Source organism: Misgurnus anguillicaudatus, chromosome 17 (assembly GCF_027580225.2).
Source record: "Misgurnus anguillicaudatus chromosome 17, ASM2758022v2, whole genome shotgun sequence".
Classification (NCBI taxonomy): domain Eukaryota; kingdom Metazoa; phylum Chordata; class Actinopteri; order Cypriniformes; family Cobitidae; genus Misgurnus; species Misgurnus anguillicaudatus.
In genome coordinates this window covers 24,589,981-24,829,055 of record NC_073353.2, presented here as the reverse complement: position 1 = coordinate 24,829,055, position 239,075 = coordinate 24,589,981, and the positions used below count along the sequence as shown (strand labels likewise).

Genomic DNA, 239,075 nt, shown 5'->3' with positions numbered 1-239,075 from the left:
CATGCTGACTCTAACTTATACAGCTGTATTATTTTTAACTGTATCAAATTGATATTGCATATACACATACATTTCCTTATTTCAAAGCATATTATAACCAGTGGCGGCCGGTGACTTCTTTTTTCGAGGGCACTCGATGCGAAGTTCATCACAATATTTATGTAGCCCATTATGTGTGTGGTTCATAATTTCAAAATATGTGTTCTGCACGTGGAGTGATCAAATGTACGTCATGTGTCTTGTCAAAATAAGTGCCTGCTGCAGATGCGTCTAAAGGGTTTATGATAAAAGAGATGCTCGCGTTTGCCAAATACTTACATAATGTCATGCGTAATCAGAGTTTAGTGTTAAGGTAGTGTTTCGTGTATTTTGTGAACGTGAGTGTCTCTTTTATCATAAACGGTTTTGACGCGTGTTCCGCAGGCACCTATTCGGACAAAACACGTGATGCACATGATGCAACAAACGCATATTTTGAAAACGCAAGCAACACACATGACACTCCGAACACTTATTTTGAATTAGCGCCCTTCGGATGAGCAGTCACGAGCCGCCACTGATTATAAATGCAATTGAAAGTCACTATATTTGGTATATTTGGTGGCTGACGAATAAATGTCATTAATATTTCAAATTGAAATATATATACAAATGTCAAAAACAATGTGTTTTTACTAGTTAGCCATTTTTATTCACTTTTCGGCACGCATACAGTACAAAACACAGATATTTATTATTTAATTTAGTATCTAATTAATTTAATATAAGGTCATAACAAGATAAGTGCTGTGTATAAAATTGTGTTGAATGAAGTGTGAGCTTGATAGGCCCACGTAAGATTAACCTCCTAAGACCTGCTGGTGTGTCCACGTACGTGGACATCACATTTTTTGTTGTTTGCACCATAATACTGTGTAACTGGAACCTGATGTACACAAATGTATACATTGCTTCATGTTCAAAGAAAAACATTTGGTATTTATTGGTTCTTCCAAACCCCAAATAGCTGGAAGAAATCTGAAAAAAAAGACAAACCAAAGCTTGGGTCTTAGGAGGTTAAAGTTGACACAAACGAAGATATTTTGAGCAATTTTGTAACCAAAGAGTTTTGAAACACCATTATCTTCCAGTATTTTTTATCCTTCTATTGAAGTCAATGGTGCTCCAAAACTGACAAACATTCCACAAAATATCTTCCTTTTATTTATCAGAACAAAGAAATGCATACAGATTGACAAATTTTTCTGATTGTCTGTTGTGTAGCAGGAACTGTGAACATGAGTACATGACTGATTACAAACGTGTTATAGAGACCCTTCTGTCATACTGGCCAACACAGCCGCTTTGTAAACTATTTGGAGTGTTGCAGAACAATGTATATGACCAAAGCATGTAAACGAATACATTCTAATACAACATTTTTCATATAAATTGACATTTAAATTAAAATAGCATTGCAGTGTTTAATAGGGAAGTGGTGTTTGTGTATTGAAATCAGTGTTTGATATATTGTCACAGATGCCCCCTGCTGGCATACAGTGGAATATAGTGTTACCTTTAGTTTTTTGTCACACTGAAATTAGACATTTTCAGGACATATTAAGTAATATCAAACAGTGTTAAATGTAAGCCACTTTAGATAAAAGCATCAGCTTCGGGAATGCATGTAAATTAAGCACTTCATAGGATTTGGTCAACATATTACAGTGAAATATCCAAACTTAATGGTATGCTGATATGTAAACCTTAAAATAAAATACCCTGCAATCAACTCTATTTAACATCTCAGATAAATAGTCTTCTGTATAGTTTGTCATTACCACTCACTTTGACATGCATTTTCCTTGTAAATTATTCCTCCATGTTCTGGCCTTTTTTGCCCACTTTAACATACACAGTTGTGAGTAAGATAGCGGCCACCAGTGTCAGTCCACTGGTCACTAGGTATGCTATGGGCAGAAAGTAATTCGGCCCCCCATACCAGGACACCATGGAGACCACAAGCTCCTTTCGACCTCTGAAGTGCTCAACGGGAAAATCTGGAGTTTCTGTTAAGGCATCAGTGGATAGAAATAAAGTGGAAATAAAATGAATATCTAATCGCTTACAATAAGTTTCAGAAAATATAGTTTGGAGAAATTGCACCCTTTTAAGCATAAATCGTCACACAATGTATTAATTCTTCTTTTTTTAACAGCACTTTTGCTGTAATTACATTTCTTCATTGATTATTTGAGTTTACATCTGCACCAGATGTTCCATCACCAAACTGTAAGCCTTCCAATATTGTCGTCCAAAGGCAAAGGATACTGTAATTGATAGAGATGCTGTAGTTGCCAGCAGGCAGGCCTTCAGTAAACGGTGTGTGAACACGATTGAGAACCCCATAAAGCTTTTTAAAATTAGGGAAGGCTGCCTCTCTCATCCATACAATCAGATCATCATTTATGAAACCATTATTAAAGGGGTCATTTAGGTCCAGCGCATAGACAGGCCGCTGCCAGAATAAAGGTTGAGTCGTGCCTGAGAACAAAAGAAAGAGAACAGTTAGACAAACACACACACGCACGCACACACACTTTATGTGCATGTGTTGAGCATCATGCGTACCTTCAAAGGCCTGTTGAAGTGTAAATGTGTCGTTGGTTGGAGGGTTACGAAATTTCACGTTTTTGTCTGTGTACCACGTGATGCCCTTTCTATAGAGTGGAACCGGCACTGCCAGTCCATTAGTAGGATGATACATCACTAAAAATGAGTCTAAAAGAGAAAACAATGAATAAGCAAACACAAACAGCAAGTAAAACAGCTTATTAGCATAACGCCAACAGATGCATCTCACCATTGAACATGCTGTTGGCCACAGCGCCACAGGGGGCAATGGGTACTCCGTTTGCATCGTAATCGAATGGAGCGCAGTATGAACTCGGTGTCTGTGGGAAAAAAGTAGCAACATCTTGGATGTGATAACAGCACTACTAATGTGAAGCATAGTGAGAGATCAAATAGACAGACGTTATTTTAATCAGCGAGTGGGAGGGATGAGAAAGAGAGCGAGCGTGAAAGAGGGTGAAAACAGAAGGGGAGTGAAAGAGACGTCGAGCACCTTCACGTTTTTTTTTCTCCCCACCATCTGTGTATCGTCACGGGAGTCCATGTACCTCCGCAGGTTCTGATGAAAGTTTCTCAGACCGTAGTAAAAGAATACATCACCCTGAGGGAGACAACACGCTATCTGACATAGTACTACATCATGCTGAAAGGGTACAAGCTGAGGACAAATTATGAGGAACACATGGTTTCTCTTTTTTTAGGTATCTGAATATCTTGGCTGTGCCTTTGATCCACAATCTTTATTCTTAATAAAAAGTTGATTTTGACTTTAAATGAAACCAGGAAGGTTACCAACAAGCATTTGAGAAAGGGGAACATCATTTAAAGTGGCCCTTAAAGGAAAACGCCACCGTCTTTCATACTTCACCATGTTCTTACCTCAACTCAGACAAATACCTGTCTTTTTTCAATGCGTGCATTTGTTCTTTGTGCAGCGCGTTGTGAATGTGTTGGCACTTGGCCTTGCCCCATTCGGTCCTTGGGATTCGAACGGGGATGAATTTGGAAGCCACCAAACACTTCCATGTTTTCCCTATTTAAAGACTGTTACATAAGTAGCCACACAAGCAAGTATGGTGACACAAAACACAATGTGGCAATTACAGATAAAAAATGAGAACTATATTGCATGGTGGAAGAGCACTTAGTTTGCAGCACTGCGACCTCGGCCCGCAGTAACATCATCACTCCTGACTACTCCTCATCTCACTCAAACTTCCGTCAATATTACCGCGCCTGAGGTCAAACCCTTACGAAAATTAACCATGGTTTTACTACAGTTAAAACCAAAAAAACATGGTTACTGTAGTAAACCATGGTAACCACAAAATAACCAAGGTTTTGACAACCATGGTTTTCAAAAACCATAGTTAAACCATGGTTAGTGTAGTAAAACCATGGTTTTGCTGATAGTAATCAATTCACCAAAAAACCATGGTTACTACACTTTTATTACAATAAAACCATGGTTAATTTTCGTAAGGGAAGTGCTGCAAACTAAAGAGGGTCGCACACCAGATGCGCAGCTCAGCACCGCGCCATTCAAATAAATCAAACACATTGTTTTCTATGAGTATACGGACACCGGCGCCAACAGGTGTTGCTTGTCCGGGGCGCCCAGCTTTGACTCAGGAAGTTGCTCAAATCCTGTCGCGCCACGGAGCGCCACTCACATAGTCTAACATTAAATAACATCATATTTTTCTCAAATCATTAACGATTAACATTGGCTGCAAACGTATATTTTGCTTTTTGGTGTAGACGCTATCTAGCCATTACTACGTCTGGGACCGCTGTTTCGTTTTCTCCTGCAAAAATCTGCAGGTCCAATCAGCGAACAGAGGGGGGTGGCTAAAAACGATGACGTTGAGGTTGTACGTCAGTTCAGTTCAGTAATGGCAGCGGAGAAAGACGTGAGAAAAGCTATTCAGTCCGTTGTTGCAAAACTGCCGAATATACAGAAGTTAAAGCTGGAGTAAGAACAATGTTTGCTAAGTTTTGTTGGTCTGATTATTCGGACTTGTTGTTTCCAGCCGGTTTTTGATGCATGATATGCGTCACGACCACACGTTAGCAATCGCCTATGGCAGATCCTGAGTGACTCTGGGCAGATCCAATAGTCTTAAACTTTAACAGAGGACCCTCCTTAACGGAAGTAACACTTTGCAATGGAGCGTGGCCAGACTCTCTGTCTGGTTGGACCAGGCTAGACGCTATCTGACTAAGCTTGTGCACTTCCATCTTACGATACCTCCGAGTTGTCCTAGACCCGACTCGGCGTAAGTGCTCTTCGGCCCTACAATATAGTTCTCATTCTTCATCCGCCACATTCTATCTTTTTGCCACCATACTTACTCGTGCAACTTCCCATGCAGCAATCCCCAAATAGTGAAAACATGGAAGTGTCTGGTGGCCTCAAAATTCATCCCTGTTTGGATCCCAAGGAACGAATGGGGCCAAGCCAAATGCCAACACACTCACAAAGCGCTTTACAAAGACAAAGTGCACACATTGAAAAAAGACAGGGATGTATTAATTCGTCTAAGTTGAGGTAAGAACACAGCAAAACATTGGAAAACTGTGGCGTTTTCCCCCAAAGGTGAAGTTGTTCTTGAATGTTAAATAATTGTTAAAGTATTAAAATCCTACCAATCTCTCGGGTTAAAAACAAGTTAAGCTCTAAAAGCACACAAAATAATGTTGACCCACGTCTCAGTTTGTGAAAACAAACAGAATCATCTGTACAGTAATCCACTTGAAGTGGAGGGCATTTCGGATTATTTTGAAATGGATTTTATTGTTTTTTGTTAATAAAGGCATGTTATCAAAACTGTAATAATGTTCTAATGTAAATCATACGTATACCACTGGAATGCAGTTTTGTGTGGAAGAACTGGTTTTACATCATAGATGTAATTCATAAAGGAGATTTCACTATGCAGACAGGCTCTTTCTGGTATTCTTGCAAATACAGATATCATGCACTGTCAGTAAAATATGGTCAAAAAATGGCAGTACCCTTTAAAGAAGTCCTAATATGTACCACTTAGGTACAGATATGTATACATTTGGTACTATGTGCTTTTGTAATTACTTATATGAACTCTTTATTGAAATGGTACTGCCCAAGTGACAGCTAGGGGCAAGTTTTTGACTGTTTTTTCTAACAGTGTGCAAAACATACAGATTTGCTCCTTAATATGTATAAACACCCTTAAAGAAATGTGGAACACTGAAGTTGACTGAGCACTCGCAGGTGATCTTGGCATTGGTGGCATTTTTCCGTAACTCAAAGCATTGCTTACACGACCCAGCATTTGTGTAGTCCACCTGTAAAGCAAAAAGACCAATATACAGTTTGAGCAGATAATGTCATAGAAACATTATTTTTCTATTCATTGACACTCTTACACGCTTAAGACCTTGATGACTGGATTTTGCATTGCTGTACATTTTCTTACACTAAATTATACGCAAATACAAATTCAGGTAAATTTATGCAACTACAATAACTTTCAACGTATATTTTCCCAAGAAATGAACATGGGAGATTCTTGCGAAATTAGACTTATGAGGTGTCATGAAACATTTTGATTAAAAAAGTAAATGCAAAGTAAGAGTATCAAAATAAGAAGCATACACTTACAAACATCTATTTATGTACTATTTTGCACATGATTTCAAATGACATCATACACACCAATTTGTTGTTTTTCCAAATTTAAGGGGAAAATTTTCATTACCGCAATGTGTCCATGACTGGATTTGGGTTCTTTGACATGGAAAATTTATCATGAAAAAATCTATTAAAAAAAAGCTTCAGTGCATGTTATACTATAAACATTTACAGTAAAGAAACATGTGGTATTTGGTGATCATTGGTAAATGTAGAGACAATAATAAGGAATATAAATGTGTCTCATCCTCCGCAACAATTTTCAATCATTGTTTAAGCCCTCAAGGAACTAACATTTAAAAAAAAATTGTTGGAAGGGACATAATTGACTGTGACACTCAAGATGGCTACCAGGTAAGCAGTTCATATTTTTTCTCTCCAGATAAAAGTTGAAATTTTGTTTGTCATAGTACCTAGACAACTTTTTAGTTCTCATTACAGAAACATGAGTTTGTAAATGCATATATGTTAACGTAATATCATGTTGCGGTAATGACTTTTTTATAATGATAATCTAAAAAATGCAAATAATTCTATAGGAAATATTTTTTAAATCCCCTAAAAATAATGTTTATAGTAAGTTCAAACCTTAATCTTATATGTGCAAAAAATGGCTTCAAGGGCTTTTTAAAAAAAATCTGATGCTGGATTCCTTCTTAATCTGGATTTTCTGAGAATCACCCATATACAGAGAAAAAAAAATTATTCCATTGAATGCATTAGATTGTATATGTAAAATTATGAATAGAAGACCTATTATGAAATAAGGAATATGCTTTATTTTCTGAAATGTGGCACTTGAGAATTGATGTGCTTTGCCAATAATAAAAAAAGATCATCTAAATAAAGGAAATAAACATCACATTTACATACATTCATATGTGGCCCTCAACCACAAAATTGTTGCTCAAATTTTTTTTGTCACATTGTGTTTCTTCATAGCTCAGTGGTACAGCATTGTGTTAAAAGTGCTAAAACAGTGCTAAAACTCATAGGTTCGAACCCAGGGAACACATATACTGATAAAAATTTATATCTTGTAATGCACTGCAAGTTGCTTTGGATAAAACGTCTGCCTAAGTCATAAATGTAAACTACAAGCAAATATGTGACATGCATAATTGTATAGACTGATGGGTTGCGTCTTTCAAAGTGTGTTAACATAACAGAACAAAACCTGACTGGTCAACTTCCTGATCTGCTTGTTCACCCGTCTTGCACCTATTGATTAAACCTATTGACATCCATGATAAAGAGCATGTCTAACCTTCAGCAAGAACGTATTCTCAACCGTGATGAGAAGCCAGATTCCCAGTAGCAAACACACCAGAGACAAAATGTAGAAAGTTGGCAGGACAGTCTGTGCTGTGAGAGACGGAGACCAGGCTGGTAACCTCTGCTGCTTAAACGCTGAATTATCCGGACGTTTAGACAGCGGCCCTGTACGTGCCTGCTTCTTTCCCATTTCCCTCTCTAATACAGATAATAACAGATATTCAGCTTTGAAAGCTTGAAAATGGCAGTCAGGGAGTTCTTATTGTATCTCTGCCACCGGAGGAAGTTTTCCCAGCATCCCATGCGACTGAACCTTTGAACCCGAGTTGACGGTTACTTATTAACTAAAACCACTTTAACTCATACACACATAAAGCTGTTCTTCCTGCTTTGTAGCTCTTTAGTGCTTCACATATTCATTTCCTCCAAAACTAAGTGTGTCCTCATTCCTGGACCCTGCTGTAATGTGTGGGAGCAACGTCTAAGTGAACGTGTGTGTGCTCTGTGCTTTAGTTTGTGTGTGGTGTAACAGGATGCTGCAATAAGCAGAATCTCCCGAATTAAGTAGAGAAAGTCCATCATGCATTACGTGGGAGGGGCTCCTGGTGGACTAGACAAACACATTGACCAATCAGGTGTCCAATCAAATTGGTTTATTTATAAAAAAAGAACAAAACTATGAGGCATCATATTATTCTCTCCTGCAGCTGACATAACACAAAACATGTTGCAATAGTTACATCAAATACATATCAAACAAGCACAGTGACATAAATGTGAAAGTAACCATACAGACAATCTGCTCAAAACAGTCCTATTTTAACTGCTCCTTCTCTGCAGCTTTGTACTACACCGAGGTCCATCATTTTCAATAATTCTTTTTTCACCTGAAGAAGACACAAAACAGATATTCAGCATTGTTTAACATTAATCTGATACAGATCAAATCGTAAACATTTTGTAGCAGTTACTAAATATCTGTTTGAGGTGAGATATACTTCTGTGCTCCTAAAATGTCTCTTCCTAGAAAATCACCCAAAAGTATTTACGATCTTGTATGCAGGGAATATACAAATTTAAATACTTGGTCTCTAGAGAGAGAAATGCTCCCCCCACACCACCTGCCACCGACTACTGTAGCAACAGCAAGTACTAAATCACGCTTTGCAGCGCTGTGATGTAAATTAAAGTTTATTGGCTGTTTAAAAAAAGGACAAGCACTTCAATATGTCCTGCCCCATCTTCCCGCTTCATGAGAAAATATTTCAACAGCAAAAAACCTGCATTCGTCAAACTATTTTATGAGGCCATTAACCATGTCACACTAGAGATTAATATATGTGACTATTAAAATTATCAAATTAGTTTTTTGCATGTTATCATCAGCAATATTTTAGTTGTGCATATAAAAAAAATTCTGATTAATCGCTACATATATGTGTGTAATAATTCACAGGCAATCCTTAGAGTAAAGTTGTGATTATAAACAAATTTATGAGCATCTTTAGAGCACACGTTACAGGTAAACAACACAGTTTTCAATATTTTACTATGTTCTTACATCAACTTAGACGAATCAATACATACCCATCTTTTTCAATGCATGCACCCAATCCCTGCACAGCGCATCATGAATGCGTTAGCATCTAGCCTAGCCTCATTCATTCCTTAGGATCCAAACAGGGATGAATGTAGAAGCCTCCAAACACTTTCATGCTTCCCCTATTTAAAGCCTGTTACATGAGCAAGTATGGTGGCACAAAATAAAATGTTTTTGGGACTTCGAAGTGCTGCAAACTAAGTGCTCTTCTGCCATACAATATAGTTCTCATGTTTTATCCGCTAGAATTCACCACGTTTTATTTTGTGCCACCATACTTACTCGTGTAACTACTTATGTAACAGTCTTTAAATATGGAAAACATGGAAGTGTTTGGTGGCTTCTAAATTCATCCCCGTCTGGATCCCAAGGAATGAACGGGGCCAGGCCAAATGCGAACACATCCACGACGCGCTGAACAAAGATTAAGTGCATGCACCAAAAAAGACAGACATGCACTAACCCATCCAAGTCGAGGTAAGAACATAGTAAAAAATGTAAAAACTGTGATGTTTTCCTTTAATGTTACCTCTGGTACATCCACCATCCTCCTTTGCTTCTGATCTCGAAAGTTCCAGTCCAATATCAGATATCGCAATCCCTGCACTGTCAGACCCTCTAGAGGACAAAGATCAAGCTGCAGTCTTGTAATTGTTCAAATGACCCGATTACATAGAAATGTAAATCATGCTAACCTTTCTCTAACAGAGCTGCGACTCTGCCTGGAGTTCCAACACCGATATGGGTCACACCTTTAGCTAACATTTTGATATGGTCATCCAGTTTGATGTGTCTCGCAAACAACTTCAGCACTTTAGCTTGTCCTTTAAATGCAACTAGCTGCCTTCAACACAAAGAGAGAAATATTTAACACCTGACATGACAAACTCTCAGCTTAGAAACCAAGCGCCTAAACTCACTTAATGAGATCAATGGTTCTGAGAGCAGATCCACAAACAATGAGCAACATGATGGACCCTGTCTGGGTGTGCTGCTTCTGTAATTTAGCCCACTTTGGACAGACTGTAGTAAAAAATGAAAATTGTATATATTTTAGATAAATTTCAAATAAAACAAAAATACAAGTAATATATAAAGTATCAGGATAGTGACCGCTGCTGTGAAATAGAATAATATAAGAATATATAAAAGCACATTCATCAAATATAACTATGGCATTACGTTTCATAAAATGAGATTTAGGAGCAATTTTACCTTCCTTAAGGTAGGAAGACAGACTATGTGTGAGGTCATTACTGCTAAGAAAACAGGAGTCTGAAATAGAAGAGCACAAACAACATCAAACTCATTATAAAGACTCAGACAAATGCAGACACAAACCCACATTAATTGTCTCACCCGGTAGAGTCAGGTCCTCTTGCTCAATAACAGAGCGGGTCTGGCTATAGTGACTACTCAGAAGAGTCTTAATGTCAGCTGGAGATCCAGGCACAGGTTTTGAGCTCGACAAGACATCGGTGATAGTTTTCTTCTTCTAAACGGATAAAAGGGTTGCACGTTATTAAAGGAACACGCATACATTTTGGTAATTTAGCTTATTCACTGTATCCCCCCAGAGTTAGATAAGTCCATACATACCTTTCTCATTTCCGTGCGTGCTGTAACTCGGTCCAACGCAGCCCCCGCTAGCTTAGCTTAGCACAAAGACTGCAAGTGAATGGCTCCAGCTAGCAAACTGCTCCCAATAAGTGACAAAATACCGCAAACATTTTCCTATTTATGTGTTGTGATTTGTATAGTCATAGCATGTACAAATAACAAGGTCATATGAGACATCTTTTAACAGTATACATACTGGGAACTATATTCTCAAAAGGCAAAGCACTGCTATTGGGCGGAGTGATTTGCACAACTCTGACTGAACTTTCTGCTCCTCACCAGGGGGCTTCTCGGGTGCTGCGAGCAAATCACTCCCCCCAGTAGCAGTGCTTTGCCTTTTGAGAATATAGTTCCCAGTATGTATACTGTTAAAAGATGTCTCATATGGCCTCGTTATTTGTGCACGCTGTGACTATACAAATCAAAATACATTATTTTGTCACTTATTGGGAGCAGTTTGCTAGCTGGAGCCATTCATTTGCAGTCTTTGTGCTAAGCTAAGCTAGCGGGGGCTGCATCAGACCGAGTTACAGCACGCACGGAGATGAGAGAGGTATGTATGGACTTATCTAACTCTGGGAGATACGGTGAATAAGCTAAATTGCCAAAATGTGGGCGTGTTCCTTTAAAGGATCAGAAGTGGATACAGTAACTAAAAAGGGTAGATTGTTCTTCATCCTCTAATATAATTTAATTAAAGTAAAACTTCCCAGCATTACGCTTTTTATTTCAAGTAAGTCAATAATGAAGCAGCGTATTAATTTGGGCTCATGTTTTCAACACATATATTAAAAGACAATAAATCATACATTTTCTAACCTTTCGCCTCTTCTTTTTTGTGCTGGTTTCTTTATCACCCTTTTCCTCTGTTGTCTCCTGTGTGATGAAACATTCTTTCTGCAGAGAAGTACAAATATGACACTCTTTACTTAAAGATGCCCTGCTTTGTTTTTGCTCAAGACACATCTCAAAGACAGTTTACTGGTGAAAAACATATTTAAAGTTTAAGATGTCAACAGGAAGGCAGGCTTTGTCATTGGAATGGATTTGGACATGCTCAAGGCTGTGGCAGAGATGAGAATTATTGCCAAACTGCTGACCATCATGTTCAACACCACAACCCCTTCATGACATGCTTGCTGGAATGAGAAGCACATTCAGCAATCGACTGATCCGGCCCGGTGCAACAGAGAACGATAGAGGAGATCATTCATATATACTTCCATTAAACTTTATAACATATCTACCTTGTACAGATGTCTTATTAACTCACCACCATAGGAGCTAGGACCCTTCACATGTTTTATAATGTTCATTTCTCCTACTTCACATATTCCAAAGTTTTTATCAAACATCCATTTCATTTTTTAAGTTAATATAGTCTGTCAACATATGTGCAATATATTCACATTATTGGCACAGTTCCACAGTGTTTTTATCAACATACAATTGCACATGTGTTTAATTTGTCAATTGCACAGATGTGATAATTTTGTATTTATTGGGGTACACGTTGTGTCTGTTTACAGGTTGTGTAAGAGTAATATTTAAATCAGCCTATTTTGTCTATTGTACTGTGGGCACTGTGTGTACTTTTACTGTCTTGTAATGCTCCTAAGGCACCTGAATTCCTCAAGTGGGAAAAGAGACTTGCTTAAGTCAGATTTATACGCATTAGAAGACTGAATGAAAAAATAGTTGCAGATTTGCTTTTCGTTTCAGTAAATAATACAGATAACTTTAAAGGGGACATTTCACAAGACTTTTTAAAGATGTAAATTTGGTGTCCCCCGAGTATGTAAGTGAAGTTCTAGATCAAAATATCATAGATAATTTATGTGCCGGTTTTGGGTGTGTCCTTTTAAATGCAAGCTGATCTCTGCACTAAATAACCGTGCCGTAGTTGGATAGTGCAGATTAAGGAGCGGTATTATTATAATAAGATCCCCTTCTGACATCACAAGGGGAGCCAGATTTCAATGACCTATTTTTTCACATGCTTGCCAAAACTATGTTACTGGGTTGTCTTTTTTCACATTTTCTAGGTTGAAAGAAGCACTGGGGACCCAATTATAGCACAAGTCAGATTTTCATGATATGTCCTCTTTAAAGTCTATGGGGTGGTTTCCCTGACATTGATTTACTTAAGCCAGGACTTGGCCTTAGTTTAATTAAGAAAATATAACTAGTTATAACAAATATGCCTTACTAAAAACTTTACTGGCGTGCATTTTCAGAAAAAAATAAAGGGCACTGATATATTTTAAGATATGTCAGTGCAAGTTGTTTTCAGTTCAGACAGCTCTTATATTTATTTTAGTCCTAGACTAGTCTAATCCCTGTCTGGGAAACCGCCCCCGTATGTTGGTATACTATTAATAGTGGAAAATGCATATTTAGTAGAAAAACACTTTTACAATGCAAATCTTTTCTGGGAGAATCAACACAATCATATTGATGACTCATGCTGCATAACACAGATTCTGGTCCAATAAAGTGTCCTCTCAAATGAATGTCCCTCCCCTTAGTACCTGGTGCAACCAACCAGTCACTAACAATCATGTTTAAATGGCTGTCAAAGTAGCACTTGATAAGTCACATCTTTCCCATCACAGTCTGTGTGCATGCGTTACCTGAACAGTTTCCTTTATTTTCTTTTTCTTTGTGTTTTCTTGAATCGGTTTCTCGCTCTTTCTCTTCTTTGATGTGGATTTAATCTGCTGCTCCTCTGTAGAGGGTTGTGTGTCCTCCTCTACCTCTGAAGGACCTTAGTAAGAAAACAGCAACGCGTTAAAATAAAACTGTACACATTTATGTTAAGACTTGGGAGGACACAAAAAAAATGTCACGATGTCAATAACATACACTAAAGCGAATAATAACTAAGAATAATGATTAAAACTACATTTCCCATGGTGCTCTGCGAAGAGCCCAAACACGTGTTTGCTCATGTTGTTTTACTAAAGATTAGTTTAGCCAATGAGCCACAAAGTTGCATTTTTAAAAGCAACTGGTTCTCATTTATGAAGAGGCGCATCATGTAAGTTTAATCTGAACTTTAAAAGAGCAGCTAAAATCGTATTAAGGAGCGCTGTAGTTACGGAATGCATTGACACAGTAATTTAGGTCGTTCTACATAGCATACATGACACAGCTAACATTACTCACAGTATAGCTCACATTACCAGTAAGGTATAAATGCACATGTTTAATATTGTTACCTGAATTGTCGCCCTGAGTCCACCACTCGTCTCCTAAATCATCAGCCATTTCTCTAACAGCACAGCAATAACGGGTTTGTACGTTCAGCGCGGCAGATTCGCGTTAGCAGAAGTTTCACGTGAATCTGCGGGTACAAGAACAACTCCTTGAAAATAAATAAAAAATATGCTGTCAAGTAACACGGTTTTTAGAAAATCTTTTTTATATAGTTTTAACCACAAAACAAAAACAATCATTCATACTAATGCAAGATTTAATCCTATTAAAATATTTATATTTATTTTTAAGGAAAACGTGAGATATTTAATCTGTCTAAAAGTAGCTTATGTAATGTCTAAAAGTAACTGAAAATTAGGAATTCATTTTTTTACATATTTAATTTCATGTAATATTTAAATGAAGTACTTCTTAACCACTAGGTGGCACAAAGTTCCATAAAATTATAATAAGGCTTATCTTTATTTTAACTGCAGTGTATGTGTGTGTAAGGGTAATGTCCCTACAGATATGTTGATGAAAACCAAATGTAGTAGCCCTTACTGTTTTAATACTCATAAATTTGACAAACAATATTGTGCTGTTAATCTAATGTCAAGAGATTTTTCTCAAGGGATAGGTTCTGATTAGAGAAACGGTTGCTGAAAACATCTTCAAAGGATGGAAATAATACATCTATGATATGGTTGCTATGCTAACATATCTGTGTGTGAGTTCATGTTCATGTATTTTTTGTTCGTTCTACTTGTGCTTCATGGGCATACTTGTTTTACAGTCATCTCTAACTCTATAATTTCTCCTGTCTCCTGTACAAACCAAGCACGAACACACACACAGAAACTAGCATGCAATTATTTATTCATTACTAGCATGAATTAAAAATCTCTGTTTCCCTTCAGCATGGAGCACTGAAAGCATCTTCACAGCCTGTTTTCTCCTAGTTTTTCCTCACACCCAGATCACTTGTGGTTGACAGAAGAGGGAAAAGATTTGAAGAGAAAATCTGTAAAGTCATGTATCATTATTGAGGAGTTCGATGTCAGCTGGGCAGATGATGCCTTCTAGTTTGTTTCAGTGCTGTGGATCTGATTTCCAGTAAGAATTTACAGAATTTTACAATCTAGACCAAGTTCTGATAAAAACTTGAGTGCAGAATTTGCAGATCTATTTTGTTTGAGTTAACATTACGCAATTTCAGCTTGATCCATGAAATGAGGAGAAATATTTTAGATTCTTGCACTTTTGAGTGCAACCTTTAAACATACATTAACATGCACACTTATGCACACCAAGGAATAGAAAGACTAAGTGTTCTAATTTTGCTCTAATTACATCTTTCCTCTCATTGTATTTATCCACTCTTTCTTTCTTTTTCTTTCTTTCTCCCTAAGTAATCCTTAGTAACAAGCAGGTTCTCGTCATGGCAACATGCTCCGAAATAGACTGTGAAGCTGTGTTGGATTCAAGCCGTGATGGTCAAAAGACTGATGGAGTGTGGAATGCATTCACTGCATTATGGGCTTCATTGCAGTGATCGCTGCAGTGATTTTCTATGTATTGAAGCACACTGTTAGACCCAGGGGAACTCAATGTAGTGGTCAAATCAATTCTTTCAACTGCAACTTGTTACCACATCAGGATTAGTCATTTGGTTAACGCTTTGATCCATAGTGACCTGTAGGGCGTATAGTAAATTTAGTCCCTCTGGTGTACTCCAATGGTGAATACTTTCATCAAGGGTACAATTGTGAAAGTTTATCAATTAGCCTTTGTGAAGTTACACTTAACCCATAACCATTAAACGCATATTACCTCGGGTCTTTAGCAACCCAAGGTGTCATCCACTCTACTCCCTCATTATTTTTTTAAAGTTAGACCTCCACCTTCTTAGTATTTCTTAATCTGTTTATTTTGAACAAAAATAAAAGACACAAAGACAAGAAAAAAACTAAAATATCAATGTATATAAACAAAAGATAAATAATTAATTTATTATGAAACAATTAGTCGCTATAGCCTTCATGATGTATATAGGCCATGTAAATAATATTATTGTTTAAGCCAAGAAAATTATACAATTACATTAATTATGTAAAATTACATATTTGTAATGATTTTTTTATATGGTGACAAAAATTAATAGACTTGACTGGTTTAGGGACTGTATTATTAGTGCACAGTTTTGACTTTGTACTTTTTTACAACTATTTGAAAACATATAATGTTAGAATATAACAAAATTATCTATTTTTTATCATTTTATAATTGTTAATGCATTTTATGACAGTTAATGGGGCAGTTTAGGATGCAACCGTGTTAGATACATACAAAACCTGATTAATTACTACCATTGCCGCTAACAACACTATAATATAAATTATTATTAACTAACTTATAGTTGAAAGATGCGTGATAAAGCGTCGCTGCCGATGAGCGTATGACATTCACAAGTATCGCGAGAGTAATTTAAAAGCGCTGATTTAAAGTACTCTCGCGGCACTATGATGTCATATGCTGACCAGTGTGGGCAGCGGGTGGCGCATTAACTTAAGCACACGTGAGGTTTTGGCGGCGAAGCTGAAGGTCGTTGCATCTAGTTTCCTTAACATGACTAAACAGCATGCTGCAGTGTCTTAATCGCGTCTCAGCATGTGCTGCATGACAGGTAATAAGAAACATGTAAATGTGTATTTAAAAGTGAAGCAAATGTGGCACCGTAAATTTAATTAATTATATAGTAAGTGGCGGTTTCCTGGAACGGGCTTACAGTTAACGTTAGCCCACGACTAAGTTGTCCTAAATGAAATCAGCTTGCACGGAAATTAAAATAGACCAGTGCCATCGTTTTGTCTCAAGATGCACACAAGTAATGTTTTTGTAAGGTATGTTTGTTAAAAAACCGACTTAAATGTCGTAATATAACTAAGGTCTACTCCTGAAATAACGTAAACCCTGTCAGGGAAACAGCCCCGAAAAGTCGATTGCTACTGTATTTTTGTCAGTTCAACAATATCGTTTAGCATTTCCTCAGGTCCTTAACAACTACTGGTCCAGTGAGTAGGCCTATTAGTTTTTTATTTTATTTACAGACACATTTAAGTTTGTGGTATATATTCTTATATATTTTTTTATTATAAATGCATTTTATTATAGTAAAAAAAAGTAAAAATACTTTTATACGTATTTTGCGGCATTGATTACCATTACATTACCATTTTCACTAATAAATAACATGGTTAAGCTAGCGTTATTATAGCAAAAGCTGTTCATTTGTGGTAAACCATAATAAACATGTTTTTATCTTTTATCTAAACATCAACAATATTGAGCATAATTTCCACATAATTACCTTCCTTATTTTCCTTATTTTGTTTTGAAAAAATTAAAGTAAATGATATTTAGTAATATGAATATTTAGGAATTTTTTATGCATTTACATCTGCATCAGTTTCTGTTTTTAAAAGATAAAAGTGACATTTTGCCCTTATGCCCCTGCAGCGGTTGTGCTGATATGTGTGAAAAGCCAGCTTTCATTCTTTTATTTTGTGATTAACGGATTTCTACCTAAAATCATCCTACATAATGTAAAGAACGTTCTCTGAATATATAACCTTAATATAACCTTGTCCTCAATATTGACAGAATAGGGCCATGTCAAAGATTGAAATCAATGTGAAGTCAATGATTTAAATCAAACTTTGATGCTCCTAATCTCATAGATTATGAGACTACCCTGAATTTCAGAGACAGAGTTGCATATGGCCTTAAAGGTAACAGAGAATAGCTTATTACCTTCACCATCATGTTAATGCTAATTTACCGGTTAAACTACCATTTACTCTTGAGAATGCTTGTTCTACAGTATCTCTATTATCATGTGTCTGTGCCCAAAACAAGCCCATATCCCCATTAAGGCATCTCATTCAGTGCATCCCTTATTATGACACCAATCTGTGTTGAATATGTGTTTGATGGCTTGCATTGCAATGGCCTATTTAATATCAGCATGGCATTATCTATTATGTATTGTGTATCTTTTATATATGCCGACCATATGTAAGTTAATGAGAAGCACAATTAGTTAGTTAGGAACGTGTCAAGCAGAGAGAGCGTAGAGAAATAACAGGAATAGGTCACGGAGTGCATAACAGAGTTTCGAGAGCTCTAGTTTAAGCACATCACAAAAGGATGCGGTTTACGTTTAGAACTGAGAGTCCTTACTCAAATGCAGTGCTGACAAATTCAGGTCAGAGCTTCTCACTTGGAAATGATAAGAGTTTATTGTGGCTGGAGATTTGAGCACTGCAGAAGAGTATGAAACAAAAGCCATAATTCATTTCGAGATGCACTCGCAGACCCTCGACTGCATTTTTCGAGTTGTCGTTGTCACTGCGGGTCCTCCTCGCCGCGATCATGATTCGAAGATTAGAGGGCAATTTGCCGGGTCGCCATCTGAAAGAAGGAAGGTGATTTAACTGGGCTTTGAAAGGCAACAATCTAATCGCTCTTCCTAATCATCTTCTGTTATTTTCCCCATCCTTTTTTTCGAAGAATTCGACCTCTCTATGCTTAGATGGACACACACTCAAATGCATCTGTAATATAGGCTGTGTGGGAGCTCAAATAGTGGCAATTTGTGTGGCTATAAGCGATTGGTTGACACAGAGGCGCTGATTATGGGGTATAAGTGTTAGGTTCCGATGGACCCATCCACACTGATGCCCTGATTATGGATAATTTACCCCTACTGTGGCAGCATGGGACTCTACCCACGCTCCCATTCTTTCTCTCTCTCTCTTTCGCTCTTTCCTTCTCTTGTGCCTCTCATCTGATATCAGGAAGAGATAGAAAGAAAGGTTGTCACCGATTCTTCTTTCGCTGCTACCATGGCAGTCGTTTCTACGGAAATGCGGGAACTCATAAACTCACTATTAAATTGAATATCTGCAGCCTCATATTCTTTGACAGACCCGTGAGGTTTCCCCTATCCTTCCACCCTTATGACTACTGAGTAAACTGTAAATGATGATAGCCAAATCTCATGGTACGCTAGACGGCACGACAGGCCCCTCTCTTTGCTTTTTCTTGCATCTAATATACAGTAGCAGTGAACGTACCATCTATAAATTACCTAGTATGTGTAATATATAATCTTTTGTGCGTAAGAAAGAGGCTTGCGGATCAAGCGGAGAGCGTAGAGCATTAAATCATTTATAAAGCCTGCATTCAAACAGGCCGAGTGGAGGAAAGTAGCTTGAAGTGCATACATCATTTAGCAAAGCTTTGCGCCTACAACACCGTGACATCTGTTTGCATGCATTTTAGCCGATCTTGAACTCTATTCAAATATAACGTATAGTATTTAGCTGGGAAAGGCCGATGAAAACGCCTCCGTTGTCTTGCGTGTTACTCGCACGGGATTGTTACGCCCACAGTGAACACACACTGCCATGTTTGGCCACCATGTTTCATACATACGAGGGCAGAGATGTCTCTGGAATGGGCTGTTAGGGTGAAGTTGCAGCGGGGTGAAAGACAGTTGTTGGTATACTGGGAGAAATGGTGGGTAAAACAATGACATACTGTGACGTACAGTACTGTGCAAAAGTCCAACATTAGATTTGTTGTTTTTGCAATCGTATAGTAATGCATGTATACAATTATAAGCTAAAGTGTAAAGTATTTAGTGTGACCTCCCTTTACACTTGAGCAAAAACCTGCAGGCTCTCTTAAACCTTAATGACACCCTAATTTCTAATCTAATGACTTCAAGACTCTTTAAAAAAAGAGTTCAAGATGTGCTTAATGTCAAGGGACACTACGTGGAGCTCTAGACCTGTCACAAGAAGCCATTTTGTTTTAAAAATTGTGTTTTTTTGTACACATTTCCTGCATTTTCTACTTGTATCTTAATAAAAAGAGCAAATAATATGTATGATCATTAAAACTTATATAGATAGACTTCTGCACAGTATTGTATACAGTATGCATAAAAGCCCAATTAATGCAGAATGAATTTTTGCTGGTCGGTGTTAGTTTGGCATTGGTCCTGTCTTAATGAATCAGTGTTCAACAAAGATAGACAGAAGAATCGTACTGGTTAAGCTAATTACTGGCTAGGCTTAGGCTGGTTATGCTATGCTGGTATTCTGTGTCTTCATTTATTTTTCTATTTCTCTGGAAAGCACTCCAAGCGTTATTCATTAAAATTCGTCAGTTCTGCATTCCTCCAGATGCAGTAAGTCTTTAATACGGCAAGCATTCCTTTCCATTAGAGTGAATTCCTCTTCATCGATACTGCATTTAAATGCTGCAATCAATAAACAAATTATTCACTGAGTATGGCGTCTCTCTCCTGCTGTCTCACATAGAGTAGTTCATTAGTCCATGCCAATGCACTCTACGGTGTGGAAATATTCATACCAACACGCACAATGTTTCTATTTAATGTTAATTAAACATAAGGCCAAACATACACCACTAGTCTTGACACTAGTGCTATATGCAATAACTGTGCAAGAATGGCGTGCATAATTCAATTACATTTTATTACTTTAAATGTACCGCCGCTATATAGGTAGGCATGCGAGAGTGATGACATAATAAGTCTGATCTAAATATCACCATTTGGCTTTACCAACCGTGCCAAGTTGATTTTATTTTGATTATACATGTTTAATCACTTTGAACATAAAAAGAACAAAAGAAACCATGTTTCTCTGTAGAGTGGTAGATAAGGTCTCCACACCAGACAATATTTAGGATCCAGCCCCGGAGGCCAGGTCCCGCCAGAAAATATCAGTTACTCAGCAGAGCTGTTAATACCAAAATTAGCGTTTAACAGTCTTCTGTCAGTCAAGATGTTGATCGATTAAAGCTAGAGAAGAGCACAACAGGAGACAAAGTTATAATGGTAAAAAAAAGAGTTTATTAAAGTAAGTTCAACATTTTTACCAAAACTGATTGTTAGTAACATCCCATAAACCTTGGGCTTCCATAAAAATTCCCCTATTCATACAAACAAAACAGCTCATGAAACCACACAAACATGATATTCAATGACAATGAAAATACGTAAGCAAGGAAAAATTTATAAGACATATAAAATATAAAAATATAATAAATGAATGAAGAAATGAATAAACAATAATATAATTATAAAAATAATAAAATAATGAAATTGATAATAATAATATAATAAATAATCAAATAATAAATCATACGGATAACTAATGATTATAAAAAGATTATGTAAATAATTGATTAGAAATAAATAGGGCTGGGTATCGATTCAGATGTTCTATCAAATCTATCAAGCTATCAAATCGATTCGATTTCGATTCTCAGTTAAATTTTCAATTAGAAAACAATTAGAAATGTTTTTCCCAAAAATAAGGCTATTAAGCTCTCGTCTAGTGATCCCGATGCTAAAGAATAATTAAACCTCTAGAATTATATACATGTGCACGTTTTTATGAAGCACTGTGATGCTGCTGTAAACGATTCTACATTGATTTATAAAATTGACTTTTAAAAAACATAATTTAAATGGCCTATAATACACAATGCAGTTCTACAGTTTTATTGTATATTAAATAAAATACATTAATTTCATATTAATAATCCGATGTCTATCGTAAGCGCATAGGAACGTCCGAGAGAAAATAAAGAGTGGAAATTAATTGATTTAAAATGAAAGATATGTGGTTGCTTAACGCCCACTGGCACTGAGAGTGTGAGCTCCCCCTGAATCATATCCCCTGTTCAAGCGTTCTGGCGACGGGGCTGGGGCCCACCTTGGAGGGTGGGGCCCGTTTCAATTGAAATGGCTGAAACATAGGTAAGGCCGCCTCTGATGGGGGGAAAATCGATTCGTGACCTTTGAGAATTGATTTTGAATCAACTACGTAAAAAATAAAATAAATAAATATATATATATATATATATATATATATAAAAATCGCCCAGCCCTAGAAATAAACCAAAGAACACAAAAATAAAAACATTTTGCACGTAAGGATATAAGGAAGGATCCATCAGTAGCTAAAATATCCCATTCTTGAAAACCCAAGGGAAAACTTAAAATAAACGGATCAATGTTTTGGTAGCACCTTGAAGTTATAGTGTTTATACTTTATAAAGAAACTCAGTCTATAAATGGGCTACTTGACAGGAGAAAGTGTATTAATATAAAAAAGATGACACTTTAGTTTTTATTGGAGATCTCAGTTGTGTTTAATTTATAGGTATTAACTTCCACAAATGTTTCTCCTAAAATGATTTGCATAAAGTAGTAATATAGCTTAGAGCTATACAGTTTATGTGGATTATAGTATAGCTCTGATACTGTCATCTTAGATGTTATTATATAAGAAATATGTGACCATGCCAGTGAAAACCCAGCATTTTTTGTGATTTACCATTTGCAGTATACTACAGTAAACTGTTTACTGTCTACATAACATCATCATGCATAATGTAAAGGACATTCTGAGAAAATATAACCGTAATATTTTAAATACAGAGAGAGAAAGGCCATGTCAAAAATGTATGCTTCTAAACTCAAAACTAGATTATGACACTTTTTCACATATAGGGTCACACATTTGTGTTCATATTGAAATCTCAGATTGCTGTATCTTGGCAAATCTGAGCACAATTTATAACATTGTTGAGATCTAATCTGGAGCTCTAGGCATTTGAGATAACAAGGACTTTTCCCAGGCAAGATATCTGAGAAGCAGAAGACCCAAGTATAATCTTCATTTGCTCTATATTTACTACAATTTTATAATCTTATTGCTATCTACAGTAGGAGAAACAACTGGGATGTTAGAGATCTAATTTGAGATTTTTCTTGCCTGTCAAAAGCTTCTTTTTATATTCAGTGTATATTTCTGTACTATATAGTGGCTGCATTAAAATGTCCTAAACATGGTAAATGCTGTAAAATAGAGTGACAATATGGTATATTTTTATATTCCCAGGTGATGCAGCTCTCTCGCCTGCACACATTTTACATACCCAACAGCTCAGCAGAACCCAGGCAGAGCATGAGTCAGAGAAGAGCTCATACTGCCAAATGAGGATGAAAGAGACACTGGTTTAATCCACCCAGTAGATATAAGGAGGGGTTGAGGAAGAGAGAGAGAGGTAAGTCCACACAAACTGGGTCCTATTCTCCCTTTAAAAGCTGCAGGGTAATTTACTCTTTTGAATGGTGAACTGTCCACTCAAATAACTCAAGGCTCCCAGTGATATACCGAGATCCTCTCTCTAGAGGATTATGGGCAATACGATGTGCTTTTTTACTGTATGTAAAGGTGGATTTTTGTGTGTAGGTGCGTTGCGCTGTGTTTAAGCGTGTGTATGGCAGATCCGGTCATAGTCTTGAGGCGAGTCGAGTGTGACCCACTTTCCCTCTGAGCTTCTCTGCTAGAGACGCATTCAAGCACACGCACGTACACGCTAAACGCCGACATCAGGGAAGATGGAGAGGAGGGGAGATAGAGAAAGAGGTGGGAGATGATGATGCATAGCCACCGCTGTACTCTTCAATTCAAAAATCAATCCCTGTACCAAACCTCTTCCCTCTAACACTATGTCATGTGCAAAAGCGCCCATTTCGCAAGGGGATTTTCATCCAACAAGTAAGCACAGCTGCAGCCCTGTCTGTGTGCGTGCGTGTTTAAGTGCGTGTTTGCGTACATTGACGTGCATGCGTTGCGTATGCATGTGCAGAGAGTCGTAAACCTTGGCGTGATCCCAGCATGCGACATCGTATAACAGGCAGTACAATAATAGTACATCTAATTTTAATGAGTCCCAAGTGTAATTGTACCACAGGGAGGATCTGCAGGAAGATTACCCATCAAATCTTAACCGCAAAGTACTACAAGACAGTAAATGTGTTGTATTTAGTATCAGGTCAGGGCTTATACCATTACACACATTATGAATGCACGTCATGTTAAAATGATGGTACCTTAATGGAAAAAGTGTGGTAATCAAATGTCTTACTACTATATATTATCTACACTTATACAGTGCTCTGGAATACTTGATTCTGATTGGACAGTGGCGATTGTCTGAAGTTTGTTATTCCCAAATAATAACCTCTTGAAACTAATCAAACAGCCTCACCTGGGTACTGCGAGTCATCTTGAAAGGTGCAAATTTAACACTTTCAAATAAATTCAGTATACATATTAATAGGATATATGAGATTTTCCTCTTTTTTGAACTTTAAACTTGTTTGAATGTGCCTTGGCTTAAAGCTACAATATTCAAGATTTTTTAAATAAAGTATCCAAAAACCACTTGCACATTGTGATATATTTTTAATGCAATTGTGTACTTATATTATCCCAAAAGTTCCCAAGGACGTGTAAATCCATAAAAATTCCTATTTAAATACATGTTTGTCATTGTCGTCTCTTAAAGAAGTATCTGCGTTATCCTTGGTTTCCGCTTGTAGAAACTATGGCAACATGTGTGGAGAAAGTGGAGGTTATACACTCACCTAAAGGATTATTAGGAACACCATACTAATACTGTGTTTGACCCCCTTTCACCTTCAGAACTGCCTTAATTCTACGGCATTGATCCAACAAGGTGCTGAAAGCATTCTTTAGAAATGTTGGCCCATATTTATAGGATAGCATTTTGCACTTGATAGAAATTTCTGGGATGCACATCCAGAGCACGAAGCTCCCGTTCCACCACATCCCAAAGATGCTCTATTGGGTTAAGATCTGGTGACTGTAGGGGCTATTTTAGTACAGTGAACTCATTATCATGTTCAAGAAACCAATATGAAATGATTCAAGCTTTGTAACATGGTGCATTATCCTGCTGGAAGTAGCCATCAGAGGATGGGTACATGGTGGGTACAAGGGATGGACATGGTCAGAAACAATGCTCAGGTAGGCCATGGCATTTAAGTGATGCCCAATTGGCACTAAGTGTGCCAAGAAAACATCCCCCACACCACTACAACACCACCACCACCACCACCAGCCTGCACAGTGGTAACAAGACATGATGGATCCATGTTCTCATTCTGTTTATGCCAAATTCTGAATCTACCATCTGAATGTCTCAACAGAAATCGAGACTTATCAGACAGGCAACATTTTTCCAGTCTTCAAGTGTCCAATTTTGGTGAGTTTGTGCAAATTGTAGCCTCTTTTTCCTATTTGCAGTGAAGATGAGTGGTCCCCGGTGGGGAATTCTGCTGTTGTTGCCCATCCGCCTCAAGGTTGTGCATGTTGTGGCTTCACAAATGCTTTGCTGCATACCTCGGTTGTAACGAGTGGTTATTTCAGTCAAAGTTGCTCTTCTATCAGCTTGAATCAGTCGGCCCATTCTCCTCTGACCTCTAGCATCAACAAGGCATTTTCGCCCACAGGACTGCCGGATATTGGATATTTTTCCCTTTTCACACCATTCTTTGTAAAACCTAGAAATGGTTGTGCGTGAAAATCCCAGTAACTGAGCAGATTGTGAAATACTCAGTCCGGCCCGTCTGGCACCAACAACCATGTCAGACTCAAAATTGCTTAAATCACCTTTCTTTCCCATTCTGACATTCAGTTTGGAGTTCAGGAGATTGTCTTGACTGGACCACACTCTGAAATGCATTGAAGCAACTGCCATGTGATTGGTTGATTAGATAACTGCATTAATGAGAAATTGAACGGGTGTTCCTAATAATCCTTTAGTGTACAGTATGCAGCTGTTGTGCTCGTACCTAATTCATTACGATGCCATAAAATAATGTGATCCAACGTACTGTAAAAATGTATTTGTTTGTTCAACTTAAAAATGAAAATTACCTTGTTGCCTTGAAATTTTGAGTTAATTCAACGTGAAAATATTAGTTAACTCAAAAAGAAAACTTATTTACAGTATAATACAGTATAATAACATTTATTCATTACCTCATCTGTGAACTTGGTTAATGAATGTTGATACATTATTGTTTTGAAAATGCGACCTCTAGTGGTGAAATTCTACATATTGTGTCTTTAAAGAGCTAGGAAGAAAGGTTTTCCTTGCAGGAGTTTGCCATTTCTTACAAATAAGCTTATAAAATATATCAAGATATATATGTATTTTGGGTATCTTTATTTACTTGTGGCAAGTAGCTGTGTAACAAGCAGGATGACAAACAGCCACCCAGCTGTTATTACAAAAACAATCCCTTCAGTGTGATAGAAGCCCTTTCGCTGAAGATCATGTCAGGGCCTCGATCACAGTCGGTATTTATTCTGATAACAACTATATGTTTTCTTTTTTCATATTCTATAGAATAGAAACTCAAACATTAATACGTCCTCTGATGACAGTACAAAAACTTTGTGAACATCCAGAAATGTGTAACCTTAAAGGTGGTGTGTGTAAATTTCATCTAGTAGTAAGATTGCGAATTTTCTCAATTTCAACGTATATGGTAGTTGTCACAGGACAAACAAGGGGACCCATGGTGTATGGAGATAAAAACTGCTAATTCTAAGGTAATAAAAACAATATAGTTCATTATTTAAGGTCTTTATACACAATGATAATTTAGTATGTATATTATATTGCATTTTTGTCAAGAGATCCTTCTAAAAGTTACACAATGCACCATTAAGTCTCATTTAACTTCACGTAATTTGCACATCAACATACTAAAAAGAACAACATAGACATTCTGTTTAACATCTTATTCTGCCGCAAGCTGCTCTGAATTTTTCAGATTATGTGAGGATGTCACTGTCGTAACAATCAGGTGAATATTTTGCATGTATCTGCAGTATTTAAAATAGTCACAGAGCAGAACTAAACCTGGATAAAGTGAAGTGACTGACAAACTGACTGACTGACTGACTGACTGGATTTTTTCATAGCTCCATATGTTTCTCCAATCTGTTGGGTTTGAGCAAGAAGGTCTATAATACCTGACAAAGCTTTCCGTTTGCATTCCCATTCATCTAAATGGCAGGTGCTCAGCTAATACAGCCCCCTTGAAGTATATGGGATTAGAATATTGCCATCTTTGCTAATGGGTATTCAAGTTTAGACTTAATTTTTTGAAGCTGTGTCTTAAGTTTGATTAATTACTTTAGGATAATATAAACTCACACACAGTACCAGGAGACTGTGCTTTACTTTCTGACAATTCAGACTTTAAGGATTGATTCCCTTTTAATTCAGGGGTGTAAATTTGAACCGGCCATACTCCACAGGAAGTTGAATTTAATTAGTTCAAACAATCAAGGCATTCTGTAAAATGAAGTGTTTTTATTTATCCTGATAAAATGTTAATTAATTAAAAATGTATAAAATTAAATTTAGCAAATTTTTTACAGGTACGTAACATTTCACATGGCTCCATCTCTCTGTCAATTTGTTTGTCTGTCATTAAAGGCGGAGTCCACGATGTTTGAAAGCCAATGTTGATATTTGAAATCACCTAAACAAACAAGCCCCTACCCCAATAGAATCTAGACCTTCTCTTGATAGACCCGCCCCACACATACGCAACCCGGCAAGGATGTCGGTTAGTAGACACGCTCCTTACAGCTGATTGGCTATAAGTGTATTTTGGTAGTCGGCCCGTCTCCTTTTCCAAAGCGTTTTTCAAACATCGTGGACTCCGCCTTTAATGTCTATAGCCTGGTTAGAATTGTTGCTTAACTTAAAGGGATACTTCACCGATTTAGCATTCAGCTTTGTATCTGTAGAAACCCGGCAGTATTACTGAATGACCATGTTTCCCTCCCTCATTTCCCCCTGAGAGGAGAGATATCTGCATTTTGGTTCTGCAAAAAAGTCCTCCGATGATGTAATATGACGATTTTTGCATCATCGGAGGACTTTTTTGCAGAACCAAAATGCAGATATCTCTCCTCTCAGGGGGAAATGATGGAGGGAAACATGGTCATTCAGTAATACTGCCGGGTTTCTACAGATACAAAGCTGAATGCTAAATCGGTGAAGTATCCCTTTAATCACTATAGAAAAGCTATTGCGAAATGATGGTATTTACATTAACTCTTTCCCCACCAGCATTTTTCATGATTTTCACAAAAGTTTAATGCCTTCCAGAAAATGCTCCTTTTTAAATATATAAACATATATGAAATAAAAGAACAGACCCTCTGCTTTCAAACAAAAAAATCTGTTTCATCCTACCTTCATGTGTTCTGTTTTTATCACCTCTCAAATATGTGTAGGTTTCATCAAAAACACAAAATTTTGAGCAAAAAGCTGAGATAATTCAATTTTTGTGAATGACTTTTAATAGAGATCAGATGCAAAGAGATCTTTAAAACATACACGGACATACAGCTGTTTGCCCTAGGGCAATAGTTCCGGTTTTATAAGTTGTGGAAGAGCGCCACCTGGTGGATAATAGCGTTATTGCAGATTGACGAGATAACTCGTCAATGGTGGAGAAAGAGTTAAAGGTCACATTATTTCTGATGCCATTTTTTAAACCCTAGTTAGTGTGTGATGTTGCTATAATAGCATAAATAATATCTGTAAAATGATAAAGCTCAAAGTTCACTGCCAGGCGATATATATTTTTTAACATAATTTGCCTTTCAAAGCCTACAGCGAACGGACGGTTTGGACTACAGTGTACAGTCCTCTATAGGCTTGCCGCGATAGTCGGTGAAACGGTGATAACCGGTGCTTCAGCCTCTCACCGGTTATATCACTTGCCCACCGCGACACCGTCTTTCACCGTCGTTTTGATATTTTTGTGTAATTAAATCATTTAGTTTCGTTAGAGAGAGCAAACACTTACAACTGAATTTGTCTGTTGTCTGAATTCAGCGGGGCTGAACGCGCGTCACGTCACAGAGCAGCCGCAGGTGTCAGATTTCATTTATTTCTGTCAGAGTTTGCAAGGCGAGCTGACTGACCAGATGATGACAGAAGCCGTGTGCTTTGCTCGTTTTTGTTATAATATACATATATGATGTTTAATATAAGCAAGATCGTTTTGTTGTTGTGTTTTTCATCAAGAAAAATATTAAACCCATCATTCAAGCAGCGCTTTTATGGAGAAGTAGCCGGTTGCTCTGCTTGGGACTGGTGGGTTCTGTGAGAATTACCTGCGCACATTGACTCAAGCACTTAAGTAAACCAGCTGTTGCACTCAAATTGCACGCAAATTCATAGGCGATTTAACGCAGCTTACGCAAGCGATGCATTTAAACAGTTGCGTAATTCAAAAGTGAAAGTAAAATGTGCACGTCTGCATGCGCATTTATAAGCCCCTCCCACCGGGATCACAGAGTTTGTGACGCGCTGATTAACCGGTGGGAAAATTATGTCACCGCAGCAACCCTAGTCCTCTACTTCCTGCTTTAATGACATCAGTAGAACGGTTTTTTACTTAACTCCGCCCACAGGAATACGCCAGTCGTTTTGTTGTGATTGTTGCGGCACGTTTTCTTAAAAAATGCGATGGAATATGCGGGATATTTATGCAATTTTATGCTATGAAAAATTGCGGGAACTTGCAAAAATTGTGGGAACTATGGTCGCATAATTACATAACCTCATAACTTTCCCATGACAACAGGGGTCATGGCTGCGCTTGTGTGAAGTAAATGCCAAACATTTTTCAACTTTCTGCTAAGATATATGTGACTTTTTAGTACGAAAATGTGGGGATTATGAAATCATGCATGCCCGCATATTTTGTGTGCAAAAATCTGCAATTTATGCAGCGAAAGTGCACATTTTCGAAAAATGCGGCCCCCGCATAAATTTGTGGACTTTTGTGGACAATTATGTATTGAATCATGCAATCGCATAATGTCTGTAGGTACTGTAAAATTGAGCAAGCAATCTACAGATAAATTGGTATTAACATTTACAAGATGAATAATTCTATAAAATTTGATTTTCTCATTATAAGTTTCCAAAGTGTAACTTTTTGGGTGTTCCTAAGGGTTGTGTTGTACAGTGACCTCATAAAGGCATTTGGGGACTTTAGCCACACGTACAAAATGTATAAATGTCATAGCAATGAAATATCAAAGCAAGTGACATTTATTTCACAGAAAAAGCGCAAGCATACTTTTCAGGCAAAATTTCAGAATTACATTTAATAGATTTTACGTTTTAAAACAAAAGATATAGAACATGTGAAAGAAGACAAATTGGACACTTTCTAGTAACACGTTTGCTTGTGTTATGATAAATCTGTAGTTACCCTACTACAATTGGACACCTGTGTGCTGTTAACTTCAGAGGAACTGATTCATTCATCCACTACTGTAAAATGACCTTGCTAGCAGTTGGTTAAAATGAATAACAAAAACTGCTAGGAAAGCAATGGACTGGGAGAAAGCATAATTAGATATTGTAATCAAAGCAAACATTATTTATATATTTATTATAAAACTTTTGTCTAAATTCTCTTGTGCACACTGTAGTTTTCTCTCAAAATGGACTACATGTAAATTCAGACATAAGATATGTTTTTAATGTACTCTGCATGCAATTAGTTTTCAGGTGCAGGTCTTTGTGAGTGACACTGCAATGCAAACACAGGTAATTAGCGGAAAGGCAGATGTGCGCTCGTAAGGAACAAAATCCGAAATGTGTGTTGTAAACTCATTGAGTAAAGCAAAAGAGAACAGGAAGCAGTCTCTAAGCTCTTTTAGGAGCGCATTAACGGTACTTGATGAGTGGTAAAACGCTGCATTTGTCATTGTGACACACTTCTGGCCCCCACAGAGACAGACTGCAGTTAAAACTCAGCCCTGATAGATTACACAGACGACTACATTCATAACCCAGCTGTATACCTCCATGCTGAGACATCACACGGATATGTCCCGCCAGCGGATGTTCAGGTGTTTACTGATGGATGCGTTCAGATCTGCATGAAAATAGCCGGTTATTACTTTGTTTGTTTGTTTTTTTATTGTGTCTGTCCTTTTGACAGCGATCAATCTTGGTCATACATCAAGGTCAGCGTGTGTGTGTGTGTGAAAAGAGAGGAGAATAAAAAATCGTGTCTTTCGAAGTGCAGTTTGTCTTGTCACTGAGGAACAGATTCATCATAATGATGTGTCACTATACACAAAGCATTGTAACAAAAGCATAATGTCTGTAATGCATGTCAAACAAAACAAAAGGCTGTGCGCGGATACATACACACACCCTTTACTGTTTATTTGGCTATGCAAAGACTATCAATAACACTATTCTCAGCTGCTATTGCAGTCTTAGTCATAAACAAGCTTTTTATACCCTTCTCCCCCTCCTTCTCTTTCTCTCTCTCTCTCTCAGTATCAATATGCTTAATGAAGGAGAATACAGGAGGCGCATGCTAGATGTCCCAAATGATCTACTAGAACTTATTTCCATTAAAATCAAATGTAGGGAAATATTTTCTATATGCCAACATGAGAGAATATGTAATAGAGCAGAAGTAAGTTCTTTGTTTTTCAAGGATCTTTATTGCAAAACATTTATTGTGATTTGGTGTTCGGTGAAATATACAGTATCAATTGCCGGAAGTGCAGATTAGCTCTCTAGCTTTTATATTGCACACTTTTTGCGCCGATTATGAAATCAGTCACTGAGGTTCAGTAATAAGAGATCACATATTAATGTTCTGTGTGAATTCATTATGCATTTAATAAAACATGTTTTTAAAAATAAAGTGACTACCCGGAGGAAATTATTTTTGCTCAAAAGTTTCTCTTTCATAGCTCGGGAGGCTTAATTAGGTTCTCGGTTATGTGTCAACATTGTTTCAGATTTTTCTCCCAAATGTCTTTGAAAAAGACATGCAGAAAAGAATAAAGCTGTCAAATTATTGTAAATAGCTTAATAGTCATTATTTTACTCACCCTCAATCCAAACCTGTATACATTTTTTTGTTTTGCTATGAACACGCATGAAGATATTTGTTCTTAAGCAGGAAACAGGAGCACTATTGACTTATAAGTATTAAAATTAGGGATGTCCCGATCAGGTTTTTTTGCCCTCGAGTCCGAGTCCGAGTCATTTGATTTTGAGTATCTGCCGATACCGAGTCCCGATCCGATACTTCTATAATACATTAAAAAATAATAAATAAGAGTGGAAAAAAAACAGAACCAGGATGTTCCTAATGTCATGCCGCACGCATTGCTGTTTCTGTGTGGAGTCAAAAGAGTCTAACTCTGTGCCAGCGAATAACTACAGATTAAAAAATAATGAGAATATATATAGTATATGTACAGGTGTTAAATTGGGATTTGTTTTGTGGGGATGCTCTCTGTTGGTAGGGAGGGTTCGAGGGGTAACATGTTTAATCCTGATGACAGCAAAGCCACTGGTGTGTTTCAATGACATTTTGTACCTCTGATAGGATTTTATAAGTTTCAGTTTTAAAGCGGTGCCACATGTTGACCCAAACTTTAAAACCTGAACTTTAAATTATGCAAATCTATGAGTCTGACACCCTATATGCATTTGTTGCACATGTCATTATGCACAATTGATCAAACTTTGAAGGAAGTTATAAGAATCAACCTCCTTGACTAATTCTAGGCATAAGATAGACTACCCAGACTCAATTAACAAGAAAAACAACATACTGATTCAGCAATATATCTTATAAATTAGCCATAGAGATTCCCTAAGCTGGTCAGCAGTTAGTTATAAAATACCTATAGTTAGGTCGTAATTAATACATTAAAATACATTATTTTATTAAACTATACAATCAGTTGTATCCAGTTATCTGGTTAACATATTGTAATGAGATGAGTGACATGGCTAGACATACTTTAATACTTTGTTTCTAGACTTCTATTAAGTTTTCTCGACGTGGGCACCATTCTTACCTCTCTCTCTATCTCTCATCTCTACAGTATCCTGCGCGAATGCGCGTTCTTGAGGTTCTGAGTGAGATGCAGAGCTGCGTCTGAGCACATGGGCGATCAACGCGTCGTTTAAATGAGCGGTAAAAACACAGTTTTGTCGTGGTTTCCTTGCACGCACGAGTGTGAAGCTTGTGAATGAAAGCACGTCAGTGGGCTTGTTCGACTTCATGCGGTGCCGCAACAATTGACAGCCGGGTGACGTCAAACTACCGCGAGAGTGATCCGCGAAATCAAAAGGAGAAGTTCGCTTTTAAATCGCTCTCGCGGAACTTTGACGTCATCCGGCTGCCGGTTCTTGTGGCGCTGCATGAAGTCAAACAAGCCTATTCTCTTCTCATCAGTTCACAAGCACCAGCGCAGCGCGTACACTGGCGCGGAGCAGAGCGAGACCTTAATGGATTTTAAACCCTGCATATGTATCCGAGTCCTGATCGGGAGGTAACGTCCGATTCCGATCGAGTCTGAAACCACGTGATCGGGGCCGATTTCCAATCACGTGATCGGATCGGGACATCCCTAATTAAAATACTATGGAAGTCAGAGGTTAATTTTCTTGTAAATTAGCATCTTTTTTATCAGACTTATGTTTAGGTTCAGTAGGTTCACTTTAACTCTTCCCCCCCAATTTTTTTTTGCCAGCCCCAGCATTTTTTATGATTTTCATAAAAAATGAAAAGTTTATGAAATGAAAGTTTAATGCCTTCCAGAAAATGTTCTTATTTAAATATATAAACATACAATATATCAAATGAAAAAACAGACCCTTTGCTTTCAAACAATCCTACCTGTATTGTTTTTTTTAACACCTCTCAAATATGGGTAGGTTTCTTCAAAAATACCAAATTTTAAGCATAATTGCGTTTTTGTGAAAGACTTTTGATAGAATTTAGATTCAAAGCGATGATCAAAACATACACAGAGTTTGAACTGCGTGCCCTAAGGGGATTCTTCCGGGTTTTATATGTTGGGTAAGAGCGCCACCTGGTGGATAATAGCGAAAATATGGATTGCCGGACAATCTTGTCATTGGCAGGAAAGCGTTTTCTCTTAATTGACGAGTTAACTCATCAATGGTTGGGAAAGAGTTAATGGCAATGAAAAGGTTATTAGTCATTAATTGAAATGCCTTATTTTCACATTTGTCAAGTTATTCATTTCATTAGTATTAAACAAATTTGACATATCTTTCGCTGCAAAACCCTCTACTACATGCAAAAAGTCTAAAAAGTCTCCAGTCACTTTTTACTATCTTTTCTGAATTAATGTAAAAGGCTCAAAAATTTTGTCAGTATCCTAATATATTTAGTAAACCTTCTTTAATTGGGTCAAAGCTCTTGCACATTGACGCATACATGCCGTTGTTCATTCAATTCTTCTTCTGTGCAATTGGAGGACTTTGCTAAAAAATCACTTTGGCGTTTAATGGATTTTCCCAAATATTATATTTCCGAATGGCCTGAGGCCGGGATTAAGCACATTTGAAGCGATGACATATAATGCATGCCAAGAGCATTCAGTCAATATTAATATCTTATTTTTGACGTAGGTGGCATTTAGTGGCTTTTGCATCTGATGTGGCGGTTTCCCGGACAGGGATAAAATAAATGTAAGAGCTGTCCAAACTGAAAACAACTTGCACTGACATATCTTAAAATACATCAGTGCCCGTTGTTTTGGCTCAAATTTAAAATCAGTGTTTCCGCTATATACATTCAACCATGGCGGCCCGCCACTCCTAAAACATCCCCGCCACGCCTGCGGTTGTGGATAGAAGGGATACAGCAAACGAAATCTCTTTGGATGAGCACTGTTTTATCCTAATCCTTCAACCAAACCCAACTCTAAACACAAAATTTCACACGATTGTAGGATGTATTTGTATCTAATTTAGCCAGAACTGCTGTTTTCATCCTAATAATCCTACCTCCAAATCTAATCCTTAACTTTTCGGCATTTGCTGTATACCTTCTAGACAAAACCCACAGCGGCAGCTCGCAAAAAAGCTACCGAAATGTCCCACCTGCCAGACTGGCTGTCTAGAAATAAATTCCTTTCTGGATTCGCGTTGTTCACTCATTTATAAAGAAATCTCCTAAAATATCATAATTTCCTCCATGGGTTTAGTTTCATGCACAAATAGATTTAAATCAGCAGAGGATGATTAAGCTACGTCTCTGTTTTGAGAATAATATAAATAATAAAATAAATAAGCCTATACGAAATATGTTGCACTTAAATAATTATTAAATTGACAAAACGAATAAAAAAAGTTTCTGTTCTTTTTTTGTGACGCGCTCTAAAACCAAAGCAGCAGAAAGCACGTCATGTTTTTAATGATTATAAATAAGCACAAGGTTTTCTCCTTATTGTGAGTTTACACAAATAAAAATACATCATTTGAAGTTTCGAATGTTGTTTTACTTTTATCTTTATGACTATAAATTTAGGGTAATTTAAGCTGCAAGGTCATCACGCATATGATGTTCACCGGCGCATAGCCTACACACGGACGCAGCGCAGGGCTGCGAGAAAAGACATTATTAAACTTACGATTTAACATATTACGAGTTTTTTGGACATTCATTTGGAATCACTGTACTCATATTATCAACTTATCAGGCCATTAGTTATTCAGAATATAGGCTATAAGCGCAGCGCGCTGCTGACCGCTCAGCTGTCAGTCAATCTTCTGTGCTTTAGATCAACACTCACAAAGTTTCACATTAAATGATAAGATATTTGTCCAAAAACAAAAGGCTAAATACTGAATACTACTTATATGCGACTGCAAGACATTAATAGTCGAATATGTTTGTAAGGAAACTTACATTATTCCCGTGGAAGAGAAGAACGTTGTTAATAGAAACTTGAGGCAGACGGTGAGACTGTTTTATCTGTTTTCAGACGAAACAGCAGGGTCGGGGTACCCACGGGTGAACCGCATAATATTTGATCTAACGGGTGTAATAATAGACTATTCGCGTGTCATTTGTGTTGTAGATGCAGGTCGGGACTCATATGCGGGTCTAACATCCCCAACATCCAAGACCAAAATTCGACTCCCGTGCTTATTTGTGTTTAAGATCTGTCTTAAGACCGTTAAAGGTTTATATTTAACTGCGCGATTTGCGTTGTGACCGGCTCGGGGTCACAGTCTTTATGTCAAATGATACAGGTGTGAAGTAAAATTGCTGCTGATGTCGGATAACTGGTCGGTTGTTCTTCTGTCAATCACAGCGGTGCGGATTATCAAACAGGACTGACTTTGCAACAGCACTGTAATGCTAAACACGAGGACGAACTTGCAATGCACACTACATTAAAACTACAATGAAATATCCGAACTATACGTACGTAGCTATGTAACGTTTTTTTAAGAAAATACAGTTTAGATCAAAACATAGAAAAGCAATATGCTATAAATTTAAGGAAAAGTAAATGACAGCATGAAAAATATAAAAAAAACACATGTTAGTTTACTGTAGCCTAAATTCTACATTTAAAAAAAAATTACATTTATAATCATCATGGGCGCCCCCTGCCGCCACAGCTGAAAAAAAATCCTAGAGGAAACACTGTAAAATGCATACAAGTCATGTTTGTAGTAAGGCATGTTTGTTAAAACTAGATATATTTTCTTATATTAAACTAAGACCTACATTTAAAACAATGACAGTCAGTTTTACTTAATCCTTTTATATTGTGATTACTTAAAAAATTAATTTAACAACATGAACTTAATTTAATTGAGTTTATTCAACAAAGAAGTGTGTCTTGTCAGCTTTACTTAAAAATTATTTGTTCAGCCAACATAACAGTGTTGTGTAAAATTAACAGATTAATAAAACCAATACAGACTGGCATCTCATTGGCTAATGATGTTGCAGTGTATTATGGGTAATTGTTGTTGTTCTGGCACCCTCTTGCAGAAGTGTAGCACCATTAGATAGGTACCTGTGGCCAACTATGAGTGTATTAACTTGTTCTGATATATTATTAGAACAAAAACAAACAAATTAATGGTTTGAAATGTAACATTTCATTTAAAATATATTTGTGATGTACTTGATAAGTTATAATTAAGAGGCTTATATGATTAGTTGTATTAAGCAGCTGCACTATGATTGATTGGTTGATTGATTCAGTGTTAAGGAGTTATTAGATAAAAGGGGTGGAGTTTATAAAATGGCATTATTCAAATTTTTGTCATAAATAATTATTTTTTTATGTACAATAAACTCAACTGTTGTTTGTTAAGTTTACTTAATCTTCTTTTGTTAAATGAACTTAATTATTGTTCGTTGGGTTTACTTAACAAATTATGTGGAACATGTTGACAAAATATTTTTACGTAAATCCAACATTTCATTTTTTTTGAGTGGTCCTGGTTTAAGCTAATCCCTGTCCCGGAAACTATAAATATTGCTCAAAATATCTTCCTTTGTGAAATGTATACAGGTTTGTAACAACATGAGGGTGAGTATGATAACAGATTTTCCCCTTATGAATTAGATTTTGGCGGAAATGATGGTAGTCTTATATAAATATCTGACTTTGATTGCTTTGGTATCTTGTTTAATCTGATTGATTTGTGACATTGGTGATATCACTTTAACACCACAGAAGGCTCATGTAAGATGTTCATAGTTGGATAGTAAAATACATATGCTTATCAACTTTAAAAAGGCGAAAACAATTTCCATATAATTGATCTCAAAGGCCCATCCATTTATCATAGCAAACCCTTATGCAACCTCAACTATGCAGAGTACAAAAACAAATAAAAAATGCAGCCTTGCTACGTCAGTACGGCTTCACTAAGCACTCTTATTTAATGCTGCTATTTACAGTTGTGTTAAAAGAGATCTCATTTGGGATTTTTTTTCTCCTATGGAATCTTAAGTTCAGCACAAGAAGATGCTGTGTTAAATCTGTCAGGCAGAATGAGATGAGGTCTGCCGGCAAACATATTGACATGTCAGTGTGGATCTGGACTGGGTCTATCTTGAGGTCATAAAATGTTGACATTGGTTGTGTATTTTTGTCCTCTGCATCGCGTCACATTCTGGGCATCCATTTTTAGAACAAAAGTCATGATTTCATATCCCAAAATAACATGCTGACTGTATACAAGAGAAAACTGTCTTTTGCACACACATCACAGAGCCGCTCAGCTGAGGAAATGCAAGTTACGACAATCTGCTTCATCATTATCTCTCTCTCTCTCTCATTATTTCTGCCTCTCTCTCTCTTTCTTTTCTTCTTGTCTTGAGGTTTTTGTTTTCATCTTTATTTTTATTTCCCCCTCTCTTTTTTGCTCTCAGTCCGCCCCTCCCTTTACTTCTCTGTCAAGAAGTGGGCTTTGATTAAAATATATCCATTTTTGTCCATGAAACTTGACTACTGTATAGCTCACATCATTATGTGATGAGCACCAAACAAAATCTGCTCCTCTTTGTCTTATTCCACTCTGTGAGTCATTCATTACCATGTGAAAGATCAAACTTGAGCATGATAGCTCTCACAAAGAGAATGACGCTAAAGCGAGTTTTCTGAGCCATATTTAAACAAACAAGCAAGCAAACAAACAAGCAAGCAAGTGAGCAAACAAACCACCCTGTGCAGCAACACATCATGCCCTGATTTAACTCTAGCGCACGTTTAACTCGTGCCGCGGGTGGTGCACGAGTTGCCTTACGAAACGGAGCAGCTTATCTGGAGCATCCTGAAGCAAAAGCTGGGGGAAATGATATTTTATTTATTTTTTTCGAAATGAGTGGAGCCATTGAACCCAAACAGGCCTGGTCCTCTCCAGATGGATTGTAGGCAGCCTCTTCTTCTTCATCCATTATTGATGAGTGGGGCAAAGAGAAATAGGTCAGAAGAGAATGAACTACATTCTCTTTGTTCTCTCGGCTTGTTACATAAATGATTGAGATTTATCGCTTCCACTGTCATATTTAGTCACCGGCCTCTGATCGCCAAATGCGCCTGCCCTCAGACGATTGTTTGCAATATTAATACATACGCTTTTTGGACTTAGAATTGTTCCCAGGCGTAAATAACTCATTCTTTTACCGTAAGTGAGAGGTAGACGTTGAAGGAGGTGTGGATGGTGAGTTAAGTGAAAACATTGAGCTCGATACATCATTTGTCTGCTGAAGTTGGTGGCAGGGATGGATTATGGCCCAAGGAGGGCCTTTGACTCCCAGAGACCTGGGAAGCTTGCAGTGGCCCGACAGTTGGAAATAGGCCATACAGAATGTAAAATTAATATAGACAGACAAACAGCACTTTAATGTCAACATCTGTTATACATGGAAATGAGATATGCTGGTTGTCCTAGACATCCCCTCAGCATTAATATTACTCTCTCAACATCTTATTGCTGCTTTGAAGTTTATTATCAGGTAGAACACATACAGTATGATTTGTTAGGTGTTGTTGCTTTATTTCTACTGTATTTCTTTTTTCATTGCATTTTTATTTTACTGTGCATGCTGCATTTTTGACTTAACATCAAACCTTATTTTTCCATTATGATGTCTCTGAAACAGGCTTGCATAATTAGGCTTCCAGTAGGCAATGGCAATTAACAAATGATCATAAATCAGACAATAAATACAGTATGTGTTTTCCAAAGACAACAAAGGCTGGAGCACAATTAATGATGTTAGATACTGCAGACCTCAGTCCCCTAGTGGGGCGACAAGAGGACACATCCAAAGAGGCTGATGCCCGGGGAGACTCGCTGGACCATAATCCATCTCTGCTTGACATTGAAGCTCATTGCTCTGCCAGAAAAAGTCATTTTCAGCTGATAAACCACATATTCTTGTTTGGACTACACTGTAAAGAAAATCTTTAAGGTTTGGCACCTGTTGTTGTAGGCATTTTAACAACTTTACAGTTTACAGTAAAACTGAAAATATATTGGCAAAGTTTAATGCATTGCAGCAAAAGTGTTTGTTACCATTTTTAATTGTATATGCACTGAAAAAAATGAAAAATGTAAAATCCACCCAAATTTGTAAGAAGGAAATTAACTGAATAATTTTGTGTTGAAACTACTTGAATTATTCAATTAAATATAAGTAACTAGGCAGTGGACTTGTACTTCCCAGCATGCATTGCATGGGACTGGGTTTGGAAAGTTAAATTTGAAATAGTGCTGCACAATTAATCGCATCGCAATCGCGATGTCAGCCTGTGCGATTATATGACAGCAAAATATTGCAATTACATTAAATAAAAAAAATGTGTGGACTTGTTAACACAAACTTTCTGATAACAGTTTGATGATTTTCCTTGCTGTTTAAAAAAAGAAAGAAAAACGAACAAAAAGGCAGTGCACGTGTGGCATGCACGTGTGTGGTGTGCGTCGTCACTTATACCAGAGCGAAGATGGATGCAGAGGAGGTTGACAGTGATCTGGTAGCTAAAAAAAAACTCTATGTCTGTTGTATGGCGATATTTTGGATTTAGGATTACTGACACTGAGCAGTTGCTACATCACATGGCAATACGAAAACATTTCTAGTTTTACAAATACACATTTTAGCTAAACTGTGTGTGGATTTTCCTTAAAACCCATCAAGTTGACTCATGATACCATTTAGTATAATCGCACATTGCAATATTAGCATCAATAACCGCAATGGGAAAAATTACCCAAATCGTGCAGCCCTAATTTGAAATTAAATGCTGTTTTATGTGTTTTTAACAAAAAGAAAGACGTGTTAAGGGCGATTTATAGTCGTAGGCTACCTGTAGCCTGTGCGTAGCTCTGCGTAGCCTGACGTGCACCTCGCAAAAATTTTAACAGCGCGTCAGTTCTACGCGGACCGCAAGCGCTGTGATTGGTCCACCAGAACCCCTCCCGTCAGGTAAAAAAACTGCGTCATAGGTATTTCCGTTTGTGACAGTGAAAACAAAGATGAGCCAAGTTTGGGAGTGATTTAACTCAAACTGCAACGAAATTCGCTGTTTATTTACTTCCATCATTGCTGGTCTTCTCAAATCATACACAACAAGTTGCTGTTTCTTCTTCGTGTGTGGGTTAACTTGCTAAGCTTCTTCTTCTCTGACGGCCGCGCTGCTACTGTGGTTACACCCGTGGATACTGCCTACCAGCGGTTTGCGTGTGTGTCTGCACGTCGACGCGGAGGACGACGCAAAAGTATAAATGAAAACCGACGCGGAACCTATGCCGTCGCAGCTACGCCGTAGGACCTACGCACTACTATAACGAGCCCTTTAGTGTTCAATGTTCAATTATCTTTCACATTTAAAAGAGTTTCTGTTTCTGTTGTTAGTTTTGTGGTTACCGTCATTCAGAAGAGTGGTGCTTGTGTATAGATAATATTTGCTGTCTTCCAGCTACTCAGGTTCATTTGTTTTTGTTACGAATGGTAAATTACATTACTAGCACTCTTGTTTGGGAGAGCAAAAATCTCTTAATAAAGTAAGAATTGAAAATATTGGGTTTGCTTTATTTTTCTAAATATTAATGAAAGTTAAGATATAATAAGAGATTAAAAAACTATTGGATTTAACCTTTATTTTAGTAGAAATTAAACCATTAAATTGATCTGGTTGCACATAATTAAGTTTAGTGTACCGAACATAAAAAAGTAGTAAATATTACTATTATAATATTACTATTATAATATTATAATAGTAAATATTACTCAAAATAGTTTAGCTAAAATTATGAATATAATTAATCTGAAATTACTTAAAAATATAAGTCCAACCAACTTAAAAAATATATCTGGATTTAGATAAATTTACCCCTTAACATAATAAAATTAAGTAAATTCAACATAAGATTTTTTCAGTGTGTGACCCTGAACCACTAAACCAGTCGCACTGGTATATTTGTAGCAATAGTCAACAATACATTGCATGGGTCACCGTTATAGATGCCAAAAATCAGGATATTATGTAAAGATCATGTTCCATGGAGCTATTTTTGTACATTTTCTACCAAAAAATATATAAAAACTTTATTTTTGTGAGTGGATGCAGTTGCTACTTCATTTGGACATCTTTAAAGACGATTTTCTCAATATTTAGATGTTTTTGCACCTTCATTTTCCAGATTTTCAATTATGTTCCAGTACCAGCATAACACAAGTGGAATGAATGATAAATCCTGCATGATAAATAAAAAATTTTCACATGTGGCATTTCCATTGTTGCCAATATTTAAATAACAAATAGAAAACACCATCACTGTACCTAAAATTCTGATATGAACATTAATCAAACGACATAACATTTAACAAAAAACAACCTAATAAATAAGAAAAAACAATAATTAAAATAAAATATCATCAAATGTCACATTGTGACAGTTACGAATTATGCAAATGCCCTTTTACTGTTTAGGGAGGCTTTTATTTGATAAAAAAATACTTTAACAATATCTTCATGTTGAATGAATGAATACATTATTTTACTGTGATATATACTATACATGTGGCATTAATTTAGGGTTTACAGTTATCCTATTAAAGGTCACGTTCATTCTGATCTCATTTTTTAAACCCTATTTAGTGTGTAATGTTGCTATAATATGTTGCATAAATAATACCTGTAAAATGAAAAGCTGAAAATTCACTGCCAGGCGATATATTTTCTTTAACAGAATTCGCCTTTTAAAGCCTACAGCGAACGGCCGGTTTGGACTACAGCCCTTTACTTCCTGCTTTAATTACGTCACTAGTAGGGATGCTCCGATCGATCGGCCGCCGATCGTAATCGGCCAATAACGGCATTAAATGACACGATCGGCACTCGCTAAATTTGCCGATCTCATGAGCCGATCTTTCTGTTAACTTTTGTCATCATAGCGTTCCAGATGCGGCTGCAAATAGAGACCATTTTACACAGTGCAAGCACAGTCCTCAGCGTGATACGTCTTCACATCAAACAGCGTATACAACACATATCTATCGCAGGCCACCACTACAAGTGTGCCAAATTTCATAATTTTCCCATGTACGGTTCATAGGGCTGCCATAGACTCCCATTGGGGAGGAAGAAATATAATAATAATAATAAGAAAACCATCAAACACAATAGGGGCCTGCTGCCCTGTGGGCTTGGCCCCTAAATACAGTAGCATTTTTTTCATTATTTTTATGACTTTTTTCCGTGTATTAGATAGCAAGCGCTGAACACTTAGAAACTATGTTAAACAAAGCACTTTATGTTCCTGTAGTTTAGTAGGTAGAGCATTACATTAGCAGTGCCAAGATTGCAAGTTGATGCAGGGAACACGCATACACAAAATAGCCTAAATGCACTGTCGGTTTGAATAAATGCATCTGGGAAATGCATTAATGTAAATTTAAATGCATGAGAAGCCGGAATTTTTAGCAGAGTCTAAACAGAAGGGTTGGACTATCTGAGACCACAAAAAGGTATTTCTTCAACATTGATCAATGGTTATCCACAAGACACCCTTTCACCCTACAACTCAACAATGAGTGTCAGTACAGATAATTGCTGGAAGAGCTTTTACAAGGCTGTGCATTCATTTTTATGCTCTGAACCTTTTGGATATCACACTGATTTACTATGTTATTGTCAGTATGAGAAATGGGACATTGTTCTGTATTGTGAAACAAAGTGCAATAATTCATTACAATGCTAATTCTACTGATGACCTTTCTGTGAGAACAGTCGCCCGTTTACACGCCAACACACATACATTAATCTTCTTCCCTAAATTAACCTTTATTAGAACAGTGTTGGTGTTCAAAGGGCCCAAACATCAATAAATGAATTAGAATAAATGTAATTAGGAGTTGGTGATTATGATTAAAGGTTTGTTCGGGAAGTCTGTCATTGTTTGCTATTGCATGTTGTTTCGTGAGAGGTGCCTGGAGAACGCTCGCAGCTTAAAAGCAACCGCATGATGACTTGATTTCCTACCAAATCCACTATCACAATGCCACCTGAACCCAAAGCATTTGCTCTTAGGATATAAACAAAACTTGTCAAACGTGTTAAGCACCTGGTGTTGTTCCAATTAGCTGCAGTAGCAGTAAACTGTCGCATGCATAAATTAGGATCTGTGAGAAAGAGGAAATTGCAGCCTCTGGACATGAGGTTCGGCTACAGGATAGATATTATTTCAACAACAGTTTTTTAAGTACGGGGTAATGTAAAGGCATACGGATGTTATTGCAGAAATAATCCCCAGCAGTGTGATCAAGACCCAACGTGAAGCAGTATCCCACAGAAGGGGTTTATTTCATGCTTACAACTGGCTGCCTGTACACTATCCTGCTTATTATATGGCTATTTACCTAATAAATAAGGTAAGGAACATTAAATATTGATTTAAAATATTTTATTTGCTCATTTTAATAGAATGCAGACATTCTGCCAGGAAATCTGTTGATTTTAGGTTTTAAGATAAGTCGTTCAAATGTCACCAACATTTGGTTTAATCATTTGTAATTATAATGTCATATATATATTATTAAAGGGACATTCCACTTTTTTTGAAAATATACTCATTTTCCAGCTCCCCTAGAGATAAACATTAATTCTTACCGTTTTGGAATCCATTCAGCTGATCTCCGGGTCTGGCGCTAGGTTAGGTTTTAGCACTTTTAGCATAGCTTAGCACAATCCATTGACTTTGATTAGACCATTAGCATTGCGCTAAAAATAACCAAAGAGTTTCAATATTTTTCCTATTTAAAACTTGACTCTCCTGTAGTTACATCGTGTAGGGGAGAGCGGGGTATGTTGTCACACTTTTCACACTGTCTAACATTTACTGAGCACCATACATCAAAATGGTATAAATCTCATACCAAATGAAAGAAGGAAGTCTTGGGCACATATGTTGTATTCATAACATCTTTATATCTTATCTCATTACAGAGTTGTAGACTGTTGAATAGTGACTGTGCACTTGTGACAATTTGCCCCATCGGAGGGTAAGTTGTCACACTAGGGCGGGTAAGTTGTCACACTAGATTATCTAAAAATAAGAACACAACTACTTAATTGTGAATATTGATTTTAATTTTTAAACTCAAACCAAACTGGAAATATAAACATCCGTGCCTGGAGAATCTGGAAAAAGAATTATTTCAATCCAAATAATGCACATTTCAATTAAGTGGCAAGACCACTTTACTTTGAACTTTGGTTCAAATGTTCTATGGCTTTCACATAAAACCAGATAACTGAATGGAACGCTGCAGATAACTTGCTTAACTTAACATGTTTAACCTCTGAACAAAACAGATGCCCTGTATGACTAATAGGACTCATCTCCAGAATCACAATTCTGACACACATAAATTGCCTGGCCTGAGGTGCAAGCATCATGGGCCCAATTGTTGCATTTTACACATTTTACCCAGGTCTCCTTTGGACGACTCTTTGAAAATGGCTCTACACAGACGAGGCAGAAGCACTCTTCATCATCTGATGATGACTCTTGCATGATTTTTCTTCTTTTAGCTGCCTTGTTTTTCATAGGTCCAGATTTCTGCTTCCCTTTCTTTTGAAACAGCTTTTTGCTAGATTGAGGCTTATTCTTTTCTATATCATGTTTTCTGAGCATGTTCGATGTGTTTGTTTGTACAGGGGCAAGTTGTCAGATGTGACGACTTGCCCCAAAGTCATTGAGACAACTTGCCCCATACTTACTTGTGTGCTAATGTTGTCTAAATCTCAAGTTTAGCTCATCATATCACTTTAGCTAAAGTATCAAAAGACACTTTACGGTCTCCTCTATTTTGTGCAAAATAATAATTTTAAACATTCACACCTAACAAAGTTGTATTGCATAAAATGTAAAGTGATTTTTTTTTACTTTTTAAGCAGAAAAATAAGAAAATTGTGCTAACCTCAGATTACAGTGATCTTGACCACATGTGAACAGGAAGTTCACTATAGAAGAAGAAGTCACATAAAGTGGCTATTTGATTTTTGAGATAGAGCCTCTAGTATTGGAGTTATTAACAGTGTGACAACTTACCCGTGTGACAACTTACCCCGCTCTCCCCTACTTAGACTGACGGAAAATTAAAGGTTGCGATTTTCTAGGCAGTAATGGATGGCTAGGAACTATACTCTCATTCTGGCATAATAATCAAGGATTTTGCTGCTGTAACATGGCGGCAGGAGTAGTGATATTACGCAGTGCCCGAAAATAGTACCCTGCTATTGAAAGTAACCAAAGGGACTGTTTTTGCACAGTGCGTAATATCACTACGCCTGCTGCAGCCATGGTACGGCAGCAAAGTCCTTGATTATTACCCCAGAATGAGAGTATAGTTCCTAGCCATATCTGCCTAGAAAAACGCAACTTTTAATTTTTCGTTAGTCTTAGTACACAATGTAACTACAGAAGAGTCAAGTTTTAAATAGAAAAATTTTGGTTATATTTTAGCGTGATGCTAATGGTCTAATCAGATTCTATCGATTGTGCTAAGCTATGCTAAAAATGCTAGGGCCTGAATGGATTCCAAAACGGTAAGAATCAAAGGTTAATTATAGGGGAGCTGGAAAATTAGCATATTTTTTAAAAAAATTGAATGTCCCTTTAAAAGGCATTTTTAATTTTTGTGTAATATTAAACTGTACCTGTCAAAATGATTTGCAGCATTCGAGTTACCCTGTGTTATTTGTTTTAAGCGGTTGTAATCTGGGAATATCAAACTGGCAAATGTCGTGACTGGCAAATCAGAATTAAGCATTCCAACGAGCTGTGTAACAATAAGATATTTATAACAAGCCAATAGGTATGATAGATATCTGTTTAATTCTGTGTAAAAGTTTAGGGTCACTTGACTAAAAAAGCATTTTCATGATCTTGAAAATAGTTTGATTCAAGGACATATCCATGAACAACGTCATACTTTGGAAACATTCTTTCAGTACATGCCAAGCATTTTATTTAAAAAAAAAAAAATATATATAAAAAGAATGGAGAAAAAAGCAGCTATTAAAGAAGAGGGGGAAGCGTTATTTCATGCATTCTGACTTATTAACACAGTTTAAGAGTTAGATTCCTCATACTAAACATGAGGAAGCAGTTAGACGTGTAACAGAGTATTTCTGTGCTGAATGCACAATTCGCCAGGATTCGTACAAGTTTCTGAAAGTTTTTTCAAACATGGGTACATCTTACATTTTATGGGTAGACGTTACGTATCATATGACCCCAGAAAAGCACACCCACACGTCATTCAGCGTGAGAGCAGAACTACGAGTACACTAGAAGTCACAGGCATCACTTCACGCGACAGCTTTGTTTTATATCAAGACTCAATAATGGCACGAAAGAAGAAGTGCATAAGTGTTTTTGGATGTAAGGAGAAGAAAGCCTTGTTCAGCTTTCCAAGTAAACCAGCCTTATAGAAACAATGAATATAGTTTGTTTATCCGGGGAAGCAGCAAAGTTTTGCGTGTATGTTTGTTTAACGCTGGAATTCGTAGAATTCGCTATAGCTGATCTGTCTTAAATCTTATAAAACTAAAGACTCTGCAGAGATATGAAGGATGTAATACTACTCTATAGGTACTCAAGATGAACATGAGATAAGCAGAAACAGCATGTGTTATGGGAGCTTCAAGAGAACAGATAAGAACTCAATACTGTTTAAAAAAACATCTCAGACTGGCACTGCAAGATACTGCTATATTGAGGAATTTAATTTGAATGTAAACACTTAAACAATACAGTATAAGCAATATTTAAGTATGTTGTTTGGTCTAAGGTGCCATATAATGTAAAACTGTATTTACCTAGGCATAGATGAATAATAAAAGTTCTGTACATGGTAATGACATATCGTTCGTGAGCCTCAAATGCAGTTGTTTCCTCCTTTTTATGTAAACCTTGTGCATGAAAAAGATCACTGGAAAACAGGCCCATCTCAAAATAACACAGAATTTGACAATAAAGTTGAGATGTATGCAACAACATTAAGTTACACATTAAATTAATTACAATCTTGTTACAATGCTAAAAACAAAGTTGTGACAGCTGAGTTAGTGCTATATGCTAGTAAATGCTATATGCTAGCATTTAGGCTGAACTTCTACTAGAGGGTATGCACATGACGTCACCTTCAGCGAAAGTGACTGCGGTTACACCCACTGAGTGGCAAAAGACAGAGCGGCAGCATTTGTGTACAGTGTGAAATCAGCGAAAACATGGGGGAAACGCATCTAAATGGGAAAAAAACTGTTGTGTGATAGACTGTGCTAACAGGTTTAACAAGAATTTGGAGCTATCGTTCTACAGACTGCTAAGAAACATCAAATGAAGAAGTAAAGGGGATCGCGCACTGGCCGTGCAGCTCAGCGCCACGCCACGTCGTGCCTAGGAGAACTCGGAAGTATTGTAAACCGGAAGTGCACATTAAATAGCGCGAGCTTCGTCAGATAGCGTCTAATTCAAAATGTAAAATATACGTTAGCAGCCAATGTTAATCATTAATGATGTGGGACAAATATGATGTTATTTAATGTTAAACTATGTGAGTAGCGCTGTGTGGCGCGACAGGGATTTGAGCAACTTTCTGAGTCACAGCTGGGCGGCACGGACAGGCGCCACCTGGTGGCGGCGGTGTGCGTATACTCATAGAAAACAATGTGTTCGATTTTTTTAGAACGCACGGCCGGTGTGCGATCCCCTTTAATTGATCGTTCATTCCAACGTCCACAGACCACAGGTGGGTTGACAAGTTGCTAGGGTCACTATCAAGCAGAGGTTTTACTTTCTACTTAAAGTGACACTTCACCCATTTGCATTAAGCTGTGTATAGTTAAAAAACCCAGTAATGTTTTTGAATGGTCATGGATCTCCTGAGACAGGAGAAATCTGACTTTCAGTGTTGCACTTCCTTCTTTCAATGATGTAAAAAATCATAATTTTGCATCATTGAAAGAAGGAAGTCCTATATCTTTGTAGAGGGGGTGAACCTACAAACACTCCTTTTCTGGGTCAAATAGGCACCAAATTCGAAATTTATGTTACATTTCGACTACAAATATGATCCACTTTTAATAAAGATTAATGTTTCTACAGGTGAAATGCTCCTTTAAAAGTATTTTTTCAAGTATTTGTAGTTTTCTTTGGAAAACATACATTCCAAAGCATATTATTATAATTTTTTACTCTATTACATTTCATAAATAGTTTTTGTTTTACATTTAATATTTAAGTACATTAACGTACTTTTACTCACGTAAAAGAACACAATTTTAATGTAATTAGGTATTAAATCAATTTTAATATACTATATTATAGAGTACACAGTATGATTCTATGCTTTAGAATGTAGTGAAGTAAAATAAAAGTAATATACAAACACCCTAAGCACATACTGTATGCTTGGAAAATGTAACTAATGTAACTAAGTATTGCCCACCTCTGCTATCACGTCCAACTAAATTCAATTTAAGCTGATAATAGTGGCATTTTCGCAGCACCCGCTATGAAAACCAGCCATTTTGTTGAACGTTTGCCACTCAACAGGGCGAGTCCTCTACTGACTTTGCATTCACGTTTTGTAGGTCCATACTGAAAAAAAAAACACAAACTTACCGCTCATAAATGTCCATTAACAATCTCCAAACTATTGATTATTCCTCAAATTCCATATCTTTGTCTGATACAGGCTCAAACATAAGGTCTGTTACACACACACACAGCTATTCTAAAAAGACCTGCTCTGACAAACGGCCAATCAGAGCAGAGCTCAACATTATTATTCATGACTTTTTCAAATAAGGTAATTATAGACCATTTTATTCTAAGAGCAAATCCTAGGGTTGTAATTGGACATGTAAAACAGTCTCTGGATAATTTTTGCACTTGATAAAGCCACGTACCGTCTGTGTAGATATCTGAGAACAATTTAACATTATTTTAATGCATTCTTTGGCACCTTTAAATTTCAATATTATCTGCTGCAAGCCTCTATTATTGGGTTTAATATGGACTTGTTCCTCTGAAGACATAAGGTGAACACTTCCAGCTTTAAAACTTGAATCAGCAAATTTATCTTGACTGTAGGAAGTATAATTTCACTGGACCATTTCTTAAAAATATTTTAAAATGTATTCTAGAAGAAGGTTTGTTGTGTTGTGTTATCTTTTTGCAATTTTACAGCTAGCTACTTTTATGTGAATTATATAACAGTCATAATTCTTCAATGTAAAAAAACCATACATTAAACTGAACTATTTGGCATCAGTAAGCAACACACCGTGTTATGCTAAACTTTGCTATTTTAATGGTTATAAAATAAAGTTACAAAATGTCCCTGAAAATCAGTTCCCGTGGGCAAATGTTGCCTCCTTGATTAAGCACTTAATGTCTGACATCTCCACACACTACAGTTAATCCTGATGCACCTGAGCAGCTTTAATCAGGTCAGAGGCTTAAGTCACGGTCAAGGGTCAAATTCAGGATCGGTTAAGTCATTGGTGAATTTTAACCCGTGAGGTTTATTCTGACAGGCATTCTCTTGCTATTTCTGCCCCAGTGATTCATGGGTAATTTAATGCAATCTGTCACACTCCAGCATCATTCTGAACTCTACACTGGCTGACACTCCAGAGTCAGCTCTGATAAATGGGGCTGTAGTTTCCATAGAGGCCGTTTTGGATGCGAGTGCTGGCTAATCCTACAACAATCGTTGTAATAATTATCTCTAAATGATCAGAGTCTAGACACTTGATCTGTTTACATGCCCTGTCAGGTAGGAATTTATTAGTTTCATCTAACAATAGTTCATTGTGTTATTAAATTAAGGATCTGTTTTTAGTCGAGTATAACGTGGGAGTGTTCAGGAAACCTTTTTGAAGATGATAATGGTAATTTTTGCATGTATGGCTAATGTGCATAAATGACACACCTTTAATAATGCAGCCCTTAACTTGAGTAATTATTTTTTAATACTGTATATACTGTATTAAAATGTTGACAGGGGAGTCTGTTGGGAGATTTATGATTTTAATTAACACTGCTTAAAAATGAACAGAGCTGACTTTGTTGATTGTTATTGTGTAAACAAAAGAGTGAATGAAAATAATTATAGTAATGAAAATAATTGACTCCAAAGTAATAAAAGCAGCAAATAAGCACCACATCATTTGGTTAATGCAGGCTACGAGCTCGTTGAGTTCAGCTCTGTCCCTGTCTCTGCCATTTTTAATCCACTTTAAGCTTTAGAGAGCGGTAGCCATGCAACTAATGTCAGCTAGATTTGAAATGCTTAGCAATAAGAGAGGAGAACATTCCTGCAGTGCATAATACTGTAAATCCCAGAATGCACTGCATTAATAACGTATCCACCTTCTTTTCAGGGTCATCGCTTATGTACTTTAAATATATGTTATGATATTCAATGCTTGTGTGGGATGTCCTCAAAGATTTAAATAATATAGTACTTTCTGCAGCTCATGTATATGCAAGCACTATCCCAACCCTGCCTTGATGGAAAAGAGAGGGAGGTAAAAGGACAGACATATATATATATTCGAAGATGAAGCTGGGTTTAAACTCACTGGGGCATTGGTGAATTATATGCAAGCCAGAGTTCATTTAATTTCTATAATAATCTCATTCAACGAAAGTCATCTGCTCTTGGATCAGCAGTATAAAGATGTTTGCAGTCAAGACGAGGGTCCTAAAGGACGCCCATTCATTTCTACAAGAGTAAGGAAGAGCGTGCCCTTCAGCTGAGTTATTTTAGAGTTGTCCACCTGGACTTTTTTGAGGGCTGGGAGAGGACAGATGAGTGAGAGATCAGGCCTAGCAGCGTTGTTTCTGGGACACTTCCCCTGACCACGGTCAAAGGATAAAAGAATGACATGAGTGAGAAAAGAGCGAATGTAGAAGTAAAGGAAAATCAGCAGGACGGAAAAGCACTCAGCCATGCTGATGTCACCTGGGGCTGAATCTTTTGGAGGGGATTTGTGAGTGTGTGGTCTTTATATGGACAGAGATTATTGAGATGAAAGTAGATGCCCTTTTCAGCATGCCACCCACTGTGATCCTGTGCCACGCAGCGATAGCGCAGTCATTATAGAATTTTTAAGGACACTGTGACACTGTAAGAATTCCAAAGAACGTTATGACATCACTTTCTTTTCACAGACTTTATGACATCATCAGATCCACCCAGTCATGATGTCGTTACTGACCCTTTGCAGATTCTGTTACATCACTGACTCTTCATTGGTGTTGGGGGTGCCACGTAAAATTACATAATTTGCTTTTTTTTAAATAGTCTGGCATTAAAGGGATAGTTCACCCAAAAATGAAAATAACGTCATTAATGACTCACCCTCATGTCGTTCCAAACTCGTTCCAAAGACCTCTTTTCAACTTTGGAACACAGTTTATTTAGTCCGAAAGCTTGTTGACCCTTCATTGAAAATGTACGTATGGTATACTGTCCATGTCCAGAAAGGTAATAAATACATCATCACAGTGTTTCCGCTATATACATTCTACCGTGGCGGCCCGCCATGCCTAAAACATCCCCGCCACGCCTGCGGTTGTGGATAGAAGGGATACAGCAAACGAAATCTCGCTGGATGACCACTGTTTTATCCTAGTCCTTTAACCAAACCCAACTCTAAACACAAAATTTCACACGATTGTAGGTTGTATTTGTATCTCATTTAGCCAGAGCCGCTGTTTTCATCCTAATAATCCTACCTCCAAATCTAATCCTTAACTTTTCGGCATTTGCTGTATCCCTTCTAGACAAAACCCACGGCGACAGCTCGCAAAAAAGCTACAGAAATGTCCGCCCTGCCAGACTGGCTGTCTTAGAAATAAATTCCTTTCTGGATTCGCGTTGTTAACTCATTTATAAATAAATCTCCTAAACTATCATAATTTCTTCCATGGGTTTAGTTTAATGAACAAATAGATTTAAATCAACAGAGGATGATTAGGCTACGTCTCTGTTTTGAGAAATAATAATAAAATAAATAAGCCTTTACGAAATATGTTACACTTAAATAATAATTAAATTGACAAAACGAATAAAAAAGTATTTGAGTTTCTGTTTTTTTTTGTGACGCGCTGACCAAAGCAGCAGAAAGCACGTCATGTTTTTAATGATTTTAAATAAGCACAAAGTTTTCTCCTTATTGTGAGTTTACACAAATAAAAATACATAATTTGAAGTTTCGAATATTGTTTTACTTTTATCTTTATGACTATAAATTTAGGGTAATTAAGGGTGCAAGGTCATCACGCATTTGATGTTCACCGGCGCATATACACGGATTTAACATATTACGAGTTTTTTGGACATTCATTTGGAATCACTGTACTCATATTATCAACTTATCTTGTCATTAGTTATTCAGAATATAGGCTATAAGCGCAGTAGCGCGCTGCTGACCGCAGCTGTCAATCAATCTTCTGTGCTTTAGATCGACACTCGGTTTCACATTAAATGATATGATATTTGTCCAAAAACAAAAGGCTAAATACTGAATACTACTTATATGCGACTGCAAGACATTAATAGTCGAATCTGTTTGTAAGGAAACTTACATTATTCCCGTGGAAGAGAAGAACGTTGGTAATAGAAACTTGAGGCAGACGGTGAGACTGTTTTATCTGTTTTCAGACGAAACAGCAGGGTCGAGGTACCCGCGGGTGAACCGCATAATATTTGATCTAACGGGTGTAATAGGCTATTCGCGTGTCATTTGCGTTGTAGATGCAGGTCGGGACTCAATAGACAAGAGTAAAATGCGGGTCTAACATCCAAGACCAAAATTCGACTCGTTTTTAAATGGCCCCGTGCTTTGTGTTTAAGATCTGTCTGAAGACTGTTAAAGGTTTCTATTCAACGGCGCGATTTGCGGTGTGACCGGCTCGGGGTCTTTATGTCAAATGGTCCGGGTGTGAAATAAAATTGCTGCTGATGGATGTTCGGTCAGGACTGTGCGTGAGTTTGCAACAGCTCTGTAACGCTAAACACGAGCACAAATTGCAATGCACACTACATTAAAACTACAATGAAATATCCGAACTACGTACGTAGCTATGTAACCTTTTTTAAGAAAATACATTTTAGATCAAGCATAGAAAAGCAATATGCTATAAATATAAGGAAAAGTAAATGACAGCATGAAAAGGATAAAAAATACATGTTAGTTTACTGTAGCCTATATTCTACTTAAAAAAATATAATGTACATTTATAATCATCATGGGCGCCCCCTGCCGCCACAGCTGAAAAAAATCCTAGAGGAAACACTGCATCAAAGTAGTCTGTGTGACATCAGTGGGTCAGTTAGAATGTGCTGAAGCATCGAAAATACATTTTGGTCCAAAAAAAAAAATTCTGACTTAATTCTGCATCGTCTTCTCTTGGATGACGTACGACGCGGCTGACGTTATTTGGTGGGCCCCAGCTTTTTTTGTGTGTGTGTGTGTGCCCGGGCTTTGCAAACCTGCCTGAGGATAACAAGTCCTCGTCACTCAAAATAACAAAAATTACGATTTTATTCAGCATTGTCTTCACCTCCGTGTCTGTTGTGAAGCGCATGCGCGAGACTAAAGTCACGTGAGGCGGATGACGTACGACGTGGCTGAAGTGTTATCTGGTGCGCCCCAGCTGTTTTTTTTGTGTGTGTGCACTGTCTGAGGATAACACGTCATCCACGTCACTCAAAATAACAAAAATTCACGTCATCTACATCACTCAAAATAACAAAAATTACGACTTTATTTAGCATTGTGTTCTCCACCGTGTCTGTTGTGAAGCACATGCGCGAGACTAAAGTCACGGGGCTGCAGTACACGGCTGACGTGTTATCTGGTGGGCCCCAGCTGTTTTTTTGTGTGTGTGCCCTGTCTGAGGATAACACGTCATCCACGTCACTCAGAATAACAAAAATTATGACTTAACTATTAACTATTCAGCATTGTCTTCTCCTCCGTGTCTGTTGTGAAGCGCATGAGCGAGACTAAAGTCACGTGACTGCAGTGTGTGCTCGGGCTTCGCAAACCTGTCTGAGGATAACACGTCATCCGGGTCACGTGACTTAAGGGCGATTTATAGTCGTGCGTAGGTTCTACACCGTAGCTACGGCATAGGCTATCCGTAGCCTGTGCGTAGCTCTGTGTAGCCTGACGCGCACCTCGCAAAAATTTAACAGCGGGTCAGATCTACGCGGACCGCAAGCGCTGTGATTGGTCCATCAGAACCCCTCCCGTCAGGTAAAAAAAACTGCGTAATAGGTATTTCCGTTTGTGACGGTGAAAACAAAGATGAGCCAAGTTGAGGAGTGATTTAACTCAAACTGCATCAAAAGTCGCTGTTTATTTACTTCCATCATTGCAGGTTGCTGTTTCTTCTTCGTTTGTGGGTTAACTTGCCAAGCTTCTTCTTCTCTGACGGTCGCGCTGCTACTGTGGTTACACGCGTGGATACTTCCCACCAGCGGTCGCGCGTGTGTTTGGTCGTCGACACGGACGACGACGCGAAAGTATAAATGAAAACCGACGCGGAACCTACGCCGTCGCTGCTACGCCGTAGGACCTACACACGACTATAACGAGCCCTTTAAGTCTTGCGCATGTGCTTCACAACAGACGCAGAAGAGAAGACAATGCTGAATAAAGTCATAATTTTTGTTATTTTTGGACCAAAATGTATTTTCTAGGTCTTATGAGTTTGGAATGACCTGAGGGTGAGTCATTAATGACATTATTTTTATTTTTGGGTGAACTATCTCTTTAATATATAATTACTACTTTTTACTTTGATTTAATGCATTTTCCTGATAAAATATATTTGACATTGTTACCTTGGCTTGCTCACAAACGGTTCGCCGACAAATACATTTTTTGGCTAATTCTGTTACAGATTTAAAGAGAAATGCTCAAAATGGACATTGTAGTGTAATGTTTAGCTGGACAGCTGCCTTGAAACAATAGGCATTGGTAAAAGCCCAATATAAATGAAATTAAATTATATTTAAAAAGCTTTTATTTGCTGTGAGGTCTAAAAGCGTGTATTTAGCCGTTTTTCAACTTAGTATTGCCACTTTTAGGATTTTGGGCCTGTGAGATTTCACAGTAGGCGGGAATACCCAGCACAAAACTGCAGAAATAGAAACTTGACATCTGAGAACATATTTAGTTAAAAAGTCAATTACATTCGACATATGATGCATATTTTCCTGCAATTGTAATTCCTGTTTTAATACATTTATGCCTCCTCTTCACTGCATTACGAAGTCTGTGTAAACTCTATGTTTTGCTGCATATATGGCACTTCAGATGCAGATTCTGTGCCAACTTTGCTGTGTTAAGGCTCTAGAGAAATAGCCTACCCACACGCTTTTAATGCAAAAGAAATGCAACAGCGTCTAGGTAAATTTCCATAAATCGTAATAATCTAACATAATTAGCTACTTTTTACAAGGGGCAATGCAATAAATGTAGCGATACTTGTAATGCAATGTTCCCCAACAATGCCCTCCATTGACAAAATGAAAACGCTTACTCTTCACAGATGCTGTGACATCTCAGGGTTTCCATGGATACGCTGTCACAGCCACATCATTAACTGCCCACTTTCACAACAACAGCTACAACCCTCTGTTGTGACCTCACTATTGCTCACTAACACAAAATCTTTATCTTGTAATGGCTGTATAACAAACACCATGACATTATCACCCAACATACATGATTACAGTTTTTTTGTAATGTATGATTCCTTTAAATAACCAAGTGAAAGTCTTATGCATTTCATTTAGAATGTGCAATCGCCTCCTTGTATCTTGTGTTTCAAAACGTTATATAAATCATTCTAAGTGTTTCACAAAGTCATGACATATGGCTTTTTTATTTCTCCTTTCTTCAGAAATACATTGGGTCTGAAAAGTCATTTCAATGATTCACTAAATAACTGGTGTGGCAAACGTCAGTATTCATGCTTTTAATAGAAAGGCTGCTGTTCAGCTGGAAAAACTGCATACGTGACTAGCTTATTCACCGGACTTCGCAGATGTGATAAATGCCTTTTGATCTATTATTTAGTTTGCTATAACATTAGCATTATTTGAATGTTAAACAGGCAATGGTGCGTTCACTTATTGAGGCTATCAAAGCTTCTGGAACAGTGGAAATGAGTTTGAGAGTAACAGCTGATTTGTCACGCCTCTTCCCATGTCCCCCCTCAGTAAATCATGCCAATTAAACCCTCATGTGTCAATTATTGTGTTTATCTGGAGTTGGTTACCGAAGAATGATTGGTATATTTGTTTGTGCATGTGCGCCCATGTGTGTGTGTGCGCCTCACCTGATGCTGCACAGTAAGACTAACCAAAACAATAAAATCAACTCCAAATTATAATGGTTTTCTCTGAATGTACCCATTCTCTCCATACCGATTTCATTTCAATAGACTAGAAATTTGAATTTGAAACAGCCTAGGAGCGCCTTCATACACCCGCTGTCAGGGAAAAATGCAGACTCTTGGATTTTCCCAGCTAGTTACTTGGAGTTTTAAGGTAAAGTGTTAAAATACTTTCAGTTGAATACAAAGGTAGATGTAGATGCTCGAGCCTAACAGATGACTTATTGTTAATATTCAAGCAGTGAAAAGTGTATCTGTTCAGCTTTTTGTAGAAGCACAAGCTGATTAAAAATTTACCAGATATTCAAAATACAGGATGTTTTTGTACGATTCACACTGAATGCTGTTTTTTTTCTCGTTTTTTAATGTCTCTGACATGCTGTCTTTATTCAAGACTACTTTTTCACAGTTTTTGAATTGTAGATGTAAATGTCACGTTAAAATAAACCTGGTTACTCATATAAAAGCATTGCTTTCATTAAGCTGACCTTTGTCATCAGGTTCTGTATTAAACTCAACTTGATTCTCCACAGATTCTAGCAGAAAATTAAATTACCATAAAATCAATTAATACATTAATTAGTCTGCTTTAATCACATCATTGGGAGTCTACTTTGGGGACTAATTATTTATTTCATAATTAATGGCGGGTGATTAATTGTCAGGTTTAGACCTAGTGTATGCAGTATGCCAATCCAGAGCAAAAGGTTCTAACGTCTGAGAGACAGAAAACACTTTAGTATTTTCCAATTTATTCGCATTCTCTCTCTTTCAGGTCTTCGAGTGTTACTGTAGTGTATAAACAGAATTGAAAATTCACGTCCAGGATGGGTGGTACTCCTACACCCACAGGGTGACATGACATCATTTGCTTAATCCTAAATTGTTATTCCATTTATAATACACTTACATTAAAGAAACAGTCCCTGTGGAGTAACCTGAGGTTAAGCGCATTTCTTCAAGGACACGGTAGTCATAATATACCAGAAAGCAAATCTCTTTTATTTCTGCAATATCTGAATTGTTTCTTTTAGATAGTAAGTAATTAACTGGAGATCTCTTTATTAAAAAGTAAATTTTGTCATCATTTATCCTTTCTGCCCTAATTTTGTCGAATGCAAAACAAAATATTTTGCAAAATGTACAGTGCTGTGCAAAAGTCTTAGGCCACCACCAACAAACTTGTTGTTTTAGGAGTTTTAATGTTCATCCATATTTATTTTTCAATCTATTTTATTAAGATGCAAACAGAAAATACAGGAAATAAGTACAACATTTTTTTTTTCAGTACTACATGTCTTCTTTAGGCATTGTCGGTGTTTAGTGTGACCACTCTTGGCACTAAACACATCTTGAGTGTTTTTAAGCAGAATGAAGTAAAAAGACTAATTTATTTAAAATTAGAAATTATGATTTAATTTTATTTAGGTTTAAGAGATCCTGCAGTTTCCTGCTACTGCTCAAGTGGAAGGGGAGTTTATCTTAAAAACTTGACACACCAGTTTACATTTTTATACAGTTTAATAATACTGTATGCACATTTCCTGTATTATCTGGATATATTCATTAAAGAGACTGAGAAACAATTATATATGATTATTATAACATTGCAAAAACAACAAATCTAATTCTGGTATGGTAGCCTAAGACTTTTTCACAGTACAGCACTGTGCAAAAGTCTTATGCTGCGTTTACACCAGCCGCGGTAGAGGCGGCAAGTGCGGGTGATTAACATGTTAAGTCAATGCAAAGACGCGATTAGGCATCCTGCGCGGAAGAGCGTTGCCGCCGGAAACGCGCAAGTTGAAAAATCGGAACTTTAGCGGATTTCTGTGCCGCGTTAAACAATCAGGACCTTGCTGTAGTAGTAGTGACGTGATTACAGGAAGCGGTCACAGCAGAATCGCAGAAGCCCCTCCCATGACGCGGATTTCCGTGTGAATGTCTCGAATGACTAGAATTTCACGCACTGCTTTTTTGCCGCCTCTACCGTGGCTGGTGTAAACGCAACATTATGCAGGGTTTACACCAGAGGTAGTAGACGCGACAAGCGCTAGTGGTTTACATGTTAAGTATATGCAAAGATGCGATTAAGCATGCGGTAAGCGCGGCGCGAATAGTGTGGTACGTGCGGAAGGCGCGTTCCGCATGAATTGAGGGGTGCCACGGGAAAGCCCCTCCCATGATGCGAATTTCCGTGTGGGTGTCTCGAGTGACTGGAATTTCACGCGCGGCTTTCAAATGTTCAAGTGTCCAACTATGCGCGAATAGCGTGTTTTTGCCTCCTCTACCGGGGCTGGTGGGAAGTGCCCGGAAGGCACGAATGGCACGTTCTGTGCGAATTGAGGGTTGCCGCAGGAAAATACAGAAATATGAACTTCGGCGGATTTCTGTGCCGCGTTAACCAATCAGGCCCTTGCCGTAGTTGTGACGTGATTACAGGAAGCGGAGTCAAAGCGAGGCTTTCATGTGCGAATGAAGCGAGTGAACTCAAATGTTCAAGTGTCCAACTACGTGCGAATATCGGGTTTTTGCCGCCTCTACCGCAGCTGGTGGGAATGCACCATTAGGTCCACCATGCCAGAAATTAGATTTGTTGTTTTTGCAATGTTACAGTGACAGTCTCTGTCACCATTCACTGTTATTGTATGGACAAAAATAATGAGCAGTGTCAGAATCTTTTCAAATTTCTTGTCTTTCGGAAAATGTCTGAAAAATTGTTAAAGAAATGTCTCTAGCTGTCACTGGGGCAGTACCCTTTTAAAAAGTACACTTGTGCACCCAAAGACTTGTTATTCGTACCTCAGAGGTACACACCAAAGAGTGCATATTAATACCTCAAAGATACTTAATGTATACATATCTGTACCTAAATAGTACATATTAAGACGTTTTTCAAGGGTACTGCCAGTGACAGCTTGGGACCATGTTTTGAGCTGACTTTTCTGGGATTTTCTCCTACGAAAAAGACTCCAGTTATGCCACATCTACAGTTCATCATCTTGGGTTTTAGAAGCTAGTGCTTAGATTAGATACCAAAGTATGCAATGAAACATCAATATATTTGTTATGAACTGAAACATTTTTCAGCAAATTCTTCCCAAAGCTAATTACTGTAGCAGCGATGCATCCGCATTAATTTCAAAGCTTAGTACTTTATTTCAGCAGTTGTCAAATTTTGCCTTCTTTATTTCTCTAACAGACTTTTTGCATATATATTTGACACAAAGGTTAAACATAACTTTAAAAGAACTCCATTAATTCTCCTGACCTATGAAAAAGCAATAAAATGTTATATGAGACATCATGAATCAACCCTACTGTGGTTTAAACCAGCAATCTTTTTTCTCCGATCCCAGAACGCTTGACTCCAACACTCCCATACTTTGAATACGCAGACATGCCATCACACAGCTTTGTATGAATATTGCAGGAATAGTGCCTTAAATTGTTTCTACAGTACAACCTAAGAAGAACTCCATCAGATGGTTTCTACTAGCAGTCAGACACCTGCTTGCTGTGTATGTGTGCGTATATGTGTGTGTGTTCAGGGCGAATTTCCACCTAATTAGCTGTCATTGGTTGTATGCCCATATCAGGGGTCAGGTTATCATCTGGGCTGATATATTCTCCATTAAACCACACCACTCCTCCAAAGGGTACGTTTGAGGAGGTGGAGGGAGGCGATGTGAACTTGGGGAGTTAATGAGGAATCAGACATAATTTAAATGTAGATGCGTGTCATTAATCTTGGTGTCCTCCCTCACTCTTACGCCGTTTAATTCACTCACTCGTCTTCTTCTACTTCTCTCTGTACTTGAAATCAAGCTAGCTTGATGTAATTTGGGATAAAGAAAAGTATTACACAATACATGATGCATTTATGATGCTTTGCAGACTGCAGGGACCACGGAGGATCCCGGGCTCAAACACAGCACGTATACCGTTACTTTTTGCTTTGCTCCTGTGGAAACTTTTCATCAGCGCCGTTTCTCGTCCAAGCTTCAGAACTTCTCCTGCCCACCTACACAAGCCTATATGGCTCACAGATGAGAGTCGAGATAAATGTGCAGTCAGCTGGGCTCACATCCCAGAATAGACCGGTAACTACGGCGACTGTACGTTGGAGCGAGCGAGCGTACAGGAGTTAATGTAACCACCTCCTGTGCTTCACTCTTTCTTTCACACTCTCTCAGAGTAATTGCACGTAATTGGTGGTCCGCTGAGACGGCCCTTCCACCGCGTGTCGGTCCCTTGTCTTTCTTTGATTGTGAAGTGGACGGCTCTGGTTGTGTCACTGATAAGGCATGCGTTTAATCGATGTTGAGAGGTAGCCGTGGAGATGACACGACCCTCTCGACTGCAGACCATAATTATGCCCACCCCCGTCATGCGGCACTTGATCGCAAACAATGTTTGATTCCCCCCCACCTCTTAATTATTTTTTAATTAGCAGCCTCTACACAAGAGAGAGTTGGAAACACTAAGCACCGGAGATCATTCTGGTGTTAATTACTAAACACATACATGTAATATGACTTTTCAGTGTACTGTGTTAAAACAGCAATGTGATATGCATTATTTAGCACATGTCAACATTTTGCGGTTACTTATGCAAACAACAAAAGCACTGCTTTATAAAAGTAAAATGACCGATTCGGTTAGGAATAGACAAGAAATAGGAAGAGTGTACTATATGGACGTTTTTATTTTATAACTCTTGATCTCTGCATTGGCACATATTGTGAGGCTTTGGTCGGGTGATTGTTATCATTTCTGTAGGTGTTTGTGTGGTGATTAAGATCACCATGACAACAGTGAGCAGCTGAGCCAGTGCTTAGAGGCTGCTTTGCATTACCTGACCTGTTACACATTGAAACTAATTTCAATAGAGATTGTGCTACTGTACAATAGAGGCGAATTCCAAATGGCACTTTGGCACCCTTGACAGGCACTTTAGGAGGGGGATGGCACACTAAGGGTTGTCCCAGATAAAAAGAAAATAAGGTTGCTTTATTAGTGCTCCCTTCGCCAAGTGCATTTCAAACGCTTATATGTTATGAGTCACAACTGTTCTCTCCCTCCAGATTTCCCACTTCAAGGGCTCGGAGTGAGAAGGGCATGCTCACTTCTAGGAATACGGCCTAGAGATGTACAAATATTTTGTCCTTCGCTCTTCTGAATGGTATATAACCATACTGTATAAAACGAAATATTTCTGTATGAAAATGTTCTGTATGCATGAATGTACATGAATGCGATGTGCCCAATCTTTTTTGTTTAACTGCACTTTTATGACCAGCGTTACACTTGTTTTGTGATCTGATCACATGGTCCGTGCTTAACTAAATCTCACCTGACTACTTGTGATCAGATCACTCAAAACGCATGTGGAAAATGTTTTATTATTATACAGTATATGTGTTTAAATATACATCTATACACAAATACAGTAATGTGCAAAAGTCTTAAGTGCTCGTTATAGTTGTGCGTAGGTCCTACGGAAGGTTCTGCGTCAGTTTTCATTTATACTTTTGCATCATCATCTGCGTCGACGTTTAAACATACGCGCAGGCCGCTGATAGTCAGTATCAATGCTTGTAACCACCACAGTAGCAGCGCAACCGTCAATGAAGAAGCAGCTTGGCAAGTTAACCCACAAACGAAGAAGAAACAGCAACTTGTTGGATTTGAAAAGACCAGCAATGATGGAAGTAAATAAACAGGGACTTTTGTTGCAGTTTGAGTTAAATCACTCCTCAACTTGGCTCATCTTTGTTTTCACCATTACAAACGTAAATACCTATGACGCAGTTTTTTTTACCTGGCGGGAGGGGTTCTGGTGGACCAATCACAGCGCTTGCGGTCCGCATAGAACTGACGTGCTGTTAAAAATTTTGCAAAGTGCACATCAGGCTACGCAGAGCTATGCACAGGCTACGGATAACCTACAGCATAGAGCTTACGCACGACTATAAATCGGGCTATAGTTGTGCGTAGGTCCTACGGCGTAGGTTCCGCGTCAGTTTTCATTTATATATCTGTGTCGTCATCTGCTTTGACATGCAAACACACGCGCAGACTGCTGATAGGCAGTATCCACGCGTGTAACCACAGTAGCAGCGCGACTGTCAATGAAGAAGAAACTTGGCAAGTTAACCCACAAACGAAGAAGAAACAGCAACTTGTTGTGTATGATTTGAGAAGACCAGCAATGATGGAAGTAAATAAACAACGACTTTTGTTGCAGTTTGAGTTAAATCACTCCTCAACTTGGCCCATCTTTGTTTTTACCATTGCAAACTGAAAAACCCATGACGCAGTTTTCGAGGTGCTGTTAAAATTTTTGGGAGATGTACATCAGGCTACGAAGAGCTATGCACAGGCTACAGGTAACCTACGGCGAAGAGCTCACGTATGACTATAAATCAGGCTTTACCCTGCGTTCACACCAGCTGCGTTAGAGGTGGCAAAAATACACTTTTTGTGCGTAGTTAAGTTTACTCGCTTCATTCACGCGCAGTTAAGTTTACTCGGTTTATTCGCGCGTGAAAGTCGCATGTAAAATTCTAGTCATTCGAGACATTGGCCGTTTCTCAATGTAAAGTATAGTTACTTGGCAGGACAAGTCCTTACAATTCACTTCCTTCAGAGGCTAGGCGAGGCTCCTCTTAAGCATTTGGAGAACACGTAAATGGAACAGGCTAGCAAGTGCACGTACAGCACGTCATTGCGTCAATGAAAGGTGTGCTTTCGGCGCTGCGCGGATAGGATTGTGGGTGATTTCAGCACGCGAAGAGCGCGAAGGATACACATATGCATCCTTTCCTGTATATGGAATATTTCTCGAACGTCGATGACGTAGCATTCTCGAAATTCTGGCTTCCGAGGATCCTTCTTTGACATTGAGAAATGGTTATTCACGCGGAAATTCGTGTCACGGGATGGGCTACTGCAACTCCGCTCGCTCCCTGTAATCACATGACTACTAGAGCAAACTTCTTATTGGTAAACGTGGCGTGAATATTCGCCAAAGTTCAGATTTATAATCTCAATTCACCCCATTCGCATCGCACCGCAGGATGCCCATTCGCGTCTTTGCATTGAATTTACATGTAAATCACTCCCGTTTGCCGCCTCTTTCGCGTCTAGTGTGAATGCCACATTAGGCCACCATGCCACCATTAGATTTGTTGTTTCTGCAATGGGTAAAGTAACCATATATTATTATTTTTATCAGAATACAATTGGAAAATACAAGAAATGTATATGCAGTTATGAAAAACAGAATGATATTGTAAGCTACAGTGTCAAGAATTTAGTGTGACCTCACCTTATACTTGAGGGGAACCTGCAGGCTCTCTTATCTAAATGAAACTAAACGAGGTGACAAAAAGTTTTGAAATGGTACTTACTATGTATGGATGTGTGGTATGAAGATATTGAGCCATATATGGTAAATAATGGTATATATATGTTTGCTGTGTATCTGTGTGTGTCTATATGGTATATATTATTATTAACGCTATTTTATGGCAATTCTTAAATATTTTATGTGGTGGCTAATTAGTATTATTTTATACAACCATATAAATTTTTGCCCAATTTGCTTTTGCCCCTGTGGTGTTGGGGTTAGGGGGGTTAATCATATATTTTTGAATGACTTACTTTGTACGATTTCATACGAATTAGCCAACTCTTACTAGACGGCTTGTTGGAATGCTTGATTCTGATTGGCCAGTCGCGACATTTGCAGGTTTGTTAACCCGGATGCTGCAAATCATTTTGAAAGGAAAAGTTTAATATTACATAAAAATAAATATAAATATGTATTTTAACCCGGATGCTGCAAATCATTTTGAAAAATAAAAGTTTAATATTACATAAAAATAAATATAATAACATTTTAATAACATAATTAAAATAATTTATATGATATTATGGGCCAGATTTACTAAGCAGGGCAAATTAGCATGAGAGTGCAATTCCTAAAAAGCACTGATGGGAGTTGTGATATTTATGCGTTGTTTACTAAAAAAGCGCAAATTAAATAACACAGCAGCAACAGCTGATTTCCATAATGACAAACGCAATCTACTAAGAGCAGTGCAAATTAGTTCAGGTTTGCAAATAAGCAGAGCTGTTGAGGTGCGCTTGAATTCAACAGCATAGACATCGCAGCACAAAATTCGGGGTGTGTAATCCCAGCCAAAGAAACCATAGTACACTGAAAAGAACTGGAGGACAAAAATATTTAGTTTTGAAATGTCTGGTATTGTGTGACTTCTCCTAGTGACTCCTCTTTTATTTACTTCAGCAAATAAAAAATAACATGGCTTGGCAACAATATGTTCCCATGGCATTCCAAATAAATTGTTACGTGTTAAAACAATCCTTTGCATTGTACCACGCACTCTGTGATGCCTCTTCTTTTAGCAACAGTTGCAGCCATTTTAAGCGCTAAATGATTATCGCCGTTCAATAATTGCGCAAATACCTGGCATATCACACAGCAAACGTTAGTAAATTGCGTTGCGTGAATCATTTAAATAATCCCCTCACATAAATTTAGCATCTGAAAGAGATGTTTATGCAATAAGGTCAGTCGCAAAAATAACTACACTCTAAGACATTTTTAAGGATTTTTACAGTAGCCTACTGGCAACACTGTTCAGTCTTTGTATAAAATAATTCTGTGAGTCTTGTAAGCAAAAGAAAGATAGTCATAATTATTTTGAACTACAGTAAAACTTTATTTTTCATTCTCACAGGTAACGTTATATATCTGATCTTTTCATATCATTGACTTATACATTAGGCTACGTTAAGCATTTCTTCATAATAGTTTTATAAAAAAAGAAAACACCACACAACACACCGCGCGTGCTCGTAGGTTTGGATACACGTAGTATGATTTGTTAATAAGGTTTATACTGACTTTGGTTTTCTAATATTATCATTATAATACATTAAGCAACACATCCGGTTAATGGTTTTAAAATGTCCTGTTCGGGTAAACAACCAGACAACCGCGGGTCTGATAATAAATAACATAAATAGAATATTTTACCTTGCTGGTCTTTTTTCATTCTCTCCTCTCGGGTATCTTCAACGGAAAAGCGCCATTATCGCAGGAAGAGTCTAAAAAAAATTAATTCAGTTTACTCAAGTTTTTAAGGTAAGTAGTCGCAATCAATTGATTTTAAGACTTATTGCTCTTTCCTCCCCCTACAGGTTAGAAGCGTAATTGTTCATTACCACTGTCGTAAATACTGCAGCATAGCTGGCTCTGATTGGATTGTAGGTCTGCCGTAAAGCAAGTTTTTGTAGTTTTCACTCGAACTACAGGACCACTACCCGACGGTTGGAAACTACTTTAGTGCGGTTTTGGCCAATAGAGGGTTGCAATGCGAATGTGAAAGTGCCATTCACTCTGTTTTGAGTGAATGAACCACTGAAACTTTTTTGGAAACGTTATTTTAAGGTAAAAACACTCTTTGGTGTTGCTTTAAGCTACATTTATACAAAAAAAGAAAACTTTTGTTTAAATGTAACTTAAAAACCCTTAAAAAAATTATTAGAGTAAATTGAATGAATCATTTTTTTCAGTGTGGTTGAAAACTCTTCAGTTTAGGTGCACCCCTGAACTCCGTCCTCTAAACACCTGTGCTGCTACATGGTTCTTTAGCTAAAATAAGTCAACGCCTGTATGTGTGCAATTGTCAAAAATGATATTTTTGAGAAAAATTAAATAAGGATTTGTGTGAATAAGGAAAATACCGCCAAAAGACTGTTAGAAAAAATACAGTAGCATAACAGCAATTTTCAAAAATACAAGAAATTACTGTATATGATGTATGATGTTACAGAAAATTCCCATAATGCAAAGCGAATTACAGTTATTTACTGTATAAATAGTTTACAGTATTACACTGGGTAATATACAGTAAATAACTGTAAAAATTACAAGAAATGTCTAACGATGTAGACCACACCTTTTCAGCGCTAATGATCCACTGTGCGTCTTTAGTAAATCCCGGCAGTCGTTATTTAACGCCAAAATGATGGTTTGCGCTGGTGCAAGCTGTTAGTAAATCTGGCCCTATAGTTAATGAGTACGTTTACATGCACAGAATAAGCGGATAACTATCAAAAATCTGCTTATTATAAAAACATGCGTTTTCATGCGTTTACATGCAAATCAATAAACCGGCTATGCAGACAACTGCATTTACATGGGACTTGGAGATTTGTCAGGTTTCTCGCAGGTAGTGACGTCATCGCCTATAGTACATAATAGTCTATAAAAAAGCAGACGGCATATCTGTCTTAAGCTATACTGTTTAATCTCTTTTCGTGTCTCCAGAACCTGTAAATATAACATTAGTTTTTATTTTCGCAGTTTCTAGTTTCTCTGCCAACTGCTTTAGTAGAGCAGAGACTTTTATGCAATACTTTGCGCTTACTTCCGCGTCTGACGTTTATCTTTCACACTGAAAAAAATGATTCATTCATTTTAATAATTTTTTTTAAGGTAAGTGGTTGCAATCAATTTATTTAAGCTACATTTAAACAAAAAAAAAATTTGAAAGGCAAAACAAAACAAAAAACTTTTGTTTAAATGTAGCTTAAATAAATTGATTGCAACCCCTTAACTTAAAAAAATTTGCGTACATGCGTACATGCACAAACCGTGAGAAAGCCGGTTAAGGTGTTTACATGCCACCCAAAATCATGAGCAAAAGACTACCGATCGGTTTTTGCTTACGCCGTTTATGGGCTTTCCCCGATTAAAGAAAACCATTTTACGCGTTTACATGACCCCACGTGTTATCAGTTTATTAAGCATAATCGGCGTAAGACTGTGCATGTAAACACGCTCACTGATTAAACCAGCGTTTGTGACATTTGGGCATCTTGTCTTATCTTAATACCGAAAGTAAATAGGTTTTCCTTGCGGAAGGGCATTCATTAAAAATGAGCTAATAAAATATTTCAAGTTAATATGCAATGTTCCTTAGCTTACTTATGTGGAAAATAGCCATGCTATAAGTAAATTAAAGTAAAGGCAGCTGGTTGTTATCGTGAAATAAGCCCCTTCAGCGTCGGGTCCTGATCATACTGTTGGGGCTTATTTTTGCGCTAACAACTGCATATTATCCCTTACATAAAATACGTACATATTCTCGTGAGATCAGGCTGTCATTTCCTTAGAATAAAATTACTCAAACCGTAAAAACGATTTTTGGTCTTACTGCACTCCTACTGTGTGTGTGTGTGTGTGTGTGTGTGTGTGCGTGTGTGTGTGTGTGTGTTTTTAATAGTAGGCAATATACAGTGCATACATTAATAAGTACAGTATGCTATAGTACTTTATTAAATTCACTAGCTTTAGGTCTATGATCAGTGTCTGCAGTGCTCATGCAGTTATTCTGTTATTTTTCTCCTCAGGATCTGTTTTTCTCCATAGCAGCTGTTGATTTTATTGTTTTAGCATTCACATATTTAAGTACATGAGCCAAGCCATATGGTGGCAGTTCACTGAGCCAGGACTAGAGAAATAGATAAAGATAGAGAGGGAACCGAAAAAACCCTTAATTTCCTCCCGTTCTGTGTCTTTTCTTTCTTTTCATTAGCACTATTATTAGTCACGCTGTTGTTATGGTTGTTTAAGGTGAAGGTTGATTGCTTTCAGAGTGTATTTATGCTTGATGGTGTAGGCAGGATTGAGTGTGTGCAGACAGGCACATTTTTCACCTGTTCACCTCCGCTCATTCAGGCTGCCGTTCAAGGTCTCTGATCTTTACAACCGCACGGACACAAACACAGCCACCCAAAGAGAGAAATGACACGGGCAATTTCAACATCCATCTCGCTGCATATATTGACTTCTATAAGAGAGAAGTACCTTCGACAGAAAGCTATTTGTGCTCTTTGAAATCCAGGAAGGGTAACAATTGCCTTATTTGTACCGCAAAAAGACTGTTTCACGAATGATATAGGCAGCCTTGAGTTTTGATGGGAGATAGAGCTTGCAAAATAAATCACCATGTTTGTGTGTGCATTTGTGTGCACATACTGTATACTGTATATTTGTGTGTGTATGTGCCTGTTGTTACTTATTTATCAGTGTTAAATGAGAATACATAGATCTATTTTTGATAGTGTGAAGAATGGTGGACTTTGACAGAGGAGTAACTATAGCAACCTTACTCTTTTTGCTCCATTGACAGAGTGCTTGGTTTAATGTTTCTGAGTGAAATGTGGCCATTTTTGAATGAATCTGGATGCGAGTTATGGCCGGCTCAGAAAGGAGTTATGAAGCAGTAACCAAGGGCATGGATCAGGGGGTCATCTATCTCCAGCACCTGTTTTCCAAGGCGGGTTTCTGTGTGTTTATTATAGTCTGTATATTATCAGACACTGCGGATTCGACCCACAGTCACTGAAAACTTTATGAGCTCCCTTTAGAATAGAATACATGGAGAAATTTGTGTCATGGCATCGTCTAAATCTCAAACTCTAAGCCAAAAACTAGATAAATCATGCAGTATTTAAGTGTGCGGTTGTTCTTGAACACTTACTGTAAAACACAATTTGTAACCTCAAAAATGTAAAAATACTACATCAAAAGAGGTAAAGCTATAGGGAATCCCATTTTATTGATCTTTAGATAAAAGAGCTTGTTGGATTATGAAAACAGACCAAGTTTTAAAACTCAAAACTTCCTCCTCAGGCCAAAAAGACAATTTATTAAAACAAAGCTGCAGAAATGACTCATTCTTTCTGAAGTCAGAGAGATAAATACATAAACATATAAATAATGTGCGCTTATACATCAATAATGCCTTCGGTGTCAGAAACTTACTAGATAGATATTATTATTATTCCAAAACACCAGAAGAACACACTGCAATACAATATAGTATAAATGTATTTCTGGTTCTGCTGTACTGGATGTAGTTGCTTACCTGCTCCTCTGCATATCCTACTGAATGATGCCAACATTTGAAATGAGGCTGCTGATAAAGATTGCATCATTAAAACTATACTGCACCCAAAGGCAAAGTTGCAGCCCATGTTATAAAAGAGCAGAGATCTCCTGCTCATTTCACACGTGAAGACTGCTGTTCTTAAAACACAGCAGCAGAAACTGTTTAATTATGATGACCAAAAAAAGTATATAAATATAAATTACAAAATGTAAAAAATTAGATATGATATCTTAAAATGGTCAGTCCTTCCAGAAAAACGCTGTTTTTTGTGATTGTTGCGGACAAAAATCCTTGATATTGCGGCACGTTTTCTTAAAAAATACGATGGAATATGCGGTGTATTTATTAAGGATGCACCGAAATGAAAATTCTTGGCGAAACCATGGCCGAATAACCGAAACACCGAAATAAATTATTATGCCAATTATTAGTACAAATGCATTTATGGCTATCACTGTGTACTAACTTTACTAGGGGTGTGTGATGGATCACAAAACTCATGGTTCGGATCACATTACAGTTTTTGAGGCATGGATTGGATTATTTTTCAGATCAGCCAAAAAGGGTGGGAAAAATCTAATAACAAATAAAGAAATTGCAAACATTTATAAAAAAGAACAAAGTTGCACATTACTAAGCATTAGGTACAGAAATCGAATTAAATGAGTCATAACACTGTCTTTGTATAAATTAAATATATTATTATTTTTAGAGCTACAGAACAGAAATTTTCTCTTGATTAACATTAATGACACAGACTTGAGTAGGTTAATTGAGGTAACTGTCTCTTTAAGACCAAATAAGCAGAGAGGTTTCTGACTGTAATCTATACATATACTTAAGACATAAACAAATGTTTTTATTAGAAAAAGAAAACTGTGGAGAGAATTTTGTTTATATGAGTCCTGTCAATAATAGAAAGATTTAATGCTCGCTTGTTTGTGTCTCACTTGTGTGTGCACTATTGAGGGCACTAAACGCGCGTGCACACAGAGACCGAGGGCGAATCCCAAACAGTGCAGCATAAAAACGTTACGTTGTTTTTCATTGCTTTATTCGGCAAATGTATCTTAATGGACTACGAGACACATTAGCGCGACTCTCTCTAAAGTTTACATATCAAGAGATCTGATCTTTGAAGGGCATACTGTGATGATCACGTCTGGACCGGACACATTCAACCTGTGCGTACAGAAAGAAAGGTGCTCACTTTGCGCCTTTTTGCGGTTAAATACATCCACACTGCAGACATGTTGCTTTAGACAAGCACGTGAAGGTCACGGTTTCTGCTTGCGTCATCACAACATTTCGGGCGTATTGTTTCGGTGATAAAAGTCTTTCGGCCGAAAACCGAGAATGCTCTTTTGGGCAATTTTCCGCCGAAAATTTTTTGTGGCCGAATATTCGTTGCATCCCTAATATTTCTACAATTTTATACAATGAAATTGTGGGAACTTGCAAAAATTGCGAGGACTTGCAAAACTTGCGGGAACTTGCAAAAACTGCGGGAACTTGCAAAAACTGCGGGAATTTACAAAAACTGTTTGCAGCTTTTGCAGCTTTTCAGTGATGTTCACGTCACATAATCAAATCACTTCATAACGTTCCCATGGCGCTTGTGTGAGTAAATGCAACATTTTTCAACTTTCTGCTAAGATATATGTGATTTTTGCTACGAAAATGCGGGGGTTATGAAATCATGGAAGCCCCGCACGGTGTTTCCCACAGGATTTTTAGAGACTGTGGCTGTGATGTTGCCACACTTTTATTAGCATATGTGTGACGTCATCATGGGTTTGCATTTGATTGAGTGTTGCATCTGAAATATGTTGCACTTCTACTCTTTGATCTGTCACATTAAATTGCATTTTAAGACAACTAAATGACATTTTTACATATGATCTGTTCTGTTGTCAGACATAAAACGAGCAGACTATAGGGCTTATTCGATCTACGTCATCAATGTTCGCGGCGGCCATATTGTTGACATAAAACTGTCAGTCTGTCAATTGACAAGCGAGGCAGCGTGGGTATTATGCATGGTATTATCGGTGTAATTTTTTTTAAAACCGCGCGATGGTGTGTGGTTTAATACACGGATGTTCTAACAACAGCAAAAAGAACCCCGGAATTAGTTTTTGTGCGATACCGACTGTCAGAAAACATGAAAGGAGACAGAGGAGTTGAACCAGCGAAGGAGAGACTCCCAACAGCAAAGTCTGTCCCCATAATTTTACCACAGGTAACGTTAGGGATATATGCTCACAGCAAAGTCTGTCCCCATAATTTGATCACATATGGTTAGCTGTAAGCAGTGGCTAAAACTGCTCTTTCAAATAACTGTCTAAATTTATGGCAGCTTATTAAATTAGTATTAATATGTATTAGTATTAATAATTATATGAACATAATAATAGGTCTGGCATTGATAGTAGGTAGGGAATTAAGGGCCATTCACATAGTTTTGAAAATCGTTTTATATTAAAGAGAATAGCGGAGCTCACACCAAAACTATAACGATACAGATACAATGAACGACATCATTGGGATCACTTTCTGAGCGATTTTTCCCACCTGATGAAGGATAAACCATTGATAGCATTAAAATCTATTTGAACGTCAAGTGCACGGCCACTTAAAATGACAGTGAAGCTCATTGCTGAGGTCTATAACATTAGATTACCTCCAGTTGCTGTGAAAATTGACAACGTAATGATTTTTAGTCTATTACATTAACTAACTGTTATGCCAAAAGGTAAGAGATTACACAAACTATTAGATTCACTGTTCAGAGTTACTCGAAACGCAGCGTGTTGAGGACATCTGCAAAAGTTTTTATTACAAGCAATATTAAAGGCAAGTGATTTGCGCGAGTGCCGTGAGCGAATTAGCATAAACGTATTGTTTGGTGATGTGGACGATGATCTAGTTATCGTTATAGTTATCGTTATAATGTGAACGGCCCTTCAGTGCTTGTATGATGAATGCGGATACTGTATGAACGATATAGTTAAATATCCGGATAAGTTACGGCTGGCAATAAGGACGGATCTTTACTTAAGGCTATTGGGTCTATATGATATTGTTCCACAATAATCCAACTCATCTTCTCTTAATACAGACGAGATTAAGGCATTAGGCTACTGCTCCCCTTGACTCAAATCTACGTGCGGATAGGGGCAGGACAGATGTCATGTCAACAAGATGGCCGCGGCTAGCGACTTCCGGTGTTTGCGAATAAGCCCTATTAAATAGTAAGTAAACACGACCCAGTAACACCTCGTGTTTAATTCAACTGTTGCTACGTGACATCATCTGACAAAATCACCATACATTTAAATTGAAGCCTTACTGCTGTTGCTCTTCTCATCAATGTCTTGTTGTGTTATGAGCCCTTTATTATTTTAAATGTGAGTTTTATTGTATATTGCGTATAGCGCAGACAATTCGGTGCAAATTCAGAAATATGAAAGAATACACTGTAACTGTAACACAGAGTTAGTACAAAACACGTGCTCGGGCATACAGCATATAGAGGGAGAGAATGGCCAGGTGTGTGTGGGAAACACTAATGCTAACCTTAATTTCCTGAAGTCATAATAAACTCAATCAGCCGTCTTCGCTGTCAGTAACATCTGTGACTTTTGACGTTTACACAAAAAAGAAAGTTTACAGAGGAAAGGACATTGAAAACACCGCCACCTTTTCACTGTTATGTAGAGAGAGCCGTGCGCTGCACGCAACAGAGAAAAAGGGAGGCGGAGGCGCGCTGAGCCCTTGCAACAATGAATTAAGCCGTTTTTAAACAGTAAAATATAAATGTAAATGGGAATCGTGAAAAATCTATCTGTGGTGGCCAGTGTTGATTCTGTGGCGGTGCGCCATGAGTAAATAAATGTATAGGAAAAACTTTGCACGGAAATCTGCAATTTATGCTGCGAAAGTGCGCCGTATTTATAAAAATGCGGCCCCCGTATATAAATATGCGGACTTTGGCTGATTATGCGTTTATGCGTTAAATCATGCGATTGCATAATCATGTTTTTCTGGAAGGACTGAATAGTTTAATTAAAGTCAGACATTCACTATATTGCCAAACGTTTTGGGGCACCCCTCCAAATCATTGAATTCAGGTGTTATAAGGAACTCTTAATGCTTCATCATACCAAGACATTTTGGACAATTTCATGCTCCCAGATTTGTGGGAACAGTTTGGGGATGACCCCTTCCTGTTCCAACATGACTGTGCACTAAGCAAGGTCTATAAAGACATAGATGAGCGAATTTGGTGTGGAGAGGAACTTGACCTGCACAGAGTCCTGACCTCGACCCAATAAAACATCTTTGGGATGAATTAGAGCGAAGACTACGAGCGAGGCCTACATCAGTGTCTGTCCTTACAAAATGTGCTTTTAGAAGAATGGTAAAAAATTCCCATAAACACACTCCTAAACCTTGTAGAAAGCTGTTATAGCTGCAAAGAATGGGCCAACTCCATATTAAACCCTATGGATTAAAAACGGGATGTCATTCAGGTTAATGTGCATATAAAGGCAGGTGTCCCAAAACTTTTGCCAATGTAGTCAAGTGTATTACTTCATATGACTAAATCATCCTGGCTGGCATCATTAGAAAATGTTACCAGAAGTTATTTTTAAAGATCAGATGAGTTGAAAATATCTTATTCATACAGTGGGAGTTAATTAATGAAGGTAACCAATTTGCAGTTTTCCGACAAGATCCCCAATAGGTCGCTTGGCTGTTTTATATGGGAAAAGCTCTACACGAGCAGGCCTGTTCAGTATATGAGAATAATATAGCATTTTGGGCAAAGGGTTTCGAAAATCAAATGATAAAATCTAAGCAATGTTGCCCTACTTGTTGTTTAGTGTTGAAGGAAGGATCCCATTAGGCAGAGTCTCTGTGGTTCATCTCTCGCTCTTTCTCTCTCTCTCTCTCTCTCTCTCTCCCTCCTCTCCCCCCCTGGTGTGAAATGCTTGTGAAGTGCTTATAGTAAAAGTTCCATATGTTCTGCATTAAAACCAAGCTGCAGTGTCGATAGATGCTAATATAATCATCTGGCCCCACTTGCACATTAAACACTCTATATAGTACAACCTCCCTCTATCTTTCTCTCTCTCTTCTATTAATTAAAAAAACATGTGACATAGGAAAATATTTAAATAGTGGTAATAGTAATGATACAATACTTATAATTACAAAGTGTTAATAATGTTTACAGTCTCACAAAATTATGTACCTATAGTCATGTAATATTTTTATTCTTTTTTTCATGATACTGTCACAAATTTCCGCGTTTTTTTTTTGTGATCGTATCACGAATTTCTGTTTATGTGTCATTGTCACGTATTGGTTACTCAAGTGCTTTTTCCTATTTTCAAATCATTTTCGCTTCGGTTTGGGGTTAGATTTGGTGTTTGCTATAGGATGTCACTTTAAGTATTGGTAAAAAAAATTTCTGATTTATTTTTTATATTTTCAAAATTTTAAACCATTGTCGCCTGGCATTAGGGTTAGAGTTGGGTTTTGGTAAGAATGTCATTTTATGTAAATCTAACCCTAAACCGAAGCAACAATGGTAAGAAAATAGGACAAAACAGTTAAGTAACCAATATGTGACAATAGCTGGGTTTACATCCAAACGTGAAGCGAATCTTTTCAAAATGCGTAAAAAAAAGAAAAACTAAGAAATGCAAATTAGGTGCGTTTCTATCAAGTTCTTTGAGCGAATGACGGCGGTATTGGTAACCTAGTAACCATCAGTAGTGTCGAGCCCCATATATGGTAAAGACAACTCCATCGGAAACAGCTAGACGGTCAGTCATGTGGGTTTAATGTTCGCTATGTCAGAATTAATTTGGCAAATGTGTTTCCATCTCCCTTTATTCGCATTTACTCTTTCTCGCATAAATCAAAAACCACCTCAAGGGAGCGCAAAAACTTTTTTTGCGAATTGAAGCAACACTAAAGAGTTTTTGCTCTTTGCTCCCCCTACAGGTTGGAAGCGGAATTGTCCATTAATTTAGCGTACTGCAGCAAAGCTGGCTCTGATTGGATTGTAGGTCTGCCGTAAAGCAAGTTTTTGTAGTTTTCACTCGAACTACAGGACCGAGACCCGACGGTTGGAAACTTCTTTAGTGCAGTTTTGGCCAATAGAGGGAATGTGAACATGCCGTTAACCCTGTTTCGAGTGGCTGAACGACTGAAACTTTTTTGGAAACGTTATTTTAAGATAAAAAAACTCTTCAGTGTTGCTTTAAGGGATTTTTAATCGAAATTTGGTGTTTTCACCACTCATTTTTAATGCGATACTTCAAAATGTGCTTAAAATCATGGTGATGAAAACAAGGCTACTGACACATACACAGAAATTCGTGATACAATCACGAAAGCAGAAATTCGTGACAGTATCACGAAAAATAATTAAAAAAAATAATGTGACTGTAGGTACGCAATTTTGTGAAACTGGGCTGACAGTATTAATATACTACTGTATGAGGTAAAATTCATTCTGCCCTTCTGCTTGTAAATACTGCTTCGGTTCAGTTCAGGTTATTTATTTGTCACATGCACAGGCGGCTATACACACATACAACTTACAGTGAAATGTAGACCTAATCAGCTTCTTACACTGAGCAAGTAATAATAGAAAGAGGTCATGCTAACTGACAAAATAACAATATCATATTAGTATAATATACATATGCCAAATGTGTGCCAAATGTATTATTAAAATAAGGGGGACAAAAAGAAACTGCAATGTAGGCTAAACAAAATGTTACCCTGAGGTAATGCTGGATAAATTAACACTGTGCAAGGAATTAGCAAAATAGGTGAATTTAAAATTTGCATAATGTGTTACTTGCTAGTAACACTACAAAGTGCTATGACGCTAGGTGTCACTGAAAAAAAATCACTGGGTGTAAGAGTCATATGGAGTAGTGAGACAGATATGATCATGTTGAGAAGTCTGATGACTCGAGGGAAGAAGCTCCTCCTAAACCTCTCAGTTTTGGCCATCAGACTACAAAACTGCTTGCCTAATGGAAGCAGGTTGAACAGACAGTTACATACGTCCCTAATGACTTTAGTAGCTCTGTTACACCAACGTCTGGTGTAGATGTCATGCAGAGAGGAGTGAGCAGACCCTGTGATTCACTCGGCTAAGCATACCACTCATTCAAGGACTCTGCGGTCCTGTGTGGAGCAGTTTCACACTGAGATTACACTGAGTCAGAATGCTTCTGTAGCCTCTGTATCGAAAGTTTTTCAGGATGGCAGGAGGCAGAGATCCTGAATTTCCTCAGCTGTCTCATCTGAGCTTGAGTGTGTACAGTCCAGGTCTTTAGAGATGTGCCTAGGCTAAGCTGCTCATCCTCTCTACCGAGGTACCGTGTTGCGTCCTCCTAAAATCTATACAGTCTTTTACAGTATGATTATGTTTTGTTTCTCAATTTGATTTCTTTCTTCTATTGATTATACAAAGCTATAACAACTCAAAGAAAAGAATGTTATCAGAGGATGCTTAGAAGATTTAAGTTTTTTGTTCTATTTAAAGCGTCAGTTCACCTCAGAATGACAATTTTGTCATTAATTACTCACCCTAATCTCATTCCACACCCATAAGACATTCGTTCATCTTCAGAACCCAAATTAAGATATTTATGATGAAATTTGAGAGCTTTCTGACCCCCCACAGTAAGTAAAGCAACTCACAACTTTAAAGGCCTAAATAGTAAAGACATTGTTAACATAGTCCATGTGAGCACCATATTTTCCAGACTCCATCAATCAGTCACATCAATCAAAAATGTGTCATGAAGACTAAAAAACATATATAAGTTCCAGTGGACGTTACATTTATTTAGAAAATTATTTCACAAAATCCAAGCCGAAGAACAGACATTTAATCTGGAAAGGCAAGTTATTCAACTAAACAACAGTACAGCAGGGTGAATAGGTGTCTGTACTTTTACGTAACATTATCAGTTATTTATACGATACACAATAGCATACAGAACATACCTGGAAGGCTGAATAGGCTAAATGAACAGAACAAGCCAAAGCGCATCAAGTTCGCAGGCTCGTCAATCCACATCATTGAATTACATAAATACAGGAGCAGCATATAGCGGACTCTCGCAGTTGTAGTCGGTAATGTTATTTTCATAATGTGACAAAAATACTTTTTTTGCTCATAAAGTCAGTCTGCATTTCACAAAAGTAGCGCAGGTATGCGTTTAACACAAGTGTCTTGCGTTAGCCATAGACATATACTCACATAGATGCCCCATTTACGGCTCGCATCTATGGAACGAATTTCATCAGAAGTATCTAAAATTTTATTCGTAGATGAACACACGTCTTATGGGTGTAGAAAGAAATGAGGGTGAGTAATTAATGAAAAATTTTCAGTATTGGGTGAACTTACCCTTTAAGTTGAGATGTTCCGATCGATCAGCCGCAGATCGGTATCGGTCGATCATCGCATTAAATGACTTGATCGGTACTCCCTAAATTTGCTGATCTCATGAACCAATCTTTCTGTTTACTTTTGTCATTATAGGGCTCCTGAATGCGGCCGCAATTGGAGACCATTTGTACGCAGTATAAGCATTTAACAAACGACCTGCAAAATTGAATTTCCATCAAACAGCACATACCAATACAACACACATCAATTGCGGACATTGCACCTTTATGCCGAAAGTTTATTATTTGCATGTGCTTAAAGGTTTAGACAGTTTAAACGTTCATTTTTCTTGCAGCGGTCTCGTTCACGTTTTAAAGCTACAGTAACCTAATTCATCTCTGAATAAAATCACTCTCTCCTCTTCACTGAAGAACTGTCGTGCTTAAAACGAATGCTTGTATATTTAATTTACACACTGAAGACTGTGAAGTGTTTTATTTTCATTACTTTTAACAGACATTAGCCTTTTTAAATGCATATTAAATTGCTCTTTGTAGAGGGAATATTTGTTGTACTTGTTTATTTGATTCTCTATTAAAACAATAATACAGGCTACCTAATTACTGCATGTAATATAACAAAGGCAACATATCTGGTATTACTTTAACTAGAAAAGATGTTAACAGTTGCAGTCATCAAAGAGTTTGCATATTAGCTTAAAGACTCAGGATCAGGCGATCATGAGGACAACAATCTGTACTCGGTATCGAATGTAAAAATCCTGATCGTATCCCTGAAGGCATCCCTAACTTTTAAGTATCTCAAGTATACATGTATCTCCATAATTATTTAGGAGAACTGAAATTGAAACAAATTCAACAAAGAGTATGGAGCTGAAAAATGTATGTAGATTGTACACTCCCCGACAAAAGTCTTGTCGCTTGTGTACAAATTGACCTAAGTGCCGCTAAAATATATTTCTAATCAAGATTAGTTTTCAAGAAATGGCTAGTTTTTATCCCAACAGCTTTTGTAGTAATGTTTCAGTGCAAAATGAAACTGTCAAAAAGTATTCTAATATTCACAGCTTGGCAAAGCCCATTGAGTCAATTTTTGCAAAGACATAAGTGTTGTCGCCTTGTCATATGAGCTTCATCTGTGACTAAAAATGGATCAATTAGGTTTCAGGTGTGTATAAAAAGAACCCCAGTACATTAGACCTTCACATCAACTGCAACTATACCTCTGCAAAAGGATAAAAAAAAAGATTTGAAGAGACTGGAGACGTTTTTGACAAGCCCAGGTCAGGCAGACCCCGCAAGACAACTGCTCGAGAGGACCTTTTGTTGGCTTGAAAATCCAAGGCCAGCCCATTTTCCACTGCAGCAGAGCTCCACAAGACCTGGTCACCTGAAATCCCTCCGTCAACCAGAACAGTTTGTCGGATTCTGTCTCTAAATGGCCTCCACGGTCGAATAAGTGCCCAGAAGCCAGCACTAAACAAAACCCAATTGAAAAACCATGTGGCATATGCCAAGGCCCACAGCCTGCTAAAAGGATGGACGCTGGAAAAGCAGAAGGTTGATTTTTCAGATGAATCTTCTGTTACACCACAGTCGCCGCAAATATTGCAGGAGACCTACTGGAGCCCGCATGGATCCGAGATTCACCCAGAAAACAGTTTGGTGGCAGAAAAATCATGGTCTGGTTACATTCATTATGGGGGTGTGCAAGAGATCTGCAGAGTGGAAGGCAACATCAATAGTCTAAAATACCAAGAAATCTTAGCTACCTCTTATATTCCCAACCATAAAAGAGGCCAAATTCTGCTGCAGGATGGTGCTCCATCGCATACTTCCATCTCCAAATCAAAGTTCCTCAAGGTGAAGAAGATCAAGATGCTCCAGGATTGGCCAGCCCAGTCACCAGACATGAACATCATTAAGCATATGTGTGGTAGGATGAAAGAGGAAGCATGGAAGACGAAACCGAAGAATATTGATGAAATCTGGGAGGCATGCAAGGTTGCTTTCTTTGCTATTCTTGATGACTTCATCAATACATTGTATAAATCCTTGCCAAACCGCATGGATGCAGTCCTTCAAGCTCATGGAAGTCATACAAGATATTAAATTTGGATCTCACAGCACCACTACTTAATTTGCTAATTTTTTTGGTATTTGCAGTAATTTTTTTCAATTTCTGTATAGGCGACAAAACTTTTGTCTTGCCAAAATTTGACCTCTCTGTCTTGATTAAATTATAAAAAAAAATTTGTGAAACTAATTCATTTCAGTGCATTAAACATCATTTGGGAGGGTTTTAGCTTTTCATATGAGCTATTTCTAACACCAATTGATGAATTAAAAGTCAGGTTAAAAGCAGGTGTTTCTACAAAATAGATAAGCGACAAGACTTTTGTCAGGGAGTGTAAAGTAAAAATAATCTTTTTTTATGAAATGTTAATACTGAAAACATTTGAATGCAAATCTGAGCTCAGTTTTGTGACATTGTTGAGATCTCTTGTGAAACTCTAATGAGGACATATGTGAGATTTCTGGAGGTTTTTCTCAGAAGAAATGTCTGCGACATTTGGAGACTTGAGCAAAAGTTTCCATTTGCTCTCTTTTAATCTCGTTGTTATGGAAGGAATTATTGCATGGTTTCCCGCAGAAAATTAGTTAGTTAAGGTGGTGGATTTGGGCGGTGCCGAGGGGGTGGCAATCAAAGGGGTGGGGCGTATGCGTAATGATGAAAATTGAAATATTTTTATTTAAAACACTCAAATAAAACTTAATTTTGAAGAAACTATGACAAAAAATGAACACATACTAGATCATTAATGAATTAAATGTTTTTACTTCTAACGGGAATAGCTGCGTGATGAAGTGAAACTAAACGGTTAATAAACACAAACTAAAGCAGATGTTGTAGACCTTCTAGCGAACGATGATAGATAGCGCAAAAATGGTAAAAACTGATTATTTCCCACTATTAATGACATTATCTTAAAGGAGTGTAACTACTGTAGCATGTAAATAATGCACATAAATAAATTGAGCAAGAGCGCTTAAAAATTATATCTAATCAACAGGCACGTGAAACCTAGCTAGCAGGTTGCTCAAACAACAAAATCACTAACTTACTTTAAATTTGCAAGAACTATAGACTAATACAGTAAAAGGCATAAATAACCCCAAAACATAAGTCCACTTACAGTTCTCACGGACACGCGTTTTATCAACTGGCTATCCTCCAGACATCTCATTTCGGCCTTGTGGTGCGCCTGCATGCTCGCGATGTGAAGCGCGTCCGCGCTATTCTCTGAGATGTTTTATCAACTGGCTAGTTATCCTCCAGACAGTGACGGTCCGGACCATGTCTTTCTCATTTCGGCCGTGTGTCGCGCGTCCCCGCTCGCGGTGTGATGTGCGTACGCGCTATTCTCCGAGATGCACTTGATGGCCTTTTGTGCAGTGATTTTTCTTTTTTTGGATGACCTAGTTAAGGCGGTAGGGTTTCCAAGCTTAGGCGGGCCGCCTTAACTGAAATGTGCTGTGGGAAACCCTGTTATTGAGATTATTAAGATCTCATCTATTTTATTGTTTATAGGAATCTATTTGTTAGTACATTCATTTATTTGTAATAATCTATGAAGCTATAGTATGTAAACAAATGTAACATGGAATATTAGTTGTATTTGCGGATGTACCAGGATTTTTTCATCAGGTCACTCACAAAAGAAATCCACACCATTATCTGATTCATGTGGTGACCGAGGGGCAACCTTCCGATCTCTCTAATGAAGCCAACACGGAAGTGACTTAAACTGCAATTCATCGACTGGCCGCTTGAGGCAGGCTCCAAAAAGGAGTCAATTTCCATAGACTCCCATGTTAAAAATGGCCAACTTTACAGTAGAAAATAATATGTTTACAAAAAGTGTTTTTGGCCTATATAGCTAATTTTGCTCTTCATGACAACTGTGAGGGGGCTGAATTTTTTTGTAACTCATCCGTTTAAATTATATTAAGCCTTAAACTTCTGCATAATTAAGGGCGTGGCCACTTGAGTGTCGGTTGAACAGCCACTGCTGTCACTAGACTCGCGCTAGGCGGGCGTGGTTTCACCTCAGCTTCACCCATATCCCGCCTCTTTACCCATTTTCGGTTTTCCGCGAGTAATTCGCGGGGACGCGCGGCCAAGATGGCGACGGCAGGCAACGCCTACTTTAAGCTTCAAAAGCGATCTTCACAAACCAATGGGTGACGTCACGGACACTACGTCCATATTTTTTTACGGTCTATGGTGGTGACATCTAAATGACATGTTTTTTTATTTCAAGTAAAATATATTATTTATAATGGAATAAACCTGGCATTTCATTAAGTAGAAATAGATCATGTCAATACAATACTAGATCCATGTATTGCTCATGCATTTTAAATAAAGGCATGATGCACTGTAATGTAATCACTGATTAAATTCTGTAAAGGAATTTTTTTTTTACAAATCTGTAAATTTTGCACAACTAGTTTGTTTGGTATATCTGTCTTTCGTCAGCAGTGGTTACTTGGTTAAGTCTTGGTTAAAATGTCTTGTGTCAACAGGGCATGTATGTAATATTATGGATTTCTGAATGATTGATTCTCCTTTCCTGAGAGATGAGGAATCATGCAAATGCAGATATTTAAAATAGCTCACCTTTCCATATGGGAATTTTGTGCCGATTCTAAAGCGTGCGACAATGCAATGTCTTCCCTTGACTGAACAGGATAACGTATTGTTTTTATGGATTGCCATGACAGCTCTTGCGAGAGAGCAATGACAGAGCTGGCATTCATTAGTACCTTGAGGATGTGACAATCGAAATTAGGTCTCTGTGATGTACCGGTCCATATTTCATCTCAAAGCTGGAGGCCTTTCTCTTCTAACGTTCTGTGTTAGGTAACTCATGCTTCACGCAAAATACCACTGTCAGGCGTGTCGAGTCGCAGACTCGCAGTGTGTTCTAGCACGGATTAATGTGCTATTCGACACGTTTGGTTTGTGCTTGTGTGCTGTTTTCTTGGCCTTATCCCAAACTCGTACCTGCTGCTGTCCCTACTCTCCGTTCTGGGTCAGTGAGCGTGTGTCGGTGTGAAGGGAGGGCTTGTTCATTCTGTGTCACCCTGCTGTTAACCAGATACCATTACTGAGGTTAAACCTTTTCATCTATCAAGGCTATGATGATCAAACAGAGCCAAGCCTGTGGCTCTTGCACAGGAGTGCTGTTAAACTAACGGACGTGCCAAAACAAGCACACGCACACACTCGTACACTTGCACACACTGGGCATGGCTGGTAAAGACTCATCTGGAAGAAAAACGGTCTGTGTAACCAGCCAACCGAGTCTGCACCAGCTGATCGGTGTGTTTGTGTGTGTGCTCTCGAGAAGGAAAGAAACATAGTCCATTTACTCATCAAGACAACATGTCGAAACTTTGAATTCTTTGTCCGCTAACGTGTCTCAAATCAATGCACCGCGTTTGATGTCAATAAACCGAGAGCCCATTCTAAAACTCATCTCGCAGCTTGAGGCTTCATTTTAAAACGAAGCATTTTAAGCAGCCAATATTCAGCCACCCGACATGAGTTTTTCTGCACATTCGTAGTTGTACATATACACGACTGTCTAAACACCATCTGCGATATTCTGTCATAAATTGCGCAGGAGTGCAGAAATATATATAACCCAGAATGAATCTATAAATACATCAGATTTCATTTTTCTTCCATTGATTGATTTGCTCTCGACACACAATATTTAAATATTTACGAACTTGTGTGTTTATTAACTTGTGTATAAATTTACTTGTGTATAGATCTGGTTCTTGACATGAATATATAATTGTTGAAACAAGCATAGTGTAAATAAATGAAGAGCTCAGATGCAAAAGCTGCTAAATGCCACCTCTCATCAAAAATAAGATGATGATATTAGTCCCTTTCACATATACAGTCTTTTCTGGTAAATTACTGTTAAATTGCAGTTAACAGATAATATGTGAACAGAACCGTTCTGGTAAATCAGTGCTGCCAAGAGAGGTTGTAAGATTACCAGTAATTTACTGGTAAGTGCTATGTGTGAACAAAGAATTAAGACTACCGGCATTTAGAATGGACGACGTCAGACGTTTGCCACTTCAGTTTTCACAGAAGTAAAAACAACAAAACACGGACCGTGGATATGAAGTCATAACCCTCATTACGCGGCAGTTAAGAGGTAACTTATGCTTTTCTCACCGAGTTACTGGTATTTTGGTACTGATGTGTGAATGATGTCTTACTGGTAAAAAGACAGAATGTCACTGTGTGTGTGAACGGCACATTTTTGTATTTACTGGTAAATGCATGGTAGTTTACCAAAATTACTGTGTGTAAGAGGCTATTGACTGAATAATCTCAGCATGTAATATACGTTCATCCAATACTTTTGCTTCAAATCCATTTAATCTCGGCCTCATGCCATTCAGAATTACCTTGTTGTTGTCAGAATACGCTACGTTGGCTTTGTGCACTTGTCCACTAAGTGCATGAAAGATGAATTAGATGAACGACGACTGGATCACAGCGTCCCCTAATGTGTAGTTTATGTTTTTTTTTACATTCTGACTTTCATTATTTGTTTCTAGTTGCATCTTTAGTAATTTTGCAATTGTTTGCTGATGTGTCCAAAGAAGTTGATTTTTTTTAAAAATCTAAAGACTAAAGAGTCAAATTTGTTAAATAACAATGAAATTTCAAAATTGACATTTGTGAAAATAAGATTTCAATTACTGACTAATGGGGCGTACACATCAAACACAAAGTAGATTACATAAAAAGTCAATTCAAAGAAGCAAACAAATGCAAACTCTTTGAATTGGGGGTGCGATTGCAGAGAAGACGCACAATATTTACCTCAAACGAAAATATTATTTATGTAAGGGAAAAATTCTCATGACACCAAGTTCAATCCTGTGAGTAATTCTATTGGCATTTGTTGTGTACGGAGCATAATAACCTGTTCATTGTCATTAAAGTGAAATTACTGAAACTATACATAAGAGCCTGAGAAATGCTCATTTACAACAAAACATGTTATACGCACTTGTTTTGCATTTGAACTCTTTATATTAATTAATTAATTAATTAATCTAGTGCTGGGCAAAGATTAATTGCGATTAAACGCATACAAAATTAAAGTGATTTTAAAGCAACACTATGTAGTTTTTTTACCTTTAAATAATGTCTCTAAAATTATTTCAGTGATAGAACAACTTTTAAATGGACAAATTGTACTGTTGCTGCAACCTGAGCAGCCTCCTAGCTGCTACAAGCACACTCTGAAAGTGGCGGTGGAGGGTAGGAAACACAGCTCCGCCCCTCCCCCTGCCTGCAGAAGAGTGTCTGATACCAGGCACTGTTGCGCTTTTCAATCACATGGGGGAGCTGTAAGTCATTTTTACATGGAAACTACATAGTGTTGCTTTAAGTGTGTTCTGTGTGTAAGTATTATGTATATATAAATACACACACATTCGTATATATATTTATTTATTTTTTTTATATATTCCATATGATATATAAATAAAAAAATTATATTATAAAATTATAATATATATATATATAAAATTCTAAAATGAATATATGTATGTGTATGTCGTTAAATATACATAATAATTACACACAGTACACATACATATATTATGCAAAAAATCACTTTTATTTTGGATGCGATTAATTGCGATTAATCTTTGCCTAGCACTAATATTTACATTCTTTTTATTTTTTTATCTGGTGAGTTTTAAGTTTAAAATTGTAATAACTTAAAACTATTTATAAAAAAGTAAATGGTAATGGTAATATAACATATAAAACTACATATTTGTGGGATATTGGCAATAGAAAATTAGGTTGTCTGTCATTGTTACCATCCTCATGTAGGAACCATGTAATTTTTCCTTTGTTGTAAACCAACTGAGGAAGAATTTTCATACTTTTCCATAAAATGACAGTCATTTTTCACTCTCAGAAAAGCTGCCGCTGGGACAGTACACTTTTTAAAATGTACACCTTTGTATCGTAGGATAACATATTAGTACTCCAAAAGTTACATATTGGTAACAAATGTATACATATATGCACCTAATGGTGCATATTATGACCCTTTTATAGTGAGGCTTGAGACCATTTATTTTGAGAGTGTGTAACATATACAGGGGCTGTCAAACTTCAAACATGGCTTAAAAATACATTTTTATGTTATTGCTTTGCGTGAAGGCAAGACCAAATTGTATTCAAAACATTCAAATCTATCGTATGGTTGCGTAAGTATGGTTGCAAATTTGGGTTCTTACAAATCTTTTCTTTTTATCACAAATCTTTTTTTTGTGATATACACACAAATATTTTAATAGCATTAGCAATGTGCAGTTTTAGTCCCTAGCCCACAGAAAGTTCTGGAATCGAATGGACACTCGACTGAAGTTTGGCAGGAGCTGAGGGGTTTTATATAGACTCACATTAATCTTCTCAAGGAAAAAAAACTCTTATTAACCCACATAACCAGAATAAGATAATTACCTTTGTTACTGCTCTTCTGTGTTTAATTCTCAGTGGGTCGAGATGTGTGTGTTTTTGCGTGTTTATAGGAGGGATATCCATGAATTATTAATATTTAATCATATCTTAATTAAGACTTATAATTTTCTCACATTTTTATATTTCTGGTAACAGACCTAAGAGCTGTCAAGTCAGCAAAAACTGAACGTGTTCATTTTGAAAAACAAACCTTACAGCGGACACTAAACCACGCGTGATGAATACAAAGACTTACTCCTTTACTGTGTATGAAAGAATATGTGTATAAAGCACTGAGACACAGATAAGCAATGCAGATCATAGCAGTGAGGGGATGGTCTCAAACGACGACACTTCAGGAGCCCACGTGCTACCACGTAACACACATCAAAGTGACTTTGATCATTGCATACACAAACATGCTGCGCAGGTAAACAGAGGAAAAGGAGAGAATTGAATACTAACATAGACTTCTGCTTAATGCGTTTTGTGCAGTGTACTATTTTTACAGTACTACCTAAAACAGTATGCATTGAAAATGTCAGCAGGCTATATGCTTTATTGCTTTTGGATGACCTTTCTATTTTGCATAAACAAATGTAGTTATTTTGCACTTCTAATTCACGTTTGTATAAACAAATCTTAACCTCTGGCAGTCACAAAAGCAATGTTAAAAATCTAAGTCTGGTTCATTCAATTATCTGGGAATAGTAGGTCAAGTCGAGTGAACTGCATTCTGGGATAGGCTTATAAAATTCCTTGTAGTATGCTCTGTTCCATATGATACATTTTGACAAATGTAGTAGGTCATCTGGCCATTGCATGCATACTAAAAATTTGCATTCTGTGCACAGTTTACATACTGCTGCTCAAATAGTGCAAGTTGTATGACAGTGTGCTATCCAAGTGTAACCCTGGTTTATTAAGACAGAGTTGAATGTGCTGTAAAAATCCCTCAACAGCTGTCTGTATTTTACTACAACCCTGTTTTAATGACAAAAGACCCCTAAGAGGTCTAAAAAAATCACCTCTGAAAAATGAGTTCTGTCTATTTGAGGAGAAGCTTAAAATAGCGAATAAAACCTCTTGTGACATAACCCTTTCTGCTCTAATTTCCGTTACAATTATGTTGAATGCAGTGGTACACCCAGACACACTGACAGACAGGTGGACAGATCAACAGACAGGCTGCAAAACCTGATATAAGTTGATACACTTAGCCATGTAGTGGATACCTTTCAGAATGGTTGTGGTATTATTTAGTTATTATAGTTTATAAAGTTTTAAATATGGATATTTTAGCAAATTTGCATCGATTACCCTCCTTTATTAACCTTTATTAACCCCTTTGCGCCAAAAATGTTTAGATTTAAGGCTAAAACTATATCAAATTTATGTATAAAATACTTTAAAATAAAGATTATCATCAGTATATGTTAGAAACAATTATAGCAACAAATAGCAATAGGATAACTGAGCATGAAAAGAAATTGAATTTCTTCTTACTTAAGTTAGAGATATATATTAAGTGTACTTTCTTAAAGGTGGGCCATGTGTTAATGGTTTGCTAATTGTACTGTATTTTTGTTTATTGATTTTTGCATCATGCTTCCTTTTATTTATAGTTAGTTTTTTCTTGTCACAACACTATGAATGTGTAGATGATTGTGGTTGTGCAGCCCAGTCTCACAAAATTTTGTAATATAGTCACATACATTTTTTTATTCTTTTTTCATGATATTATCACGAATTTCCTCATTTTTTGTGATCGTATAACAAATTCCTGTTTTGGTGTGATTATCACATATTGGTTACTGTTTTGTCGTTTTTTCTTACCATTGTTGCTTCGGTTTAGGGTTAGATTTACATAAAGTGACATCCCTACCCAAACCCAACTCTAACCCTAACGCCAGGCGACATATAAAAAAATGTATCCGAAAAAAATAACCAATACATAAAGTGACATTCTAATGCAAGCACCAAATCTAACCCTAAACCGAAGTGACAATTGTTTAAAAATAGGAAAAAGCAGTTGAGTGACCAATACTTGATAATTACACGAAAACAGGAATTCGTTATGTGATCATGAAAAAACGTGGAAATTCGTGATAATATCACGAAACCTTGTGAGACTGGGTAGCAGCCTGATTGTGGAATGAATAAATGAAGGGGTTGGGATAGGTGGTGGTTTTAAAGTTTGTCTTGTTATTTTATTCTGTAAATAAGCAAATTAAAGGATAAGTCCATTTTCTTTAAAAAAATACAGATTGTTTACTCACCACCATGTCACCCAAAATGTTGATGTCTTTCTTTGTTCAGTCGAGAAGAAATTATGTTTTTAATGGAAAACATTTCAGGATTTTTCTCATTTTAATGGACACCAACTTGTAACACATAACTCAACACCCAACAGTTTCAAAGGACTCTAAACGATCCCAAACGAGGCATAAGGGTCTTATCTAGCGAAACGATTGACATTTTCTACACGAAAAATAAAAAATTTGCATTTTTAAACCACAACTTCTCGTCTATCTCTGGTCCTGTGATGCGCCGGCGCGACACACGTAATACGCCATTACGTCAAGAGATCACGGATGACGTATGCGAAACTACGCCCCAGTGTTTACAAGTGTGGAGAAAGAGGACCGTTCCGACATTGTTGTATGTCGAATGATACTAATTAATGTCTTTGTGTCAGTTTATTGTTTAAAATGGTCCGCAAATGTGTGTCTCATATATGTAACACGTGACCTTTCCATGTCATTATGCAATTACGTGAGGTCGCGCTGACTCGTCACACAGCCGGGGGAGGAGGAGAAGTTGTGGATTAAAAGTGCATATTTTTTAATTGTCTTGTTAAAAATGACAATTGTTTCGCTAGATAAGACCCTTATGCCTTGTTTGAGATCGTTTGGAGTCCTTTGAGGCTGCATTAAACTGTTAAGTGTTGGGGTCCATTAAAGTCCATTAAAATGAGAAAAATCCTGGAATGTTTTCCTCAAAAAACATAATTTCTTCTCGACTGAACAAAAAAAGACATCAACATTTTGGATGACATGGTGGTGAGTAAATTATCTGGATTTTTTTTTTAAGAAAATTGACTAATCCTTTAATATTAAAAAAACTTTGTGCCATTTGGATTTCATCTTTGGAGAGTGGATGCACTTTTTTGGCTTTAAAGTCAGAAGTTGTTCCATGGTCCCTGCGTTAAAGCTTGAAAGAGTAAGTACATATTTTTATAACTAATTGTGTTCTTCTGAAAAAGAAAAACATGGATGGCTTGAGGGTGAGTAAATCATAGGGAAGTTTTAAGAAACTATAAAGAAATGAGAAATAACTCAGAATTCTTCAGTGAGATTTTAACTTAATGTGCCAAGCCACTAGATCTGCCAAGAAATGCAATTATTTATCAACTTTTGGTCTTATTAGAGGTAGTTCTCCACCAAATATTTGGGCACTTAAAATGTAGCAATGTCATTAGATAAGAAAAAATATCAAATCAACAGGCGTACTGTACTGTAAAGAAGGAAAGCACATATTCTAAGCAACATATAAAAAGAAGAGTTTTAAGTTTACATACAAAAGCTAAGATACTTGTCCAACTAAGTGCAAAATGTTTCATAGTTCATGTAACAATTCACTCATGTTTAATCTTTTCAGGCAGCTGTATGAAGAGTAACCGACCTTGAAGCGGTTTGAAAAAGACTGAAGATTTAGCATAATTTGTTTGCCAACTGATTAGATATTTGAATTTAATGCATCCTTAAGCGTGGCTTACAGTAAGTGTCTAAATATTTTTGGAGCCAACGTATAGGATTGAATAACTACATTATAGCCTAATTTATTTTAGAGTAATTTAAGTATATTGCATCATAAGTTTATTAGTAGGATTTATGCTATTTTTATCCACCATGGTAAAGGCATTTATTCTGATTTAAATATATACACACACTTTTAGCAAATACTGATTTTATGTACATTAATAATGTATTTAGTTTTGGAATCCATTCAAATCATACATAAAAAAATTGTCTGATACATAAATGCATTTGCTTTGGGTGGTTGACCAGCCTAGCAGACCAGCCCAATACAGTCACTGGAATCAGGTTTTCCGGTGTGTAGATATTACTGTAGACGTATCGTTCAGAATCAGCCTTACAAGAGATTGAGCTGTATGACATCAGCGGAGTGGGCAGCGAATACTGGAAGTTATAAAAAACATGTGGACAGTAACTGCAGGAGAGAACTCACTCCCTTGGGCTGGGAGAGAGGTGGTGGAATTCACAGAAAGAATGTGTGTGGTTTTATGGATGAAAAAGCGAGCGAGGTAAAGAAAAAGGCAAAACCATAGAAAGAGAGTGTGTTTGTGTGTTTGTGTTCTGAGTGGGCTTTTCTTCTGCTGTGAACCTCCTCATTGTTATGCAACTCACAGAGCGAGAGACTCACCCTGGACAGGACAGCAAAGTGTTTCGGAGAAGACTCTCTCTCTCTCTCTCACTCTCTCACACACACTCTCTCTCACTCTCTCTCTCTCCCTTAGACTCACATGCATACACTAATGCACACACCTGGGTCTCAAGGCTGTCTCTTTTCAGAGCTCACTTGTAAAATGTGCACACATACACATTTTGCCTCTAAGTTTAAAGGAATAGTTCATCGTAAATGAAAATTGAAATGTAATGAAAAGATTAATGGAATTTTTTATTTACTTGTCTTCATGCTGTTTCAAACTGACTGTATGACTGACTGACTTTCTTCAGTGGAACACAAATGAGGTGTCCTGTCCTTTCTTTTCAATAAAATAAAAGTGGTCCCATTTACTACAGTGCTGAAGCCTCAAAACGGACTAAAATGAACCCTCAATGTACAATGAATATAGTACACAGGTTAAATGAACCACAATTTAGTGGTTTTAAAGTTGGACAATAGCTTTATGAAGATCAGAATTAAACTGTTAAAAAATGTATTTAATCATGACCTTTACTTTCGACCTCAAATGTTATTTACATGCATTGAAATACACTCTAAATTCTGCTGGGTTGTTTTTAAAATTCACCTATTTCATTGCTTAAAAAAACTTTATTTTGTGTATTTGGTATAATACAATGTGTTTGTGTGGTTTAAAAACACACAACGTACATTTTTGTAGCTCCAGATTTCTGTGTCTTCCTGAAACGCACTGATTTTGTACAAAGCTCATAAATTTGAAAAGCGCTGTGTGCCTGATTGGCCAGCTGATCTGTAGGATGTATTGGCTGAATACCTCTGATGTCAGCTGGAAATGTGACGCACCTTACCATGTTTAAAAGATTCAGTCACAATGCAATGCTAACAGGGGTTAACTTACAGGCTGTAAGTCCAAGCGGGAGGAATTATGATAATGTTGGTCTTTACTACATCACCAATCCCAGGAAGTAAACTGTTGCCTACAATCCGTGTGTTTGTTGTAGTCCAAGAAAAGAGATTTACATTGGAGACGATAACTCGCATCATCATTATCTTTGGGGTGTGTATCTTTTTCATATTGTTAACATGTACTAATACACACAAAAGGAAAAGGAAAAATTTTTATCGGACCGTAGGAGCTCTTTAACACAACCTATGCTGGGTTGTTCTAACTCATGGTTGGGTTAACAACAGCCCAGCATAGGTTTATTTATAACTATGTGTTCTGTCCAATATTTGAAGAGTTTGGTTCCAAAACGCAATAAATCCATTTTGACTAATTTCTATAAAAACGTGTTTTCTATACCAAGAAAGTGACAAGATGAAAAACACTTTTTTCTGTTACAGAAAATAAATTTCACATAGCATCTTTAAGTAATAAAAACATTAAAAAAATCAAATCCATAATTTGATTTTCAAAGATTTATTATTAAAAACTGATTATTTTTATCTTTTGAATCTATATATAAATGTGCATTCATCTTTGCCATGTTATATTCATTTAGTTGACTGCTGTTATACTTGGGACGTCATCGCTGAACTGTTTTGATAGGGATCAGCTGAAAAATGTTTTGGTCCTGCTCAATTTTCGTTGGCTATGAGTAAAATAATGTAAAGTTTTTCATAAGATCCCCTGGGGTCAATTTGTTAGCATGACAGAAGCTTAATACTGTCGGGAGAACAAGCAAAAGCCTCTCGCATAAATTATTAGATTTTGATGGCTTACGTTTTTTTCCCCGCCACAGAAAACCACCACAGTTTTATCAATGCCATCAAAAGTATTATTTTGTTTGTTTGTTGGTCACAAAGTACAAATTAGATGAGGAAAACTAGGATTCCATGTACTCAACGCAACGCAATTGTTTGTTTACAATGTGTGGAATGGTGGGCTGTGATTTGTTGAGCGGATTTATTGCATTCTGCAAAGGAGGAGGACTGACGTTTATCGCGTTTTGGGAAAAAAGGGAGAAAAGATGACAGAATAACATGGCGGATATTGGATTTTGCGTAAAATTAAGAATTTACTTTTTAATACTGACCTGATACAATACTAATTTTGGTGGTAACTCTTTTTTTTAACTCTTTCCTCGCCATTGACGAGATATCTTGTCAATCAAGAGAAAACGCTTCCCCGCCAATGACGAGTATTTCCGTCTTTCCGCAATACCGCTATTATCCACTAGGTGGCGCCCTTCCGCAACTTTTTAAACCCGGAAGTATTGAACTATGGCAAGCTGCTGCATGTCCGTGTCTGTTTGAAAGAACGCTCTGAATGGGATCTCTATGAAAAGTCCGTCACAAAAATTGAATTATCTCTGCTTTTTGCAACCTACCCATATTCAAAAGCTGATTACAAAAGAACTACTCAAGGTCATAGACTGTAAAAAAATATGGACGACGCGACGTCGCCTCCCACCATTGTAATGAATTGAAGCCAAAAATGTCCGACCACGGTCGCCGCCATGTTACGTAAAAACGTCAGTTTGGAGCCGAGGCATGCGCAGAAAGAATCGTCCGTGAAGCCAGAGGCGGAGCCGCGGTATCAAACTTCCGCCCAAACGCTCGCGCGGCCAATTCAACCACTCCAATCATAACGACACGCCTCGTTTCTATAGCATCAAATTACAAGCTAAAATGAAACTTATCACAAAAATTAACACTTGAACATATATCAGCGTGATAACAACTACTTGAAAGGACCAAAACCATCTTTCGAAAACTTTTATTGGAAGTGTAAATATTTTTTTTATTTAGAGCAAAGTCCTATTCATTTGAATGGAGAGGGCGGGGTTATGACTTGTACTGCAGCCAGCCACCAGGGGGCGATCAAAGAGCCAGAGGCTTCACTTTTCAAGGCTTATGAGGCACACCCGCTCAAGGTAGGATGAAACGTTTTTTTTTTGTTTGAAAGCAGAGGGTCAGTTCTTTCATTTGGTATATTGTATGTTTATATATTTGAAAAATAACATTTTCTGGAAGGCATTAAACTTTTGTGAAAATCATGAAAAACGCTGGCGCTGGCTGGCAACTTTTTTAAAAAACGCTGGCGGTGAAAGAGTTAAATGCCATCTATCGCGTTTTGTAATCAAACTCTTAATTGGTCCAGCATTGGGTTAAAAATAACCCAGCAAAAATTTGAGTGTATGAATACGGATTTTAGTGAAAAATGTTTTACATTATAATGTTTTGCTTAGAGCTGTCCAACACAATCTCATGGCAGTTTGTAACTATTTTAAGAGATGGTTAATATGCACAAAATTTTGCAATATCATTTGAACATTTTAGTAAGACAGTGACGTTAAGTTTAGGGGCGGAGTTAAGGGAGGGGCTTTATTTAAAAAGCTTTATATGATTTACTTTATATTAATACAAATTAGCCACCTCGCAAAATATTTCTTTGTGATCAGGCGTAGGTGTAATATGGTTTCAGATGTCTTTGCAGTATGTGCAATATATTTAATAAGTTGCATGACTGCATGGTGCTTTTGATGGTACTCTATCCGGTCTCCTGTAATATTCCGTAGAAACAAGACAGCCATTGTGAGTTTGCCACGAAACAGCGATGATTGAATGACGACTGAGTTTTAATTTTTGGTTAAACTATTCCTTTAACTGAAAGTGTACTGTTCACACAGCCCACCACGGTCATTGTGCACGCAGATTGTTTAGTGCGGACTTTAGGACCATGGAGAGTTCTCCCACAGTACCAAGCGCACACAACGCGTCTTGAAGAGGAAACCCCCACAGGAGCGCTTGCTGCCGGATACCTGAGACATCTCAAATCATCTCTCCTCGCGCCGCATCTGACCGACGAGCGCGCAACGGAATGCGCAGGAGCGTCCGCTGGATGAGGGCGCGCGATCAAGCCATGGGTCCCCTTTATCATCTCTGACTTTTTGTTTTTTATCATCGTGATGTCAAAGTCATAGAGACCCTTGGAAACCTTTAGAATTCTCCGTGAAGCATCGTCTGTATTGGAATAAACTCAGCTGGTGATTTTCTCTGTTCCGATGGATCATTTGCTCAGATTCCCCATTCATCGTGATGCGCGCTCATTCCTTCTTCAAGTATCTTATTGACTGACCGCCGATCAATTTTTGGACGTGGGCTGACGGTAAGCTCGTGTTCGGTGTTAGTTTACCAAGCGAAGTTTGAAGTGTGTGGTTTTTGGAGAGGTTTCATGGCGATGCGGGGGTGGCGAGTTGAACTGCACCGACTCGTCGAGATGACAGTGTACTCTAACCTTTACAAATAACATCTAAATGTGGAGTTTGACGCACAAACTATGGGAGCTAATTTTAATTGGGGTTGAAATGTAGGATGTCAAGAACATTTCTTTCATTTGACATTAAAAATCAAAAGAAATTGATTTCCATTAAGAAAATTAAACCGATCTTTGTACTATTGACTTTTTTTGCATCGTGACATTTTCACGTCAATCAAAGGCTACACAGGCACAAACTCACATACTCCGTACTGCGAAAAATAAAGATGTATGTATTATTTAAAGTATTTATACATCATGGTAGTGTTTTCTGTAGGCTTTTTACATTTTTGCTGATTTATCAAAATCTCAGACATATATTATTATTACTGTATTACAGTAATGACGATCAATTGAGAATCTTTATTAGGAACAACGAGAATCGCGAACAAACTAAAAAGTAAAGCTGAACACGTCAAGGTGATGAGAAGGAAAAGATCATTCTTAATCTATTTGATTTGGAGGTAAAGTATATGTTTTCCTAAATATAAAGGAATTTCGCGTGGGATTCGTTAATATCTCAATGTGAGCAACTGACTTTTCATAGGCGCAAAATGAGACGATTTTGTAATCGCTATCTTTTCATTACTGGTGAAATGAGGGTACAGTGTTTGTTCCAGTAGCGCTGCATATAAAAACCACTATGAATATATGATATGATATCTCATTTGAGCGTGGTTATATCCTAAATAAATATGCAATAAAAACGCAATGTGGCGCGCGGCACCGTTTGAGGTGGCTTGTTTAAAGGCGGTGTTTGCGGGAGTATTGCACCCTCCTGCGATGGCATGGACACACACACACACACGCTTATACACACTCATACACACACGCACTGCAGTGGCGTCTGATCACAGTCTGCAAGAGAGAAAGAGCGAGAGCGCGCCTATAACCGACCGCTATGTTTAAAGCTCTCGTGCGCTTTTCACACTTATGGCTCACTTATCCCTAAACATTGTTATCCAGCTTTACTGTTTTATGTTTTCTACTGTTCATAATCTTGGTAGTTAAATATTTCTCCTGGATATTTGTAAACCTGGGATTAACAAACGTTTTTGAATATTTACGAGTTATTTGCATATTTACATTGACTGGACAAATAGGGCGCGTGACCTCGAAGCTCGTTGACTTGATTAAACTTTTTGGAAAAAAATTATCTGTGCAGGTATGCATACTTTCCCTAAAATACTAAAAAATAAAAGCGTGAAAGGTTACTGTGCAAGTTACATTTATATTTAAGATTTAATCATATTTAATACTTTAGTTTACGATTGTTTATATGTCACTTTTGATTTGGTAGGCCTAGTGCAGTTCAGGGCTGGACCTCCTGATGGGCATCTTAGCCCATGCATGACTAAAGAAAAGGCCTTGCTGTAACTCAGGCTTATAAAAGACCATATCCAAGGATTAAGAAAAGGCCTGCTATGAAAAGCTTTTTGGCTAGTCTGGTTTTGCCAATACAAATCTCTCATATGTCCTCTGAGTAATTGATGCTATCAGATAATTAAAGTCGCTTTTTATGTTTTGGCGGCTCCTGGAGCACGGTTTAGTGTACTTGAAAGGGTGTGGGGGTGTACGGGAATCATGTCAGAATCAAGAATCAACAAACCTGAGGCATTGAAATTAAGACGTGTCATGGAGGAAGATGTATGACTCGGTTCCAATGAATTCCCATAAACACTGACAGCTTTCCCTTCCCACAAAAATCTCGATCTAATGTGTAGTTTTTCTCCATTTGTTATCTGATCAATATGTCCTAATAATAATGATTAGTGTAGGTTTATCGCTCAACTTGTGCCAAGAATCCAAATTTGACAAAAATGACTTTGACAGCGCCATTGACTCCTCTTAAAGAAACTGTCACTCAGGTTTGCATGTGGCACAGCTTGTGTTTGTGAGTGCACGTTTATAAAGAATGCATCTATTCCCATGGCGCGGCTCTTATTGCCTTGGGTGAATTTGAAGGAGGACACGCGCGCACACACACACACACACACACACACTTTTTCTTATTCAAGCTATGTGGAGCAAAGAAGATCCAAGAAGTTCTGGCTGTAAGCGTGTGTCATCACCAGCAGCATTTGGATGCCCTATTAATAAGCAAGGCATGTTCTGCCATAAGCTTATTTTGCCTGAAGCATTGGTTAGCCACTTGTCGATAAAATCTGTGAAGGAGATATCGCGGAAACCGGCAGGAAACCAATAAGCGTCACGATGCTGCGCTCTTTGATGTGATTGGCGCTATGATTGGTCATTTGACTGTGTGGGGTTTTGAAAGAACGGCTTTCGGTTTGAAGAAAGTGAGGCACGTCTGTCAAAGCGATCTTCGCTCTGATACATCAGCAGGTCAAATCAAGATCACATATCACTTCTATGACAAAACCACTGTGACTGTTGCCCGTGATCTGTGGAAAGTTAAAAGTCACGTGTGATAAAAGCATGCATGTGTAATTTAAAGCCTGCACCGCTATCAATTTTTCAAAACCTGCTTTAGCGGAATCCACACTGCAGCCTTGCTGGCTAAGTTGGAGTAAACAGGTCCGGAGTCTGTTGCTCTTTTGATTTGATCTGAAATGGCTCGTGTGTTGCAGAAACAGTCTTTGTTATAAAATGGCTCCAAATCTTGGATGGGTTGTTTTGGTTTGTTTCTGTGTGTGTGCGAGCGTACGCGTGTATGGGAGGTAGTTGTATTGTTTTCCCGGCAAATAAAACACACTCTCGAGACCCCCAGTTTCTAAGGGACCACTTTACTGGGCACAATATCAATAAGAAGCCTCTCTCTATCTGTGTGTGTGTGTGTGTATGTGAGTTTGTGTGCATGTGTGCATAATGAGAAGAGTATGGTGTGGGAAAGCCCTCATTATAAAACAGTTTGAGCTCTCAGGCCATTAAAGTCAAGTAGAGAGAGAGAAAGAGAGAGAGTGTGTGTGGAGGATACTCAGGTGGATTGCTGATGATTGAAACAATAAGCTCATTCTCTATTGTCTTGTCAGTAATGACTACTGTTGGAATCCTTTGGGTGGAGGGTTGTTGTCAGCTCTTGTACAGGTGATGTTTGTGACCTGCAGTTCATGCTGATTGATTGGCTTCACAAAAAATAGTAATTGAATGGTAATAAGGGAAGAGATAGCATTGATTTGGGTGGAGGAGAAGTTGTGGGGTCTTTTGGATAAGTCCAGTGGCGGCCAGTGGCTTCTTTTTTCGAGGGCGCTCAATGCGAAGTTTGTCACAACATGTATGTAGCCTGTCACGTGTGTGGTTCATAATTTCAAAGTTTGTGTTCTGCCCATCAAGTGATCCTATGTGCATCACATGTCTTGTCTAAATAAGTGCCTGCTGCAGACACGTCTAAAGGGTTTATGACATAAGAGACACTCATGTTTGCCAGATACTCGCATAATCTCATGCGTAATCAGAATTTAGTGTTAAGGGAGTGTCTTGCGTGTATTTTGTGAACGTGAGCATCTTTTATCATAAACGGATTTGACGCGTGTGTAGCAGGCACTTCTTTGGACAAAACACGTGATTCACATTATTCACATGACGCAACAAAAACATATTTTGAAAACACAAGCAACACCCATAACACTCCGAAAACACATATTTTGAATTTGTGCCCCTCGGATGAGCAGTCACGAGCCGCCACTGGATAAGTCCATTAGAATTTTCCTGTGAAAATATGAAAAAATGGGAACGTGAAGCATTGTGGAGAATTTGGCGCTCGTGCCAGTTAAATTTGAAGGATGTAAAATTGACACATGCACAAATATATATATAAATAAATAAATTTGTCATATACATATTTGTACACTTGTGTGCGGTGCTGAATATGCAACTCAAATTGATGTATGCACGCATAAACTCATTTACTGCTGGATTTCCTGTGGCTGATGAAGTCTGACATGCAATCTTTCCTTGGGTTTTTTTCAAGCACTCTTTCTCTCTATTACCGTCACTTTCTATCTCCCTTAAGACTGTCAAGCTGTCAGAACCCTCACTGATTCCCACCGAACAGTATTGAAACCTGCCGTGTGTATGGCGGTGTGTGCGAGTCGGTGTGAGCACATGTTTGTGCAGACCCAATTTAATCTCATATGCAAGAAGGTATCAGGCACTTGCCGTATAAGAGCCTGTATAGCACTTTCCACCCTAATACCAGTCAAAAAATTGTTCTGTGTGATTCTCTTACAACGTCGTTCATTCGTTATTGATTTCAAACAGTAAAATTCAGCACCTGATCTTACGTTACGGCCTCAAAATTTCTCGATTTTATTCGCACGGCTTGTAGTGGTCGCAATTTGATGAAAGCCTCATTTTTGCTCTCTCTCGTCATTTAACCTTGATATATAAGCTCACGAGAAACGTGTTGGATTCTGAGCCTGACAGCCTTTGATGGAATTGGGTATCTGAATCCATTTTCTGTCCTCTTTCCAGAGATGAGATGCTGCAGTCATTTACATCGACAAAACTGAGTCAGGAACCTAGTCATCAGTCAGACAGGCAGTCCAATAATGACAATCACAGTAATTCTGAAAACATTGGTAAGGATGAAGATTTGGATTGAGCTAGAATGCTAATTTCCCAGAGGAAAAAAACGCATATTTAAATACATAGAGTGGGGTAGTCTGTGACCACTGTTTTCTAATTAAATGCAACATTTTTCTGTAGCACTTTACAATCAGGTTCAATTGGTTAACTTTAGTTAATGGCTTAGGTATCATGAACTAACAATGAACAATGGATTCTTTGCAACATTTATTATAGTCATTTATAAATTGTGATATTGTTCATAAGGTTATTCATAAATTATAATAAATTCACTAATTTTAATTCATACATGTTAATTTGACAAATGTACTGTAGTAATATATGCAGAACTTGTAAAAGTACTGTTCATTGGATTAACTAATGTTAAAGGGGACATTTCACAAGACTTTTTTAATATGTAAAATTAATCTTTAGTGTCCCAAGAGTGCGTATGTGAAGTTCTAGCTCAAAATATCATATTGTAAAAAAATCCGTAGAAATTGCAGGCGGGTTGCCGGTAACTTACTGTAGATTTAAATTTATGTTATTTACTGGCAACATTTTGTTCAAAGTTAAATGAACATGAAAATGCAAATGAGCTGATCGCACTAAATCGTCGTGGTTGGATGTAGTGCAGAATAAGGGGCTGTATTATCCCTGGACCCTTTCTGACATCACAAGTGGAGCCAGATTTCAATGGCCTAGTTTTTTCACATGCTTGCAGAGAATCGTTTACCAAAACTAAGTTACTGGGTTGATCTTTTTCACATTTTCTAGGTTGATAGAAGCACCGAACACCCAATTATAGCACTTAAACATGGAAAAAGTCAGATTTTCATAATATATCCCCTTTAACAAATATAGCCTTATTCTAAAGGTTATCTATATTTTATTATATATATAAATATGAAGAGTTTCGTTGCAAAACGAGATAACCACCGTTTTTTTAATTGTTCAGAAATCTCGTTTTTTGGTTGTGCATTCCAATTAATTTCAATGCAACTGCAGTTGGTTTGTTTTGATTTAAACCTTCATAACTTAAAAAATACAGCTAAGTAGCACCATAAAACAAAATAATAACATGATAACATAATAATAAACATGTTTTGAGAAAAATGTAAAAAAATGGATTTATCTCGTTTTGCAACGAAACTCTTAATATATATATATATATATATATATATATATATATATATATGTACACACACTGAGCACACACAATACTGCTACTGTAGGTTAAGATTTGATTGGACATTAGGTTTAAGGTTGTTGCATTATGCAAAGATTGAATTGGATCGTGGTTCTTTTAGGAACGCTGTACTGACTGTTAAACTGTGAAAAAGCTTTAGGCCACCATCAGCAGCTTTGTTGTTTTAGGAAAGTTTTAATGGCCATCCATATTTATTATATTACACACTCTTTTTATTAAGTTACAAACAGAAAATGCAGGAAATCTGTACACAAAATTTAAAACCAAACAATTACTAAATGTCTTCTTCAGGCATCAGTCAGTAAGTGTGACCTCTCTTGGCACGAAACACATCTTGAGTTTATTTTTTAGGAGACTGAAGTCCTGAAGTCATTTGATTACAATTATTTAATTTCATTTAGATTTAAGAGATCCTGCAGGCTCAAGTGGAGGGGAGTTTATCCTAAATACTTGACACTTTAGCTTATACCTTTATACTGTTTTTAATACTACATACTCATTTCCTGTATTTTCTGGTTGTAAAGAGACTGATAAATAATTATATATGATTACTATACAATTGCCAAACAACACATCTAATGGTAACATGGTGGCCTGAGACTTTTGCACAGTACTGTAGGTTTTTTGTAATGTTATTGGTTACTGCAGAGCTTTTAAATTTAAATAAAAAATTAAAACGTCTTTGGAAGCATGACTGTATTATCAAAACCCATTACATTGTTCAGATGCTGCTCTTTTTCTCGTGACGTAAAGGGATAGTTCACCCAAAAATGAAAATTCTGTTATTTTTGTCTAAAAATTAATGAGGTTCTCAGTTATGTTTTGCTTTAACATCAACCTCAGATTTCTTTTGTAAATAGAGTATAGGAAACAAACTTAAAGTGGATCATGTGGCTCACTCGTTATAGTGGAAACTTTGGTCTTGAAAGGTGTTGATTAGAAATGCTCAAGTTCATATAGAAGATGATGGTTTTACTGAGCACACACTGTTACACATTGTTCTTTTAAAACTATGTGACACACATAAAAAGCAGGATGCCTAAAGTATCATTTTTATAATCTTTAATCTTCTTGCATATTGTTCCAAACCTCTATGACTTTCTATTCTGTCCATTTAACCTCATTGCTGTCCAGGCTAAACAGCTGAGAAGTCTTCCCTATGAGGAATAAAATGTCTTCTGTTACAGATTACAGTAGTAATCTCACTTGTAAATTAGCAGTAACAAACAGTAAATCAAAATGTATTGATTGAAGCCTCATTGTACAGATCGCGTTGGCTCACTTGTTAAACTATTGTGCTAGAAGGAAAATTGGAGTTAGAAATAGTTCTACCATGTTTTAGTGATGCAGCTATAGTCTGAGTTTTTTATTAAATATTTATTGATTTTTTTTTTCAACTAGAGAAAGAGAAAGTAGTTTGTGAATAACAATTTTGTTCCCACTTTTTTGTGTATGTGCGTGTATGCCTTTTTTATCCTTCTTGAAAAAGAAATGTCTTGCCTTAAGTTACAGCTGTTTTCTTTATTTACGGACATTTCAGAAAAATCTAGTAGAGAATTCCCAAAATGATGGAAAACTAGAAGTAAATCTAGGCCTGGAAGTCTTTAAAGTGAAATTCAATAACGAATCTTTAAATTATTAGTTTTGCTCTAAAATATTCCTTTGACTAAATATTGCTGTTTGTGAATGCTTGCGAAATACGATATGATACACTTGTGCATTATAATATCATTCTGTCAGTTTGATGGTAATGGTCTTCAAATCTCAGGCCATGATAGGATTTCATTTTTTCCTTTGTCTTTGGAGTGGTAAAAGCTGTTCATGCATATTTAAAGAGTAACTAAACCTTAAACCAACTTGTTCTAGTTAATGATCTGTAAGAATGGGGCTTTATTAGTGCTGTTCATTGATTTTAGTAACTTTTTTGACATTTGGATATAAAGTGTTTCAATACTACAAAATATGGTGTAAAAACTTCTGAGTGATGCCCTCTTCATTTTGAATAGTGGCTACTGCAGTTGAATTTATCGTGACGTAAGCAGGTTCAAGCTCACCACACACTTGGTACGAGCTTAGTTCGTCCCCTCTATCTCCATTGGGATCTGCCCACTTTTCTTGCATTTTTCAAATATTGCCAGTGGGTGGAGTCAGGCTCTAAAATTACTCTTTAGGATCTTTAAAGTCGCAAAGATTGAAGTCTCAAACCCAAAAAGATATTCTTTCTAAAAGTGAAGGCTCGTCCACCCTTCCTAAAATGCCTCATTCAAACACATCCCCACATATAAACCTCACTGTATGGGAAGATTTGCATAACACCGCCCAAATGTATATGCACAGAAAGAAGGCATAACATTTGAAGAGTTTGGTTCCAAAACGAAAAAAAAAATCAATTTTGACTAATTTGGGTAAAACGTGTTTTCTATACCAAGAAAGTGACAAGATGAAAACCACTCATTTCTGTTACAAACTTTCACATAGCATCTTTAGGTTATAATAACATTAAAAATTCAAATCCAGAATTTGATTTTTAAAGATTTATAATAAAAACTGATTATTTTTTCCACAAAATGCAATAAATCCAAATTTTTTTTCAAAATGCTATAAATCTATTGAATCAATATATAAATGTGCATTCATCTTTGCCATGTTATATTCATTTAGTTGACTAGTGGTATACCCTGATAAAAAATAAACATTGATGGCATTAATCAAAACACTTTGTAATAACACTGTCATTGCTACTGTTATACTTGGGAAGTCGTCGCTGAACTTTTTTGACAGCGATCAGCTGTAAAATGTTTTGGTCCTGCTCGGTTTTAGTTGGCTTTGAGTAAAATAATTGAAAGTTTTTCATAAGATCCTCTGGGGTCAATGTGTTAGCTAGTGCTGGGTTTCGATTCAAATTTCAAGAATCTATTCGATTCCGATTCTCAAGATCTTGAATCGATTCAATTAGATCGGATCTGATCCGATCTTCGAGATTTAGATAAGTGTTTTTGAAAAAAGCATTTTTTCCAGCGGTTACCTGAATTATAGTTTTCAAAACAGCCGCTTGCTCAGGGGCGTTTTCAGCATTGAAGGACATCCGGGGCTTAGCCAAGACCATGTAAATACAGGGATCACTAGCCTAGATCACCCGCTCTAGCTAGCCTAAAACCAATTAAAACGGCTCTGCATGTTTTCTTATTAATTTTTTTTAGAATTGTAATTAAATGATTTTTTTTTTTGGGCGAACTATCCCTTTAAAGTGCACTTGTGCTTACTGTACACATACAGTATTGCAGAATATTTAATGATGAAAGGGCAATAATAATGAAATGCATCTCTATTACATTAATTTCAGGAAGCATCTAGTTCTAGGTAACTAAAGCTTCTGGTTGCAAATCTGTTTAAGTTTTGGACTGAATCAATAATAATTTAGCACGAATTTGGCTTTATTCCCCATTTTTAGCTCTCAGTGTCTTGATCAAACGCAATGATTTTGTCCAGGAATCGTAAATCAAAATGCTTAAAAATGGGTTATATCTACCGCATTCATCGGATCTTGCTCATCCAATGTTAAACCATGTTAGTAACGCGGAATAATATCATTTAACCAGAAACAACTTCGCATTTCTTTCTGATTATCTGATAGGATTCATTCATATGTGTGTACGACTTCATGAGGTGCTGCAAGAGACGACAAGTGGATGAAATCAGTGTAACGCTAGCGATTTGAAATCAGCCTCCTCCGCAAGATTTCTTGCGGCACTCTGATTTCATCTGCTTGTAAGTTTTTGCGGTGCTGAGTAAAGTTGAGCACACTTAAAAAACTCGAAGCAGCTGAACTCGACAGAACTGTCCTGCGTATGCCTGCGCCTCATCCATTAATTGTATATAGCAGGACAATTTATCTCTTACCTCTCAGCGTGAGAAATACATGATGTGGCATGTGAACTGACTGAAATGAGCCCAGGTCATGACGGAGTCACGGGCTTGACTCAAAACATTCGATGCTGAAGCCCCGGCAAAATCGTCTGCCGACGCCCCTGCGCTTGCTTAACATTACTGACCACCATGTTCGTTGTTTTAATGTCCTTCCACGCATGCGTGAATCCAGTGACGCTGCAAGTTTAATTTATTAATTATTAAATCGATCCTCTGAGTTACGGATCGATCTTTAGAAATTAATATGAAAATCGATTCAGAATCGGTGAATACATTTTTTCACACAGCCCTAGTGTTATCATGACAGAAGCTTGATGCTGTCAGGAGAACAAGCAACAACCAAAATTTTTTCCTTCTCCCGAATGCCTCTTGTGTAAATTATTAGATTTTGATGGCTTCGTTTCTTCCCCTTCACAGAAAACCACCACAGGTTTAGAAATGCCATCAAAGTATTATTTTGTATTTGTTTGTTTCTTGATCAAGAAGTACAAAGTAGATGAGGAAAACTAGGATTCTGTGTGTTTTCACCGCGCAGCCATTGTTGTTTACAATGCGTGGAATGGTGATTTGTTAAGCGGATTAATTGCATTCTGCAGAGAAGGAGGAGTGCCGTTTATTGCGTTTTGGGAAAAAATGGATAACAGATGACAGAATAACATGGTGGCTATTGTATTTTGCGTAAAATTAAGAATTTACTTTTTAATACTGACCTGATACAATACTGATTTTGCCGGTAACTCATTTTTTTTCAAACTCTTAATTTATTCTCACTTTTGTTTTGTTGCTGCCGCTATGTAATGTAGATGCTGTGTTTGGGAGCCGATATCCCAAATATTGTAATGGGTGTAACATTTCTATCACATGCTTGATGTATGCGACCAATCACAACCCACTGGATAGCTGGCCAATCAGAGCACGCGTTTCTGAAAGGCGGGGCATAGAGGAGCAACAATAATGTACAGTGTGTGGAAAATGTGTTTTTTGAACCTTAAAAAAACAAATAACCCCACCAAATACACAATATGACAAAAAAATCTGAGAAATTAATTTGTCAAACAACTTTCACCATGTCATGTTAGATGTAATATAAATTGAAGACCTTAAGTATCTTGCACGTAGGCAAAGTCATTTTCTTCTTTTCTATACGTTATCTTTGCTGGCCTTTTGACCATCTATTATCTGTTCTTTTTGGACTTGACTAAGAATGCGTCTGTCTGGTGAGGGGATTAGCGGTGCTGTGTGTCTGGAGGTGCTGTAGGAGAACAGTAATACTCAATAATTAATCACCATCAGCAGGGCAGAGCATGGAAGAGTACTCGGGGGTCCCTTGTTAGCCGGGGCCGATCAGTGAAGTGTGAACGGTCTGCAGGCCACTTAAACCCCATACACACACTTGATCAATATTCTAAACTTCAGTTCATGTCAATGGCAAGGAATGACTGATACATGTGTGTTTTTAAAGAAGGTGATGGTCATGGTGCAGCAGCTGTAGTCAAGGTTACGTGTGCACTAACAAGTCTTTGGCTTTCAGGAGTCTGTATTTAAGTCGAAATTTATTGTTTCTCATTTCCTGCTTATGCACTCAGTCACACACACACATACACACACACACACACTTTATGCCCCCGAGCGTGTTCGACTTCTGCTCTGATATTTGGCTGGCACGGAGAAGCTGGAACTGCCACAATAAATAATAGAGTCCACAAAGACCAGCTTGGTCTTTATCTTTTTCGTACTTGCACAAACAAAAGCCCACACTCTCACGTACCCACACAAGCACACGCACGTATATATGCCTCTCATGTGAATTGTCATATATGTAATGTCTGAATATAGATGCAGTGTTGGTTGTCCTTGAGTCATTTGTTATGCGGTCTCGTAAGTGTGTGTGTGTGCATTTCGGGTTTTAACGGAGTGTGTATCTCGGTTCATAACTCAGCACTCTTCCTCCAGGGCCACTGTTATATTTACCGCATGGTAAATGTGTTGACTGCCAGGCCTGGAGGTGTGGAGAGTTTAAATTGGATTAAATCATAAAATCACCACATCAATCATTCACAGCTGGTCCTTCCACAACACGCCTGTCCAAACGCGAGCACGTGTGCGAGCAGCCAGACGTGGTGTGCGTGTGGATATTAGCTCCAATGAGAAATAAGAAAGACCTTCTGTATACATCCTTCAATGGACGGTAATTGAATTGCCGGTGGTGACTGTGGAAAAAGCATCGTTCATAGACTGATTTGATCTCGGAAGTAAGAGATTGTGAAAAAGTGCGCCTGTGTTATTAGTGGGTTTTGCTAAGGCAAGCATCTCTATTACTTTTGAACAAGCTTTAAACCCAAGTCTTAATCTCTTTTATTACTGATGACTCAAATTGTGAGAGTTGTTGAGGTGAGGTTGCTATTGTTTCCTAAGCGGTCTGACGATTTTTGCCCAGCGGCTGATCTATTGAAGGAGAGCCCAGGCCACATAAGGCCTAGAATATCAAAGAGGTTTTAGGAAAGTCTGCGCCAAATAAAGCTGTTAAGCGACGGCGTATCAATACACTAAATATCTCTCAGAACAGCTTAGTGACCTCATATAGCTGAAAATCTAAAATGTAGTTCAGACTGATGTTGTTACCTTATGTTACATTGCGTATTAATTGATTTTGTGTAATGGCTTAATTAAAGCTGTAATCATTGATCCCATACACATTAACCGCTGGCTTGGAAAATGTGAAATCCTTCAATTCTACCTTTTCCTAATTTCTCTCTCTCTCTCTTTTTCTCTCTCTCTCTCTCTCTCCCTTTAGAACCTTGAGATTATGTGTGGGAGAGGGATGATAAGCCCTTTAAAGAGATCACAAGAGCACTTTCTCTCTTTCGTCCCTCTGTCTTTTTAACACACACATGGACACATCAACACTCCCACACACACACACAAAATAAAGTCTATTAACCTTTCAAACGCTACTGTTCCTGATGGGATTTAGTCCTTCCAATGTCTGAATTTGGCATGAAATTCATCATCAGTCGAATGTTATTGTAAGATAATTACCCTTGGACAGGAAGGATTTGCGCACACTTATTAAGTTTACATTAATTGCATTAAATAGATGGGGAGCCGGTTATATGGCTGTTATTAGATCAGATGTAGCACATAACATGTAAGAGTCTAGAAGGGAATTTCAAGTCTACCATTTAGCTGCAGGGAGTAATTTAGGAGCCCACAAAGTGACAGAAGCTGTGCATCATGGGTAAATCACGGTGACAGGGTTGTAAAAAAGGGATTATGAACTTGATATGTTGCTAAGGTGCCTTATCTACTGGAGACCTTTAGTAGTGGGGTCCACTTCATTTAAATCCGTCTTAAACAACATTTTTCTTGTATAATTACATACAGCTTTATGTAAATATGCATAGGCTTGTATAAAAAGAAAGAGAGAGAGAGAGTGTGTGTGTGTGTCATAATGCAGAGCTATTGAATTAATGATCTGAATTGTCGGCTTCCCATATAGCACATTTGCGCTTGAATTCAGTCATCGAAATGTGCCTTTTCATTAATGAATATTTCAGCCAATTGAGTGTTTGATGCACATCGGGAGCTTGTACATAGTGTTCAGATATTATGATGGTCTTTCTAATCGTTCTCCTCATTTATTCTGTCACTTTCAAATTGAGATGAATTACAATTTTTATTCCAGCATATATATTTTATGTGTGAATTAGTAAGATTTGCTTTCTGTATTGCTGAATCAATTATACATAAATGCCATGTCTTAAAACACAATGCACTCCTTGAATTACCCAGATGCTTTCACCGGTAAAGAGCACAGAAGAATATTCTCATAAATTGTTACGTACACAGGGTTCATAAACTGTATGTCCTCTGTTACTCAAAAGTGAGATAAAATAATTGTATGCTATTATGGAAATCTTTTGGAAAATACGCTTCAGAAACTTCTCAGAGGTAGAAATCATATGTACATTGTGCACCGCCAGCAAACACAGATTAAAATAGATTTCAAATATTAACACAGAACTCAGGTGATTGAGTGGCTGTGTGGGAAGGAAGTGAAATCAGATAAAATATGAAGAAGTCGTATGTTAATATGATTTGACCGAGAACGAAATGCTAAAAGATTGTATCTCTCTTTGCTTTGTCTCACGCATATGCATAGAGAATGTAAAAAGGAGAATTGTCTGTATTACAGAGAAATTCAATTTTGCAGACCGTGTGCATTATTGCAGGAACTTAGTAAATAAAGTACGAAAGCGGTAAAAATCTATAAATAGATGCATGCAGCTATACAACTGGTAGAATAGTTCAACAATATCATTTTCTATTCTTTTTTTGAGATGACAATAGTTTTTATTTAACCCTAATAAGTCCATTGGGGTCTATCTTACCTCCAAGCCACTTTTCTTTAGTTGAAAAACATGGTTCCCTTCATCTCAGTGGAATACGATTTTGTGACTTTTCAAGATTCATATAAAAAAACTGGGCTTGATTCGGACGTTCTAAAGAGGGTGTAAAAAAATGACCAAAAGAGGCCCTTTGGGGGTAAAAAAGACCCCAATTGAAATGTATAGGAAATGCAAAAAAAAACATTTTTTTCTTTTTATTTGTCAAAAAAATCTATGCATCTAGAATAAGTCTTAAAATTTCAACACAGAAAAGTAGGCCTGGTACTAGGGCACAAATGCAATATAGAAAATGCATGCTCAATCACACACAAACACACAAACAAACAAATACACATACACACACAAAGGTATGACTGCCACAGAGAGCATTTTTTACATAATTTGTCAAAAAACAGTCACAGATGCAAACAAACGTAAATTAATGGGCTCTAATTCTTACACACACACACACACACACACACACACACACACACACACACACACACACACACACACACACACACACATGCACGCACAAACACACAAACGCATGCACACAAAGTCACAGTAAAACTTACACACACATAAAGACACAGACACACACATAAAGACACAAACACATATGCACGCGCACATAGTACACACACACACATACACACGTGTGTACACACAGACACAAACACACTTACATTTAGTCAAATTTCTGTGGCATTTTGTAAAAACAGCATCAAAAACTTAAAAAATTCTAACATTTGAAATAATATTTATTTTAATGTCCTTAATCCATAAAAAATCCATAAATTATCAAAATGTATCACTAAAGTAGTGATGTTGAGCAGTTGGCCACATCCAGTAAAATGAATGGGTCTCTATGGGCATCTGCTGGTCAAAATGATTTATTTCGTAAACTGTAATTCTTTTATATTTTTTTCTAAACACCAGATGACCAAATTTAACACATAACATCTATTTCAATTTCTAAAAACAATTTAAATCAAATTTAGATCATAATTTATGTGTAATTTTCATAAAAATGTAATATTTTACAGGCAAGCTAATGGTGTGGTTGAGGAATTGAGTGGTAAACAGGTAAAGTACTTTATATCTCCCAAAACACAGCATTAATGTATAGATGGGAAGTAAACAAAAAAATTTATATATTATTTGTATCATTAAAAATGTATATATATTTTTTGTAATCACTCTTTTAATTTCTGGGGTCATTTTTACCCCCAAACAGGGGTGCAAACTTGTCACCTTTCGGCGAAATTCGCCGTTTTTGATCCAAAATAGGTCATTCTTGTGATTCGTCTAGATCCGATGAGTTTTTGAAAATGAGGGATGAGGGGGGTCTGCGACAGGATAGCAGTAAATGAAATTATGAAAATTATGTCCAGCTATTGTGGTAATGATGTCAGTTTGGCGGGTTATGTTTTACAATTTATAGTCACCTCATTTGTTGCCGAAGTTTAAGCAGTCTGCAGATTGAGCGCACACACTTAACTCATAGTATTTTCTCATTCTAGGTTACGCCCCCACGTCACGTTGCTGTGCGCGGTGTCATAAAAGCTTAACATTTGTACACCGCAGTTTTAAATTAAGTGATTATAAGCCGTTGAAACACAAACAACAGTGCTATATACCTGTTTCTGTTTGAGAGGAGCGTGGAAGCCGCGTATCCGCTTCTCATTAAGCTTGTGAGTATTTTTGCCGCTGTATTAGCCTTTAATACACAAATGCGTCAAAATTCCCGCTTTTTGCAAGTGTCCTAATAAACGCGATAATTCAGGGCTTAAGAGAAAGTAAACAGCTAAAAGAAAACACATGTGTGTGTAACAGTATATTAGATCCGGAGTCGGACTACAATCTTAAAGGGGAAGTTACCTAATTTTGCTCCTGTCTGTCACTCGTGTTAATCAAACAGTATTGAGAGAAAATCTCTCACTGCTCTTAACTAAATCACTTTTCTACCTTAAATAAAATTTGTACGTCGAATTGTACACGAGTTTGATTCGAGTTGCTCGTTCAGGGTTCATATTCTTAGAGCTATGACTGTGGAACAGAAAAAACCCTAAATTATTTGTTTATGTGTACTACTAAATAATAATAAAAATGCACATTTCTGTAACACTTTACAAAAAGGTTGTATTTGTTCACATTAGTAAATGCATTATGATCGAAAAATGAACATTATATTGTATATAAGCATTTATTAATTCTTGTTTATGTCATTACAGTAATTGGTGTTAGTAATTGATGTTGCATTAACTAATGCTAACAGTTTCAAATTTGATTTAAATTAAAATGCTAAAATGAATAAGATTTACAATAAATAAATTACAAATTATAATATGTATGTATGTCATGTATGTATGTCTATATATGAACGCTTGTGTCTTCGTCACCTTTTTCACCCCTGATGAGTTTGCACCCCTACCCAAAGATCTCTAACAAAAATAGAAACTAGGGGCTTATGAGGGTATAGACAAAGGTCCAGGTTGTTTTAAGCTGGTCTACAGTAGCTGGTGAATCAGCAAAACTTAGCTAATGAAGCAGGATGAGTAAAGTATCTCTCTAGTTAAGCTTGTTAACACCCCAATTAGGTGAACCAGCACGCCAGCATCCAAAACACAACATATGTTGGTAATCAGCCGCAATTCGACCTGCTGTTGGCTTTCTTTATAGTTGTCTGTGCACATTAAGCGAGGATCAGAGGAAATGTTTAACGTTGAAAAAAAAATCACACACTTCACCTTTAAATCCTGAGCTTAGAGGGAAAGCAGATGCATCTTTGTATACGGGTGATTGTATGTTGCCTGTATAACATAAGGTTTCTCTCTGTACTTTCATCAGGTCGCAAAAGAAGATGACAGCCCTCAACCCAGTGCTGTTTCTGCTCTGCGGCGTCTCTGTGTCTATGACCCTGAAGGTTGTGTCAAAGAGAGGCTCAGGTATGTCCAGTGTCTCATTATTCACAGAGGACCAGTTTCTAGTTGTAAAGCGTAACATCGAATATTCTTTTACGCCATAATGAAAGCCGCTATGCTAAACTGTGCTCTCGGGCCATGTGACTGTACATATTAAAGCTTGATTTAATGCGGTATTGACGGTGAAGGTCATTCATGTGTGCTCAAAGTGTGTGCGTGCTTTCGCTCACACGCAAGTAGGCATCACCAAGCTACACACATGCACACAAATGGGAACACGTGTTAACACACACACATGCAATTTTTCAACAGAGAACAGGTTGGGAAGAGTGAAGTGCCAGCCCATCTGTCAGAGGTGATACTCTAATGTGTGTGTGTGTGTGAGGGAGAGGGGGTGTTTGGGATACAGTAGTGAGAAATTGTGTATGCGTGTATGCATGTGTCTCGCTGACTGACTAGGAAAAAGAGCAGAAAATGAGAGCCAAGACCACCATGTACTCCAGATAATTAGGTGCAGGGAGGTGTTATGAGTTCAGCTGCAGTTTGATGTTCCTCAGGACAAAAAAAAGGAATAATATTTCCTGATACTTGGGTTTTTCTTCTCTAGCATAATGAGCACACAGAACAAGAGTTACTCAATTACTGAAACTCAAGCTGTTCGCTGAATATCATCTAAAACTATGAACCTTATTTCATTGTTGACTAAAAGGACAGTTTATATACATATTCTGGGAACTTTTGGGGACAAATTTGGTTTCCCCCTGTTAAATTAAGCGTGAAATGGCATTTGCAACCCGGTGTGTTTTTTAAAGGGCAAACTCAATCTAATATAAAATTTTGTTGTCATTTACACATGCTCATGTTGTTTCAAAGCAATATGACTTTCTTCATTTAATAAGAACATAATAGGGGAACATTTGAAGAGTTTGGTTCCAAAACGCAATAAATCCATTGAGACTAATTTCAGTAAAATCGTGTTTTCTATACCAAGAAAGTGACAAGATGAAAACCACTATTTTCTGTTACAAATTTTCACGTAGCATTTTTAGGTTTTAAAAACATAAAAAATGCAAATCCATAATTTGATTTTCAATGATGTATTATAAAAACAGATTATTTTTTTCCACAAAATGCATTAAACAGTAAGTTTTTTTTAATGCTATAAATCTATTGAATCAATATATAAATGTGCATTCATCTTTGCCATGTTATTCATTTAGTTGACAAGTGGTATACACTGATTAAACACTAATGGCATTAATCAAAACACTTACTTTGTCATATTAAGAACACATTGCTGCGGTTATATTCGGGATGTCGTCGCTGAACTTTTTTGACAGCAATCAGCTCTAAAAAGTTTTGTTCCTGCTCGATTTTCGTTGACTTTGAGTAAAATAATGGAAAGTTCTGTGTATTCAACATGCCGCCATTGTTGTTTACAATGCGTGGAATGGTGCGCTGTGATTTGTTGAGCGGATTTATTGCATTCTGCAGAAAAGGAGGAGTGGCGTTTATTGCGTTTTGAGAAAAAAGGGAGAAAAGATGACAAAATATCACGGCAGATATCAGATTTTACGTAAAATTAAGAATTTACTTTTAAATACTGACATGATACAATACTGATTTTGGCGGTAACTCATTTTTATTTTAATAAAAAAATGGCGTTTATCGCGTTTTGGAACCAAACTCTTCAATTGAAGAATGTTGATAAATCTTTATTGCAATAAAAGTAAACAGGGACCGTAGGGCTGCAACAACTAATCAAAAAATCGATAATGAAATTGTTATCAACGAATAGCACCAGCGTGGACATGCATCCACTTCATTCAGTGTGAGCTATGCACTTATAATTAAAGTCAGGCGCTGCTTCTCTAAACAACACGAGCTGCACTTTCATCAGGTGCTTCTTCTTCTTATATTAGTTAACTCTGTAGTAGTGTTGGGTTTTGCACTTTTAAATATACATTTCTACATAGGGCTGGATGATATGGTCAAAAAATTTTCATTTTATACTTCTTAATTTCAGCCAATACGGTATAAATCCGTTAACGATATGCATATTAAAAAAGCCTCGGGAAAAACTGCCAAGAATGCCCACAATGGATGTCTGTACCAAAAACAATCCTCTAAAAAAATGAATTTGGCAAGTTTATGAAACCTCCTCCTATAAAAATATATTATATTTAAAATAAAAAGGTATACATATATTAATGTTCACTTTTAATTCGTGTTTAACCTTCATACCAAAAAGTGATATCACTGTCTAATAAACATAAGACTTTCAGGCTCACCTTAATAATATTATTTAATAAGGTGCACCCTGAATGTCAGTCAGTGATGAATTCTGTAATCCAGGGGTCTCAAGCTGAAATAAGCTTGGGGCCATTTCTGAGATCTCATAGGAAAGACGAAGAACTATTTTAACATAAAAAAACTGCAATTATTTCTGTAAATGTACTGGTTACAGGGCTGCTGGACGAATTTTGAACAGGGGTGCTGTGATTTTTTTTTAACAAAAAACTTGTATAGGCCTATTTAAAATACATTTTAAAAATAAATACATTGAGATTAACAACTTTATTGTCATATACACTTCAGTGCACACAGCCATGGTCTGAAACACACAGGCATCATCAGTTCTCAGATGAATATACAGTATGTGCTATTAATCAGAAGCAAAAATACTTTAATAATCCCAGGGGGAATTACTTTCGTTACAACGTCAGATATACATACAACTTATTTACATACAACATATAATATTATAACAACATATAATATTCATTAAACTTCGCAATTTTCAATGTCCATGCGGACGAAAATTTTTTACTTTCGTTTTTAAGTTAGGATCACACGTCGATTAACAGTGGTAAAATATTCTCACAGTAACATACCTATAGTATATTTTTATATAGATCTTTTTAGATATAGAGACTCAATAATAATCTGTTACATTTTAATCTTTTAATTTTTCATTTTAAAAAGCGTTTTGTATTTTGGATACAAACCTGCGTTGTCATTCCGTTGTATGCGCAATTGCGCATATTATCAACGCGCTCTTTACTCTAGCAAAAGACACTCGCGTCGCACATTGCGCCGGTTGTATAATAGAGTCCAAAGTCTCTCATGAGCTAGGGGACGAATGTCCAGGGAGTTCAGAATTTCTGTGTGGACATGCATCAGCGAAAGGTGTGTGAGTCTTTTCTGGGTCATGGTGCTGCGTACCCATGTCTTCAAAAGACCCGAGGTGGAGAAAGTGCACTCGGATGACCCCACGGATGGGTAGGCAGACAGTAATGAAATCAAAATCCAAAATACACGTAATAACCTACGTGTGTCAAAAACAATTTCCTAAAATATTCATAAGTAATATAAATTGTGCAAAATATTTTTACTAAAAAAATCTCTCTCTCGCCAATAGGGGGTGCTGCAGCACCTGCAGCACCCCCACTTCCCGCGGCCATGACTGGTTAAATTCTATTATTTCTTTTTTATGAACTATTATGCATGTTTTGCCACCAGGTAGTGTTTCTGTTTTGATATATAGTTCCATCTTTGTTGTTCCATAGTTTTGATCAGTTTGCTATTATAGTAATATGTGGAAAAAATATTAATAAGTATGTCAAGTTATGCTTAAACTTTTGAATGGCAGTATTCAACATTACATACTGTAAGAAAAATTAATATTACTGATCTAATTGTAATTGCATAGCAAGCTAGATTTAATATTATTATTTAATATACACTTAATTATATACATATTATATTTATTACGAGAAAACAATACAACATACATACTTTTATCTTTTCTCCTCATCTTTCCCCTTTTCTAACCTGGGCACCATGATGGCTTAAGCCTAATTTTCTCATCCGTAAATCAGTTTGTGTTGCAATACATCTCCTGTTCTCCCTCCCTATATGGTGACACCATTGGAAGCTGTGACTTAATGCGAACTAACCCTGCACCTCCTTCTCGTACTTCTGAGTGACAGCTCTTCTTTGGGCAAACACTCCAAAAACAGATTCATTGATGGCATGGTGACAATGATATGATTTGACGCGAGGTACAGATGAGCGATCCGCAATCTGTTTTCCTCGCCGTCCCGGAGAGCGCAGCTCATGGTTGCTTAGTTACGAAAGATGTCACATGCTTTGGAAGGAAGATGCACCTTTACTCGCGTTTAACGTGCATTTTTAGAAGTGACATGTGAACAGCCACGTGACGCCGTAACCAGTGTTGGGGAAAGTTACTTTTAAAAGTAATGCATTACAATATTAAGTAACTCCCAACAAAGTAACTAATTGCATTACTTCATTACTTTTTATGGAAAGTAATGCTTACGTTACTTTTTAGTTACTTTTGCGTTACTTTTTCTTGGCTGAGGCTTGATCTCTTTCAGGCCTTGCAGGTGTTTTTCATGACTGAGAAGTTCTGCATTCAAAAATTTCATATTTCATCACAAAAAAGTCGAGCTCTGGCCTGCCATCTCAGTTTCTGATTCAAACTGTTCTCACACAGGCGTGTACGCATAGAGTGCATAATGTTACTACGTTTAGTTTAATTCAATACATACATTTTTTTAAATCTAATTAATTAAACTAAAAAGGTAACTTGCATTACTTTTTTAAAATAGTAACTCAAATATTAATGTGTTAAAAAAGAAATGCATTACTTTACTTGTTACTTCAGAAAAGTAATATTATTAGGTAATGCATGTTACGTGTAATGCGTTAACACTGGCCGTAATGTACAGTACACAGAAATATCGGAAATGTGTTTAGAAACCATATCACCGTTATTGAATTTCGTCTTACTGCGAAATATATTGATAATGAATTATTGTTCAGCCCTACTTCTACACATGAATACCCTAATTTAGTACCTTATTTAGCTATAATAAGGAGAGAATCTAATTGAGTAAATATTTTATGATTAATCGGAAAATAATAATAATAATCGGTTGATTAATCAAAAGAATAATCACCTAAATATTCGATTTTAAGAATATCAGTAGTTGCAGCCCTAGGGGACAGTCTGTCAGTTTGTAACATTCTGCCTAATATCTATTTTTGTGTTTCATCAATGCATGGGTTTGAACAAGATGGGAGTGAGAAAATTGACAATACAGTCTCATCAAGTTTGATTCCAATTTAATTTCAATCTTTGTCATTTTCTTTGTCAAAATTGAAGATATCAGGGTTATTTTTCACCGAATGATCTTTACATTATGTACATATACGAAAATTTGATGGGAGCTGCTGATATTGCAATGTTTCATTTCCTGCGATATGAGAAATACTGACTGCCGGATGACATGAAAGCTCTGTTTGAGAGAATTTCACTTCTGCCTTGCATTTCTTGTATAGCTCACAGATCCTTTTTACAGAGAATTTGTGATTTCTCTCTGTCGTTTGACACCAATCTCATATACTGTAACACTGACAAAGGCACCCAAACTAGTTTTCCTTTTGGAATAAATGTTCTGCGATGTAGCTATTGCAGAGCACACATTGCTGAAACGATATATTGTGCAGCCCTAATGTGCATGGGCAACAGTTAATCACAAATATTGATTTTGAGCTAGGTTTTGGGTTACAAATATTGCAACTTTCATTTCTGGTGAAGGAATAACTCTTTTATGTTAAATGTTTTCAAGTGAAATATTTGATTTAGCCACAAAGAATTCATTAAATCATGAAGAGTATGAGTAGGCACTTCATACCAGAATAGTGTCTGAGTTAAATGTTTGTTAAAACAATGCCTAAATAGCTATTTTGCTATTATTTAAGATGCAATGGCCCACGTTGCCTAGGTAACATCAGGCAAAAGGAAAGTCATTTCAGAGCTCATTACAGCAAGTTATTACTTATGAATGATGATGAAAGATTACGAAGACAAACATTTTTTGGGGTAACGTCCATTGATGAATCGTGCACAATAAGACCAGGAACGTGACAGGAATTTCATCATGACTTTAAAAAGCCTCTTTCAGAACACAGTCATCTTATTAGAGCACACTTCAATGCAGTTGAATAACTAGTAGACGTGCCACTTGCAACGGCAGGGTCACGGGTTCAATTTTCAGCAATCACTTGCTAATTAAATATATACCTAGCATGCACCATACATTGCTTTAGATTAAAGCATCTGCCAAATGTGTAAATGAAAAGACATTTAAAAAATGCATGTGTTAAATTACTTAAAATAACTAAGCATTTGTTAAAGAGACAATACTTAAAAACACCAAAAGTGCACTGCTGAATTAGTGTTTGAAGCCAGCCTGGTCTCACTGTTAATACGTAGTATTTACACGTAACTTTAAAAAAACGGAAAACATTTTATTTTGTACGTTTAAATAGATGCTAAAATGTACAATGTAAACGTATTAACAACATTTAAACATAGCATTATTACGTTTTTACAGCTAAGAAACCTAAAACATTTACATATCTTCCATTCCATAAAGATTGCTGTATAATTTCCCTTTAACCATTTTAGCGATATGTTACCACCAGACCTTACCCTAAACCCAAACCTTACCCCAAACCCTTTTTATATTAAATGTTTAAATATGTAATGTATTATTTTTATATTATGCAACGTAACGGACAGATATGTTTAGGAACATTTTCGTAACAATATAGACGGATTCATCGGACGCACGTGCGCTGACACGATACACGTCTGGATCCAAACTTTACTTCTGGTTTCGTTTTTTTAATGGTCTGACTAGTTGCTAAACTGTTATTTATTCTTAGTGGAGCGGAAGTTACGTGCGGACCATGACAGCCGCTTGTTTATGTTGTTACTGCTGAAACCATCTATAGCATTTAAAAGATATTTTAAGCCACCACAGTCCTATGCAAAACAGTTTATTAAAATCATTTAACGTTACTGTTACAAAAAGCATAACAGACAGACAAGTGTAATCACAACAACTTATTTATTGCGAATATTAAAATCAGTACCAAAAGTAGTTAAAATGACAATGTGCCAGTAGCCAAGGTCCTCTCTGGAATATATGAAGTAAAGAGAAGTATTAAAGTTATTACTCCAAGAGAACGTTGATCCGGCTTCCCTCTGTCACGCTGCGCTTTTTTAATTTTAAACGTACACCAACAGAAATGGAATGACGCAAATATGTCATGTGGCACTCAAAGAGCCAATGAGCTTTTGATATCACTGCCGTAAAGCAATGTGTCATAAAGGTTTTTGAGGCGCGAAATTTGAATTCAAATTTATAACGAACGCGCAATCTGACTTTACGGTTGCTGATGAGAACTCGAATCAAGGTCGCTGGATAAAGGGCTGAATTTGGATCTGTTCCTTGCAATCGTATGAATTTTAAAGATGTGGATTACTGCAAATGAATAAAAGTAACATCTTTGGTGAATTTATGTTGTATTTTGGTGTAATTATTGCTTAGTAGTAATAATAATGTATTGCATAAAAGACAGCAGGAGAAAACACGTTTTTGTGTGACATGGCAACCAAACGAAATATAAAAAAATAATTAAATAAATACAGAAATGTTATTAATTTAAAAGTTTTAAAACTCTCTGCATATCATAATCATTTCATTAGGTAAATAGGTAAACTGTCTTAAATACATAAGTCAGAAAACATGTCATTAATACAAGTAAGAACCGCCAATGCCCGCGATTTAAATATTTATGAATATGAATAACTTACGTACAAATTTGTACGCTTATAAAGCTGTAAATACGTTAATAATTTCCTGTCAAAACGTCTATATTATATGTTTCAGTGTATTTTAAACATAAGTAAATGTATGTATTGTACAACCACACTGAAACGTAAAAATACACTCGTATTCAAATGAGATAACGTTGTTGAAACACACCATTAATGTGCATTCGGTTTCACTCGCCATTCCAGGGAGCGCAGCTCATGGTTGCTTAGCTACGAAAGATGTCACGCACTTTGAAAGGAAGAAGCGCCTTAACCAGCGTTTAACATGCATTTTTAGAAGTGACATGTGAACAGCCACGGGACGTCGTAATCAGTGTTGGTGAATGTTACTTTTAAAAGTAATGCATTACAATATTAAGATACTCCCAAAAAAGTAACTAATTGCGTTACTTAGTTACTTTTCATTGAAAGTAATGCTTACGTTTCTTTTTACTTTTGCGTTACTTTTTCTTGGCTGAGGCTTGATCTCTTTCAGGCCTTGCAGGTGTTTTTATGACTGAAAAGTTCTGCATTCAGAAAAAGCATATTTCATCACAAAAAAGTCGAGCTTTGGCCTGCCATCCCAGTTTTTGACTCAAACTGTTCCCACACAGGCGTGTAAGAATATAGAGTGCATAATGTGACTACGTTTAGTTTAATTCAGTACATAATTTTTTTAAATCTAATTAATTAAACTAAAAAAGTAACTTGCATTACTTTTTTTAAAAAGTAACTCAAATATTAATATGTATTGATGTGTAATAGCTGCAATGTCTATTTCAAAGATGTACTCTCTAAATCTAAATGTGTAGGGTTACTTTTAAATGAATAATCTAGCTTGTTTTCAGCATGCAGTTACACAAAAATTAATCATCCTGTTCCACATTTTGTAAAAAGGAACAGAAATGTTGGGTAGCGCTGCAGATAAACATTTTATATTAAGTATTAAAAAAATAAATAAAGTTAAAACAGTAAAGTTCAATGTTGCATTTGTTAATCCACCCAAAAAAGAACTTTTTTTACTGAAGATTGTTTTTAAGTGCTTTAATAAAATTACAAGCTTGACAAATGATGTGTTGTATTCGGCAGCATGCCACAAAAGCAACCACAGACCTTTATAGAAAATAACCTGGAAGATTCCTTACATAAAATGGTGAAGTCTGCTGTAACCAGCAGGTGAGTTTTTATTGAACCGTTCGTACGCTCTGTGCTGTGCTCAGATCAGTGGCGCTTCTGACCGTATTGCAGCAGTCTCAAAGCTTCAAAGACACTATTAAATGTCAGACACATCAACATCACTCCCCAGCTCCAGATGAAATAATAACTCTCTCCCCCTCCATCTGATCATCTCAGCCCAAGGCATGGCCCAAACATCTGTGTGTGTGCGCGCATGCGTGTGTGACATTGAAAAGCACAAACACACAACTCATCAACAGAGCAATTCCTCTCAATGTGTTTTAGAGGATTTTACAGCTGTAATTGAACAGGGCCATGTTCTGATTGATTTTAAAATATCATGCTTTAATTTTCTCCTGCATTATGTGTTATGAAGAACTTGAGTTTGGGCGTAGATTCATAAAAAGAGATTCAGGAAATGAGACTGAGGGGAAGTAATCCTCGGTTACCCTGGAGAAAGAGGTATTCAAGAAATACACACTTACCTTTCAATGAAAACTGATTCATGGATGTATTCTGCCATATTTCTTTCCGGTAATAGTCTTTTGAAAAGAGTATTTGGTCATTTCTGCAGAGGAAGAGTTGCATTACCATTTGACAGGCACTATGTTATGGTATTAATAAAACAAGTGTACCTGTCAGATGTATCTTAGTCAAGGTAGATGTCACATTTAATTTAACTTTCAAAATAAAGCTGTGAGGTCTCAAGGTCATAAGATGGATTGCCAAGGAACATAAAAACTGATAAAATGTATACCATGAATGTAAGTCACTTTAGTAAAGAGCATCTTCTAAATAAATTAAATGTACTGTAATGTCAGTTCTCACCAACATTATTAAATGAAAAACAGAAATTAATTAACACCCGCACTTACATACAAGCGAACACTTTAAATGTCAATTCATCTTCTCTCATTAAGTGCACACTGTTCTTTCTCTCTCAATCTATTTCTGTGTTTTTAAATGCTAATGACGGATTAGCCCGTGCCCTGGCCTCCGGATTTCTCTCTTTATTCCCATGTTTGTTTCAGTTTTCTCTCTCAGGTCTTCTCTTTTCTTTTCCTGTCATGTTACTCTGACCCACAGACCCTCTCTCTTTATGAGTGCCAATAAAAGGCTTCAAACATCAGAATGGACTTCAATCCCTCTTTTCTCCGTCTTTTGTCGACCAAAGGAATTTTTCCATTATTTCCTTTGGAGCTGTGAGAAAATGTCTCTCTCTCATTGGTTAACAGAACCACCTGCTCACACAACGAACCTGCTCGACCTCTGTCGCCATGGCGAACCAGAGGCGGAGGTGAGCGAGTGAGAGTTATGGGAAAAGATTAGATACAAACAGTCACTCTACTGTTCGACCGAGACCCGTTTGTGGACATTCAGACAGGTCAGTAAGCGGTCAAGGAAAGGCCGAAACATGGGGCGGGGAGAGAGACGCCCGGGTCGTTAAGGTGCGTTGTCATGGAAATGTTCTTAATTTGCTTGATGCATTCTGATAAATTAGAGCCGGACAAAGCGGCTTTTGCAATGGTTGCTCTGAAAGATAGTGTTAAGAATCTATGGGAACAGTAAATAAGAGAAGAAGTGCATTGTGGGAGATTAAAATCACTTGTTTGGCCCAAAACACATCAGCTCAAAAATATGGGCTACATAATGAGTTTATATGAATATACCTACTCAAAACAGCTATAACCATAAAGCAGAGCAAAGCAAAGGAGCCTTGCTTCACCTCTTGCTCTCTCTCTCTCTCCCTCATTCTCTCTTTCCCTTGCTCTCTCTGTCTCTACGGAGAGCAGTAGGAAATGGAAATGCACACTTTATGGGTCTGGGTGATTGGATTTGCATGGCGTCAAGCCAGCATAAACACACACACGCGTGCGCACACAAACTAAAGCACAGAAAGTGTCTAAGAGAGAAGTGGTAACTCAAAGTCGACATGACAGTTTTACTGGGGTGCAGTTGCTCTCAGTTTCTAAAGCAAACAGCCATTTACTGTTGCACTAAATAGCAGCTAGGGTTTGCCCTCAATATCAGAGAAAGAAATTACCAGCTCAAATTCAAGCAGGGAATAGGAAATTACGAAGCAACGTTTGCGTTTCCCCTTTAAAGAATAGCTGCTAATGTGCAATTGCAATCGAGATTGAAAAACGGAATTTTAGATTTCACTAAGCGTGATTATATACCATATCTCTCTATTACAAATAACTGTTTCATCTTTAAAAGTCTCATTTTCTCATTTAATGGAAAATTGGACTTGCAGTGCACTCTGGATGCTCAGACCTCAATTTTTTGTCCGAACTCTTCTATTTATTTCTGAAAGCATTGAATTGATTGTAATTGCAGCTGAAAAACCATTTCTACAAACGTCTCTCATGTACAGATTTACTCAGTTATTACTGCGACACTCCAAATTGGCTTTAGATGCGTTCGGTTCCCTTTGATCACGTTTGAGAGCCTCTACAATCCCGCTCGAGTCTGTCGAATTTGACGCTAGCCCACCTGTGGTAGGATGACAGCGTGTGCCGTAGTGCCGCTTCATTGCCTATGATCAGAGGTTTCTGCCAAGCCTTATTAAGACGTTACAATTTAAGTAAGAGAGAGAGATATACTTCATATTCCTAAATGGTTCTTTGTTAAAGCAGAGCATTTGAATTAAACGAGACACAATTGTTAATTTAATTCTAGTGTAATTGACTCTAGTGGCTGCGTATACCATGCTAATATCACAGGGTAAGACTGCCTTCTGGTCGAAAGAGAGAAAAAGAGAGAGGGGAAGAGTGACAAAGATGGCGAATGACTATAAGGAGACCTCCAGGGATGAGGTGACCTACAATTAGTGACAGTAACATGATAACTCAAGGCCAACAGCAGTCGATTAGCATATTTCATAATTGATTAAGGAAGATCTTCGGAGGACGAGTATTTATTCAGAGATAGTTAAGGCCAATTTGAGGGTGAATTAATGAGGAAACGAGGCATATGAAGAGACCTGTGCTTTCTTGTACTTCAACCTCCTGTTCCTTTAGATGTTAAATTATGCAGTTATGTAAATTCAAGGTTGATCGCTGCATAGGAAAACAAATATTTATTCTTTGTGACCTCGATGAAGAAAAACTTCTCAGTCCAAGCAGATGCTGAATTAAGTTCAACTGTTATGATAACAGTTTTGTTCATAACTTTAAATGTCTTAATTGGTTGAGAATTGCACTATTAGTGCAAGGTCATGGGTTTTAAACTTTAAGAAAACAATGGTTAAGCCATGATTGCTGTAGTAAAACCATGGTTTGCCAATTGTAATCAATACACCAAACAACCATGCTTACTACAGAAATAACAAAAAAACTCATAGCTGTTCATACATATTTCATAAGGTTGCTAATTTAGTATTTGTATTATTGTTTGGCCACATTGGTACGTTTTTGTAGGATTTGCGTTAGGGGTGGGGTTTCATTATTGTTTTTTTTCTAGTAATAGGGGTGCACGGGGCAAAATCTAATGCAGGGTTAGTTGTAACACGGACAGTTTACATTGTTGAGAGTTTTGGTTTTCCGGTATTTTTTCCACACTGCCAAATAGGGTTGTAATGGTGTGAGATTTCCACGGTATGATAATCATCTCAGAAACTTTCGCGGTTTGCTGATATTAAACACTTGGGTTGAACATATGGTTTATTATATATTTTTTAATTATATTATAACTTTTTTGGGGGGGTACATTTTCAAAAAATTTCATTTTTTTATTCTTTTAATTTTATTCTTTTAAATAAAATGATAAAATACTCCTTACATTCTCTCAGAGCAGCTCTGGATATATTCATTTGTTCACATTGTCATAAAGTGAGTGAAATGTATAGTTTTTATTATGTGGCCTAAGTATAATCAACTTAAATTGATCTGTAATATAAATCACTTAAATGGGCTTCAGTGCCTCTTTTTGCAGCCACTCTTCGTCCACATTTCCTGCAAACTGGATATCCTTCTTTAAGGGTAACCACGTTTTCGTTTTACGTATATCCAAAGTGTTCCCATAGTGTAGATTTTAACTTTTTTCTGGGGGGGATAGAGGATAGAATTTGTAGTCTGACATTTTCTCTACTGTACATAAACGAGTGGAGTCTAGCAGTCACGGGAAAAATGAAGTTGCATGTGCGTAGATGCGCAGGTGAGATCTGTGTATAAGCAAATGTTTATGGTATGATAACCGTAAAAGTTAATATCAAGGTATACCGCCATACCGTTACCACCCTACTGCCAAAAGACGATCTCCCGCAAATTATTGGAAATGTATAATGTTTTTCCAGAGAGTTATTGATAAACGAATGTTTTGGTGGCATATAAATTTTTTCATCATACGTTTTTTTCGGTTTCTAAGTTGGGTGTGTTACTGTGGGTTTACACCAGATGCGAATTCAACGATTTGCGCAAGTAGATTACATACAAAGTCAATACATAGACGCAATCAGACGCGTCCTTGCGTGGGACGATGCGAATGATGCGATATGGGCAGCGCGTTTACCGTGAAAACACGTGCTATTCGCCTCAAACGTGTCTTCGCCCAAGTTGAAAATATTTGGAAATATTTTGACCCAACGGGGTTAATTGTAACGCTGTGTTACAACTAACCCCTCAGCACATACGATATGAAAACCGCTAACGTTAACGTAATTCTTGCCATTGTTTTAAATAGGCCACACACAAATAATTGCTGGCTGCCAACAAAATAAATGTGCTTGTCTTATCAAAAATCGTGTGTTTAATTGATTTTTGTTCATATCTTTAATATTGATTGAATAAGGTCACGTCAAAGATTGAAATCCTAATGAAATGAATGACTGAAATCAGACTTTGATGCTTATTATATTTCAACTGTAGTATGGTTTTACAGACTGGGTCACATATAAAAAATGTAAATTTGTAAAATTGTAAAGTTTGCACTTCTGTCACATTTGGTAAGTACTAGAAACAAACTTCAAATGTTCATTTGTAGCAGAGATGTGTGTGTTGTTTGTGTAAAAATATAATTAATCAAACTCAAATATCTTTGAATGATTGAGCCAAAACCAAAAAGCATTAGGTTGTGCCTCGCTCTCCCCTACTATGCTTTTGTACGATTTGCCAACTCGTAAAATGCTAACTAATTCCCGTGAGATCAGGCTGGAAATAACCATGGTTAATTTTCATAAGGGTTGGATCAAATTTTTATGCGTAAATGTTTATGTAAATGTTCATCTCTCCGAGATTCCCACGTTTTAAAATCAACTCCAGTACAAATTCTGTTCTATTAAAGAGATTTTTCACATGAAAATCACAATTCTGTCATAATTTACTCATTTACAACATCATTTATTGTAGAGTTTTTTCCCCAACCCGTTTCTTCTGTGTAACACACTGAACAAAACATTTGTATTCCATAGAGAAAAGAAAATCATACAACATGTGGGGTGAGTAATTGATGGCAGACATTTTTAAGTGAACTATTATGAATCCCTAATAATACAGTTTGTTCTTTTCCTCCATGTAAGCCTCACATATAAGTGGGCAGTATTTTATTTTGAGGTTTGTGCACACCAGTGTTATGTTCTAATCATGACCGCACCGCCTGGAAATAAGTCTGTAGTTATGGAAACTCTGTAGTGAGGCATTTTAACAAGGTTCTTATCTATGCAAAAGAAACCCACTTAAACTAATTCCCCACCTCCACCCACCAAACCACGCAAACACACACAAACACACACAGCTCCCTTGAAGATGAGTGATTCCCAGTAACTTAAGAAACAAGGAGAAGATTACAAGTAACAGATTATTTCATCTGCTATATTTTATTTGTAATGCCTTTAAAATCACCCTCATATAACATCTCACTGTCAGTTCAGATGCAGTAATAGTAATAAAGCTAGATATTTAGTGGTGCTTGCCTATGCAAAACCTGATGGTTGGGTTTTGTGGGTGCTTGCCAGGGCATTGCTATGCAGTTGCTAAGGTGTTGTAAATGTTTCAATTGCATTGTGATGCAATTGCAAGATTGTTCAGTTGGGTGTTTTTTAATCTTTTTGGTGGTTGTTTATTGCCTCATGTAAATTGATAGCTACAGTTTGCACAAGATCACAAATTATTTTTTCATGGTCTTACAATATTAGGAATATTAACCCATTTTTTATTCACACCATACTGTACACATTGTTAGTGTAGTTGCTTAGAAAAAGTAACAGAGCACCTCATTTCAATAAGCCGTGCGATTTATTACAGATATCATTAATGCCGGTGTGGGACAAGTAATGCCCTGAAGTATAATACTTGCTTTATTAGTAATTAAATTTAATAGTATAGAACAAATCTCTTACCCAAAGTGTGAGCAATAATAATAGTGATGCTCGCTTTAGCATACACCATTTAAAACCAGTCAGCATATTAGTAACATTATCAGTTACATACAGTAGATTTAATTCCCTTTCTCTCTCTCAGGTAAATGCAATCATGCAAAACATTGTTGTGGCCAGGGAGCAGCAACGTCATTTGCTTCTAAATTCGTTTTCATTTGTGTGTGTGTGCGCGCGCGCATTATATTTCCCATGGGGGCTGCGGAGGGGAGAGAAGGAGAGAGAGTTGTTTGATCTTTAACAGGATTATTCATCGTCTTTTCCTTTTATTTATTTATATTCTTCTTTTATGCGCAGAGCATCTGGCCAGCATTTACACCATTAAATCCACACACACACACTCCTCACGATCAGCCCATATGCTCTATTTGTGTGTTTGCTCTGCGTGTGTGGAGGTGGATTTCCCTGACCCGGCAGTCCTGTTGCGTGATCAATACTGCGCTGAATTACACACGAGCTCGTAAGCCACATGTTTCAAGTAACCTCCGCACTGTCATTCGATTCACTCTCACGACCCACACACACATAGCCTAAAGTACATGCTCAGGTCAGCTGTATAACTGCATTTAAAATAGGGAATGTACTAGATATTTGCACAGTATGACATATACTGTATGCCACAACGATTTAATTTATTGAAATGTCAGGAGTTTGATTTGTGGTGGGGGAAAAAACCTTGAATGTTCCAGGATCACTACAAGTTCAGCTCTATTGACAGCATCTGTCCAGAAAACAATTTGTCCTTTAGCTTGTAGAAAACACAAACACAAAGAAAGGCAGTGCTAGACAGCAAAAATTAATAATTCAGAGTCCAATTATCGATATTGTGAACTAGCTGTTTCTTCTATTGTTCTTGTGTATTTGAGAGAGGTTATTATGTATCTGTTGAGATATTATTATAGAGAGGTTATTGTTGTTGTGTATTTGTTGGGATCTTATTTAAAAGTGAATTGTTGTGTATGTTTTAGGCATTTAGTACACGTTTTTATCCAAAGCGACTTGCAAAGATTAGGAAACAATAAAGCGATTTGTCATAGGGAGGCAATAATACCAGATGTGCTTATACCAAATTACAAGTTTTCATTATTTTGAGACAGTACCTGTTGAGAGAGAAAGAGCGGTAGTACTTAGAGAGTTGAGATGTTGTGTAGAGAAAGGTGTTTACTGTGTATATGGTGAGATGTTATGTAGAGAAAAGTTATTGTTGTTGTGTATCTTTTAAGATGTAATGTAGAGAGAGTAAATCGAAAATAAAATTCTGGACTGAAACTGAATATTCTGAAAACTGAAAATTAACTTAAAATGTATTTTCTAAAAAGGTTTGGTATAATTGTATTAATTAGGGATGCACCGAACCCAGATTTTTTGGGTTCGGCCGAATACCGAATCCACTGTTTAAGATTCGGCCGAAACCGAATACCGAATCCGCATTTTTCATTTTGTTTGATTTTAACTGTAAAAAAAAGGATAGGCAACATTATGCCAGGATGAGAAGTGGGAAAAACTATTTTGACAATTACCATAAGCCTATGCATAATGAAAGCGATGCGGTGTGATGCGCTACTTTTTTCCAGGTGCGTCAACAAAATGTGAACCACCCCTAAGGCTTACCTCCACGTCAGCACCCGATGTGTGTAATCAACGGCCGCGTGACGTCGACCAGCGTAGCGCAAGCCTAGGGTTCGGGTTCGATGGAAAAAAAATCAAACATTCGGCCGAACCCCGTCAAAAAGCCCAGTATTCAGCCAAATCCTAATCCTGGATTCGTTGCATCCCTAGTATTAATATTAGACTTTTTAATATCATACATTTTATGAATCTAAACTACAAACCAATAAAATAACACCTTTTGAAAGTAACACACCAAAATGGGACAAAAAACATTTAGCTCTATGCAACAATCAAATTTAACAGCTCAAATTTAAAACAGTGGTAAAGTAGCAACTCAGCAGCCTTGTTAATCACTGTAAAAAATCTGTACTTTGTACGGTAAAAAAACTGGCAGCTGTGAAAAGCCAAAAAAAAAAAACTGTTAAAAATACAGCAAACATGTAAACAACTTTATGGATAACAACTGGCATTTTCTTTTTCATTATAGCAAAGTTTTGTATCCATGTGTTTAATTAACTGATATATTTGTCTATTATTATATTTGTTGTTATAAATCTGCTTTGTATTTAATAACATACAGCTTACCACTATGAAAAGGGTAATAAAATGGATGGCTACATGCTGAATCAAAGTTTATCACAAGTGACCTTTCCATAGATTATTGCCAAAATATGTAGAGATGATTGGTGCATAGTGTCATTCACACAAACACAAAAAGCATCATTGTAACACATGTGACATGAAAATAATGCTATAAACATTCATTAAATTACACAAATTACAAACCGATAAATGACTGGAAAAAATAAGAGTAAACGTATTTATTTATAACATAATTAAATATTCAATTAAATATCAAATGTAAAGGTTCTGGCAGGGAATCGTGGGACATTGTTTTACTGTTTTTCACTGTACTTTATGGTGTATTGTATTTTTAACTTACAGAAACCATAATTTTAACAATATTTTACCGTAAATGTATAATTCAGTTGAATATAATAGTTTTTTTTTTTGTTATTTTTTGGCCCATTTTTGCCTTTATTCGATAGATGGTCATTAAGGAAATGACAGGAAAGTATAGGGTGAAGAGAGGGGTATGGGATTGGCAAAGGACCTTGAGCCGGGATTCGAACGCGGCGTCTGCACCATGTGTCGGAGCATCGACCACTACACCATCTGCTCCGACATTATAGAGATTTTAACCATAAATTATATGTTAATTCAAAAGTTTTACTTTTAAAAAATCATACATTTTATTTTAATTCAGCCTAAAAAATTTTGAAATATTTTGTTAAATATACAATATTACAGTTTTTAACCGTAAATGTCAAGGTTTTTAGAGTTAGCCAATTAAAGTTTTTTTACCATAGCATTTAAAAAGATTTTTTGTTAAAAATATGGAATTTTTTTACAAAGTGTGCTTCTGATGTATAATTATCTTAATGAAAACAACAGGTAAGACACAGCATGGCAGTGAAGCTCTGTTCTGCTTGGGCTTCAGTGAACAGTCCAGCACAAGCTACTTCAGATACTGACAGATGAATATTAACAACCACTTTATGTTTGATAGCATGTTGCATTTGACACGATCACTAATAGAGAGACTTGTTGTTGTATTTGCTGAGATCTTTTGTAAAAGGAAGTTGTTGTGTGCTTGTTAAAATGTTAAATAGAGAGATTGTTATTGTTGCTTTGCATTTGTTAAGATGTGGGGGAGAAAGGTTATTGTTGTGTGCTTGTTCAAAGAATGTGTAGAAAGTTGTGGTTGAGATGTTATGAAAGTTTATTGTTGTGTTTATGTTAAGATGTTATGTAGAGAGAGGTTATTTTTGTTGTATATCCATTAAGATGTTATATATAGAAAGAATGTTGTTAATGAATTGTGTTTGTGTTGAAATTTTATGTAGAGAGAGGAGTTATTGTTGTTGTGTTTATGTTGAGATGTTATGAAAGGTTATTATTGTTGTGTTTATATTGTGATGTTATGAAATGTTATTGTTGTTGTCTTTATGTTGAGATGTTATGTAGAGAAGAGGGTATTTTTGTTGTTTATCTGTTGAGATGTTATGTAGAGAAAGATTGATTTTGTTGTGTTTATGATGAGATGTTATTTAGAGTAAGGTTATTGTCATTTTGTTTATGTTGATAAAATTTGTTGTTGTTGTGTTTACATTGAGATGTTTTGTAGAGAAAGTTTATTGTTATTGTGTTTATGTTGAGAAGTTATGTAAGGAATATGTTATTGTTGTTGTGTATCTGTTGAGATGTTATGTAAAGCAAGGTTATTGTTGTTGTGTTTGCGTTTAGATGCTATGTAGAGAAAGTTTATTGTTGTTGTGTTTATGTTGAGATTTTATTTACAGTAAGGTTATTGTCATTTTGTTTATGTTAAGATGTTATGTATGTAGAATTTATGTTTTTTGTGTATCTGTTGAGATGTTATGTGTAGAGCAAGGTTGTTGTTGTGTTAATGTTGAGATGTTATGTAGGGAGAGGTTATTTTTTGTTGTGTATCTGTTAAGATGTTATGTAGAGAAAGGTGGTTGTTGTGTTAATGTTAATATGTTTTTTAGAGAAATGTTATTGTTGTTGTGTATCTGTTGAGATGTTATTTAGAGTAAGATTATTGTCATTTTGTTTGGTTTGTTAAGATGTTTTCTAGAAAAAGTTTATTGTTGTTGTGTTTTATGTTGAGATGTTATGTAGAGAAAGGTTGTTTATGTTGAGATGTTATGTAGAGTAAGGTTATTGTCATTTTATTTATGTTATGTAGAGAAAATTTGTTGTTGTGGTGTTTACATTGAGATGTTTATTTTTGTTGTGTATCTGTTTAGATGTTATGTAGAGAAAGGTTGTTGTTGCGTTAATGTTGAGATGTTATGTATTGTAGGGAGATGTGTTATTGTTGTTGTGTATCTGTTGAGATGTTATGTAAAGAAAGGTTGTTGTTGTCTTTATATTGAGATGTTATGTAGGGAGATGCTATTGTTGTTGTGTATCTGTTGAGATGTTATGTAGAGAAAGGTTGTTGTTGTGTTAATGTTGAGATGTTAGGGGGAAGTTACGGTGTTGTTGTGTATCTGTTGAAATGTTATGTAGGGAGAGGTTATTTTTGTTGTGTATCTGTTAAGATGTTATGTAGAGAAAGGTGGTTGTTGTGTTAATGTTGAGATGTTATGTAGGGAGAAGTTGTTGTTGTTGTTGTGTATCTGTTGAGATGTTATTTAGAGAAATGTTTTTGTTGTGTTTGTTGAGATGTTATGTAGAGAAAGGTTGTTGTTGTGTAAATGTTGAGATGTTATGTAGGGAGAAGTTACAGTGTTGTAGGGGTGACCCCGAATAGTCGAAGATTCGATGCATCGATAGGAGAAGCCTGATTCGACTACCAATCTCACAGTCGAATCGTCGCAGATGTGTTATGAAATGAGGATCCTTCAATTTTGGCCATATATGGGTGCACTGTGCACAAATCTGATTTCACATATAACAGCTTTCTCCCAATATATTAATATGCAGCATATTATTATAATTCTGCAAATAATATGTGAAGTATCAGCTTTCAATAAATATTTAAAAAAAATGCGTTAATAAATCCAGCAACCCCTGTGACCGGGCTACACGTCCATAAGAGGTTCCTATGTTAATAAACCATTGCCTCTTTGTTTCTACATTTAAAAGAAAAAGCTGGCAATTCTGGCTATACTTTCATTCTTTTAATAATTTCTTCATTTTATTTTATTTTATTTTATTTATAAATCACTCTGGGTTATCTGATGTATCTATTTGGCTTGTGTTTTGTTTTCGTGCACTTGAGGCATTTTGCACATTTGTTCTGCACTTTGTTACTTCTGACCTTATTTTATATAAAAAATGTATAAACGTAAATTCTGATCTAATTTAAGTCTGTACATTTTGGATTGCTTTTCGATGTATAGATTTTGCACTATTGCGTGCTGGCCATGTTTGTGCATGCAATTTAGCCGAACGTGCTAGGTGCTCTTCGTCTCATATTTAGAAGTTCATCAAACTGAACATTAAAACACAGATGTTTTCGACGGGTATAAGTTTTTAAAATGTATTTAAAACATATGGTTATCTTGTCAAAAGTTAAACTACAAAATAGGTAAGCCGTTTCTTTAAATTTCCGTGATGAAACGGAAAATATCTGCACGGACACCGAACCTATATTTATGCCTGACACGACTGTCTTTCTTGTGATTTAATATTATGGTTGGTGTTCACTTTCAAATGATAGAAAAGAGATTCCTGAAATAAATAATATCATCAGTTGTTTCTGTATCTAAAGTGAATGGAGATGATCAAAGTGAAAGCAAGCAGGTATTTCTGTGCTAAATAATAACACGTAGTGTCTATAAAATCATTAATTTCAATGTTTTTATGAATTGTATATAAAGCTTAGTTTTTATAATTTGCAGTAACAATCACAAATTATTTGTCATTTCTCATTTGTCGTTTTTTTTTGGTCATGACTGCTTTGACGCGCTTAATCTCCAAATTAAATAAAAACACTGAATTAGCCGAGGTTTCCAAGGCAGGATCACCTTTGTTATATTTTTAGGTTTAGTTATCAAAATGTTTTTTGTGTGATGTTCTGTAGATCGTGGCTTTAAAATGTTATGAGGAATAATTAAACAAATGTTGCCTTACATTTTACCTTAAAAATATATAAATGCATCGTCAGTTTTGTCTTCGTTCATCACTTGAAAGACAGTTTTTGGTCACTTTATCAGAAGGTTGTTTATGTGTGCTGCTTGTGAAAGAAAATAAAAGTTATCAATTTGTACCTAGTCTGACCCCCTCCCAACCCATGCACACACACACATAGATGATTCGACTATCGGTCGACTATGAAAAGATTCGACAATTCTGATTCGAATATGTAAATCGTTAGTCGAGGACAGCCCTACGGTGTTGTTGTGTATCTGTTGAAATGTTATGTAGGGAGAGGTTATTTTTTGTTGTGCATCTGTTAAGATGTTATGTAGAAAAAGGTTGCTGTTGTGTTAATGTTGAGATGTTATGTAGGGAGAGGTTATTGTTGTGTATCTGTTGAGATGTTATTTAGAGAAATGTTATTGTCATTTTGTTTATGTTATGTAGAGAAAGTTTGTTGTTGTGGTGTTTACATTGAGATGTTTTGTAGAGAAAGTTTATTGTTGTTGTGTATCTGTTGAGATGTTATTTAGAGAAAGGTTGTTGTTGTCTTTATGCTGAGATGTTATGTAGGGAGAGGTTGTTTTGTTGTATATCTGTTGAGGTGTTTTGTCGAATGAAGTTGTTATTGTGTATCTCTTGAGATGTTATGTCGAGAGATGTTATTTTTATTGTGTATCTGTTGATATGTTACAAAGAGAGAGTTTATTGTTGCTGTATTTTTGATGAGATGTTATGTTGAGAGAGGTTATTGTTGTTGCTGTGTGTCTGGAGGCATTGGATCATGGTGGATTAGCGGTAATCTTGGCCAGTGACACTCCCAAATGGTCGGATCACTGAGCACAGCCTCTCAGTCTTTCTGCTAAACAACCTTTTAACAGTGTCTACAAGCGTGTGTAAACCTGAGGCTTGTGTGATTAGTGCACATATGCAAGCACACAAGCATTTGATTGCCCAAGACGGTCGGTGTCACAACTGTCAAGTGATCATTAGGATCTTACTTAAGGGACACACGCAAACCAATAAACCCTATTAGAGTATAGACACAGCGAGGGGAGAGCTAATCTCTTCATATTCAATTTCATATTAAAAACAAAGCGTTTTAATGTGTAAATTCCTCAATACAAATGGCTCATTTTACTAATGACCCCTTCGACAAGCAAAAACTCAGCTGGACTTGAATTCTAATATCTGTGTCAAAGCCAGAGCCATAATTCATCCTCCCCTATGTTTTAATGGTTTTATAGCAGCCTTTTCTTTTACTGCCCTTATAGACCCCATGCAATGCTTTAACACACACACAATTCACCCTCCTGTCTTGATATATGTCCTATTAAAACAGAATATGTCGGTGCATGTCCTTTTTAATAGCCAATAGTTTTTGCTTTACATTACAGCCAGGCAAAATGACAATTTTCTGTATTCTATTGCTAGTTGGTTTCCTTTAGTCAGCTAATGATGGCACGGAGCTGTACCTTTAATGTCACCAAGCTGAGTGATTGCACAATGGCTTTTAAGTTTCATCCTTTTAAGTTCTCATCTGTTTTGATTTATGTGCCTGAAAGTGTCTTAAATGGGTGAGATGTTCACTTTGTCATCCGTTTGTCTGTTTCTACCAGTTTGACCAATCCAGGCTAATTTGCAAAGTGATTATTAATGTGATAGGTATGCATAACTTTTCACTTCTACAGTTGTAGTACACACTAAAAAATGCTTTGGGTTTTTTAACCAACCTGATCTCATGAATTTCCGTGGTATAGTCACGGAATATTTTGGTGGCCAGAATTTTTCCGTGGCCGTACCACAGACTTTCTTTTCTGTATCATTGCAACAGATTGGTTACTCAACAGTTTTTCCTATTTTCTTACCATTGTCGCTTCGGTTTAGGGTTAGATTTACATAAAATGACATCCGTAGCCTCTTATGGAATGGCGTATTTGTTCCTCAGACATTGCACAATAAACGTGACATCTGAATATATTCATTATAAATCGTGAATGAAAAGTAAGATTCGAACGAATGTCCGTTAGTGAACTAATTGTATACACTATTTATATTGTAATTCAGTCAGAAACGTTGGATTAAAAGGCTTGGATATTCCATTTCCCTGGACTTTTGGGGATTTATGAACAATTTGTTTTGGACAATTTCACCGAAGCGGATAAAGGGAAGATTTTGAAGGTAATTAAATATCTTAAATCAGCACGGCCTGGTTCATGTAACTAACAACTAGATTACAGTTTTATGACTGATAAAAATCATATTATGCTTTATGTGTGCGCTTAATGGAATCCCGAAAGTCTAAGCTTTCCAACGATGTGCCGCATGACCGTAAATTTTGAAGATTTAATGCTTCAAAGTTACAATGACGTTTATGCAGCCTCACGTGCAGGGGAGGGAGTGTGTCACGTACGTCAGAGTGTTCCTTATCAGGTTAAGGGGGTCGCACACCAGACGCGCAGCTCAGCGCCGCGCTACGTCGAGTCGCGTCTAGGACAACTCGGAGGTATCGCAAACCGGAATTGCACATGAAATAGCGCGAGCTTCGTCAGATAGCGTCTACTTCAAAATGCAAAATATACGTTAGCAGCCAATGTTAATTGTTAATGATTTGGGACAAATCTGATTTTTTTTTAGTGCGACAGGGATTTGAGCAACTTCCTGAGTCGTAGCTGGATGGCGCAGACAGGCGCCACCTGTTGGCGCTGGTGTGCATATACTCATAGAAAACAATGTGTTCAATTTTTTTTTGAGCTGCGCGTCCGGTGTGCAACCCCTTTACCCAAACCCAACTCTACCTCTAACGCCAGGCGACAATGGTTTAAAATTTAGAAAATATAAAAGAATAAATCAGAAAAAAAAGTATAAACCAATACTTAAAGTGACACCCTAATGCAAACACCAAATCTTACCCTTAACCGAAGCGACAGTGGTTTAAAAATAGGTAAAAGCAGTAGAGTAAACAATCTGTGACAATGACACGGAAAGAAAATCTGTGGTACGGCCACGGAAAAATTCGTAAATCCGTGACAATGCCATGGAAAAATGAGCAAAATATACTGTGTGACTATACCACAGAACTTTGTGAGATCATGTTGCTTCAACCTAGTGTTGGGTCAAAAAGGATAATTTGACCTATGCAGGTTTGTTGTAACCCAAAATGCTGAGACGTTTTAACCCATTGTTGGGTCAAATATACAATTTTCTGGTTAATTTAACCCAGCAGTTGGGTCTGTTTTTGACCCCAAGCTTGTTTGAAAATAAATAAGTGTAGTAAAAAACACTCCAACACTTCAACTGTTGCAAAAAAATCATACAATGCAGTTTATTTCTGCATATAAAGTGGCTCGGAATTAAAGATGTCAGATTCAGTGGCTTTTCTAGCTGTTCACGCTGTCATCCAAAATGATCTGTCACATATAAAGGGAGGAAAACAGATTTAGGCCACATTCATCTGCAGTACGAACGCAGCCCTGTGACACACGGCTTAGAAAGATGAAAGTACAGAGACCTGAGATAAGATTGTGTGTGTGCGTGCGAGTGTAAAGGGGTTCAGATGCAATTTGCATGAAAAGCATCCAAAATCTTAATGATTTGCAAGCTGGTTGTTTTATCTTACACAATGGGAAGGAGAGAGCGAGAAACGGAGAGCGTTCAATCAACTTCTCGTTCATTTTCTCAAGCTCCTGTTTTTCCCGACTATTTTAGTGCAGTAGGTTGCGCAGGATTGAGAACATGTGAATGTTTTATAGGCTTACATAAGGGACCTCACCCCAGAGACAACCGACCTCGTTATCGTTCATTTAGCAGTGAAAAACAAGATAGATAGATGGGGTGGGGGTAGATGAGAGGATGAAAAGAGAATGGGGAATGCAGAGGGAAGAGAAACATGCACATGCAGAGGGGCTGAGCATGATGGGATACATTTGTGAAGTGAATGTAGGAGAAATAGGCATTGGGGGGTTCGGGGTTTCAGGTGCACGAGTGATACGAGCGTTCGGAGAGAGAAGGGAAAAAATAATGCGGTTGATTCCAGCATGATTCCATTTCGTTTCATTTATCTGTTACCCAGAATGCCTCAGGGAAGCTTAGCTTGTTAGCATCATCACTTGGGCAAAGAAATATAGGTTTCATTGCTGGAGATAAAGATGAAACATCTCTCTTTCCTTCCTGCCGTTTTTTTTCTGCTTGCATAAAAAGGTCAGAGTTTTCTATAGCAGTGGGGTGCCTTGTAAATAGCACCTGATATTAGAGTAGAGACTTGTCTGTACATACCACATATCAACACATCTCATACATCTGGAAATCATTGCATAATAAGCAGCCAACCGAAGCTGTGTATTTGCATGCGTGTATTAGAGAGCCACAGGCTGTGGCGTATATGCACGCGTACCATGGAGTTTATTGGGTCAGTGAGTTCAGGTTTAATATGAGTGACTGTGTAATTGCCTCATCTATCTTTGACTGCGCTATTAGCGGGATGCATAACACCCCCCTAGAAACATAGAGTTGTTATACTTTTGAATTTTTAATTTAGGTTTTTATTTCAATTTGTCCTTTCCATTTAGTCTGGTTTTCATTAGTTTTCACTCTGTGACTTTTAGTTTAATTTTGTCAGTGTTTCAAATTGAATACTAAACTATGTATGTACAACAAATCCTGGTAGTTTCCTGAAAACTGTATTTTCATTTTTTTTTCCAATTACATTTCATTTGTTCCATTCTTTTTCTTTTCATTTTATTGTACTTTAATTTTTATTGATTTAAATGGAGTAGCTAGATATCAGCACCATGGACAGCGGCATTACTGGAGAACAGGGAAAACCGGGAATGATAACAGCAGAAGAGGTTAACAGGTATAGTGGCGTCATTTCAGTCAGTACTGTTACAGCACACTGATGCAAGACAGATGTAAGACAAAACAGCAGAAAAACAGTGAGATGGAAAAAGGAGAGAGGGGTGATGTAATTGTCACATTAAATATAATTTATTTGCCAGATAGCGCTGGAAATTATGCCATTTTCATGTGTCATCAAATAAATTTTCTTCACTATCTTGTTTGTTTAAAGGATTCAGCAAATTACCATCTATTGCCTCAGCGTAAGATTTCATAAGTGTTAATCATGCCAGTCTGGTGTGATAAAATTTCCCCAAAAAGTTTGAGGGTTTCCTCTAACACCAGCAGTTTGTCACTAAGCATTTCGGTGCAGTTTACTCTGATGATTATCATACTTTTTAACATAGACAGAATAATGAGTTGACACTCAATCCTCCACGGCGGGAAGAAAATGTTCTGTAATGGGTTTCACTGAATACAAAAGTTATTACGAAGACAAAAATTTAGCTATTTGTACATTTGATCGAGGCCAGTGTAGTCAAGCAACAGCACAGAGGACTGCATTCAATGACGAGAGCAAAATATAGGGTATGTAATACACCCTGTGTATGCCGTTATAAGTGAAATGAGTGTGTTTTTTTAAAGCAGATGCAGAGACTCTGCATTTCAAAAAACTGTTGAATCTCCCCAAAACTTGAGGAATATCTGGGTCAAAATTTAAAAAAACAAAATGATGCTTTCAGATTGAAATAACAATAGTATTTATTAAAACAATTGGTGGGTAATTTTTCACCCTGTCCTCAAAAAAGAAATCAGACAGGGGTGAAGGTTTGTATTACAAGTTTTTAACCTTTAAATAACCTGGACATAAACACACACTATCTGACCTTCGCATGCATGCATTGCATTTAGCAGGCGCTGTTATACAAAGCAGCTTACAGTGCATTCAACCTATAGGGTTCGTACACTCCTGGAAAACCTGGAAAAGGTATGACATTTTAAAACTTAATTTTTCAGGACTGGAAAAGTGCTGGAAAATGAATTAACCCAGAAATTTTTCCAAAGAATACATTTAAAGTACAGTAAAATATAAAATTGTACAGTAAAATATAACATGTAATTTTAATCAGGCGATCTTGCGATCAGATACGTTGAGGGAATGCTCACTCAGGGCTCCCAAAGCAAAATGCATCTCCGCCCTGCTCGTCGGGCTATCTTGGCTTATAGGGAAAAACAAAATATATTTAAATGCTTTTGCATTCTCTCACAGATTTGGTTGGGTAATTATGGTGTATGTAATCCAGGCATCGGGTATTTGAGTCGCGTTTAAACGCACGCTCGGGTTTAATTTTACTTTCACGCGAAGCCGGCACGTCATGAACTGTACTCAAACTGTGAGTTTTGTGACTCATTGAACCACTATTAAATGGTGAGTATAGACGGTTTCAGCAGTTACAACATAAACAAGCGGCGTCCGTGGTCAACACGTAAATTCCGGTAAACTCCGCTCAGAATATATACATCAAAGCACTTAAACGTAGTTTATTTATATAACAAGCAAAAAAACAAGGTAGTTTACCTAGGAAACCAAAACATTTGTTATTTTTCGACAAGGTATTTGTTCAAGAGTTCAGTTCAGCAAATAGTCAGACCATTAAAAAACTGAAACCGGAAGTAAAGGTCGGACCAGACGCATATCGCGTCACCACATGTGCGTCCGATATTCAGTGTGGAAATGACTTGCATCCAGTTTTTTTCTTTGTTAAAAAAACAAGAAGAATAGCAGAGCAAACATTGTGGTCAGTGGCCCTGTAGCCTTTGTATTGGCAAAATTTGGCTAATGGTGAAAACTAATTGTTCTATGCCCTCAATGTCGAGTGGCGTTTTCTTATCTGTGACTTTTGGTGATGTCAGTGTTACTGGATATTTTATTCATTTTATGTATTAATACTATTTCCTCCCATTTATTTACCGTAGGTATGTAAACCTACTCACTGGTAACAATCTTACTGGTTCATGTAAAAAAAATAAATGGCCTGTCATTGTATTTCGTTTAGGTGTGGTACATTAACATTTGGGCATTTAGCAGATACTTTCATCCAAAGCAAAATGCAAATTTTCATTGGATTTTTATTCTTTATTATGTATACATGGAATTTTCTGGGTCATGATTTTTGCCTTGAAAGTCATGGAAATCTATTGGTAAAAATGTGTACGAACACTTTTATCAGTTTGTGTGTGTGTTCCCTGGGAATCGAACCCATAACATAAGCAATGCTTTACAGTACAGCTAAAGGAAGCCTTTTTCTTTGAAATATTATTTCATGATCACCTAAAGGTCAAAAGTGCCATGTCAAATGATGGGCTAAATAAAATATTGCTTTTGTTCACATCATTCATATTATATTAAATTTGCAGGGGGGGTGCATTTAGGGTTTGTTCCTCATTATAACATATTATTTGACCATCCCATCAGATTTTAATCACTAGATATTATTCATCTCCCGAGTTTCAAAAAGCAATTAACTGCTTTTATTACAAGCTCATGTCAATTCTTGAGTACACACACACGTGCACACGCGCACAATGATCTCCAACACACACAGTACAGTACTTGCATATTCAAACATTTTAAAGCACAGCAGTTAATTACAACAATGAAACATAATTAGTTAGTGTATAATTAGTTGCATGGGTTAACTTCTCTATAGCAACCATGCCTTAAATTGAGCTGTGACTCATGTTGACTTAACATCTCAATAATTATGAGATTTTCTGCGGAGAAATCTGCATTTCAATAGATTGGAATTTGCTTTTTATCACAGCGGCATATGTGTGTGTTTACTTATAAAGCTTTATGCTACACAGGGGTAAATTAAAGATTGTTTACTGAACCTACTGGATCTGATGAGAGCTGAAAGGGTTGGATTTTTATGGATTAAATGAGGCATATCAATGAGACAGTGATGTCATTTACCAGGAATTATTTTTATTTTTTTAAATAAAGGAACTAATATTTCTGTGTTCTTGTCTGTCTGCAGTGGACGGCTGCACTGATTGGTCCGTGGACTATCTCAAATACCGGGTGTTGCACGGGGAGCCGGTGCGGATAAAGTGTGCTCTGTTTTATGGTTATATCAGAGCCAACTACACCCAGGCACAGAGCATTGGATTAAGTCTCATGTGGTACCGGAGTTCTGGGTTGGGTCATGGTGACTTCGAAGAACCCATCTCATTTGATGGGGTACGCATGAGCAAAGAGGAAGACGCCATATGGTTTCGACCAGCCGAGCTGCAGGACGCTGGTCTTTACTCGTGCGTTTTGAGGTAAGAGAGCGACACACACACACACACACACACACACACACACACACACAAGCATGCATGCAGGAACACTTGCATGTTTAGATATGCAAATCCACAGAGAGGCACAAGCACACGCTATGCCTTTCGGACATTAGCTGGATTACAAAACGTGGTTAACTTCTTCCTTTGGTCTTTTTTGATTGTCTTTCAAAAGCCTTCAAGAACAATGGCAAGCTGAGAAGAATCATAGCGTGTGTGTTTGCAGCTTCATGTATATACAGTGAGTGTGTGCTTGCATCCAAGTCTTCTTAGGGACAGTAAAACTGGAAATGAAATCAGTAAGAGACGGCAGAGGACAGTGAAGCGTTCTGTCATCCATCAATCAAGTACTGACACCCCGGCACTCTCCTATAATGCCGCAGGCCACTGTCACACATATTAAACAGTCAAGAAACTCTCCAGGGTCCTCATTTGCTCAGGTTCCAACCAACTTGAGGTCAAAGCACATAATCTACTCATCAAATTCACTTTTGCATCACATAATGTCACTCTCACTGTGCGCGTTTGTGTGTGCGTTTGCTTTAAAGACAGACAGAACGAAAGACAGGTGAAAGGAAAAGATGTGAATTTTAAATACTCTCCTGCCTTAATTCGTAGCATTCCCTCAGGACAAATACAGAGTTTCTGCATGCACGGTTTTTTATTTCTTTTTTTGACATCTTGAACACTATAAACCAAGTACAGAAGCAAAATGAGACATGAGCTCTAGCAAGCTGAACTTTTCTAAACTCTGGTAAGCTGCTTACCTAGCATTTTAAGAGCTAATAGGTGTGGTACAGACAGAAATGTCTGAACCCTCTAAGATTCCAACGCAGATAAATTATTTTAGGCAAATTTAAAAGCAAAATCACATGTTTCCAGGATATATTTCAGAAGCTGAGTAAGAATGCACTGTATTTTTTATCATATTGCTTTGATGGAGATATATATGAAGAGTTTGGTTCCAAAACGCGATAAACGCCATTTTTGAAAAAAATGAGTTACTGCCAAAATCAGTATTATATCAGGTCAGTAGTTAAAAGTAAATTCTTAATTTTACGCAAAATCCAATATCCGCCGTGTTATTCTGTCATCTTTTCTCCCTTTTTTCCCAAAATGCGATTAACGCCACTCCCCCTTTTTTACAAAACGCAATAAATCCTACAGCGCACCATTCACGCAATGTAAACAAACATGGCGGCGCGCTGAGTACATGGAGTCCTATTTTTTCTCATCTACTTTGTACTTCGTGATCAACAAACAAAACAAAATAATACTTTAATGGCATTGATAAACCTGTGGTGGTTTTCTGTGACGGGAAAGAAACGTAAGCCATCAACATCTAATAATTTCCCTGAGAGGCACTCGGGAGACGGGTGCTTGTTCTCCCGACAGCAAGCTTCTCATGCTAACACATTGACCCCAGAGGATCTTTATATTTATATATACATGAGGAGTTCAGATGGAGAATCCTGTAAGTGCATCTGACATGTTTTTTTTGTAAATTATCAGTTATTTCATTTTAATGGCAATAAAAAAGTTATAAGTCAGTAATTGAAATGGTTTATTTTCACAAATGTCACTTGAGTCATTTTTTTTTACAAATTTGACTTGCTTTAGCTCCAAAATCCTGTAAGTGCATGCAAGTTTATTTGACAAAAAACTCAATTTTTAAAGAAAATCCAAATCTCTAGACATAGTAAACAATTGCAAAATATCCAAAGATCCAACTAGAAACATTGCAAATAACGAAAGTCGGAACGTTAAATTTAAGAAATTAAACTGCATATTAGGGGGCGCTGTGGTTCATGTGACTTCCACATACTGGTTGTATTCAGGTCCAAGTACTTAAGAGACACAAGTTTTAATGTGATCTATGGTTGTTGTGCACATCGTCATTCATCTTATTAACTCATTCCCCGCCAGGCTTTTTATGAAAAGTTGCCCGCAAGCATTTTTGTGATTTTCACAAAAGTTACACAAAATGCCTTTCAGGAAAAGTTTCTTCTAAAAATATATAAACATACAAATATATCAAATGAAAGAACAGACCTTCTGCTTTCAAATAAACAAAACAGGAAGAAAAAATTTTCATCTTATCTATTTTTTTTTCTCTGCCTATAAACTCTTTAATATAGGTATTTTTGGTGGGGAAAGAGTTAATCTTTTGTGCACGTAGAGGACAAGTACACAAAGTCGGGATGGCGCTTAGCAGATTTCACTAACAAATCGATAAGACATTTAGCAGATTCTGACATCAACGCAGTATTTCTGAATGGCGTGAGGCCGGGATTAAGCGGATGTGAAGCAAAGGTATTTGATGAACATATAATACATGCTGAGATGCCAATATAATAACATTGATTTCTAATACACTCTTAAAATTAAAGCTACTATACCATAGAAGAACCATTTTTGGCTATAGATGCTTTCATCGGATGCACGTGCGTTGTCACGGTTACGCATCTTAATGGACTGGCTAGTGGCTAAACTCAACTTTGGAACAAATACCTTTTCGAAAATAACAAATGTTTTAGTTTCTGCGTATATTACTTTGGAGTACCTAGAGTAGTATTACATTCTTCATATCTCCGAAGAGTCTTAGTTTTATAAGATTTATTAAAGGCAGATCAGCTTTACTGATTCTTTCCGATAACGGTTAAAAACGAGTTACGAGGGGGAGGAGCGAGTCACAGGTCATGCAACACTTTAAACAACACTGGATAACTTATGATTCATTACATTTTTGTGTCGTTTATATAATATGCACTTATAAGCCTATTTCCAACATAACACAGAAGTCTTACTTACCGGATGCAACTCATGGACCCGGTTGGAACATTTCAATGAAATCCAGCGTTAAACAAACACACACACGCAAACTCTGCTGCTACCCCGGATAAGCAAAATATATCCATTGTTTCCATAATGCTGGCTTTCTTCTCCTTACATCCAAAAACACACTTCTTCTTCCATGCCATTGTTGAGTCTTGATAAAAACAAAGCTGTCGCGTGAAGTGATGCCTAGCGTCCTCGGTTCTTACACTTCTGCTGATTGACGTCAGCTGGACCCATATTCAAAAGAAAAACATTTTGAAAATTGTACGAACCCTGGCAAAGTGCATTCAGCACAGAAATACTCTGTAATATGCCTAACTGCTTTTTTGACATTTTGCATTTGTTTAGCATGAGAAAACCAACTCTTAAACTGTGTCAGAATGCGTGAAATAGCGTTGAACCCGCCCCCCCTTTAAAGACGAGGGGAGACAGCGATTATGGATTACCGCTATGTGAAAGAGGTTTGGCACAGTAACGTTAGCTCAGTTTTTATATACTTTAGATATAATGTGAACTAAGGTAATCTACTTGTTATTTATTTTGCTATTTATCAAAAATAAACTACTCTAAAAGGATTCTATTGTTATTGATTCTTTGTGGAAGTTTACCAGACGTTACGTTTGTTCCACAGAAGCCATTTGTTTATGTTGTTACTGCTGAAACCGTCTATATGGTTCTATAAAAATGCTTAGTTTTCACAAAAGGTTGTTTGTAGTGAATTTTTTTTCTACAGACTATAAAATGGTAAAAAAATATATTTTTAAGAACCTTTGTGGGAGCAGAAATTGTTCTTTAATGGCATCACTGTGACCTTTTGTTGCACCTTTATTTTAAAGTGTGTATTCAAACAATAAAATATAAATCTAATTAAAAAAAAATAATAATTTTGTTGTGTGCACTGTGTATTTTTACATGTTTCTTTTTTGATTTATTACCTTTGCACCATGCTAAATTTGAACTACTTATGCTACTGGAATCAGTGAAGGAGATATAATGCAATATCTGGAGAGAGTCGGCCATTAGCATTCTCTCATTTATCTCAGTTTCATTTACTCAGCTGGTTCATACATCCCCAGAAGAACATGACATGGATCCTGCTAATTTTACTTTTATGGGCATTCAGTTTCCTCACCTGAGCAATAAAGGTCATGTGACTGATTCATCTTTATTAGATGTCTTTGCAAAAGACAGGGAAAGTCTATTTCACGCTGTTAAGAGTCCTCCAAAAGCAGGTGTCTCCACTGTTGAGAGTCCTCCAAAATCAAGTCTGCTATTATAAAGCATTTTTATATTATGCAAAACATTTATTCAGAATATACAGCAACTTTTAAATCATTGTCAATGGAAGCATGATGAAGCTAACCAGCCAAACGATAAGCCCCAAGAATCATTTGTGAGGCTTTTGTTACTCTTCATGTGAGTTATTGACTTTGGAGCATTTCAGATCTATCACTTATGAGATTGCATTTGAGTTATTGGATACTGTAATACTGCATTGTAAAGATCTTTTCTGTGAAAACAGAGGAAAGCAAAGCAAACTCGAGTATTACAATCTGTTTATTATGAAACCAGTTAGCAACAGGAAATTGTTGTTGTTGTTGCTTTGAGCTGATTAAACCATAAACAATAGATTCTAGCAACATGCTGGTAGAGGAAAACAGATATATTTTTAGTATCTTTTTAGGTTTGTGAAATGACAAAACAAGATTGTGCTGACACAGAGAATGTGCTGTTTGAAATAGCGCAAAAGTACTCAAACATTTAAAACCTTTGTCATACAGTTAATAGGGCCTAGAGAGGCCGAGTGTTTTTGGGCAAAATTTTGTTTCTGCATTTTACAAAAGTCAAGTGCATTGCAGGTTGCCGCCCAAAGCACTCTGTATCCATGGTAACACGGCAGGAGGTGTGAGGTCATTACATTGAAAAGGTCAAATTTCAACAAATCATATCAGCAACTATTAAACTCAAAGCCAATGGAATAAACAAACACCGCACACTTTTAATGAAAATACACACATCGATGTGGAGGAGTGTGTTGACTTGCATGGCTGCAGTATTACAGTTTTTTAATATTTTTAACAGATTTAAAGGCGCAATGTGTAATTTTTAGAAGGATCTTTTGACAGAAATGCTAAATAATATGCAAAACTCTATTATCAGGGGTGTAAAATACCTTTTTATAATAAACCGTTATATTTTTATTATCTTAAAATGAGGCGTTTTTAATTACCTTTTCGTGGAAGTCGCCATTTTGTGCTGCCATGTTTCTACAGAAGCCCTAAACGGACAAACTTTTTTTACTAAGTTATCTCCGTCAATTGCATGTTTTTCTGCCGTTGGTTGTAATTCACAACCTAACCACTGGATGCCGCTAAAATTTACACACTGTACCTTTAAAAAAAAATGAAAAATAAACTAAAATATGTTTTGCATACACAAAACACTTGACTTGCATTGTAAGTGGACCTGAGGGAAGCTAAAGTGATAAAAAATGAATGACATGACCCCTTTAAACTTTTACAATTAATTTCCTCTCCATGTGCCATTAAGTTCCAGTTATTTTTAGCCCCGATTTTAGTCTGCTTTTCATAATTCTGTCTTTCAAAGTAAAATAAACGAAGTCACATCTTATTCTTATAAAATGTGTTTTTTATTCTTTTGGTTGTGAGATAACAAATGTGTGTCTTTCAAACAGTAAGTCAGTAAGTGTTTATATGATTACACACAGCACGTATATACTCTGTGTTTATGTTACAGGAATTCCACATTTTGTATGAAGGTGTCGATGACTCTGTTGGTTGCTGATAATGACACAGCAGGATGTTATAACTCAAAACTGCGCTACAGCGAGAAAGCAGAACTGGGCAAAAGTAAAGACATCTCCTGCCCTGATATCCAGGATTATATTCAGCCTGGAGAGAAACCACAGATAACGTGGTACAAGGTACAGTAAGAGATATGGTGTGTTTTCATTATAACGATACATAAGCCTGAGATGGTGCTTATGTTCAATGTAATGCATCTCTGTCTGTGCACTTTCTCTTTCGCTCGCTCGCTCACTCGCTCTCTGGGGTGCAGGAGTGCAATGTGCAGCATTGGAGGACCAGTGTGTTACAGACCTCAGACATGCTGTCCATACAGGAAGTGATGGATGATGACATCGGCAATTACACCTGTGAGCTGGTTTTTGGAGGGTTTCAGGTGCGACGGACAACGTATCTGAGCGTCACAGGTAATGTACAGCATGGGGTCTGTGTGATTTGTGTGAGCACCTTGTGTAATGTTTGTTGCTGTTGGACTTTGTAACCTTTAAGGACATTTAAACAAAGAAATTGGCATATTGATTATTTTTTTAACAATATTGATGGATTAGGTATCATAAAAAACTTTTTCTTTATTAAGGTTTATGTTAAAGGGACAGTAAGTAGGGTTTTAAGTGTTTTATTAATCAAAATCAATGTCCTCATTGGTGTCAAATGACCTCTGCCAGTGATCTGACTTTTCTTTGTAAGCTTAAAATTTCTTCTCTTTACTTACATTGAACGGATAAGTCCAAGGAGGTTTCCATGTCGTTCCGCCGTATTGATAAACTATAATAGCAGAGAGGGACAAATATCACTAGCCTACCAACGCGTTTCCACAATGCGCTTTCATTCAGAACACGTGAACTAGCTGAAACGGACTAGGAGATCAGTGAGTACATAACGGCTACCGTAGTTGCGACACGCATTTGGAAAAGCGAGGCGCTAGAGAGCACTGTTCGTTTGAATGCAAAATACAATTTAACCACTAGACGGGGGTAAATCCTGTCTATATTGTCCCTTTAAGTATACTGTGGTGTATGTAAGCAATAAGGTACGAGAGGCTGTGCTGTACGATACAGCACTTGTCTCGAGTACCTTATTGCTTTTATAAAACGGTTACCACACAATATTAAAGTAAAAAAATATTAGTGCAACTTTCATGAAGTTAAATCAATAAAAGCATTCCTTCCGCTAGAAAAAATAGTCCCTGACTGCGAACAACAACATGAAAGCTCAAATAAAAACAACAAACTGTTCTCAGACTTTGTCTCATTATATGTTTATGTGTTGCTAAGAGTGTTGCTAAGGGCGCAGTGATATTAAATAGAACCGTTGGGTGAAGCGGTCATAGCAGTGTTTTATCGTGAATAAAGCACACTTATTGACCAATCAGAATCAAGGATTGGAACTAGCCGTTTTATAAGTAGAAATTAAGATGTGTTGATGAGTGTAAATGTAAGCAAAATTAATCAATGTTGTAAAACTATTGCTCACTGTTATTTCATGTTAGCTCTTGCTTTAGATTCGTGGCATTGACCTTGTAACTTATTTGCACAAAAGGTCAAATTTCTTGCATCTATTGAAGCACACATATGCTATGTGGAATTATTTTTCTGGGCAAACTTGGATCATGGAAACATTACGAAGATGAACCTTAACTGTGTGTTTACATCAGACATGAGTTCAACGATTTGCGCGAGTGGATTACATACAAAGTCAATGCAAAAATGCGATCAGACGCGTCCTCGCGTGAAGCGATGCGAATGACGCTATATGGGCGGCGCGTTTACTGCGAAAAACACGCGCTATTTGCCTCAAACCCGTCTTCGCCTAAGTTGAAAATATTGAACTTGAGCGAAAAATTCGCATGACACTAAGTTAAATCCTGCGAGTAATCTAGAGCGGGTAGCGCGATGGCTCGCGTTTGGTGTGTACGTTGCATAATGGGGCATACACACCAAACGCAAGTTCATTGATCTGCGCGAGTAGATTACATACAAACTCAATACAAAGAAACACTCAGACGCGCCTTCGTGTGGAGCGATGCGAATGACGCGATATGGGGGAGCGTTTACCACAAAAACACGCACTATTCGCCTCAAACCCGTCTTTGCCCAGGTTGAAAATATTGAATTTGAGTGAAAAATTCGCATGACACTAAGTTAAATCCTGCGAATAATCTAGAGCGAGTAACGCGATGGCCCGCTTTGGTGTGTATGTAGCATAATGGGGCATACACACCAAACTCAAGTTTAACGATTTGCGCAGGTAGATTACATACAAAGTCAATGCAAAGACCTGATCAGATACATCCTCGTGTGGAGCGATGCGGATGACCCAATATGGGCGGCGCGTTTACCGCGAAAACAGGAACTCAAGCGAAACTCAAACGGAAAATTCGCATGACACGAAGTTAAATCCCGCAAGTAATTTAGAGTGAATAACGCGATAGGCCGCGTTTGTTGTGTACGTAGCATAATGCGGCATAGACATTTGGTTTGTATGTAGTATAAGGGGGTAGCACACCGGACGAGAAGCGACACGGCACGTAGCGTCGCATTTAGGACAACTCGGAGGTATCATACACCGGACGTGCACATTTAATAGCGCAAGCTTAGTCAGATAGTGTCTACTTCAAAGGGCAAAATATACGTTAGCAACCAATGTTAATCGCTAAAGACTTGGGACAAATATGTTATTTAATATTTAACCATGTGCTCTGTGGCATGACAAGGATTTGGGCAGCGTACAGGCAGAGTCACAGCCGACAGCCACTGTCAGACCCGCCGGTGTGCGTACATTCATAGAAAATGTTTTTAAATGTTTGCTACGTCCGGTGTGCGACACCCTTTATATCCATTTATCCGAGTACTGTGACGACAAGTTTGTGCAGGCAAGCACTTCCACATTTTTCTATAGATAGTAAAATTTAATTACTTATCCAGTTGTTTCCAGTGCCACGGACAACATGGCAGCTTTAACATAAAGTTCATAAAATAAACAGAGTTCACTTTAAAGTGCCCCGTGAGGGTCATTATACTGGTAAATGCAGTGTTGAAGGGCTTTATTATAGCACAACCATGCACTTTCACACATTTTAAAACATTTTCATGTTTTAATTCATGGGCTTTTGGCCTTTCTTGTCGAGAGAGAAAGTAAAGTGGATCAAGAGTGTGAGAATGGGATCAGAATCTAAACTTGCCTTCCCATGAGCACAATAGCTCATACTGTATTTGCACAAGTCACTGCACACATTTGACCTCCATTACTGCTTTTTTTCCACACATACACACACAGAGATTGAGAAAGAGATAGAGAATGACATTTATACAGACACAATGCAAAGCTGTCAGTGGAAAAGTCAATATTTTTACGCTTAAACATCTCTGTCTGTGTTTAAACAAATTTTTATTGCCCCCTTGTGTGCTTGACCCCTTCTGTCTTGATGGTAGGTCAATAATACAACACATACAGTTGAAATGAGGTCAAACGTCGTTCTTTTTTCATTCCTGAACCCTCATTTTGTTGAAACCTATTTAAACATTCTGCAGTGCTCTTCCAGCACTCATTTAAAGCCTATTTTAGGACTGCATTACGCTCTCTGGGACGATTTCCTGGATTGAAGTTGTAGTCCAGGACCGCAAATGATTCTCAATGGAAAAACCACCATTAACAGCACAATTTAGTCCATGGCTCAATTTAACCCACACCCATGGAAACAGACGTTTCATGTTTAGAGACTTATAGCAGAATCATAACAGCACACCTCAATTTGTTTTGAGCCGGTTACGGTCATACGTCTCTATAATTGCTACAAAAACCTGCCTCGACGGTACATCTCTGCGGCGGGTTATCTGGTGGAACCGCCTGTACGCCTGAGGGAGGAAGTTAGCGGAAAAACACAGAATCATTTTCTTGTTTTTGAGTGCTTACAGACAGTCTATTACTGCAGACATGGTTTTCGACAACAAAGATTGGAGCAGCCAGTTTTTTGTGCTCGGGTGCGTGCGTGCATGTCGGAAAATCTAAAGCGTGAAGCTGACCTACAAAAATACCCGGCCGATGATGTGAATCAGATCCATTGTACATCTTCTGTCGAGGCAGAGGTCCAAAATGTGTGCCTAAACAGGTAATCGTGCGCATTGCGTACACACAAACAGAGTAAAGATGATCGAGGTGCAATGCTGAAGATGGACTTTCTGTGCGAGTGCATGTGTGTGTAGTCGGGTGTAAACTCAAGATATCGGTGATAGAACGGATTGTGATATTAATGGGACAAAGAAGTGGTTCTGGCAGCTGAATAGTTGCTTTTCAGAGCAGGGCTATGTGCTGGTATTTATCTACGGGCCGCAGGCACAACGTTTCTCATCGATTTGGGTGTCTTGCAGACACCCCTGACCTGTCTGGTGCCCTCACAGTCATTCAGTGATCAGGTTTTGCTTAAATTCAGAAACATAGATATTGTGCTGCAAAGATGGAATAAACAATAAATAGCTATAGATGGGTTTAATAGGAGTAATGGCAACAGAGAATATATCGTTAGAAATGGTTGAGGTACTCAGTAATGAATGCAAGCATCAGATTTTTTTCCTAAGAAGGATCACTTAATGGAAAATATCGTCTTTTTTAATATCACTTCATTATATTCGAGGCCATCACACACTGTGGGGAAAATGTCTCTGAAATCAATGGTTTGTGAGGGAAATGTGGTTTCTTAACAATGAAATTCTCTATGTATGTTACAAATAAGATTTTTATTTTGACATTTTCTAAATGAAGCATGAATCTCACATTACTAAGTTTATCAAAAAACTTCCACTAAATGGAATTATTCATTATCTGGGTTATTCATTACTATTTAATTTTTCTCTGGGCCTTTTTTGCACGTCTTGTTAACCACAGGTCATGTAAAATGCTGTTTTTGAATGTTGTAGTTGGTATCATGTCTCCGCAGATTGAATGTTTCTGAAAGAGTGGCACTGTCTTTAAAACTACCGTAATTTCCCTTAGGAAGAAATCAAGAATGAGATCGCTTTGTTATCTCAATTGTTTCTTCTAGGCAGCGTTGAGATTAAACAGAGAGCAAATTGAGCTTTTTGCTTGCATCTGCTTCACACATTTTTTCTGACTTAAAGGGACACTCCACTTTTTTTTGAAAGTATACTCATTTTCCAGCTCCCCTAGAGTGAAACATTTGATTTTTACAGTTTTGGAATTAATTCATATGATCTCCGGGTCTGGCGGTACCACTTTTAGCATAGCTTAGCACAATCCATTGAATCTGATTAGACCATTTAGCATCGCGCTCTAAATTATCCAAAGAGTGTCGATATTTTTCCTATTTAAAACTTGACTCTTCTGTAGTTACATTGTGTACTAAGACTGACAGAAAATTAAAAGTTGTGATTTTCTATGCAGATATGGCTAGGAACGATACTCTTATCTTGGTAATAATATTACGCAGCAGCCGAAAATAGGCCCCTTAGTAACTGTCAATAGCAGGGGACTATTTTCAGGGGCTGCGTAATATCATTGCGCCTCCTGCAGCCATGTAACACCAGCAAAGTCCTTGATTTTTACGCCAGAATGAGACTATTATTCCTAGATTTTCTGTCAGTCTTAGTACATGATGTAACTACAGAAAAGTCAAATTTTAAATAGGAAAAATATCGAAACTCTTTGGTTGGTGTTTTAGTGTGATGCTAATGGTCTAATCAGATTCAATGGATTGTGCTAAGCTATGCTAAAAGTGGTACCGTCAGACCCAGAGATCGGCTGAATGGATTTCAAAACTGTAAAAATCAAATGTTTAACTCTAGGGGAGCTAGAAAATGAGAATATTTTTTTAAAATGTGGAGTGTCTCTTTAAAGAATCTAACATGTATCTCCTCTTGGAGTTCCAGAAAAGATCAGACATTGTCAAAAAATAAAGCTCAGAATGACCAGAATTGCTCTGGGATTTCAATTGAAACATGAACTATTTTCATCCAATTCTTTTTCACCAAATTATTTGAGTTAATGCCAATTTATTTACCAGCAGTTAACATTTATATTGTGTCAAGAATTGTTTCATTTGTGTATAAGGAACTAAGGCTTCCAAATCTCCTGAGTTCTGAAGGAGGAACCACTGAGCAATAACATTTTCCTTTGGGTTATTTTTTAAATTAATACTGACGGGACCCAAAAAATCCATTTGTTAGGTTTTTAGCTGCTGGCTATGGAGCTGTGTGTTAATGCGGTCTCGTTGAAGTAGTTCTTGCTGGCAAACAGTTTCCAAAAGTAGCTTGCGTTTCCTATTGCTATTTTAGTACAGACAATGTGGTTTCCATGGACACATGCGTGGTGTCCATGCCAACGGCAGGTTTGGAGCAGTGTAAGCGCGTGTGCCCGGAAGGGACTTTCACTGGAGTGTTCCGGGGACAGTGCCAACCATTCTACACCTCTCCCACCTGTACCCACCTGTGCCCTTCTCACTAAATCTCCATGGCAACAATCAGGGGAGGGCAGATGCTCAGATTCAATCCAGTCACCCGTTGACAGAAGAGATTACGCGCACTGTGGACTGGCAGGGATTCGGTGCTGAGTGGCAGGGTAGGTATTTAGTGGTTACAAGTAGATACGCGGGTAAGAATGTGTTTTGTTTGTGTTTATCCGTTGATCTTCATGTTGATTGGAGCCCCTGTGGTCTTTAAATCCCCCATGGTACACATGGGGCTGTGATCTCACATACTTTACACATGCTCTTTACACCATGCATCTGTCAGGTCTAATCAGGACAAGATAAGTGTGCGTGTGTTTTGTGTGTGAGTGTCGGTGTGTGCGCATATGTATGTATCCCACTCTTTGGAGAGTTATGTAATCATATTTAATTAAGGATTCATTACAGATGCTTCTAAGTGAGAGTGTGACAACTTAAAGTCCCCCTGTAGTCAATAATTTTAACACTTAAAACTCATATTTGAGCATCATAGTGGCATATGTAAAAGTTTTTCCTGTGACAGGAATTTCTTCATGCTTTAAAACAGCTTGAATGCAACTCTACACCATTACCTAATTTAGTATATGCGGATCTGTGAATATGCAAATGTATCCCCGCCTCTACTCAATTGCACAGCTTGGACCATAGATATGAATATGCTAATTAGTCCCCGCCTCCACTCTTTTGCATCACATTGGATCATTTATCCATATCTAAATAGATGCTACATTTGACTTTGGGGTTCTTTTTTGTAAAAAAAACTTAGCTGTAACATATCTATCTATCTATCTATCTATCTATATCTATATCTATATATATATATCTATATATATATATATATCAACAAATATACAACATATGTCCATTTTGCCGATTTTGAGATTTTTCGACGGATTGAATGTCCAGGTTCATTTCCGTATACAGTATGCTTCACATATCTAAATGGCCAATGAAAAGTTGTGAAATCATGTCATCTGATTTTCACGTATATCCATTTGGTGTCAAAGCTGTCAATCACGCTGCGTATCTCCCACCTGGTGGAAGCATCTCGTCTGTCTCGTGAAGTTTCATCGAAGCTCAGTACTGGATAGCCAAATAAACATAGCCTGGTGAGACAATGACTTTCCTTCATGGAGGAAAACGTTTCCCCCCTGACGCCAGACGTACATCTAGGAGTGACAAAATTATGGTAGGACTGTGCAAACAAAGTATCTGTCTAACATTACCATGTCAGTATATTGATTCATTGTCCATTCATAGTTTGCAAGAGACATTTAATAAATTTATAATTAATATTAAATAAACTAAGCCTATTTATTAAAGTGTAGGCTATTTAATAAACTGAGCGTATTCATCTGTTAATATGAAATGCGACTTGGCCATTCTAATTAATGATCGGAAGAATGCGCATCGACCACCGTTACTGTAAAATATGCACATATGTCCATTTAAACTTAATTTTGGTCAAATGTGGATTATATCATTACACTGGCAAGAATATGGTTACACGTAAAGATGCCGTACCAAGTATGACAACAAGTACATTCAACTACTTTTGAAATACGGGATTTTTTTCACTTCTTGAAAAGTAACCGTAGGTGCTAAATAGCACTAAAAGTGGTTCACTGGCTCGTAATCATAGGGGAACCATTTTAAGTGCTATATATAGCACCTATGTAGCACCTGTGTAGAACCATATTGTGCTATATAGAACCATAGTGGTGCTATATCACCCCCAGATGGTTCTTTTTGAGTGCAATTTAGCACAATTTTGTGAGTGTATATTTCTAATTCTGAGATAATGATTTTATTTGTCTCCCATCCCTAAACCTAACTGTTACAGAAAGCTTTGCATTTTTAGATTTTTGTTATGTTAAAGCCCCTTTAGCACTACTAAAGTATTGGGGTCAGTGCTAAATTGCAAATATAATCATGGATGTAGAACATGTCAGGCACACCCGGAAGCCGCACAGCTGTAGACCAATCAGCTTCCTGAACGGGAGCTATGCATTGAATAAATGCCAGTAACACACATTCCTTCTTTTTTACATTCAACCCTAGTAGTTCTTTCCCTCAGAGGCCTCTTTTATCTCAGTGTTTATTTCTCAAGGACATCTGAACAGGAATAATGCACAGCATGAAAATCTCTCTCATCGCTGAAAATAGAGTCAGATCTTCTGAATGCTCCACTAAAGTGGATCGCATCTATCGCAGTGTGCTGCAGTGATCGCAATGAATACATTCTTATGTCCTCCCAAGCATAAAATCTGCCCTCGTTTCACCGGCGAACCGTGCTCTCAGGCTAATGCTAGGTCATTGCTAGTACTGTAGCTTTTACAGGTTAAAGGTCTTGCAGCGCTTATCTTGTAGTTTGTATTGGAGCTAGGTAAGGCATGGTGTTTGGTGAGTGTTACAGCTGTGTGTGCGCATCTGGAGCTTTTGGCCGTTTAAGGTGTGTGCTTTTCATTAGCTTTGCCCTGGGTTTGGCTTTTTTGTAATGGAAAAGTAGTGTTACAGTAGTCAGGGGGGCACATAATTTATTTACCCTACACTACATACTGGCTGCAATGAGTTATGCAATATTGACTATTATAGAGAAAAAGCACAGAGAAATGTACATCTAAATAATTATGTCGTTTAAGTAGCATCCCAAAACCTACTTGGACACTTAGGGCCCTATTTTAACGATCTAAGCGCATTGTCTAAAGTGCACGGTCTAAATCGGCGTGTCCAATGCCACTTTTGCTATTTTAACGATGGGAAAAAATGGATTGTGCGCCAAGTGCATGGTCGAAAAGGGTTGTTCATATTTTCCTAATGAGTAATGGGTGTGTTTTGGGCGTAACGTGCAATAAACCTATGAGAGTCTCAGCTCTCATTCCCCTTTAAAAGCCAGCTGCGCTGGCGCTATGTTTAATTCCTATTTAGATGACGGACTTTGTAAACTGAAAAACTAAGCGGAGGAAGAAGACCACCAGTTTAAGAATAATGTTAAAAATGTGTTGTTTTCATTTTTATTGAAATTTTAATTTTTTTGGATTAAAACCTTTAAAAGACGTTTTCTTTCAGTCATATAAGTACTTTTAACTGCTGTAAATGTATTGATATCCTACATAATCATTGTTATCTCATAAAATAATTAGCAAATATGCAAGAAAAGGTTTGTACTCTAAAAATACAAACAAGAGATAAAGAATTTACAAACACACTGAGAGCCGAAGTTTCAGCACTAGAACAGCGCCATGGGATTTTTACAAAGCATTACTTAAAATATTTCTCATCTCACCATATCCACAGATACAGTGTCATCATGTACAATAAATCCGTAAGGTAGCATTTAAAAACATTTAAAAATAGATGCATTTGTGTACTTATCACTCTACAGGTGAAGCAGCTCTTTACGCCTTCTAACGTCTCATAATCGGTCCTCATGTCCAAGACACTTGATAATAATATTTTACATTCAATCTTTTAATCTTTCATATTTAAAAGCGTTTTTGTGCTGCTGCGCATTCATGTATGTGATAAGCAAACCCGCATTGTCGTCCGGTTTATAGGCGCAAAAAACATATTGCGTCATTGACTTTAGACTTCAGGTTTTTGTTGGTCAATGGCATAGTCTATTTTAGTTGCCTCAAAATAGTAATGCGCCAACAATGCGCTTGAACAGGTTTTCAGACCAGAACGCCAATGTGCACAAAAGGGGGCGCAAATGCATTTGCTATTTAAACAACGTGGCCCTAAACGTGAAAATGATAATTGTGCAGGGTTGAAACTAGCAAAAGACACATGCCAGAATCGGACATGCCAATTTGGACAGTGCGCTTGGGGCGTTGAAGTAGGGCCCTTAGTCACAATGAAATTGAAATGGAATTTTTTTGCAATATTGTTTTTTTTTTTACAAATTACTTATCTGTGAGCTTTATTATTTTTAAAAAAATTCATCTTTAATCAAAAACCCAAATCCCCTCAAAACAATCTCTCTTTACTTACAGTCATATGGTATGGCAGGTGGGCGGGGTCTGGTAAAAGATTACAGCGATTCCAAGTCGGATTTACGTCACCATGGGGAAATAAGGCAATCGCTATTCCGTTTCATGGCAACTTTAAAGGAATAGTTTACCCAAAACATTTTTATTTTTATTATTCATCCATCGTTTACACCTCTATGACTTTTTTTCTGTATAACATGAAATTCTATAACATTAAAAATTTTCATTTTGTTAGTGAAAGTGAATGTTGACTTACAAAAATTTCCATGATTTTACTATACAACTAAAACCAGAAAAACATATTTATTATAGTTTAACCACATATTAACCATGGTCTTGGTACAGTACATTTTAGAACAACATACAATTAGTGATGGGACGGTATGAACATTTCATATCATGATTATAATGACCAACGTTATCACGGTTATCAATATTATCATTGTTTTGTTAAAATGAGATGGAAATGTTCAAAAAGAACTAATACACACACTGAAAACATTTGAACACGTTTTATTTTTGAAAATCACAATTTTATATTCATGTCCTCAAAATTATTTCTGTGGTAAAAAATAATAAATCTGTCTAATAAGTTTACCGTGAAATAATACAATAATTATCCCTTAAATGCCTTCTTGTGCAAAAAAACTATGTTGTATGTGCGCGCCTGCGTCAAACTGATTCTGTCTGGACAGGATTTACTGCGAGTTTTCAAAATTACGGTAATCAAACACGGTGGTAATGATAATTAAATTTTAAACGATAATACTAACCATCAGGGCATTTTATCGTGGTTAATCGTGAAACCGGTATTTGTCCCATCCCTACATACAATATAAGTAAATGTTTAACTTTAGCCTTTTACATTATATTTTAAGCATTAGTCACAGCTACTGAAATTACATAACAAAATATCAGTAATGGCATCTGCAAACAAAATGATGAACTTTTATGGATATAAAGTCAGTTCACCTGAAGTTCACACAGATGCCCTTTGCAGAGTGATTCTACGTTTAGTACAACTCATAAAGTCAAGACACCCCTTCAGGTCAGACGTCCAATTTGGAAACTTGCGTTGTTATCCAATACACAGCCATTCATACAGTACATTTTTAGGTGTGACTCAAGCGTCCAGATACTTTTTGGGACTGATGTGCGTGTGTTTGTGGGAGACTATATATTTGCATGCTTACGTGTGTTTGTTGCCATGTGTATATGTGTCTGTGTGGGTGCGTGGATGTGTGTGTTTGTGTGTTGGAGTTGTGAACCTCAGAGGGAGAAAGCGCTATCACACCTCTCCTACTCGCAGTCTGTCAATATATCAGACTCAAACTCCGTGAACTCTTCTCACACAGAAAACTACTCTACGCTTGTGTTTGTGTGTGCGCACGATAACACAGGAAAAGAGCATGGAGGAATTTAAAAGAGGAGAGACTTTTTCTGTGTTATAGCTCTCACCCCGCTGTGTGTAACCAGTCTCCCCACCGCGCCGGCCCGAGCGCTGCTTTATTTCTCCCCTGTGCTGCATCACGCCATCCCTCCGTCACACTCATCTTTTGCTACTGAGCCAACCCACATTTTCACTCCATCTCTCTCTCTCTCTTCATCTCTTTCTTTCCTCTCAGTCTCTCCCTTTTTAGACATTGAGGTGTCTGCATCTCTATATTGAGGCTGTTTGTCACTGCTGATGGTGACATAATGGTCATTTTTTGTTATGTAGTACCTTTCGAAGTCTTTAACTTTAAAAGAAAACGAATTGGATGCGTTGTTGTAATTATAAAAAGTGTTTGCTTAAAATCGTATATCAGACTTTTAGAAAAATGCTCTGGTCAAGCTCAGTTACTTGCACTTTATTGATTCCCACTTTATTATTCAAACACTGGCAATAAAATTAACATAATGCCTAACAGAATGAAACTTCATGGAATAGAAACACAGTTACTGCTCAGTGAAAAATGAAGAGTCATCTTATATGAGCGTGTTAGCTTGAATTTAAATGTAATTTATTTTAGCCAACGTTTGAAATTTTCTTAACAATTTCAGGATGGAATATGTGAGACAAATCAAGTTATATTACTTACATCATAGATGGTATAAAGCCCAATACGTAAAACCCATTGGACACAAGATAAACCTACAAAATTTTTAACAATTATACTTTGGGGCTGTTGAATGCTTGATTCTGATTGGTTGAGAAATGTTTCACAGGTGTGCATTATTTTTTGATAAACGCACACCTGACCTAGCCTAGCTAACACAATATGGTCTGGGAACCATATGCTAATTTTCTCGTATTTGAGGCGTGGTTTACGAATGCCCAGAGCCGTTTATTGGGCGCTACGAATGTCTATCAAATGCGTCTGTACGTAGCTCATAGCCAATCGTTTCTATTATACCAGATGATGTATGTAGAGCGACATCAATTCAAACATAAGCTGTATATTGTATTGAAAGCAACACATTTTAGTGGCACTGTGACAACCACAGTACAGGCATAATGACAATATGATATTTATAAATATCACTTACCATTTATAAGTTAAATGGACTTCGTCGACGACAATGCCTAGCAGGTTGGTCCTATAAAACTCTGTGGTTATCATGTCTTGCCATATCCAAACCTCCTTCTTGGATATGAAATTGTTTAACACCAAAAGTTGCTCTTTTTTAAATAAACTTTCGTTCAAAACTACTTAGAAACCTGTCTAAGGCTGCATTGAAAAGTAACTTCGCCTCTGTTGCCGTGTTATAACAAATAACAAAACTGCTTCGGTGTGTCGCATAGACGTCGTCATCGTCTTGCTGCCTCCTCCCCGTTCTGTGATTGGTTCCCTATTTCAGGGGCAAAAAAGGTCCATAGTTTCCATGCTAGACTTGCAGCGTGAATAAATTTGCGCGCAAGGCAGCATGGGGAAACCCAGGCTACACCTGACCTGTCAAATGTCTTGCGTTCACACCAGCCGTGGTAGAGGCGTCAAGCGCAAGTGATTTCAACGTTAAGTCAATGTAAAGGCGCGTTTACGTGCATCTGGAGGTCTCGCTGCTCGAATAAGGCATTTAGCACGGCGTGGTAGATGCAAATCCGCGCGAACTAGACGCGCTAATGAAATCTGAACTTTTCCGGAAAATCGAGCCGCGTTAACCAATCAGGAGCTTGCTCTAGTAGTGACATGATTACAGGAAGTGAACGGAGTTGCAGAAGCCCCTCCCATGATGCAAATTTTCGCGCGAATGTCTAGAATTTCACGTGCGAATGAAGTGAGGTAAACTCAAAATGTTCAAGCATCCAACTATGTGCGAATAGCGCATTTTTGCCACCTCTACCGCGTTTGGTGTGAATCCAGCATTAATGTAACCACCAGATCAATATCTGTGGTAACCATGGTATAAGCTAAATAATTGAATCCGTTTCTTTGAATTATTTGAAAATAATGCACAGTTGCGGTGAAACAGCACTCCGCTTTGTGTTGTGCCACATTACTTCCTTGGGTATGCAATTATTTTTAAATAATTAAATGGCTCGTCGTCAATTATTCCTTAATTAAGGGGGTAGTTCCGATCCGAAGCACCATTTACTTCCATAGTATTCTTTTGTCCTACTATGGAAGTGAATGGTGCTTCTGATCGGTTTGGTTACAAACATTTCTCTTAATATCTTTCTTTGTGTTCCTCAGAACAAAAAAAAATCTATAGGTTTGTAACAACATGTGAGTGACTAGATAATGACAGATTTTTTTGGTAAACTATCCCTTTAAAACAGTAAAACAAAGATAAAAATTTGTATAAATGTTTTGTTTGAAAGCTTTTGATTAGAGAAAAGAAGAATGATGTCCCCAGCCCTTAAATCTAACCCTCACAGAAACACCTTGAATACCTCTTAAAGTGCACCTATTTCATTGCTAAAAACATAGTTATTTTGTGTATTTGGTATAATTCAATGTGTTTGCGTGGTTTATGGGTAAAAAAACACATTATTTTCCACATACCGTACATTTTTGTAGTTCCAGATATACTGTTTTCCTTAAACGCTCTGATTTTGTACAAAGCTCATTGATCTGAAAAGCGCTGTGTCCCTGATTGGCCAACCAATCTGTACGTTGTGATTGGCCTGAATACAGGAAATGTGACGCTCCTTACCATGTTTGAAGGATTCCCTTACAATGCAATGCTAACAGGGGTTAACTTACAGGCTGTGAGTCAGAAGCGGGAGGTATTATGATATTGTCTGTCTTGTCCACGTCAACAGGCCTATGAAGTAAACTGTTGCCTACAATCCGTGTGTTTGTTGTAGTCGAAGAAAAAAGATTTTTGTTGGAAACCATAACTCGCGTCATCGTTTCTTTTGGGGTTTGTACCTTTTGCATATCGTTGATATGTACTAATACACACTTACACACCCAATGAAATGTAAAATCGTGAATCGGAGACAAAATTTCTCTTTAATAAATTAAAAATCTTTCAAATTCACCCCTGTTTTCCTAATTTTGATACTGTGAAAAGCAAAAACCTCTTCCATCTTGAAAAATTATTTTATCCCAATATATCAAGACATGATGGGAACATGAAATTAAATGACCCACTCGGTTTCTCACTGCTTGGATTAGCTGTGTAATTGTTCAACCAGACACCAAGCAACTTGTATGGTGACTCATCCTCTCTCTCTTTCCCTCATTCTCTCTATCTCAGCACGTCTGAGACCACAAGCTGTGTTTAAAACATGTTACGATAGATGCAGTCTTGACAAGCTCATTAAAAACCCTTACACCCCCCTGAAAAAAAAATCTCATAGCACGAAACAAAGCAAACAAGTGTCGCTGTGAGTGTGAATCGTACTCGTGTGTATAAGTGTGATGCTTCCCATAAAACTTCCACGGGTAAATGCGTGGCCTGGGTCAGCAGCGTGATGTGTATATTCCGGAAGCGTAATTCATTAATTTGCTGTTTGCTATCCGTCAGTCACCCGGAATAATCCGTCGGGAGGGGCCAGTGCGCTTTTCTCCGCCGAGTGAAAATTGGATTTTGGATGAGCGATCGCGCGGCTTAAACTTCCTCCAGCTCGCTCTCTATTAAGCGCACACCCACCGCGTCACGGCACACTCGCGTCTCGCTGCCAATCTAGAGCTACGACAAATATACAAATATTAATTGAGTATTAAGACGTATTTAAAGGCAAACGCAGGCGTGCAACACAGTGTCTGTTGTACTGCCTAGAGTCATCTTGTGCTTGAGAGAAGCCAACTGAACAAACACAGTCAGCATAACTCACCAGAGAGAGAGAGAGAGAAATACACACCTCTGTGACTCAAAGGAAATGAGCTGGAATTTAGAGCGTCGTGCCCACATGGAGAGAGGAAGCTCTGGAGAGGGGGATGGGGGGAGGTTGACGGATAGAGAAAAAAAGTCAAGAGGAGAGAACAGACCGAAACGAGAACACCAGGGAGACCAGGACAATTCTCGCTGAGATGTTGATGGCGAGATGCTAGAGTTTACTCATCCAATCATGAGCGAGTGGGCAGAGAGGGAGCGTTTGTGCTTCATCAGAAGTGCTTGATGGCACTTAGTAAAAATAACGCTTTGTGTGTGTGTGTGTCTTTCAGCTCCTCTGACTGAAGAGCCCCCCAGGATTCTGTTCCCGTCTGAAAACAAGCTCCTCACCATGGATGTGCAGCTCGGTAAGACCGACTTTTGAGTGTTTGTCGGTGGGGGTGTTTTTAGAAGTCCATATTACCGCAATGTGCAGAGTACACATATTTTATGCATGATACAGGGAGGTCTGTACACCTGCAGAAAGCGTATAATTTCTGTTTATCTCAATGGCATTTTTTAGCTGATGCAGGAATGTATTTGAAAACTGCCTTATTCTGAGTTTTTTTATTGAGCCAATCATCCGAGCCATCACAGGATCACTTTGTAGTCACAGGGAAAATTACATCACAACATTAGCGGATGGCACCACAAGAACGCACACAGCTGTTTCCTATTTTCGGTCCAAATGAGGTTTAAATTATATGTATTATACGATGCGCCAGATTCCCAAAAATCAATCGTGATGAAGCCATGATGAAATTAACACTGTGTCGCTACCCTATATAAAAAGCTGGTGCAATACAAAATATGTCCTATGAGGGATGTTTTTGTTGATTTTATATTGATTTTTTAAAATTGTTTCAATTGAATTCTATTTAGCTAAATATTGCTGTCAGCTAGGGGTGTCACGATTATGAAATTTATGAAATATTAATACACATAACACATATTTATAAGTAATTATTTAATGAATATACACTCACCTAAAGGATTATTAGGAACACCTGTTCAATTTCTCACTAATGCAATTACCTAATCAACCAATCACATGGCAGTTGCTTCAATGCATTTAGGGGTGTGGTCCTGGTCAAGACAATCTCCTGAACTCCCAACTGAATGTCAGAATGGGAAAGAAAGGGGATTTAAGCAATTTTGAGCATGGCATGGTTGTTGGTGCCAGACGGGCCGTTCTGAGTATTTCACAATCTGCTCAGTTACTGGGATTTTCACGCATAACCATTTCTAGGGTTTACAAAGAATGGTGTGAAAAGAGAAAAGCATCCAGTATGCGGCAGTCCTGGGGGCGAAAATGCCTTGTTGATGCCAGAGGTCAGAGGAGAATGAGCCGACTGAGTCAAGCTGATAGGAGAGCAACTTTGACTGAAATAACCACTCGTTACAACCGAGGTATGCAGCAAAGCATTTGTGAAACCACAACATGCACAACCTTGAGGCGAATGGGCTACAAAAGCAGAAGACCCCACCGGGTACCACTCATCTCCACTACAAATAGGAAAAAGAGGCTACAATTTGCACAAGCTCAACAAAATTGGACAGTTGAAGACTGGAAAAATGTTGCCTAGTCTGATGAGTCTCGAGAACATGGACTGCACTGTGCAGGCTGGTGGTGTAATGGTGTGGGGGATGTTTTCTTGGCACACTTTAGGCCCCTTAGTGCCAATTGGGCATCTTTTAAATGTCACGGCCTAGCTGAGCATTGTTTCTGACCATGTCCATCCCTTTATGACCACAATGTACCCATCCTCTGATGGCTACTTCCAGCAGGATAATGCACCATGTCACAAAGCTCGAATAATTTCACATTGGTTTCTTGAACATGACAATGAGTTCACTGTACTAAAATGGCCCCCACAGTCACCAGATCTCAACCCAATAGAGCATCTTTGGGATGTGGTGGAACGGGAGCATTCGTGCCCTGAGTGTGCATCCCACAAATCTCCATCAACTGCAAGATGCTATCCTATCAATATGGGCCAACATTTCTAAAGAATGCTTTCAGCACCTTGTTGAATCAATGCCACATAAGGCAGTTCTGAAGGCGAAAGGGGTCAAACACAGTATTAGTATGGTGTTCCTAATAATCCATTAGGTGAGTGTATATTTTCAAAAACAGAAGAAAAAATCCTAAATTTGAAATTGCTGTTTTGGAGATGTATGTTTTTTTCTTGGCAATTCATACTGTTTAGTTTTGCAGCATTTCTTTAAATGCTGTTTTTCCATTGTATTAAATGGCTTTGCAATGTATCGCGCTACACAGTCAGTCAAAGGGGCGCCATTAGATACTGTCCCGTTTATACAGGCGTTGCAGCTCCCCCTTGTGTTTTTTACAGAGAAATGCAATCATTGCGGTGATCTGAAATCATCACAATGAGGTCAAACAATCACGGTGAGACGATTATTTAATCATTTTGACAGCCTTACTGTCAGCTACAATTTTGTGACTGTGTGCTCCATTATCTGTTTCACGGTTTAGCATTGCATACTGCATTAAAAAACATACTCAGTATGCTGTACTATATGTACTATGGAGTAGCAACCATTCTGAGCATACATTAGCTTGTATGTTCATGTATTTACTTCAGTAATTGTGTTTATATGCAGAAGACATCTACTGACTCACACAACCACACACACACACACATCAAAATAAAACACACATAAAAACATGTTTTAACAAATTACTCTCTTCTGTTATTGAAAAGACGTCAAACTGTTACTAAAAGAAACTCATCAAGAAAGCTCATGCTACGCACTGTTATAGCTCAGCAGCTGTGTGTGTGTGTGTGTGTGTGTGTGTGTGTGTGTGTGTCAACACACAAACACACCAACTGAGAGGAGTTCCCCTGCTAGACAGATAGCTGCTATAGTCAGCATTATGATGTTGTGTTTTTTTTGCGCTCTGAATAGAAGTCATTCAAATAAATGCAAATCCTCTATGCTAATTATCTGCTGTAGTCTTCCAACAATGGTGGCTCCATATGGTGCAGAAAAATTCACTCGGCCCACTGTTGGATGGCACTGTGTGTGTTTAACCAAGCAAGCACATACCTTTATATATGGAGCGGACAGGGACACATTTGTCCGCGCATGTCTGCGAGTCTATTTGCGTGTGCATTGAACTGAACCGCATGTGTGTGTGTGTGTGTGTATGTGGTGGATGGAGGCGCGTCTGTTTGTTTGGCCGGGAGTTTGGATTCAGGCATGTTGGAGACAAGAGCAGATTGGAGCATATTGTAACGACTCTGACCATGTTCTGCCTTCTGAATGAGCAGAAAAAGAGCAGGACACTGTTCATCGACTGGAGACACGCACAGTGACCATATGATTAGTCATTTTTGGGATTAGACGCTGCGTCTTGCAGGGGACTTAGGTGAACTTGAAAAAAGGCAGTGGAGTTGAGCTCTACTGTGTTGTAAATTTATGTACAATGTATGGTGTTATTGAATTTTTTATTTTAATTCAATAGTGTGCTTTAAGTATCACAAAAACTGTAGGACAGACAACTATATGCAGCATAATGACAAATATTTGTATTCATACAAAGTAAAATAAAAATGTGCAATATGAGAGTTATGATTTGTAACCATGTCTGTGAAATCCAGCCTCATAATCTAATTTTGAGATTAGCAGCATCAAAGTTTGATTTCAGTGATGGATTTCACTTTAATTTCAATCTTTAACATGACCTTACTCAGTCAGTATTAAAGATATCAAAGTTATATTTTCACAAGATGTTCTTTACATAATCATTTTGTGAGGAAAACATCAAGTCACAAAATTATTTTCATAGGTCACATTTACGAATACTGACACTTAGCATAGATGCTAGATTTAATTGAATAATTGCGTAATAAAAATGCACAATTAAATATTCAGTTTCTATTTAGTGGGTAAAATGTTTAATATCATATGCAAAGGCAAAATCTTGCAGTTACCAAAATGCACAATTTGTATTCATTCTTGAGTTATCCAGTGAGAGAAAGTGCACACAGCTTTTATTGTAAAATATGTAAAAATAGCTTTTATTGGGCTACTGGTAATGTGAATGTATATCATTTTAAAGCCATTTCCCAAAAGTACAGTTTTCTTGTAAAACCTTTTAATGAGGTTAAAGTTATTGAGTGCAACTTTAGCAAATACAATAATATAAAGTTTAAAAATAAAATAACAGCATCCATTAAAAAAGCAGCGATCAAAGAACTAAACAAAAACAAATAAATCATAGTCAATTTAAACAACATTATTACACTGCTCGCAAAACATTTTGACAGGTATAGTTTAATATTACACAAAATTTAATATTAATATGTCTTTTAATTATATATATGACATTATATTTCAAATCAATATATAAATGTTCTTTACCTTATTTATGAGGTAAATAGCCATGTTATTGTAAAGTGATTATAAATAATGTTATTGTGAAATAAGCCTTTTTAAATAAGCTAACTTAAGCAGAAAAATCTTTGCTAATAAGGTAACACTTTACAATAAGTTTGTATTAGCTAACATTAATTAACAATGATCAATGTAGTTTGTTAGCATTTATACCACGGGTCTGTTGAATGCTGTATTCTGATTGGCTGAGAAATGTTCAATGGGTATGCGCATTAATTTCTGATAACCTCACACCTAACTTGTCCAATGTCTTAAAAATAGGCACTAGAGCACTGTTTGTGGTAACCGTGGTATAAAAGGAATAATTGACTCCGGTCCTTTGAATTATTTGAAAATAGTGCACACCCGCGGTGTAGTGTCGTGCCGCATAGCACCTTGCGTGCGCATTATTTTCTTATAATTCAATAGCCTGTCGTCAATTATTCCTTACTTATTTATCTTTGTTAATTCAATAAAATTTAATGTTAGTCATTGTATTTCAAATAATGTTAATAGCGTTCAATTTACAACCTTCACGCAGCGACTAAACAACATGATTTAATGGAGAGCTGGCGATTTCTGGTGACACGAGCGACGGTGACCGTTGGTAAAACAGGATGGGGTGTGTCCAGTGATACGACAAAGTTGAAAACCTTAAACTTGCAAATGATGAGTGACTTTTGGGAGCGACTACCAATGGGAGTGAAGCGTGGAGTTCACGTCATTAATCTTTCATCAGTTACTGCATTGGACGGTTAATTGTTTATTGTTTAGAAGTGTTACTAGAACAACAAGAATTAGGAACGCCTCCTAATGACCTCACTGAAGAAGACAGGCGACACAAAGCGACAAAGTCGCTGGTGATGTGCACACAGAGTATTAACAGTAACTTTTGTTTTTAACTCATTCCATGTCAGCCTTTTTTTTTAAAGTTGCACGCCAGCATTTTTTGTTAATTTCACAAAAGTTTCACAAAATGAATTCCAGGAACATTTTCTTCTATGAATATATAAACATACAATATATTTAAAATGTAAGCACAGACCCTCTGCTTTTAAACAAACAAACAAAAAATGTTTTATCCTATCTTCATTTGTTCTCTTTTTATTACCTCTCAAATATGGGTAGGTTTCTTTAAAAATACTGAGCAAAAAGCTGAAATGATTGCATTTTTGTAAAGGGCTTATGTTAGAGATCAGTTTTCAGTTGCATGAAACTTTTTAAGTAAGAGTTTCCCTGAGGGAGAAAAAATCCCTGAGGCAAGGGATTTCTTTAAAAGCGTTGCAATCACTGATCTATATAAATGACTGGATTGCGCATAGAATGCTTAAATTAACAGCGTGATGTGAAGCCAGCGCCGAGTTTGAGCGGCCATCTTGGTAATCCCAACCGGCAGAAGGCGTCATTGAAATTAATTGTTACTTCTGGTGTAATTTGCAATGTTTGTGTTTTAATCGGGCAGGATAAGGGATTTATAAAACAACCGTTAATATGAGTGTGTCTGCTGCATTCTGTTAATGACACGGGTATAAATAAAGTTTTTTGACATTAAGGTCAGCGTTATTTCTCTGAATAAGTTTAGTTAACTTGTAAAGATTAGATAATTACAAAACCAGCAAATTGCATGCACATACGGTACAAAGCATGATTCAGTAAATAACTATGTACATGCTTAGGACGTTTGCATTGTTATAATGTACAGGGAGACTTCAGATATAAAAACGGAGACTAGTAAAGTGATGTTTAATCAAATCTGATAACGTCCATTGATTCAATAGAATGTTTGGGCTTACCAATATGGCGGCACGGTGGCTTCACAATTGTGACGTCATGCGCAATCCAGTCATTTATTTAGATCAGTGGTTGCAACAAACTGTATCACCCTTACCTAAGTGTTTATACTAAGTACTTTACGATAGTGTTGTAGTCAAGACCACCTAAACCGAGACCAAGTCATGACCAAGACAGGCCGAGACCGAGACAAGACCAAGACTTTAAAGGGTTGAGACCAGGGCATGACCAAGACAGGCCGAGACCAAGTCACTTTCATTAAACCGGGCACAGACTCTATGAGCTATGAGCAAAACACACACTGTGTTTACAAAGTTGTAGAATTAGTTGATGCTTCAGTTTTTTATAAATTGAGTAAAAGCGCCCCCTAGTGGATAATAGCGGAATTATAGATTACTGTAAAAACTCATTAGGGAAGCGTCATTGGCAGGAAAATGTTTTCTCTTATTGATTAAATAACTCGTCAGTGGTGGGTAAAGAGTTAAACCATTTATTAAACGTGCAGTGTGTAAATTTTAGCAGCATCTAGTGGTGAGGTTGCGAATTGCAACCAACGGCTTAGTCCACTGCTCACCCCTCGCTTTTAAAAAACACAGAGAAGAAGCTACTGTAGCCACCACCGGACAAACATGTCATCTTCTGAGACAACTTAGTAAAAAAAAATTTGCGTTAAGGGCTTCTGTAGAAAATTGTGACTTCCATGTAAGGGGACCCTCGGTGTATGAAGATAAAAAGGTCTCGTTCTAAGGTAATAAACACATAATAGTTCATTAAGAAAGGTCTTTATACACCCCTGATAATATAGTTTTGTATATTATTTTGCATTTCTGTCAAGAGATCCTTCTAAAATTACACACTGCACCTTTAAATGCTGAAACTAACATGAACTAAGATAAATAAATACTGTAGAAATATCGTTCATTGTTAGTTAATGCATTTAATTATTGTTAACATATTGTTAACATATTGTTAACATATTGTAAAGTTCATAAAATATGAAATGTGTGAGTTGCACATACTTCCTACAAATGGTCTAGGAACAATGACAGCTTAAATGGCCAATGACCGCTCAAGATGTCATATAATTGACATGTAAAGCAACCAACCGTGTTTCACTTTGTGCCGCATCATGTTTAGGTGCTTGGATATGTCGCCACAATTACAGACCAGTCTGCAACCACCATCATTCACGAACGTCTCTAAGGTTTATAACAACAATAGCAAACACATTAAAATACCTTGCATACTTTTAAACATGCAGCGTTTAACCAATCTTGATGAAGCATAAAGCTTTCTTTTTTGATCAGACGGCTTTGTGTTGTTTCTGGCGGACCGTTAAAGTTTGTGACACTCACATCTCCCGGAAATCCTGTATAATTTAACCGATCAGAGGACGACTTCGACATCTGTTGAATTGTTTCCAGAAAAGAGTTCCATATCCATCAGACGTCCAACCAACAGTATGTGGGCCGAGACTGAGACTAGGTCGCAGGTGACATCTAAAGGAAAAAAATGAGTGACAGATGGAAATTAGCAAAAGTGATTGTGAAGCAAGGGAGAGCATTAAAAATGAAGGATGAGGTTCTGGGAAAGGGAGACGGAATCCTGAGCTGGTGGAGGAATTTTTAATGCTTTTAGGACGTTTCAGAGGGGAATCACTTTTGGCTGAAGACTTCCTGCAGAAATCCTATTGGACATGCAGAGATATAGACACACTCTCACACACATACAGTTTTATAAGTATATAGCAGCTATTGCTGGTCTAATACTAGTTCTTTCAAGCCTTTAGATGCTAATGTGTAATACTATGTGATATGTATGATGTATACGGTCATTACTTTGCCATAAACATGCTTATTATGAAAGATGAGCTATCGAAATCATTTTTCATGCTCTCTGTCGTAGATGTGGAACAGATGATGATGTGAGAGGATTGGATGATGGCACGATGAGTGAAGGGTAGAGAGAGGGAGAGATAGATAGACTGCGCCATGTGTGAACCTATCACTTCCAGACATTATTAATGGCAATGGGGACACAGCGCACACACCTGAGAACACACACACAAACACAACTCAAATATCACCGACAAACAAATAAAAGAGGGGAAATCTAGCGAGATGAAACGAGAGATATAAAAGAGAGCGAGCTGACTCGTATTCAACATGAAAAGAAAATATTGTGACCTTTCTTGTCCTGTCTCTTTATGTCTGTGCAGTCGCCATTCCAGATGAATTGATCGAATGGAACATATGCTGGAAGGACTTAAGGCTAAGATCGCATTTCTAAATCAAATTGAAACCGTATTGAATGCATTGATCTAAATTGAACCGATGGGAGTTTGGGGTTTGGCACAACACGGGGGTGAATAAATGATTTGCAGTATTTTCGTTTTTGGGTGACCTATTCCTTTAACTGAACTGAAAATAACAATTGAAATGGCTTCACTGTATGTCTTTGCTTTTCTTCCTCCACAGGAAGAACACACAGATGGCACAAAACGCACACACACACACATTAACACAGAACTGAGAAGGATTTGTGCAGAGGTATTCAGAGAACACTTCTTAATATTAATCACCCTTTCCCAAAATAATACAGTTGTTGCTAAGCAACCATCGGAGAGATAAGGGCATTTCTCTAAATAAACATCTCAATTTATTATTGGGTAAGATTGGACACTGATATCCTTAAAGGAACAGAGCAAAAACGGTTGATTTGGAAAAAAACTGCATTTCCGTTGTTGGGATTTTGTGCTAAATAGCCCAGAACCAGATATTAGCAGTTTACAAGCCCATTTTCAGCTATCAGGCCGTGGCTGTGGATTAAATGATTAATTTTTTATCCCTGTTCATTCAAATCTAATCTTTGTTTATTAAACTTTGGTATGTAATGCGCAGCAGGCGAATGAGAGATTGTAACAGCCAATGAGCGGCAAGTAGTTAATTAGCCGATTCACATTTTTGATCATTTTGTCCTGGGCACATTAAAATTTTCTGTTCAATTTGAAAAAGAGTGAGAGAGACCAATAGAGGAATGACTGGACTTAATAAGAGAAAACTATCTTATTCTTTATTCTCAAGTTTTCACTTCAGACTCCTACATTTTGGGTCCACAAGGGCACGTTTTAATCAAGCATATGTGCCTATTAGAGTCATCATGACCTTTCATGCTCTAGCAGTTTCTAAGATGGCCTTTAAAGGAATGTTTCAGGTTCAATACAAGTTAAGCTTAATGGACAGCATTTATGTTCATTACCACAGAAAATAATTGTCGCTCATTCTTTAGTTTACATTTATGCATCACATTTGGCTGACGCTTTTATCTAATAAAAGTTACAGTGCATTTAACGTATACACTTTATCAGTATTCTATGCATTTTTATGCGGTTTGGCTGTTCATTTACACGACCACGGCGTTTAGGGGTCTTAGGCTACGTTTACATGGAAACGATCTGAAAAGAAAACGCAAAAGTGGCGTTGCGTTATCACTTTTTATTCCGCGTTTATACAAGCGCATTGAGGAGGAAATCTGTGTGATACGGTGACGCAAAAATGTGTGATATTCGATGTAGTATGCACTCCAGGCGGCTAGGTGGCAATGTGACGCACTGACACACAACACCACCAAGTCCGCGCACCTGCGTACAGCCTTCTTCCGTGTTCTCCCAGGTCTCGTCCAAAGCCGTCTGGTTTCCCGCCGACGAAATTGGTGCATCAACAATTTGATGGAGGTAATTAATGCACCTTCTCTGATCAGTAATACTAGCTGGGAATATTTCGTACAACTGCTGGAAAGACTTGTATATTTATCAGAGGTGCTATGACAACTTGAAGGTCCGACGTATGGAAATAATCAGACATGTTTGTTGTTATTTTCCTGAACTGGCATATGCGTGTGGTGTAAACGTGTACACGAGGAGAGCCACCGTGAGCAGACTTTTGCGTTTTTACTTTAGATGGGAATGTGAGGGTAGATCGTTTTTAAGATTTCCACTCTTCCAAAATATTTTTACGTTTTCACCATCAAGCGTTTTCGTGTAAACAGGTCCTTAAAAACACAAACTTTTGAAGACTGGTTTCAAAGTGCATGTTTGATAACGACGCCTTGTCATCTCCGTGTAAACCTTGCAAATGTGATGATAACGGTATCATCATGCGCATATGTTCTAAAGGCATGCGCAAGTAAAAACAAAACATAAATGGCGTGTTCTTAAACGCTCAAAGTTTACAACAATTTGGCGCTTTACACCATATTCTCACGGGGCGTCAGCATTAACAGGTGGCGAGGCCAAACATTTTTAACTGAGTGGACCTCTGTAAAAAAGGGACCTTATGCCTACTCTCAAATTACATCATTTTACAATACAGAAGTGGTTAAACAGATTACATTAAGTCTTTTTAATCATGGATTGAATAATTTTTGGATCAGCAAAAAAAAAATTTGTAAAATAAAATCAATAGAATAAATTCAAGAAATGATGAAAATAGAAACGAACAGTTACATGTAACAGTATTATTTAGGAACATAAATAGATGCACTTATAAATATATAAATATAATTAATCTTTTTAATGCCACAGAAGTGATTTTTCTTTTGTCTTCTGTTGTTTGATTAACACAATGATACAAACATAAACAGATTTCTTGAGGGTACATCACTTAAGACGGAATAAGCACAGATCAATATACTGACACACATCTGAGTTCTTTCTGAACTGTTTGCGTTCATTTTAAAGGCGGGGTGCATAATTTTTTCATAACACTTTGGAAAAGGGAGTTGGGCCGAGTACCAAAACACACTTGTAGTCAATCAGCAGTAAGGGGCATGCCTACTAACCGACATCGTTGCCTGCGTATGTGTGGGGCAGGTCTATCAAAGGAAGGTCCAGATTTTATTGGGAAAGGGACGTGTTTGTTTAGGTAATTTCAAATTTCAACGCTGGCTTTCAGAGATCATGCACCCCGCCTTTAAGACATAATTTTTATGAAAATACTTGCAAACACTGGTATTTAGAAATAATTTTGTGTATATGTGACATGTCAAGTGCAGAGAGATTCTGTGTTTGCGTGCTTTTTGAAACGCACGTCTCCATGCGTGTGCTTATGAGTGTGTGTCCATTTGAGTATGTATGTGCATCTGTGCGCACAGAAAACAGCTCACTTAAACTTATTTTTGCGGTCAAATTGTTTAAAATGGCTTGAATGTTAACATTATTATTATAAATGATTACGGGGTGGCCCTTATGTAGCCACGCCACTGGGGTTAACACTTAATGGAGGGCATGTCTGACATCCAATCACAGTGGACCACAACAAAAAGGAGGCTTTTGTTTTGATAGCTATTGGACGGCGGTTTGGTTTGGTTGCGTTAGCGATTGCTGGTGTAGCTTTAGTGTTACCCACCGCAATGATGAATCTTTCCTCAATTTATATGCTCCTCTGTTTTCCCATCTTGCATAAACGTAATTGGCTAGAATCTGCACTAGGTTATTTGCATAATGTGATCTGATTGGCTGACGCCTGCGTTGGCACCAGCAACGGCAGTTACACGTCGACAACAGATCCACAATTCAGTTTGGCAATGCATGATATCGCCTATTTAAAGGAAATGAGAAGCATTGATGCTGACAACCCGTGTGAATGGAGCGGTATTGTCCAAAAAAATTGCTCGATGCTTTCGCTGTCTTGATTGTTTGTATTTATCGCTCTGTAGACGAATGCGTATGTGCGCAGGCTTGTAGTATTTCTGTTATGGTAACATTGCCATCTTCATGCCTAGCATATGTAAAAAAGCGAATTTATTCGTCTTCAGATCCGTATAGATGTGGATCTTTTTGACAGTGTTGTCGTGTGTACTAGAGGTCTTCACGGGTCCACTTAGATCCAAAAATCAGAGGTCCGACCCGCGACCCGATCGGGTTCGGGTCTAAAACTTTCCCCGTGTGCCTCGGACACATGTTTGCATTCGGGTCCAGTCGGGTAAAAAAAATTGCCACTGGTTCGGGTCGGACTCAGGTCTAATTTTTTTGGGTTTGTCTCGGATTGGGTGTTTCTTCTAAAGTTTATATTTTTGGGCTTTTGTGCCTTTTATTTTTGACAGAATAGTGGACAGTAGACAGGAAAGTGTTGGGTGGAGATAGGGGAGCAGGATCGGCAAAGGACCACAGAGACGGCAATCGAACTCTGGTCGCCATAAGCACACTGGTGCTATGTGTCGGCGCACTAACCACGGGGCTATTGGTGCCAACCTGGTCATTCTTTAAAAAAACGTATTTATGCACGTCGGGTTCGGGTATAAAGTGATTCGGGTCATTTCGAGTCGGGAACATTTCTTTGGACCAGAGAAGACCTCTAGTGTTTACATTAAAATTTTCATGGAAAGGAAAAAACTATAGTTACTTCATCGTTGTCGTGTAAACATGGCCTAAGCTACAGGAACACTGTGGTTTAAAAGAAATGTAAAATATGGAATAACTATCAAGTACTGGCCACATCCACAAATATTATGTTAGTAAGGATTAACTAGAAGTTCATGGACCGAGCGGAGTAGAAGGCGTCATTCAAATGAAATCTTACTGTCTAAGAGGCTGTTTACACTTGTCATTAACATGCGTTTTCGTCGATCGGATCACAAGTGGACAACGTTAATGCCAGGTGTAAACGGTGTTCAAAGCGTTTTGAACGCGTCCACTTTCGACCACTTTCAACCACATTCAGAGGTAGTCGAAAACAGAGGTAGTGTAAACGCACATGTGGTTGAATGTGTTCGAACAGCCACACGCGACCGCCTTCTCTTTGCCCATTTATCTTATCTGAGATACTGAACACAAAGTTTTACGTCTTTTCTGACTTCTGGCGCGAACACATGGTGAAAAGCGCTATTTGTAGCCTTTCATTGATAAAACTAAAGCGGCTGATCTGCGCAGTTTCATTTTGCAAGCGTGTGAAAGTTGCGCGATCCTATTTCATCAATTGCGCTGAAAATTCAGAGAAAGCTCTAACATATACATGTAGAAACACTGTGCAGCAAGTTGACTTGCTAAACAAGCAGTGGACTCTGACATAATATTAGTTTCCGTCCATATAAACTCATCATTACTCCCGCTCGCGTTTGAATGACAACAGAGAGACTAGCCCACCGTCCCGACAGACCACCCCCTCACAGTATTCAGGACAGAAGCGGTCAAAATTGGACAAAAGAGACGGATTTAAATACCAGGTGTAAACGTGATGTGTCTCTCTCGTCCACTTGTGATCCGGTCGACGAAAACACATCTTAATACCAAGTGTAAACAGCCCCTAAATGGGTGGTTTATGTGTTAAAGCAACTGCAAAATGGCCCAGACTTTGTCGAAGGTCAAAAGTCGGACATCATCACACAAAAAGTGAAGGAAAATGTAAGGAATGTTTGAGCCATGTAAGAGAACCAACCTGTTCTTGCACAGAAATACAACATTTTACTCTTTCTCTTTGTGTTCTGTCTATCAGCTACTTGGATTAGAGCTGTAATCGGGCCTTAAAAGTTAGGCCCGAAATGTCCGGAGCCCGACAGAATGCAGCCCGAACCCGAACGTACATTTAGATTGACAGCTTTTTACAAGCCCGAACCCGTTTACAGCCCGACATTATTTAAATGTGCGCACACACACACAGCTTTTGTCAAGAATGAGAAATTTACACAGGTTTTAACATTATTTATTCATGACTAATAATCTACACGTCACTTGGAAGTTGAAACAAAGAAATAAAATAAGTCATCTGTAACATTGTAACATCTCATTCTAAATAGGCTTATGCAATACACTATAAATATGCCAATAAAATTATTATTTCTTAACGAATTAAATTAAGATAATACATTCTGAATTAAGATGGGTATTTGGCAATAACGAAATTAATAGAAAGGCTCCGTGGGATTTGCGTCGGCACTTCTCTCCATTACTGCCAACATTAGTCTATATCCTCTGTCTAAATTATGTATTTAAGGCTCGATTCATATTTAGTTATACATTGAAAAACCTACTCACCAAGATTAGGCTACATGTTTTTGATGAGGAAAATCATTTAATCCACTGTAAATGAATTCAGCGCGGTCCTGCGCTACTGATAGTGCATCCAGCAGCATTGAACTTGACCGCTCATTTACCTCACAAAGCCGGAGCGCAAGCCCGAGCCCGGCCCGAGCCCGTGTAAAATGTTAGAAATGAAGCCCGAACCCGCCCGAGCCCGTCGGGTGTCGGGTTCGGGCAAAGATCTTCAGCTCTAACTTGGATCCATCTCTATACTCTCCTTTGATGCTTAACCTTTGACTGTTTATCCTTTGCATCCTTCGAAAATGTTTGATCTCTGTCCTTTCTGTCCTTGCTATAGTAGAAGGAAATGCTTTTATCTGACATTCCACGACACCCTGTCTTTCTTTTTGTGAGGTTTAGTCGTACCTTTAAACCATTCGTAAACCGCCTGTCAATCTGTTAACAGCCTCACACTCACCTGCATTCAGAAAAGGGGAGTATTAAACACACACGTACACACTCACACGTGTCAAACACAGAGCGTTTCACAGTCAGTCATCTTAAAAACTGTTGGAAGTTACATACACAACTGCCGTTTTTAATTTATTTTCCAGGCCTGAGCCCAAGGAATTATCAGATCAAATCAGATTTGCAGTCCTGAAACACCTCATTTGTGTCCATCTTGACAATTTGTCAGATATCCAGAGTTTATTATCTGTACTTTGGGAATTTGGCTGCGCAATCCCTCATAGTTGGCTCTTTTGAAGCTAAAACCGAAGACAAGGAAGAAATCAGGGAAGAGATCAATGAAATACAAATAACAGCTATTTATGAGATACCAGACTGATCTCACAGGAATTCGTTAGTCATTTGCAAGATGGCTAATTCAAATGAAAGCTTACAATGTGAATCCTACAAAGATTAACGATTATTAGAAATAAAGCATTAATGAAGCCCCATCACTAACTCCACCCCTCGAAAGCGTTTTATCATACAAATTCATACGAATTAGTTACCTCACAATGTTGGCATCTCCAACTAGCGCATAAGAAGCAATGTAATTTAATTACATAACACATTCATGCGTTTGGGGCGAATCAAGGTCTGTACATGTTAAACGAACCATTCCAACCGGACCATGACCACCTCTTCAGCTGGGTCTCGCTACGGTTTTTTGGTTCTCACCTGAGTTCGATTGCTGTATTCATAAAATGTCCACACCAAGGGGCAAAATGGACTTCAGTTCAATTCAATTGAACCAAACAAGAGAGGTGTGAATACTCCCTTAGTAATTGCAGTAACATTGTGTTGAAGATACCCTTCAAAGAAAAGTTTACCCAGAATTTGGGCTTTTTTTACGGACTATTATGGAATTCCTGTCCCACATATCTTTTTCTCTGTCGAATGTCTTAAAGGATTAGTCTATTTTCTTATTTACTCACCACCATGTCATCCAAAATGTTGATGTCTTTCTTTGTTCAGTCCAGAAGAAATTATGTTTTTTGAGGAAAACATTCCTGGATTTTTCTCATTTTAATGGACCCCAACACTTAACAGTTTTAACGCAGTTCAAAATTGCAGCTTCAAAGGACTCTAAACGATCCCAAAAGAGGCATAAGGGTCTTAACTAGCGAAACAATTGTCATTTTTGACAAGAAAAATAAAAAATGTGACGCACCAGTGCAACCTCACGCAATACGTCATGACGTCAAGAGGTCACGGATAATGTATGCGAAACTACGCCCCAGTGTTTACAAGTGTGGAGAGAGGACCGTTTCGACGTTGTTGTATGACGAATGATACTAATTAATGTCTGTGTGTCAGTTTATTGTTTAAAATTGTCCGCAAATTTGCGTTTCATATATGTAAAACATGACATTTCCACGGCATTACGCAATTATGTGAAGTCGCGCTGGCTCGTCACACAGGTGGAGGAAGAAGAGAAGTTGTGGTTTAAAAGTGCATATTTTTTATTTTTCTTGACCATCGTTTCGCTAGATAAGACCCTTATGCCTCGTTTGGGATCGTTTAGAGTCCTTTGAAACTCCGTTAAAAAATGCAATTTTAAACTGCATTAAAACTATTAAGTGTTGGGGTCCATTAAAGTCAATTAAAATGAGAAAAATCCTGAAATGTTTTCCTTAAAAAACATAATTTCTTTTCGACTGAACAAAGAAAGACAACAAGACAACATTTTGGATGACATGGTGGTGAGTAAATTATCTGTTTTTTTTTTTTTAAGAAAATTAATTATCCTTTAATATTCATTTTGGATCAATACTGATTTTATACTTAAACTATGTATAGGGGTGCTCAGACACACAGTAGTCCCTTTCACACATACAGTCTTTACTGGTAATTTACTGGTAAATTGCAGTTAACATGTCATGTGTGAACAGAACCTTTGCGGTAAATCAGTGCTCCCAATTTACCAGTAAGACAGGTTGTAAGATTAACGGTAATTTGCCGGTAAGCGCTGTGTGTGAACGAAAAATATAGCATTACCGGCATTTTGATGACGTCAGACCGCGCTGACAGATCGGGTGGGCCAATCAGAAAGTTTTTTAAACAGGTGACGCGGTTTCCCCCAGACTGTTTACGGACGTTTCCACACACATGTTGCTTAAAAGTCGAGCACACCTGAAGTTAACATCCACATTTCTTCACCAAAGTTTTTTTAAACGGCTTACCATCAAATTGCCGACGTCCTTAGCACACCATCTGTGAAGCCTAATTTGCAAACGCGCAGGTTCCGTTTGACGCCGCCTAACGCAATGTTGTTTGGTCACGAGCAACTTCGCGACCGTTTGCCACAGATGTGAAAACAACAAAATACGGACCGTGGATATTAAGTCATAACCCGCCGTTTACAAATATGACACGGACGGAGCTCGCCGGCCGCGCGCCACAGGTAACTTCCGCTTTCTCTCCGAGTTTACCGGTATTTTGATACTGATGTGTGAATGATGTCTTACTGGTAAAAAGACGGAACGTCACTGCATGTGTGAACAGCACATTTTTGTGTTTACTGGTAAATTCATTCTGGTAAATTCATGGTAATTTACCAGAATTACTGTGTGAAAGAGGCTATTGTCTTCACATGCAATCACGTGTCTTTTTTGTGTCTTGTTTGTGTTCCAATGTGAATATTTTAAAAAGATATGGCTTATAAGACATTACCAATATTTCACAAATCTGTCTGTCTCGAGCAAGATTTGTGTTAAACTGGTAAGCAAGCGCTGCTTATGTTTGTATTACTGCAGACATTAGCTCTTCAGGTTTCCCAGTTTGGTGTGCCCCTACCCTTAGTCAGAATCCGAAGCCGACCTTATCTTGTATACATTTTGATTTGCCCTCCATAATTCCTCATTTTAACAACAAAGCACGTAAACATAATGAGCTCATAATCACGACATAATCAGAAGTGGTAAGTAGGACATTTCTGATAGCAGGTGAAGGCAGCATTAGTATGAACGTTAATCCGTGCGGACATTAGCGAAAGACCGCCTACATACCTGTCAGTCAACTATTCGGTAATTTGAAGCACATGCTGCAACCAGGTGTAAATGACGATGAGATCGCCCGACAAAATTCCATTAAAAATGTGATTTAAACTCCTGCCCGCCTCAATTAGTCTATCTTGTATCGAGGCCACATTGTGTAGTGATGTGACTAGGATTTCCCAACGCCACACATGATCTCTCAGGGGTCCGAGGATGTTTGAACCCACTGTCAGCTGAAGAAAATAGACAGGAGAGAGAGAGAATGCTGAGGAGGAAGAATAGGCGGCGAGTTGAATACTTAAGGGCTTGCTGACACGATGATATATCTGGATTCGGATTTATTTTGGAGATTGAAATATTCTCTGGAGAAATGTAGGGGAAGGGAGATGTTTCTGTCAGTATGTGTGTGTGCTTTTGTATTTAAAGACCATTTTAACATCTCACTTATCTAGAATAGATAGTTGTGTGTGTATTTCTGTGCGTCTGAGTGTGTTTTATAATAGAAAACTTTTCTTTGTTCGACTTCAATTCAGATGTGCTCAGAGCTCTAAAAAACGGATTGAACTGTTCTAATTGTCCTTTCTTTCTCATTTGCACACTCTTTAGTGTCAAATACCGCACGCACACACGGTAACATCCAGGGCTCGGTGCGAGACAGTCTGAGGCAGGGTCTCTATTATGACATCACAAAGAAAGGATGAGGGGAGGACAAGGAGTATGAAAGGATTTGCGGAGGAGTACCTGTTCACAAAGCCCCATTCTATACAGATAATTAAAGTCTTACACGTCCCCATTGGGTTGCACTGCTGAGGAACAAATCAGCAGCAGAATTTGAGGAGGGGGGAAAGAGAGAAAATATGGGGATTCTGTGGCTTTAGCTGCCTTTTAAAGCCGAATCTTTTTTGTTTGTGGCTTAAGTGAATTCTGAGTGAAGGTCAGAGTGTTGCCGTATTAAGGTCTCTGTTCGTTCGAGGATGTGTGGCGTCTTCAAAACCTGCAGATCGGGCGTGTGTGCGCCAGTGAGCGTTTTCACGATAATGCCCAGTCAATGTTTCTGCAGTGTCGCTAAATGGGGCTAGCAAACTTGCACGCCTTTCATTCAGACAGACACATTGAGGCGAAAACAGCAAAATGGCTGGTTAGGGCTCAGAGCTCCCTCTGGTGGTGGATGTTGTTATACATCTGCGGCAGCTGCTAGTTGTTTTCTAAATGATGCATTGAAATTGCAAATTGATTCTGTATTTGTAGCAGGTTATCCCCTGATTAGAAGGCTTTTGAAGACAACGGAGAAAAGAGCTACTAGGCACTTTGAAGACGGAGACAATGGTGTTTACAATACAGCTAGAGAATACTGTTGAAAAGCTTGGGATTGATTCAGTTTTAGTTAAATGCCTCATCAGATCTCCTTGAACTTTGCTGTTGTCATCACATAAAGTATGTGATTTGTTTCTTGTTGGGCATGCATATAATTTTAGCACATAAACAGCATCATCTCCAACTTATTTTCAGAATAAATCTTGCAAATAAGATCAATTATAATTCATTGTTTTGAAAGAAAATATCACACCAACGCTGTCTGTTTTATAAGAAGTGCCCTAGTGTTAATGAAAGTGCTGTAATATTAAATTTCACTCAGTTGAACATAGCAAGTTTGAGCTGAATTGCAAAATATTGTGGAGGGGATAAGGACGACATTTGCATTTCCAATAGTAAATATCAATGCTTAAGGCAATCAAAGAATAGTGCAGGGTGATGTGAGGATTCGAGTATTGGATCTGGATGAATGAAGTAGTCATTTTTTGAGACACATTTTTGTTTTCTTCCTATAATCATCTTAGATAATGTCAAGAACATTCTGTGAAAATATAACCTTGATATCTTACGGAGTGATCTCATGTCAAATCGGTGATTGAAAGTAAACTTTGATGCTCCGAAGCTCATTGTTAGATTATGAGAGGGGCGCCATAAAGGGGGGAAAAGTTAGGACGATTCTAAGGGCCCAGGAACTTTTGAGGGCCCCAGCCAAGGACTGCGCCGCAAACGCAACCCCCTTGAGCTGAGCCCTCTTAGCTCCGCCCCCATCTTTACTCTGCGTGTTAGCGCCTTCTTCAATCCATGGTCTCACAGTGCGCGTGAACTTCACAAGAGAGCAAGGTGTGTGTATTTACTGCTATTTGCTATGATATCTGCATATGTGCGCATCCTTACTTTAAATGCAGTTTACACAATATGACGCTGGAGCAATACAATGCAGTTTTCTTTCCACTGTAAAGTATTCGCTCTGTTCACCTCAGTTTAAAAATAAACAAGGTGATTTACGTTCCCTGTTTTATGTTATGATTCTAACGCGAAGTCAGCCCTTATACGCTGTTTCAATTAACGTAGCCCGTATAAGCTAATTAACATAAACTAGAAATGCGATCGGGTTACACACTTCAATGTTTTGCAACGCAATATGCCAAAGAAGGATTTTTATGCAGTCGTGAATCGAGTTGATTGTAATCAAACTGAAATGCAACTAAGGCTAAACTAGTCCAGTTATGTATATTAAAGCTTCTCACCTTGCAACAGGTTTAAGAAATCAATGGAAATCTGTCGTAATCTGCTATAGTTGTCATTCATTTCATTTTAGAGTCCCGTTGATTAAAAAACAGTCTGAAGAATCATTTAATAACAGTATAGCTGTTTTCTCAAGTTCACAGTTTCAATGATCTGTCGTTATTTTTGCTTTACTGAAGCTGCTGGTGTGTGAAACTTGTTCTTTACCTTAAATAATGCTAATAATTATAATACAAGCTTTGGTCAAGCATTTTTGACCCAGTCTTATTTGAGGCATAAGGTATTGAAAAGATGCATTGTTGTTGTTCGCCATTTTTAAACGTTATAATGTCATTCATTGGATAACAGCTCAAGTATGTCACTGAGACTGCATGTGAAAATCAGACTAAAGTCTCAAATCTTATTGTGAAATAAAAAGCATCACAGTTTAATTTCAAGCATTAATTTCACTATGATTTCAATCGCTGACATGACTTGACATGACATGACTCAGTCAATATTAAAGATATCAAGTTTATAATTTCACAAAATGTTCTTTACATTATGTAGGATGAATTAATGTTTGGTAAAAACAGTAAATCACAAAGAAATACTTCAGCTGGGTTTTCACAGGCATGGTCACATTTATCTTTAATCTTTAAGAACGTTGCATTTTCTCTGAATATTCGATTAATGTACTGTATTTTTCAATTAAATTTACATTGGACAATAAATTATCTTAGCTGCAGACATTGTAGGTGTCTATAAATACTGATAATTGTGGTCATAACAATAGCAAAATATATAGTTCTGTATTATTAAATTACAGACAAAGATTTTGAATAGCTACAGAAGGTTGGATTGTATGTTTGGTGCGAAATGGGTATGGTGGGGGCCTGACCCCCTATTCTTTCGTAGGGCCCAAAATTGCTAGCGGCGCCCCTGTAAGTATTTAGCCTTGATTTTACATGCAGGGTCACATATAATACATCATATGTCACATTCTTAAAAAAAGGGTGCTAAATAGTACTAAAAGCTCGTAATCATAGGAGAACCATTTTTATACACTCTACAGTCTCTACAGGAAACGCGATGATGCGATCGCATGATTTAACGCATATTCAGCCAACGTCCACATATTTATGCGGGGGATGCATTTTTTCAAATACGCTGCACTTTCGCAGCATAAATTGCAGATTTCCACGCGCAAAATATGCGGGCTTGCATGATTTCATAGTTCCCGCAAAAATCACATATATCTTAGCAGAAAGTTGAAAAATGTTGCATTTACCCCACACAAGCGCAGCCATGTCCCCTGTTGCCATGGGAACGTTATGAAGTGATTATGTGACGTGAACATCATTGAAAAGCTGCAAAAGCTGAAAACAGTTTTGCAAGTTCCCGCAATTTTGCAAGTTCCCGCAATTTCACCGTATAAAATTGCTTAAATATCCTGCATATTCCATCGCATTTTTTAAGAAAACGTGCTGCAAGATCAAGGATTTGTGCGCGCAACAATCACAAAAAAACTCTGCGGTTTTCTGGTAGGACTGACTTTAAAAATGCTATAGCACCACTTTTGGTTCTACACAGGTGCTATATAGATGCTATTTGGTACTTAGAATGGTTCCTTTATGATTATGAGCCAATATACCACTTTCAGTGCTTTTTGCACTATCGCTATTTCAAGTGTAGTATTTGAATGCTGCACATTTTAGCCAAGTCAACGTGAGACTTTTAACTTAGCAAAATAGATAGCATATCTAACACTGGCATTATTTAAAAAGCTACAGTTGGCATGGTGTCTGCAGGTGGTTAAAGCTGAATTAGTTCTTGGAAACTAAAGAAGAAAAAGAATAAGAACTAGATTTTTCCATTTCTGAAAAATAAAACTGTAGGTGGTGCTTGCATTTGCAAATGTCACCACCTGAATTCCAGCTTATTCCGAGGGAATAACCGAGCATTACTGTGTGGTTGCTTATGTGTTCTGAGTGGTTGTTAGTGTGCTGCTGTGCGGTTGCTAGGGTGTTCAGGATGCTGACAGGTTGAGGTCAAAAGAGACCACCTACAGAAATCTATGTAAGAATTTCTTTATATATAGCTCGTGGTTCTAATTTTAAGTATGCACAGCAGTGACAGTAAAGCTTGCTTTAAAAAATTCTGCATAATAAAGTGCGAGTGAGAGATTGAGAGAGAGTTGTCAGTAAGCCGTTCACATAGCAAAAAATATGTCTAAATTTAAAGACTTAAAATACCTTGAAATGCACAGCTTTGTTCAATGCATATATACGTAATTTCCACTCAAACAGAAATTTTATGTCAAAGTACTGCTGCTTGTGATGTTAGTAAACATGCTGCACAACATTTTCAGAGCAATTGATAAAATAAACTTGCGTAAGTTTTACACGCTTGCAAAATAAAACTAAAGAGGTAGAGAACAGCCACTTTTGTTTTATTAAAGATATCCTTAATGCTGCGTTTACACCAGCCGCGGGAGAGGCGTGAAGCGCGAGTGATTTCAATGTTAAGTCAGTGTGAAGACGCATTGACGCGCGTCTCGAGGTCTCGCGGTGCAGATGAGGCGTTTGGCGCGGTAGAAGCAATTCAACTTTATTCGCGCGTCTACTTGGCGCGAATGCCGCAATTTGAGCATATGACGTGATTTACGCGTATGGCGCAATATGTGCGGTACACGTGAAGGGTGCTTTTTGTGCATTTTGCGTTTGGTGCAAATTTGCGGCTGCACCCGAGTTGATACATTTTAACTTTGGCGGATTTTCGTGGCGCGTTAACCAATCAGGAGCCTGCTAGCTGCTGTGGCGGCAGCCCCACCCGGAGTCACTCATTAAACATGAAGGCTTGATATTGTCCGTGAACAGTCACCCGGAGCTATACGACACAAGTTCTTATTTCTATAGAGAAAGGAATAAAAGGACCTAGCTTGGAAAAGTGTCAGTGAGGATATTGGGCAACTCATATTTTGAGTCACGTGACGTTTATCGATCCGCGTCATTTATTTTCCCCTCTATAGTAAGGTGACCAAATACAAACCGGTAACTCTCTCGATAAATGCACATCAACATCAGCCATCCTGCAACCAGAAAACCGCATAGCACTTGCCACTCCCACAAGAAGCGGATTTTGCCTCTGACGCGCGTCAAATGCTTGCTTTTTCCGCGCGTCTACTTCGCTGTAGACGCGTAAATGCATTCAAACTGTTCAAGCTGCAAACTAGGCACGGTAGACGCGGTTTTTACGCCTGAAACGCGGTTGGTGTAAATGCAGCATTAGACCACACTGAACACTGAGGTTTGCACTAAACAGGGCCTAGAATTTCATTGCTTAATGTGAATTTTGTCAGTGCTGTGATTTGCAAAATGAATATAATTACAGTGGCCCAATCAAAACAAAACTGTTTGTGATAACCACTGCTTGTGTTAATCCGTTTGAAAAATTTGCAACCAATCATGTTAAACAAGAAATATCTACAGTGGTCTATAACCACTATGTGACCCTGGACCTCAAAACCACTCATAGGGGTCAATTTTTTTAATTGAGATGTATAAATAATAAATAATGGTTTGTTAGGATAGGATGATATTTTGTTCGACTATTGGAATCAGAAGGTGCAAAAAATCAAAATATTGAGAAAATCGCCTTTAAAGTTGTCCAAATGTCATTAGTAACTGCATCCACTCCCAGAGATATTTTTATATTTATGGTAGGAAATTTAAAAATATCTTCATGGAGCATGATTTTTACATAATATCCTTTTGTGAAATTGATCATTTTGACCCATACAAATATACCAGCGCTAATTAAGCTAATTAAGATGTTTTTGTAATCCAGGGTCACATAACTTGGCACAAATGTAATTTGTGTGTATTATTGTATGTCAAGCACACATCAGACCCAGCATCAGTTAAATTCTAACACTAGAGTACAGTATGTGGGCATAGTGCTGTTTTATAGATTCATGATCTCAGTGTCTCTTTGATCAAATGCTCCACATGTACTTCGCTTCCTGGTGAGAAACAGACGCTATTTCTGGTTTGTTTGGGGGCCCGGAGCAACATCTTCCCGGGTGCTGGGCCCTATTCGTTAGCAGTCTAAAGACATGCCTAATTAATGTCAAACAGCTGACAAACATCACAACATTAAGGCAGAAATACCACCTCATCCGCAACTAAAGAAAGAAATGAAGCTACTGGATCCTCTGAAGATTCTCTAAGCAAACGCACTCATACATCCGAAACAAACTCGCCGTATTTACGGATTTAGTTTTTAATTTTATCATAATCGGGCTAACCGTGATTCTCCACGGTGCTTTCCAATTACATTTCAGGAATAGTCAATGCTCCACCATCATGCACTGGTAATGACTTTAGGGGAATAGATTAAATAGATTTGAATAATTTAAGAGAGTTTGCTAGAATTATGAAATTTAATTCAAAGAATTTAAATAGCTACATTTTATAATACTATCTGAAAGAAATAGTATTAAGAACAAACACTTTCTGTGTCCTCCTTATGTCTCTTTTCAAGCATACTGGTGAGTCTCGGCAACCTACAATACGCCATTGTGAGAGCTTGTCAGTTGCTATTGACCACAGGAAGGCCCCCTAGTGGCCATTGCAGGAAACTGAGTCATTATCTGAGGCTTCGTAAGCACAGTATGAGCCTCGAGTTTTCTTACAAAAGGCAACAGCCCCAGGCACAGAACTGCTGGATGAAAACAGCACAAAAGACATGAAAGATGTTTGTACCATTGTGTAATCACAAACCTCCCTGTCCTTCACAGGAAGCATGCTCAACCTGACGTGTCGAGCTTTCTTTGGATACAGCGGCGACATCAGTCCGCTCGTCTACTGGATGAAAGGAGAAAAGTTCATAGAAGACATGGACCAGAGTCGTATTCGGGAGAGTGAAATAAAGTAAGAATTACAATGGTAACAGCAAATGAAAAGAATATTACAAATGCATCACCATACTGAAAAGCTCCAAAAGAGGAGATTTGCATACAAGTTACACATCAAAGAATCTATTCTGCTGAAAATAATCTGTCAGGAATTGTCGTGCTTATTACGGTTAGTGCTGGTGATGCTATTTACCAGCAAAAGTTAGCTGGAAAAGCTGACTGGTGAGGATGTTTTTTGTTGCTTATTTACGAAAGATGTCTTGCTGGGTAAGCTAAAAAAGCAGCTTGCTGGGGACATCAGGTTCCCATGCTGGCAACCAGCTTTTTAAAAACATTACAGCATAAATTGGTAATCAGACATGGTTTTACAACAGGGCAGATATTAGCAACATACTGTACATATGTCGGTGTGTAGAAACTGACTTATTATATAGCACATAAATGAATTTTACAGAATTCTTTCATTTTTTGGGTGCATATGTGAGCTTCCTACTTGATAGATGGATGTTAAAATGGAAATTGCACTGGAAAAGGACCACACGGGTATAATTACTCCGAGCTATTTGATAAGTTAGAACTTAATTAATGGCACTATGAGTCAACTGGAATAATTGGAATCATTTTCTAAATCCTTTGAACAGCTCCATACTTAATCTGCACCCATACAATGCTGCAGCAAGACTAGTCATTTTAGCACAATTGAACATATTTTAATAATATTTGACTTCTGTCTGTACAAATCTGCAGATTTCCCTACAAAATCAGTGCGGGAAATGAATATAAATGGTTGGGGGTTCTGCCTGGGCATAATTATTATATAAAATAAACTTAACAGGTGCAGTTTCCCAGACAGGGTTTAAGACCAGTTTGAGTCTCAACTAGAAACAGCTTGCACTGACCTATTTTTAAACATATCAGTGCCACAGTTTTGTTACAAGATGCACAGCAGCAGTGTGTTTTTGTAAGGTATGCTTTTAAATACAACTTAATTGACTTAACATAATAAAGGCCTAGCCACTGGCTTAATCTAAACTCGTCCGGTAAACCGCCCCTAAATGTTAACTATAAGGTAGCAATAATCTTGTAATATAGAAGAACCGGGTCAAAAATAAAAAAAAGTGATTTTCTCCGAGCCCTGATTACATTTGCATTCCAAACTATGACAGCATCTTTAGCACGCAACCCTTGGCAAAGCTAACAAACATTGCACTATTTTGTCACCATTTTGGGGCGTGTAGGTCCAGAAAGCTGTTTTCAACTATGATAAGTAAATTCCTAAAGCGGTCATTTGTTTCTTATAGCGCGTTGTGTTTCTCATTTCATTCATTACAGTACTGATTAATCTACAGGTTATTTAGGGCTGTAACACATCCTGAAGTTTGCCTTCTCAGAGTTTTTCAAAATAAAAGTAAATCGGGTTTATATGTCAGGAGTTCTTGTCGGGACGAAGTTACTTTTGTCCCGCTGCTAATACTGTTGCATTATGTTGAAAATGTTTATTATTCTAATGTGATTTAATTTCATTTTAGTGTTCATACAGTTGTAAAAAAAATATTTTTAACAATTCAAGTTTGTACTGTCAGGTTGCTTTTGAAACATTTGATAAAACTGAAATTTAAAATAAAAATATAATTTCATTATTATTTTGAAAAGATAAACAACAAAATATGTTTGCGGTTACATATTAACAAGGTCATAGTCATTTATATTAACTAAAAACAAGTGTAACACAAAAATCTATCTTGTTCTGTTGTGTTACTTTTGAGCCACCTGTGTGTTACAAAAGTAACAATTCACTACTTATGTTCAAAGTAAAATTATACTGAAGTCGTTTTAAATTTGTTCAAAATTCCACCCGGTATTGATAGACCACACTTGTGAGTTATTGATCACAGCAAAAATATATCTTTGTCCAAAATATCATCTTTTAAAATGACATTTTCTGAAAAATTAAATTTTTGCACCTGCTCAAATCAACCAAATTTTGGAAACTTCTTTAAATTTAATATTTTTTAATATTAATATTTTTACCTTTTTCATAATTTTATTATATATATATATATATATATATATATATATATATATATATATATATATATATATATATATATATATATATATATATATATATATATATATATATATATATATATATGTTTTTTTTTCAAGAAAAATAATGTTTGAAATCTACAATTTTAGGTTAAGTTACATGGAATGACAGAATTGCAAAAAGAATGTTCCCAAATCAAGTTATTTTGCTACAGTCCTCAAACTAAAAATCACTTTACGAATTGCATACTTAAAGATGTCCCTTAAATTAATTCATTTAACTGTGAATTAATTAAACTGGGTAAAATTTACTCTTTACACTATCAGAAAAAATGGTCCTTAGCTGTCACTGGGGTGGTACCCTTTCAAAACATACACCTTTGCACCTAAAGAGTTCCTTTTTGTACCTCAGAGGTACATATTGGTGCCAAAGAGTGTATATTAGTACCTTAAAGTTACATATTGGTAAGTATTTGTATTTATATGGTACATATTATGAGCTTTTTATAGGGTTCTGCCCCAGTGACAGCTTGAGACCATTTTTACTGCATTATAGTAATACCAGTGTATTCTTTAAATTACCTTGTATTAAATTACCTCATACAATACCATGTTGTGTGAATGTGATAAATCAGTACCATGGTATTCATCATGTGTGTGTTACCATATGATACAATCCCTTTACCACCACAGTACCTTTTAAAGGGCATTCAAAAAAAAGTTGCTTTAAAAACTAGCTTCCTATGTGAAATCACATTTTAAATACAAACGATATTGCACTTTAAATGCTCACTGAGATGTAGACAGTACATTTTCAATTACTGATATCACAGGCCTGTATATGAGCCTATTTATATCTAGCAGGGGCGGTCGCTGTGATGACACACTGTTATTAATTCCCCCGTCTGAATGAGCTGGATCAGAGCACCGCTGAATACATCCTAATAACACAAGGAAATGTATCATAGAGCATGCATCAAATGCATTTACATGCAGTTATGAAGCAGCAATTTCAGCATCTTTTTAAATGAAGTTCCAGTTTTGAATGTGTCTGACAGGACAAACAAGAGTGTGCATGCATGTTGTTATAAATAAATGATAGCCCCATTTCTTGTTTGCCAACCAAACCTAAAACTCGTCCTTCCAAAATTTATAGTCTCTGCAAGCTGCCAAAAGATATATATCGCCAAAATAAAAATACTTTATTCCAAAACTCTAGGCCATATCGTTTTTTTACTCTGGACCATCTGTGAAGAATTGCTCACGGTTTTGTTTTTGTCAGGACCATCAGGGAGCATCTGGGTGAACAGGAAGTGTCCATTACACTGACCATAGATTCACTGGAGGAAGGTGATTTGGGTAATTATTCCTGTTATGCAGAAAATGGCAATGGGAGACGACAAGCCAGTGTACAGCTTGGCAAACGAGGTAAGACATTTAACCGTGGTACAATCTGAGAAAAACAATGGGATGGTATTCTTTAAAAATCTCCTAATGTGTACCATTAGGTACAGACATGTATATATTTTGTACCAAGACGTGTCTTTGAGATAATAATATGCGCTCTTTAGGTACAAAGGTGTACTTTTTTCAAATGGTACCACCCCAGGGACAACTTTACCTTTATTTCTGACAGTGTAGATGGGCACATAAACTGCTTTTTAAAGATTCATACCCATCAATATGGACGATCACAAATGTGAATAATGGGATAACAAAAATGCATAATAAAATAAACATTAGTATCTTCAAAAAAGCCACATTTTGCAGAGAATTTGCCAATAAATTATAGGCATTTTTTAACTATTTTATCTTGAGCTATCACCCTGCATTGTTTTGTTAAGTACATTGTAAAAAAAAATGTCCTTTCTCTTAAATTTTTCTGTTACAAGTAATTTCAACTTACTATTATTTATAGAGATGCTTTGTTATAACTAACTTTACAAATAAAATATACTTAAAAAGTCACCTTCCTTTTAAAAGTTGTAGCAACTCATCTCTTGTCAAAATAAATAGTAGTAAGTTGAAATTACTGGTACATCTTAGAATTAAATAAAGCTTAGAATTTTTTACAGCGTATTTAAGGAGTTGACATCTAAGCTGGTGTCTTATTGGCTACTTTTTTCTTTATTATTTGGTCCAAGTCATCCTTGTACCTTAAAGGAACACTTCTTTAAGGAGGCTTATTTTCCAGCTCCCCTAGAGAACTATACTCTCATTCAGGCGTAATAATAAAGGACTTTCCTGCTGTAACATGGCTGCAGCAGGCGCAATGATATTACACAGTGCCCAAAAATAGTCCCCTGCTAATGAAAATAACCAAGGGGACTATTTTCGGGCGCGGCATTATATCATTTCGCCTGCTGCGGCCATGGTGCGGCGGCGAGGTCCTTGATTATTGCGCCAGTTTGAGAGTATAGTTCCTAGCCATATCTGCCTAGCTTTTAATTTTCCATCAGTCTTAATACACGATGTAACTACAGAAGAATCAAGTTTTAAATAAGGAAAACATCAAAATATCTTTGGTTATTTTTAGCACGATGCTAATGGTCTAATCAGATTCAATGGATTATGCTAAGCTATGCTAAAAGTGGTACCGCCAGACCCGATGATCAGCTGAATGGATTCCAAAACGGTAAAAATCAAATGTTAAACTCTAGGGGAGCTGGAAAATTTGCCTATTTTCCCCAAGATCAAAAGCTTTTTTAGAAAAGAAGCTGAAGGACACTGACAGTAAAGACTAAAAATTTATATTTTTATAAAATACATTAAATAGACAGTAATAAATAAACACCACAAGCAGTTGTTTATGTTCTCTTTGTTATCAACTAATACAATAAACATGACAAAGGTGACAAACATTGAGAAAACTTTACAATTTTCTAGTACAATCTATAAACCCATCCAGATATAGGGTGAGCCTTATGTTTAGTACTGTCACATACTTGCATACTTGTTCCCCATATAGTGGAGTCAAATATCATAGTAAAGGAGTGAACAAGTGAATTGTTTTAGATGCAGGATCTCAGCAGACAGTCATGACTAGCTGCTTTCAAAGGGGACATATCATGAAAATCAGACTTTTCCATGTTGAAGTGATAATTGGGTCCCCAGTGCTTCTATCAACCTAGAAAATGTGAAAAAAACAACCCAGTAACTTAGTTTTGGTAAACCATTCTCTGCAAGCATGTGAAAACATAGGTCATTGAAATTTGGCTCCCCTTGTGATGTCAAAAGGGGATCTTATTTTAATAATACCACCCCTTAATCTGCACTATCCACTACCATTTAGTGCAGAGAGAGAAAAAAAAATTCAATTTCAACAAACCAGAATCATGGCTATCATTGTTTGCATTTCATCAGCTCATTTGCATTTAACTCTTTCACCGCCAGCGTTTTTTAAAAAAGTTGCCAGCCAGCGGCAGCATTTTTCATGATTTTCACCAAAATTTAATGCCATCCAGAAAATGTTCTTCTTTAAATATATAAACATACAATATACCAAATGAAAGAACAGACCCTCTGCTTTCAAAAAAAAAAAAAGTTTCATCCTACCTTCAGTGGTTCTTTTGTAATCAGCTTTTGAATATGGGTAGGTTTCTGCAAAAACACAAAAAAAGCAGAGATAATTCAATTTTTGTGATAGACTTTTCATAGAGATCCCATTCAGAGTGATCTTTAAAACAGACACGGACATGCAGGTGCTTGCCATAGGGCAATACTTCCGGGTTTAAAAAGTATCCACCTGGTGGATAATAACGGTATTGCGGAAAGACGAAAAATCTCGTCATTGGCGGGGAAGCGTTTTCTCTTAATTGACGAGATATCTTGTCAATGGCGGTGAAAGAGTTGAGAGGACACACCCATGATTTTTGCTCACACCTACTAAGGCCCTGTCCCAAATGGCACACTTCATGTGGACTTTCGGTCTCGTGGCCTTAAATTGCAAGTGCTCGCTTAGTCTACGAGTCCGTAGGGTGTCCCATCTGTCATTTTTACGCTTCGAAGTGTGCTCATCAGCGCCCCCTTGATGCGGTCTTTGGCCAAGCCGGCACTGCACAGGCTTCGCGCACTTTACCAACCCAGAAGTCCTTGCGAAAGAGCAATCAGACCAATCAGACAATGGAAGGGAGGAGTTTACACCGACGGGCAAGTTTAAATCCTATTTCCGGCTTGACGCTCAAGTCTGTCCCAAAATACAACTCCGGTGCAACCACCTGGACTCGCATCAAGGGTCCCTAAAGTCTGCACTACAGGATGTCATCAAAGTGTGGACTCTGGAGTGTGCCATTTGGGACAGGGCCAAAGTGGCAATTTTTACATGTTATAATAAATAATCTGGGTGGTATTTTGAGCTAAAACTTCACATATGTACTCTGGGGACAGCAAAGATTTATTTGACATCTTTAAAAAGTATTGTAAAATGTCCCCTTTAATTAAAAGGGATCACCTCATTTATCTTTAGTGTCATTTACATTTCCACATTTTATTGTTCGGTGCACAATTGTTGAATATGTACATGTGCAAATTGCATTTGATAGCTATGGTGGAGGAAAACATACATTTTGTTAAAACCTTCAGACTGTTCCCCGTGCAAAGCTTTTGTGTATGTCTTCAGAAGACTTGAAATATACAGTATTGTATAGAGTCGTACATTTACAATCCTTTTTTGATTTTTATGGAGCCTGACAGTCCCTGATCATTGTCTGTTGTCATTGTATTGAAAAGAGCAGCTAGGACATTTTCAAAGAGTCCTTTTTATGTTCCACAGAAGAAAGCAAGTTATATGGGTTAGCAACATTATCGTCGTAAGTAAATGATGACAGAAGTTGCATTTTTGGCCAAACTCTTCCTTTTTAAAGTACTGTGGGATTTCTTTACATAAACAGCACAGCGTGTTCCTGTGTCTCCTTCTCTCTTTTAGTCTCTTTCTTGCTCTTCTTCAGGGAAATACATCAGCATCTAAAATTCACTCTCTTTTTGCCAAAGCTTTGAAGGCGTCCCATCTTCTCTTTTAATGGCTGTTCAGAGGAAGAGACAGCTTCTGCAGTTCAGACATTTTCTCCCTCTCAGCCCAACTCAAAACTATTCAACTGTTCTTACATACACACACACACACACAAATGAATACACATGCATACTCTTTCAACTTGTCCCAGCCATATTCCCGCAGATAATCTCAAAGCGCACACACACACCAAATCTCTCGTGCACACACTTTCCCTTTCAGCTCAATCCTAAGCACACGCACACACATGCACGGTTTCCAAATCTTTCGGCGTCCCTGAAGCATCTGACTGTACTTTGCATGTTTTTCCTCCATTAACTGTAGCACTGCTGGTTCATAGAGGACGATATGAACATCATTAGCACTTAATCATTCTGAAGTCAATTCTTGCTTCCCTCCTCTCGTGGATGTGCATCTGCCTTGTCCTTTTGTTCATTTGTTTAAAGGAATCTAGTGCATAAATTCAGCCTGCCCTAAATCAAGCCTGCTGAAAAGACCAGCTTAGCGCAGCATGCATTTCCAGGCTGGTTAATGTTGGTTTTGGCACTAATCTGCTGATAGACCAGCATTGCTGTGCTGGCCTTTCTAGTTAAGCGGGTGAGCTAAGAAAATCTAGCTGGTCCTTTCGCGCCTCATCCTGTAGACAAGCATCCAAAACAAATCATATGCTGTTGCTGCTAGTTTACTATAGGGGACACTAGGATGCGTACATTACAAGGTTGTCATGTTAATGCTCCCTAAAGGTAATTTCGGTAGAGATAAGCAGCAATAACCGGTACGTTATTCTAGTGCATTAGAATAATAATAGCCTAGGGTCAGTATACCCTATATAATATACCATATATATATATATATATATACAGTGAGGAAAATAAGTATTTGAACACCCTGCTATTTTGCAAGTCTCCCACTTAGAAATCATGGAGGGGTCTGAAATTGTCATTGTAGGTGCATGTCCACTGTGAGAGACATAATCTAAAAAAAAATCCAGAAATCACAATGTATGATTTTTTAAAACTATTTATTTGTATGATACAGCTGCAAATAAGTATTTGAACACCTGAGAAAGTCAATGTTAATATTTGGTACATTAGCCTTTGTTTGCAATTACAGAGGTCAAACATTTCCTGTAGTTTTTCACCAGGTTGGCATACACTGCAGGAGGGATTTTGGCCCACTCCTCCACACAGATCTTCTCTAGATCAGTCAGGTTTCTGGTCACTGAGAAACACAGCTCCATTAAAAAGTTTAGGTTTAGGTCTGGAGACTGGCTAGGCCACGTTAGAACCTTGATATGCGTCTTACAGAGCACTCCTTGGTTATCCTGGTTGTGTGCTTTGGGTCATTGTAATGCTGGAAGACCCAGCCTTGACCCATCTTCAATGCTGTAACTGAGGGAAGGAGGTTGTTCCCCAAAATCTTGCAATACATGGCCCCGGTCATCCTCTCCTTAATACAGTGCAGTCGCCCTGTCCCATGTGCAGAAAAACACCCAAAGCATGATGCTACCACCCTATGCTTACAGTAGGGATGGTGTTCTTGGGATGGTACCCATCATTCTTCTTCCTCCAAACACGTTTAGTGAAATTATGACCCAAAAGTTCTATTTTGGTCTCATCTGACAACATGACTTTCTCCCATGACTTCTCTGGATCATCCAAATGGTCATTGGCAAACTTAAGACGGGGCTGGACATGTGCTGGTTTAAGCAGGGGAACCTTCCGTGCCATGCATGATTTCAAACCATTACGTCTTAGTGTATTACCAACAGTAACCTTTGAAACGGTGTTCCCAGCTCTTTTTAGGTCATTGACCAGCTCCTCCCGTGTAGTTCTGGGCTGATTTTTCACCTTTTTTAGGATCATTGAGACCCCACGAGGTGAGATCTTGCATGGAGCCCCAGTCCGATGGAGATTGACAGTCATGTTTAACTTCTTTCATTTTCTAATGACAGTGGACCTTTTTTCACCAAGCTGCTTGGCAATTTCCCCGTAGCCCTTTTCAGCCTTGTGGAGAAGTACAATTTTGTCTCTAGTGTCTTTGGACAGCTATTTGGTCTTGGCCATGTTAGTAGTTGGATTCTTACTGATTGTATGGGGTGGACAGGTGTCTTTATGCAGCTAACGATCTAATTTAGGATAATAAATGGAGTGGAGGTGGACATTTTAAAGGGAGACTAACAGGTCTTTGAGGGTCAGAATTCTAGCTGATAGACAGGTGGTTAAATACTTATTTGCAGCTGTATCATACAAATAGTTTTAAAAAATCATATATTGTGATTTCTGGATATTTTTTAGATTATGTCTCTCACAGTGGACATGCACCTACAATGACAATTTCAGACCCCTCCATAATTTCTAAGTGAGAGAACTTGCAAAATAGCAGCGTGTTCAAATACTTATTTTCCTCACTGTATATGTGTATATATATATTGGAATAGGTGCGATACTCTTCTGCATATGTATTTCATTCCTTATAACTGTGCGGAAATATACAGTTGTGTATATGAAACAATGTGTATATATATATTTATATATTTTTTTCCTTTTATCATTATTTTCATTAAATTGTTTTGTATGTCTGTCTTTTTTTCTGTCTCTCAGTAGAGCTGATGTACACCGTGGAGTTGGCTGGTGGATTAGGTGCGATTCTTCTGCTCTTGGCTTTGCTGTTGTCTATATATAAGTGCTACAGGATTGAACTGCTGCTCTGCTACAGGCATCACTTTGGTGGTGAAGATACTGATGGAGGTAAACGCCACACTGACTCCCCCTGCTGATGTTACCGAGTATAACACTGCAGCAATCACATAACACCTTATTTAACACTTTTTTTATATATATAATTTTTTCCTCCTCTCAGTATCTGCTGCGTTTTCTTTCCTCAGATAATAAAGAATACGATGCCTACCTGTCCTACAGCAAGGTGGAGCTGGATCAATGGGGTCAGGAATTGCAGGAAGAGGAGCGCTTTGCTCTCGAGATCCTCCCGGATGTCCTGGAGAAACATTACGGCTACAAACTCTTCATCCCTGACCGCGATCTAATCCCTACGAGCAGTATGTGCAGAACGTGTGTTATGTGTGCGTATGTCCGCGTTGGCGTGTTTGTATTGTATTTATTTGGTAGATGTTCCAAACATTTTCAGTATGAAATGCCAGAAGTTCCCAGGATTTTCTGGGGTAACCATGGAAATGGTTGCTTGTGAAGTTTTAGTAGCGAATTCAGAAAAGCACAGGTCAGAAAAAAAGCAGATTTTAGAGACACTTTGATCGTTTATAATCAAGCGTGGCATTTCAGCTCATAAACATAACGGGAGTGCGCTAGATTTACCTTGCTTTCTAATGTCTACTACAAAGTAATGAAATCATTCGTAATTAAAATCTAATTGAACCCCCTCAGCTGTGGTAATATGACCTGAAAGCCTTATGTTAACTTGACGAATACAAAATGGTCGTTGTTAAAAATGCTGTCCATGATTTGGAAAAGTTTCTGGCTTATACATTAATAACAATATTAAAAGTTTTGCTTTCCAAGCCATCAGTGCCTGTCAGTGTGACACTGTATGTTTGTTTGCATCATGATTTGATGTCTGTGTCCAGTGTTTGTGTGCCGTGTCTGAAAGCTGAATGTTTATGTCCAGGTATGAGCAGTGATCATTACCAGGATGACACACATCTTCTTAGAGGTACAGCTTTTTTTTTAATGCAAAGACATTGACATGCGTGCACACCTGTACAGTGCACGCGACATGCATACTTTCTGCATGCATATCGGTCGATCTGACGCTCATCATGAGTGACTGTGGTTGTTGTGTCTTAAATGTGTATTTGTCCACTTTTGTATGTTGTTTTTTTTTTGTACTTTTTAGTCCCAGTAATCTGACATATGGCTTGATGCTCATCTCTTGCTCTCTCTGTCCTGTAGCGTACATAGAGGATGTATCTCGCTGCGTAGACATGAGTAAGCGTCTGATCATCGTGCTGACCCCGAGCTACGTGCTGCGCCGCGGCTGGAGTATATTTGAGCTGGAGTCCCGTCTGCGCAACTCTCTGGTTTCGGGGGACGTTAAAGTGATCTTAATTGAGTGCGCCGATCTGCGAGGAGTCATTAACTACCAGGAGGTGGAGGAGTTAAAGCACTCCATTAAATGCCTGAGCGTGGTGCACTGGAACGGCCCGCAGAGCAACAAGCCCGGCTCGCGCTTCTGGAAGCAACTCCGCTACACCATGCCCTACCGCCGCCCCCAGCAAACCCTGACCAATCACGCGCTGGACGCCGGCGAACCCGGCCCCTTCGTCGACCTGCAAACCGTGTCGGCCATCTCCATGGCGACGGCGACGTCTGCAGCCATGGCGCCGGCTCACCCCGAGCTGCGCCCGTCCCTGCGGAGCTCCTACCGGTCGCATTCGCTGGCGCGGCAGAAACAGTCGCATTACCGCAGCTACGACTACGAGTTGCCCTTCGCGCCCGGTGGCACGCTGCCACCCCAGCACACCTACTGCAACCTGCCCCTCACGCTCCTCAACGGGCAGCGACCCGTCAACAGCAAGACCCTGCGCCAACACAGCCTGGACGAGCACCACGGCAACAACGCTATGCTCCCGCTGCTGCCTAGAGAGACGAGCATCTCCAGCGTTATCTGGTAGTACCGAGACAACAAGCGCATCCAGTTTAAGCTGCTATAGCCAGGGTATATGCCAGGCCTGGCTTACAGAAGACTAAATACACTGATGTCACTGGAATACAACACAGGACGCACCGAGGTTAGTGGGTTCCTGTGAGCAAAACGATGATTCTGTCTACGGTAAGTGGGTTTGAGGATGTCTTACCCACTTAATCTTTTTTCTGGGCATTGCTCCAGCAGCGAGGGATTACATAGTGCCATACCAGTTTTATCTAGCTGGGACAGTAGGCATGAACCGAGCATACAAAGTCACACCACACCGAGGTATACAGGGTCTCGTGTAGATGTTAGTGTTATCTTTGTAGCACCACCGTCTTCCCGTCTTCTTGTTTTTCGTTTGACCATGGCGTCTTTATTTTTCGACACGTTAGCATTAAATGCTTTTTCGTCCTTGTTTATTTTCCTTGTTTTTTTAAGTTTTACACGGACGTTTGATCGAGATTGTTTTTTTTCTACCTATTTTTAAAACTGGACTGAAATAGCCTATGTTTTAACTACTGTCATTTCGCTCAAAAGCTACTACGTTTTGTTCAGTCTCTTCTACTTCTGTTGTCCGATGTAAGGTATGTATTTATGGTTTTGATTGCAAATTTTTTTTATAAAAAAGGAAATATATCACAAATTATGCAAAATATACAAAAGCCTAAAGGGGATGACCTAAAGGGGTGAAAGGAGCCGGGCGGAGAGCGGTGCTGTCTTCTCTCAGCGGATGTGCAGGAGAACCGGCACCATTTCTCAAATACTAAAGGGGATTTTAAATGACAAGAAATCTATTTTTATATCTAAAGAGTGATGTTTCTCTCTAATACCACAGGGTCATTGGGACTATGGGACTGAGGACTCTTATTTGTGAATTTGGGTATTTTATAAAGTTTACTAGATTGTTCTCATCTGTGGAATAAGAAAAGGAAATGTTTTCTCTGAACTTACGAAACAATAACCGATTGCATTTTTACGTTTCTTTCTTTCTTTCTTTCATTTCTTGATAATTTAGGACTTTGGATTTCGCAGCCAGACCTTTTTCACATTTCTGATCTGTTTAACTCTCAGTCTGATGTCATAACTCACTGGTTACATGCTTGTCTTTTTCTCCTCTAGCTGCTGTGTAACTCAGATACATGCTGGCATGTTTCACAGGGAAACACAGGCCTGTAAACTTGCATTCTAATATAGAGTGTGAAACGAAATAACACGGCTCAAACACATAATACATACAATACGGTTTAATAAATGCCCAAAGTCAGCATTATATATTTGTTGTATCTTGTCTTATGGCAGCATGTACTGACTTTAAAGGGGGGAAAACAAAGTTAAAATCCGAACGTCGAAATCAAACAGTAAGAGGTCTAACTGTAAAAAATCTGAAACTATTCCTGTAATTTCCTTTTTTGTCTATTTTTACAAATTCAGTTGCAAAAAAAAAGTTGTTTATAAAATGAATTAGAATTATGTATGAATGTTTACCTCTTGAGTATGCCTAGAGACTAGTTGTGTATCCTGATTTGAATATTTACTGTAATATGAAAAACAGCTATCACAGAGAGATGTGTAATCTCTCTAGATGCACAATCATTTTTTTTCTTTTTATATTGTTTCCCACTGTGTACAGTAAAGTCACAAACCACTATAAGCTGGTCGGTGAAATTCTCTGTGTGTTTGTACAGTATGTATGTTTGGTTTACGTAACATCAGGCCTGTATGATATGACATTTTAACAAAACATTTTTGAACTAAAATACAGGGTTGTATATTCTAGATATGAAGAGTTTCGTTGCAAAACGAGATAACCACCATTTTTTTATTGTTCAGAAATCTTGTTTTTTGGTTGTGCATTCCAATTAATTTCAATGCAACTGCAGTTGGTTTGTTTTGATTTAAACCTTCATAACTTAACAAATACAGCTAAGTAGCACCATAAAACAAAATAATAACATGATAACATAATAATAAACATGTTTTGTCAAAAATGTTAAAAAATGGATTTATCTCGTTTTGCAACGAAACTCTTCATATATTGCTTAAACATTAATAACCTAAGCAAGTAACAATACAGAATACAACACATGAACACTGAAAAAAGTGATTCATTGAATTTGATCAATTTTTTTAAGGTAAGTGGTTGCAGTCAATTTGTGTAAGCTACATTTAAACAAAAAAAGATTAGTAACGTAAAATAAAATATAAAACTTGTTTAAATGTAGCTTAAATAGATTGATTGCAACCTTACCTTACCTTAAAAAATTGATTAAATTCAATGAATCATTTTTTCAGTGAATAGACAAAAATATGTTTTTATAAAACTGATTCTTAGGTATATTTACCTCTTTAAAGGGGACAATCACAAGACTTTTTAAAGATTAAAATAAATATTTGGTGTCCCTAGAGTAAATATGTGATGTTTTAGCCCAAAATACCATAAAGATAATTTATTATAACATGTTATAATTACCACTTTGTTGGTGTGGGCAAAAATGTCCCGTTTTTGGGTGTGTCCTTTAGCATGCAAATGAGCTGATATCTGCAATAAATGCCAGTGTTGCGTGGATAGTGCAGATTAAGGGCTGGTATTAACTCCTTCTTACATCACAAGGGGAGCCAAATTTCAATGACCTATTTTTTCACATGCAGAGAATGGTTTACCAAAACGAAGTTACTGGGTTGTTGTTTTTATTTTACATTTTCTAGGTTGATAGAAGCACTGGGGACCCAAATATAGCACTTTAACATGGAAAAAGTCATTATATGAAAAAAAAAATAGATATATCATATATTTGTGTATTATCACTAAAAATGTGAGACTCTGTGTGGTACATAACCTTTGATGTGATTAATAACTTTATTATTTTATTAGAGCATTTTGTCATAATGCAATGTTAGCTTGACGAAGTTTTAATGTAAATCTCTAATTTGAAATCTGTTACATTCCCCAGACCTGACATAGTTCAAGTCTGACTTAAAGGAATATTCAATTTTCTTGGGGGAGGGATCCAGATAATTTGCTCGCCACCGTGTCGTCCGGGGTGTTGATGTGTTTCTTTGTTCAGTCGAGAGGAAGTTGTGTTTTTTGAGGAGAGCATTGCGGGGTTTTTCTCATTTTAATGGACTTTGGTAGACACCAACAATTAATAATTAACACGTAACGGAGTTTCAAAGGACTATAAATGATCCCAAACGAGGCATAAGGGTCTTATCTAGCGAAACGATTGTCATTTTTGACAATAAAAATAAAAAATATGCCCTTTTAAACCACAACTTTTCGTCTAGGTCCGGTCCAGGGCGACCTAACGTAAATGCGTAGTGACGTAGGGAGGTCACGTGTTACATATATAAAACGCACATTTGCGGACCATTGTAAACAATAAACTGACACAAAGACATTAATTAGTGTCATTCGACATACAACAACGTAGGAACGGTCCTCTTTCAACAACACTTGTAAACACTGGGGCGTAGTTTCGTGTTCGTCCTCTGTGACCTCTTTGACGTCATGACGTATTGCGTGGGGTCACGCTGGCGCATCACGACCAGATCTAGACGAGAAGTTGTGCTTTAAAAGTGTATATTTGTTATTTTTATTGTCAAAAATGACAATCATTTTGCTAGATAAGACCCTTATGCCTCGTTTGGGATCATTTATAGTCCTTTGAAACTCCGTTACGTGTTAATTATTAATTGTTGGTGTCTATTAAAGTCCATTAAAATGAGAAAAATCCTGCAATGTTTTCCTCAAAAAACATAATTTCTTCTCGACTGAACAAAGAAAGACATCAACATTTTGGATGGCGTCGTGGTGAGTAGATTGTCTGGATTTTTCTTTTACGAAAATGGACTATTCCTTTAATTTAGACTACATAGAGCTAGCTAGCAAGCAAGCAACCGACATTTTAGGCCTGGATCTACAGACAAGGCTTAGCTAAACTACTAGGTTTTGGTTAAATTCAGATGTTTAAGCATATTTTATAAAATGCCTGAGAAAAAGACAATACTGGTGTGTGTATCTTAAGACAAATCAATGAAACTGGTATATTTTAAGATCTGTCAGTGTGAGACAACGATAGTGTGCAGGATTTTCTGTGTTTGTGTCTACATTTGGACTTCATTGTCTTCTCCTACGCACCTGCAGGTGTGCGACATTGACTTCATTGACAACTCAAACATGTGTTTTAGTCTAGGACTAGCCTTGAGCCTCTGAAACCTGGGGTATATGACAATTATTTTCAATCCAACTTTTAAAGTTTGTTTTTCAAAATGAAATTTATCAAGCCTACTATACTAATTATTTTTTAGAATACGTAAATATATTCCAAATTATATTTTTGATATGAAATGTAAGCCACCTGTGGCTGGCATGCTCTTTTATTATTTATTTAAATTGTATTTTTGGAATAGGAACCACCAAAATTTCACTACTTTTAGTCACTACTTTTAAGTTTTAGTAGCTTGACCCCAATTATTGTACTATTTTTTTTCATTGTGGGGAGTGAGTATGATGAATAACTTTAGATTTAAAGGCAAACTTGATATTGTAATATATTACATTTAAATCATATTTTTGGTTTGGACAAAACAGTGTTTCCCAAGATCTGGGTGAAAAGGCTCCCCAAAAACAAAACGAAAGCTCCAAGGCCCCGTCATTTTTTTTTCTTGTTAGTAAAAATAGAAAGAAGTACAGCATATACATAGATTTTCTATTTGCATAAAATGATCAACATTTATTACACTTTAGTAAGGTTATTTTTTTGTGAATTATGTGCACTATCATAAAATTTCATAATCATACTCTGGTAAAGATAAGATCATAAAATATATATTGTAAATCCATATTTTTTTTACATGTGACATGTGTAACAGAAGCTGCATAGTTCACTTATCTATTTCAATAAATGAAAAACTTATACTTTACAAACATTTGAATTAAAATTTTGATTTAGCCTAGGCTACGGTTCCCCTGCAATACGGCCCAATTTAAAAAAAACATTGTTAATATAAATTACTAGAAAAGTTATTTGACACTGTAGTGTTTTTTAACTTTACCATAGTAAATAAGTATACCACAGTATTATCTAAGATGAGTAGAGTATAAAGATCAAGGTCCATTTGGACCCATTTTGAAAACTTGGAACATCTTTGTGTGGTCAGCAAATCACTTATATCATTTACATTTTTTTACATATTACATGTATGCATATTAAGTATACATTTTTTCAGCGTAGTGAACCGAACGCACAGCATTTGTGTTGCTTAAACATGGGCATGCATCTGGTAGAGCTGAGACATCTGGTGTTCACTAATAAGGTATGTATGAAATATTTCACACTGAATCTTCTGAGCATCTAAGGGCCAAAAGTGATAAAAAAAAGCCTGAAAAATATGCACACTACAAATAATATTACATTCACACAGTGTACATTAATCATTTTCAGCAAGAGAATAAGGACATTGAGGCTTTAGTGGACAGTAGTGGATGTTAAAGAAGACAAGAAGAACAACAACATGTTTGCTGCAAAGCAAGTATCAATAAAGATAGTGGCAAAAAAAATAAAAAGTAAATCCCTTCAGATGAGATAAATGCTCTGCTTCTGCCCTAAACCTGGTGGTTTAAAATTCCTGTTTTAAATCCTGGTGTTTAAAAACAGGCAGGACATTAGAGATCAATGCAAAGGAAAAGTAGTGGCCTCCTTCAGATTGAGCATATCTGAAATCCATAGCAACATTGTCCATGGCAACACTTTTGGATACAATATTAATGACTGATGTGCTGATGCTCTAGTCAAGGGCTGCATTACTGAATGCAGTGTGTTCATCCATGAATTATCAATACTGCTGCCACCAGTTAACCAGTGCCATAAACATTATCAATAGCCCCTTCAGCAGGAGGATAGGGACGTGGAAAGGAAAACTTTTGAAACCTGAACAATAATGACACTTTCTGTTGTTTTATTCTTATCGCACATATCTTCCCTTTAACCTGTAGACCTATGTGGTTTTAAATATTTAAAATATTGTTGAGGTCCTATTTCTAATTAAAATGGGGAAAGTGAGAGTTCATTGTATATGTTAATGGTAGCCTTAAATAATATTAAAAACCAGAATACAATCCCTAATATTTAATGGCATTTAATCTTTTTAAAAACAAAAATATTATATTTTTAATAAACCCTGTTTTATAAAACGTGTCATGTTGAATACGAGTTGCCAATACATCGTTTTCACCACCAGATGTCACCCGCATGCAGTTTCGAGTGCTTTAAAAAAAATCCTTTAGGGCAGGAGTGGGGAACCCTGGTCCTGGACGGTCACTGTCCTGCAGTGTTTGGTTCCGGCCCTGGTTAAACACACCTGAAAAATCTAATTCAAGTCTTCAGGATTACTTGGAATTTTTTTTTTTAACCTCCCCTCCCTCATGTAATGCTGTACTTCTTCTCAATGCTCTGTCAACCTGTTCTGTCTACCCCCCACTGTTTTTTATGTATTGTATGTATGGACAGGTTGATGGCTGTAATTTCGTTGTACTTGTACAATGACAAATAAATCTTCATTCATTCATTCATTCATTAAATTCAGGTGTGTTTGATTAGGGTTGGAACTAAACTCTGCAGGACAGTGGCCCTTCAGGACCAGGGTTCCCCACTCCTGCTTTAGGGAAACGAATGGACAGAATATATTATTATTATTTTAGTTTGTATTTTTTAGACTAATAAAACAATTATGATTAGTATTATGCTTGCTGCATATCTAATCTTTTGGGTTCTTACTAAATTTAATCCCACGTTTTTTTTCCGGGGCTGGATCCAGAGAACATTTCTGGAATGCTGATCAATATGTCAAAACACCAAGGTATTAAAGGTGCAGTGTGTAATTTTTAGAAATATCTCTTGACAGAAATGCAAAATAATATATAAAACTATATTATCAGGGGTGTATAAAGACCTTTCATAATGAACCGTTGTGTATTTTTTACCTTAGAATGAGACCTTTTTATCTACACACAAGGGGGGTCCCCTTACATGGAAGCCGCCATTTTGTGCCGCCATGTTCATACAGAAGCCCTTAATGGACAAACTTTTTTACTAAGTTGTCTCCAACGATGACGTTTTTCCGGTGGCGGCTACCGTAGCTTTTCTATGTGTTTCAAAAGCGATAGATAAGCAGTGGACTTAGCTGTTGGTTGCAGTTCGCAACCTCACCACTAGATGCCACTAAACTTTACACACTGCACCTTTAAAGACCCACTGTGCTTTTAAATGTGCAGCATTATTTGATGATGTGACGTCAGTTTAATTGAAACAACGGAACTATCGCAAAGACCCTCCCACTTTTTAAAATACGTACTGAAAAGGGCCGGTCACACAAGACATTTCGTTCCATTGACTTCCATTCATACGCATGCGCCAGATTGGAAACGCAAGCTTGTGCGATGATATTTTGCAGGTCGCTGCTTAGCAAAGTTCAAGTCTGGTGAGCTCAGGCCTGATTATTCATATTACGTGGAGCGTTGTGACCGGGTGTGTTCATTTGTTTATTTTTGTGATAAGTTTCATTTTAGCTAGTAATTTGATGCTATAGAAACGGGGTGTGCCATTGTGATTGACAGCTTCGAGGTAAGATTGAAAATATAACTTACTATTAATTTTCGCTTACTGTTATTTAACACCGACAAAATTAGTTGTTTTTAACTTACCTTATTTTAGCAAAGCCAGTCAAATAAGACGTTCAAGGGGCATGGTTGAATTGGGCGCGCAAGCGTTTGGGCGGAAGTCTGGTTCCTTCTGAGCATGCCCTGGCTCCAAAACACATTTTTGTGTAACATGTCAGTGCCTATCGGCATACATTTTACGTTCAGTTTATTTATATGGAAGGAAGCACTTCAGCATCTAAAGAGCATTTGACTGGACAGGAAATTTGATGAGAAGTTGAAGTGTAGGGTGATGTCCCTACTGAAAAATCCAGCTAAGACCAGCATAAGCTGGTGAACTGGTTTTGCTGGTGTAGGAAGCTGGTTTTGCTGGTGTAGCAAACTGGTCTAGCTGTGTTTTGGTCACATTTTAAGCTGGTCTAGCTGGACTTAGATGGTCATGCTGGAATACCAGCTGGCCCACCAGCATGACCAGCTTTGTCAGGCTTGGAGGACCAGCGTAAACCAGCTACCAGCTTATGCTGGTTTTAGCTGGATTTTTCAGTAGGGGTCATAAAAAGTCTAGAACTTTTAGCGCATGTGCCAAACTGTAGGTTTTGAAAGCTTATATCTTCTGTATAATAATTTTTTCTGTGTTTTGGACCATACAATTTTATATTTATTCTTAAGCCTAATGTATTTATACTAAAATATTTTATTTTAATTTCATGGGGGCTTTAATGTTTTACAGAAGAAGGATAAGACCTCATTTAAGATTAAAAATTATTTGTGGCTATGAACGTGAACGAATCAACAATTATAAAGTGTTTTCTTTTTCATTCTTTTCCCTGCAAGTACAGTAATCCAAAACCTACTTACCAACGGCCTTTTAAAACAAAACAAATTTTGATTGCTTTACATGTCAGTCAGACTACGCTTCCTGTCTACTGTTTAGCAAGAACCGCCCACTTATACAGGAAAACTGTCTGACTGACACGTATTGTAACCAATCACAATTCTTCACAGCAACAGTTCGGTTTGGGGGGCGGGTAAATCTGAATTCGACCATAATGATGGCACAGGGGTCTTCAGAAAAACCGAATACTTTAGTGAAAGATCCGTGTTTGCTTTGTGGTCAGGAGTTCCATCAATCCAAAACGAATAAGCATCGGCTGTTTAACGGATACAAATCTAAAAGCAAAGCGGAATTTACCGTTGTGCTGGAGGGATTTGTTGGACGCAAATTTAGGGACACGACACTGGCCATCTGCACGTCGTGCAGAACTCTCATTATGAGGTACGATCGCGTATCTAAAGACGCAGAAAGAATAAAAATGCTTGTTGACGACATGTGGAAGAAGAACAGGGAGAAACGCTGTGCTGCTTCAACACCTAAACTAGAAGTGAAGCGACAACGCAAACTGATCGACACAACAACAACATATGATGAAGCCTGCAACATTGCATCCAACTCTCTACAGGCCACCGAAGGAGACATATCTGCAGCTAAGGTTTGTAAATTTACTATCTAACGTTACGTAGATATCTACGTAGTTTTCTAACTGTGACGGTCAGTTATGGGCATTTTTAAAAGTCCCGCTACCAACTGTCTCAAACAAGCTCTTTACACTTCAACTGTGTTGAACATGCAAACCTTAAATTCTGTCAATTAATTAACCTCTATCACAAATACACACAGCGGCCTGGAAACGTTTTTAATGAAACAAACACTTGTGCACCCAGACTTCAGGAACTTCCGTAGCGGCCAACCAATCAAATTGCAGGATTCAAGTAGTTGCACATTGTGGAGAGACACAACATGTGAGGAACACACAGGCTGTATAGACGGTTTCAGCAGTAACAACAAACGTCTTTCGTGGAACAAACATAACTTACAGTAAACTTTAGCGAAGAATAAATAACAACAGTCATTTTAGATTATTTTATTTCTAATAACAAGCAAAACAAGTAGATTACCTTAGTTCAAATTTATAGCTACAGTGTATCAAAAACTGCACTGAGCTAACATTACCGTGTAAAATGTGTACTATATGTACAATGTTAAAGGCGGGGTGCATGATCTCTGAAAGCCAATGTTGACATTTGAAATCACATAAAAAACTTTCTTTTGATAGACCCGCCCCACACATACGCAACCCAGGCAATGATGTCGGTTAGTAGACACGCCCCTTACTGCTAGAAGTGTGTTTTGGTATTCGGCCCGACTCCCTTTTGCAAAGTGTTTTTCAAAACACCACTGATAGTGACATGTAGTACTAAAGTGTTTTACTCACATAAGCTGCACCATTCTGTCCAGATCCAATATTGATGGAATAGCATTGCTTTTTAATCGCAGTCTCTCTTCAAATCCAGCGTTCTTCTGAACATCCAAACACGGAGCAAGGGTTATGCTTCCCTTGTTTGATAGGAATGATGTCTCTCGGCGAAAAACAGTGGCGCGAGTACGGTTGACGTTTAGCCATCCTTGCTCTAACTTGTTATAGGAAAACTCACTGAACTACACGTATTCTGTGGGCGCTGTCTCAAGTTGGAGAGCTTATGAATAGTAATGAGCTTGATCAATTCCAGGTCACACTGAGCAGCTTTTCTAATTGACCTGATTTCTCCGCTTATTTCTTTTCAGTGGCTAGAGCTGACAGAGGAGGTAGAAGTTAATTTTCACATTCACGACACAACACAAACACATATGGAGCTAACACATATAAAAAAATACAAGTAAAAAACTTTTGTGTGGAAGGGCACCTTTAAATCCAAAAAGTAAAACTGATCTAATTACTTGCCAGTTAGTCAGACTAGTTTTTATGCATAGTAGGGCTGTAACGATATATTGCGTGTCCCATCAAAAAGACATGTCTAAAATCGAATCTGCATTGCGATTCTGTGTTTCATGCACAGCTAGTGCGTGTACTATGCCGTTTTGGTCAGTAAGAAGTCCGTTATCAATCTAAAATCATTTTGAGTCTGAGTCATTTGTAAAGTGCATTTAAAAAAGAAACACTTGTTAAAGGGGCCCTGGCATGAAAATTAGACTTTTTCCATGTTTAAGTGATATAATTGCCAATTGGGTTGCAAGTGCTTCTATCAACCTAGAAAATGTGAAAAAGATCAACCCATTAACTTCGTTTTGGTAAAACATTCTCTACAAGCACATACAAAAATAGGTCGTTGAAATTTGGCCCTCTTTATGATGTCATAAGGAGCTCTTATTATAATAATACCGCCCCCTTTATCTGCACTATCCAACCACAGCACTGCTATTTAGTGCAGAGAGTAAGAGGGAGAAAAGAAGGACTTGACAGCACAATTGAGTTTCAATTACAACAAACCACCATCATTGTGATCAGTGTTTGCACTTTATCAGCTCATTTGCATTTTAAAGGACACACCCAAAACGGCACATTTTTGCACACATCAACAAAGTGTCAATTTTAACATGTTATAATAAATTATCTATATGATATTTTGAGCTAAAACTTCACATATGTGCTCTGGGGACACCAAAGATTTATTTGACATCTTAAAAAAGTCTTGTGCCATGGCCCCTTTAAACAAAATCATTCAAAATATTCTTTATTATCATGAAAATACCTGAAACAATCTGAAGAACGGCGATATACATATTTCTGTAGACATTTCCTGGAATAGGATTTGTAATGCTACTTCTTCTGTGGCACAATTGGAGTTTCTGCACGAGAGTGACGTAATTAATTCAAATTCATTCATTGAGAAAACGCGCATTTGCACGATAAATCGTTACAGCCCTAATGCATAGTCTTAAAGGAACAATATGTAAGAAATGTATCGTGGTTCGCCGATTATCTTATCAGATTTTCCTGTGGTGCACGGTGCGTTAAAGGGCCATTTCACCGATAGGAACATTAATCTTTATGGAAAATGAGTCATATTTGTAGTCAAAATGTAACATAAATGTAGAATTTTGTGCCTATTTGACAGAGAAAAGACAAAATGTGACTGTAGAGCACATTTGTATGAAAAACTACAACTGCCACTATGCACCACAATGCACAGCTCTGCAAGCCACTCCCATTAATCGGAACACGGCTCAGACATGCTATTATGTACATAAATGCCACGTTAGTAAAACAAAGAAAATAGCCACCACCACTGTGTCTGACTGACACCAATCATGATTTACTTTTAAACGTGATGTTACATTGTGTTACACACAATAACACTCTGGTCTGGTGTGTGGCAAAGTCTTATTCAAACAGTAACGTGCAGTTTCAGATCCGCAGTACAAATGTCTTTCCAAGTACTTAAAAAAAGGGTATGCATTTTAAATGTTTATTTACTTTTACCAATTTTCTTTTTGTCTCTTGTTTACTGTAATTACATTTGTGTTATTATTGCCTCACTGCTCTCACAATATAGACATATAAAACACCGCTCAGATATGCTATTGTGTACATAAATGCCACGTTAGTATAACAAAGAAAATATAAACACTCACTTTAGTCAGACGTCCGTTTATCCCTGCATCCTCCACACAAACGCGTCCCCTGCATAATATCTCCACAGACAAGCTGCCTCAGCTCTTGGAGCTTGTGCTCGTAAACCGAAACACGTCTTTGATATAAGCACGCGACCAGAAACATTCACAAAACAAACGTTCATATCCTTATCTGATCCAGAAATGTTAAACCGAAAGCAAACAGCGCGAGTCCGTCCAAGCTTATATACTCCGCAGCGCGTCTGCTCGTAAACCGAAACATGTCCGTGAAATAAACATTCCAAACGCGCGCAAATTTCCTCTCTTGCCTAGAAACCTTCACCAAACAAACGTTCATATCCTTATCTGATCCAGAAATGTTAAACCGAAAGCAAACAGCGCGAGTCCGTCCAAGCTTATATATACTCCGCAGCGCGTCTGCTCGTAAACCGAAACATGTCCGTGAAATAAACATTCCAAACGCGCGCAAATTTCCTCTCTTGCCTAGAAACCTTCACCAAACAAACGTCCATATCCTTATCTGATGCAGAAATGTAATAAAGCAAGCACACAGCGAGAATACAGGCAGTAGTCTGTCCAAGCTTCTCTACGCAGCAGAGGCCGATGGTTGCTGCGTCTTCACCGGGCTCCTCTACCCAGCCGACGCCCAGGCTCCGGCTTCTCCTCTGGCTTCTGTTCCTACATCTGCCTCAGCTCTTTGCAGTATTGTGGCTCATAAAGGTGCAATGAACAGCGGATTAGAGCATCACGCTTGTAAAATCACCCTCTTCCATGTAATATTGATTAACTTCCACTGTTATTGTAACATGAATTTTGGCTCGCTCCACAACTTCTGTTTAGCTTAGCTTAGCATAAAGATGGCGGCTGGTCGTTTTTTTTCGGTCTGTGTTCGTATATTTTCGTAAGTCCCACCCACTTATCTGTAATTGGTCTGAAGCGTGAGTGGGTCCCACCCATAGCCCCCACCTTGGAAAAATGAGGAATGAGTGTCTGTAGTCTTTCACACTCAATAGAGATACAGGATTTCCTTCTTTCAATGGCGCAAAATGACGATTTTTACATCATTGAAAGAAGGAAGTGCCTCACTGAAATCAGTATTTCTCCCCTCTCAGGGGAAACTGAGGGAATGGTGCACGACCATTCAAAAATATGACTGGGGTTCTAACGGTACAAAGCTTAATGCAAATGGGTGAAGTTTCCCTTTAAGAGCGTCTGAATCTACTCGGAAGCACGTTGGGCCGCCCCAATTGCAAATTGTAAATATTCAAATGTTGAATATTTAAGATCAGAAATCTTGTTGTGGGGGGGGGCAGAGGACGCTGTAGATTGTTACGTGAAACGAAACGATAACCAATCACAAAGCGAGCTGATGAAAGATGAAACAATAAAAACTGTATGGTGCAGCATGTGCAGTCTAAAGTGAGAGAGATGTAAAAAAGCAGTCCATTTGTATTAATGCCATTTCTTTATGCTTGTTTGAAGTCACGTTTGGCCGTGAGAAACATCACGAGATTTCCTCTGATCTCGGTGGAGACTCGTGTTATTTGTGAAGTTAATCTGATGGTGTGTGGTGTGCTGCTGTCGTGACCACATTCCACACACTATAGGAACAAACGTGTTAAATCATAAAAAAGTGTCACCATGTTTGTGGTCTTTCACATTTTGAAAATCTGATATTTAAAAAATCTTTTGGTGTGGCCCCAGCTTAAGACTCTGACTAAATCTTTACTTTGTGTTAATGTTTGGTGTTAAATTAAATTGTAGGTGTTCAGTCATTTTCAGACAAAGCTTTGTCATGCTCCTTATCCAAGGTATAAGAGCTGGAAAACATGGATTCTTTGAACTGATAAATTTCTTTCTTTCAGGAGAATCTCAAAACTGGGCTAAAACCACTGCAGGAAAGGTTGCGAATACTCGAAGAGTTAAAAAGGACATTGCATGAAACTGCAGAACATATTGTGGTAAGAATTTAACTGATTAAAAGGGTTAATGTTTGGAAACTACTTGTAAACAGTGGTGGCCGGTGGCTTTTTTTTCAAGGGCACACGATGCAAAGCTCGTCACAACATGTATTTAGCCTTTCATGTGTGTGGCTCGTCATGTCAAAATATCATAAACCCCTTCGAAGCGTCTGCAGCAGACCTGTGTTTTGACATGACGCGTGATGCACAAAGGTTCACATGACGCGCCACATACATATTTTGACATGATGGGCTGAATACATGTTGTGACGAGCTTCGCTTTGTGCGCCTCGAAAAAGAAGTCACCGGCCGCAATTGCTTGTAAATGTGTAAATAATTCTGGGTTCTAAAAAAAATTAGCCATTAGTTTAGCCATAGTATGTTTCTTATCCTGTGTTTCAGTTTCAGACCCAACACATAGAAAAGCAGATTAAGGAGGAGTTTGTACAACTTCGCAAAATGTTAAGTAAAGAAGAAGCAACCAGAATAAAAGCACTGAGAGAGGAGGAAGAGCAAAAGAGCCTGATGATGAAGGAGAAGATTGAAAGAATGGGAAGAGAGATTTCGTCTCTTACAATCACCATCAAGACCATAGAGGAGGAGATGAGAGCTGAAGATGCCCTATTTCTACAAGTATGAAGCATAGCAATGAATAAGTATACTAGTAGAGACTAATGTAACTCTTGTTTTAGTGAATAACAAACATTTGCATTCTGGTTTTTGTTTTTAATAGAACTATGAGACTACTATGAAAAGGTTTGTGTTGTTTTATTACTTTAGTAAAGTTCTGTATCTTGAGTCCCACACAGTGGCGGCTCGTGACTGCTCTTCTGAGGGGCGCAAATTTAAAATATGTGTTCACATGACACTCCGTATTGCTTGTGTTCACAAAATATGTGTTTTTTGCGTCATGTGAACCATGTGCATCATGTGTTTTGTCAAAATAATGCCTGCTGCATACACGTCAAAACCGTTTATGATAAAAGAGACGCTCACATAATACACGCAAGACACTCCCTTAACAGTAAACTTTGATTACGCATGAGATTATGTGAGTATCTGGCAACTGTGAGCGTCTCTTTTATCATAAACCCTTTAGATGCGTCTGCAACAGGCACTTATTTTGACAAGACACGTGATGCACACAGGTTCTCTCGACACGCCAAACACATGACGGGCTACATACATGTTGTGACGAACTTCGCATCGTGCGCCCTCAACAAAAAAGAAGTCACCGGTTGCCACTGGTCCCGCATCATCACTGACTCTTGAAAGTTTTTTTTTTTAGGACCCAATGTGTGTTGCCGGATTCAGAGAACATTTCAGGATTGCTGATCAATGTGCCAAAGCACCTGAGCAACCTGAGGTTTAATCTGCTACATAAGATGCAAGAAAAAGTTGAATTCAGTGAGTGCAAAATTTAACAATGAATTAAAGGAATAGTCCATTTTCTTCAAAAAATCCAGATAATTAACTCATCACCATGTCATCCAAAAAATTGATGTCTTTCTTTGTTCAGTCGAGAAGAAGTTATGTTTTTTTTTTTTGGAAAACATTGCAGGATTTTTCTAATTTTAATGGACTTTAATAGAGCCCAACATTTAATACTTAACTCAACACTTAACAATTTTTTTCAACGGAATTTCAAAGGACTATAAACGATCCCAAACGAGGCATAAGGGTCTTACCTAGCGAAACTATTGTCATTTTTAACAATAAAAATAAAAGATGCACTTTTAAACCACAACTTCTCGTCTAGGTTCGGTCGTGATGCGCAAGCGTGACCCTCACATCAAGAGGTCACAGAGGACGAACGCGAAACTCCGCCCCAGTGTTTACAAGTGTTGAGAAAAAGGATCGTTCTGACGTTGTTGTATGTGGAATGATACTAATTATTTTTCTTGTGTCAGTTTATTGTTTACAATGGTCGGCAAATGTGCGTTTCATATATGCAACACGTGACCTCTCTACGTCACTACACATTTACGTTAGGTCATGCTGGCGTATCACAGGATCGGACCTAGACGAGAAGTTGTGGTTTAAAAGTGCATATTTTTTATTTTTCTTGTCAAAAATGACAATCGTTTTGCTAGATAAGACCCTTATGCCTCGTTTGGGATCATTTAGAGTCCTTTGAAACTCCGTTACGTGTTAATTATTAATTGTTGGTGTCTATTAAAGTCCATTAAAATGAGAAAAATCCTGCAATGTTTTCCTCAAAAAACATAATTTCTTCTCGACTGAACAAAGAAAGACATCAACATTTTGGATGACATGGTGGTGAGTAAATTATCTGGATTTTTCTTTTAAGAAAATGGACTATTCCTTTAAGCGGTTACATTAAATAATACATTTTTTTATTTTATGTGTGCATGTCTGCTACAAATAGTATATATTTTTTTTTATTAAGAATCAACAGAATTGTAAGGAATACATAGTATGTTACAATTAAAACATAATGGTTATTTATTTGCCCTCATGTGCAATTTCTGATGTTTTGTCTTTTCAGCTCCTGTGATTTTGGACCCCAACTCTGCTCATTGTAATCTCATCCTGTCTGCTGATCTAACCAGTGTGAGATACAGTGATGAGGAACGAATAGTTCCTGATAATCCAGAGAGATTTGATATGTTTGCTTGCGTTCTGGGCTCGGATGCCTTCGACTCAGGATCTCACTGCTGGGATGTTGAGGTTGGAGACAGCACAGGCTGGTTTCTGGGTGTAATGACAGAATCTGCTCACAGAAGAAATAAAATCTTCTCCAGGAGTGGAATCTGGCTTGTGGGACATTTTTGTGGTGAATATAAAGCACATATTCCACCACAATCGCCAACACTTTTACCAGTGAAAGACAAACTACAGAGGGTCAAAGTTCAGCTGGACTGGGACAGTGGAAAGCTTTCATTCTCTGATCCTCTAACAAACACACACATACACTCTTTTACACACAGGTTTACAGAGAGATTGTTACCGTTCTTTGGTATTGGCTGTGATATTTCTCCTTTGCAGATCTTACCAGTAAAATCCTCAGGAAAAACAATCAGTTAATGTTTAATTTTGTAGTTATATAAACATTATGAGACATTGGTTTCATAAGTCTTAACATAACGTTCTGAATAAAGTATTTGTCTGCTGCAATGTGTTATTGCTGGTTAAGATGTACAGTATGTTCATCCATATATATATATATATATACAGTGGATATAAAAAGTCTTCACACCCCTGTTAAAATTGCCGGTTTTTGTGATTTAAAAAATGAAAACAAGATGAATAATTTTGGAACCTGTTCCAACTTGATTCTGTACTTCCAACCTATATATTAAAGTTAATAACAATAAGAAAACTTTTGTGGTGAAAAAATTGCAAGTACATTTGTACAATAACCAGGTTGCATAAGTGTGCACACCCTTAAACTAAAAGTTAGTTTAAGCACCTTTAAATTTAATCACAGCATTCAATCTTAATGGGTATGTGTTAATCAATGTCTCATTTTTTTGAATTTGCAATATTTTGCCATGTCTCCTTGCAAAAGCTTTTTAAATCTGTCAAATTGGTTGGGTGTCTCCTGTACACAGCCCTCTTCAGATCACCCCATAGATTTTGGATGGGATTTAGATCCGGACTCTTGCTGGGCCATTCCAAAACCTTGATCTTGTTTTGGTGAAGAAATTCCTGTTGATTAGATGTGTGCTTCTGTCATTGTCATGCTGTAAGGTGAAATTTCTCTTCATTTTAAGTGTTTTGGCAGAAGCCTTTAGGTTTTGGGCCAAAATTGACGGGTATTTGGAGTTATTCATTATTCTATCCACCCTGATTAAAACCCCAGTTCCAGCTAAAAAAAAGCAGCCACAAAGTATGATGCTGTCACCTTTATGCTTTACTGTGGGCATGGGGTTCATTTGGTGATGTGATGTGGGTTTTATTGCACCAAATATATATTTTGGTATAACGGCCCAAGTTCAACTTTGGTCTCAATTGACTATAATACATTATTCCACATGGAGTTGGGATATAGAAATATTTGTTTTTACAAACTTTAGATGGACTTGATGATATTTTTGGTTAAAAAATGCTAATAGCCCAATCATGAAGAATTCAGGAGATTTTTGTCACATGTAGGGAGCAAAAAGTACTTGCCAGATATTGTTACAATTCTTTTAATGTTGCTGTAGGCCTCTCGGCAGCCTTCCTTACCATTTTTTCCTGGTTTTCTCATAAATGATCTTAGTAATGTCAATGTTGTGCCATATTTTCTCCACTTGTGGATTATTGTTTTTACAGTACTCCATGATATATTCAATGTCTTGGAAATGTTTTTAACCCTCTGTTGATTGATATTTTTCAACAATGGGGTCATGTACCTGCTGAGTAAGCTCTACACAGACAATGGCTTTTTAAGTGGGATGAGACTCAGAAAAAATCCTTTAGGACCAGGCACACTTCATTAATAGTTAAAAAGTTATTTTAATTGATGACAGGTATGTACTACTTCATATTTAACTTAAGTCTAAATGTGATTGGTTGCTTCTGAACACTGGCAAAATCACTATTGTAAAAGGGTTTGCACACTTATGCAACCTGGTTATTGTACAACTTTACTTGCCATTTTTTCACCACAAAATTATTTTTTATGTTAATTACTTTAATATATAGGTTTAAAGTAGGGAATTAGGTTGGAACAGGTTCCAAAATGATTCATCTTGGTTTCATTTTATAAATCACAAAAACATGCAATTTAAACAGGGTGTAGACTTTTTATATCCACTGTATATATAAGTTTTAATGTCCATTTATATTTATTTTTCACTCTTTTTATTATTAATACACAAAATTAAAAACAAAACATTTTTCAGAACTAAATGTCTCCTTCAGGCATCAGTCAGTATTTAGTGTGACTTCTCTTGGCACGAAACACATCTTGAGCTTTTTTGAGGAGTATGAAGTCCTGAAGTCATTCGATTAGAATTAGAAATTAGGATTTAATTTCATTTAGGTTTGAGAGATCCTGCAGCTGCCTGCTATTGCTCAAGTGGAAGAGGAGTTTACCCTAAATACTTGACACTTCAGCTTTTACTTTTATACTGTTTTTAATACTACATACACATTTCCATGTAAAGAGATTGAGAAATAATTATATATGATTGCTATACAATTGCAAAAACAACACATCTAATGGTATCATGGTGGCCTAAGACTTTTGCACAGTACTGTATATATGTATAAACGACTTAATCTTGTATTGTGAATTTAACTAATATTACTTTTTACAGAAAAGGCTTGCATGATTTTTTTTTCTATTTTGATGACTTTTTAAGGATGTTTTACTTGGATTCACTTGTTCAGACTACTTTGACTGCTTTAAAGGGATAGTTCACCCAAAAAATGTCATCATTTACTCATCCTCATTTTGTTTTAAACCTGTATGAATTTATTTTTTTCTGATGAACACAAAATAAGATATTTTTAAAAATGATGGTAAACACACAGCATATAGTGTGACTTCCATAGTAGGAATAAAAAATATGATGGAATTCAATGGGTACCATCAACTGTGTGCTTACCATCATTTATCAAAATATATTCTTCATAATTTATCACAATACTTCCATAATATTTTTTTCCTACTATGGAAGTCAATTGACACCATCTGCCGTGTGTTCACCATCATCCTCTCAAAATATCTTTTTTTGTGTTCATCAGAAAAAAGAAATAAATACAGGATTAGAATAACATGAGAGTGAGTAAATGAAGAATTTTCATTATTGGGTGAACTTCATTAGTCTTAATTCAAATAAGTGGCTAATTCAAAATATAGCAGCACGCCATGATTTCAGGCTATCTGTAAATAAGATATGGGGAACAGGATAAAGTGGAACCAAGTTTGGAATTTTTTTTATATTTTATTGGAATTTGGTAATAAATGTCTTTTGTTTTAAGTTCTGGCCAAATGAACAAAGAGGTGAATTTAGGAAAAGTTTTGAGTAATTTGACTAGGAGATAAAGGCTGAAGAGGTTTTATTCTTGCAGGTGAGAACTAGATTATTCATTTGGTATTTACAATGTTATAAAAAATCTGACTCTGGTCAGTACTCCAAAGTCACAATTGTTACTACTTCACAGATTTACTGAAATTTCTGCTTGTTTTAAGATACAACACTGATGAAAAATATGCTACAACATTTCTTTCTTTACCAAACTATCTTCTCTTTAAAATCTGCCTTAATCTATCTCACTTGGTCTCAGTAGAGATCTGCAGTAAAGGTGTGCTGATCTCACTGGACTGGTAACTGCTGGTGACTTTCAGCAGGCAGCTGAGCAACATGTCTTTGGCCCGTGCTGTCTCCATGTTCTGCTCTCGGCTCAGTTGAAGGGTCATCTGGTCCAGGCTGGTCTGCAGAAGCTCAGAGGCCATAACCGGCCTCATCCCTGCGGGTCCCTCGGTCAGGTACTGCCTGTACAGCTCCAGGAGCTGCTGTTCCAGGTAGCTATTAAGCTGCGAGTTAGAAAGCGGGCGACCGAGCTGCATAAGAGAGGAACGTTCACGGGCACTCTCGTCCCTCCAGCGCCTTGAATTTCTGTATTTATGGACCAACGGAGGGAGCAGGGATGGTGTAGGAACATCTCCAGAAAGAAGGAAAGGACCAGTTTGGGGGTCCTGACTGTGGTCTCGCTGTACGTCACTTGCACCAGGGCTGAGAGGCATCACTTGGCCACCAGCAATGTGTAGATCACTGTAGTGTTGGCAGATGCTGTGGCAGCTGGAAGGCACCAGAAACGCCTCCGTTTCTGGTGAATCTGTCTGCCTGGGGATATCCATACCTGGGGAGAGCTGCCTTACTGCAGATGGGTCTATGGAGGACGAATGGACATTGCTTTGCTGCGACTTGGTCGAGGTTGTTTCGGCATGTCGATCTACAGATGTGTGGATTAGGATTTGGGCCGAGAGGTGATTACTTAGTGGAGGTGATGATGGTGGAACTGTGCAAGATGATGGAGGACTTGCACATTCAGATTGAGACTCGAACGTCAAACACCACAGCTTACTTTCACACAGCATCTTCAGGTACACACAGAGAAGTTAAAGTTTAAGCTAAATGTAAAATCAATAGCTTCGACCACACACAATCTCCAAAACACAAAATGCATTTGGCAGGCACTTCTAACCAAAGTGGTTTACAGTCCATACAAGTTATACATTTAAGCAGTATGTAAAGCAGTACATTGTGATGACATATATAAGAATTGTTATTTTAGAGTTATAAAAATTAATTGGCTGCAGAAATCCTTTAATTTTACCAAAGCTTACCTTTCTTTTTACTGAAGAATCTTTGGACACTTAGCAAGGCTTCACCTCTTGTTTTGTGCAGTTATGTTTGCAGCTCCCATGCATTCACTTCTGTAAGTAGTTTTGTTTCATTAGAAGTAAAAACTGTTCCTCACTTTTATGCTTTAGTGAAGGAGGAAGTGAAAGCATTAAGTACAATGAGATTTTCTGTGTAAGTTTTATTTGTGAATTTTTGAGTGAAACAATTCTTAATTGTTGCATCTTGCAGTAATACAAGCTTGTAGTAGTCCTCTAATAGATACAGGCAGTTGCACAGTTTAAAACAGTTTTATTGTACTATTTATTATTATCATGCATAACCCGCAAGACTCTGTGTGACACCTGTGTGACCATTGGAAAATACCCACATTACTTCCATCTCACGGGAGCACACACCACCTTCTCTTATTTCCCCTTGGTTTTCTTTCTAAGCAAGCATGTAGTTATGGGTAATTTCCCTAATGGAAGTATTTAAATATCACGTATTTATATAGTGCTATTTTACCATGTTGTATTGTCTCAAATTATAACAACTTTATGTTATTAAAGGGGCCATGGCACAAGACTTTTTTTAAGATGTCAAATAAATCTTTGGTGCCCCTAGAGCACATATGTGAAGTTTTAGCTCAAAATACCATATAAATAATTTATTATAGCATGTTAAAATTGCCACTTTGTAGGTGTGTGCAAAAATGTGTGTGCAATGATGGTGGTTTGATGCAATTAAAACTCAATTGTGCTTTTCTCTGCACTAAATGGCAGTGCTGTGGTTGGATAGTGCAGATTAAGGGGTGGTAGTATTATAATATGAGCTCCTTATGACATCATAAGGAGAGCCAAATTTCAACGACCTATTTTTCATGCGCTTGTAGAGAATGGTTTACCAAAACTAAGTTACTGGGTTGATATTTTTCACATTTTCTAGGTTGATAGAAGCACTGGGGACCCAATTATAGCACTTAAACATGGAAAAAGTCAGATGTTCATGCCATGGCCCCTTTAAGGGATTACATTTCTAAATATAAGAATATAATGTTTGGCATATAATTGCAAATGTTATAGTCCTCAGATAAAAAATTTTATGTATTTAAATGGTATTTCAAGGCTGCCTATAGGACATTTAGTCAAGGAATATAATTGATGACTGGTGTATGAAACCAGACATATCTTTCCAGCTTACATGAAAATGGTCCTTAAAAAGAAGATGTAATTATAAAAGAACTGTAAAGTAACATACATAGAGATTTTGCAATAACAAAATAAACAGGAATATACATACTGAAATAATAATAACAAGGCTGAATAAAAATATAACTATTAAAGAAAAACAATATGTTGTGGGCATTTAGTCACTATTCGTATTTCTCAGTTTCTCTTCATTTCTCTATTTCACAGCTGTTTGCCTTGTAAAAGGAAGAATATATTTTGCAGTTTCACTACAGACAGTTTCTGTATGTAATACATTTTCTTTAATATGCTATTTGCACCTGCAGGCTCCAAATTATCAGATTTCAAAGCCACTCTGAAAAAAAGAAAAACGAAATTTGATTCTTATTGGTTAGAACAGTTACCAGGGAATACACATTGTGGAAACAATGCATACTTTAAATGCACTTTAAGTCACTGGATAAAATCGTCTGCCAAATGCATAATGTAATGTATTGACTAAGAGATAAAATTGGGGAAGGTGGAAAATTATGCTAGATTATTATTAGTTTTAAATGATAAGAAATCTACAGAAGAAAAATTAAGAAATAAATGTATTTGTGTACTTCTGCTTTTGTTGAGACTGGAGACCACGTACCTCCCAGAGTCCACCCAATACCCCACTAGAAACTTTAACTGTCCCAGTAGCATCAGACTCATTTGTTAAATATGAACACATGATTTGGCTATACTTGTTCTCAGTCTTAAATTTTTGTTTTTATCTGTGACTAAAGTATTTTGGCAAACAATAAATAGCAAATTGTCATCTTTCACCTACTCGAAAAAGTTAAAGTTTCAGGAAGATATACACACAAAAAACCTTCAAAGTCAAAAAGATACAAATAAAATTGCATTCAAATTATTTTTGCATTGTAACTACAATCATTACTTAAATGTGTGTAGTTTAATATGTCTAGGTTGGTTAATTATTCATTTTTGGCATAGGATTACAAGCCTGCCGTTGCCATGACTGACTCAGAAACCTACCATGACTTCTTTTTTACGGATACGAAATGATCATCTCTTATAATAGGCTGTCTTTAACCAGGTTATCTCAATATAGGAGTTCAGCACCATGGACAAGATCAGCCAACTGTCTTAAGGTAGTAAGTTGTTTACCAGAGTCTAAGGCATATGAAGAAACAACAAATTTTTATAAAATGTTATTCGTTTCTTTTTAGCTGCTGATGAGCAGCATCTTGATCGAATGCACGATGACGTTAGAAGCCCTAATGGAGTTTGAACCTATACATCCTATCAGTTTTCAGTTCTAATATTTAACCACTAATCCACGACCTCGACAGTGACTGTAATGTTTAAGAAAATCAACGCAGCTTTTCGTCCAAACCATGGGCATCGCTCACGGGACGGGTTCAGGAACAAAGATGACTACCACAGCGCGTGTACAGTAAAGTTGGTGCGCAGCACGTCGATGCTCGTGGTCGGGGAAAGCAATCGAGACTCGACGCTGAAGCGAAGCATGAGCGCCGTGAGTGTTGAGTCCAGTATGGCCCTGTATTATTACCAGAGCCGAGAGGACCGAGTGTGGCTCCTTTCCCAGAACCAGAACTGTTTAGAGTACTTACAGGAGCTGGTAGAGCTCAGGCGTCAATACACCAAAAGCATCAACGACCTGAATCTTGGGGAACGAAAAGAGAGCGCGTCCCGCAAGAAGCCCGCGCCACAGCCACCGCGACCGCGACAAAAACCAGCACAGGTGAGATGAAACTTGCAATTTTGAGTGACAGATACTTGAGAAATTTAAATCAAGCAAGCATATTTCACTGACTCTTCTAATAATATGTATAAGAATGGATAAGATTATTGTATTCGAGTTCGGTTTACTAGAAATTTAAGTAGGCCTATCTTGACAACCTGTAAGTTATTGATAGGCTACTCAATATTATTTTGCTACCTATACAGATACACACGTATAGTTGTAGTAAGCTTAATCAATTCATAACTGATCAACTTATTTGCTTTTTCCAAATAGTTATATTTAATTTGTGTGTGTCAGTTCTCTTACATACTGTCAACACTGTTACTCTGCATTGGTAACAGAGTTTGACAGTTACAGAATTGACACTGACTAATTTGGACAACAGGAAATCATGATTTTCAGCTACAGAATACACTTTTTACTATTACCATTCCTTTAACTCAACTGGTACACACAGAAAAATGCTGGTTTCCCCATATTTTACCCAACCATTGGGTTTAGCTTGGTTGTTTCAACACAATGCTAGGTAAAATTTTCTAGGTTAATTTAACCCAACGATTGGGGTTGTCCATACTTTACCCAAACATGGGTTAAAAAAACTTGTAAGTTGAAAGTATTACGATTGTACGCTGTTATTAGCAGTCAGGGTTCCCACGTGTCCTTGAAATCCTTGAAGGTTTGTGAATCTGGGGGAAAAATTCAAGGCCCTGGGAAGTTTTTGAAAATATACATACATAGATACAGGTCATTGAAAGTGCTTGAATCTATTTTATGCAAGAAAAAAATCGATATTCCAGTATTCCCTGTGTAGTATAGGATAACATCATAAAAATTCTAGACTTTTTAAGCACACATGCTAAGTTGTTCGCTTTAAATGTTACATCTTCCGTATGCGAATGTTGATTCATACCAAAATGTTTTTTTGTTGCATTTGACACATGAAAATGTCTTGGGTTAAGTATGTAACTGTTGTTCCCTGAGACGGGAACGAGACGCTGCGTCTCCCTTGCCATAATTCCTGAATCTCTGTAATGCCGTCTTTGGCAATATTTCAGATAACGATATACTTCCTGACTCCCACATCACCCTGTCTTTGTCGTTAAGCCTCACCATTGGTTGACTTTGATATAAACATTCAGACGCACTGACTTACCCCTGGAGGTGTCCCCAAATTGTCACAGCAGTGATGCAGCGCAAGTTCCCTCGAAAGGGAACTGTAACAATGTATCTTAAAAGGTAACACGATGTAACCTTGCTCTCACTTAAAATGTGTCCCCACATTTAGTCCATGAATTTGAGGGTATTGGACCTGGAAAGTCCTTGAAAGGTGCTTGAATTTGAAGTTAACTAAGGTGTGGGAACCCTGAGCAGTGTTACTGTAGCTCAATTTGTAAAGCATTGCATTAGCATTCCTAAAGTCAAACCTCCTAAAGGTTCAAACCCCTTGGAACACTCCCATACTAAATCAAATATATACAGTAGTCTTAATGTGCGATAAGTCAACTTTGGATAAAAGCATCTGCCAAATGCAGAAGTGTAATTAACTTTTTTTAATTAATTTTGATAAAAGATTGTGAACCAATCTACATCAGTAATAGTGTACAATGGTTTAAATGCATCTAAAATTTACTCATAGAATACTAAAATGTTGAAGGAAATTGTGCACAAACCAGAAATGCAAATAAAATATATTTTCTTGTATATCCAAGTTTTCACGGCCTGAACCTTCTGCTCCACCAATCCCAAATGAAGAAGACACGCTTCAGTTCTTTGATGCAATAATTGCAAGCTGTGATCCAGAGCCCCAACGAAAACCCCACATAGACAACGGACATGCAGATGTGGACTTTATAGGCAAGTTTGGAGCTAATCCTACAACATTCAAATGGCAATATTTAGTGGTGTAAAAAGCTTAAGATGCATTATATGTATTGTAGAATGGATCTCCATAGAAAGATCCATGTTGTTTCTTTACTTCATGGTTTCAGCCTTCATGTTTTTACATTGTTTCATGTCAATTTCTTTTGCACCCCCTTTCATATTTCTCTTTAGTGGCAACCAGTACCTGTGAGCATGACCTTCACTCTAACTGGATGCTTCGAGACCCTCGTCGAATCTCTATGACAGAGTCACAGCCCAAGTCTTCAGCTGTCAACCCTGGGCAGGCAGCCCAGCAGAAGGGCGATATGGGGAGCACAAGCAGTAGGAGACGCTTGCAACGAAATCCTATCCACCTGCCCAAAGTGGTAGAGAGTGCTTTTCAGACGTTGCGGTTTAAACCCAAAGTAAAAAAGAAAGACTCGCAGCTTAAGTAACCGCACTGGAGATACTTATATCTTCATTTTAGTGCCCAAAGGACAATAAAAACTCTGGACCAATTAAAGGAAGCCTGGGTAAAGTAAATATACAGCAAAACTATGCATAGCTGTTGTGAAACAGAGATGTAAGAAGTGATGTAATTTTAGTGTTTCAAAGCTTACTCACTGCCACAGCTTCATAAATTATCCATCAGATCAGTTTCTTTCTCAGTAGCTCTCAGTAACCAACTTTAAAAGGCATCACCAGAGCATAACCACATTACACCGATTCCTTGCGGGCTTGGAAACTTTTAATTTCCTTAGCACCAATTAAAGGACTCATTTGTAAGCATTTCTCAAAGTGGTGTTATAATTCAGCTTCAATGCAGAAAACTATACGGAAGAGTCCTTGTTGTGTTAAACTTCCTAGAGTTTTTTCTTTAGTCTTCCTTTAATGTCTGCTTTAGTCTTTAGTCACACAGTGAGCAAAGGCAACTGGAGCAAGGAACGAAAGAAACTTTATATTTGTTATTTCAGATGCACTTTCTCATATAGAGTAAAACTTTGGATCAGCTTGCGTACTTACCATGCTTTCTTACAAAACACCTATTAAAAACACTATGAAAGTGGTATTTAAAGTGCCTAGGATAAAAGCTTTATACAGTAATGTTTATGAATTATATGCATTTATATTTAAAAGCAGAAAGAGTATTCAGTCTTGTGTGTTAGATGTTTTTTTACATAAACATTTTAAAAGAGGAACTAAGGGCTTGCGTTTTAATTTTTAATACTAACAATATGGTTTCTTTTCTGAATAAGGAAATATGAATCAGGTATTACCCTTTCAGATCATAAAACCCCCATAAAAATAACAAACCAAACCTCCAATGCACGACACCAAAGCAGGTGAAATGAACTTTCTTAACAATATATATAAAATATAGAAAAACAGTAATTATCATTACATAAAGCTGAGGTGATGCTAATCTACTGTATGAATAAAAAATCTGTTGTATGGCAATTACACCAAGAGCAGTAAATAAAACAGGATAATATCTTTAACTTTTTTATAACTTTATTAGCAAAAAAGCACATCCACTCATCTGCACACTCACTCAATTTTTCTCTTGTTTGACTTTGAAGAACGCTGCCATGGTCTTCATGCCAGTTTTGTCAACCTTGGCAAGACTCTTCTGAGCTGCAGTCATCTTCTTTGGAGGCTGAGATAACATGGACCACATTTGATTGATATAATAAGTAAAACTCTTTAACTAAACCATGATATACTAATTTCACAACTGACAATACTTGAAGCATGCAAATTGTTGATTAAGGCAGATAGAAACAGACAGCAAGAGACAGGAACACAGTGTGTTTCTTTCATTAATCCCATCAGCACTGTGTCTGTGCTTCTAACTTACTTTTCGGGCAAAGTCAGCACTGTTGAACTTGGTGTAGTCTTCTCCAGCCTCTACTGGTTTATCTGACAGTTTTCGTTTCTATCAAATCCAAAAAGCAGTTACAATAATCATCAAGCCCACCAACTCATCTCTGACATGTAGGTTAACAACTATCGGTTATAGGGATGCACGATAAATCGGCAGACATATCGTTATCGGACGATAACTGCTTATTTTTAATATTATCGGTCTGATAGCAAAATTAGGCCGATAAATGAAAGCCCATAAATGATGGATTATTTTGGTTTGTTTAACCACTTCACTTGCTCATTGCTGGTCATGTGAATTTTTGATTGGTGCTTTCTGTGACATAGCACAAAGATGACACGTGTTGCGGGCTTAAGAAGAGTATGCTAGTCTAGCGCAAAGACAAGATGTCCGCGGTCTGGGAGTTTTTCATTGTGAAAATAATATGAATATTTATCGACCTACAGTGGGGCAAAAAAGTATTTAGTCAGCTACCAATTGTTCAAGTTCTCACACTTAAAAAGATGAGAGAGGCCTGTAATTTTTGTCAAAGGTACACGTCAACTATGAGAGACAAAATGAGAAAAAAAATCCAGAAAATCACATTGTCCGACCCTCTTAAGAATCCATTTGCAAATCATGGTGAAAAATAAGTATTTGGTCAACAACAAAAGTTTATGTCAATACTTTGTTATATACCCTTCGTTGGCAATGACAGAGATCAAACGTTTTCTGTAAGTCTCCACAAGGTTTTTACACACTGTTGCTGGTAGTTTGGTCCATTCCTCCATGCAGATCTCCTCTAGAGCAGTGATGTTTTAGGGCTGTCGCTGGGCAACTCAGATTTTCAACTCCCTCCAAGGATTTTCTATGGGGTTGAGATCTGGAGACTGGCTAGGCCACTCCAGGACCTTGAAATTATTCTTACAAAACCACTCCTTCTTTGCCCGGGCGGTATGTTTGGGATCACTGCCATACTGAAAGACCCAGCCACGTTTCATCTTCAATGCCCTTGCTGACGAAAGGAGGTTTTGAGTCAAAATCTCACGATACATGGACCCATTCATTCTTTCCTTAACTCGGATCAGTCGTCCTGGTCCCTTTGCAGAAAAACAGCCCCAAAGCATGAGGTTTCCACCACCATGCTTCACAGTAGGTATTGTGTTCTTTGGATGCAACTCAGCATTCTTTCTCCTCCAAACACAAGAAGTTGAGTTTCTAGCAAAAAGTTATGTTTTGGTTTCATCTGACCATATGACATTCTCCCACTCTTCTTCTGGATCATCCAAATGCTCTCTAGCAAACTTCAGACGGGTCCGGACATGTACTGGCTTAAGCAGGTGGACACATCTGGCACTGCAGGAATTGAGTCCCTGGCTGCATAGTGTGTTACTGATGGTAGCCTTTGTTACTTTGGTCCCAGCTCTCTGCAGGTTATTCACTAGGTCCCCCCGTGTGGTTCTGGGATTTTTGCTCACCATTCTGGTGATAATTTTACCCTACAGGATGAGATCTTGCGCGGAGCCCCAGATCGAGGGACATTATTAGTGTTCTTGTATGTCTTACATTTTCTAATAATTGCTCTCACAATTTATTTCTTCACACCAAGCTGCTTACCTATTGCAGATTCAGTCTTCCCAGACTGGTGCAGGTCTACAATTTTGTTTCTGGTGTCCTTTGACAGCTCTTTGGTCTTGGCCATAGTTGAGTTTGCATTCTGACTGTTTTAGGTTGTGGACAGGTGTCTTTTATACTGCTAACAAGTTCAAACAGGTGCCATTAATACAGGTAACAAGTGGAGGACAGAGGATCCTCTTAAAGAAAAAGTTACAGGTCTGTGAGAGAAAGAAATCTTGCTTTTTTGTTATTGACCAAATACTTATTTTCCACCATAAATTGCAAATAAATTCTTAAAAAATCAGACAATGTGATTTTCCGAATTTTTTTCCTCATTTTATCTCTCATAGTTGAAGTGTACCTATGATGAAAATTACAGGCCCCTCTCATCTTTTTAAGTGGGAGAACTTGCACAATTGGTGGTTGACTAAATACTTTTTTGCCCCACTGTATATATATCGGTTATCGGCCCCCAAATATAAAGAGTTATCGGCCAAAATTTCCATATCTGTGCATCCCTAATCGGTTACCTCTTTTTTTTTTTTGAGGAGTTAAAGAGAAGACAAATCAGAAAGCAAAGCATACGACAGTGAAAAGTACCTATGGCAAAGGCATAAATCAAGTCAGGCACCATTAACATTGAAGCATGATTGTAACATTCAGATACCCAAGGAAAGAGTTACCTTAGAAGGAGGCTCTGTCTCTTTGGGGCTGGATATTTCTGGTAATCTTTTAAGAAAAACAAAAAAATTATATCTACGTAAAAGTTGAAATACATAGCTGTGGACATGCCAGCCACGGCTGACTAAACGGACAATTTACGGTATGATAATCTCTTGTACATTTTTTATTATTGTATGAAAGCTAGCTTATGTTTAGTATGTGTACTTACTGTAGATGGCTAAGGAGATCTTTACTCAGGTCTTCACTGATGTATTCTGATATGAGACCATGTGCATAACGCAAGTAGTCCTCTGAAAGCAAACTCAACTCATAAGCAAATACTGCATACATAACACACATACTGGATATATAGTATTTTCATCATCTATCATTACAGTCACTATCAAGAACTCTTGTATTTGTAGGGTGACCATACGTGCGGATGCATCCTGGCCAGGATTTCGGGTGCGTCCTCCAAAAGTCATACCTTTCGACTAGTTACGTCATTGAGGTTTATTTTTTCAGGTTCTCTTTCAGAAAAGCAACCGTTACATTTTAAGGTAAGAATTAAACTACGAATGTATATCTTATGTTTTTAACTGAAATGTGAAAACATTGATGACGTATGCAAACACAACTTCCGGAAGACGCACCCGAAATCCTGGGCAGGATGCGTCCGGGAAGAATGGCATGTATGGTCATCCTAGTATTTGGACCCATCCTTGACGTGTTCACTCTCTCTCTTTTACCTTCTGTAGCATCTGCTTCTTGTTTGACTCTCACAAATGTGCTGGATTTTACTCCTCCACCTACAGATATATTGCTCTTTTTGAGCACGTTTACCGTCTTCTGAACCTGAGAGAAATATCAGAATATATTTCGAATACGTGTAGACTCAAAATACTAATTTCAAACAAGTTAACCATTACTGGTTGTGCACAAATATAGTACTGTGTATAGACTATGGAAACAAAACATTTTTTGGACATTATTATATTTTTGTTTTAGTGTCATTTAAAAATATCAGTATACACTAAGGAGCAGTTTCCCAGATAGGGTTTAGATTAATCCAGGACTAAGCATCAGTTATATTAGGACATTAAAGTAGTTTTACAACATACCTTACAAAAACATTACTGGTATGCATATTGAGACAAAACAATGGCACTGATATATGTTAAAATATGTAAGGGCAGGATGATTTTAACTTAAAACAACTCAAAAATGCATTTTAGTTTGGGACATCCAGGAAACGGCTCCTAAAACTTATTTTCTTGACATCAAGGTATAATAAAAAAAGCATAGAGTGTATGAACCTTTTTCTTAAGCCAATCTAATGTCTTCTCCTGGTTATATCTGTGAAACTTCATACTGCCAACCTCTGAAAAATAAGGTTTTATCTTTATATGTTGGGTGGAAAAAAGTGCATACTTTACATTGTACACTGTAGTTGTAAATTATTTTGCTTTCTACATGCCTTCAAAGTAAACTCACAGACGCACCTTTTTCATCTGTCACATGATGAATGGAGTCCAATCCCTGTTTGCATTGCAGAAGCCGGGTGCATCCAGGGTAATCTTCATCCATCACCATCTGTTTCAATGGCTGGAACTTTCCCTATGATTAGAGAGCTTACATTACTCACAAAGGTCAAATAATAAAACATGCTTTTGTTTTATATATACACATGCATTTGATTTATTTGTTTCCCTCAGTGGCAGTACTCTTAATGTATGGCAACAGCAGAAATAAAGGATCAATGGGAGTCACATACAGCAGTCTACCATCTGTGGGAATAAGAGTTGTTAAACTGGTATGAAAATCACCTGAGCATCAAAAATGCATGCATCAAAATGTTGTAAAAGTTAACTACTTCATGTTTGTGAAATAAGTAGTTTATGTAATGTAAACTTACCTCTTTGCACTGTCTGTCCGATAAACCAAGAGCGAAATTCCTCAGTAAAGGCCTTAACCTCATAAACACTGCTATCACCATGGCCAAACAGGTACAATGATGAACTTTCTGCTCTCAGACACAATAAAAGCACAGACAGCTGCAATTTAGTTTGTGTGAAAATATTTACTGGTTTAGTAGTTTAACAGAACTGTAAGTTAGACCGATCAAATTGGTACTGTGGCACTATTAGGTTGAGCTACCTGTAGCAGGATTTCTAAGTTTGATGAAGGATGGATCACTGTCTTCCTTATTGTCGCTGTGCAACACTGAATCTGAAAGACAAAAAAACAACATGACAATATCTAACTTGCATAACTGATATACAACAAACATCTGACAAAATGAAAGGAATTAAGCCATGATCCCTTAGGAAACCAAACCTTTATTATAGTAAATGTGTGGTAACTTCAGCATAACCATGGCTTTACAACTAATTTTCAATGTAACTACGGTCACTGCAGTGATCTAATGGTAAATTACTATTTACTAAGGTTTTAATACAAAAGCTATAGTTAAGGAACCATTACAATAATTACGTCATTGTAACATAGGACAATAAATTAACAACGTCTATTTAACGAGAGTAATCTGCACGTGCATACAACTTTTCTGCAAGCCCATAGGTGTAACGTTAGCATGCAACACCATAAACTTCACACAGAGTACCTGGAGCAATGACAACCCAGCTGTCGTTACTGGTGTGTGGTGAGCGTTTCTTCTTAGTAGTCATGTCAAGCACTGAGTTCACACGTTAAATTGTAACAACAACCGTACGAACTGAATAATCTAACAGCGCAAAAGTGGTAAGGTCCAACCTCCAGAAAAAATGGCGGTAAAAGTTTGTTTACAGTACAGAGAGGGGTGCGAAACGTCGAAGTGAATATTTATTCCGATATTTATTTTTAAAATAACGTTTTAAATACACAGCTCTTCTTAAGAATTAAAATTAAATTACATTTACACCAGGAATTCTTTAGAGGGGTTTTGTTAATAGCACATAATTTGAAATAGCTCCTGAAGCCACCCCTCAAAATGGTACGTTCTGCTTAAGTCCCATAAAGGCGGGGATTGGTCAGCTGTTTAATTCGAGCATCTTCCTCAATATTCTTTATATTATTCGCAGTAAGTTTGTATAATAACATATTTATATAAAAATGTAACGTATCTGTCACTTACCAATATACAGTCACTGTAATTTGTTAGTGTATTACCATTGTAAATCATATATCTATATAAATATGCATAAACGATAACTTGCACGATATATGCATATATCATTATAAGTAGATCGTGCTTTTAATAGTTAAGAAGTAATAGTTTCAGCACAAAATATTCTACCGTTAACTAAACTCATCAACAGTCGAAAATCATTGAGGTTTCTATCAGTTCCCGCTAGAGGGAGCCAATGTCTTAAAAATGAATTGATTAATGCCTCTAGGCAACATTGATGGTACTCATCCGTGGCATTAAATGATTGCGCTTTGACAGTTGGTATTACCTGTTCTTTAACATTATCTGGTAAAGAAGTTGGACTGCTCTTATTTTGTTAATATGAACAGGACCAAATAAGTAAATCCCTCTAAACTTTTCCTTTCATACGCAGTCCACGACCTATGAAGTAGATGAGAGTAACCAATCTTATTTTGCATCTGAGCCATTCCTCCTCCCACACAAATGCAAAATTAGGCAAACGCGCAAACGCTGCTTGCACAAACACGATCCCACAACATTGATGGAAAGCAAAAGCGATTGAACATTTTAAATGAGTTTGGATAAAGTTTTACACTTTTTACGGACAGTTTTCAAGCAGAAGCAGATGTTATCCAAACAAGTAATTATTGGACATCGGTAAATAGGATCACATTGCTGATCATGGAGAAGTTGCTATTATCACGTCACCATCACTCAGCAGATGTTAATGTGGGAATTAACTACATCAGAGAATTTAGAGGTAAGTAAACTGCCTAGAATAAGAAACTTTGAATGAAATGGCCATTTATAATTAGTTTTAAGTGTTGAGGAACTAGTTTGTCTTGTTTTATTCACATTACAGGTGACCAAATATGTCGTTGATCTCTAATTATTGATGAAACATAATTGCACGACATTATGAATAACATTTTGGTCATACAAACTAACAGCTTATTTGATTTTTCGAATTAGGATTTAATACGAATGAGGGTTTTAGTTTTAAGCTCATAAGAAACACAAATTTAATCGTTGAACTAAAAGGTAACATTTCTACATTTTACGTAAAACTTGAGACAACAAACTTTGGGGGACCATGAAACGAAAATAAATGTATATGTTGTAATTGTGTGTAAAATAACGGTCAAAATAATATTTTTATGTCAAAACAAACTGACTGTCAGGATTCATTGCAGGTTTGTCATTTTATCAAATATACTGTATTTAAACATTGTATATGCATATAATACAGGTTTAAAGTCAAATGAGCCTATTGTTTTATTTATCTTTACAGGAAAACGTTTGTAAAAAAATGAATTTTGACCTTTTTAAACGAATAGGATAATTCAAAGGTAAGTAAAAGTATACGAAAAATTTCGTTACTCATTCGTAGCCTACATGCGACGTTTTTGGAAGAGAAATGTAGATAAGTGAGTGAATTCGTTAGGCTACTTTTTTATTTGTTTTGACGCAAATTTAAAATTTAGAATTTTCTTATAAGAGAAATCCAATTTTAATGCGTCAAACTTTACCGAAATTTTATTTACCAACTTTCAAATTGCTGTAAAATATCTGCAGAGGCGATAGTCATGACGGAATAGATTGAACTTTATCAAGACCTTTGATTTATAAAAGAACCATGATCTTAACGAAACGCATATTCTTAACAGTGATAAAATGGCATAAATCCTACATCCTGTAGCCTATTACGTTGCATTTAAATTACTAGAATTTTATTTGATTAGGATATTTTGCTGGATACCTGTGTAACATTTTACTTTCTCCTAAAATTACCTACAGCCACGTAGATATATAGTTGGGAAATGTTGAGAAATGCTGAAAACCTCACCTCAGCTGTGTCAACAGGCCGCATGTTTTCCCTGTTATAAATAGACCAACTTACAAATTAACTTTTATAACGCTATACGTGCCATTCAAAATAAAAGCCGTAATATACAACATTTTAACAACTGTTTCATATACGTACCCTTTTTGTTAGTATTAGTTAACTAGCGGCTGGATTAGCCCACTGTTACCATAACTTTCGAAAACCCATTTAGTTTGTGTTTAATAAAAAAGCATGTAGCTCACAGCTGTTGGCAAAATAAAAGGAAATAAAATAATTATTCGTAAACAAAAATAGCACTATTTGCTTATGGCTTTACTATTCAATACTGATCTTTTCAACTTTAGAATTATTGTAGTACGTGTTTAAAAGTATATTATTAAAACTTTCCACGCATTGTCAAACTTTCAGACGCAGTCAAGTGCAGTTCAGCATTCGATGACATCTCAAATACAGTTAAACACGTAACAAAAGATCAGCCAGAAGTACAAAACAGTTGCATGAGTAATTTCTATTTAACTTACACAGATTTTGAAATATGCTGATGCAGGTCTAGCATAGTCTATATGAAATTTAGGTTTACTTCTTTGCACAATCATTCTTTGATTCATTATTTATCCATTGCACTCAGTGTATGAACTGAAGATAATACTTAGCCTACTTTTCCCCGACTCAATACAAAGAAAAAATATATTCGAGCTCGGTAGTTTCTTAAATGTCTCACATTAAAAGAGGACTTTGCCATGCGTGAGATGCGGGGTTAAGATGATCATAATGAAGCACTTGGCGTCTCTGGAGAAGCTGAAGGTAAAGCATCGCTCACGCGCTCTGCGTCGCGCGAGCGCTGCAACCGGTGTTATGTTGTGTCGTAGAGATTGGGATTGTTTGCAGTTGAGACACAGGACTCGGTCCCCGTTCTGCAGCACGTGACTTAATCTGATCCTGTGTTTTTGTGAGGTTGGGTCGTAGAGTTTGAGTCTTGAGTGTCTAAGGTCGAGCGCTGGCGCTGTCTTTTTTTCTCCTTTTCGCGCAGCGCTGCTCCGCCTCCTCAACGCGCAACTTTGACGCTGTGTATATAAATACTGGAACAAAAGAAGAACTTCCTCGATAGCCTGTGAAACTGCAGTGTAAATAAGCTGAAACTTTAAGCCGAATTTGCATGAACGTGTTTGAAGAGATAATAGTATATAGAACATCCCCCCTATAGAGTCAAGTGATGTCTTCATAAATATCCTCAATTTTCCCAGCGCTTGGGGTAAGTGCCATTCATATGAACTTTTAGGTACCGACCAGTCTCTGCACTATGAATGGGCCATTCAGACTTATAACTATTTTACGAAATGATTATAATGTGTCGTGTTAGAGCTCGGTTGGCAGAGCATAAAAACTTTGAGATGTGTTAAGATCATGTTGTTGTTGAAACAATGATGACACGGGCTTAGGTGCAGGAGTGGCAACAGACGTCGAAGTAATTGTCGAAAAGTTTTTGACTTTTCTTGATGTAGAGTGTATAGCAAAGTAATAAATTCTAATATTTCGTGAATAAAAAACTTTATTTTAGATTTAACAGCACTGTATTAAATCGCGATGCATGTCAAAACATGAACAACTGTTTAGTTACCGGGTGTCTTCGAGATACGTTCCTGTGTAATGTCTAACCTGTTTGAGGATCGCATGTAACTACTTGTTTAAAATGTAAGTCAATAACTTATTAGTTTTGTCGTATAAAACTACATAATGTTCATAACATGCAAAGTGCGTTTTCATGAATGCTCCTTTGTCGTGTTGATCTTCTCAGCCAGTGAACAAAGAAACGCGTAGCATAGGCTCGGGACCCGAGAGCCCGTGGAAAGTAAGCGCCCTGTTTACAATAATAACACTGGCCTTGTGACGTCATGACTGACTGGGAGCTGCACCAATAGCAAAGTGCTGTTGCTTCGGCAACACGCTATATTTGGAAGGCTTACATCATCGGAGGTCTGCCTTTAGAGGCGGGATTTCCGCGACGTTTGACGCGCTAGTCTGGGCTTGCCTGCAGTGCGCTTTGTTATTACTTTACCTTATTATAAAATATAAAAAACTCACACGGATCTAAACACAAGGCGTGCTTATTACACATTTCAAAAGCATTAGGACGGGTAACTGCATACTTTACATTTAATAAATGTGTGTATTAGTGAAGAAAATGACAAGTTAGTCAAAGACAGTGGTAGGTAGTAAAAGGTGCATGAGTACTAATTCTAATAAATAGCATAGCCTGGTGGTGACGGAATGCAAAGAAAAGATAAACTGAGTCTTGATTTAAAAAGGCAAACTTGGTGATAACTTTGTTCTGGGTGCTGATTGGCTACTGTTAAAATGTTTACGCAGTCTCATATTGTGATGGTGCGAGGAAAAGATAAGAGTGTTAACAAGGTCACAGACACACAACAACTAAAGTGCCACCATGCTTCATTTTAGATGTTGAGAACGATAATTTTGCAATTTCTGTTTAGTCAAATTAAAATAAACCTGAACAAAAAACTAATTTGTAAGATGGGATGAGGTTAACCAATGGTTGGCACAGAAAATAGACCTAATAAAGGCACTATGTATCAGTAAAGGCCTGTAAGATGGAAATTGTAAAAATATAAAAAATATAAACAAATTATATAAGAGACATGGGTAAATGAAATAAAGCACACATAAATTTGTCCATAAAGATTATCACATGAAGTG

General features: G+C 37.4%; 7 protein-coding genes across 15 annotated transcripts; 3 read left to right on the top strand and 4 right to left on the bottom strand.

Moving 5' to 3' along the window:
• Positions 1 to 684: 684 nt before the first annotated feature.
• tmem30c (transmembrane protein 30C) lies at positions 685 to 7,981 on the bottom strand. The gene is made up of 8 exons (XM_073855217.1): positions 7,557 to 7,981; positions 5,829 to 5,943; positions 3,107 to 3,216; positions 2,843 to 2,933; positions 2,611 to 2,760; positions 2,311 to 2,523; positions 1,828 to 2,039; positions 685 to 1,017 (listed from the first exon to the last, which is right to left on the bottom strand). The coding sequence occupies exons 1-7, from the start codon at positions 7,752 to 7,754 to the stop codon at positions 1,852 to 1,854; spliced, it is 1,065 nt and encodes a 354-aa protein (XP_073711318.1). The 5' UTR covers positions 7,755 to 7,981; the 3' UTR covers positions 685 to 1,017; positions 1,828 to 1,851.
• Positions 7,982 to 8,202: 221 nt separating this feature from the next.
• Positions 8,203 to 14,161, bottom strand: cmss1 (cms1 ribosomal small subunit homolog). The gene is made up of 9 exons (XM_055215437.2): positions 14,006 to 14,161; positions 13,418 to 13,551; positions 11,604 to 11,681; positions 10,524 to 10,659; positions 10,380 to 10,439; positions 10,085 to 10,187; positions 9,860 to 10,008; positions 9,694 to 9,782; positions 8,203 to 8,451 (listed from the first exon to the last, which is right to left on the bottom strand). The coding sequence occupies exons 1-9, from the start codon at positions 14,052 to 14,054 to the stop codon at positions 8,368 to 8,370; spliced, it is 882 nt and encodes a 293-aa protein (XP_055071412.2). The 5' UTR covers positions 14,055 to 14,161; the 3' UTR covers positions 8,203 to 8,367.
• A 2,370-nt stretch (positions 14,162 to 16,531) lies between these two features.
• il1rapl1a (interleukin 1 receptor accessory protein-like 1a) lies at positions 16,532 to 207,600 on the top strand. 8 transcript variants are annotated; one of them, XR_012358353.1, is made up of 14 exons: positions 95,414 to 95,883; positions 112,939 to 113,036; positions 142,417 to 142,702; positions 148,316 to 148,502; positions 148,637 to 148,790; positions 164,430 to 164,504; positions 189,185 to 189,317; positions 192,633 to 192,778; positions 198,962 to 199,108; positions 199,246 to 199,440; positions 200,001 to 200,045; positions 200,285 to 201,607; positions 206,253 to 206,339; positions 206,468 to 207,599. XR_012358353.1 is itself a non-coding variant. In XM_055214892.2 (13 exons), the coding sequence occupies exons 3-13, from the start codon at positions 112,952 to 112,954 to the stop codon at positions 201,004 to 201,006; spliced, it is 2,175 nt and encodes a 724-aa protein (XP_055070867.1). In that variant the 5' UTR covers positions 16,532 to 16,668; positions 22,991 to 23,156; positions 112,939 to 112,951; the 3' UTR covers positions 201,007 to 202,674. The 8 variants fall into 8 exon arrangements, 6 of the variants coding, with proteins under 6 accessions (XP_055070867.1, XP_055070869.1, XP_055070872.1 ...); XM_055214892.2 differs by lacking the exons at positions 95,414 to 95,883; positions 206,253 to 206,339; positions 206,468 to 207,599 and adding exons at positions 16,532 to 16,668; positions 22,991 to 23,156 and having other exon boundaries at positions 200,285 to 202,674; XR_012358352.1 differs by having other exon boundaries at positions 206,253 to 207,600.
• A 1,946-nt stretch (positions 207,601 to 209,546) lies between these two features.
• On the top strand, positions 209,547 to 218,254 carry LOC129451609 (E3 ubiquitin-protein ligase TRIM35). Its single transcript, XM_055214898.2, has 6 exons — positions 209,547 to 210,170; positions 215,017 to 215,112; positions 215,515 to 215,745; positions 215,846 to 215,868; positions 216,401 to 216,519; positions 217,622 to 218,254. Exons 1-6 carry the CDS (start codon positions 209,730 to 209,732, stop codon positions 218,158 to 218,160), a joined length of 1,449 nt encoding a protein of 482 aa, XP_055070873.2. The 5' UTR covers positions 209,547 to 209,729; the 3' UTR covers positions 218,161 to 218,254.
• A 2,631-nt stretch (positions 218,255 to 220,885) lies between these two features.
• Positions 220,886 to 223,492, bottom strand: LOC129452178 (TLR adapter interacting with SLC15A4 on the lysosome). Its single transcript, XM_055215876.2, has 2 exons — positions 222,419 to 223,492; positions 220,886 to 222,169 (listed from the first exon to the last, which is right to left on the bottom strand). Exon 2 carries the CDS (start codon positions 222,167 to 222,169, stop codon positions 221,342 to 221,344), a length of 828 nt encoding a protein of 275 aa, XP_055071851.2. The 5' UTR covers positions 222,419 to 223,492; the 3' UTR covers positions 220,886 to 221,341.
• Positions 223,493 to 224,638: 1,146 nt separating this feature from the next.
• LOC129452179 (uncharacterized protein C13orf42) lies at positions 224,639 to 228,585 on the top strand. Of its 2 annotated transcripts, XM_055215878.2 has the most exons (4): positions 224,639 to 224,745; positions 224,824 to 225,359; positions 227,072 to 227,216; positions 227,415 to 228,585. In XM_055215878.2, exons 2-4 carry the CDS (start codon positions 224,955 to 224,957, stop codon positions 227,675 to 227,677), a joined length of 813 nt encoding a protein of 270 aa, XP_055071853.2. In that variant the 5' UTR covers positions 224,639 to 224,745; positions 224,824 to 224,954; the 3' UTR covers positions 227,678 to 228,585. The 2 variants fall into 2 exon arrangements, with proteins under 2 accessions (XP_055071853.2, XP_055071852.2); XM_055215877.2 differs by lacking the exon at positions 224,639 to 224,745 and having other exon boundaries at positions 224,774 to 225,359.
• A 131-nt stretch (positions 228,586 to 228,716) lies between these two features.
• rnaseh2b (ribonuclease H2, subunit B) lies at positions 228,717 to 234,244 on the bottom strand. Its single transcript, XM_073855215.1, has 11 exons — positions 233,990 to 234,244; positions 233,524 to 233,595; positions 233,282 to 233,389; positions 233,079 to 233,153; positions 232,869 to 232,985; positions 232,683 to 232,747; positions 232,116 to 232,221; positions 231,596 to 231,677; positions 231,387 to 231,432; positions 229,081 to 229,158; positions 228,717 to 228,879 (listed from the first exon to the last, which is right to left on the bottom strand). Exons 1-11 carry the CDS (start codon positions 234,051 to 234,053, stop codon positions 228,775 to 228,777), a joined length of 918 nt encoding a protein of 305 aa, XP_073711316.1. The 5' UTR covers positions 234,054 to 234,244; the 3' UTR covers positions 228,717 to 228,774.
• Between the last annotated feature and the right edge of the window lie 4,831 nt (positions 234,245 to 239,075).

Coding starts and splice junctions, on each gene's coding strand:
- tmem30c (XM_073855217.1), bottom strand. CDS start 7,754: ATGGGAAAGAAGCAGGCACGTACAGGGCCGCTGTCTAAACGTCCGGAT. Junction 5,944..7,556: donor AGAATACGTTCTTGCTGAAG/GTTAGACATGCT, acceptor TTTGCTTTACAG/GTGGACTACACAAATGCTGG. Junction 2,934..3,106: donor GGAGAAAAAAAAACGTGAAG/GTGCTCGACGTC, acceptor TTTTTCCCACAG/ACACCGAGTTCATACTGCGC.
- cmss1 (XM_055215437.2), bottom strand. CDS start 14,054: ATGGCTGATGATTTAGGAGACGAGTGGTGGACTCAGGGCGACAATTCA. Junction 10,188..10,379: donor GTCTTCCTACCTTAAGGAAG/GTAAAATTGCTC, acceptor TTTTTACTACAG/TCTGTCCAAAGTGGGCTAAA. Junction 9,783..9,859: donor CGCAGCTCTGTTAGAGAAAG/GTTAGCATGATT, acceptor TTTGTCCTCTAG/AGGGTCTGACAGTGCAGGGA.
- il1rapl1a (XM_055214892.2), top strand. CDS start 112,952: ATGACAGCCCTCAACCCAGTGCTGTTTCTGCTCTGCGGCGTCTCTGTG. Junction 142,703..148,315: donor CTTTACTCGTGCGTTTTGAG/GTAAGAGAGCGA, acceptor TTTATGTTACAG/GAATTCCACATTTTGTATGA. Junction 199,441..200,000: donor GTGCAGAACGTGTGTTATGT/GTGCGTATGTCC, acceptor GTTTATGTCCAG/GTATGAGCAGTGATCATTAC.
- LOC129451609 (XM_055214898.2), top strand. CDS start 209,730: ATGATGGCACAGGGGTCTTCAGAAAAACCGAATACTTTAGTGAAAGAT. Junction 215,113..215,514: donor AAACTGCAGAACATATTGTG/GTAAGAATTTAA, acceptor CCTGTGTTTCAG/TTTCAGACCCAACACATAGA. Junction 215,746..215,845: donor AAGATGCCCTATTTCTACAA/GTATGAAGCATA, acceptor TGTTTTTAATAG/AACTATGAGACTACTATGAA.
- LOC129452178 (XM_055215876.2), bottom strand. CDS start 222,169: ATGCTGTGTGAAAGTAAGCTGTGGTGTTTGACGTTCGAGTCTCAATCT.
- LOC129452179 (XM_055215878.2), top strand. CDS start 224,955: ATGTTTAAGAAAATCAACGCAGCTTTTCGTCCAAACCATGGGCATCGC. Junction 225,360..227,071: donor CGCGACAAAAACCAGCACAG/GTGAGATGAAAC, acceptor TGTATATCCAAG/TTTTCACGGCCTGAACCTTC. Junction 227,217..227,414: donor TGCAGATGTGGACTTTATAG/GCAAGTTTGGAG, acceptor ATTTCTCTTTAG/TGGCAACCAGTACCTGTGAG.
- rnaseh2b (XM_073855215.1), bottom strand. CDS start 234,053: ATGACTACTAAGAAGAAACGCTCACCACACACCAGTAACGACAGCTGG. Junction 233,390..233,523: donor ACTTAGAAATCCTGCTACAG/GTAGCTCAACCT, acceptor GTCTGAGAGCAG/AAAGTTCATCATTGTACCTG. Junction 231,678..232,115: donor AGAAGCAGATGCTACAGAAG/GTAAAAGAGAGA, acceptor GTTTGCTTTCAG/AGGACTACTTGCGTTATGCA.